This window comes from Excalfactoria chinensis, chromosome 25 (assembly GCF_039878825.1).
Source record: "Excalfactoria chinensis isolate bCotChi1 chromosome 25, bCotChi1.hap2, whole genome shotgun sequence".
In the NCBI taxonomy this organism is placed as follows: Eukaryota; Metazoa; Chordata; class Aves; order Galliformes; family Phasianidae; genus Excalfactoria; species Excalfactoria chinensis.
The window spans coordinates 2,576,432-2,787,503 of NC_092849.1; the positions used below are offsets into that span (position 1 = coordinate 2,576,432).

Genomic DNA, 211,072 nt, shown 5'->3' on the forward strand with positions numbered 1-211,072 from the left:
TCAGGTAATAGGACGGCAATCCCAGAGGATGCCCCATCCCAGGTACCAGGACTGCATTCCCCAAACATACCCTATCCCAGATAGTAGGGCTGCAATTCCAAAGGATACCCTAATCCAAGTGCTAGGACTGGGTTTCCCATCCCAATTATCACGGCTGAATTCCCAAAGGATGCCCTATCCCAGGTACCAAGACTGTAATCCCAAAGGATGCCCCCATCCCAGGCACCCAGCTTGGAAATGCCCTCACAATCAGCACCAGCTTAACATGCTGGGGATGCCTTGTGGCCTTTGCCACGAAGGCTATAAAGCAGTTATTCCTGCCTTGAAATGCTCCAAACCTTGTGATATTCAGAACCAGATCCGTACACGCTCCACACGTTGCCATTCTGCCTTCGGGGATGGTGTTATAGGGCCAGCAAACAGCCATGGGGGGAGGGCTGGGGGTGCACAGAGGCACTCAGTATTCTGTTAGAGCAGCAGAGCCTTTGTCTGCTCCTGACCTTTCCCCACTGCTTTGTGGCTTCCCTGGGCTTGCTTTTTTTCTCCCCCTTTTTTAAAGGAATTTAAATAGAAACAGCCCACACCGGGGGGGGAAGAAATAAATACATTAAAAAGGCAGAAACAAAGGAACGATGTGAACAGCTGGTTTAGGCAAAACAAGCAGCTCTTCACAACTGCAGATTGTAATCAGCGTGTGCGTGTATGTAAAGTATGAGGAGTTCAGGAGGAGCCATCTGGCGTGGGGAAACACTGACATGGCAAAAGGAGCAGGGAAAGGGGGGGCAGCAAGGGGGGGATTATTGATATTCCAGCAGCATCTTTGGGGCTGGCGGAGCTGAGAGGCCCTTTGTGGCCATAGAGCAGAGCTGCACAAAGCCTTGAAATAAGAGGGTTTATCCTTCAAGCAAGCAGAGTTAGAAATAAGAGATAATGAAGAGACCCGCAGTGCTGAGAATAAACACAACGGGAACCAAACCCACGTGGGAAGAAGAATAAGACCCTAAATTCTGCCCCACTGTGATCCTATGGGAAAAGGATGCTCTGGAGCTGAAGTTTGCCCAGAGCTGTGCTGTGTTACATCAGCTTCACTGTGCAGTGAGTGTGATGGATATGAGCCTTCCACACCTTTGGGTTGGGAGGGGGGGGGATTGGTTTCTGCTCCCATATGAAGACTGGATGGGAGTTATTCAAAGCCAAGTGGAAGGTACCTGGATCCCAAAAGCTCCCAAATTCTCCCCATTTCCTTCCAGTCTCAGCACACATCCAAACTCACTTTCGCAGCCTGGATGCTCTCCAGCATTTCAGCTTGAAGACCCCCGAGCTAATTGTCCCTAAATACCAAACAACGTGATGCACTTGGGTTCACATTAACCCAGGAGCAACTGCTGGCTGCTGGGCAGCCTCCACAAACCAGATGGGAAGGGATGTTCTCATTTAAAGGCTCCTGCTCACGGCTAACAGGGATTTCTTTCCTTGTGTGGTCACCGTCCTCATTTCAGGATGGGCCCAATGTCTTTGCTGAGCCCAAATGAAGGGAGTTATTTGGGTGCCTTAATTTAAATTAACTCAAAATCAACAGCAGTTCAGACAGCCAAAGAGCTGGCAGAAGACTGAAGGTGCTGTGTGTGCCCACACGTATCAATCCAGCCAACAGCAGTCATCAGTTGGGGCCCAAGAGGCTACAGAGCCTCCCATTAAGGCAAGCACCCAACCCTAAGGCTTGCTTTCAATCAGGAGATCAGTAATTAGCAGCTTTGCTGCATGGACACAGCCTAGAAAAGCATCAGCGTTGACCATCAGGTCAAACACTGCTAAGGGTTTGGCTGCCCAAATGGCTCCGTTAAGGCATACATACTGCAAATGGCATCACTTCCAATAGACCAAGATCGGGATTGATCTGCAGCAATCAAACGTCTTCGCGGGAAGAGCTCTGCATCAGGAGGGCACCTGCACTGCTGCAACAGCACCTGATGAGATGGAGGTCTTGGCATCATCTGGATTCCCCATTGATTCTCCTTCTGGGAGCTGTTGGAAGCAAGCAGAACAGCAGGCCGCCCAGTTGCATCTATGCCCGTGTTTATTTATACCGAACAGCTTTAAAAATACAGAATAAAATAGCTTTTATCTACTATTATTCACAACATCTGGTCCAAATATTACATTTTTTTTTAAATATTCGTTTAATGAAGCGATGTTAGAAAAAAAAACAAACAAAAATAATATGAAATTAAACAAAAAAAACTCCATAAAAGAATTAATTACACATCTCAGAACAACAAAAAAAGGGGGGGAGAAAAAGAAGGAAGAAAAACCCTCTTGCTTAACAAAGAAGTTTCACAGCCCAAGTCAGTCACTAAGATGAGAAAGAAGGAAATATATGTATCCCCACTGCCTAAGAACAGTCAATAGTTTGTTACGCCCAAGGTTGTCATAAAGAGACAAAAGTACAACAATTTGGACTGGCAGCAAGATGGTCCGACCTGGAAAAAATGTCATAAATGCCAGCTCATTACACGAGGCAATGCTATATCTCTCATATCGATTATGTATGGATGACAATGCACAGTCACAGTCGGATCGGAACTAGACAGGAATATAGTTGGGATGTTTCTAAATGCAGAACCCCAGTGCTTCAAAGCAGCCCAGCACTCGAGCTGGATGGACTCGTGGGCAGAAGCTGAACACCAGCAAACTTGTGGCCTCCTCCAATACTGTAATGAGCTGTTGTAGCTATAGAAACATGAGAGCATTGAGTGCCTGTCATCCCCATGCCCCAAAAAGGCTGTCGGCCTTGGCAAGGAATAGGACAAAACATGCACCAAGTGGGACATTTTGGGGGGGGTGGGGGGAGGAAAGGTGACCCACTTACTCAAGCAGATTTTGGGTTTAAGAAGGCCACATAAAAGAAACACTGTGGGCTGTGCTGGTCTGTCACATGCATTTTCTACACTGCTAACGCAAGTCATGTTAAGCACAGGTTCTATTAGATGGCGTGAAGATCCAATGGCTAACTGAAACCATTGGAAGCTGGCTGTCATAAACCACGTGCGCCTGCGGTGCTGTTTGTAGCACAAACAAACACCTTTTTGTGTTGCAGACACACCGCCAACTGTGGTTATAAACAGCACTGAGGATTTCAGTTTGCAAGAGCCAATTCTGCACCGGGAGTGCTGAGATCTCAGTAGGGAGATGAATAACAAAGAAACCCTTTAGTTTTCGGTTAGGAACATAAAGATGGGTAAATAAAGTATACACAACTACTATAGATTCGTCAATGAAGAAATTCTACCATCACATGACATTGTCATGACAATCATACCACTCCCTCCCAGGAAAAACCGCAGTCATTATCCTGAGTGGAAATGTTATTTCTTAATATATGGAAATAAAATACTGCAATATTCATGTACAAACCAAGTTGTCATATTTCAAGTCAGTATTAAAAGGCATAAAAGCAAATTCTGGGTTTAAAGGTTGAACTTTCTGGTCACGTCCTTCCGCCGACGCATTCTAATATGACAACATTAATCAATCATAGCTGAGCTCGCTATGAAACCTAAATTTCTATAGGCATAATTTGCACGTATTTGCTTTAGAATAAAAAAACAAAACGTTGTTTCAACATGTTAGCAACGATCCTTAATTTAACCTAAAAGAACACAAGATCCATTACAAAAGTCCAAAGCTGTGTCCTTTTGCACACACTTTAAACCATCTCTGATATGACAAAATGAGTTTTCTACCATGAATATTTGCCCTTCCACCTCAACGTTTGGTCAAAACACCTCATTGCCACTTCACTCACCCATCAGGTGGCGTCTGCTGTGGGCAGCTCTGCTCAGCATCGTGGTATGAAAGGCAGGAGATCACAAACAGGGGGTAAAACACAATACTGAGTGTACAGCCATACCCAGCCGCCCTCACGCAGATGGAAACACAAAGGATTTCAGTGCTATAGGAACCACAGCTCAATCCGTTCTCCTCCAGGTAAGGGCATTTCACACCAGCCACGCTAAGACTCAAATGTAGGAAAGTGGACATGGGAGGAATATTTAGGGTCCACAACTGCCTGCCACTTGTACAGAAATGGGGGCAATCACAAAGGAAAGTAAGCATTGCATTGCACTGCATCTTCTTTGAGTGGCAGCCCTGGGACTGTTCCAGGTGCATCAGAAAGAGGAAGGGGAGCTTCTCTTTCCAAGGTAAGTTGCCTGTCAGCTCTGCTCTTTGCTTGCCTCAAAGCTCCACAGAGATGCGTGCTTCAGTATAAAGATTCAGGGTGCAGCAGCTGCATCAGAACCATCCCTGCCCATCCAGGGAAACACCGAGACCATCATAACCTTCTGCTATACATTACACGTGCTTCAGCAGATCTCCATTGCAAAACTGGTTACAAAAATGACTGCTAACTACAACTATTTATCTTAGTGTTACTGAGTTAAGTGGCTAGAAAAGCAAAGCATGCCAGCTAAATGCTACTGTACCCTCTCAACCAGTCCACAGAATCAGTATGGTAGAACCAAAAGCTGAGAAAGAATTAAATCCAAGTTGGACAGAGTCATCTGGTTTCACCTCTTTGAATAAGCCTGGCCCACGCCATTGGAGAGGGTTGGTGTTTTGCCCCAAGGAAAAGGGAAGAATCCTTGGATTCACTGCCTTAATTTAACCCAAAAGTGTCACAAATCACCTTGGCAGTTCTTTCTGACATGCTCAAGTGAAGACAGTGCAGGACACAGAAAGCTTCACCCCATCCAAAGGTGAGAGAAGATCACTACTTATTTCTCATCGCCTTGTCTCTTCAACGTGTAAGCATTCGTATCTGGGGGGGAAGGTTGAGCAAAGCCTCAGGACACAGCAATCACTGCTGCGTTCAGGTCCCAGGAGCATCACTGGGAGTGATGCACTTTAGCTTTTAAGAGGTGGCAATGCTCTGAATACCAAACCTTTGCCCCTCTCAACGTTTTCCTATCAACTTTGGCATTTTACATGATGATAACTACCATACACGACTGGATTTTCTTTTGTTTCCTTGCCCATTTAGTTTAACTCCTCCATTTCTCTCACACGTCTTTGGTTGCATGTGAAGCTGGGAAATTTGGAAGCCCTGTGCCACTAAGTAGAAGTCTCCACACTCCAACCTATTTGCAAGTGGAGGTGGAAATCTAACACATCTCTACCTGTAGAGGAGAACTTCAAATGACAAAAATGACTTAGTTTTAAAGGCAAACCAACCTCGTCTTTGACACAATTAACTCTTCTGACCAGCTTTCAAGATAGACTGACTGACACGAAGACTGCAAACTACTGAAAGTTCCCTGAAGCAGGAACAAACACATGCTTTGTTATGGGAAAAAAAATAAAACCAACACAGTATTACTTTATGCTTCTGGAAACAGCCATGACATGCTGAAAAGGGATATCAATGGAATCATTGCAATCCTACACTACTCAGTACTGATCCATAAAGCTCTTTCCTTGCCCTCCCCACCCCAACCCATCCATGCTTCAATAACCAATAACAAAGTCACATGGAAGTAGACTCAGAAAACAGAGTTCCTGCGCTCCTGTCCAGTAGTCAAACCTTGATAAATACACCAGTGAATTACAGGATCTACTGTTATGTTTCTCCAGGAACACAAAACGCAAGCACCGTAGAGCATACTGGCCTTGAAATTACATTACACTACATTTCCCTGATGATCTCCACAGCTTAAAAATGCTTTTGGGGCCACAACGAAGTCTAAAACTAACTTGCAATAGTAAGAACATTAAACATGACTGAAACTTTTAATGATGAATGCATGATGAGCATGAACACTCACATAACATCAGAGCTGAGACTATTCCAGGAAAAAAATAATAATAATATATCTGAATGGTGCCCTGGTTGGACCCAATACCCGTTAAACCATCCGGTGGATGAGGACATCAAATGTAGTGTCTCTGCCATTCAAGATGGCTACTGTAGAAGTAGAGAGCTTTTACAGTCATCCCACAAAGAGAGGAAAAGAAGAAATGCAATGCAACAGAAGCCAATCATAGGCAGCACTGGATCTCAACCATCCAAACAAGGAATTATGCACAGATGCATCCCAGTGAATGCTGGTTGCATTCTGATCCTGCTGCAGGTTTAAATCCCTTTGAACCACCTTTATAGCCTTCTTCTTCAGGAAACATCTAGCTGCATACATTCATTTCACTGCTATCAGGTCCCACCTGGAAGTTAAGTCTCCCATCTCTGTAAAGCTCAAGCTACATACATCCCCCTTTAAAGAAAACCTACTCCTGGACAGTAGTTAGGTGGTTAAAAGCCAGGCAGAAAAAGGAAAAGCTTATAAATGCAAACTGATAGGAAATGAGTGATTCTTTCTAAAGCAAGAAGCCAACAGAAGTCGTTCAGAGTTTTCCCAGGCAAAGTTCTTATGGAAACTTCTGTCTGGACATCTGACTGAACCATCAAACCATCTGAAAAGTACTCTCAGGATTTGCCAGTTTAAACTAAGTCTGGTTTCCAGGGATCTGAAACTATGGAATGTGCAAACCAGTGGTCAGAAACAATATATACATGATTAGGCATAATTAGAATTCTTATCTTTTTTTTCCTTTTCACAGGATTCAGATTTTCTGGCATGACTAACATTGCCAGCAATGAGTGAGCCAAAAATGCCAGCATCAATGACTTAAATAAAAATCACCATAAAAAGTAACATTCTCAATAGCACCTACATACTTCAGGAACCTAAGCCCCATCTAAAATAAGCAGACTTGGGCACGCAGGTATCTATAGCTTTGGACAAAAAGAAGAAAAGAAATTCAACAGAGACACTATATCTGGCTACCACCACCCACAACAGGAAAGCTTCTTTTTTTTTTTCTCTATTTTTTTTCTTTTTTAAATCTGTCTCAGCTCTGGTTCCAGAATTTAAATGCAGATATACAAAACATATATTTTAATGCTTCTTAATCAGCAAGAAACTGCAAATACATCTTTTACTACAACTAGATAATATAGTTTCAACTAAGGCTATACTGTAGCTTCTGAGTCTTCATCTGAACTCCTGCAGGTACTGCTTTTCCTGAAGCCTTTCCACGTGTAACCCATGAAGGTAGGGCTGATGGGCAGGAAGCTGAAACACCTGTATTTTTTGATGAAGTTCATGCCAAAAGGCAAATCGTATGTTTCCATGCCTTCCAGTGACTTGCTTCCTTTACCAACCCCTTTCTTCCATTTCCGTATTCCTCTTTCTTCGGGGCTTCCTAGAAGTAGAGAAATAAAATAGGTAGACATACACACATATGTACTAGGAGTTAAGAGCAGAAATGAAACAAGCCTCAAGACTCAGGCACCTCGTTCAGTAAAGCACTGGGAGGATCTTCTAGGAAGAGGAAATAAAAGTACTGGGAAACACAATTACATATCAGGAAGTTGAGGCAAATTTTTTGCTCTCAAAATGGAATATTCTGAAATCCATAATATTTTTACCGTGTTTTCTGGAGAAGTCTGAAGCACGCTTTGGACCGGGCTCTGATCTAGCTGTGGATGTCCCTGCCCACTGAAGGGGAGTTGGAATAGATGACCTCTAAAAGGTCCCTTTTAACTCTAAGGATTCTATGAGTCTAAGCATCTTCTGGCCTGGTTTTTTCTTTGCTATTTTCTTTTGCTATTTTCTTTTGCTGTTTTCTTTGCTATTTTTATTTTGAAAGAAAATGGTGATCTTAACTTGAAAATGGATCAAAGCACGACCAAAGAATCTGAGGCATACAGGAGTGAAGCACCCTGCTCCAGAAAAATCAACAAAAGCAGCAGCATTCACCTCCTTATCTCCCGTCTCCTTCCTTGAAATGCTGCACTATCATCATGCAGAGAAGCAGTTATTATTGCAGGTAAAGCAGTTCACACTGACCTGGAATGGTATTATCCAAAATAAACGCAACACAGCCACCAACAAACATGGCTGTGGTGAGAAGAACATTCAATACTTGATCGATGCCTGCTATTCCTAGAACAGAAAAGAAAAACAATTTATTGTGTGCTTGAGCTTTAATCACACATAAGCACATTCTATTGATTTACAAGGGAAAACTGCTATTGAGTTCAGTGAGGAATTTGCTCCATCTTCCACTGAAGAGCACTGAATTAATATTGTAATCTAACTCTTTGCTTGAATGACCTACTTTTCTATGCAAGCTAAAGAAGGTTAGCTATGCTCTTAAATCCAGTTCTGAAATGACAGCTGTCTTCTCACCTATAGCTTTTACTGCCTCCACAAGTTGGATTTCCTCTTATTTACTTAGCATGGACTTCACGTATACAAACAGAAACACATACCTGTCACCAGTGGATTCTGTTTGAGATAGCTTGGAAGGACAAGTCCAAAGAAAATGGAAAATCCAAGTACAAACAGGTTGCGGGAAGAATTCAGATCTATGAACTGGAGGTTAGACAGACCCACAGCTGTAATCATCCCTAAATAAAAACAGAACAAGCTTTTAAGTCTTTTCTTTCCTTCTTAAAATAATAAAAAGACAGCACACAAATGCTATAGGAAAAAGATACTGCCATAGAAGACATGAAGAGGAGCAAAAAACATACGTTACCAAAGAGAGTGCAGAAGAGGGCACCAAGCACGGGGTCAGGCAGGGATGCAAACAGAGCACTGAACTTGCCAACCATCCCAAGCAAGAGCATGAAGGCTGCTCCGTACTGAATAACCCTACGGCTTCCAACCTGCAGGAGAACAAAAAGGAAAGCACGTTGGCAAAAAGGCTACACTTCATCCACGTTCATCCCTTGCATTTTATTATTTATCTTCACATATTTTTTGCAGGCTGCAGAGCCTGTACGAATGCCTCAGACTCAGCTGTAACGTGGCTGCAGTCCAGTTCTAACATAGCTTTAGATTTGTTTTAATTAACATTAACAAAACCATCTGTAAGTGCTGTAGTCACTATAACCATGTGGCACAGTCCCATCCACAATAGAGAAAGTAAGTAGACCATAACTAGGAGAGATTATAAACAGATCAGCAGTAATGCAAGAGAAAACAACTCATGTACTGCCACCCTTTTACACAGTATTACATATATTAATCACCTTTCATGCAATTCACCTGAAGGAGATACAGCCTTTCTAGACAGATTATCAAGAGATCTTATAACATCCCTCTGAGGTCAAAACTGAAAGTGCTTCAGATGCGAATCATGGCTGTGTTAATGCTGAAACCAAGTGTCTGCGCTTCCTTCCCTTTCCTATTTTAAGCATCCAGACGTCAGGGCAGTTGCTCTCTGGCATTATGTTGTAATTGCAATTGATTAGCCTAAATGTTCAACATTTTAATAGTGTTACGCTGCTTAAGAGGTCCACGAGGAACAAGAAATAAAAACGTTATACTGGTACAGCAGTTTCTAGCAAAGCTCTCTGCAGACCTTCTATTAGAATACTGTGTTTCAAAAGGAACTTGAAATGTATTTGTTAATCGCATGTGACTGAGCTAAATGAGTTAAATCCATACAAGTTAGCCTGCAGCTTTCCCAAATTACATGTAAATAAAGCTATTCCTTTCCTTATGAGCACCAACACTTTGGTCTAAAACTACCTTGCTGTATGAAATAACCAGATGCTTTATAGAAAGAAAAACCCCCACACTAGTGACACTGATCAGCCTCTACAAGACAAATATACTGAACTCCAATGGAGATTTGAAAGCTACTGGAAGCATCTTGGTCAGCACCTAGCTTCAACTATGTAATTACTCCAAGGAACATGTATACATGCTAAGAGATTGCTTTGGTAAATATGAGTAAGGATGTGGTACCTTAAAAAGATGTACCCACATCATCAACATTATGGCATAAGCTGTCTATGATTAAAACTCATTTGTTAGGCCAAAATAAATCACCCTCTAGTCTAGTATAGCTCAAAGACTTTGCAGTCTTTCCATCCAATTGAAGCCTCGAATTTAAAATTCAAATGCAACCAATACTAATTTCAAGGCAGGTATATGCCTTTTCAAGAGTTGCAGTGGTATAATGGGATCGCTAGAATTATTTAGCCTTTGCTCATTAGCAAAGACTGCCTTTTCCAAAGAACAGCAGAATATCTAAGTCGTACAGATCAATTCTAATATAAATTGAAGTTGCAAAGCTGGTTTTAGGGACAAATACACAAGACAGCAAACCAGGGCAAAACACTGGAGTGCAGCCATCCAGCTGTGCCACTCTGGATAAGGCACAGCCAACTCTTCCATCACGCTCTGTGAACAAACCTAATTGTACTTAACTCTGTTCTCTGGTTCAAGAGAAAATGCATGCTCATTCCTGCACTTAATAAAAGCAGATTTGTTAATTCACGGAACTACGAAGGAAACAACAGTAAGAGAAGAACAAAACAAACCTTTCTCTAAGGATTTTTCTAGCAACTTTCTGCTAGGAAATTTCCACCAACTGAAAGGAGGACTTATGCAGACAGCAGATGGTGCTATTAGTATTTATATTCCATTGCAAAAGCAAACAGAGCCATCCTTTGTGTAGAAGAAAAAATATGGCTGAAGATAAATCCATCATCTATATTGGATTAAGCTGAGGGATGAGTTATTTCAAGAGGAGCACACACATTCCGTATCTTGCTTGCATGAAGTGGATTTATAGCTCCCAAGCCAAACACACAACAGGATGTACGCAGTTACAACGTAAATTGCTCTTAGTGATTTTGCTGATATTACTTAACAAGGTTAAATTAACAATGTCAAGCAAATCCATCTGCAGCCCAAGGTCCCCCCAGTTCAGCAGAGCACTCAACCACCCATCCAGTTCAGTGCGTAAACAGAGGAATTCCTCAATTGCTTACATATTTTGCTGAGTGACACTCCCCCCAAAATGTAATCCCTTAACTACAGCTCCTGCTCTAGCTCTGTCAATGTAACGTCCTAGTACAGATGTAGACAAGACCTAAGGAGCTCAACTTATATTTCACTGTGTCAAAATGAGACAGTGAAAACAGCCCTCTGGCAATGCTTTCAGAGCTAAGAGATCCAAAGGAATATCAATTTCTATGCAGTTTACAGTACCTATGCTTAACTTAAGACCACTACAACCCTGGAATACTTTGCTGGTTTTCAAAAGGATGGTTTATTTAGCACTGCTTGCTTTACAAACGTTTCTAAACTGCTGTTTACTTAGAATGAAAATAAGATTTTTGGCATCCTTTTCTAGAATGGATTTCTATTAGACAACAGCTGACTTTAGAATACTGTATAAAGTTTAGTCTGCACAAAGCGTAGCTATAAAATATGAGAATAGCATAAACCAACCACAAGAAGACAAAATAATACCCAAGTCACTGAGTGATTAAGGTAAAGAACATACCTTCGTGATGCCCAGGACACCAATGTTAGGGCTGGAAGAAGTGGATCCATTCCCTGTCCCAAATACTCCATCCAACACGCAGGAGAGACCCTCAATAAAAATTCCTCTGTAATTCAGAAACAGAAAATTGTCATATTTGTGTTAGTGTAGACTCACTCAGATGGTGCTTTATGACTGCAGCGCCTGTTAAGGCATCTGTGTAATTGACATTTCAAGTTCCAATACAGCTGGAAAATCAACTTGTGTTCTGATTTTCTGCATTTCAGATAACCGTGTTCCTAAAATGAGGAAATTAAAATCATAGAATCATAGAATTGTTTCAATTGGAAGAGACCTTTAAAGGTCATCTAGTCCAACTTCCCAGCAATGAATGGAACCACCCACAGCTGATCACAGCTCAGAGCCCGTCCAGCCTGACCCTCAATGTCTCCAGGGATGGGACATCCATCTCCTCTCTGTGCAACCCACGCTAGTGTCTTACTACCCTTACAGTAAGGGTATTTCCTTATATCCTATCCAAATCTCCCCTCTTTTAGTTTGAAGCCATTTCCCCTTTTCCTATCATAACAGACTATTTAGTAGAGTCTATCTCCTTCTTTCCTATAGGCACCCTTTAAATACTGCAATGCTGCTCACTCTCAGGTCTCCCTAGAGCCTCCCCTGCTCCAGGCTGAACAACTCTCTCAATGTGGAGAGGTGACTTAGAGTTCCATCCCCACTGAAAGTGTATTATTTCTTTATTTCTATAGATCCCAGCAGGAATGAAACTAACTTTCTAATGTTACATTTGAATCACAGTTGGACTGAGCTCCTCCATCTTCCATTTCACATCCTTGGCCCTCACATTTGACACAGTGTCGGAACACAATCCTGTCTTGTCCCAAAGCAAAAAAAAAAATGACATAAGAAAATAGAACTGATACTCATTTTTTTTTCCCTTTTTCTTTTTTGACATACCTGTTTATTGCATGGATAGGAGGAGGAGGAGCACAAGACAACCTGGCACAGGCATAGTAATCTCCTATTGATTCAATAATGCTCGCAACAACAGCACTAAGCATTCCTATAACTCCAGCAGCTGAAATTGTTGGCAGTCCCCACTGAACTGTGAAGAAAACAAAACTGAAATCTCTCATGCCACATAAAACAATTCAGATATCAAAAGGTACAGCAAGTTATTATTCTTTAATGGAATCAACAAACTCCCTTCGCAGTCACACAGCCTGGCAAGTTCGATTAGATTAAAGGAGCAAAGGAATAACCAGCTAACGAACTGCTTTGATCATGTTTGGGGTTTTCCTCCTGCTCAGAAGGAATCTGAACTACTTATAGAGGAAAAAACCAATTCAGATCAGTGAAGCAAATGCCTCTTCATTATCATTCCTCTGAAAACTCAGCCTTCTGTTACAAGTTTAGTCTATCAAACAAAGACAACGTCCGACAGCCAGCTATGATCACTGCACAAACAACTTCCAATACATTTTTGTACAAGGGAAAGTAAGATTAACTTAAGCCTGCAGAAAAGCTTGGCAGGTTTTCCACAGTCATTGCCTTGATGCTTTTATCTCATTGAAATAAAGAGCGTCTCGCAACAAAAGGAACTTTAAGTTGCACAAGCGTGAAAGAACAAGGCTTCACAAATAAGAAAGGTCTAATCAGGGTGAAAAAATTTTCTGCCTTTCTTTCCCCAAAACCTTCTATTATACATCTTGCAAGTAATGCTTTAGATGAGTTTTTTTTCCTAAGAGCTAACCAAAAAACAAAGCATATGAAAAACCACAGTGAAGATACTTCATTATGATGTACGGGCATTTGTAACAATTTCTATTACTCTGTTCTGGAAGAATATTATTCTGTTATGATTATGGTAGTTTCTGAGCAGCACAAGCACAAACCAGTGTACAGCTCTATCTCACGTCCTAAGAAAAAGCCTTTAACAGCTTTAGACTTAGAGGTAGCTGGCAAAAGAATAAAACCAGCCAAGATGCCACGTAAGGCATTTTGCACTGTCTTCTATGTATTCTTCTGCACTTTGACAAGCATTGAGTGGCATCCACCAGCTTGCCCATAGGCCCTATTCTGGAAGTCAGAACACTTGCACAGCTGTCTAACAGTTGTGCTAATCCAGGAACAGTTGCCTTCAGGGGGCAGGGAAACGTATTAAGTTGGAAAAACTCCATGCACTAGTGATTCCTTTGACAATGAGAATGAGTAACTCCTGTAGAGAGCTACTGCAATCATAATAACCCATTTCTTATCACTGTAACATCGACTGCAGCTGACACAGTACTGGCAAGTAGAGATGAATCAATCATTTCCCTGAAGCCCCATGTTAAATATACGGTCACATCCACTTTATTAGGAGTCAAGAGTTACCTACATAAAATCTAGCAAAAAATGGTATTGATAGACTATCAAAAGAAAACAGCCCTTACAACCAAACCTACTTACAAGGGTATGGAACCTTGAACCATGGAGCTACCAAGAGCACTCCTCGTCGGGCATCCGTGCGAGCATAGAAGCCATACTTGGAACTGTCGGGGGGAAAGACATCTGTCACAGTGAAGATGAAGCAAAGTAACCACGACACCAAAATAGCTAAAATTATCTGTGAAAGAAGATAAAGAAGCTGTTTAAAAATCAACTATCGTTGGCAACACGCATCAAAGCAAACAGTTTCTGCACAGAATATCTACTGCACATGCATCTGAGTGTGATCTTAGGTGATGCTTTAAATCTGAAGAAGCAGTAAATCCTGCAGTGGATCTGTTAAGTATCTTTTTCCTCTAAGGAAGGTGCTGTTACAGAAGCTTTAGAGTAAATCTGCTCTCTTGCTAACAAATGGAAAAGTCTCCAAACGGGCACTTATATGAGCTAGTGAATTAGTCTTGTGAATTACTCTCAATGTTAACAGAAATAAAGGAAGCCTTTCACACGGGGAAACAGAGTGCTGCTTTCATAAAACTAGAAGATAATGGTCTTGTCATCCTTTTTTTTCGAAGGGCTCCGTTTAGGCTTTCACTACATGCATAAACATAGGTCCTTCTCTACCCCTTCCATCACCTTCACTGCTTCATCAGAGATGGGATCTGGCAAGACTACAATGAGATTGCTTCCTATGGTAAATGAGCCATCTGGTTAAGTTTCCCATAATCACATCCAAGCTTTGATCTCACCTTCACCATCTACTGTACTACTAAGAAATCAAGCTATAAAGCCCCCAGACATCAAGTTAGGGTCACTTTTGCCCACTGAAGAATAAATTCAGCTACTTACAGGGAACATCTTAAAAAGCTGCAGTCTATACGCTGTCCATCCTTTTTTTGACTTGTAAATAGGTAAAGGAAATTTGACATTTCTGGCATACTGAGAGAACAGCAATACAAGGAAAATAGTCCTGAGAAGGAACAACAAGAAAAGGAGGAGGGTGAGACCAAAGAGATATCATAAGCAGCAGTCTTTTAAAATTCCCTCTCAGCACAAACCTGATCATCTTTCAGGCTGCTCAGACTTCAAACAGAAGTGCGTGTTTTAAACTTAAGAGCGAGATGAAACAAAATGAATTTACTTTAAATAAATAATTATTCTGCAGAATCCCAAGAGACATCATTTGTATTCAGTTCTTAAGAACCCCAGTGTTTGCTGCATGTAGAGTATGATTCTATGATGTGATTCTAGCTGTAATGCTGACAGAATAGAGCCCCAAAACCAAGAGTCCAGTCAACTGCAGGTCAGCAGTAACCTTGTTCATTAAGGTTTTTTGATGCCTTAAGTATTATCCATCACCCCCTTGCCAAAATTGCTAAGCTCCTCCGCATGTTAAAAGCCTACAGCTAAAATAAGTACCCACTGCAACGTAAAATAAAAGGAGGAGCTGATCACTTCTGAAATAACCAAAGAGCATTTTGCTGTAAAAAGGCAACAGAAAGAGTCAAGCTGTCTGAAGGAGCAAAGCTTTCCTGCAATTTGAGCTTATGTTTTCATCAGATTTATTAAGGGGAAAAAAAAAGATGGAATTTAAGCATCCCTCCCTTTCCTATCCAGGATCAGTTTCAGCTTGCATGAAACAGAACAGAGCTTCATTTTCTCCCTCAATCTCCAGGAACAAAGAGCTCTGCACCACAAGAGCGTCATTTACAGCCTTTCCCCGTGACTGAAGTCGAATGATAAAGACACCTTTTCCCTTGCGTTCAGGAAACGCTTTGGCATCCCTCCAGAAGTCCATTACAGAAAGATGATGGACTCCACTTCCCTATAACAGCACGTCAGCTCTGAGGACAGACAGTTACCAGGATTTCTGTTTGTTTTAAAAAGGAAGGCTGCGTTTAATGTCTGTTTACAAGGGTGGAGAGTGACAGGACGAGGGGGAATGGTTTTAAACTAAGACAGGAGAGGTTTAGGTTGGATCTTAGGAGGAAGCTTTTCACTCAGAGGGTGGTGACGCACTGGAACAGGTTGCCCAAGGAGGCTGTGGATGCCCCAGCCCTGCAGGCATTCAAGGCCAGGCTGGATGTGGCTCTGGGCAGCCCTGTCTGGTGGTTGGTGACCCTGCACATAGCAGGGGGTTGGAACCAGATGAGCACTGTGGGCCTTTTCAAGCCAGGTCATTGTATGATTCTATGATCATTTAAGACATTGAGACACATGCATTGCATGGCCTGAGGCTAAGCAGGACACAGAGACAAGGCATGAAAACAGAATATTTCTTCACAAGCAGAGACAAATTCCAGAATACCTTCCCCTTTTAGAGACAGGTTGTGTTTTATCATTAAATTATTTCAGACCGTCACCTGCAGAACAAAGTCAACAAAATCATTCTGGAGACTGGAAATCTTGTCAGATATAGACAAATAGCTCTTACACAAATATTATCCCATTGTCCTAGATAGTGATGCAGTCATTTTATCCCATCAGAACAGGCAAGACCATTTCCAGTGCCATGTCTTGTAGAAATCAAGTTACTTTTGAGCAGCACCAGATGACTATGGGGTTATTTCCAGCTCTCTAGCACCCATTTTGAATGGCTGAAGCCAGAAATACTTATTGACTGAGCAGTATTTAAACCTGTTCCTAAATGGATCTATTTTTTCCATCTGCAAAATGTCAACTGTCATTACAGGTTTTCCACGTCCAACTCAAAGGTCCATGTGATTGATGGATACAACATCAGTCCCAACTCGCACAGAATTTGTTTTGCAGGAAAATGAATGCTCCTTTGGGTCAGCTGCTTAACATAACAGAACTACAGCAATATCCATAATGCTAACATTGGAGATAATGAATTAAACAGCCCTTTTAATCATAAGCTGCACTTACAGAATACTTTACATGGTCAAAGTACTGTGCTAACAGATGTGTCAGATCACAGTCTGATCGCATCAAGTCATTCCTTCCACTTCCAAAGCCAGTACAAAGCTGGTTGCTATACATTGGATATTTCAACTGCTTCAGCCAATTTCATGCTCCCTAAAGTGTGGTTTCCATCCCAATTTGGCTGCTTATCAACAGCATCTCACAGGAAACTTTTGTCTTTGCCTCATCTCATTTTTCCCAGCTATTCCCTTTTGTACTTCTAATCACATTTTGTTTCTTTCCCTGGCATCTATACCTCCAGAAATATGCACAGCATGGCCTGAAACCTGCTCTCCAAGTATTTCTGCCTGCTGAACAGGAGTCAGCCTTCTTACATTTCAGTAAATGAGAGAATTCTTATGATTTAGAAAAGAATAATACAAGACACGCTGAAGCTACCACAGCTGTCCTCCAATACTGTCACATCCCTGCTTAATTTTATCTCCAAAACACCGCTGGGATGACTTACCAGCTGGGACTCACTGGTCTACATCAGGAAAACCCTGAGTACTTACAGCATAGCAATACCCCAGTGTTTGCCTGCTCTTTCTCCAGCTGCTTGGAAACCAGAGAGGCCAATGAGAGCAACAGTTGGTGTGATGGTCAGAGGTCCAATGTATCGCAGCAGGGCACCAGGAAGGCCAAGCAAACCAATCACCACTTCTATCAGGGACGACATGATGATAGCACCTTGGATCTGAACACACAAGAATGGGAAAGAGACAGTTTAGTCGCATCTTAAAAGCAAAACTAAAACATTTCTTTTTCTGCTCTGGATTACAAACTGCAGTTCAAAGAATTCAGTGACAGAAGAACTCAGCATTTTTTTTTATGGTTTTTTTTTTGTCATAAAACAGCTCATAAGGTTTAAGTGACTTATTGCTTAAGCATAACACTTATGGTTTTTCTCCACAAAACTATTACACAACAGACCAGTGGGCCAGTCTGGTAGTTGTGTGGATATCACATCACACTGTCAGACAGGAGACCTGGGTTCCAGGCTAACCTTTAAGCTCTCAGATCGAGCCGGCAAGGGTTGGTGGCGCCACGGAGGTGATGCTCCTAGCTCCTAGGGGCAGTGTATGCTGCATTGTTCACAAGTGCTCCTTAGGAAGCTGGTATAGAGCAGCGTTGTGGTCTCAGGAGACTGTCAGCCCTCTTGGCTGCAGGGCTCTTGGCAGGATGTAGCTATGGTTTGAACATGGGGAAGAGAGAGGGGTTGTTTTTAATTAAGAAAAAGTTTGCAGCCCAAAGCAACGGGATGGGAGATAAATTCCATGACACACGCCTTGATTTGGACTACGCTATCTACCACTCTAGTGGGATGCCTGGGCACAACCCTCACTGTGGGCTCTGCAGTGAACGATGAGGTTCAGCCTGCAATGCTGCAAGTGGAAGAGGAGTTTGATATACTTGAGCAAGTCTTTTGGGAGAATCAAGGTCTTGTCAGAAGTCTCCAACTTCAAACACCTGATGATGTACACATTTGCTAACTGCATTTTACCTTCCATGGGACAGCCTACTGACCACAACGAGCAGGCAAGTGGTCTGCTAGCAGCTGATGGTTTGCTGAGCTGCTGCTGGTGAGTGCGAATTGCAAGTGTTACAAGAACAGTATTCATCTCACTTGTGCGTTTTACTGCATATCTTTTGGAACGTGGCAACTAACTCGTTGTGTTTGCGGTTCAGTGATGAACAAGTAGAAAAAAATTCAGACTTCCATAGAATGAGTAAAGGGAGATACTCAAATGAAACTGCAGTGAAAGAAGAAACAAATCAGCAACATAAAGATGAGAACACACAGATGGTTAAAGGAGAAACTTAACTGAAATTGGACAGATTAACAGCTAAAGGCTACTCCTACATTACCTCTCGTATTCTGGGATACCAGATGTGCTCAGTGTGAAGCAGTTCTGTTGTTCCATTTGTAACTGTTATATCTTACCAAAAGAAGAAAAGACAAAACACAGGTATTTATCTCCTCGGTCTATTTGCTATCATTTAATAAAAAACATTCTCCTTAGACACAGCTTAGCAAAAGAACTTTCTTGTTTTCTCTCAACCAGGTACGTATCAGAATAGTGGCATTTTATCAACTGACAGTATCTGACACAGCTATGAGAACTGAAATACACCACAGTATGCCTTTACATTGCGGACACTGAAACCCAAGTGCTCTTTCCCATTAGGTTAATCTTCTCAATATTAAAGGATTTATATGTGTGCTCAAAGCAGAAATTGTAACTGGATGTTAACCTTAACAAACACAAGTTTTCTAACAAGGCCATCAGTTTCCCCTTAATGGCTCTCTTACATTTTACAACTTATATTTAATTCACTTATAAAACAAGTAGATTAGACATGGACATAAAAGAATGAAAGCAAGAAATCCACAGGGGCACTTTTAGAAAGCTTCTAAAGCAAGGTTTTAACCTTGTAAAAGGAGTTCATTTTCCATATCCCCTGCTCATTACTTCAGTTTCCGTACCAAAAGGTTCAGCAGTTGCTCTATATGACATCTGGGTCATTTGTCACTTAAATGAGAACAAGCATAAATGACAATTACCTGTATTATTACATTTCCACTTCTCCAGGGAGAGTATTGCTCTAGCAGGTGCTAAGAATGCAAAAGCACTCGCCTGGAACAAGGGTAACCTGGTGGAAAGTGAAAGAAGAGATGCTAATGCTACTCCATGTCACGGTATTGTGTCAAGGTATCAATTGCAGTTAGGTGGTTACTCATCCTCAAAACCATCCTTTACCTGATGGCTGCCACAAATGGGAATTTCTTATTAAAAAGAAGATAGAAATGCTCAGACAGCACGAAAGTCCTAACGAAAGATGCTATGTGTGTGAAGTCAACATGATGCCTGTACCAGATAATTACTGGATGCTGACTGCAGGTACCAGACGTTGCTTTAAGTTTTTGACTCAGTATCACAACAAGGATAAGGACGTGTGCTCTGATGTAAGCGCCAGTCAAGGTGCTGAACACTCAGCTTTCACAGTCCGACCACATTACAGAGCCTCCCGATAGAAATAACCAGTCTGCGTACTCAGTACCTTCCCACTGCATGACATGAAATGGAGTCACTTACAGATTCATCTTTAAGTATATATGTAAACAACAATTAGGCTGCTAAGTGCTGATTAGATGTACCAGGTGGCTACTAACAATAAATACAAATGTTGCAAGAATTTCAAGATGACATTCTTAGCTGTGGTGTTTACACTTCCCAAAAGGTTTAATATCTGAAGAGCATCCACCAGCACCAACTATGTATTTATCCAATGTACTGTAGCATGCATAGCATTACAAATATTCAGATGCTACTTAACTACAACGAAGATGCACTTTGACCTATTCCATAAATGCCAATGGATTGTAACTCCCCAATAGCAGATCTCAAACATAACACGTGAAACGGTTGCACACGCAGCTCTAGGAACCGAACTGCATTTATGGCTGTTTTACAGCCACAGTCAAGTGCCTCAATGCCAGTACAAGTATTAGTAAAGGAAAAAGAACTGACTGTAGCAGATTCAGATTAAGATCAAAAAGGTACAAGGAGGAAAAAAAACAACAAAACATGCTCAACAGAGGAAAGTTCAAAGCAGAAACACGTAACTAATAGCAGTTGCAAAAGTACACAGGCAGGAAGTCAGAACAGAGCTATTTATTACAGAAAGGAGTTTGAGCCGTGAACAATCCTACAAGTCGCCCTATCTGCTGCAAACTTCCAGAGTTGAGTTTGAAAGTCACTCATCATGAAATACATGAGTCACTTGAGGACAAATGACCTGCACACGATTCCCTTTTACGTCTCTCTAGCAAAAATCAAAGCTTTGGGGAAGAAACAGTAGTACCCAAGAGTGAATGATTCACCTCATTTTTCAAGGTTCATTGGGCAAACTGAGCAAGCTGGTGCCCATGGCATAACATGCAATACCTCTTAACAAGCCGTTACTCCTCTGTCCCACCTACACAGTACTCTGTCCCTGCATAATGATTTTGTAAACGCACTTTGCAAGAACATTCTCCAGTGATGAAGTCAGTCACACTGAAACAAGTCTGGATTGTGAGGTTTCTGACATAAAACAGCCTCTGGAAACCTTGCACAACCTTCACTGATGGCACACTTAGAGCACACAAATTGCTGTGGGCATTCGGACTCAGAACTATCCTTTTAAAGATAATAAAACCAGACAATAGTAAAATAATTAAGGTTGCAACAGACGTTCAAGATCATCACGTCCAATCCTCAACTTGACCTAATGAGTCCCACCATCAAACCACATCTCTTAAAGCCACGTCTCAAATACCTGCAGGGATGGCAACTCCACCACTTCCCTGGGCAGCCTGCTCCGATGCCTTACCATTCCTTTTTGTGACGAAATTCTTCCTGATATCCAGTCTAACCCTCCTCTGGCACAAATTGAAACCACTTCCTTGTGTCCTGCCACGTATCACCTGAGAAATGACACCAACATCCATCCCACTACAACCTCCTTTTCTAGATAGCTGTAGAACGCCTGGCCCTATCCTCTTGATATTGATACTCCCAGGTCTCTCAATAACAGAGGTGCTCCAGGCCCTTAATCATCTTTGGAGCCCTCTGATCCAGCAGCTCCCTGTCTTGCTCAAGCACAGGAGTCCAGAACTGGGCCATTCATCATCACTCTGAGCCTGGCTGGCCAGCCCATTCTTCACCCAGATATTCACATTACACAGTTTCTTCCTTCATCTTTTGCCAGTCTATTCATAACTTCAGCTGTTTTGTCAAAACTGGAACCGTTTGGTGCTTTCAAAAGCGTGCTGGTATTTTTACTCTACCCAAATCCTCTTTGTAGACCTGGACTATTCACCTGGATGAAATTACATATTGCATAATATGCTTAGAAAATATAGTGATGGGCACAGCAATAAACGTGAAATGTTTAGGTATATTAAAGCTGTATGGGATTGTTTCAGCCATATTAACTGCCCCGAATCCTTGCCAAATCTTTCGGCTTATTAGGAAATCCAATAAATAGTTTGAATTCCTAAAAATTAGTATGGGTACCAGACTGACCACAACTCTCCCTCATAATGGAGCCAAATGAACCATCAAGCCACAGAATTCGTCCTTCTGAAACCATGCTGGCTTTATTTGCTGAAATACTTCACAACTGACATGCTTGCCAATAAATACTTGAAAAAATCTCATTTAGTGAACGTTGCTGCTTTATCTCAGCCCCACCCTTATATAAAACCAGAATCACATGTTAAATCATTACAAAACATTCAGCCACTGGAATTTTCTTCTTAAATAGCAGACCCAAACACAATTACCTCTTCAGTTTCTAAATGCATCTTTCACAAGGTGAGTGGAAAGGGCACTGAAAAGGAAAACCACAAAGGGCAAACACAGGATTATATGGGAGAAACAGAGCATTTCAAACTGATGGGGCCACACCTGTTTTTGAAAGAGCCACAAATCTTTCTATAGCAAATAATAAAGACATGAAGCCCAAGATTAGTTATGGGGGAAAAAAAAAAGACCTTATCTCTTAATTAGGTCAATGATCTCTCAATTTCCTACATAAAGCACAAACTGGAGTGGGGAAAAAAACATCCCTAACATATAAACGAGGTTGATCAGGTTCAGAATACCAAAAGGCGCTGAACGTTGCCTCCTCTGCTTCCTTTCAGATGTGGTACTTGAGAATTTATGATCACAGCTAAAGCGAGCGAACTTCTAAGCACAAAGAGCCAACCAGGCAGAAAATATGATTAGTGTTGACATAAAGAAAATACACTGGGGAAAGAAACTGTTCTCTTTCAACAGTTTCAATTATACCGCTTTGTCATCGGAACGAGCTTTTCATTAAAAAAATACAGATTTTCTACATTTAACAAAACGTAATAAAAACAAAGCAAAGATTCCTTTTCAAAGTCAAAAGACAAGAAAGTATGTAAGCAATGTATCTCCTCAAACCGAAATATCACTGAAGATTACATTGGAAAAGCTGAAATGCTTGAAAAGGCGTTGGGTAAGAACTGATCTCAATATACAACAGACTTTATTTCTGCACCCTGCTGAGATAACTTTTCCACCCAAAGATTCTGTTTCTTAAGATAAATCTTGTTGAACGTGAGGAGCGTTTGTCCATTTTCTATTGGAACGCAGGATTTCAACTTGCGTTGTTCTTAAACTGAACTAAATGACCCACGAATCACTCCAGTAACCATATGAGAGCACACTCATGCAGTACACACTTTTCTTCTGCTTTCGTTTATCCTTCTTGGTTTATTCAAGAAGATGTAGAAATAACTTGGTAGAAATTACACTTCTCTCTGCGGGGTTTACCACAGAACAGGCATTTGAAAGAAAAAAAATTCAGCTTGATATTAATAATACGTCTTGTACTAATCAATGCCAGATTTTTACACATATTTACTGCACCTGAATTGGTCTCTTGCATCCTCCTAAAGGGAGAGTTCAGACATTCCCACAAGGCTACACTAACATATGTGCTCCCAACTCGGTGAAAGATCACTACCTGCAAATCAAGGTGACCAACAAAAGCAAGTAATTTGTTTATTGAAAGGCAATAACCAGAGACACTCAGTTCAAAGAGTGAAAAGTTACTCGTGCCCTTTCTTCAGCACGATCACTCTCTCACTTCTCAAAGAAAACAAGCTCAGAGCTCTTGAATCAACTTCAGGAGTAAGTTACATTTCTTGCTTTACCCAAAGTCAACTACAGGCCAGGACACCAGAGCTGGATGTTAACACATTAGCTTTGACTATGATTATCCTGTGGCATGACTCCAAAAACCCCAGCCTTTAAATCTGGCAAGCATGTCATGGGAACAGACACATAATTTGCTCTAGGACTAACCCTCCCGTAGATGTTGGCAAAATTAAGCATCATTAAAAAAACCCAAGGAAAATATCAAACTTAATTCATGTATACAAAGGTGTATGAATTTTTCCTTCTCCTCAGAAACACTTCTACCTTCTGTTCTCAAAGATTCCTCCTTTTTTTCTTCCTTTTCCACATGCTGTAATTTCTTACCCATGAAATATCTTCTCTGATTTCAGATCCAACTGTTATTAGCATAAGTTTTCCAAAGCTTTTAATAAACTGTCCTATAGCTGAACTGCTATCTCGTATTTAGTATTTTTCCTTTGGAAAGAAAGGGTTTCTTGGATCTCTACCTACATCCTGGAAAGTCTTATTATCACCATCTCCGCAACTGGAAACAAGTCCCAAATCTCACCTGCATCCAAAAGTTGTTTGTAACAACGTAGTGATGCCCACACAGAAGAAAATGGTCCCAATCAACTGGCTGGTGGCCCACTGGTCAAATCCAACGCACATGGCATCAGCTAGCAAAAAGGGAACTGCTATGGTTCCACTGAAACACGTTAAGTAGTGCTGTGAACAACAGAAAGATGTGTTAATACATCAGACGTTTTATTTTTTATCTTTTTCAGTTTATGTCCACTTTTTTCTTTCCCGCTGGATGTTTTTGCTTTTGCATTATCTATCAAATCGCTCATTTCTTGGTTCTAGGGCATTTCTCCATGTTAAGCTACCACTAGCCCATCGCTAATGATCACTAAGTTATTTACATAGCTACACGGCTTCTGTTCTTGATGAGGAAATATTTAGATAACTGCTGAAAACAGCTTTCAACTCAGGAAAGCAGATAAAAAACTCCATTCATTTTCAACCATGTGAAAAATCATCAGCTTACAAATGAATTTAAGGCACATACTAACTAGGATACAAAAAAGCTCCCAAGTACCTGAAACTAGGTACTCATTAACTCCTTCCCAATCTAAATATGTTAAGCAAACAAACAAATAGGTGCTACCGTATTCAGCAATAATCCTTACAGAACTGCCTTACCCTTGAAGAAAAGGCAAGGTAAAAAAAGATGCTTTGGAATGTATTTGTTTGGAGATCTCAACATACTTTACAGATATTAACAAATTCTCAGCATTCCTGTGGGATAGATTTTACTACTATTCAAGAAGGAAGCAGGATGAAAAGAGCTGTTCTTCACATAAGAGAGTGGCTGGGCTAGTAGTATGGTCCAGCTCACTACTACAATCCCATCCGCAAGATGCACACACATTCTATTCAAAAGCAGTGATAAAATTTGCCCACCCTGCTTATTACTAAGTCTGCAAGTAATTACTGCAGGATGGTGCTATCAAGCTTGCAGAACAGAAACCACTACAGTATCAGGTTAATATTCAAGGTTTCAGCAGTAAACAATTATCTCCCATCATCATTACTTCTAGAGGTATGAAGTGTCAGTTTCTGAAGCTTCACACTTTATTTGCTAACTTATTTCCTACCTAACAACAGCTTAGAATAATAAATATTTAAGTGAATCTCACTAATAAATAAGCCAGCTGTAATATAGGTCATTATTAACATAGTAAACTGACTGTGTGATCAACTTCAGAAGCAACTACCTTAACAGCTTTTCAAATGTGTGAGCGTGTGGGAAGAATCAAATTATCACATACACAGAAAGTGCTTAAAAAGGAAAAAAAATCCAGAGGAGAAAAGAATAACTGCTTTGAAACATACCTGTAACCCCAAAAATATGCAGAGATACCATGGAGGAACATCTTCGATAGTGTAAATCATGTCAGTTCTCTGAGCATCCAAACTGCCAGTGCTGTCCAGTGTCTCTGCCAAAGAACTCTATCAAATGGGGGAGGGTAGAAAGGAGGGGGAGGACACAAAACACAATGTAAGTTAATATTATATAGGAATAATCCGTATTTGAACCATCAGGAATTCCCAAATGCTGCAAAGCATGGTATAAAAATCTTAAGCAACATCTTTATGTTGCATTTTCAGAAGCCTTCTAGCTTTGATGATGGGTTCATCTTCAACTGTGGCTACAGAAATTGCACTGAACAAATCACGTGTATAAACCATTTCCTGTTTATTTACATGAGCACAACAGTTCATTTATGGTACAACCAATCTGGGAGCCAAACAGTGTCCCAAAAAACTATATGTTAAAAAAAAAAAAGAAAGAAAAACGAAGAATTAGAACTAAGAAAAAGAATCAACAACGGCTGTTTGCAAAGTCACACAGCTACAGGCCTAAATCACGGGCAAGGAAGTTCCCCATTAGGGTAGCATGGAAGCTGCTTCCCAGCTTAATTCTTACCCACTTTGAATCTTGATTCACCATTTTCTTAGCAATAAGAATACATGAAAAAAGTCCTAATTGTTGTAACTGAATACATATATGGTCATTTTGTCTGCAAACCTACAGGAATTTTAGTGAGACCACACTGGGGCCTTCCATGGGGCTCATTCACAGACACCTAACAGCACACTGATCACACCTACCCAGGCTTTAAAATCCCCACATACATTCCATTAAAACAAGATTCAGCACAACCACTTCTTCTTTGTAACTAAGTGGAATTGTTTACGACTCTCTGTTTTTCAATGCCTGAGAATCAAAATGCAAACACTTCAGAGCCTTAAGAACCAACAACAAAAGCAGAAGGAAATATCACATTTCATCATTTCAGCTCAACTATCCAAAAACTACATTATGTAACTACTGTTCCGACCTAACCCATGCTTGAACTTGATCTCACGTGAAGCAGCTTTACAAAACAGGCCAGCACTTTTGCCAGACTTGTGACTTTGCTTCTTATGGCCTTCACTTCTTCAAAATCACAACACGTACACAGATCAGTCTTAGATAACCTCTGCTTTGTTTATCACCTACAAGGTCAGGGAAGCCAAATAGACATATGGCATTTCCCTTTTATCTAGCACTGGGTAATTACATCAATTCAAATTGAGAGAGTATAAATGATCATACTGCTAAGGAACGACTAAGGTTATTACAGTAGAATATGAAATAGAAAGCTGATTACGAAAGACTTGAACAGCCTCAAGCACTGGGCATTCTGCACACCAGAATTAAAGACAAGCAGAAAGAAGGTTTGGAAGCTGACAAAAGTCACTGAGAAACGTCAAATTCACCCAGAGAAGATCCTGTGATACACTTGTGTTATTATAAAGCAGCACTGTGAAGCTTTCCCTAATGAATACACGTACACGTGCACAAACATATTCTTTTTACGTGCGCATAATTGCCTCCCCTCCCCTCTGCTTTACTGTAATATATGCACCACCTGAGAACTTTGCTTACCAGAATTACAGTAATTTATTCTACAATAAGACTGTCACACATGCTTTCAAAGCAAAACAGGCCATGAAGGAAGAGTAAGAAAAGCTATAAAATCCACCCATGAGGTCAGAATAGAGAAGAATCAGCAGAAAACTGTTTCACCGATCACATCAGCGTTAGCTTGCTGAAGCCACCAGCAGAAGCAATAACATCTTTCCTCCAATGACGGATGAGGTTCTATCTCTTATGGTCCTTTACTTGGGCACATGGCTTAGAAACAAGCCAACTGGTTTGCATCAAGCCCCGCAGACATACTGACAACTGGCAACAACTTTAAGCTCGAGAGCAAACTTTCCAGCTCTTTTAGCAGAAGCATCTTAGCAGAGAATCCTGGGAATCCATGAAAGCTGGCTGATGTTCAATGATCATCTTTAAAAGCCCAGGAGCAGGCAATCCCGCTGAGCTCCAAGTTATGCAAGCAGAGCAGAAGATCAGCTTGTCTGAACAGGGAACTCCTCCTGAATCAAGGGCAAAAAAAGATATGCAAACCCTGGAAACAAGGTCAGGTTTCAAGGGGTGATTACAGAGCTGCAGTTTGCACCTGCAGGAAGAAAACAAGAGAAGCTGAAGTTCAGCTTAAGTTGACAGTGGTCACTGTGCTGTCAGACAACAAAAAAGGCTTTAAATATGCCAACAGCAAGGGGAGGTCTATGGAAAAATACTGGACTGATACTTGGTGAAGCCATTCACCCAACAAGTGAAGATGAGGAAAAAGCAAAACATGTCTGTATTTGTAATATTAATGAGAGCTTGGGCTGCCCAGACCTCTAAGTTGGAGGATCATTACTGGGACTTTCCGCAGCTTTCCATTTATGGTCTCCAAAACTGTAAAGAAATCATTTTTATCAGCTCAATGGCCTGAAGTCCATCGGGTCTGACAAGATCCACTCCAGAGCACTGAAGGAAATAGCAGATGTTACAGCTAATAATTTACCGAAGGTGCTGGGAGCCTGGGAAGATCCCTGCAGACTAGAGTTAGCCAACTTTACAGTCATCTACAAACAGAGAATTAAACACAGCATGGCTAACAGGTCCAAGGGGATGATTCTCCTACTGTATTTCACATTGGTGCAGTTTCGCCTTGAGTATTGTGTCAGTTCTGCTTTGAAGAAGAAATATCATAGCAGCGTCCTTCCCAAACAGCAAAGTGATGACACAAAGCATTCAGGATACCCCTCCACTCTTCCAAAATCCAGATATACTCTGCTTTGAACAAGGAAGCCTTCAACCTGATGAGAACTTCAGTGGTAATAGCTAAAGGGAGCGGACATAAGAGACATTAAGACCAAACAATTAGGGCAAGGTGTGGCTACCCAGGTGATAATTCACTGGGTAGTCACTGGCCATTTCATATCTCAAGCACGCTCCTGCTGGTTTCATGTACTGATTGCATGCTGGTGCTTGCCAAATGTGCCATAATATTATGCTCTAGGGAATTGCCAGGAATAAGCTGCACCTTTCTGGATGAGATATTCATCAGAGGCTAATTCATTCTTTAGATTTTTAACCGGCCACAAGTGGGACAGCACAAATTGGGAGAAAAAACTCTTTCTAACATGTAACATCACAAGACTTGCATCATAATTAACAGCCCAGGATACATTTACAAGTGAATTCTGATGTCTGAGTTGGAAAACTATTTACGCTATTTAAGATCATCCTTGTCCTAGAAGAAGCTACAGATTCAGATAAACAAATGTCAAGATGCAATTCTAAGGACCCAAGGGAGTTTTTTCTCTCGTATCAATTTAGACATTAAAAGAAAACAAAACTGCCAAACTGAGGCTTCTCTGAAATAATGCTGAACCACAGAGCCAATTAGATAATAAACACTTGAGAAAAAAAGTGCTCTTCTTATTTCCTGTAATCTTCCTCTAAACAAAAAGTTCAGATGATTCATACTGTCTCCATTTGCAAGATTATTATTAAATAGAATTGAAAAGTGATAGAATGGGAAGAAAAAAGCTAAAAAGTCACAACCAAACCGGTCTCCAAATAGAAAAGAGACAAGCACTGCTGCCCTAAGGTAAAAATCTTCAAGGGTCTTTATGAATGACCTGATCTTCACTCATAAAAGCTGTCACAACTTGTGAGAAGGATTAGGAAATTCGGTCTATGAGGTCAGAGCTTGGAAGAGACTGGGAAAGATCCCACTTTCGAAGGTGCTCAACACCACTAGTTTGACTAAATACTGGAAAAATTAAGAACTGGTGAACAAGAGAAAAGGATCTTAGCAGGGAAATCATGTAAAAAGGCCAATGGAAATGGAAGAGATGCAAAAGCTGCCTATGATGAAATCAGGTGGCAGGTCATAGCATATCAACTGTTCCTAACACACGCTGAGTCATTCTCCAACTTCTGCAACCAAAATGTGTGACCAGAAGAATCGTGAGGACAAAACTCTCCCAGACCCGTCTGGATCTGCAAATCAGCACACTGCGTTAGAGAAAGAAAATCTCATGGCCAAGGAAAACTAGTGTGAGCAAATAACAGCACTAAAAAAGCAAGAATGAGTTCTTGTATGAAAGGAAGCAACCAAATACCTTCTCAGCTATGCCATTTTCTGTAGTATAGATGGCCATCAACTCCGTGTCTTCTGTATCCTGATCCCCACTCGATGTTGCTCCACCATTAATTACAACCTTAAAAATAGAGCAAAAGAAAGAAGTGCTAAAATAAACATTTTCTCTGCAACAACAGTTCACACCACCCAGCTCCCCCCTGGCTTGCACTTAACAAGTGCCTTTGACATTTTGTCAGAAAAGGTAACCCAGATGAGAAGCAATCATTCCTCTAACAGCATGTCTAGGAACACACAAATATGAAAGGCATCACACAGAGCACTTTGAAGCCTAGACATGAAGGACGTAATGAAAATCTAATTAAGTAAAAGGTGATCAGCAGCTGTTTCCTTACTGCTGCCTGCTACTCTCAGGCAAGGAACAGAGAGTATATTCCTCATGGGGGCTGGTGTGCTCTGCAGTATTACCACCAATTGTTCTAATCACAAACTGCCTGGGGAATTGCACATCTTGCTTTGGAGCACACACAGGAAATAACTATAGACAACATAATTGGCAATGTTTATATATAAACAGTAACAAATGGCAAAAGAGGTTTTCCTAACTACTTACGGATGGACAGGTTTTGTGCGAAAGAGTTAGAACAAAGCACTATTCACTGAGTCACACTGAGTTCTGAACACGTTACTTACAGGCAGAGTGAAAAAGGTGGGATGTTTGGATTCATCCTCATATTTGCCTTCTGTCGAGCCTCCTGCCTCCACTGATTTCGAAGTGGTATTCTTACCAATCCCCATCGTTTCCAGTACGTCATGGACTTGCATACAGGACCAAGAGAATGCTTCTGGATTGAAGGCTAAGTACTATCAGGACAGGTTCTTGTTTAAACAGCAGCAGCTCCAGGAATCACAGATGTCTTCAGCAATCCAGCTGGAATATTCAGGTTGTTTTCCTTAAGTGCCGTTAGCACCTAGAATTAAAGAGAGGATTCATTTTTTCCCCTCAATTATCTAAGTTATATGTACAAACACAAGCCCTGCAGATGTGGTTCCTTTTCCGTGCTCGTGACTCACCAACACTCAGCATTCCTCCTCTTGATTTGATAATGAGTAGATATCACTTAAAAATAAGGCTGGTGGTATTTTAAGTTCTTTCAAGATGGGATCACTGTGATTATTCTCTCAACCTTTACTTGCGGTCTTCAATTATTAGCAGCATATTTAAACCCTGGCTTTGTTTCTATTTCTCAGTCATTTCTAAATAGGTTTTGGGGAAGAAAACAAGCCTGTGCTTCAGCTATGCAGAGCTTGCTGTTCTACATCCACTGCAAACAATACTTGTGCTCCTTCAAAGGATTTCAACTTGTAGACCCAATCATGACTTCACTTCTGTATAACTAAACTCTTCTTTTTGGAATAATATCTTTAAATACAGAGCATCCAGGAAGCTTAGATTAGAAGGACAGTGAAACACTGAGCCTATTTCTGCCTGTTACCCCAAATTATCCCAGGTTCTCGAGGGACTATCAAAGTGAGCTGCCTGATGATGTCAAAGCAACTGCTTCAGGGCAAAACTGAGCCTGCACATTAATTGGCATCGCTGCTGTTTTGGCACAGAAACAGGAAAGATCATACAGCTCACCAGTTCTTTTGTTTTACCAGATGGGTCACTACAGTCTAGTTTTCCCACATTTGCTCCATAAAAGGAACCTGCCAGTCCTTGGCCATCCACACTTTTGCCTTTTCCAAGACTAAGGAGCACAAATCAACAGATGTGAACCTAAACTTTCCGTGGGAAAGCATCAAACATTTCTACAGCAAACCAAGTTCTGCAAGCTGTGGTTACTGAGCTACAAACAAATTAAGCATAGTTGCAGGCAGCTGTGGACGAAACAAGCTAAGCTACAGACAAAAGCACATGACAGAACCTGAAAAACGCTCTTCAAAACCTTAACGAGTGAAATATTCTGCAAAAACAGGAATGCATTCAAGCAGCAAAACCTCACTGCACGTTGGCATTACTTTAAAAGCAAGTTAATGACATTTTCAACCTAATTGCTGCAGGTGGAAACGCAGCTAATGGACATTGAAAAAGCTCAGTTATGTGTATGTAAGAAAGCCAGAAAGTAGGGTTTGGTGTTTTTACTTAAACCTCCCTTTCAAAATATTGCTCAGGAAAACATCAGCAGCTTGGATATCTACGGTGATTGAGAGAATGAAACTTGACAAAGACCCTTCTCATAGAGGTAATTGGCTGCTTGAAAAGTTATGGAGTGCCAGTATTTTAAAGTCTCCTAACAGCTTTTAGTTGCCCATTTACTAGAAAATTCTGCTTACTTGAAGCAGAATAGATATTCATCTTTCAAAGTGATGCAACTTCTCAAGACACAAAATATACATACAAAAGAGACCCTACTTGGGTGCTGAAATGCCCTTAAAGCATCCCTAATTAAATCAAAATGGAACGGAGAGAACCGCCTTCATTTAAGGGCTTAATTAAGATTTGTTTCTCCACATAAATAGTAGGAGAGCGTAACTAATTATTTCTCACTTGCAATTAAGACTAAAGGAGAGGGCTAGTTCAAACACTCACCAGTCTTGATGCTTTATAAGAAGCTTTTCCAGGTGAAGTTGGGGGGCAGGTGTGTGATTTTGAGAGGCTTGGGTTTGTTTTAATGGTAGAAGCACAAGGGATTTTTTGTCAAGCACAAAAAGCCTTACAATGAAAAAAGGAATTTGTCTTTTTCTTTCAGCGTAGACATACGTTATTCTCCAAGAAAACCAGTGATGGAGACAGGCTTAGTTTGCTCTGGCAGCTTACATATCTCAGGTTTGGAAAGGAAAAGGGAAAGGAGAGAATTACACCTCCCTAACAAACACAGTCATGCCAATAAAGCACCGCCGTAAGGGCTGAACCAGCAGGACCGTGCAGCTCAGGAGATCTGGTTTAAGGTATTCCAGTACTATGAGCTTCTTAATTAGCATTGATGCAAAAGAAAAGACCATATAATCTTACTTTGTTTTGCATTGCACAACTGTAAGACTGCTATCTTCTCCAAGATGATGGGATCATTTCCTTGGGAATTGTTCTTGAGAATTACATCAGGAGATCACACAAGCAAGCTATGCCTTGTACTGATTCTTTAGTGCTGAAACACAATGCTTAGACAGGTACAGCACGGAGGAGGGTTCCCAGATTACAGCAAAGGAATGACTCCAAAACAGCAGACAAAAATAGACTCATCTGCTATTTCCCTGGAGGAAGGTTGTGTTTGCATACACACCAGAGTCTGTACATACACCCAGACACCACACATATGTATGTCAGGGGACAGTCCAAGGCAAATGAGAACAAATCTCCAAGCTATACTGGCTCCTGTCCAGCAATTAAACTGGCACTTACTGGCACAGATGATAGCCACACATCTTCAAAATGCTTTCATTCTGCAATGAAAAGCAATGAACCAAAAGAGAAATCTCTAGGCAGCAGCAGCTATCTGAATGATAGCATTATTTCCTGTGCATCCTACAGCAAGGAACCTGCTCTGGCAGTGGGTTGGACTGCGGGATCTCCAGAGATCCTTTCCAGCCCCTATGATCCTGTGATTATCAGAGCTCTTATCCTGACCGGCCACAGCTAATCCAGGTGACTCAGATGTTTTATAGCTCTCCACAACAAACCCAGCTGATCAGAAGCTGAAATGCTATGTAACTGGAGATAAAACTCACTTGAAACCAGCCACATCCACACAAATTAACTGCTGCCTTGGCTCAAACACAAAGGCTACAAGTGAAATTTCCACCAGGGCACTGAATAGCATTTACTTCTTTGAATACTGGGTTATCTTCAGTGCTTGTACGTGACTTACTCAGCAAGGCCAGAAAGCAGGTGAAGGCCACATGCATCCTTTGACACATTTCTCTATTCTCTGACATAATTCTTCTTAAGAGCTGGTGCCACCAGGGGTAGGACACAAAGCTACAGCAGTGTCTGGACACTGACACAGTCCTAAAGCTTTGTATTTCTATGACTAGCCTGAAAAGTGAGCGCATCCCTCCTACCTCTTAGCCTAACTGAAGTCACAAGTGAATTAGTGAGTTATGCAGCTGCTGTGGTCTCTTGATTTCTACCATAGGAGCTGACCTACATTTGGTGGCCTTCCACTGCCATGCAAGGGAAATATGTGGAAAATAAGCACAAAAGGCGTGGTTATGAAACAAGCTGGCGTTGAAAGCACATTCTTTAGAGTATACTGATGGAAAAGCTCCCAGAAGCAGTAGGTGTAGGTATGCCACCTGGTATGCACATGTCACACACCCCGAGGAAGGAGCAATGCAGGAGCCAACCCAGGATCTTTTTGGCTTTTACAGATGGCTGAAGAGCCAACAGAGCTCAGCCTACTGCATGCATTAAGGAGATCAGAAACAAATTAAGGTGACAGCTTAATTACAAACTTCAATTTATTAATTGTAATTCGTTGTCAGACTCATGCAAATATCCACAGCTTGCTTTTGCAAGCAGAGACGATGCTCAGCCAGAAGCTGTTCCAATCTTACAAGCAAGGTTAGCTTCACCTAAATTTTAAATCAAATCGGGTCACTTATTCATAGAACAGCTCGGGCTGGAAGGGACCTTAAAGATCATCTAGTTCCAATGCCCTGCTGTTGTAAGGCAAGTAACTCTGGCAGGATTGCTGATGTCCACTTCCAAGTATTTGGCACCTCTGAAAAATCAAGGACATATTGTGTCTAAATATAAGTCACAATATCCTTTCTGTCTGTGGCTGTAGCTGGCAACAGACACAAGACAGAGATGTGGAAAGGAACCCTCACTCCCAAGACTTTGGGATGTTTTATGGTTAGATTACACCAAGTCTGTGCAGAAGATAAAGCCAAACTTTAAATCCCTTTCACAGTGAGCACTGCAGAGCTGATCCTGGAGATGGCAACTGAAGATAAACTCTCAGTTCCTTCAACGTCATACAGTCATGCAAACATGATTTACTTTGTTTAGTTAACCAAAAAATAAACCTAGCAAGAAGCGTATTTACATCGTGTAGCTACTACTACTCCACAGCACTGAGGATGCTGCAGGACGGGGTTGCTTACGGTTTGGCTGCCAGATGACGTGGAACGAGGGAGCTGGAGGAAGAGACGGGGCAGACACACAGCTGGGAGCAGCAGCAGAGCTTTTTGCGGAAGGCAGCGGGATGGATGCCAAGAGATCAGGGAAGTTTTGAAAGAAATCCTTCACTGAAACGCTGTGTCGGAGCGATTAGGGAAACAGGAACGCTTCTGAGCTTTCAGGACTGAAAAGCAGACAATCAAGGAATTTTGTAGAGGCTCCAATTAGACAAGTTTACTTACAGGGTGCAGCTACCCTTTGCCAGACACGCAACTCAAGAGAAAAGCGAGGCAATTCCCAGTTAATTACAGAACAGCGGCTTTCTCCATTTTGCTCTTGGCTTTGGTTACACCAGTCATACAGAATTTCTGTACTGATTTTATTCTGTCAGACATCAGACACACCTGGTCTTCCATGCATTAAGACAGGAGGCAGAGCAATAAGCATTTATATGAGCGCTCACTCACCCAAGTCCCAAGCTGAGCTCTTTTCAACACCTGGACATCCTCAGAGTGAGACTTCCCCCCTTATTTTCCACCCTGCTCACCTGCTATTCAGCAGCATGAAGCCTGAGATACCACCTCTGAGAAGCTGCTCAAATGGAGCAGTGCTTTATCAAAGGGGTTTAAATTAATGACCAAACTACGAGTAATCAAAAGAGCAGCACCATTCCAACTCCAAACTGCCCATGAAGTTGCTTGATGCTGGACTCCATGATCCTTTATGGGTTCCTTCCAACTTGGGATATTCCATAATTCTGTGTCTTCCTACGCAGCCAAAAGGTTCCTCCCCTTTCCAAAGGACTCATCAACAATCCCTCATTAACAAGCCTAATAAAGCCCAGCAATCTCTTCGTGTTATGCAATACGAGCCCATCTGCAGCCCCACAACCACAACTGCCTCAGCACTGACCATCGCTATTACATCCCAAGATTGGTGCTGAGATACCGTGCCTGTGAAGTCCCTACCTCAAAAACCAGTCCAGATATACAGGTGTGCCCAAAAGGCATTTCTGCAGCCTCGTAGGGGATTTTGACCATCTCACAAACAAGGAAGAGGTTGCACAGCTCCCACACTTAATCCTCTGTTGCTGCATGTAAAAACTATCCCTTTGGTTTAGTCTTTTCCTCAGGCTCTTTGGAAACAGAACCTCTTCGGTCTGGAAAATCCTTGGATTTGTCTCAACCATGCACCAATTGCACCCTTCCCATTGAATGAAACAGCACCAAACTGCAGCAGATAGGACTTTCCCCCTCCAATTAAGAGCAACTACATCCACATTCAACCAAACGTGCTTTAAGTGCCCAAAGCACCTCCCCAAAAGACACCCCTTGCCAAAAAGTATGAAACAAGCCTAAACTTTCTACCGTTTAACTCATAAAAAGCACCACTGAAGGAGCACTTCAAACCACACTGTCAAAGAATCAACGTATTCCCTCTTTGTAGGCACTAATGAATGTTTAAGTAGTTGGTATTTTGACTAAGGTCCAGAACAGTATGGCTGAGCTGACCAACGTTATTAGCGCGTGCCTACACAACGCTGAGCAGGAAAGTTATGCCCAGCTCAAACCTGCTGTTGATTTAAAGCATATTAGGTAAATCTCATTAACTTCCTATGCGAATGAGCTTGCTGAGAAGAGGACTTAAATCCAAATGAATGAGATGTTTAACAAAGGATCTTAAAGCTGTCAAGGTGCGCCTTTGGTCAGAAATCTCTCAAGCTTGCTTGCTTCTCACTGCACTTCTCCCATTTTGTTGTTCCAGTAGGCAATGGCTTTGCCTAATTTTGTTATGGAGTGTGTATCACTCTCCATAGGACACCCACTTGATGGCCACAATGGTGTGCATTTAAAGTCCGATGGAAATGGCACAAAAGGAGTGCCCAGAAACCATAACACGTTTTGATACAAGCATGCCTTAGTTAATAGTTTTACAGCTTGATCCTACACAACTGATAGCAAGAGACACTCCCAACGTTCTATAGGATAAATAAAACTGAAATACTTATCACTGTGCTTTACGAAACAGATTTCTACTTTATTTTTAGCCGAGCACACCTCCATCTCTCTGTTTATGGCGCACATTAACTTGATTTACAACGGCACGCAGCCCTTACAGTCTCCCTGGGAAGCATTAATAATTGAAGAATTCAGATACCTCCACATTATTATGGATGTTAATACATAGTTCATTAAGCTCCTTTACAGCACTCACACAGCAACCTGAGCACATGCTGGCTGTTTTCTCAGCTTCCTTTGTACTTTCACTTGGCACTTTGATGAAAGCTATTTTCCTCCAAGACCTTAATCACATTTAAAAGAAAAACAAGGCGAAGTTAGAGACTCATCTATGAAAAATTCCATTTAATAAGCAAACTGGGGTAATGTGCCAGTTTCCCCATCTCTGGGTACGAAGCTCCTTTCCAAAGACTTCACCATTCCCAAGTCTACCTTTGAAACAGATATCCCTCACTGGAAGAAAACAGCTTTAGTCCAGTAAGCAACATAAAATCAATAACTGGTCACACACTACACGTAATGTACACGTGAACAGAGATAGATAAACAGTTCACCTGCTATTCTTAACTTGAACTAATTGAGTATTTCCCTTCTATTTAAGAGAACTTAATAAAAGATCTGGAATTCAAGAAACTTTCAAGAAACGAATCCAGATGATGCACTGCTGGGGTCAAACATTAAAACCTGCCCTTTAGGACTGAACGTTCATTTATTTTCCACCCATTTAGAAATAAAAGGAATCCAAAGTTTACAAGTAAACAGAAACAAGCAAACACTTGAATCTCTCTCGATGATGATCATTTTAAAACAAAAAGCCCCCAAACTCTTGGGTATATTAAACATAAGCTATGGAAAACTCGAAGTTTAAGTGATCTCATTTATGATAATGCCTTACACTGAGCTTTTGTAACCATCCCTATGAATATCTGGACTCAGAGAAGCCCTCTTACCACCAGGCTCCCTTCTGGAGATGGTCTCAGGCAGCTCCTCCACGGCGTCTCTTGCAGTTTGTGCTCAGAGCAACAGCCCAAGCTGCAAGCCACAGCCTGAAAGGATGCAGGCATCAGACTTTTATAATCTGGTTGGGCTCATGACATTGTATAACTGTACTTTGCCCAATCAACATCTCTGCACATTACACAATGCTGAAATGCAGGAAGACACCACATGGCCGTAAATTGTTACTACATGCCTTCGCCACTGTTATAAAAGTGAGGGAAGGGACAGTATCCCTGTAACAGCAGAGAGCATATATAAGAACTGTGTGTGAAGGTTTAAGAGCTTTGCATAACTCGACCAGTGCCCTCAAAATCAAACTGCATAAATATTTACACGCCAGACTCCAGCAGCTGTAATCAGGATAGGGAATTTTCTCCTCCCGTCTCAGGGATGAACAAATTAGCATTTCCATAACCCTCAGTTGTGCAACTCGCAAGGAAATATTTTTATTAGCAATTAGCCAGTTTTGAACAGTTCCCAGATCCAAAAGCTCTACTCTGTAACACGGTCTAGCAACCCAGTCACAGCAACAGCACAGAACGTACCCCATTCTGAGCTCTTCCGCTTTACTGATGGAACAGCTGTATCACAGAGGTGCTCAGAGCCTGAGATAGAAGGGAGGTGGGAACAGGAGAGACTTAAAAGAACAAAACTCCATTAGTTAATGATGTAGTTTGTCCTTATCTCCCTGACCTACCTCTATTTTGGGATGAGGATGGCACTTACCTTAAGGGTTCTCCTCCTGCAACCACATCCCCTTTGCTTGCTGTAAACACCATTCCCCACTCCCCAAAGTCTCCCTTGTAGATGCACAGCACTCCCACCCCTCCAGGAGGCACTTTCTATTTGTCATGTCCTAAATCCAAACCCTGTCCCTGTATGAAGGAAAAGCAGCAACCTCTCCGTGAGACTGCAGTGCTAACAAGCCGCCATTGCTTCTTTTACAGCCAGTGCCATAACCATTTAAATAGGCCTCCAGAAAGCAGCACTCAGCTATGGGATGCTGCCCACGTTTTACCTGAAATACACCTTTTGAACCCAAAGTTGAGCAGGCAAAGGCAGACCGAGGGCGCCATCTAGCTCCCTTCTCCTAAGGAGCAGAGCAAGCACTGTGCAATTGGCAAAGTTCATCACCGAGCTTGCTTCATTGGAGCATCAGCACAGCAAGCACTGGCACGTGCTTGTTCATTCATCATAGGATGAACCACTGAATAGAGCACGTTTAATTCTTATTACGCGTGTTACTTCTTATTCATCATTTATTAAGAACTCATGAAAGAAAGTAAATGATATTACACACAATTATCATTGGATATGTGTGTATATAAACACACACTTTTATCCAGCATCGAATCTCCATTGGAAAGAGATGTTGCTCACTTTCCAATTCTTAACTTCTTTCCTTGGCTCTTGGCTTCCAATTCCAAATATCTGTGCCAAAGTTGACCCACAAAACCCAAAACATTTGCTAAGCCCAGTGAAGAGAAAGCTCACAGCCTCCAATGCAAGCATCCCCACATCTGATGTTCTAAGACCAGAAAACAACAGCTGTACAGCAGGTCCACAAACAGCCTGTAAGGTTGTTCATACTTTGGAGGAGTAGGGTGGAAGTTATTTCAGCTTTAAGACATTTGATGTGTTTACAGAGAGCACGAGTTGGAATCTGTGATCCTTATTCTACTCTATGACCCTACATATGCAATTAATGGCAAAAAAAAAGAAGTTTTGGAAAGACAAACAAGATATTTGCTTTTTGGCTCTTCGTGCCTAATGACTCCTAATGTCCAACATCCACAATTAGTTCTTTAAAATAGCTGCATTAATAAAAACAAAGCAACAACCAGGAACTCAAACGCTGCTTGCCCTGGATGTTAAAGTTCAAAGTATAATTGAGTTCAATGCCAGTAACACAGGTTAAGCATTCAATTAACCAAGACTTGTATATTTACCTTACCATTAAGGCTAATCGGTTCAAGGTTCATCATCAGGTAGTGGACAATTTCATCATTACAAAGATTTGTTTCTGATTATTTAGTATTTATACTCCATAATTTAGTTTAAACAAACCACCTGCTAATCTGAAGGCCTTCACTCCAAGCCCAGCTTCACCCACCCACCGGACAGATCTAATTGCCTGTTGTTTGCATGAAATTGCTTGCAGTGAATAGGTACTTAATCACTGCTATGCTTGAATGTTAATTCAAGATTTAATCTTACAACTACCGTTTCAAGACAGCACGATATTATACAGTACATTTTCAAACACCGTAATAATGCAAAGGATGGGAGGGAATGAACTGGTGAGAACAGAAATGTGGGGGGGTTTTATGCCATAGCATAGCAGCCTTCATCTTCTAGATCAGTCTGGAACAGGAAGAACCTCCAAGATCAGCTGGATCTCTTTTCATCTGCCTCACTAAGCCTGTTTTATGCAAGCGAGCAGCGTGTCAGAGGTGCGTTTTACTTACTGTAATTCAAACCCTCTGGGAAGCTTTATGTGTTGTTGCATTTTATTGATGGAAGTGAAATCACAGCCAACGATTTATCTTCCACTTCTCTATGCAGGAAGCAGACTGTCGTAATGATCCTGTATAACCAGCCATCATTTTTATGCCCTGCTTAATATTTGAAGCTTGAGCTGACAGGAGCACCTCTCTTGCTTGAGGATGTTACCCCTTGGAGGAGTTCATTTCTGATGATTGTAAGAAAATGCAATTTTATGCCTCCTTCCCAGTTACACAGCACTCAGTTTAAGCACGAAACAAATACTTCAGGGAGCCATAGCTGAATTATAAATGCCTACCGGTAGAGACGCAGTGGTGAGCTGACAATTTACAGGCAACATTTTGAGCTTGAAGTATTTATTTTGAGGACGATTTTGCAGCACTCAGATTTAGGACAATTCTTTTTTGAAGGCATCTGTTTCTTCTGTACTGAAAAGTGCCTCTTGTGTACAAGGATGAAGCACAGTGATGGACTCCTACGACTGAACTTGATAATAACAGTGACCACAAGCACCTGGTAACCAAATCTCTCCTTTGAACCTTCAGATATTGCCAGGTAATAACAAGAAAAACAAACAACATAAAAGGCAAATCTGATGCAATCACTGCAAAACTGTAAAGAAGAGGTTCTCTGTTCCACAACTTATTAAAACAAGGAAAGAAAAAAAAGCCCATTCCTGGAGAGCGGGTGCTACACAATATTCAGCTGTTGGAATGCATCCTTTACAGAGCCACAGAACTGAGATATCTCTTGTGCAAGAAAATACATGGGTCCATAAACTAAACCAGCCACCTACACCCGGACCCCCAGGTATGTTTGCAATTAGCAGCCCAAGCTCAAATCACTTTTCTTTGATGCCTGACAAAGATCAAACCAATTCATCAGTCAATACAGCACCAAGGGAGGCTGCTGGATGCCACCCTCACAGCATCATTACAACCTTCCCAAATGCCCAAGTGCTGCCAACATCACCACGTGCTTAACAGACAGCATCCAGCCCAACTCGACGTGCTGTAACTCAGCCAAGGGAACAACACGCAACTCACCCAACCAGCCCAGGGACCCAATAAGCCCAAACTTAAGGCACCAACTGCAAAGAAGTGCAGACCCACCATCAGCCCAGCAGCTCCAACCTGCCCAACACTGCAGGCCACAAAATGGATATGCAAATCTATGCACTAAGTCTGGACCTGCAACACCTGTTGGCTGATCCCACTGAAGATACAGTTTTGTCACCTCTGGCATTATTTTGCTGTTAGCATTTAGGCAGCAGGCACACACTGCAGCTTATCTACCTTATTTTTTGACTGCAAACAGTTTCAAAAGTGCACTCTACATCAGCTCAGAGAAATAAAAACAGCAGACTGACATGGTAGCAGGCAATGCAAAGAACATGGAAAGTTCCATCCTTTGGCTGAAGTTGCTCTTATTTTCATTTTCTAAAGGCAAAACATGTTTATACAAAAAACATCCTTGCAGCTTTGAATCCAATACGCTGTTTGCTCAGAGATCCACCTGCATAAAGAGTGACCAGGCAGGTTGAAATCTCCAGCTGCAAAACTAAACGTTGTAAGAGAGGGAGGAAAGCAGACGGCCACACTTGGTTCAGCAATCCTAGTTTCCCATTCACACTTCAATAAGCAAATGGCAAACGCAGCTTCGCAGCACTGCTCAGGCAGCCACAGCTCCCCCTCCCACCAATCCCAGCCTCCTCCATCTGAAATGAAAAAGCCCTTTTAATCTTCAAAGCATGGCCACAAGTCAATCTCAAACTTAGCACGCTTTTTAATTTTCTTTTTAATTATCCAGCTGGGAGAGTTATGCCCTCTTTGCTCAGTGACCTTTCATTCCTTCAGGATTATTTCAAGCAATCTTTCTTGGGAATGATCAGCAAATTTATACCACTTGCAGAGGAAATGTTTCCAAGCATCCAAGCAATGAGAGGAGAGACAACACAATTCTTTGTGTGCTTTTGTGCAGGCTGCTTTCTACTGGGGTAACCCAGTAACTGGGGTAACCCAGCACCGCACACTCTGCTCTGCAAAGCAACTATGTTCTAACTCAAACCAGTGACTGCTGCAGGCACAATTCTGACACCTACCCCAACACACTACAGAAGGCAGTTGTTGCTGCACTGAGATCTGAAATTCTTGATCCCAGAAGAGAATTTCTTTCTGCTAGAACGGATTGAAGGCAAGGGTGAAGCTGAAAGCTATTGGCACAGAGATTTTCCTATCAGCAACAGTTGGTCCTGCGAGCGCTGGTGTTGAAGCATAGCTTGGTTGGCCACAGCCAGAGCCACAGGGATAAATCAAGTCGTTACAGCCATTAATGATTTTTAAGTTAACACCAGCACTTACTCCCTGCCCACACACTAAACAACTGCATGCAACCCTGCGCTTGATTCCCACACCAATTACTAATTTATTAATTTCACAACAAGCCTGGAAGTGTTTATACAGACAGGCTGTGTTTAACCAGACCTGCTGGTTAACTTCCCCTACTCATCTTTCAGGCAGACAGGGGTGAAAGTGCCTGCAAGGTCAGCAGTCACAACCCACTTCCTTCTCAGTGTGCACATGTCAGCCGTGCTTGCTGCTTCAGCCTCAGTGTGCATCACCACCACAGCCCTCCAACTCCACAGGGACAACCGGCAGAGAGCAGAGGTAACAGGACCTGTTGGAACATCACGCATGTTACCATGGAGAGATGCAGGGTCAAATTCGGCCCAAGAGATGTGAATATTATTCTTCATACGTAAGCAAGGTAATTAATGATACATTAACACATGGAGCGTATTAAATATCTGCACAAATTCTTTTCCACTGGATGGGATAGGAGGTGGACAGCCCACGTGATACTGTGCTGATCATTCAGATAAAGAGCAAAAAGATGCAAGATTTTGACAGAGTTCTCATACTTAAAGCAGTATTCATGCCAATTACAGCTTACTGAAAGATCTTCTTTACCCAGCAAGACGTGGCTATCCTGAAAAGTATTTTCATAGGATCACAGAACGGCCTGGGTTGCAAAGGACCACAGTGCTCATCCAGTTCCAACCCCCTGCTATGTGCAGGGTCACCATCCACCAGCCGAGGCTGCCCAGAGCCACATCCAGCCTGATCTTGAATGCCTGCAGGGATGGGGCATCCATCCTTGGGCAACCTGTTCCAGTGCGTCACCACCCTCTGGGTGAAAAACTTCCTCCTAATATCCAACCTAAACCTCCCCTGTCTCAGTTTAAAACCATTCCCCCTCATCACTATCCACTCCCACAAACAGAGGTGGATTTTTGGCAACGTTTAATGGAATATTTCTTCAGCATCGTTTTGCTGTCAAAGATCACTTTTTTTTTTAGCAAGCATAGTGCGGTTGCAATATTTCACCTTCCTGCTTTCTGCATTTTCAGGGCTTTTTTGCAGATATCTACATAGCACTACTTGAAATTAAAAAAAAAACAACACACTAATTCTGACTTAATTGGCATTACTTAGAGAACTACTATTTGGAGTAATATCATTTAGTCATACATTTTGCCCTCAAACAACATTTTCCATTTGAATAATTAAGAGGAGAAAAGACCAATACAGAAAGAGCCTCCTTTGAAGATACCCACATGGTGTGCTCTCTCCATAATAAACCTATTACCTGCCATTCAACAACACATTATCTGTCATAACAGCCTCCAGAATAACACCAATTAGATGCGGATCCTTAACACACTCGTGTTGTTCTGCAAAGGGTGAGTCTGAAGGTTTGGGAAGCAAGCAGTGCTACACCTGGGCAAGATTTAAACCTGGGCTAATGCTGACCACGACATCCTCACCAAAGCAGAACAGCCAAGGGGAAAGGCCTGATAATCCGTGGGGTTTAAGCTCATTTATACCAAGAAATTCAACAGGAAGCTTAACCGACGGCACTGAACATTTCTGATCCCTTCCAAAGAGAAAGGCTCATTAGCAATAGATATTTACCAGAGCTCAAAATTACAGGAGCTCCTTCCCTTCTGCAGAAGGAGCTCTTCAGATCCGTGTCTTTAGGAGAAGGGCTCACGCAACATGTCAGCAAGAACTCAGGTGCCATCCTCTTCTCCTGCTATCTGCAAACAAGACAGGCAATGGAAACAACAGCACACTGGAAAGCCTGACTCAGAGTTCACACCTCAGTGAGTGGCTAGAGGTCCAGGGGAGTGCAACAGCACCAGAGATCATATCTCACATCAAGACAGATTTTCTGTGCTCTTCAGTCAATCTGCTGCAAACTGAGCAGCTCTCATTCATCCTGCTCCTTCCAGATAGAATCTGCTCTCATTCATTCTTCACTTTCCAGCTAGAACAAAGAAATAGAGCAAGTAAACTGATACACTATCTTACTATAATAAGAAGAGAACACTTAGCTTTTTATTTTCTATTCTTTTCAAAGAGTCATCTCACCCTCCCCGTATTCTTTTGGATTTTAGAAGCATTTACAAGTGAGCCTAACAGTCTGAATACAACAGAGCACAGCCCTGAAACATTACACTGATAATAACTATTACATTGATAATAACTATTAAACTCAGCATCAACTCATGGAAAACCACAAATACCCAGTAAAGAAAGACTTAAGAGCAAAAGCAAGAAGTCAGATTTGCATTAGGGAGCATCATCCTCTCTCAAGGAATTCCAGAGCACTGAAAGTTGGGAGCAAACTCCCAGCACATCAACCACCCCATCATAAAAACACAGCTAAGAGCGACTGCTTTGGGAACCTTCTTAAATCTCCCAAACTGCCCTTTATTCTCTTAACTTTTATAACCTTACAAGCATACTAACAGCCAGCATGCCACTAAAACACTGCCCCAGGCTGCGATTTCATGGCCATGCAACGATTAAGTGTAAACCCAATTAAATACTTTTAGAGCCCTAACTTACTCAAAGCATCCACATGCAAGGCTAATGCCTAGGAATAGAAGTGCACAGAAACGCCATCAAGTTGCTTTTTTACTTCCCTTCTATGACAGCATTCCTGTCTACAGCTCATTCTCAAAATGCTTCAGCCAACTGTTCACATGACACAAAGCACTGCAATAATCTGACGTGAAAAGAAATGCAGACAAGAACTTTGGGGGACGTGTTATTATGCACAGGGTATTTCTGATATGTTCTTAGTGCTGCGTTTGGAAAGGGAAGCTACAAATCTTAACGTCAAGTGCAAGGCATAAAGCTTGAGCAGGAGACTTCATATTGGACTCTTCCTTCCTTTCCCCACCAGCCATGAATCAAAGGCCCAACCCTCCCCCTTGGAGGAACCACTTCTCCTTTCACAGCCAAATTACCAACACAAGAAATTCCCAATTAAAATCCTCCCCTAACCGAAGAACACGCAGATAGCAGACATTTCCTTCCCACTGCCCTATCATCAGACTTGCTTCCTTTAACTCAGTTGTCATAAGACCACTTCTAACAGCTAGAAACATTTAGCCACAACGCCTTCTAAGAAGCATAAGAAACACGCTCCCCAGAACCGACAGAATCACGACGTGTAGCATCACTAAGTTAACACAGCGTCTTCATGCAACCCACCCCTGGGAACAGCTCGGGAATGTGGCAAATAGCTTTCATTTCTCAATGATTTATTTTAATGCTGCTTTAGGCTGCATCATGCTGCACATCTCTTTACTCATCCCGAGCGTCAATATTTTCTTCCTGCGGCTTTCAAGTCAAATAAAGCACGCTGTAACTGCAGCCAGGCCGTTTCATGACCACTAAGGTTCCATAAATAAGAGCACTTGATACGAATAAATTTTTAGGCAATACGTGAACCATCATCATCAATGGCAGAACAAATGCTTTGTGCAGCCATCTGCATTTTCCCTTCCTACCATAAACGTCCAAAGGAGTGTCTGCAAACAAGATAAATCTATGGAGAAAATGGCTTCAGAGAATCTTTTCGGTCTTGGGTTTTCTAAGTGATATTTGTACGTGGTTCACACAAAGATATGGAAAGGAACAGCCGTAGCAGAATAAAACCTTCCAAAAGCACCTTGCATAGGACACAGTGCTTAAGTGGAAGAGCTGGCGAGGACGTGCTGCCCTCCTTCCCCTCGTACAACAGGGATCAGAAGAGTTCATCTGCAGCAGTTCAGACTGGGCCATTAGGGCAGTTTAGCAGCCACTTCCTCAGGAATCCTTACTAAAGATGCCCTCGGGTTGCTCTGAACAGCCTAGGGAGCACTCCACTAAGCCCCACTGCACAGCAGGGTAAGGAAGCCCATGCTACCAAAGAAAACCCAACCTGTCTTGTTTTCAAACTGGGAAGTAGTCCTGCACAATATCGTAGCATCAGCTACTAAGATCTGAAACAAACATGGGGAAAAACCCACAGCGGTATCACTTTCTGTTAGGATTGATTTCCCCACCTCCTCAAATACTGCCGGTATCTTGAACTCCTCCCGAAGAAAACAGCCTCCAGCCCAGCAATACCAACAAAAACACACCTCTTGTTTGTCTCCTGGAATTCAACTCCCTGTTAGTTTCAAGTACAGAAGCTATAAAATCTCATATTAGCACTTGGATAGGGTTTGCTTAAGAGATAAATTAATCACAGAAACGCTCACCAACTTGCCGCCCAAATTATCCTGCTATGCGTAAAGCTGCTTCTCCTTCTGCTTTGTTTCTGCATTGAGGATGCAGGAAAGGCACTGAGAGAACACCATTTCCATCCAGCTCTTTGCATCTACTCAATGTGAGGCCCAACGCCTTTGAGAAGACACTCACCAAACCTCAGCTTAGCTGAGTGCAGGGTTGAATGACAAGTGACAGAACGGGATGGATTTTAAACCTGAAGAACTTGGCTTGTTAAGGAACAGGTGGAACCCAACCCACCCCAGCTCCTTCCCTTATCCCCAGGGCTATGACAAGACATTTTCGACTCCAATTTGCATCTTTCCTAAAGCCAAAGACTTGTTTAAATCCACGATCAAAATCTCAAGGGCTGTTGAACCTCACAGCTAACCCAAGGCTGAATTTGTTCCAGTGCAACTCCCAGTTAACACTGCTATAATTTCAAGCTATCTGGATCACGACTGGAGCCTGGGCGTAGAGTTGCAAAAGCTCATCAACTACAAATCCAACTGTTCTCCAGGATTGTTTTACAGTGTATTAACGTGAGCTACTTGCTGCAATAATCCCTTACCTCTCATGAAATCACCCAGCAGATTAAGGTGTGCGTTTCTATTGCCTTGCTCTGGCAGGGTGCAGCACTCCAACAGACTGCTCCAGCATTTGTTTTGCTTCTCCACTTGGTTTTCCAGCCTGCATCAAACTCCAGGTGCCAGCAAAACCGCCATCCAAAACAGCTCCTATTTTAAGCTTAAACTGGGTAATTTAAAGCTCACTCAAGTAAAGGCGACAGCATGATGCAGGGAGGGATATACAGATGTGTTAAGCTCCAAATGAGAACAGAGCATTATTTCACCAAACTCATACCAAGAGGTATGAGCAGGCAATAAGACGTCCAAAATGATCACAGATTTTCACATTGTCTTAAATACGTTTGGGGATTTTTCCTCTTTCCTGCCAGAATTTTCTATGGGTTCTGGTGGCAACTGGATCCCTTTTGGGTTCAGCCCCACTCACCCATCTACAGAAGGGATATGGGAAGAACAGATCCTTAAAGGCTGGGCATGGAAAAGAGCAGATCCCCAAAGCTGAGCCATCCTTTGAGCCTACAAAATGACAACGATGCTTCAAAATGAAGGGACAGGAATCTCTCTGCCCACACGCTCATCCTTTATGACAAACCCACTAACGACAGAAAGGCACAATGCAGGTATTGAGGCATTACCAGTTAGGTAATGAAACCCAACCAGAGGTTCATCAGCGAGGTTTTATGTCAGGGCATTCTGCATTGCCTGCGTCGCCTGGCTCTACTAAAACACACCTTAAAACAAAAGGGAACTGTGCATGATGCTGAGCGGGGCTGAAACAGGAATAGATAATAGAAATACGAAACGCCTCGAGCTGCACAGGAAACAACACACAGCCCACAAGCCCCGACCATTTAAAAATCATAATAACGAGAAAATTAAACCCTCAAAATCACATCGTTAGAATGGGATCAGACAAATGGGGGTGGGAAGGGGATGGAGGAAGGGGGGGAGGTGAGGGTGGGAATAACCTGCACTGCTTCACCCCATTTTCGAGCTGACGGCTCTGCCACCCATTTTGTTTCCAGTAATGAAATAATTAATACGTGAAGAAATAAATAAAGACGCGTGACACGACGATCACCGCAGAAATAACATCTACACCCACATCCGCACCCACAGCCTGGGCAGGTGGCTGAGGCCGCAGGTGCCCACCTCACACAGTCCCTCCTTCAGGGTACCCCCCCCCCCGCCCGGCTTGGAGAGGGGAAGAGAACATGGAGGGGTTTAAAAAGAAAGAGAAAAAGGATGGTAATAGCAGCCGCCAGGCCAAGGTGAGACGCAGCCCCGCAACATGGTGGAGGATCCCGGGTAGGCGGCAGGGAGGAGAGGGTACGGCCAGAGAGGGGTGAGGGGACGGAGGGCACCGCATGGAGGTGACAGCGGGCGGCGGAGAGCGGCTGAGGGGACGGCGCCATGGGGGAGGCGCCCGCTGGGCTGCTGCCTCAGCGCGGCAGGAGGAGGAAAAGGAGGACGGGCTCACCTGCCATAGCGGACGGCAATGGCGATGGAAGCTGCACAAGCGACGACAGCGGCGACTCCTCCACGCCAGACTCCGCACCCCTCGGTCGGCAGCGAGGAGTACAGCGGGGCCGGGGCCGCCCCGACAGGCAGAGCACGGGGCGGGCCGGACGCCGCTCCGCCCCCGACAAGATGGCGCCCGGCGCCTTCATTTAGCGCCTGGCCGCCATGGCGGCCCCGCAGTGATGGGGCGATGGCGGTGGGTGCTGTGTTAGGAAGCGAGTCCTCCCGAGGTGTACGGCTGTGGTGTGTGAGGGGCTTCTCTTCTGGTTCCCCATTCCCAAAGAAAATGGTGTTGGTGTGGGTATGGGTTGTACTCAGCCCATGCTTCCTCAGGGAGGTGGAGGGGTGTGTGTGAGTTTGTTGTAATTAAATGGGGGAAAAAATAAATAAATGAATAAATACATAATTCCAATTTTTCTAATAGGAGAAGTGAATGGGAATAATGACATTCTTTTTTCCCTCTAAGGAAGTAGGCACCCTCAGTATAAGATGCCCCCCCACACACACACTGGAATCTCTGGCTTAAAAGTATGGCTGTAAATCTCAATTCTTCTCATATTTTCAGACTTTTGTGCTTGAGGAGTGATGGACACATCAGCCATGCAGTAGATGGGCTCTGGGAGCATGGAGCTGTGTGTTTCAGCCCCATGGCAGATCCCTGCTGCTCCAATAACCCACATTGGAAGAGACGTGAAGAAGCCTTCTCTCCTAGTGTGTTGGCCAAAAAACATTGACATTCCTAATTGATTTCGATACTGGTAACTTGCTTTACTTTTGCCCTGAGAGGTTATAGATGCCCCAGTCTCTGGATGGCACTCTGGGCAGCCTGTAATTGGCAGCACTGCCCATGGCAAGGAGGTTGGAGTTAATGATCTTTAAGGTCCCCTCCAACCTAAGCCATTCTGTGGTTCTGTGATTAATTGGTATGTATCAAGTATGTACGCTTCTCTGATGTGTTGGGGCCCATTGGCTCACTTTTATTGCCCTTCTGTGTAGCCACAGCCTTATGCCATCTCCAGTGATCCCTACTTTTTCTCCCCCAACAAAGCTCTGTTTCAAGCAGTGCTCATTTACAGTAGCTGTCCTTGAGATCATATTGACTGATGCTGAGCTTTCTTCCTAAACCGGCCCACTTTGTTATTTGATTAAGGTGCCTTGTAGCTGTAACAGGAAACCAAGTCGATAGGAAAACCTCTGCTCTCTGGACCAGTGACACAAACTGTAATCCATTGCATCATTTCACCCAGACCTGCGGCTCTCTGTTGATCTTCCAGGTCTTTGCCTTAATAGTTGCTGTTTGCCGAGTTCAGCTGCTTCGAGTGTTTACTGAGTATCTGCTCACCAGCTGGTCTGACCCCTTCCATACACTGCCCATGCAAAGAGGGTTTCATCGGATCCCACTAAAACCCAGGAGCTTATTTTAAGACCGTGGACTCTTTGAGGCCCCTGGAGCATTTGTGTGTCTTATCCTTGTGCATCGTTCAGTTCCATGTTCGCTGAGGTGCTCTCCTTGTTAAGCTTCTAAAAGGCTTTCAAATTAACCATATGGAGGACTACACAGGACACAGATAAGTCACAAAGCATCTTTTCTGCTTTGCATGCTCTTGACTGCGGGTATCGATCCCTAAGCATTACTCAGTGCTTGGCTTTAACCCAAACGTATACATATATTTAATTGCAGCTTTTAAACGTTAATAGACTTTTGTTTGTGAGGGCAGAGGAGCGTGCAGCCATGATAAAAGAGACGTTTTAGTCCTGCAAGATTGATTGAGACTGCAGCAGTTTCACCGCTGACAGGAGTTTGTATAGGAAGATGGATTGTATGTATCCAGTGATTCAGTCTCCCTATGAGGACTTCTGGTGTTCAGAAATCACTGTCAGAGCCACAGCTCGAAGATTCCTTTTCAATCCAGATTCACAAATAAATGGTCTAACTTTGCCAACGTGGCATCCCTCAGTTGAAGACTGCAGAGTGAAATACAGGTAAGCCAACAGGAGACCTGCAAGTTCACGAGTCAGCCTGAAATTTAACAGATAGAGACCTCAAGGTCGAAATAACTACAAGGACAAGCAAAGGAAGGATGATAAATGTGGATTTAGTGCTCTAAGAACTGAGTTGGACACCATTAGATCACCTGGATCCCTGGGCTCATTCTTCATTAATAAAAGGAGGTCTTTAGAAACACTTTCAGCCTGAGTGATCATAAACAAGCTGGAGGGAGCGGAGATACAGGATGTGCATTTGCATGTCCTTGGTAACAACAGCAAGTATAAAGGGAAATTAGCGGCCGTTAAGCACGTAGTGTGCAGATCTATGAGATCTTAAAGGGGTGACCTTCCTTTTGTAGTTTTCCTTTATATGGAATCTAGGAGATTATCAGAAGGGGAGAGATGTGAGGTCCTCAGAGCTCACCTGGATTTGCCTCAACAGGTGAAGTGTTGCTGCAGCCAGACACCAAGTCCCCACAGATTGCTTATATCCCTTGTCCCAGTGTGAAATACCTGTCCGTATACAACACACCTCCCAAGTCCCTCCTGTAATTGCCCTAACTGCCTGAATTCCTATAAGTACTCTTAAAATGCTAAGATTAACAGTCCTGTAGTCCCGATTCCTCCCACTGTGGTTTGTGCTTATCAGTCATTACGCTTGCTTTCATCATGCAGCATAAATATTATAGTATTAATGTAATCACAGTAGTAACAAGTAGGGAATACTTGTGTGATTTCTTCCAGCTTGAATCACTGGAACACCTCAAAAACAGCATGCAAGTAGGGGCTTGATTTTATGGTGAGGTTGTGCCCATGTGAAACTAGAAGTCTGCCGAGCTGGGTTGTCCTTCTCTGCAGCCAGAGAATGCAATATTACTGTGATAGTCAGGGTAACTAATGAGTATGTTCCCCAAGCATGCCAGTTTGGTTTGTTTCTTCATGGCTCTGTGAAAATCAAGTGGTAAGGACAGGACTGCAGAAGGTCAGGGCTTTCTTGAGATGCAGTGCGTAGGTTTAGTGGCATAAATTGAAATGCTGAAGTCTTTTTGGCTGCCGTCTCCTCTGTTTACTCGAAAATTCCCAGTTTAAACTGAAACGTCACCTCCATTTGGACGTGAGTCATTGATGTGAGGACAGGATCTCTGAAAGAGTAAATTACAACCTCAGATCCAGTTCTATCCTGAGGTGGTTGTTTTGGGGCTGGGACCTGTAGGAATTTTCCATCTGCCTGTCTTATGTTATCCAAAAAATAACAAGGCAAGGCAATGAAATTATTACAATAATACAGAAGTTTACCTTTATCACATTAACGGTATTTTCTATGCATCCCACAGGTGGTGTTCAGGAGTTTAGAACTACCCAGCATGGACCATAAGCATGGCCAATAAATAGACATATCTCTACTGGATTGCACTAAATACAAAGAGACCCTCCTGGTATTTCCACAGCTGCCTAAGAGGAGAAAGGAGCCTGAGAAAGGGCAGTTTGCAGATCACCAGCTGTGATGGTTTTTCTTCTTCTGGAGTATGGAGTAAGCAAAGGCAGCCCTGAACTGAGCAGAGCCTGGATTTCTATTCTATAAGGTACAACAACCCCTAAGAAATGCTGTCTACCACCACCTAGTGGAAAATACCACTTCAGTTTTCCTTGACCTACATAGATTGGTAATTGATCTTGTGGGACGGTCCCGACTTGATTGCTGGCTTTTTCTCACCCCCATAGTGTTCTATGGGATTAGAACGAGCAAAAAAAAACCCATCCTTTCTAAGAAGTATTTTAAGAACTTAACGACGTACTTCCTGATCTGAGCTAAATCCTCAACTTTGTCATCTGCAAAATGGAGATTCTAAAACCCAGGAAGAGTTCGATGAGGTTTAATTAGAGCAGAGTGCTCTTAATAGCAATAGGTCTTTTTGGTCCAAGGATCTCAGACTGCTTTGGTCCAAGTACTCAAATTACTGAGGCTTCAGCCAGCAATCCAAGAGGGAGATGTACTGCTGTGCTTGCTATATAGAAAGATAAATAGCAGGGCCTGCAAAAGTTACTTTCCAGAATTCACATAAATAAATCAATAAGCAAAGAGAAGACAAATTATGCATAGCTGCAAAACTGTTGGATCTCTGCTGTTCCCATTAAGATGATTTTCCCTCTGATAACTCTTAGAGAGAGGAGACCCTCCTTGGCTTTTGTGCATGCAAATATTCTGCAAATGGAGTCCAGAGTTTAGCAAAACAACCCAGGAGAGCTTCCCGTGCTTCTCACATAGGGCTGGTCAGATCACGTTGCTGCGTGGACTGCACAGGTTGGCTAATGTGGGGAAGTGCAAGTAATAGGGAATGCTTACAGTAACATTAACTCAACCAGACAGCTCATGCTCTGGATGAGAAGCTAATTTTCTTGATGCTGTTGTGTCTGGTACGTCAGGGGCTGTACCAAAGAGATGGGACTGAACTTGCTGAGTCAGGTGTAAGGCCAGAGAAGGCAGACAGCCACGTCTCAGACCTCACTCCTAGTCCTCTTGTCGCAAACAATGTGGAGTCCTTACACGCTGGGAAGAGTATAAGCAGGAAAACAGCATGCATTATCCTCTCCATTCCCTTTTTCTATCAGGTTCCAGCTGCCAATGCAGCTCAATTGCTGGAGCCACATCTCCTTAACCTGAGATTTCATGGCATCAGGAGAGGAACCATAAGAAACACATGGCTAACAGCTCTGGACATTTTTGCTTTGCTGGTCCATGTTCACACTGGCATTTTACTTGCAGTCACCCATCAGATGAAGCCTGTATCACTGGGAGCAATGATGTCCAGGTGGGAGACAAGCTGAGTTTTGCCATCTTACATCAGATTCATGAATGGCTGCTGTTCAAAGCTGTAGCAGTAAATAGAGCTTCTATTGACAAATGTGTACGGGCAGAGCCAGGCCAAAAAGTGACTTAACTCAGTTCCAAAAGGGTGTGGACATGGTGCTATGTGAAAATCACTTGGAAGTCCATTAGAGGAGTTCTGCAGCACAGTGTGATATGGGTTACGTTAAGTCACCTCCATTGGGAATGCAAGTGAAGATCCTTTACAGAGCAAAGTTTATTCATATCTCAGAGAAGCGATAGCAGACAATCCCTGCCTTAACTTTTTCATTACTTCCACGGTCTGTTCAGAGAGGAAGGATGGTCTGGGATGCTGTCATTGCTTTTATCTGTGATCTGCCCATGACTCATTTAGTTCATCACATGAACGCGTGGTAACAGAAACAAGCAGTGATGTCAGGAATGATAGAAAAGCGGTTGTTGCGGAATCAATCCCCTCCAGCAAGTGGCAGAAGACAAAATAAAATGAGTGTAGCACTGAGGCATGAGTCAGAGCTGGAAACGGCACCACAACAAGCCCTCTAAAAGCTGCTTCTGAAATGGAGCTGTGTGAACCACGCTGGGTGGATGCTTTATGGGAATCATCACTCACTTGGCTGGGAGAACTCCCTTAGGCAAGAGGGATTGCTGAGCCCAAACCAGGGCTCAGTGGGCAAATGGAGAGCTGGAAACTGTCTGTGGCTGTATTTTTTAGTTCCTTCTTTCCCTGACAGCTGAACTAACACTTGTCACAGGAGTGCAAACTAGGCAATTAAGGCAAGCCTGGATGCCACAAGGCTGGATGGGCTCGCTATTTATAGCTCCCTACTAAGGGAGCTTTCCCACTGTGCCACTGTACACACAGGTTAAGGTACAGTCCAATGCCTCCAAGGGCTCGCAGTCCAGATAAAAATAGAGAAAGGAAGGAGAAGCTGCCTCTTGTGATGAGAGCCAAGACTCGAGGAGATGAAAGGACAAAAAGGAAATCCACAGCAGAGCCTGGAACAATGAATTCCAACTTCTCCCCAGCAAACTGCCCTTCCTTTGGTTAACTCCTTCCCTGCTTCAAGTCTGACCTCTCCGCTACTCAGCATAATTAGCACCAGTTTAATATGTCAGTTCTGCTCTCTTCCCACTGTTCACTTATTTTCCCTCCAGCAGATGTGGAGAAGGGACATGCACCCAGCCTGTATCCCCTCCTGGTTCAATGCTTCCATCCCAATGAAAGAAGGATGGGAAGCATCCTGGTGTGCTGACCCTGCTCAAGGAACAATAAACCCCCTGGAGAGCAGCAGGCTATCAGCTTCAAGCATTCCCTGCCTCAGACAGCTGTGGATGTGAGTCAAAGATAGAGGTTCTCCTTTGTTTCACGTGAGGATTAAAACAGTTGTAAGTTGAACTCTGCAGTATCTTCTCAGCAATTGAAAATGTGGCCGCTCAACAAAGAGAAACCCTTTGCAAATCTAGTTTCTTTGTACAAATATAGCACTTGAGGTTGGAGACCATCCACTGGCCTATTTGTAGGCAAGCATTTGAAATGCTGCATTGCAATCCTGCCCCTGTTCTCATGCAGTAAAATACAAAGAGTCACTTGACTTACAGTATCAAGTACTGAGCAAATGAGATACCTGTCTGGAAAAGAACCACTTAACATAGTGGTGAAGAAGTCTTGCTTCTACTTGTACTGTTAGTGCTGAGAGGCAATAAAAGTCATATTGTAGAAGCTGGTAGGCTTTTTATAGTGATTTTTAATGGAAATAACTCACAGAAAATGGTGTAATGATGCTAAGAAGTATTTGCTTGTTTAAGGGCCTGAGATCTTTTACTTTCATACTGCATTAAACACAATGCAATCTATGACAAATACAACTGAATGTCAGGATGCAGCACAGTGAAAATGCTGCAGCCCATCAACAAGAAAGAAAAGAGGTATTTGCCCCTGGTAAGAGCAGATGGAAAAGCACTGAGATGAACACCAAGCCACACGTCTCTCAGCCTCTCCTTTTAAGAGACAGGCTCCATGTCCCTGATCATCTTTGTGGCCTTCCACTGGGCTCCCTCTAGAAGGAAGTCGTGTCCCTGTCACGACAGCAAGACTTTGTGTCCCACACATTTCTCACTAACAAGGAAAGAAAGGTTAAATCCGTGGTTGACGGGTTAACAGCATGATTTGCAGCAACAGCTTAAATAAACGGTTGCAGGCACAGACGAGTAGCAGACAGCTAATCCTTTAAAGGCTTAAGTGCAGCTACTACTGCAGTCCAAGTAAATATTTCAAAATAAAATTAACTAGTGGTGACTGCTGGATTTTCTTCTTTATTTTTCGCAAGCCCAGGCTTAAATGGTGATTCCTCCGCAGGATTTATGCTTTCAGTGCCAAAACTGCCATTTTGCAGGAGCAGGAGGTGCCTCCTCAAAGACAATTAATTGCAGTGTTGTTCCTTACTGTAATTGCAGCAGGACTGGAAATGTTACAGATGACTCTTGCAGGTCTGTGTTGCCATCAGAGAGGCATCAATGGCTCAGTGTCCAACACAAGTACAACACAGAGGAGCTGTTTGCTTCCTGATTCTTGTCATAAGCTCTGCCCGTGGCCACAGAAATAATGGCCTTAATAATGGCCTTTACTTCCAATTAAAAGGTTGTTCTTAACACATTCATAGACAGAGGTCGAAGCAGGAAGGCAAAAACCTCAACATAAACTGTACCCAGCCAGCACAAAACAAAGCCTGAGACTGGAGAAGAAAAACACCCAGATGAAAGCAGCAAAAGGTCAATGAAATGACTTGAAAACAATCATTTATAATCCACAATCAACCCTTTTTTTTCCCCCTCAAGATTCTTTTTTTCCCTTTACCTTGACCTTCAGCTCCATCTCAGAACGAAGCTAATTTGCTTGTGAGGGAGGAATCTCTCATGGTCCATCAAACAGTCTGGACTATTTTTAGTTAAACACAGCATTCCTAAGAATCTCAAGCTGCTTGTGTATGAAGGAAGGAGCAAGGAAGCCCTGTGACCACACACATCAACACTTCACACGGCAAGCACAGAACGCAGCATGCCCAGATGGGGTTGAATGCAGAGCTCTTGGAGAAAGAACAGAGTTTGCCTGCAGTTTTCAGTAGATAAAGGGGAAAATGGACAGCTTGCACTTACCCACTAAAACGATGAGCTGCAGCTCCACAGTACAGCAATGGGAAATCTGCCCAGTGGGAAGGCAGCAGTCAAGATCTGGAGGTGCTTTGCAGGTGGAGATCCTACTGGGAGGAGCAGGACAGATGCCCAAAGGGAAGGGTGAGGAGAAAGCTTATGGTAGCAGCTTAGGGAGAGGCTGAAGATATGAGGAGTGGTTTTATGAATGAGCTGATGTCGGGGACTTTTAAGGACTGAACATGAGAGGGAGGAGTGTGGAGAAACTCGTTGAGACCTCAGCATAAACGGAGTGTAGCACAAATCTGATTAGATGGGACAGAACTGTAGTGCCGAGTCATTTCTTCCTGCCCCGCAGGGTTTTCATGTCATCTTTTATGCTAAGCAAAATCCATACTGCCATAAAAGCAGCATTACAGCACTGAGCCACTCAGCAGCAAACGCTGCTGAATTTGTCTAACTGCAGCTGGCAGAAGGAAAGCAGACCCCAACCATAATAGGGTCTAATCTGAGTGGTGATGGGTACCAGGAAAGCACTCGAGATGCCACTGTTGATTGTGATGTTTGAACAAACAAAACGCTCATTTTAAGGCTAAATTTAGAGCACATTGGTTGTATTTAACATGCTCCAAGTGAGTCATCACATTCTCTCCCCCTCATCTCCACAGATGTTTCACATGATTTCTGCTTATATATTTTCAGGACTAGAATCAGTGACAACCTTTCTGCTGATAGACCTCAGCCCTCAACCAGCACAGCATCCAGGCAGACCTCAGGGATCAGCTGATCAATGAAGACACGAAATCACTGCTGAGAGAAGAGAATCAAAGTGAACCCAACAAGGAGAAACTGGAGAACCAATGGCGAGCCCCGCTCTTCTTCCCATCCCATCAACCTCCTCCGTCAGAACAAGCTCAGAGAGATTGATCAGCAACGATGCCAAGAAACATACAAATATAGTGCAAGGAAAAGTGCTGCTCAGGAATTTGCATTAAGCTGTGCTCACTCCAGGCACTCATAAAATAGAGAGAAGCCTTCACTCTGGGTGCCTGTTCTTGCTGCAGAGCTTCTGTGTATAACAATACCCCTCTGAGCCCTATAAATGCCAACTATTTTTATCTAAGACAGCTGCCTCACCCAGAATGGATGATGCTCAATATAGGAGACAGCAATTTGGTATTATCCTCATCCATCAGTGCTCGGCCTGTGCCTTGCTCTCATTGGTCAAGCTGTGCTCTAGAACCAGACATTTCTTCATATCCCAGCATTCAGGCACCAGAACAACAGTGTATGGGCCTCTGCAGTCCCTCAGCTCCCCTCTTTCCATCTCAACTTCCCCTTCCTCTCCCTTTTTCCCCAACCCAAACAAACTCACATTCTCATCCCCTTATAAAGGCTGATTCATGATTTTACGTCAGCAGCAGCAGCAGCATTTCTGGCCAGACGCAGCTTTAATTGAGGGATCTCAGCTGCTGCTAAGTGGTGGTGACATCTGGGAAGCTGGGCTGCCATCGGGAACATGAGACCGGCGATGGCCAAGGCCAGCATGACGCAGCAGAGCAGAGAACATGCGTAGCTGTTGCCTTGGGAGGAGGGAAGGGAAAAGGGAGATCCTGAATTCAATCAGTTATTCCTCAGTGTACCACCAGGGCACGCACAGGCCAATGAATCAAGTCAGCCCGGGGAATAGATGGAGTTTAACAAAAAGAAGACCTTGGCTCTGGCTTTGATCTAGAGCATTGGAGGAAGAATGGCAAAGTGAAGAAGGAAAAAGTGAATCCTGGCCTTCCGAATCACAGCATGGCACAGGGTTAAAAGAGACCTGAAAGATTATCTACATCCAACCTCTCTGCCAGAGTTGCCACCCACCATTTCAGGCTGCCCAGAGCCCCCATCCAACCCAACCTGGCCTTGGGCACCCACAGCTTCTTTGGACAACATGATGAAGCACAGAACCATGCCACACTTAGGGCACTGCACTGCTGCTCTGCACAAGGGTAAATACTGATTCAAGTGAGCATGGGGTCCTGCAGAGCAGTTGGAGCTGTTGTGAAGCTGCTGGCTCAGCAAAGCTTATTGCTGATTGTAGCATCAGAAACTGGAAGCAGTAAGCAACAGCATCTTCAGCTCATTGCCCAGAACCATTTTTAGACTACACTGAAATCTGTGAAGGTGAAAAAGATGACCTTATGATTGGTACATAGAAGACAGAGAAGTTTATTTGTGTTGAACACATATACTTGCATCTTGCATTCCTGTGTCTTCTCACATAGTTGCAACGTGGTTAAGTCCAACCTCAGAGACAGAGCTTTGACTTTGCATCAAGTACAGAGTGACCAAGCCATTTCCCCTGAATAACCTACAGCTGAAGCTAGCAATACAATACAAACAGGATTTACCCAGTACAAACTATACAGACTTGCTTTTTGCTGGTCTAGGGAGTTATTTAGCAACATATCATCTGGACAAGGACACAATAATCCCACATACACATACAGTTAGAATTCAAGTGTCTGCAATACCCACACACCAAGCAAAACCAAGGTTTAGGTATTGAGACTCTTCTGGTCCAGTTCTTCTCCCTGTCTCTATTTGCTCTAAAATAATAAGTAAAATCCAGACATAGTCAGTCCTTTTGGGGGATAACAACTTGATTTTGCCATAAGTGAGAGTGGCATGAAGAACAGCTTGCTTCTGAAAGATGGTTGCTGGGCAAATAGGATTGGTCAGTGTAATGATGAATCGCACAGCAAATGCAATATGTGCAAGTTCTCTCATGCAAGTTTGCGTTTGACTTCCATTACTCCAGACAAGTGCAATACAAGTAAACTGGAAGAATTTTGGATGGGTAGAGAGCAAAAAAACCCACAGTGAGGTACAGTGTTTGCAACACTAAACCCAAGGGGAGCCACAATCTCTCAACAAACAAACAAACAAATGACAAAACCCTTTGGAACAGTTAGAAAAACAAATATCTTTACTGATGTCTGACTTATCTGCTTTTGGAGAATGGCTACAATTGCTTTGCCCAGGAACTTCTTATAAACAACCAGCATCATACACCCAAGAGGAAAAATACAATAAATCACATGTTCTTCCCAACTAATGTTGCAATCCTTTTGGTCACTTCCACATTTAACCCCCCCATCTCCACAGCATCAAAACCAGGAAGATGCATCTTGTGACTGATATGCTCCATTTACAGGCTCCCTCTAATATTTAGGGTCGCAAGCAGCTCTTAACACTAACCTAATGGTAATGCTGTCCAGAACATGATTCAGTCATCAAAATCTGGGATGTCATCATAAGAATAGCCCCGGTAGCCTTTGGAAGCATAGTATGCAATACGCAGGTGGTAGAAGCCTGGCAGGAATACGAGGATCCCAATGATGAGCACAGGGATGGCACGGTCTGTTCCCTGCAGCAGAGAGAAGAGCAATGTGTGCCATCAGGAGGGATTTATATCGAGGTCTTATTCATCTCTATAGGGTCAACCCCCCAAAAAATTCAACTCAAATCAGAAATCTCTCAAGCTTTATCACGCTAAGTTCTGATACTCTCCCTGATCTGCTCCTCGCTACAGGAAACCTCAACTGAACTTTTCCTTTGGGTAGGAAGGGTGGCTCCTGCTGACACTCTCGCATTACAAAATGGCCAACCACAGGCCGGGTGCTGAGCTCTTGGCTAAGATCAGCTCTCCTATCAGCACCCAGACTGCTTCCGATACGACCAAAATGCTGCTGCTTCCACACTGATAAGCAGCAGCTGCCAACTGTAAAGCAATTCCATCCTGCACAAGGCAAAAGGTGAAGTATGCCAAGCACAGCGTCAATGGCAAGTATCAGATCTGCTTTCGGTGGATCACAAATGGAGAGAGAGGAGATAAATAGTGCTGAATGGTGATCAGGTATCCCTTACAGAACCATTAGATCTTTATTAGAAGTGTGATGATCCCAGCGTTATTTCCACCAAGGCAGCAATGTGGCATTAAAATGAAACCAAGCAGGATATAGAAACTCAGCCCATCCTGGCAGATATCCCATCCAGCCTGGAGCTCCAAACATGAGCTTACTAGAGACCTCAAGGGTTGGATATTAGGAACAACTTCCACTCAGAGAGTGGGCAAGCACTGGCACAAGGAGGTGGTGGCATCCCTGGAGGTGGTGACATCCCTAGAGGTGTTCATGAACTGTGGAGATGTGGCACTGAGGGACATGATCAGCAGCATGATGGAATGGTTTTGGGGTTGGACTTGATGATCTTAGGGGTCTTTTCCAACCTGAATGATTCTAAGGTCGATCCCGTGACTCTAAATAGAGCTGTCAGCAAACAATGCTGCTTACAGACCTTTTGTGCTGAGTTTCTGCTCTGAAATGATGGTTCATGGCAGGATCTGGGAGAGGCAAACAATAGAGAACTAGAAGAGAGATGTAATCAATCCACTTACGCCTTTGCTAATGTATCCTGCCAAGAGGAGGGCTCCGATGATAATGAGAAAAGTTCCAATCATGAAGAGCACAACAGCCAATGCAATCGCCTTGTAGGGGATTTTTGGTGGGCTCTTCTTGAACTGGATGGAAAAAAAACCCAAACGTTAAGCAACTCATCTCAGTGTTTGTTTCCCTATAACCATGGCAGAGATGTGAATATCACAGCTGGCAGAGGACAAGAGAAACCATCGCTGCAGCCTCCCTACAGTGAATCCTGTCCATACATCCCCTGCTCTCTGGGGCAGCATTTGCACCCATTGCTCTGATTTTCATCCCCCTCCAAACAAATGAAGCTGACTCTATTTATTAAACAAGAAGTCTTATTTCCAGTTGAGCTCTGTGGGTTTTCTGGAGCAGAAGGGCTGAAATTCTATGATTAGATATGGTGAGGTTGGACTTGATATCTTGGGTACCTTTCTCAACCTTTATGATTCTATGAGTGGGCACGATGGTGATGGGTTGACAGTAGGAATTTAGTTGCAGAACAAAGCAGTTTTCTCCCCCACATTTTACCTGCAGGTCAATATATCCATCATCAGTGCTGGCGAGTTTGGAATATTTGACTTTGCTACTGGGAATCCCAGCAGAGAGATTCGTTCTTGACGGCATCATTACAGTGAGGCCTGGGCATCAGCTAGAACCTGGGAAACAGCAATAGACAAAAAAGAGTGAGCTGGATGATGGGGTCTAATGTGGATTATGTTTGTTTTCAAACAAAGCTTTGTATCTAAGCCTAAAATGTAAAGACATGGATGTGCTTCCTCCCTGGCTAGGCTGGATGAGGCTGTGAGCAGCCCAGTCTGGAGGGAGGGATTCTTGCCTATAGCAGGGAGTTGGAACTTGATGATCTCAAAAGTCCCTTCCAACCCAACCCCATTTTATGGATTCTATGATATAAATGCAGAAGACAAATTTGGATTTGTCAATATTTGAAAACAAAAGTTAATGTAGGATGTGTTTCAAACCTCATACAGGTTCCAGTATAATATCCCGTGTGTAAATTGGCTCTCGCTGCGCAAGGAGGTCACGCTTCCTGCTGCAGGATGTCTGAGGTCTACCTATTTCTAAACAGGATCATTAGCAAACAAACCCAAACCAGAATTGAACAAAGCAGCTTTTCAACCAGACGGATATTTTGCAATAGATCCATTTTGGAAGGAGAGGGAAAAAAAATAGTAAAACAAAATAAAACCAATGTGAAATGGAGCTATCATCATTGGGACAGCTTGAGGTTTGAGTCAGAGGGAGCGTGATGGGGTGGGCAGTGGGTGAAGCAATCAAAGGGCAGGAAGGGGCTACAAACCGTAGGTCACTTCTCTATCCAGCTGTAAGGCAGGAAGCATTCAGGGCTGTGCTTTATGGAGCTGCAGCAGAGCTGTGCAGCCAGGCCCTGTGGTTTTTTGGTGACAGCACTGCTGATTGGAACGGGGGGTGGGCAGAACCAGCTCTCCTCTTGTGGACACAACGTGGATCTGAGCTCACACAGCCCTGACTCAGTGCAGAGCCTCTCAGTGGGAAGTCATGCAGCTTCCATGCAGGATCTGTGCATGGGACAGCGCACACTCTGAACCCATTGCCTTCCCAAAGCAAGGTACAGTTTCACTCCCTGCACCAATTCAACAACTTCTAATTTCTGGCAAAGCATGAAATAATAATAAAAGACAACCCACAACCCCATGAGCACATTGAGAGTGGGAGGATCACCCCCCTATGGGGCAGCAACACCCCTCCTCAGCCCCTCTGTTAGCTCTTATCCATCCCTTTTCTTTCTCTTTGTACCCAAAAGCCCTCGGAGACTCCCGTGTGCCCACGGGGTGGAAGTGCAGAAGGGGAAGAAGACAGAAGAGCACATCCAAAGCTTAACAAATATCCCCGCTCGGCTCTGTTGTGCCCTGGGATGGTTTGTTCTCCCTGTCTCGTTGCTCATGGGCTGATTCTCAGTGGCCTCTCAGGGATTATGGCTGATTTACACAAACTGTCCCTGCTCTCGCCGTACCTCAGGCTATTAAGGACGAATGCACAACGCTCCCTCGGACCCCTCATTAAAGGCTATTTTCAAGCTCAAGCAAATGTGGCACTTCAGGCCAAAGTCCCATTTCTACCCGAGATCTGCAGTACACATTTCTACCTTCATTGCCAGGAACAGGGAGGGGAGCAGGATGTCATTTCCTGCCCCGCGCTGAGCTCAACGCCGACGCAATGCAACCAACTGACCCCAATACAGCCCCCAAATGGACTCCCTGCTGCTAAACCCCCATCAAATCCCCCCAAATCACAGAGGTCTGCGAGGTTATAATGAGCAAAGAGTTACCTACGGCTCACCCTGCTGCTGCTCAGAGCCATCGCTTCCAGCGCCGCTTCCCGGCCACGCCAACCCAGGAAGTTTATTGCAATGACGGCTGTTTCCTTCCAGGTTATGGCAGCAGCTTTGCTGGCTCAGCTCTGCGGGGTTATTTTGAGCCTGGTGCTGAGGGTTGGCAGCTGAAGGGCTCAGAGAGCTGCGGGGCAGGCAGTGTGGGTACATCTGCTCCGTGTTATCTGCTGCACGTTGCCCTGCGTACAAAAAGGAAGCAGCGGGTGTCACTGAACTGCGTGCACAGCACAGCCCTCCCTCAGTCATACACATCAAACCAGAGCCAGAAGGTTATTTATCTGTATTAATTAGCAGCTGTTGGTTTTTCAGCATCTGGTTATGGCAACGGCCAAGTGAATATTCACACACCCAGATGATGCAGGGGTTTAAGAGGAAGGCACAGCCACAAATCAAACACAAGCACACAGATGATGCTTAAAAGGGGTTTCCTACCATGAAAAATGACTCAGTCTCATTGTTACAGTAATAAGTAATGAAACCACGTGGCTTATTTCTACATGTTTACGGGTAGAACAGCAGAAATAAGAGGTCAGCGACCCCCACTGCAGCAGGAGGTGGCACAAAAAGCCATTAGCTTCGAACACAGCACATCAGCAACATTGAATCCTCCTTATTTCCATCCTGGATCTTTAATTCCCCACTGAAGCACTTAATTGCACTTGAGGGGCGTGGGGGGGGTGATGTACAATGGCAACCTAAGGTGAGCAGCATTACATTGTGGGTTAGAAAAACCCCATCCCTCCTTATGGACAATTCCTATGCACAAACTGAACTGCTGCTGTTTTAGGGCAGGTGATGCTTTCAGGTGTTTCCTGAAAGGTCAGCAGTCTCAATACTTAAAGACAGTAAACGAGGAAGCTCAATATGAGATCTAAATCGTTTTCTATTGGAAAAGATGCACTGCTTTAAGTTTAGAATGAAGGACAAGGGGCCTGGGGAATTCCCACCACCTGCCTCTGAGTATGGGCTGCTTCCAGTGGGAACAGCCCCGTCATCCTGACACAGCAGAATTGGTCGCCTGATCGTTACTGCCACCTCGTGAAGGTCTTCAGCTCCACAAGGGTTACCCAGCTGTCCTGCTTAGGGCAGTTCACACACAGGATATATTAGTGGGGATATATAGCGCCTCCTGGAAGAACAACGAACACGGCTGCAGATCAAGCCAACCAGAATTGCTTCTGTGTTTCTCTCCATGTTCATTTGTGGTGGAGTCACCGAGGATGAAGGGTAAGGATTTAGATGGACAACAGCAATGGAGTTAATGAAGAAAAACAGGGGCTATCCACAGTACTTTTCAAACCCGATTTCCACCATCCAGCCACAAAGCAGGCTGCAAACTTGGCATCTCCATGATGATAACTCAAGTAAAGCATTCCTTAAATAAAGGCATTCTCAGTGTAGGTGACTGCAACACACTTCTCACATGTAGGGCAAAGACACCACAGGAACAATAACAAGAGAGCAATACAGCAGAGCCAAAAGCACGACTTTCCAGCCCAGGTTTCAGACACTGTGACACCACAGACTCCATTTAAAGCACAAATGGCAGCCACAAGATCAGGCAATGCTGGAACAGGCAGGTGTTCAATAGGCAAATCCTCAGTGTATTTAACACACTCCACAAACCAGTTCCACTGGAACAGGTTGCCCAAGGGAGCTGTGGATGCCCCATCCCTGCAGGCATTCAAAGCTCAGCTGGATGTGGCTCTGGGCAGCCTGGGCTAGTGGTTGGCAACCCTATAACATAACAGGGGGTTGGAATAGCTAAGTGATATTCCCTACCTCCTTCAATTCAATGCTTTAACAGAGGGACTTGTACATCAGCACCATTAGACAAAGCAGTGATAGATCCGCTCACAATGAAGTAGGATTAAAAACCATGTAGTTATTTTTTATTTCCACGTTTCAGTTAGAATACCAGCTTCAAAAATAAATGAAGTAAGGGGAAAATAAACTCGTGGCATCATTCGACAGCAACCCTATAGCCAACTACAGTTCCACAGGTGAAAAGTCTAGGAACCATCCTTACTCTTAACACAGGTTAAGAGGAGCACTTGACCTAAAGACAGCATCTAGGATATTACTGCAAGTAATAGGCATAGGTTAGGGAAAAAAAAACAGCCACGTTCCTATTTCAAATGACATCGGTAGAGCAAAATAGCAAGTCGAAAAATATTTACAGAGATATCTACAGAACATTCGGAACAGTGCTGTGATTCGATGTTGCAACGCACTGACATTTCTAGTAACGTGGAGGACAGCAGATTTCCTTCTCCAAGCTGGTTGTGCCTCCCAAGAGCTGAGCAGATCTCCCCCTCAGTCCCAGTGCAGTTAAGAGCCTTCTTGCTGGTCTTCAATCTTTGGAGCCAGGTAGTATTTTAAGTGTCCCATATCAGCGATCTTGTATTCCACAACTGGTAAAGAAAAAAGAGCATTCAGAAGGTTCTTTGAAAAAGCAGTTAAATATATTCCTAATGGAGGTTGGATAGCAGTAAGACCAGGGGGAATAGTTTTAAACTGAGATGGGGAGCTGTAGGTTGGATCTTAGGAGGAAGTTTTTCCACCCAGAGGGTGGTGATGCACTGGAACAGGTTGCCCAAGGAGGCTGTGGATGCCCCATCCCTGCAGGCATTCAAGGTCAGGCTGGATGTGGCTCTGAGCAGCCTGGGCTGCTGGTTGGCGACCCTGCACATAGCAGGGGGTTGGAACTGGATGATCATTGTGGTCTGTTTCAACCCGGGCCATTCTATCATCCTATGATTCTAAGGCAGATTCTTCTACGAGGTTTTCAAGGAGAGCTGCTTCTACTTACCCAGAGGAACATCTGCAGACATGCTGAGCGTTACTGTAGGTGACAGGGGGGTGGCTTTGGTAAAAAAGTTCAAGTACCTCAGAGCAAAAGTCAACTGGACTGGCTCATTCATTTCTATTGTAACCTGGAACAACATCAGCCAGATCAAAGTTTGGTAAAGGCAAGTTGCAATGAACTCCCCCAAGCTTCTCAAGTAATTCAGCATCACAGACCTAGACACCTCATGCACAGACAGTGCTAATCTCTGTGCAGGGCTGCTTGCAAACCCCACAGCTAAAAAAGTGCCAGCAAGGATTCACTGACTTGGTTCTATAGATCAGAGAAATACTGGATCCAGTGATCTACTTTAGCTCCCAACAGTCATATCCGTACAACCCTCAGCACAAAAGAGACCACAGTAACCATTCAACATTCAACTTACAGCTTCTTCCTCTTTGTCCACATTACTGGTCTGTGACAGTTTGATGTTTCCATTTCCTAACTCTCCATTAGCTGAAAATTTCACACCATCTTTTGCACAGGAGATGACGACAGCATCACCAATGTGGCTGAGGTCTCTACAGATGCGTGCAAATTCAGCAGAAGGCATTTTCACTACACAACTGTATTCTTGTTCCTGAAAAGGAAGTGATAAACTTACACCAAGTAGCTTTAGGACTTCAGTTTGTACATGAGGAAAACATGCTGCCCTAAGAAGAGTGTATGCAGTCATTCAAACAACTACTTACAGGAATTCCAAGCTGCTCCACATCGAGGTCCATAAGCTTCATCTCATAATCAGAAACCTTTTCCTGATCTATGGAAACAAAGTGTACATTGACCAAGTGTTTGAGAGAAGTTATCACCCCAAGTTTAAATTTTGCCCAGTTTTCTCTTTCGAAAGACCTTAATTGTGACAACAAGATTCACCTTTCTTAGTGACCTAAGGAGCCTTCTGGAGGCTGCTAGAGGAAAACAGGCTGCCAAGATGAACCTGTGAGCATCTTTATGTAGCTCAGGAATGATTTTCTTACAAGGAATATTAGTGAGGTACATTTATTTTACATCTCCAAAGCAATTTAAGTGTTTAAACAGCATGCAACTCTTCTCATTTCTGACCACTCATCACAGCTCCCATGCACTGCTTTGTCTATGAAGACTCCCTATGTTTTCTAATAGCAAACGGAGTCACAAATACCACTCACTTGGTGCTTCAAACACTAGAGCCAACGTATCTGCGTTGTCTTCTGCTCTGAGAGTTATGATGTCTTCATTTCCAGCACACTTCAGTATCTTAGACATGCTAGAGGAAGAAGACAGACCACCGTGGGTTATAAACATAACCTGAACGACTCCCCATTACTTAACAGCGTTAAGCACATCTAACAGGCTATCAGAAACAGCAGATGCTGTGTGTTTCGCATTATTCCCACACGTTGCCACTGCACTCTTCTAGATGCACAAACCCTCCAGCTTGCTGGCCGCCAAGCACACGAGCTGGCATTGAGCTGATAAGAGAAGCAGGGCTGGAGCTCGGGTGTGCAATGAGCGCCGGTGCAGGAGGAGCGGCAGCGCCATGGCTTTTCCCCGCCAAACTTTCCCGCCACAGCGCGGCGCGCGCCCAGCGCCGGCAGTGACGTCACGGCTGCCGACGGGCCGCGCGCGCGCTGCGAAAAACGGCGCGAGAGCTGTGAGGAGAAAGAGGTGGGGGGGGGGGTGAGGCCTAGAAGCGGATCCGAGCCCAAATAAAACCAGTTTCCACACGGAGTGAGGCCCAAATCGCACACATTCCTCTTATATCCCCCCCTGCACCAATAGGACTCGCTCCCTTCAGTACCTCAGGCCGCGTCCAGCCCCGGTGCGGCCTTATCACCGTTACCTGTTGAGGTTGACGCCCATGGCGATGTTGCGATCGCAGCGGTAGGTGTCGAAGCCCTCAGAGCGCAGCGTGAGCTGCACTAGGGAGACGTGAGAGGAGTCCATGCTCTGCAGGCTGATGCCGCCCGAACCCAGATCCCAACACGCCTCGGTGATGAGGTCCTTCAGGGCCTCCAGCACCCGCTTGAGCACCGAGCCCTGCACAAGCCGCGCCTCGAACATCCTGGCGACAGCAGCAGCAACGTACAACAACGTACAACGACAACCCACAACACGACAGGGCCGCCGACTGAAGTAGCCCGCCAAAGTCATCCTTATATACCCTCCCACGCCCCGCCCACCGCCGCGCCGCAGCCAATCGCAGCGCTCCTCTCTCGCACTGCGATGCCCTACCCACGCTCATGTGACAGATGCTGACCAATCAGACCAATCGTGACGCCCCTCCTACGGCTTCATCCCGCCCCTTCATCCCAGTCGAGCCAATCAGCGTACGTCTTACAGCACCGCCCCCCGCCTCGCCGTGAAGCGATGGCGGCGGGGCCTGTGAGGCCTGGAAGAAACTCCGGGCCTTAAGAGAACGCTGAGGGGAATCCCTTTCGGAAACAAAGCGGCCATGATGCAGACAGCCGCTCTCCGGCCACAGACAGCCGCTCTCCGGCCTATAAACAGCCGCTCTCCGGCACTCGGAGCCGTTTTCCCTCCTCCACCACAGCGGCACCCGCTTTACATCCGGGTACAAATGGGCGTGGCCACATAGCCCCGCCCCTTTCTGCCATTCCGCCGCTGTGATTGGCGGGCGGCTCTCGCTCCTCTCCCTCTCCCTGGCGGTGCGCGGAGCGGTGCGGAGCTGCGGGAGGCGGCCGGGATGAGCGAGCTGCGGCAACGGCTGTGCGGGGAGCGGGAGGCGGAGGAGAAGGTGGGTAACAACGGAGGGGTGAAGCCTTCTGAGAAGGGATGGGGGTGTAGAGGGGCTGGGCCTCGGCTCTGGGGGCTGAGCGGGAGCCCCTGACGCAGAGGCCCAGGCCGGGTGTAGCTCGTTGGGTTCGGTGCTTGAAGGACCCTTTCCAACTGAAATCCGTATCGTTCCATGGCTGTGTGACCATCCAGGACCTTCTCAGCCCGTTTAATGGTTCTCTTTAAGCATCCTTCCAACCCAAACCCAAGTCCTGCGATCTTTAAGGACAGCGACCCAAACCATCTCAACACTTTTACAGCCTTTAAGGTCCTTTCCAACCCAAGCCATGCTGTGATCCTTTGTGCCTTACTCAAGTGTAAAGGAACAAGAGGAAACAGTCCCAAAAGGGTTTATCTAAGCAGATTACAACCTCAGGATCACAACTGAAGAGCAGTTCTTTGCTGTCTTCCAAGTGTTTTGGGGCAGCCCAATGCTTGCCTATAGTAGCACCGTGTTGATGTGATTCCTCTGCTGATGCACGAAGGATTCAGAGCAGCGTGAAGTCGTCGTGCAAAACTCTCTTCTTCAATCAAAATGCTGCATTTAATGCTGCTAAATGTTCCTTTCGTGCTGTTTTAAATGTCAGGTTAACGCTTGTTGGGAGCTGTGTTTAAGTAAGCTTGCTGGTTCCAATGGGCTGAGGGTGGGTATTGAAATGGAGAGCGCAGACAGCATCAAGAATGGATTTCCTTCGTGTAGATCCGAGGTTTTGCCTTGTTTTTATCTCTTATATGCAGCCGTCCAACATCCAGATCTCCATAAGACTGCTCTTATTTCACTGCTGTGCCCAGAGCAGAATTTAAGCTCATTTGTCTCACTTGGAATTGACTTTGCAGCAGAAAAATCTTCAGGGACTTTTTTATATTCCAGAACTTTAGTGGGAGTTGGAAGGCATCCCTCAGAAGCTTGCAAGCACCGGTGCTGCTTCGCTGGTATGCAAACAAACTCCCTCAGCCAAGCTGCGATCTTGCTTTAGCTGCTTGTGATGTGTTCCTAAGGAAGGTCAGAGGGCTGCTATTTTGAGTGCAATCCTGTTATCTTCAGGCAAGTGCGCTTTTTAAACACACTGAGCCTCCTAAAGGGCTTCTCTCATATTACCTTGGGGTTGATAGCTTGAAGCATCCTTAGGAGAAAGAGGGTTAATGTTTGTGTCGTGCTGCTCGGCTTAAATGAGTTGCAAGGGGGGGGGAATAAAGCTGTTTTTAGCTAGTGAAGAGCTGCTCCTCCCAGGTGCTGAGCATCATGTCTCTTAATAAGAGCAGGCAGCTGCAGGAGGCAGAGAATTTCCTCATGCTGTTACAGCAATCCTGGTAGGAGGTTACCTGGTAACAGCAAAAGTGCATTAGAAAAACTGTACAGCATTGCATTTCTTAGGGCAATACGCTTCTATAGCAGGCTTGTCTTCTATACCATTAAACTGTTGTGTTGTAGAGCTTGGTAATGCCTGGTAGAGGCTGGGAGTAATGGATATAAAGCCAACACAGCAGAGTTTCATGTGCTTTGTGTGCCCAGTCTTGCTGTCAGCAGAGGAGATCCCCGTTTCTGCTTTGTCATTCACTTGGCATTGCCGTGGTTCATCCATATTTGTATTTTACAGAAGCTTATCTGCTCAACTTTTCAGCTTATCCGATAGAAACAAGTGAAAAGGAGACGTGAATGTCCAGGTTGGTTTTAAGAATAGACTCGGAAAGTTGTGTTTTTTTGACTCGTTTTCACTTGGCTCCTTTTTGATAGCGGAAAGGAAGAGGGTGGTTTCACTTTCTGGTCCCATAAGCCTTGCACAGCGTCACAGCTTTGATGTTGTCCTCCCCTTTGACACAGAGAAATGCGTGTAGCAGAAACCGTGCTGCTTCAGTCCAGCCCATCATGCAAGAACGTTCCAAACTCAGTTTTGCAGAGCTGTTGTGCAACACGCGCTCTTTGTCTCAATACGAACAAGGCAACATCTGTTTGATGAGTGAACTCCAGCTGATCTCTCTAGTTTAAAAAAGCAGGGAAACTTGTGCTTGGTGCCCAATTCTTTTTGCCTAAATAAGTGGCGGTTGCCTGAAATCCAGAGAGGATCTCGTCCATCTTTCCCATGGAAGGAGCAGAGGGCAGGGCTATTTAGAGGCAGGCTTATCTGAGCTGCAGCTCACACCCTTACGTCACTTGTGGTTGTGTTTACCCACCTCTTTGTCACGGGCAGTCAATGCCTTGCTGGAAAACGCTGTCTCTCTTCCTGGGCAGCATTTGGGTACCGTGTTCCACCCGCAGCAGCCAGGGATGCTCATTTCTTGTCGAAACAGTGAGTGCAAGGAGTGTTGTTTCACTGCCATGAGGCCTTAAGGAGCAAGGGCAAAAGGTTTCCATGCTTAGGAAAAGGTTTTGATTTCCTTCAGGTGTCATTTCACTGCTTCTTTTTGCTCTCCTCCGAACAGCCTTCCTCCTAGTGATGCCAGGCAAGTTTAACCCTTCAAAAAGGATTGGATGAATCCTTCCCATCTGTAAGGAGCTGTGTGCATGACCGAGCGAGCACGGAGACTCTCAGCACCGAGCTTAAACACTGTTACTCAACCCTTTGGGCTGCTTCAGAGCTGCCTTCTGGTTCCCATCTTTATGTAAGGGTGAGGTGATTTCTTTTTGGCTGCCCCAGAGGGCCACATTTCCAAAGCTCACTTAGCAGCATTGGGTGAGTTGCTGTTATCTCCAGGCAGGTGGCTGCTTGCTAAAGCATTCTTATAGAACTGGGAGCTTCTTCCTCAGCTCCTTCTCACTGCTCCAGCCGTCTGCCTTCATTCCCTGCTGTGTCTTTTGATGATGGCTGGAGCCCATGCCTTTGGATGGATTTTTTTGTGCTCTCTTTGGCTTACAGCTTGAGGTCAGGGCTCAGCCCACTGACAAAGAGGGAAGCTGTGATGAAGTGCTTGTGGTTCCCTTCCTGGAGGGGCTGTGTCCTTCCCTAAACAGATCAGCTTCTCTGCCTACCGACTGTACATTTAGCAGTGAGAAAACTACTCTATCGTCCTGCTGGAGGATATGGATAGAGGAATGGGAACGAGGTGGCATCACAGGCAGCAAATGAACTGGACTAGTAAGATGTTTTTCTGGTTAGGCCTTGGAAAAACACATCTAACTCTGAAGGAATTGAGGGTCAGATGCCATCAGCCTCTGCAAGCTCTCATTTCGGAGGACAAAAATAGACTTTTCCTGTACTAACCTTCTGATGCAAATAAAGTACGTGTTGGTGCAGAGCAGTTTGTTCTCTCTCTTTTGTTTCTCACAGCTCTTCCAAATAACAGATCAAAACCTTTGTGTGCAGACGTGGCTCCAAGGTGGGGTAGAGCTGCTTTCAGACAACGGATCTCAGAGGTGCTTGGGAGATTTATATCTTGTTTCTGTCTCTGCAGGGATGGTGAGGGCTGCTGGCTCAATGAATGCTGTGATAGGAGGGGGGCACCAATTAAAGCCAGGAGAAGCCGGCACTGAAGCCTCTAAAACATCCCTTCAAGTGTTATAAGGGAGGAGGCAGGTTGTGTTCTTAACAGTAGGAAGTTCAGAGGGAATGCCAGAACAAGCAATCTATTTTTGTGCTCTTTTGTGTACAGTAGCTTCTCTAAAGGACACAAAACCCGCTGCATTTATCTTCCTTGATATCCTGGAATATACAGAGCCCAGAGTGTGTGCTGAGGTGGGGACCAGGCAGAGGATTAGCCAGATGAGTCACAGGGATGTGCAACTTGACATCAATCATATTTGCTGACACTGAGCTCGGGTTCTCCTGTCAGATAGTTGTTATGCTGAATGCAAACTATGCATCCCTCTGATCACATCCCGCTGGCAAGCTGAGCTTGCTTCGTGTTCAAAACAAAATGAGTGGCTTTGGGAACATGAGATGGCAGTGGGTGTTTTCGTAGCTCTTTCAGCCTCTGTGCAAACATTTTACCCTTTTTGTGATGTTATCTGCTCCTGGTTTCAGTGCATAATCATGCCCTGATTTCTATGAGTGCTTTCCATTGAAGTATGTTTTACAAGGGGGTTGGGGAAAGGAGTCCCATATCACCTTTGAGGTCTTTGGCATCTGCTGTTGGAGATGGGGGCTGCTGTGTAGGTATAGCAGTGAGAAAGGGGGACAGGGGGGCAGAGCAGGCAGCTTTACTGGACATGGGACATTAAACCACTTCTGAAAAACACTGGGATTTTCATATCTGAAGCTGTTAGGTTTGTATCCATCAGACTCATTATCTTGGCCTTGGTTCTGTAAATGTGGATGAGAATAACAGAGGCATTAATAGAGTTGGTCCCTGTTGTTCTGGCTGTCAATTGCAATGCTTCGTGCTTTATTCTGTTCTTTAATGGTGTATTGGCACTTTCCATCACTGTGTTTTGTTGGCCTGGCAGAAAGTCTAAATAAAGCAGTGCTTTGCTTCAAGCAAGGTGCACAAAGAATAGAATTTCTTCATTTAATCTACCAGCACTGAATACTGAACTGTATCTCTTTACCGGGCAGAAAATGTTTGGCAGGGAAATAGCTCACTTGTTTCTATGGCAACTGAGATCATGTCACGGATACTTGGGGGTTGGGGAAATGTGCTCACAGCTTCTGCTGCAAGAAAACCCTTTGGAAACGCGAGCACTAATTTCGTATCTCTTGCTTATAGGAGTTAAGCTGTTTAAGAGAAGCTAAGACAACTCGCTTCCCCACGATTCTTGTCTTTAGGGTGGTAAAATATCAGTGTACAAGGAATGATCATTTGGGCTATGGCAGAGATCTGTGCCCATCCCAACAGCTGCTAGCTTGGCTCTTTGCAGCATCCCATTCTTCTTTCCCTTGAGCTATGCAGTTGCTTTTATCCTTCCTATTCTGGGCCAGGAATGGAAGAGAGAAAGACATCAGTGCTCATTCCCTTTCTTTTGGTCCCTGAGCACTCTGTGAAACTTTTGATCCTCTGCACCACAAACAGGGAACAATTTGCCTGCCTTGCACTTAGCCCTGCAATGTTAGTGCTTTGGGAATAGGATGCAGGGATGCTGGCTTGGGTCTGCAGTCTCATTGCAGCCTTTAGTCCTTTTATCACATTGCCAGTGACTTGTGCAATCCGATAAATACTTGGCCTGCATTAAAATTCTACTTAAGGTTTTTGATTTCAGCTTGCATAGATAATGCCTGTTAAGTATCTATGTGCTTCCATGCTCATTTAAATGGAATCAATCACTAAGATTTTTCTTTCATAGATCCCTCCTATTCTTGAAGGTAACTTGGAAGTCCAGAAGGAGAAACTGAACTAAAGCCAAGCTGTATTTCTTCACCCCCCTCGTGAGTGCAGGCAGAGATGTTTGTTTTAGGTCTCCTCTTTGTCTCCAGCCCGTGGGGATGGGAAGGAGCAAGTGCAGAGCCTGGTGAGGAAGAGGCATCGTGGATGTGATGGGTGCATTGCTGGCTCTCCACATGCCTGCAGAAGCACCATTGTATTTTTAGCTGCCTCCATCTGACAGCACGAAGCTGTCCTGGTCTGTTCTAAGAACCTGGCCTGCAGCCCATGCTACCTTACAGCTGGGGAGCAATTATCCTTTCCTGCCTTAACTAAGGGAAATGCCACTCAAGTCTCGCTGCTCCACTGAACTACAAATACCCTCTCAATTTGGATACAGCAAACCACTCCCAGTGTTTATATTGGTGGGGTCTCTGCTTTTTGACTATGGGAGAGCCCAGAGGGCTGCAGCATTCCAAAAGGTTGCAATTGTCTTGTTTGCAGGAGGTTGCTTATAATCCTTTTTCTACCACCGGTCTTCAGTAACATCTTGCCTCACCTTTATTTGTTTACTCCCAAATGCAGGACTTTGTGCCGGGCTCTTGAGCAATAACACAGGGGGCAGGAACAGCAGGTGGTATCTCTTTCCTCTACACGTTTCTCCTGTGGCCAGAGAGGATGGCTGGGCCTGAGTGATAAGCCACGTTCTTCCTCTTCAGCTTTCTGAGGATGGGCTCGGTGTTATTTTTAGTGCCCGCATATTAAGTTAGCACTTGAAAAGTCTGTCTGGAAGCCTTGAGCCCGTCTACTTGGAGGCTTTTCTTTCTGTCTAATTTGGGCAATGCTGCATTCTTGGAGATCTGCCCTGGGGATTGAGAGACCTTGTAAAAATTCCTGCTAACAAGCTTGTGTCCCTCGTGCACTTGCTGTACTTTCAGATGCTTCTTAATCAACTGCAAAGTGTTTTTTAACTGTTCAGAGGAAACAGATCCTTTCCTGTAGTCACTGCTGAGGATGCCAGAGTGTAAAGTGCATCATGGAAATCACCTATAACATGTAATGTTCGTGTTTTAGGTGACTGGTTTCCTGTCCTCTTCCTCTCCTGTTTGCAGAAGCAGAATGGCAGTAGGTGTTGCATCCTGAAGGGACCTTGCAGCTCCCTATCCCTGGTGTGAGATGGTTGCCCCCACCAGCTCAGGCTTCCCCAGGTTCCATCCAGCCTGGCCTTGGGCACCTTCAGGGATGGGACACTCACAGCTCCTTCTCTGGGCCAAATTCATCATTGTCACTGCACCTAATAAAGCTTTTCTCTCTCTTTAAGTTGCAGGAGTCAGAATCTGAGAACAAGCTGGATGGAGAGACAGCATCAGACAGCGAAAGCAAGTCTGAATTTGGAGGATCACCCCCAGTGCCAACATCAGATGACACTCCAGAGGTCCTGAACAGAGCTCTCTCCAACCTGTCCTCAAGGTAGCCCTCACTCAGCGTTGTTCTGCTCCGCTGCCAGGGCCCCTGTGTTTGCCATGTGGCTTTCCACGCCCTGGCAGTGTGGTGATGGCTGCTGGAAGCTGAATGAGCAGCTCCTGGTAGTGCTGCCCTCTGCCTATCTCACATGCAAACAGGAAGGTGTCCCTGAGGCCACAGGTAGCGGAAAGTGATGGTAATGGTATCACTAGCAGAGCAGCGTGCTCAAGGCTGCTCTGCATGGGACCAGGGCAGAAGAGTGCTATAGGAGAAGAAATCTGGGGTTTCCAAGGCTCAGTTTCCTGTTTTCATGATATGCAGAGAACAGAAGTGCTATCCTGCTTCCTTACTTTGCTTTGGCTTTCTCTAACTTCTTTTCTTCTCTGTGACCTAGATGGAAGAATTGGTGGGTAAGAGGCATCCTCACCCTTGCAATGATCACGTTCTTCTTCATCATCATCTACCTGGGACCCATGGTCTTAATGACAATAGTAAGTGTTCACAGCAGTTGCTGGGGCTGACGGCTTCCTGTTTTGGAATGTTTTGTCAGTTTTTGAGGAAGGAATTGTTTCATTGTGTTACATCTTGCTGCTGTTTCTTTGTGTAGGTGATGTGTGTCCAGATCAAATGTTTCCATGAGATTATCACTATTGGCTATAATGTGTATCACTCGTATGACCTGCCCTGGTTCAGGACACTCAGCTGGTGAGTAGGGAGACTACTCGTCTCCCATTGCTTGTGTGCAGCTTCACTTCATTGCAGACAGGAAACTCCAAACCAGAGCCCGTGGGATTGCTGTGTGTTGACCAGTGTAATATGTTAGCAGCTCTTGTAGTGTGGGGGAAAAAGCTTTCTCTAGATTATGATGTATTTTGATAGAACTTGTGCTGATAAAGTTGATCCCATTGTTTATGAAGCATGGATGTTTGAGTCCCATGATTTGTGCAAGGGACAGCATTGACAGTCACTGCTAAGTGACAGACATGGTTGCTGGGATGGGTGATTGTGAAGCAGGGCTGAACTGGCTGCCAGAGAGAAGCTGGGGAGAGAGAGAGAGAGCAGTGCTTTTAAGGTATATGGGTGGTGCTTTTAGCATGCAGGAGTTCAGAGGCTTGTTCAGGAGTGCCACCTAAAGGCAGGCAGTCCTTGTGCATCAGAAGGACAAAGCCATACAATGTTAAGGTCCATTGCAGAATGGAGTGATGCTGCCACTCGTTTATTTCTCACCATTTAGAACTGTCACCTTCATTTAAAGTTCTGCCCATCGCTTGCAGGATGGTAGCTCTTTGCAGTGCATAAAAGCAATGTAAAGACTTCAGAAAGTGGCTTTGCATTTCTATGTTTCACTCGGAGCCTTTTAGGGTCCTGCTAATGAGCATCTGCCTTCTCCACAGGTACTTCTTACTCTGTGTTAACTACTTTTTCTATGGTGAGACCGTGACAGATTATTTCTTCACCCTGGTTCAGAGGGAGGAGCCCCTACGAATTCTCAGCAAATACCATCGCTTCATTTCTTTCGCCCTCTACTTAACAGGTAGAGACCACATTTTCTGTTTCTAAACCTGTTTTATTCTTGAAGAAGCGTTTCCTCCATTCACTCTTTTTCTGTCTCTCACCAGGTTTCTGCATGTTTGTCTTGAGCCTGGTGAAGAAGCACTATCGCCTCCAGTTCTACATGGTAAGGTTAAACAGGGGCTGGCTGCCTCCAGCTGGAGGCAGAATGATGAATAATAGAGGCTGCTTGAAAATGTTACGTAGATAAATACATGCTTCTGTACTGCCTGTGTGCTGTAATGCTGCCCCAGAGGAAAGTTGCTGTGATCAGACTGTAGATTTGGGGAGATAACCTGATTGAGTTGAGGGTAGATTGTCTCTGGGGTTGACTGGCTACGTTTCCCTTTTCCCAGATGTCAAAGATATTGCTACTGTTTGACCATCAGTGTATTAAGTTGTGCTTTCCAGTTTAATCAGCACACAGGGATGCAGCTTGGATATCCATCAGTCTTTTGCTTCTCTCAGCTAGTCTGGAGGCTGACTGAGATGTATGGAATAGGGCTAAAGAGCACTTGGTCTGGCAGAACTCTACCCAATGAAGGTCAGCTCTGGGCTTGAGCTGAAGAACATGCCACAAATCACTAGGGGTGGCTGTTCCCTGTTCCACCTAGGGGTGTTTCTCATGGTGCAGGTGCATGCTAGCACATGTGCATGAGCTGTTCTCAGTCTGAGAGGTAGCTAACAGCATCTGATTTCTGCCAGCGGTGCGTGTGAGAGGTGTCTCAAGGCAGGCTGGACTGCATGCTGTCTTCTCTTCCAGTTTGGATGGACCCATGTGACGTTGCTAATTGTTGTTACCCAGTCGCACCTCATCATTCACAACCTGTTTGAAGGAATGATATGGTGAGTTGCTGTGTGTTCTGAGTTGCTTTAATTTCTGCAACCTCATACAGATTATCGTAGAATGATTTGGGTTGGAAGGGGCCCTTAAGGACCATCTCATTCCAACTACTCTGCTGTGGGCAGGGACATCTTTCCCTACATCATGTAGCTTAAAATGCTATCCAAACACCATAATAAGGTCTTCCTGGACCCTCTTATCATGTTTTGAGCGAAAAACTTTTATTATTACCATTTTTCTTAACAAATGACCGAGGACAAAGTGCTTCCTGTTCAGAATAGAAAAGCAAAATATTGAGCAATTCCTCAGGTATTTAGGACTCACTTTGTGCAGAGAGCTGTATTAAAGCATCTGCACATTGCAGTGCATCTCAGGCAGTGCTGGGCCCGTTTCAGTGCCTTCTCTGCCCACCCATATCTAGCAAATGGACAGGAGAGTGCTGCTCAGCACTTGGTTTTGAGCAGAGTTGCCAGCATAATGTTAAAAGCATCAGCATGAAAGAAGGAGATTGCAACCTGTTGCCTTCCCCAGCTTACTCCAGCTGCTTTGCAGAGGGGAAACCCTTTGAAGGATAAGTGCTCTCAGTCTCCATCTTCCCCAGACCACCAGTGCCAGGAACTAATTTCAGCTGCTCTAAAGATTGCATGTTCCTGTGCACTCCTCAGCCAGCCCAGAGTGCTTTGTGAGCAGCCTGCTTAGAGCTGAAGTGTGGCCTTTCTGGGGAGAAAGAAGGCAGCTACCTAACAGCATGCCACGTGTGACGAAAGAAAATGTGCTTAAAACAATCTGTTCAGGGTGCACAACATGCTCTTTAGTCCAGAGCGCTGGAGTGACCTCTGAGATTGTCCTGAGAGCTTCAAGTCATTGCTCCTAACATGTGTGATTGCATTGGATAGGGAGGTATTCATGTGATAGTTAAGCCTTGGAGTTGTCTGATTTGACACTTCGAATGGTTTTGCTTTTCCCCCATGTAGGTTCATCGTCCCGATCTCCTGTGTGATCTGCAATGACATCATGGCATACATGTTTGGCTTCTTCTTTGGCCGCACCCCACTAATCAAGGTTCGTAATTCTTCGGTGAACAGAAGATGCATTTTAGTTTCTTTGGGTCTTAATCCTATGTTCCCTATCTCCAGTTAATCCTGTGTTCCCTATCTCCAGTTTTGTGGCTATTCAGAGGTCTGAACCAAGCCTCCAAATGAAACCTGATGCGTGCCACAGTCTGTGTTGCAGTGAACGTAGGTGCACAGTTTGTAATGATCCCCTTCTTTCTCTCCCTCTGGCAGCTGTCCCCAAAGAAGACCTGGGAGGGTTTTATTGGAGGGTTTTTTGCCACCGTTTTGTTTGGGTTACTGGTAAGTAGCAATTGTGCTGCTTGTTTCTTTGGCTTCCCTATGTGAGGTGACAAGGTGTGGGCTGAAAAGTGCACACAACCTTTAAGCTCTACTGGCTCTTCTCAGAAAATTTACCTTTTTCCAACTGATCTGGATTTGAATTGGTTTGTGGTTCTGTTTTGCACTGTGTGCAGATCCTGTTGATGGAGCAGGACGCTGTAGGAAGTTTTTAGTCCCCATCAGACCCTGTGACATTTCCATTTCTTTAGTTATCCTTAAAACATTCTCTTGTACCATGAAGGGGAAGAGACTACAGCATTCCCACTGATGCTGTATGTGGGTACAGCCAAAGCATCTGGGGCTGCTGTTGGATAAATGCCTGTTTCAAAGGCTCCCTTCTTTCAAAAGGGAACTCTGTGCTCTTGGAATATTACCTGGTTTGGTGTCAATGTGTGTATGTGTGGTTGCATCCATCAGCTCAGCCAAACAGCACAACCTGTCTCAATTTGTAGAGAGCTCTGATCACCGCTTGCTGAACAGATGCAATTACTACACAGAAATATCCATGTCTCCTTGAGTGGCCTTTTCCCCTAAGAGCATCTCGGCCTCATTGCTCAGGAAGATGTTAATTGTCATTTCTCTTATTGCATCTTTATTTCTCTCCTTTTCAAGCTGTCCTATGTGATGTCTGGGTACCGGTGCTTCACTTGTCCTGTGGAGTTCAACAATGACACCAACAGCTTCACAGTGGACTGTGAGCCATCAGAGCTATTCCAGCTACAGGAGTACAACATCCCCTTGGTGCTGCAGTCTGTGGTGGGCTGGGTAGGACTCTCTGTATTTATTGAGGCCTTATTTATTGTGATAGGAACGTGAGGAAAAAAGATCAGTGCTTGATTTTGGTGGTATTCAAAAGGAGATGACATCCAGAAGAAAGGGGGGGGGGTTTAGTGGTGCTCCATTTGGATTGAAGACTCAGTGCAGTGCTATTCTAGATGGAAATCCTTCTCTGACACATTGTGTTGGCTTTTTTCTCCCTTGCAGAAGACAGTCCGGATGTACCCCTTCCAAATCCACAGCATTGCACTGTCTACTTTTGCCTCCCTTATTGGACCATTTGGTGGCTTCTTTGCTAGTGGATTTAAGAGAGCCTTCAAAATTAAGGTGAGGATGTGCACCATCATCTGCAGCAAATAATAAGTAAATAAGACTGAAAGTAAATAAGTAAATAAGACTTGAACGGTTATTGCCACTCTGAACAGTCTCTCCAAGAAGACAAGTTGGGAGCTTTGGGAAGGGAGAGAATGTTCAATAATAGAGCAGTGGGGCATGATTCAGTTTTCTGGGTATGTTTTGCTTTTTTTTTTCTTAGTTCTATTTAATGGATGTGAAGAGGGACCTTAAAATCTCAACTGCAATATTCCAGACACTTCTTTGGTGCGGAATTGGAGGTAGATGAATAAAGCATCCTGACTCAGTCAGGATATTCTGCAGTCTGAGGCTTGCTTTGATGTCTTGCAGGCTGGTTTTAGGTACAAACGATCTCTGTGCAGCTAAGATAAAGGCAGGAGATAAACACTGGCCTTCCTTGACCTCTGAGTGGCGGATCTGAGTGAAGCCTTTTAGTCCTCAGGCACTGGTGGCCTTCATAAAGGAGAAACGTTTAGAACCAGAGGGGAGAGATCAAGCAGAATTTCTTCTTAGTCAAACTTTTGCCTTCTGGGAAGAATTAGAGGATGGGTGTGAGCATGGCACATAGGTATAATTAAGTAAATACAGGTAATGGGCATCTGAAACGTTAATGTAATCCTTTCTGCTTTGCGCAGGACTTTGCCAACACAATTCCAGGGCATGGAGGTATCATGGATCGCTTTGACTGTCAGTATCTGATGGCTACCTTTGTGAACGTGTACATTGCGAGCTTCATCAGGTATTTATTGCTTTTCAGTGAAGTCTTGGGGACTTACTCAAACTCAAGTGCCATGCAGTGCAGGTTTGCAATATGAGACAGTTGATAATCCTGTGAGATAAATGTCTAAAAACACAAGACAAGGAAAGAGAAAGAAGAGGGGCCTGAAAAGGGAAGTGTCTTCCCAAACAGTCACATAGAGCTGGCAACACAATCAGTTTCCTGAGGTCTGTTACTCCAATCCTCTTGCATGTCCCTTCTGCATTCCTGTGAACCTCAAACAGGGTTTCCCCTGAGCTGACCAAGCAGCAAAGCTTTAGTCCTGTTGCAGCATACAGATATTCAAGAACAGAAGCCCACGGATGCACAGAAGCTGTACTGAAGGAGATGAGGAACTGAATTTACATGAGTGTTTTTATTCTAGAGGGGGAGCACCTGTTAATAGCACAAAATTCAGGGCCCTGTTGAAACAGATTAGGTTTGGTTGTTGGTTTTGTTTACAGCTCAGCATTCTGTCTCTTTGTAATCCATTTCCCCATCTCCAAATTGGATTCCCTGGGAAAAACTCCTATGAATGAATAGGCATTTGGGTTCCCAGAGCACTGGGACTCACTGGTAACGATGTCTTTGTGTTTCAGAGGTCCTAACCCGAGCAAACTGATCCAGCAGTTCTTAACCTTGAGGCCAGACCAGCAGCTGCACATCTTCAACACGCTAAAAGCACACCTGCTGGACAAGGGAGTGTTAGTTGGCTCAGAGGACGCATAGACAGCCATGTGATTTGGAACAGGACTGAAAACAGACAAGCCTCCCCATGGAAATTCCTGGCTTGCCTGATTTAAGACAATAACAAGGCCTCATTTCACTGTAACTTTTCTTCCTTTCTTGGTAAATGTCTGCATTTGTGTTGGTTTTTCTTTGTTTTTTTTGTTTTTTAATATATATTTATATAGCTTTGGTTCAAATGAGCAAATCTGAGTTTGTAGCTGGAAAGGAATGAAGAATTGGAAGGAGTTGGGTGAAGTAAGAGGTTACAACTGTCCTTGCGGTCAGTCCTCAATCACTGATGCAGACGTGGGTAGAGCTGAACTTTTCCTGTGAGTGCTTTTATGCAGGGAATACACAACTGTACTGTCCGCACAGCTGGCTCTGCCTATGGGAGCCATGAAGATGAAGCCATACAGCATCTCTAGGTGCTGTTCCAGGCTGTGTTTGTGGTGGCAGCTCTGGAGACCTTAATTTTCTCCAGTGGTGACTGTGAATGTTCACTTTCCTAAGAGGTCACATCCACACATGCCTGTGTGCAGCCCCTTGGAGACTGTGCACAGCAAGCACAAGGCTCAATTAGTTGGAAGAGGACCTTGTACTAACCCAGCAATAGTTCCTCTGCCCAGTTGGGCGCGTGTCTCTATTGTCACTTGCTGTTCCTGCCAGTGCTTCCCACATTCTCCTCTTCTAGCTGATATTTTGGCTAATAGGATCTTTTTTAACCTATGAAATAGGAAATGAACCAGGAGGAAAGAATTGAGAAGCTGGTAGTTGGAATGTGGGAGGTTCAGATTGCTTCAAAACTGCATCGAGTAAAAAGGTTTTAAAGAGCATCTAAGATTCATCGAGTAAATCCTGCCACGTAAAAACAACCTTGTAAATAACTTGGTTCCCATTTCCTCACTCGAATAACCTTTAAGAAACATCAAACCACGCTTCTCTTTGTCTTTTCCATTTCTTGATGGTTGGAAACCCTACACTGGGATATTATACCCAGCTTGGAGAGCAGTTTCCAACTTGGTTTTGTTTCTGAACCATGCAGGTTGGGGCTGCAGCATCACACGGGTGCTGTCAGCTGGGTATTTCATTTTACTTTCAGGGATCATGGCTGTCACCTGTTTGTTACTTGAGTTTCTACATGTTGTGCTGCTGAGTTTTATCACGGTCTGTGTTGCATTTCAGTCTGGGTTCATTTACCCGCAGGCTTCTTGTCCTGCTTTGCTTACTGAATCTTGTCATCAATAGGTTGCACTTAAGAGCTGGAGGTTTTATCAAGCTGTTTTCCTTTGTGTTGTCATGCTTTTGAGTTATTTTAAAGAGCCCTAAAGGTCGCACAACTTATTTGCTCTTTTAGTGACCAGATAGTGAGAATATCCCCGACTTACTCTAAGGTTTTATGCAATGTTCTCATGGAGATTTTACTTCTTCTCATCATTTGTGCACAAGAGAGAGAAACTTTTCCTTATTTTTAACCCAGGGAGCAAATGTCAGGGAAAGATAATACAGAAATACATTGTTTTCAAGTGATTGCTGTCATAAACCTTAGACACAGACACTCCCCCACCCCCCAACATGGAGACTTTACATGCTGCAAACCAGCAAAGCATCAGCAGGAAGTAAAAACACCTGCAAGCTTTTTCATGCTCCATATTCTGATTCTGCTCTTGCTTTCATCCACCCTAAAAGAGTGGATAGGAGAACACAAGTGTGCTTGTGTAAATACAGGAGTAGATCCTGGTCTTTCTCTTCTTTCTCTACAACTCTGTGTGATATATTCTGCTTTATCTCCCTAAACAGGAGCTGTGGGGGAGAAGTGTGTTGCCCATTGCACTGCAAATACAGGTGTTGGTGAAGAGGAGGAAGGAAGGACTGTTTCCTTCCTGCTGCCATCTGCTGGCAAGGCTCAGGGCTGCTCTATGGGATCAATTCAGGATTAGTGTTTCATTAACACCAACAGTATAGATGCTTTCCTGTATCAGTTGTGGAGCCTGATCTAATCCAGCCTGAATCAGGCAGGGATTTATTTTGTGTTGGCTCGGAGGATGTTGTTCCAAGCCCTGCATTAGAAAAGCAGAGGGGAGAATGAAAATGCTTCCGTCTTGCTTTGCACAGAGCAGATAATTCGGGCAGCGTTTTGCACTTCCCAAAACCCTTTACATACTGTGTTGTTGGGGCTGAAGTGTGTCCTCAGAAGAAGCTACAGTGTTGATAGATACAACAAAAGCATCCTGCTCTTTATAACCATACATTTATCACACAGGTCTCTAGTCTCCTGCTCAAACCTTTCGTCCTTCTTTAGTTGTAATTTGTAGGGCAAAAAACAAACAAACAACCCAAACCTTCGTGCATGCTTTTGATTTGAAGTAGCATTAGGGCCTTCTTCGTGGTGCAGTGCTGCGTGTGGACGCTGGAGGGCAAAGCAGCTGCATTTATGGGCTGTGTTGTGCTCGGAGAGGAGCAGCACTGATGCCTGGGGGTGACTTTGTGCTGAGCTCGCAGCTTTCTTCTTCCTTCCTCCCCAGTAATACAGAGAGGGCGAGCATAAAGCTACATGGCAATGGTGCACTCGGGTTTAGTTGTAACTGAATGGGACTGCCGCATTCATATGGGAAATGGAGGAGGATATGAGAGGAGAGCTCTTCTCATTGCTTTAAGCCTTGCAGGAGCTTAGCCTTGCTGCCAGGACTGTAACTTTGGAGGCCACATAGACACTGGGTAAGGCAGTGCATGATCCTTATGTGGTTTTCCAGCTGCAGGACTCAAGCTTGGGCATTGCACAGTCGTTTTGCTCTCAGTGAGCTCCATAGCTGGAGCTGTTCCTTCCTCTTGGGCAGCAGAGCAGCAAGGCTGAACTCTAAGCATCCATGGTGGTTATCTAGGGAAGAGGATCAGATGCTGGTGTGCTCTGCAGCACTGACGGGCTGTGTGGTTGAGCACTGAATGGGTTTGGGTGAGAATTTGCTTCTCTGAGCCTGGCTGTGGGCTGAATGAGCTCGCAGCTCGGCTGCGTTCTGAGTGTGACCTGCAGTGAGACATTGGCACCTAGTTGTGGTGTGAGGTGTTACATCCTGTACCCACCTCCGTGTGCTGTTTAGGTCTTGGTGGTGATGGGCTCTGGGACTTGCTGATGCTGATATGGAAGGGTCTTTATGTGGCTCATAAAGCTGCAGATCCCAGCACTTGGTGCCAGATTGGGGACTGCCAGTGTCAGAGACACCCAGGTGCATTCAGATGGCAATGCATGTTCCCCATCCCTCCTCCTTCCTCCTCCTCTGACCACACAGCCCTATAGGAGGAAGGCAGAGCCCTGTGAAACCATCCCTACACCTCATCCAGACCCCTCTGCCTCACAGAAAGCATCGTGTGAAGGCTCTGCCCTCTGTCCCCATCCCCAGCTGCATCCTGTGTTCCCGTTGTGGTTGTAGGCTCCTATTCTCCAGACCTGACCTGGGAGTTCCTCCATCTGCTTCTTTTCTCTGTGCATCGTTCTTTCAGTTCATGTTTTAGCTACACATGTAGAGTTGCCTTTCTTTGACAAGGATGTCCGAATGTGATATATTGTATATTTTAAAGTATTTACCCTATTTATATACTATATGTTACTGTTCAATAAATATAAGTTCCATTGTCTAGAGTGGAGTTTTATTCAGCCATGCTAAGGGAGATCCTGCTTTGCTTTCAACAGACTGATCTGCTTCTGCAATAACTTTCCTATCTCCCATTTCTTGCTCTCCTTCCTGGGGTGCTGTGGGGTGGGAGCTGCCATCAGATCACATCCCCATCCCATAAAGGCTGAAGGAAGCACGACCAAGTGCTGCACATCCACTCATTTTGCCATAAGGCTTTGACTGGGAATGCTGGAATTCCAGTTAGCATCAATCATTGCTTCCTATCAGCCATTCCTATTGACTCATTTGGGTCAGGAGGGCAGAATCCTTCTGCGTACCCCAGCGAAACACCCCATTTTTAGCTCTGCTGTTATTTTGCCTGTTGTTTGACTTATCAACTAACCTAAACCATGCAATCAGCAGCTTGCTTCCTGTCACACTGTCTGCACGTTCTGAGACAAATCCATCCTCCAGCAACACCAAAATACGTCCTTCTCTGTAGCAAACTTGACTCTACAGCCCCAAATCTGGTGCTGCGATGCATCTTCCATGAAGGATCTACGTGGATAGAAAGAGATTTGCTGAACAGCCCCATGCAATGTTTATATGGAACAACTGCAGCCATTAATAAGAGGTGCTGAAAGATCCCTTGGTGTTGAATCTGTGTTGGAAAATGGGTTAAAATGTGTCTGTGAGCAGCTTGCAGGCACACAGCATTGGGCTGAACTGTATGGGTTTGAGTTGAAGCTCTTGCTGTGCTGTTTCCTTTCCGGAGGGGAGGGAGGTACAGTGTAGCATCCTGTTCACACCAGGCTTCTGTAGAAAAAAAAGAACAGATTGAAAAGAGAGAAAAGAAAGAAATCAAAGCTCACGACTCCCCTTAAGCTCCCATTGCTCTCTACAGATAATAATAAGAGGGAGGAAAAAATGATGCTCTGCATTCAGGGCTCTTTGGGTACAGTGGAAGCTCAGCTGGCTCCAGCTGCAAATTCACTGTTCAGAATTGAACCCAAATCTGGCTGTGAAGTCAGGCCCCATCTCCTTTCTTGAGGGTGAATTCCTCCTGGATTGAGGCTGTTGATGGTGGCCGCATGCAGCTCAGTGCATCCCTGCTGTGCCAATGGGGATGTGACAGCATGGAGCTGATGGCTGCATCCTCTTCCACCCCAGCTCCCCACTCTGCTCGTTCTGCTTCTCCTTGGGGCAGCTTCCCCCTCTTACAGGGCCCCATCCAGGAGGAGGTGGAGACTGCAGCCCCTCATTGTCCCCTTCTGCCCCAACACCAGCAACATTTCCCCCCAAGCAGCAGCTCCATTTTGCAGGTACCGCTGTTGCAAACCAGGTGCAAAAACCCTAAACCACGTTTGAGTCATAGAATCACAGCATGGCTGGGTTGGAAGGGACCTTACAGCCCACCCAGCCCCACCTCCTGCTATGGGCTGATTGCACCCCCCCCACCAGCTCAGCCTGTTGTCCCATCCACAGCCTTGGGAGAGGGAAATGACCCTCTCATCACCTGGGGATGCATTCAGACATTGAAGGACACCATCCTGCTTGCAGCTGTTGGTTGCTTCTCTTTGCTGCCCAGCAGTGCATTTCCCAAAGCCCTGCTCTGGGCTTTGCTGCTGCTCTGAGTTCAGCCACTTCCTTAAATTCAACCAACTGCAGCTCTGGGTTCCTGGTGTGGGTTGAGGCCACAGGGCTGCGTCCCCACGCAAAGTGGAGCAAAAAATTAAGGCAAAAGCAGCGCCTTGGCAAGAGGGGGAAGCAAAGCAAGAGCTTGGCGGGGCAGGAAAGGACTTTTATGGGGTTGCTCGTAGAGGAGGGAGGAGGAAGTACGTTGGCAAACCAGCCATCTGCGGGCCTTCACGCTGCGTTGGGGGATCAGACCAGAGGCTGAGGGTACCCACGGGGCCATCCCAGCTCCACCTCAGCTCTTCTCCAAAGCTGCCCCTCAACTCTGGAGACCCAACGTCAAACCCTTCCCGACCCACCATGTCCCTCAAGCTGCCACGGAACTGGGATTTCAACCTGAAAATGGATGCTGCCAAAATAGGTACTGTGAGTGCTTCTTTATGCCCTTCTTCAGCCTTTTTGGGGTCTGCGGGGTGCTTGCAGCCAAGCCTTGCAGCCATTGCAGCTGCAGCCCAAACCCAAACCCCGCTCTGAGTGTCGCATGGGGACGTGGCCCTGTTGACTGTGTTGGAGGCAGCAGATGGTTTGAAAATGAGCGGTGAGAAACGCTTTGCAAGAATTTGCTTTGCAAAGCTGCACTGCTGTGCAGTGGGAACGCAGCTGGGGTGGCCCTGTGGGGTTGGGGACGGAGGGATACAGGCAGCACAGAGCTGCTGCCCACTCGAAATCCGGGTTTTGAGCCATTTGCTCTTTGTTGCTCAAAGCCTATTTGCTCGCTTTGCTGAGCAAGTCTTGCAGGTGCAGGTGGAGGAAGCATCCTTGCCCTTGCTCAGGTTTTTTCTCCCACCCTGACGTCACCAATTCCCTCCTTGGGACTTTTATCTGAAGCCACTTTTGCTGGGGCTGCTGAGCATTGCCCTGCACGTGGCCCTGGACGAGGCAGCATCGGTCACCTAAAGCTGCACTGCAACAAGGGCTGTGTATACAGGACTCTGAGTGCAGGCTCAGATCTTTGCAGTGACTCTCATTGTGCTTTGGGGGTGCCTGGTCCTCTGTCTGCAGGGATGTGACTCACGGGTGGAAAATCATCTCCAATGAGTCACCATCGCCTTTGCTGGATCCTCCTGGCTCTGTAAACTTCCCTCTGCATGGCCCCAGTGGTGACCACAGCTTTGAGAGCCCTGGGACTGTGTGCTGAATGCTGTGTGCTTCCTCATGCTGAGCTGAACACACACACCATTGATTTCCACGGAAGAGAAAGCTTTGTCTTCAATTCTCATTGCAAAACCTATTGGAGAAAGTTTGCTTTTCTTGGGTTTTATTGCACATCCCCAACATCCCCTCCAATGTTGGAGCAGGGAGCAGTGGTGAATGGTGCAATGCCTCCTGCAAATGGCACTTTGGCAGAGCTCCTCCTCTCTGCAGTGCCCAGGGCTGTTAAGGAGGAAACATTCAACTTCAGAGGCAGTTACTGCAGGAAATGCTTTTGCTCTCAGCAACTCCTTCCTACCAGGGATGAAGGGCTGCATGCAGGAGAGGCCGCAAGCACTGAGTCACCTTAGGAATAACTTCACCTCAACCCCACGTGAGATCTTCAGCACTGACCACAGGAGGTAGAAGCATGGAAAAGTGGTCAGGGAGGGACCCACAGCCTCGATAGCTCTGGTTTTGTTTAAACAGAGGACTTTCTACTAGGCAAAAAATAGCAATGCTGCTTGCAAAGCCAAGCTCCCCACAGCAGCTCCCATTGCACGCCACTGTGTGAACCCTGCGGCCAAAGACTGCTCATGCAGTGGGTACAAACAAGCCTGCAAAGCTCTCTTTTGGTCTTAAGTCAGCCTAGAACACAGGGAGAGTTTGCAAATACACCTGCGTGTGTCATGCACATGTATGTGAGGGATCATGGCTGGGTCTCATATGGTTGCATGTTGGGTCTGGTGTTTAGGATGAGCTGATGAGAAAGCAAAGGGAACACGATGTACTGCACTGTTCTGTTTGCATCAGGGAAGAAGGATCCCTGGCAAATCCCTTTCCAAGGCTCCTGCTCGCAACGTCCCACATCAGCACACGATGAGATATGAGCAGCACCTTCACCAAGCATTGGAAACAGATAATACTTGGAATATCCCAACACTTGCAGCTCCTGCTTTTGCAGCTCTGCTGATCGACTCAAGGGGAAAAGCAGACACTTGGGTTCAGAGCACTGGGTCAGCCACAGCTTCCCCTTAGCATTGTCACCATTAGCTTTAGCAGGGGAGATGTCAGAAGTCACCATGTGCAGAGCAGAGTAATTGAATCCCCCTGCAGTCACGCACTTGGTTCTATCCTAAATAGTCCCCTTGCATGGCTGGATGGGCACTGGGGTCCTACGGTGCAGAGTAAAACCCAAAGTATCCCTTCCAGAAATGATTCTTCCTGAGGCATTTGCTATGCAGAAGCTTTTTTATAGAGGCCACGTGCTGATCCATGGCGCCAGATGATGGCACCAATGGGAAACATCCATGCAGTAGGAGATGGGGACACTGCAGTAGGAGATGGGACACCAGCAAACCCCCCTCCCCACTTCCTTCCTTGTGGATGCCCCATCCCTGCAGGCATTCAAGGCAGCCTCTGGGCAGCCTGGTCTGCTGGTTGGCAACCCTGCACACAGCAGGGGGGGTTGAAACTCAGTGATCACTGCGGTTCTTTTCAACCATCATCCCCTTCAGCAACAGCAGACGAAAGGCAAAACTTCATTTTCCAGGCCCTTTTTGTTGCTGGTTTGTATTTTTTTTAGGCCAGGCTGGATCACTCCGATCTCGCAGCTGCAGCCTGTTTGGGGTGGGGATAAAGAAAACACACATTCCCATTAGGGAGAAAGAAAAAAAAGAAAGGTTAAAAAAAAAAAGAAAAAACTTATGATTTTCTTCTTGCTTGCAAGACAATGACTCCCACGCAGGAAAAAGGAAGCACGGGCTGATAGATACTGCAGCCACTTCCTTTACAACTAGCTAGCCAGTTTGCTGGGTGCAAGCAGAGGGGCTGAGAGCTCTCACTGCTTGAATCGGGCTGGTGGCTGGTCCCCTCCATCCCCTCCATCCCCTCCATCCCCTCCATCCCCTCCATCCCTTCCATCCCCTCCATCCCCTCCATCCCATCCTTCCCTGTCCCCACAGCCCGCTCTAAGAGTGTAATGAGTGGTGAGGCTGTGACCACCCGGCCCGGCTCCCCCAGCTCCATGGAACGGCCACTGAAGTTGGGTTGGCTGAAGAAGCAGCGCTCCATCGTCAAGAACTGGCAGCAGAGGTACTTTGTGCTGCGGGGCCAACAGCTCTACTATTACAAGGATGAGGATGACACCAAGCCGCAGGTAGGCTGGGGACAAGCTTTGCTCTTTGGGGATGGGGTTGGAGATGGGTTTTAAAGAGGGTTTGTTGCCTTGGGGTGGTAGCAATGGTGGGATGTCCTCACGAGGACCTTCATCCATGTGTTGAAATCTGTATGGTGCCTACAGGCATTCCCCGTCCTTCAGGACAGCAGGCATAGGGCAGGGAGACATGGCAGCACTGTGTTTGGAATGGGCATGTAGGCACTTAAGATTGGACCCATCTCATGGGGTGCTTGTTGGGGAAAGCAAGCAATCTTTTGGTCTTGAGACAGCCTCATGGCTGGGATAGGAGATGGAGTGAGGGGCCCCTCTGAGGAGAGAGATAAGGAAAGGAAATCTATCTCCAGCCTTTCAGCTCGCATCCCATCCTGGCAGGAGGTTGGGCCACGTGGATGGGGTTTGTTCCTTGGCCCTCTTCCACCCCGCACAGCTGCAGGAAACCTCTCCACTGCCTGCTCCTCTCAGGGCTTGAAAGCTGCTGTGTTTGGATGGGTTTTGGGATCTCCAAGAGTGATCTCAGCATGCACACAACCCTGTGCACAATGCAATCCCCACTGGGGCATGATTTAGGTCTCTGCACCCAATGTCCTCAGCCCTGCCGGCCATACTGGTGTTTGGGTCTCATTTGGGGCTGCAATGAGCCCTCTGTGCCACCCACCCGAACTGCTGCACATTAGATGTGTCGGAGTACAATAGCTGGGAGGAAATCAGCTTGTTTTCCCAATGTCTATGGATAATTTCAGCTCCATTCTCCACCCTGTGAGAATTTTCACCACCATCTTTTGCTTGTTCTGGGGGCCAGAAAAGATGCTCACTGTGCAGACTGGGGCCGTAGCAAAAATCATCCCAAGCTAACATAATTCCAAAGGGGGAAGTGATCAGCAGACCCTGGAGGTGAAACAAGGGGCAGAGGTGATGGGATGCACACCCTGTTTATGGCTTTTTCCCCTCTCAGAGGTGTCTGGGAGGAGCTGTTTCCCCAGCTCGAAATAGAAATGTAGAAACTGAAAGTGCTGTATCGAAGCTGATTGCTGCTGATAGCGCTTTCGGCAGCCCTCCATATCAGCACAGCTCACTTCAAGCTGCTCCCACCAACATTCAGCTCAATGCCACCACATCTGGGGCTCGTGGAGAGCTGACGGTTGAGTCCTCACTGCCCATAGGAACCCAACAGCTTTCAGAAGCCTGAAATTAGGGAGAAACACCACTATTTCTGCCCTCTGTAGGCTGCCAATGCTGACTCATACACCCACACCATCCCACGTGTCTCGTCTGCTCCCCACCCACCCCCTCCCACAGTGACCATCCATTTGTGAAAGGAAGACCCAAAGGAAACAGCTGTTTTCTGCTTTGCTTTTCTTTTTTTTCCCCCTTTCCTTTTGCTCAATTTTCTTCTTTTTCTTCTCTCTGCTCCGCTCCTGTAAATGTTTTCTGTTTTGTTTTTAAGTGGCGGTGTGTTAAATGAAGAAATTTCCTGTCCCAGTGCAGCAAAAAGAGGCTCTGTATGCACCGTCACATCCCTTCTCCTTTGCATTTTCTTCCCCTTCCCCCCAACAGGAGTTAAAAAAGGATGAGAAAAGAGGAAAACATGAGAAGGGGGGACAAAAGGAAAGAGGAAACCAAGCAGCATTCTCATTCTGAGAGTAACTTCATCAGAAAAAAATGGCATTTAAGAAGTGTTTCTTATTGCTTGAAGTGATTTTTAGGAGATATACGCATGTATGTATTTATCTAGATATGCGTGCATCCTTTATGGGGTTATTTTGAGGAGATATGGATGTATATATAAGGCAATGGCCATCCCAGGAGGTGCTTAGGAATAGAGTAGATGTAGCGCCTGGGGACGTGGTTGAGTGGGCATGGTGGGATGTGTTGGACTGGATGATCTTGTGTCTTATTGATTATATATACAGAGATAGATACACACGTGTATTTTTAATGAGGAAAAACTGCAATGAAAACCCCAATTCATGCAATCTGTCTCAAACAAGGACTTTGATGCCCAGGGTTGACACTACCTCGTGTCACCTCTCGGAGGTGGGACATGGGGATTGGCAGCTCCTGCTCTGCTTGGTCCTAGGGCTGCCTGTCTCTCCAGGGAAGCACCATTAAGGAGGTGGCTGGAAACCCAGAGGAAGGAGGGAAATTTATCTTTGAAATTATCCCAGGTGAGAACACTTCCTTTTGTTTCATTGCATTCAATGTTGGGATGGACTGGTAGCCCCGAATCATTTGGGCACATCATTCATCCCTGCCCTTCAGCAAAGACAACAAGAATTTGCCATTCCTATGCCAACCTTCACTATACATGGTCTATAAATGGTTTTTGCAGGGCTTTCTGGAGACCAGAACCGGGCTGGGCAGGACACCTGTGTGCTCATGGCCAACTCCCAGTCCGATATGGAGGAATGGGTTAAATCCATCCGACGGGTGCTGGGTTCAACCTCAGGAGGTAACAGGCGCTGCAAGCTCTCACTCTTAGGAAGAAGTGCTGCTGTCCCTTTGCACACAGAGCTGAGCACCTCAAGCAAAGCTATCGGGCTCCTCTAACCCCAATGTCTTCTCCCTAGCGGTGTTTGGCCAATGCTTGGCAGAGACCATGGCCTATGAGCAGAAGTTTGGGCAGCACCAGGTGCCCATCCTGGTGCAGAAATGTGCCGAGTTCATCCGGGAGCATGGAGTGAATGAGGAGGGCATCTTCCGCCTTCCCGGCCAGGACAACCTGGTGAAGCAGCTCAGGGATGCCTTTGATGCTGGGGAAAGGCCATCGTTTGACAGGTAATGTTGGATTCCCTCTTTCCTACTCATCTTGCACCCCAAAAAGCAGCCTGACCCCCATTGAAGGCACTCAGCAGTGTGCTGATGGAGAACTGGGGTCGTCAGAAGGGCTCAGCACACAGAGAGGGGCTCAGCAGAAACCCCCAAAAAGGATTGTGATGAGAGATGGATGAAGATCTGTGGGAGGAGTTTAGGGACACCAGGGAGCCACACAATGAGTGTTGTTCCAGACAGCAAAGAAGGTAAAGGGAAGAGCCTATGAAGCACATCAGCTAAGGACAGAGGTTTAGGGGAAGAGGAGCAAGAAGAGGAGTCCAAATGTGTTGAGAGAATACCCTAAACCTCACAGAAGTAACTTCTTTCCCTGCCAGCCCATTAGCTTGGAATCTTCCTCCTGTTGCTTTTCCCACAGAGAAATAAGAGATTTTGGCTGCTCAAAACCTGCCTCCTCCCAAATCCCTTCCTCTGCTGGGCTGAGAGGGAAAAGCAAATCCCCTAAAGCCAAGTGTTGAAACAGCAGATCACCTAAAGCCAAGAGAGCTCCCTGGTGCCACCTGTGTCCCCCAGGGAGGCTCTGATGAGGGGTGTTTGCTGCTTTTGAAGCTTAACAATCCCAGCCCTTCATTTTGCAGCTGAGTATTTCTTGCCTTCTGTGTCCCCAAGTCCTGTTATTATTCCTCCGTGATTCTGTGGGTCCATTTAAAAAAACCCCAACCAACCCTAAAAATAAATGACCTGAGGGGTTTTTGCTACGAGTTTATAAGAGTTTAAGCAACTTCAAGGTAGGTCAAATGAGAGGCTTACTGTCTTGACAGTGTCCCTTTGACATAATGTAAACTACATGGTATGCAAAGCTGCAAACATCTGGCCTGGCTGAACATCTCCAGTAATTGCTGTTCATCTTCCAAACCCCAGGCAATGCAGAGCGGGGAGCTCCTGCCAAACGTGTGAATGCCTGCAGATTGGGTTTGCATGCAAAATCCAACGCAGGCTGGGGACGTGCAGCAGGGAAAACCTTCACCAAGCAGATTATTTTGCCAACTGGAGTCATTCCTTGACTTGAGGTGCCCTGTGAGCTACTCCTGGCTTGCTTTTGCTCCCTGTTTATAGTTCTGCACCTCGTGCATCTATTCACAGAGCATGGAACAGGGCAGGGGTTGCTCACCAGCTGGGTTTGGGTCTCACCTATGGCTTTGCAGGGATACAGATGTGCACACTGTGGCATCTCTGCTCAAGCTGTACCTACGGGAGCTGCCTGAGCCAGTTGTGCCATGGATACAGTACGAAGATTTCCTGCTCTGTGGCCAAACACTGGACGTGGACCAGAAAAAGGTACAGAGGTGCATTTGTTTCTCTCCTTCTGGACTTAAAATGAAAGCTTAGGTTTCCAGGGCAGATCTAAGAGTGTGACAGCAGCTTCTGTAGCTGCTGTCCTATGGTTTGGGGCTCCAAGTGGCAGCAAGGATGGGAGCAAGGGTGTGGGTGAGAGTCAGATGAGTGAGATGCAATGGGAACTGCCCTGTCCTAATACTGTGTTTAGGTGGAAAAGCAAGGACATACCCGTGGACACTGCTCCTATGCACATGAAAATGAGAGAGAGCATCTCCAGCTTATGCTGGCTCTCACTAAGAAGTGACATTGCCACAGTTGCAAGCAAATGCCAGGAGGTGACACCTCATAGGGATGGCTGGGGCAACACAGAGCCTCTCTTCAACCCATGCGCATCTGTGCATCTTCACAGAGCTGTTCCTTAACTTGCATTTAGGGTCATCAGGACCTCCTGAAGCAGCTGTCCCTTCTTCCCCGAGACAACTACAACCTCCTCAGCTACATCTGCAGGTCAGTCCTTTGCATCAGGTACAAACAGCTCCAACTGGATGTTGGTGAGGAGGATTATCACCCTAAAGACTGAGGCTGACTCTTTCTTAGCCACTAGATCCTGATTTTGAAGGGAGAGTTTCCACCATTGGGGTAAACACCCCAAGTGCACAGTGAAGCAGCCAGCTTTCACCCTGAGTGATGTGTGATTTTTCTCTGCTTATTAAATATTGGATGGATTTTTCCCCCTTTTTTGATGTTTTTTGGGGGGTATGTTGGTCATCACATGGCGATTTTCTTACTGCCATCTATGAGACCCAGATCCAGCATACATTTATAAGGCACTTATTTTTCTTCAATCCTTGGGAATTAGAGGACAAGAATGGAGTAATTGGATATCTAAGGTGTCTAAGGCTTTTGCAGTCTTCTATCTCTGACTGGAAATGCTTGTCCTTGGATCCTGATAGGTTTCTATATGAAGTACAGCTGAACTCTGGCGTCAACAAGATGAGTGTGGATAACCTGGCAACAGTGATAGGAGTGAACCTCATCAGACCCAAGATAGAGGATCCTGCGACTATTATGAGAGGTAAAAGGGACTCCTGGAATTCTTGATGCCTATTTGATATACTGTCGTACAAATTTGCATCCACAAACTTGCAAATTAAAAACCTAAAATTAATACTTTTTTAACCTAAGGAATTGCTCCGAGTGTGGATTTCATGGATTTCCTGCAATTCAGGGATTTGCTGGAGTCACTTTTCTCTTGCTTAGAGTAGAGAGGTGTGAAATACTTATTAAAACCAAGTCAAACTCTGTCTCTGATTTCTTTTAGGCACGCTGCCGATCCAGAAAGTGATGACTGTGATGATCAGCGACCACGCAGACCTCTTTCCCCCATCCAAGGATGTTCTGCCCTCCCCAGTGACCCAACAGAATGACAAGAAAACCCCCATCCCGCGCAGCTCTGTGGGCTGGGACTCTGCAGAGGACTCCACATTGACCAGGGCAGAGAGCTCAACCCAAAGGCAGATGGTAAGGGTGAATCCTTGGGGAATAAAACAGGAGTCCAATAAATGGCTGGTTAATGATTATGGGATTAAATGGGTCAGCAAGCCATATGAGGGCTTGCTACTTATAGGGCAAAGAACTGTATCTGTCATCCCTGGAAAGAGATCTGGAATACAGGCTCTTTCCTCTGGAAAACTTACTGTTCTTGGAAAAATTATTCTTTTACCTAAAGTCCTTTTTAGTTAAGAGGCAGAAGAGATGAAGCTTTTTCCACTCGTGTTGGTGCTGTGAAAACATTGAGGGGTAAAGTCTTTTCTCAGAAAGAAAGAGTCTCAGCAGAGAACTCTTCTTAATGGAAAACGCAACGTAATCCCAAATGGAATCATGGAGTGCCTTGGGTTGGGAGGAACCTCAAAGCCCACCCAGTTCCAACCCCTGCCATGGGGTGGTTGCCTCCAACCAGATCAGGTTGCCCAGGTCTCCACCCAACCTGGCCTTGGGCAACTCCAGAGATGGGGCATCCGCACTTCTCTGGGCAGCAGTGCCATGGCCTCACCAGCTGATAAATAACAATCCTTATGGAAAAGCTGTGGCCATTCCTGTTAAGTGTGAGTCAACGTGCCCTTTGTCAACACTGTGGTCTCTGCAATCACTGCCCATGTGCAAAATGAGACAGTCCTAATGCTACCACTTTGTTTTGCAGAAAGACAACCCGAGTGCCAGCCGTGCTCCTGGGCTGGCTGTGAGCTCACGTGCACCCAGCGAAGATACTGGCTTGCAGCCATGCAAAGATACACTGGGAACGTGGAAAATGCAAGCAAGGAAAAGGACTCAGACTTTACCTAACAGAAAATCCTTCCTGACTGCTGCATCTCCAGGGGAGAAAGGCAGCAATGACAGGAACGACTTATTTAACAATGACTTTTGGAAAGGCTCCACGCAGAGCAACCCACGTTCTGTGCTCACTGAAGGACACAAGAGAACGTTATCTCACGATCTTTTCAAGCTGCTTGACCTTCACCGGGCTTCAACTTATGACAACGTGCCCACCTCCCATGTGGAAAGCAGCAGCTCCAGCCCCAGTCCTGCCAGCAGCTGCTCCGATAAGGAATTCCAGCCCTGCCCCAGCCCCTGCCATCAACCCCAGGAGCCAACCAGCCCTGCCAGCAGCCCCTCCGAGGTGTTCCAGCCTGCTCCAGAGAGCAAGGAGTCCCTGCAAAGCATGGTCCTGAAGCTGCAGAGAGAAATGGATGTGCAAAAAGAGACCTACGAGGAGCAAATTAAAAGGTAACGTGCTGCTGTGTGCTGCTCTGAGGGTTGGTGGCATCTTTAAGGCAGCAGCGGAACTGCATAGGATTATTTACCAGTAATACTCTACAGGATAAAGTAGCAATGACTAATGATAAAATACAGCATTATAACACATTATCTCAAATTCAACTCTCGTGTGCCATGCTCTTATGACTTAGTAGTGTGTTACTGCATTGTTAACTCTCTATAGTTCTTATTATATCATAATTATACTATCATAGAACTACCATAGGAGTGTTTGAGTTGGAAGGAAATCAAAAAGGGCATCTACTCCAACTCCTCTGCAATGAACAGGGACACCCACAGCTTGATCAGATGCTCAGTGCCATGTCCAGCCTGACTTTGGGTGTCTCCATGGATGGGTATCTACCACATCTCTGGACAACCTGAGCCAGTGCCTTACCATCCTTACTGCACTATCCAGAATAAAGTAGCAGTATTATTACTGCATCCAATGGTGGTAGCTATCACTGTTACAACAGCTTCACAACCTGTTATGATATCATTATGCACTGTAGATGTTGACTTATTGCACTGTGATGCACCTGGTGATGATCAGGGGATCAGGACAGCACATCCAGCTTGATTTACTGCTTAACACCATGGAGGTCAGAGTCCTGGAGAGTCAAACTCTCACTTCTCAGATCTCTTCTGCTCCAAACCTTTTGTTTTCTGTTTCTCTCTGCAGCCTTGAGAAGGAAAACTACGACGTTTGGGCCAAAGTGGTGAGGCTGAACCAGGACATTGAGAGGGAGAAGAAGAAGTCTGAGGAGCTGGAGCTAAAGCTGAAGAACATGGAGAGCTTGCAGGAAGACTTGGAGAAGAAAAACAAGATGCTCGAGGAGGAGATAAAAACCATTGCTAAATCCAGGAGCAAAAGCAATGCCAAAACCAACTAGGAGAAGACATCCAGCTGTGCACAAACATAAAATGCAGCTGCATGAATCCAAAGGAATTGCCAAGCAGGACCAGAGTCTGGGACTTGTGTTGTCCAATGCCCTGCGACCGGCTGTGGGCTTGTGTGGAGGAAGGAGCCTGGAATTTAGAGGCTGGTTGATGCTCTGAAACGGGAAGTTTCCAATATACTGTTTAGCTTTTTCTTGTGTGTTCTTTCAAGTCCTCTTGCAGCTGCTCAAGTTACCTGTAGAACAGGCTGATACCTCTTGCTGCTCAATCAGAATATCTTGCACAAAAAAACCAAACAAACCCTGAAGCAACAAGAGTCCTTCCTGCCAGCCAGCTGGCTCTGCATTGGAGACACCAGCAGTGCTTCTGAGTGGAACAGAGCATCCCTAAATCCTGGAGCTGGGGAGATGGAAAACCTCCAGGGTGTTGGATGGCACAGCCCATCTCACAGCATGCCTGGATGCCGGGATGCAAATGATGTCAGCAACACAACCAAGACATTTGCATCAACACATGCACTTGGTTATTGCTCTCATAGAGTAAGAGAAGCCCAGACAGCTCGTTGGGCCCATCAAGAAACCTCGTGCCCTATCCCTTGTTGTGCTGTGCAAGGCTCATTGACATCGAGGCTCCAGCTGTGAAATCACAACAACTTCTTCAGTTAAATTGCACTTCAGTTAGTTTAACTCACTGATCCTTACAGCCATGTGTATATAAACCCAGCATGTTTACTGTTGAGGCTTTGGAGTTTCACGCACCCAAACACGGAGCTTTCTATCTTTCGCTATTTCATCAGGATCCTCTTGGCCATCTTGGTGGAAACCTGGGTTTGCAGCCCATTGATGATGCTGGGTCTCTGCCCATCACTTGCTGCCATTGGCACAAGGTCTAATCAACGTGGCTAATTGTAAATGTGTTGCTTTGGCTGCTTGCTTTCACTCTGCCTGCCAATGAGTCACCACGATGCTGCTGAAGCTTTTGGTGTAGGAAGAATAGAGCAAGACCCTGAAACCTTTCACTCATTGAAGTTAAGAAGGGTGACCCACGACACACAGCTTCAGCCCAGCCTCTGTGGGTACAGAAAGGGGATCAGCAGGAGTTTTCAACAAAGACCTGTAGGGCTAAATGCACTCTTCTGTGCCAAGTACGATGGAGTTAATGCAAATGGATTGCTGTTACTGAGGACTTGAAGTGAAAGTTCAGCTCCAGACCTGCTTGGCATAGGTCTGCACTGAGGAAAAAAGGACTGGTGAAAGAAAGAGATGCAGAAGAGACTGTGAAAAGAGAAAGATGAGAGTGGGAAAGTGTTCATAGAGAATAAGTCAATATTGGGTATATAGCACTCGTTCTGGGGGAGTTCTGTAGCCCTAATGCTGACAACTCCTTAGGCTCAAGCTCAGACACAGTGCATGTATTGAACCTGTGCTTGCTCAGCCATGGTTGGAAAATCCAGGTAAAGGAAATGTGGGTAAGATTTGAGCTGCATTTAGGAGCCTAACCCGTAAACAGAATGTTCCCATAATAAAGTCAGACTCTGTGTGGTTTTCCTTGCCTTAGGGTCCCCATAGGTTACAAAGCCTCTCATTGCCCAACTCAAGTCACCGTCCTTGGAGGTGCTCAAGAATCATGGAGATGTGGCACTGAGGGATGCGGTCAATGGCATGATGGGGTTGGGTTGAAGGTTGGACCAGATGATCTCAGATGTCTTTTCCAACATTCCTGATTCTGTGATCCAATCATGAGTCATTTTAGGGAGATGTTTCTCCATAAGGTCCAGGAGAGACACTGTGAGCATCTGGGCTGGAAATGCCACACGCTCTTTTCCGTGCAGATCAAAAGTGTGAAGAGGCAAATAATTCCTCCACGGCCCACAGCAGAGCGTGATGACGTGGGAAGGCTTGGCTGCAGCTCAGAAGGCCGCGATTAGGACAAGTGCACTTTAATTTAGTATAAACTGAGCATTCCTCCATTTCCGCTGCAGATAGGCAAAATAACCTCTATCAAACCACAGCTGTTTCTGAGGAGCAGAGTAACTTCTTTGAAGATATTCTGCCCATTAAAATGCGGAGTGTTTATAGTGGTCATACTTAAAAGATAGACTTTCCAATGGAGGTCAGGTGGTCTGGAAATTCCCAAGTACGTGGGGGGAACAAGCAGCTTCTGGGAGCAGAATGGGCATCATGTGAGCTGATGGTGCTCCTGGGTTCTGTGGGATAAAGAGGGTTTTCCTTTTTAAGAAAAAAAGAAGTATTTTGGCTTGTTGGTGGGTGTTTTTTTTTAGTGAGAAAGATAGCAGTGGGTTTAGAGAAGGTTGGATCTGCCCGTGACCGACATATTGCTATGCAGCCCTGTGGGTATGTCCCTCCTCTCATATTTTATCAAAATCACATTTTTAGCATGATAGTAACTTTCCTTTTTTAGCTTGGCTACTGCAGAAAATAGCAAGTTGCAATGGGAGGGAAATGTGTCCCCCCCATTCTTTAGGATGGCTTGTGCAAAAGAAAGGAAAGCAGAGAGAACATGTTGTTCTCCCCAGGAATGAGAGAGCAATGCACATCCTTCCTGCACGTACAAGATACCCCCAAAGCAAGCTGATTTTAAGAAGCCATCTCTTAATATCAGCCAAATACACAGCTTGAGTGACATGAATTTGGTGCACTTTTCCTAACTGCTAGGCTCAACCTTCCGCACACAGCAAACCCCAATGAAAACCCCAATATGTAGAGAGCTCAGCAAGGAGGCAGCTTATTTATCCTTGAGCCCACTGGGTGAAGAGGCTTCCAAAAAAGCCATTTTTCATGCATAGCCCTGCCCTAAAGGGTGCCTAGGTGCCATCAGCACCTTCTGAAAATCTGCTTTATCGCATGTAAAAACACAATGTGAGATTTCAGCCCTCTTCACACCACGCACTGATAACAGGAACTGGGAACAGAGGGACGTTCCTTTAACGTCGTCAGCTGTCCGTGATGCTGTTTGCCACGTCCAGGGAGATATTTCCAAATGAGAGCATTTTGGAAGCAGCCAGAGAGGTGGGGACGGGCTTTGACCTCGTGTTAAAGAAGTTGCGATTGGTTTGGCATCTGCTTCCTAAGCATGTGAGAGGTCACATTTTTTTTGCTTTCCACAGTACTGTTGCCTTGTTTCCTTCCTCAGCTCCGTGACAAGGACCAAGCACCCCAAGGACAGTCAGAATCATAGGAACAATAGAACCACAGAATGACTTGGTTTGGAAGGGACCCCAAAGATCCTCCATTTCCAACCCCACTGCCATGGGCTGGGTTGCCAACCACTGAATCTGGCACCTAATCAGGTTGCCCCATCCAGCCCGGCCTTAAGCACCTCTAAGGATGGGTATCCACATCCCTAGAGCTGTTCCCAACACAACAGCTTCAAGCAATACCTGTGACCAACAAGTCAATTGTCCATGGAAACTGTGGTGCTCTATGCATCCAAAGCCAAACATCTAAAATCAGGCAATGGCGAAAGCATACCCAGTATTGCACGACAATTAGTTTTGTTTTCCCACCTTTGCATTTCAACTCTGCCTGATTAGCCCAGTGGTGACAGCTCAGGAAATGGATTCCACCAAATCTCACAGCAACTGATCTGAAATGCTCTAATCTCCGGGGTGATAAGGAGTTGCTATAGCAAAGCCAACATAAACCTGTGTGCGATGGAAGGTTGGGTTATTGTTTAGCCTCTGTTGCTAGTTAGCAAGCCGTGCTTGATTCCAGGGACCACCCTGTGTTTAAACCTTCTCACTTCACACGTATCTTTTCAGCACCATCCTGGACAGCATCAGCCACACGGAGCTGAAGGACACTGGGGAGCTCCGCATCGTGTTGAGCATCCCTTGGCCCAAAGTCATTGCAAGCAGCAGCTCCTGCAAAATGTGGTTGTGCTGATGTTGGATTCATGCTATGCATCTGCTCCTTTAAAATAAAACACTGCATATTGTTTTCATTGAAAATTTGTTGTATTTGGAGCTAGGGAGGAAAAAAAAAGTGCATTTTTTTTCCAGAAGCATTGCTCTGTGTCACGGAAATCCATTCCTCTCATATCATTTCCTTTATTGCAACCATGTTGATTGCCTTTATCCCCCATATTTCCTTTGTTTACTTAAAAAATGCAATCAAAGGTCCCGCAAAACCCTTGCAGTGCTGAGCATGGGGCTGATCAATTTGCCTTGCACACAGAATCATGGTGGGCACATATCCAGAAGTGCTAAACAAACATGCTGATTTCCTATTCCCAACGTAAGCTCATTTAGTTGGATGTGATTTATCACCCGCTGGTGATAGATTATTACAATGCATACAATAACAAGTCTATTCTGTATTTTCTGACTTTGTCCTTTCCAAAAAGTAGCTCCATCTGTAGGAGTAATGCAGCCTGAAGGGTTTTGTTTGCAATCTGCACAGGGCTGGATGCAGAAAATTTCACAGATTGTTACTGGCTGAAATTCTGCTTTTACCGATGCCCAAAGTGAATCAGTTGAGTCAGTTGGCATGCACTTAGCATGCACCTGAAAGCAAACATGCTTTGTTGCTGCAGGAGCTCTTAGCAAGACCTCAGCATGTGTAGCTGTTCACTGTTTATCTTCTTGACAAGGGTATCAAAAGGTGGACTTTTTCCTCTATTTCCATCCAGGAAAAGCAGCAGTAACTCTTAACAGCTGCTCCCTCCACCACTTTTGGTTATGTTTTCCCAGCAAAATGCTTCTGTGCACGCACAGCAGACTCACTACGTGCCTCATGTCCTACTCCCCAGGGAACAGCTTGCAGCAGTGCAGCCTTAGGAAACACGTGTCTGGTCTGAGCAAAAGTGGGTGGGAAGTGTTGGGAGGATCTCTGCTTTCTTTGGTTTGTTTTTGTTTTCATGCATGTGCCTATTTCATTGGGCTTGGAGTGAAAAACTTGAATCGTAGAATCATTAAGGTTGGAAAGTGCCGCTAAGATCGTCAAGTTCAACTGTCAACCCATCACAGAATGGCTTAGGTTGGAAGGGACCTTAAAGATCATTGACTGCCAACCCCTGTGGCTTTTTCTTTTCACTGAGATGATTTTAAGAAAGCTCAACACAGCAGAAGGTTTGATTGTCTGTTTTCATTAGGAAATGCCCAGGGATGTTAGGCCACAAACTCAAATCTTCATTGGGTTATGGCTGTGCCAATGCATTGAGTGCTTTGCATAGCAGCTTGCTAACTTATGGCCACAAACTGGCTCCATTTTGGCTGAAGGAGGTTCAGGGTGTGCTCATTTGGGCTTTCATCTGTCTGCATTTAGACATCTACACTCTAGAAATGAGAGAAAAACCACATTATTTCTACCTTGGTCTCAGATGTTTAGGGTAAAGCATGGGCCAACACTTGAAGCTTTCCTCAGCCTCCTTGACTACTCTCCACTCCTGATATTGCCTGTGCCAGAAACGCACATCTCCATCCAAAATGCCTGAGCCTAACCCTAATATTCAACAATAATATGCTCCATATGATAAACTTCTTCTTCCAAGGGGTGTTGATAAGAATTTCCATTTTTAGTCGAGGGCAAACAAGCCATTCTGCCTTTATTTGTTGCTGTTGTAATTGAAGAAGGAGCAGAAGCTAATTTTGTAACTTTTCCTGTAAATAGTGCATTAATGAAGACAGATGGGTCAGCAATATAAACAAAACCTCTATCTCAAGCTAGTTTCGTTCTGGCTTTGTTTCCCAGCATAGTAAGCAACTCACCACCACCCCAGTTCCCATCCTATTAACAGTGTTTGCACTCCAAATGTTGAACTGGGTTATAAGGAAGTTTAAATTAACCCCGGGCTGTAGTTTTTCAAATTCTTGAAGCAGATGTTCAAGTGCCAGGAAATCCTTTTTTTCCTTTTTTTTTTTTAATATTGTTTTGCTCTGTTTTGTTTTTAAATAAGTGATGGATTTTCCTGGGGTTTGACTTGGGACTGAGGTCAGAAAAATACTTCACTGAGTCCCTTCTGTTGCGCTGGTAGGTAATCCAGGCACCATAATGCCAATGGAAGTACGATGGACTGTGAAGTGCCTGGAGGTAGGGAGAAGAAGATGGGAGTAGGCTTTGGCTACAGCTTTTGTTTGCTTCGGGTGATGTTTTTTCCTAAGTGACCTCAGTTTTGGGGAGACTTACCCTCATGGCCTTGGCTTCAAAAGTGCTCCAAAGGTCAATAGGTGTTGGGAAGAGTTGTAGGTTTAAAATGGTCATGAAAATGTTGAAGAAATTTGGGTCCACATGCGGAGAGCTTAAGATGGGGATGGCATCAATATTATATAAATCATAAATGAAAGGAAAAGCACATTACTACTTAATGTGAAAAATAAACTCTTCTAGAAACAGAAGTCACGGTGCTAATGTGGATGAATAGGAGGAGGAGGAAGAAAAGAGTAAAGAAACAAAGAAAAAGAAAGCATGCACTAGAATACTTTTTCAGGGACTTGTCACTGACTTCCCCAGCACATACAGCTTGATGGCACTGGCTCTTGTCATGCTCTCACCATGTTATATGTGAGTGTCATATCTATATGGACAGGTGTGTTGAAAGCCGAGCACTTCTGACTTTGCAGCCTTAATTTACTACTTAAGGAAAACATTTCATAAAACAACTCTTCCAATTTTTCTGTGCTATTTCGCTTGATCTCTGCTGTTTAACTCCAGCAAATGTCTTTGCCTGTTTATTTTCAAAGGTAAAGTCAAGGTGAAGTTTTGCTAACAAAGCAGGAATGCAATCCTAGGTACTGTAGATATATTTGCTGATTTCCACTTGTGAATATCCATATGTGCAGGTTTAATTACTGTTAGAACTACATGGCTACCCACACTAGCACTGCAGTACTCTTGTATCTCATCTCCTCTATTAGAACAATAAGAGAGTGCGAAGGCAGCCACTCTGATATGCTGTGTGGTCACTTGGAAATGTATAATGGCAGTGGGTGGCTCTATTGGGTCATATATTGTTTCTAAGGCATAGATCCTCTTAACTGGTGAGCAGAAGTGTTGGTGCTGTTCGATAAAGGACAGCAGTGCAGAAGCACGTTGGGTAGATCACCGCCACAGGAACAGTTGCAGAAAAGAGCTGATAAAAGCAAATGTCGGATTATCTCCCTAATGCTGGATTATCGCTCCTAACAAGGTGAATGGTTTGTCTTGGCAAATGGCTTCATAAGAATTGTGGATGGTTCTGAAAGGATTTGCATGGTGACACTTCAACCGTTGGCCATGGCAGTTCATGTCAGCAGAGGGAGATATCACACCTCCCGTGAATTCCTGCAGCGTGCCACTAAGGACAGGCTGAGATTGCAGTTTGGCTGTAGGGAAAGGCCTGTGAGCAGTGCCAGTTACACTGGGAGGAGTGAAGCAATACAGACCCATGGCCCAACTTGTTACTGGGAACCACGCAGTGATCATAGAATGGGCAACACCATACATTCTTCAGAATGCTGTTTAAATAAATCACTGGGGTGAACAATTCTGCAAGCAATGGAGATAGCCACGGGGGACAGTATTTACTAGCATCTATGGCAGAAAAACATTGTCAATCCCAATCTCCACACAGCACAACTCAACAGAGAGAGTCCACATCCAGTAGGGTCGGTACAAGGTTTTATCCAAGTGGGGTTACATACAGGCACAAAAATAAAACATTCTGTATTCTACATTATATTACAAAGGCAGGCGGTCAATAAATAGATCAATAAATTATGGGAAGCACAGAAGAGTATGTGTGAAAATAGGTGAGACTGGTTTTAGTTGGTGCGTGATAAAGTCTTTTGTGTTCATTCCCACGAAGTGTTAGAGTGATTCTTTCAAAGGTCCTTATCACTTCCAGTGAAGATAACTTTCCCTTAAAAGCGTAAAACAGATGCAGGGACAGTACAGTAGGCTCTGGTACAGGCTAAAAGAGTCGGCGTCACTTACACTTTCCCAAGAATCTGACAAATTTGCAGCTTAGTATAAATAAAGTGACGGGTCTATTGTTTCTCAGCTCCGACACCTTCTTATCACTGCGATTTGTTGCAGAAGAGTGGCGGAAACATGGCATGTGACTCCATCATATATCGTTTAAGGGGGGGCAGTACCTTTATGAATTGACAACTTCAGCACATACATAAAGGAAAGATCCTCTCTATCTAGCTGGCACAATGGGGTTTCCTTTTCTGTCTATTTCTATGCAGACTAAATGCAGTACTATTCAGGTTATGTGCATGTATGGGACGTAGTTTACTGGACTGGTTGGGGGGGACCAGTTTCTGAGCTGGTATAAACTGGTACCATTCTAAATCTTTTATCTTAGTGACATTGGAGCCCAAAGTTTGTCAGGAATCTAAGCATGTAAAGATCTTTATAAAGATTTTACACACAATTAAGCAGTCTAGGTGTGTATTGCCCATAGCTTTAGTTGCTCTGGAAATCCATACAGGTGCCAATCACCTTTCACAAAGCACAGAAAAGATGCCTTTATTCCTGTGAATTTGAATGTGCCCCTTCTGGCATGAAGAGCTCACCCAAACAATCCAGTGATCTGCTCTATGAAGAGAGAGAGTCATAATTTTGAACAGAACAGCAAGAAGCAAGCAATGGAACAAAATATACATTCCCTACGGTCATATGACTTGCCCATTCCCCATGACAGGAAACATACAATTATCTGTACATGCCTCATTAAATAACCTTATTAAATAGGAAATCCGAAATGTACAAATTTACAGACTGAATCATTAAATACTTCCCTTGTGCACTCCCCTGTGCGTGTGTTCCCTGCTACTATCTGCAGCCACACTCTGATACCACCATGCCTTCGTATTTGAACTTGTAGGTGACCACCCCTGCATCCATGTAGAGAATTGAGATAGGATCGAGTTTGGTGGGCACGCAGCAGGCCTTGGAGGCTTTCTGGGGATTCTTCAAGTGAACCAAAGTCTGGACAATGGCATGTTTTGTTGGGGTGACGTGCTCTGTTAAGGGGTAGGCGCATACTCCATGGCACTCATAAGCTTCATATCCTGCTGGAGCGATGATCCAGGAATCCCAGCCAATCTCCTTGAAATCTATGTAGAGTGGAGTCTTTTTGCAGTAGTTGCCTTTTGCATTCCTTCGGATTCGAGCAGTGGAGTCGTAAATGATGTTGGAACGCATCTGGAGCAGAGCCTCCTCACCAGGGTGTCCGTGGAAATTGCCAACCTCCAGGTTCTCCAAGTCCAGGAGCTGCTCATGGTCTATCATTTCGTTCAGCTCTTGCTTCTCCTCTTTCTTATCATTGCTTTGGTCGTCAGAGAACACAATCAACAGGGGCACGTGCTTAGCCTCAGAGTTGATGTCGATATCGAGTTTCCCTTCTCCATTCTGCTCCTCCCCTTCTCTGCTCTCAATGTGAACCTCCAGACGGTGCGTGGTCAGCCCTGCCCTTCGCCAACGCCTGATGGCTTCAGTCACCTCGAAGCTCTCCCACTCACTGCTTGTACCATAGATCTGTCTGGATGCCAGAGCCACAATCTTTCTTTCTTCTCCTACCCCCAAATGGTCATTTTCCAGCACTTCAAAAATGGTGACCTTTCGGTCGAGCCCGTCATAAAGCATTTGGTCCCTCTCCACCAAGGTGTAGAGTCTCAGCTCCGCCATGGTGATTTCTTCATGGTGAGGTATGGAGACATTGAACAGAAGGGGGTATTTCCGAACTCCTATGACACCAACCGGGTGGGAAGCAAGGTCTGGAAATAACAAAGACGAGATATTTTAGAAGGGTCAATATATCCAGTAACACATACACTGAAGTTCATCTGACATGTTTTACATTGCTTGATTTCAGTCCAGCAGTTTCAGGAGAGTGTTTTCTCAGTTGTCCTTGGAAAAAAAAAAACAACCCAGAACTTTATTATAGATATCTAAGGACAGTTAGATCCCACATAAAATAAAGACTGTAAATCTGGACTGGTTTTCTTACTGGCTTCAAGGAAGGACAACCTGTTAAAAATGTGTGGTCTAATACCAAAATGAAATAGCTTCTCATTGTTTTAAAAATGAGACAAAAACAGCCAGTGTAGCAAAGGAAGGGCAGAAAGATATGGCACTGGAGTGAACATAAGATAGATAACACATAGGCTGCATATGCAAGAATAACAGTCTCTATCTGAGTATGCTGTGTGTTTTCATGCTAGGGAGTATTTCCTCCTGATGAAATATACTCAGCAGTGAAGAGGACTAAGCATGACAGGAAGAAAAGTTGCCTGGGAATGTGTAAAGGCTCCAGGTTAGGAAGAGCAGGCAGTGAACATCCATTGTGAGCCATCAGTCAATAGGAAAATTGCCACAGGCTCAGGGAGTTTCAAGCGATCAGTCAGCTGTAGTCAAGCACTTCTGGCAGCTTTGGTTCATAAAACATACAAGAAGCACACAGTATCTGCTTGTCATTCAGGCTTTCTGTCCTATCTGTGTTGCTTGTTTATACGCAGCAATATGCATTTCCTTGTTCAACGCAGGAATCTTAGCTAATGCTTGTATATTTGTTACTGAATTACCAATGCTGTCTACTTATAACTTAGAAGGCAGATTTAGACATGGAGACTACATGTAAACTTTCTGCTTGGGAGCTGTTATTATCTTCATCTCTGACTCCTCCAATTTTGATATCTTTGTAGAAAAGGGACACTGATTAAACTGCAAGCATTGGCCAAACTCCATCAATGCACTTAAGCAAGCGGCTTATTTAAGAACATGAATTTTCCTACTGCCATGAAGTAGGTTTTGAGGCACCTGCCTTTCTTCTTTTTTTTCTCTATTTCTTTTTTTTCTGCTTTAGCAATTCCATCAGTTCATAAATTAAAAAATGAGAAGCTTGCATCTCCCTACCCATCAGTTGATAAGATGGAAGCTGATTATATTCCATACGGCACCAGCATGAGTGGTGAAAAACAATGCTATTCAAGCAAGGGGATGCTTAGCCATGATCTGAGTGATCTGAGTGGTCTTCTCCAACTTTAATGATTCTATGATTCTACAAGTCTGCTATCATTACAGATACCAGTGGAATGGAGAAATATCCATTGGCACTGGTAATGATGCCAGTGATGTGATGACTTGAACTTTGAGGAAACAGGCACAAGGAATTCACTAGACAATGGCTATATGCTACATAACAAGCTGGGTCAGCTCTAACAGGGCAAGAAAAACATTCATTTCTAAGTCAAGATGTGACTTTGCACTTCAACTACAAAGTCCACAGGCTGAGATACCTTATTGCTACCAGTACATCCCTGGCAGGATCAGGAAGGGTGGTCTGAAATCCATAGGAAAATATGAATTTCCCTAAGGACCTTCACTGACAAAACACTGCAGTTCTGTTTGCAGTAGATGCATTATACTCAGACCTACTTCCAGCTGTGCCTGACATTACACTTCTATAATATCTTTATAGCAATTACAAATTTAATAAAGGGCTTAATGAACAGCAATGGAACTACCTTTACCACCAATTTTCAGGTGAGCTAAAGAAGTCTGTTTCTACCACCTCAAAGGTTACATGTTAGTAATTTCTACATCAAAAAGAGTGATTTTGGCATGAAATGGATGATATTTCATTTCATGGATCGGAAAGACATACAACCCCCCCCCCAAACAATTGTATAATCATGCGCTTGTGAAGCTGTGTTAACATCAATAGTTATTAAAATCCCATTTAGCATCTTGCTGCTTGGGAGAGCGGATGTGAGAGAAAAACTAAATTGACAGAATATTACACCAAATTTCCTTTATCCCAGTACAGAATTTTTGCAGCGATGAAGAAGAGATGGAACATCACACAGAAGGGCACAGAGCAGTGAACCCTGCTCTTAGCAAAAAGATCCGTTTGTTCCATTTTTGCCCATTTTGCCAGCGGAATCATTCCAGATTTATGTCACTGAACCATGGTGTATTTTATTGGTTGGCATGGTGTACCCGGTAGATTTCATCGTGTTCATTTCTCCTTCATAGTGCACAATGAGAAAAGAACAACAGGCATTCCTGCACGTGTCTTCATTTGTATTGAGATGAGTAATGGTTCACCCATGAGTCTAACTGGTTTGCCATCAACCGTACAATAAATTCTCCCACTCTGGAGGAAAGGATATGTAAAGGAGGTTTAAATCACAAAGCAGTGCCTCTACAAAGCAGAAACACATTGCCAGTAAATCCAGGCCTGGCAGGACTGAGCAGGGTGATAAAAATGCAATAATGGCCATTCTACGTTAATCAGGGTAGTGTGGAGAAGTCTTGCAGCAATTTGAATAGTTTCACTTATCTCTAAAGAGCTAAAAAGCATGGAGGCACTTGTACTTGCCAAGTGGAATGACTGGTATTCGAAAACCATTGGTTGAAAAGCATTTTAAACATAAATCCCACATTGGCGCAAATGACTGTTAGGGAATTGTTGGATGTTATCACTGAAATTTATCTTTTCTTTGCTGAAATGAGGGGGAAATGTTGAAGCAGAAACATAGGGAACCATGTAAGGTTATTTTAAAAATACTTTTTAATATGAAATATCCCGTTTCTCAAAGAAAATAAGTTGTGTGATACAAAATTCTTCATATTGGCTGGTCTGGGCTCAAATGTCAAAGGAAGAACATCAAAAGTGAGAGGCTATTAGCAGAAATCCACATTTTGTTACGCTCACAATCAGACAATACTGCAGCTTTGAACAATATATAAAATGAATTATTGCATTGTATTCAAATAATGCTAAGGGTTTCCATTTGAAAATCAGGTGGTTAATAACAAGTGTCACTCTGGGGACAATGCAAACAATGTGCTCAAATTATACTCTTAAACTCTAGAGGAATATCATATTCCCCTGAAAACTTGCAGTCTCAAAAGCGAAGGACAAGGGATCCATCTCATAGCAGTGACATAAGTACAAGCAGTATTAATTGTCTGTTGCTAACGGTGCTCTCACTGAAAGGCCTTTACTCCCTATTGTATGCTCAATGCCTGGTTGACTGTATGTATATATATATATGCACTTCATGTTGACTACAAGAGTGACCATTTCTAGAGGTATCTTACCTTCATTTTTGAAGCTCCTAATGATATTTGCAGAAGGCATAGATGTCCTGTCAGTGGCAAACTTGTTGTACAGCTCTAGCATGTACTCTGGTGGGTCTACTTTGGCCGATTCATGCAGAGGAATGTCGGAGAGGTTCAACGTCTTCAGGAACTCGTTCTTCATATTCTGAAGCAATGTGTTGAAATCAACACCATCCTGTTCGGACAGGAATTCATCAAAAAGAGGCTCGCCTTCCTCCAAGGAAGAGTGCTCCAAGCTCAGGATGGGACTGCAAGCGGCAAGGTGAACCAAGAGGCAGAGGCCAGCCCACAGATGGAGGACTATGGAATCCATGGCTTCGCTCCGGCCTCTGACCACACTCAACAAGCTCTAGCTCTCGTGTGGGCTAAGTGGCGGTTTTATCCCCTTGTGTCACAGAGAGATGACAAGTTTGGATTGAAACTTGTGATCCGTCCTCTCTCTCTCCCTTCCCCCTCCCCAAAGCCAGGTCTCAGTAATTGGATAGGGCTTGCTCTCTTCTATGGTCGCCTTGCCTCTCTTATCTCGTGTAGTGTAAGCTGTTCACCAGATTTGTTGCTATCTTGCAATCCCCTTTCCCTTAATGAGCTTTTTGTAAACATTCTGCGCTAGGACATGAGAAGATAGGACAAGTTTCTCCTTGGAGAGGAACTGCTCTTTCTTTCTGCCTCCTTCAGCGTGTGTGAACAATTCCATCCATGCAGATACAGAGGAAACGTAAATTCTATAGAGCCTCTACTGGAATCTATGAATTTTGCACCAAGGGCAAGGAACAGTTCCTTTAGTGTGATCTGAACATTAGCACGGGTTGAGTGCTCATGCTCAGTGCTGTGTGCCACACAAATGCTTCGAAACAGAAAGAGTAAAGCAAATCTTCACTTCTTTTCATATCTTATATACTTAGCAGGTAAGAACTTGTAATTCTTGATTTAGTTGTGGGAGAGTTCCCCTTTGCAAACACTACAAGCTTTATCCAAAGAGCAAATCTTATCTGACCTGCTGATTTTTCCAAACCCTTCTTTTCCACTGTGGCTAATCACATCCAGTGATCTGTTGCCTCATCTCTGCAACTTTCTTCCTTCACAGATACTCAGTGTCTTCTTTAGTATCCATCACATCTTTCTTCATCGAGACCTATCACTCTCATAAGTGGCCTCAACTCCAGTTGACATAATTAGATTGATACTCAATCAGTACCTCTGTGAAAATCACACGTGGTATTGACGTCACAGGCATCAGCGTGGCCTTTAACATTGTTTCATTCAACTTTTCCCCTCATAAATATGGGAATTTCATAAGAAAAGCAGAACAATTTATCAAGGTTACTACTTACTCTACACCAGAAGGAGATATTTGAGCTTGGGAAAATTAATTTTTATGTCAGTGTGGATTTCATGGTTATCTGTATAAGCTTATCTATAAATTCTCCTTATCAAAGACTCATCTCTGAACATTGTGGCTTTCTGGAGCTAAGTTCAGAAAAAGATTTAGGGAAATTCTGGAGCTGAGGTCACTTGTGTTAACCTAATAAGAAAAACGCAATCTTCTTGCTTGTGATTCATCACCTGACTATGCTGAGCCAAGGTCCTATGGTCATGGGAAGGGAAATTAACTATGAAAACTGTGCAAAAAGAGTAAAGGTGCACAGTCCTCACTCTTTTCTGCAGCACAATAACTGGCTCCTGTAAAGGAAGATCTTCCAGCTGACTTCTCATCAGCAAACGATCAGGTAGTAGATTTGCTGTAATACCTATAGAAATGGTTTCAAGATGTCTTTTGTATGTTTAAATATTATTTTCAGAAGTGCACTGGCTTCATATACATAAATGCATTTATTTTTTTCCATGAAGAGTGTAAACATGCTGTAAGAGCTGCTGCTTTTTGGAAGGGAACAGGTGCTGCATCTTCTCAGCACTTAGAGCCTTATCCGTAGTGCTTGTTCATATCTGGTTTTTCTCCCCAGACAAGCACGAATAACAGCTTGAATGCAAAGGCAAAAGCATGCAGAGATATGCCTTTCAGAGCCTGTAGGCACTGGGGTCTATAGCGTTGCATGGCTTGATTCTTAAGAAGTTTAGGGCTGAAAGCTTTGCATTTAAAAGCAGTTTTTGTTTATTTGTATCACTGATGTTTTTTAGCTCTCTCACACTGGTGAGGCTCAGGATTATACCTGGCCATTAGAATCACAGAATCATTAAGCTTGGAAAAGAACCCTAAGATCATCTAGTTCAATCATCAACCCATCATCACCACATCCACCAACTCATCACCACCATGCCTACTAAACCATTAATTACGCATGGAGTCAACATCTCCTCTCTCTTCTGTTAATCCTGATGAACAGTTCCAGAACCAGAAAGGTTTTTCCAGGTTTATTCCATTTTCCTACAGTTTAAAACTGTGGTGTAGCTTTGGTTTAGTGGTCTGATAAGACCAGACATTTTCTGTGAATCTGTGATGATCCTATATTATTAAGAATAAATGGCTCATCAGGCAGACAGCGTTATTGAAAGGTTTCTTGGTCCTTAATCCTAGGAAATTTGTGTTCATTTCCCCAGTGAACTTGCACTTGCACATGGGAAAATGCAGCTGATGAAAACATGAGCCTCAGCAATGATCTCTACAGCATCAAGAACAGCACTCTGCATATGCAGAGCACTGTTTGGAGTCATAGAATTATTAAGGTTGAAGAAAAACACTAAGATCTTGAAGTCCAACCCCAACAGATCCCTACTATGCCCACTAACCATGTCACTCAGTGCCACATCTCCAGGGACAGTGACTCTATCATCTTCCTGGGCAGCCTGATCCAATGCATCACTGCTCTTTGGCCAAAGAAGTTTAGCCTAATACCCAACCTGAATCTTCCCTGCTGCAGCTTAAGGCCATTACTTCTTTTCCGATCACTAACAACTTGGGAAAAGAAGTCTACACCCATCTTACTACAACCTCCTTTCAGGTTTTACTCATGTCTTGCTCTTCCTGTTGGATCTGGCTTCTGGTGGAGGATTGGACACAGTTCATTTCTATGCCATGGTGAGAACCGAAGGGGAACATCAGCCCTGAGCACAGAGAGTGGTCTGAGCAGTTTGGGCAGGACCACAAGTGCGGCTGACATGGCCAAGGCTATGCAGCAACTCCTGGGAACAGTTCAGCTGTCGAAAGGGTCAGTCCTGAAGATTGCAGGGCTCCAAAATAGCCTCTAATCTTGGGCATCACGCAACTTCCTCCGAGCCAATGCCTCCACGGCTTCTTCTGTCAAGAGGCAGCAGAAGAGCACGGGTTTGAGCAGGAATGTGTGAAGCAAGCTTGGTGCTGAAAGGCCAGAAAGTGAAGCAGGGCTCTACGAAGTGCCAAGGTCGACAGTCTACCATGAGTGAAAGGGTGTGATGCTCCTCTGGGAAAGAGGAAGTGAGGAGAAAGAATGTGAAGTGCTTTCAGAGCATCTTTGCCTTTCCTTCAGCTGATTTTCAACATGGAAGCACACCTGCTCCAACCAATGCAGGCAGATAGCATTGGGATGTGGGATTTTTTCCAGGAGAGAGTGATTAACATTTGCTCACGTGGGCTTCTGTGATGGAAATGGTTTCCCAGAGAACAAACAGAAAGCTTTCCAGCTAATTACCCATGTGTGATTTCTCCATGAGTAAACTCAGTCAGGTGGATTTGGGTTCAGTAATGCTTACTTTAAATTCTATTAAGACTTTAAAACCCATTTTTTAAAGACAGAGAAACAGAACAAACACTGGGCTCTCTACCGTTCCTGCAGGAGATCTGCACTATAGCACAAGGCAACCTTTGTTTATTTGCTGAAATCTTTGGGAAAATAAGTGTGTCAAGCCTGAGAATGTCTTCTATATGACACGGAGAGTTCTCATTCTCAGCCATGACTGCTTTTGTCCACAAGTAATTCATCATTAGCAAAAGAGAAAAAGGTATGTTTTAATGGAAAATCAAGAGTGCCTTTGGTGACGTTAATCAGCCCTTAAAAACAGAGACAGACCTAAAAAAAACCCCATGTATTTTCCACCGCACCATGTTAAGAGGTATAACATATCTCTGTCACTTTTGATCAAATCTCAGCCTTCATACTGAACCAACAGTGAGATATCTCATTCAGAATGGCCCAAATTCCTATGTGGCAAATCTTCAGCCTCTCCCAAAACCTGTATAAAGGCTGGGTTTGAGATTCAGAGCCTCTCTCTAATCAAGACACCGTAGACAAGAATGCCATTTGGGGGAAGCAGGAGAGTGATGCAAACTAATGTGCTCTAGCAATCATCCCAACATGTGATCTGAAATTTTCCAAAATACAGCCACGAAATTGTTACGAATATGGCCCACAATGGTCTCTGTCAGGAGATAGCTGTGGCATGAGGCAACTGTTGGACGTGATATGGGAGATAAAGAAGAGTGTGACACTGACAGTGTGATGAGCTTGCAATGGAATAACTAAAATTAGTTTCCATTCCTGCATCTGCCCAAGTCATTGCTGTATGCCTCGGTTCATGGCTGCTCTGGATTTCCTCTCCATAAATGGGCAGTTCCCAGCAGTGCTTTGTTGTGATTTCAGATGGCACTGGAAATTGAAAAGATAGAACATAAAGAAAGAGTGGGGAGAGAGAAGTGTGGCAATACGTTAAAACTGGGATGTTAGAAAAGGGAAGGGAAGAGGGAAGGAAAGAGGGAGGGCAAAAGGGAAGAGAAGGGAAGGGAAGGGAAGAAGAAGAGAAGAAGAAGAAGAAGAGAAGAATAGGAAGAAGAATAGAAAGAAAATGGAAGAGAAGAAAATGGAGAGGAGAGAAGAGGAGAGGAGAGGAGAGGAGAGGAGAGGAGAGGAGAGGAGAGGAGAGGAGAGGAGAGGAGAGGAGAGGAGAGGAGAGGAGAGGAGAGGAGAGGAGAGGAGAGGAGAGGAGAGGAGAGGAGAGGAGAGGAGAGGAGAGGAGAGGAGAGGAGAGGAGAGGAGAGGAGAGGAGAGGAGAGGAGAGGGAGAGGGGGAAGTGGAGAGGAAGGAGAAAAGGGGGAAGGGGAAAGGGAAGGGGAAGGAAAGTCACAGGGAAAGGAGTCCATCCCTGTGCATTTGCACTACTGCAACCTGCTCTCAGCTATGGGTCATTGGCCATGCGGTGGGATGATAAACAGTGATAAGCAGAGATTCTTCAGCACAAAGCCTCAGCCACTGAAACAGAAAGAAGACTGAAAATAGCTGGACATTGCTTTCTTGTCAGTGTCCTGTCAGTCACATTCACTGTGAGCACATGGCCTTGTTGTCCAAGCTCCTTATGTCTGGAAAAGCATTCATTTCCCAGTGTAACTTGGGCATTCTTCATGTTTAATTCTAGTTCTGCACATTTCAGCATTTTATTTTAATCTTTTCTCAAAACATATCAACATGAGTGATCAAAGTTACATGAACTAGACTATTTCCAGCAGCACTATGCTCAACATTGGCTTATATCCCTTAAGAGATGGGAGGCATCTCAAGAAATTAATGGATTTGTTTTCTATCTGAGATCGTCACAATGAAAGTATATTGTAATGCTAATTAACAGGCATGTTAATTGAATTATTATTGAATACCAGGACTTTTGCCTCTGCTGCTTTCTTATCACACTTAACAGTGCAGCTGAATAGAAAAGGGTCAAGAGAAAGTTTTAATTTCACATTGTTGAAATTCCTTCTCTTCCTTCATGCAGTTATTTGGTGGAGTTTTGGATTCACGTGGCTGTTAAACTTTAGGCAACCCTCAGTGACACTGAAAGAAGCAAAACTCAAAGACAAAACTCTGTTTTGGTGACAACTTTGATGAACAGCTCAAAAATGATTTAATTAACAACCTGGCTACGAGGCAGAGCTGGAATATTTTCATGCTGTTTGGCTGATATCTCAGCATGAAATGGCTCTTGCAAAGCCAACTCTCTCACTCGTATTTCTCATTCAGTTGAATACCAGATTTTGTCTTTTCTACCACGTTTCTGGTGTTTCCTCAGTTTCATCCATGAAACCCTCACATTTAAGATTGCAGCTTGGACTGCACATCTCCCAGTTTTTCTCTTGGCAGATAGGAGTGTCTTGTGAAGCGCGGATGGCAGCTTATCTCATTGAGAGCATGGAACAAGCCCCTCGCAGTCCTTGGTGTTAAAGGGCTCTGCTTATCAGGAATGAGTGGCAGAGTGCTCTGGCTCAGCTCTCAGTGCATTGCACCCAGGGATACCACTTAATGTGACACTATCAGACACCTCCCGGAGCTCTCAGGGCAAATTTCTCAATCAGGGAGTGTCCTTATGTGAAAACAGCCCCTTCTTCCTATGCGTGGGATGCAAAGGTTGGTGGCTACCACCATTGGGTCGGTGTATCTGTATGATACACCTGCTTCTCTATCCAACAAGCAATGGCTTCTATCCAACAAGCAAGGGGAATATAGAGGATGTGGGAGTTCTGGGGCTTCCCTCCTTACCTGTGGTTACAGTCAGGATGATGTTGGTGTGATTTATCTTGTTGCTGCCTCCCTTTTCTGAAACAGGAAGGATTCAATTTAAACGGTGTCAACCTTTACTACTTGTGTTTCTATAATGATTTGAAATCTGATTAATGAACCTCCTGCAGCTGCAGTGCTTTATTAAAGAAAGGAATATGCATATGTATATTAAAAAGAATTAATAACTAATATTATGAGAAAGGAATTCACTTTTATGTTATTTCTGTGCTGTGATTTCCAACCCACTATTGTTTTCAATAGTCCAGTCAGATCAGGGTCTCAATAACAACCCCGGACTTCCACTGAAATACAAACTAAAAAGCATAACAATTAAGATTGCTGTAACAATTTGCCATCTAGTGGTCAACCAAAATCACATTCGGCTCTTAAGAAGAAAGCAAGTGTGGACCATCAGGATTGGGTTACATGCCTTGGAGTATCTGTTGCAGCCCACTGGCCAAGATATTTCCTTAAATGAAATGCAAAACCTTGCAAAACCAAGCTCACATCCACTTTGGCCAATAATTGAAGATCTGAGTATGTAAAATCAGGCACCTTGATTCTGTGCATATGCATTACCTTTAGTGTGATAACTCCTCTTGTATTTTTGCATATGGATCTTGCCATGTTGCTTTGTTGAGGGTTTTTTCCCCCTACTACCATGCATCGTTAGTACTAAAAGGGTGGGAAGACTCAGGAAAATGAGGGCAATCAGATTCATATCCTTGGCTTGCTGGCCCAGACAGCACAATTCTTGTTTCAAGTAATGGACTTAATTCCTCAGTCTGTCTGACTTCAAGAGAATTCAGTTCCATAAAGCAAAATTTGCTGGTGTTGCTATTCCACTTTGTTCCTTGATGCAAAATGGAAGGTATTTTCTCATATATAGAATCATAGACTGTCCCAAGCTGAAAGGGACCCATTGCTCACACGAGTAGAAGTTTCTGGGTTAATCTCTGATTTTAAAATGGCCACAGATTGACCTTGGGAAGTAGTCTTGTGCACTACTTACAGTGTGGAAGTTCTCTATTAAATGAGTTCAGTGTTAAAAAGGCCATAATGTGCAGCACAGGTGACCAGATAATCTGGTGTCCTTGGCAGTGAGGAACCAGAAATGCTTCCTGCCCACTGATATAAAGGATCAAGAAAGGTTAATTGCAGCAGACATGGGGATGTGACTGGAATGTGTGCTAATTCTGCCATCCCCAAATGCTTCACGTATTTTAGCTGCCTGTCAGTGTGCATCCGATGATACCATTGCTTGGATTCCGGGCATGCTTTTGAAAACCTTTTTTTGGCTTTTAAAAAGCTGGGAGTGAATAATCAGGATCATTATTATATTTCAGCCTAGGATAAATGCTGTTTTAACACATAAATGCTGACAGCGTGCGTGCGTGTGCAGACTCACACTCACCCAGGCATACTCCCAATGCATTTACTTCTACGTATATTCTACATCTTTTATAGGAAGGGACTATATGTAAAGCTAGCCAGATCTCCAGAATGCATATTACTTGGATGGAAAGCTCTTGGATAGATCTGATAACTTTTAAGATGGTTAGAGTCAAGTCACAATAGTCTTCTCTAGACTTCCACCATACTCTTCTTTTCTAGGCTCCTTCTACCAATATCTCATTAGCATCTAAGCTTGTGCACTGTCTCCCTTCCTCATTTTCATGGTAGATCATGGGTTCTAGTCCTGGTGGGATCACCAGAGCCCTTCACATGCAGATATGCCAAACCTCTGTGCTGTTTTCCAGTTATTTGTCTTATGCTTAAGGCTAATCAGCCTCATGCACAATCAACTCTGCACATTAACCTTTGGCAGTAGCACTCTCCTTTGTTGACTGTGAACAGTAATTCCCTCCCATTGTTTCTGAGAGTGGTTGCTGGCTGCTCTCCACTTAGGAACTTCAATGGGTTCTGTGCTCTGTGGGTTCCTTTCATGGAAAACAGTGGGAATTTTCCATCCATTCCAGACGGAGGTCTCAGAATTCACAATGTTAAAGGATCCTTACCAGCAGATGACCCATATCTAACAAGCTGTGTGATAGCAGATGCTGCATAATATGTAGAACATATGCTTAAAGTGCTAATTAAAATGGGAGTTTTAATTCTCCATCACATTACACATTCACTTCAGAACTTCTCTGTTTAAAGATTGAAAATAGCTTCAAACTACAGCACCTTAAGGCAACCAATGGCCCATATATATCTCCAGGGACACTTCACCTCTTGTTGGTGCTTTTTACTCGCTTAGTCTTTTGCTGTACTCCAGCAATAACATCCATCACTTTGTAAAGCTGTGAAAACAGATTGATTATAGTATAAAATGGGTACACAGAACATATGGCAAATGGTGGCACAGTCAGCAGGAAACAGCACTGGCCAAGCGCAATATCAAAAAGATCAACGTTTTATTCTCATACATAGGTCCTGTTTTCTTTTGCTTTTCTTCAGAAGTGGGTGTACATTTCTGTTTGTCCTGGGGTTACAGTCACCAAACTCTGAATTAATTTCCTTTGCTCTGCAGCCATTTCTTGTATGATCTTGGAAATTGATGATATTTTAGTGGTGCCAGTAGGATTGGATTCAAGGTCTAAATTGCACAGGATAGATTGCCCTTCACTTCCTCATCGGTAATATCAAGGCAACAATTCAACTCCAAAGGGATACCTTGCCATTTGGCAACAAGGCTTCAATAAACTACAGATATTAAGTCTTTCACCCCAAAATACACAGCAAGCACACAAGTGTGATCTCAACCATTTGCTGAGATTCACAGGAAAAGCACACAGGCATCACCAATGTTGCCTCATCTTGTATTTTAATCCGCTCCAGAGATATCACAGAACCATGGAATCATGAAGGTTGGAAAAGACCTCTGCAATCCCAAAGTCCATCCCAACATGCCCACTGACCATGTCCCTCAGTACCACTTCTCCACAGTTCTGGAACACCTCCCTTGGGCTTTGCTTCAGATGCTTCTCTAGCAATAATGTTTAAATCAAATCTGATTAAAAATACTATGAAGTATTCCCTTGACAATTGGTAACATATATTTACTCCCTCCCTTCTTCTATCCATTCATTTGCTTGTTTCCTCGGTCCCTCTCTCCTTCTCACTAGCAAACACATGTGAGTCAGCCCTTGAAGACTATGGGTGCTGGTGCCAATGGAAGGTTCTTCAATAGAAAACCCATTCTTTTTCTCCATTAGCACGAACCATTGCCTACGTGTGTACAAATGCACAACACAACTTTTCTGGAGGAAAACCTCTAGGAAGTCATAGTTCACTTCTGTTCCACTTTTGAATGAAAAAAGAAGACAGAGCATTTCAATTACTACAGCATCTTTATTTGTAGGGCATATGTTTGTTGCTTTCAAATCTTAGGACAGGTAAATTGATTTTGTTTTCTTCCAGTTTAAGAACATGTGTACCATCGGAGAAGCACATAGAGAAATGAGCCATTTCCATGCAGAAGGACTGTCCAGATTAGTTGTTCTCTCTGAGTCTTTCACAGATATTAATGCCCAAAATGGATGGAATTCCTGCCCTGGAACAGCTGTTGTTATTAGTGAGTGCTAAAACAAAAAGAAAGAAAGAAAGATATTTTCAATGACAAGATTACTGTGTCCACTAAGGAAAAGTCTATTAAATACATAAATACAATCCCCAGTCATGGCCTTGTTCAAGTCTCCTGCTGGTCTCAATGGACACCATAGAAAAATTGCATGGTGTAACACAAAGAAAGGAAACATTTGTATGCCTTTAAATCACCTTTGGGATCCTCATTTCCAGTCACAGTATGCAACAGGTAGAACTGTGGGACCACCATACCATTGGATACAACTGAGTCCTCTATGACAGTAGACAAACCACTTTGGAACAGCAGTACCAGCTGGGAAAACATGCTTTGCTGGATTTTCCCAAGCATCCTGGAGCCTTACTCTCTCAATTTTGCCAGGCAGTTTACTCCTGCTCTTTAAAATGGGACAATACATCCCTGCCTCTCAAAGTTGCCAGATGGATTTAGTTTTAAAGGAAAATGTTTCCTTTTTCCTACTTACGTCCACTCTTTGTAAGCTTGTAGAGAGGCAGACCCTTGCAGAGCTGCTCAATGGGTCTACCATAGCGAATCCACTCTCTGATGCTCCCAAACATGGCATTTCCAGACTGAAACTGCACCCACATCACTCTTGGAGAATAGATTTTCTTCATAGTCTAAAGAGAAAAGAATAGATGTCATTACTAATGTAACTTCGGTTTCATGTGGCTGAGGTACATGTTCTGTATGAAGCTCTGTTTTGTCAGATCTGTTCCACCATTGCTAACCACTAGAAGACATTCCTAAGAACAACAGCTCTTCTTAGTGCACAGTAGCTTGCACACAGTAGACTTTTTTTGGCATACAGAGTGAATTTCTCTACAAAATCACCTGTCTCTCAAAAGCCTGGCGTCCAATCTCTTGCAGCTCGGGGATGGAATCTTTATCGATCTTCATGATGAAGCAAGCATTTCGTGAAAACAGCCTTGTTGCAATGTATCCCTGTGATAAGAAATGAAATAAAAATCAAAAGTAATTCACTAAAAACGGTTACCACTAATGTGTGTTGATTCACCCTCCACTTCAGGGCCATCTAGAAGAAACACATGGAGGTTTCAATGACTATTGTAGAATGAGTTCTCATTTGCATTTGAGAGACTTTAATGTCTATCTGTAAGCTTTGAGTGCTCTTTTCCCATGGATTTCTGCCCCACTTGCAATACACAAGTGATGGCAGCCATTTCTTGACTCTCTTGCACTGAAGTCAATGACATTCTTGTCACTTTCACAAATGACCACCATGTAATCACAAGTCTCATATGAATGCACCATCATATGTGTGAAAAAGAAATTGCAGAAGAGGAGAAGTCTTCAAAGAAACTGTATTTCAGGTCAGTTCATAATGAAAATACACCAATATAATTTAACTGAATTTACAGACATCTTCATAGAGATTGTTAGATTCTAGGCAGATTCTTAGATTTACTTACGTGCTGGTAGTCAAAAATGGTGTCAGAGGAGTACAAGCCAGATCGGACATGGACATCAGCATAGTTCTTCTGGTTGTCAATGGTCATAGACCCGGTGACATACTCATTGTTAGGTGCCGGCAGGAGATAACTCTTGGGTAGAAAGCATAAAACCATTGTTCATTTGGTTTGCACTATTAAAGGTACAATATAAACCAAGAATACATGCCAACAGATGTGATATAGATATATATATATATATATATATATATATATATATATATATTCATATAACGTGAAATCCTTTAATGACTCTCTAGGAATCTCAGGAGGCATTTGAAGTGGGGACTAATTGTGGTAGAGATTGAATCATGGTGAGAGGGGGAGGGGACAGACCCACACCACAGCCCAAGGAGAATGATGTGGGGCATCCCACTTACTGTACATGGCAGCAGAGAAGGCTGCAAAAGTCTTCCAGCTTTAGGCTGAGCCAAGGGGACCTACGTTGCCTATATTTCTTGCTACTATACAGCCGTGCAGAGATGCCACTTTGACTTTTTGACATCTTTGGTTAAAGCTACTTATTCTGTGCTCCGCAATAAGCATCGTTTTAGTTTCTTCTGTTCGTCCAATTATATTCCTCCCTTCCCATCAATCTAATGCATTTTAAAGTACATGCACCAGTAGGCTTTCCAGTTAACTTACCTCCAATGCAAAAGTTCGAGTCCAGGTGACTCCCAGCAAAAGGAGAATTGCAGCCTGTAATAAGAGGAATGAGCATTTCACCCAATAGAAACACCAGGTAGTGCCATACCAATGGACAAGGTGAGACAAAAAGTCAGTTCATAAACTGAGGTGAGCAGCTATACTGTCACTTTGAAATGCTACCCAATCCACAAGTGTGTGTTAGTTTAAAGCAGTCATAGTTCTGCATTGTAATATTTCTGATATTAGCTTTCTTCTGCTTCTAATAGTACAAATGCAGAACAACTGTGGCATTATTGGCATCCTTCAAATTCATATGATAGGTTTCTTCTTAATTTGTCTCCACGATTGGAATTATTTAAGCATAATTAGATCCCCCTTATGAACTGTGATCAGGTTCTACATCATCTACTGAAATAATGTTCTCATCACTGACTTCAGGAAGCTTTCCCAATGAACAACCAAAAAAAACCCCAAGTACATAGACCTTATTAGTCCCACTACTGCACCACTGCTCAGAACATCTTCTTTTCTATATTTTAATTTTAAAATTAGCATTTTTTAATATAAATTGGAAAAAATAAATGTATATACTTACAATTGCCTTCATTTTTCTTGCAACAAGAGGCTGTGGAGGGTAAGAACTCAAGAAAACTCCAGAGACCTTCAACTTTTATATCATCCAGTAGGTGTGGGAAACACTTGACACAACTGTTCATTGACCACAACAAGTCCATATCTACATGCCTGGGTATCTCATATCTGAAATTTTGGGCTGGCATAGATAACCAGATCTCGATATGTTAAAAGCAGTAAATACATCAGCTTTTGTGTGATTAATCACTCCCCAAATAGGTATTGTTTACTGGTTTAAACTTCAGTGGAATTTCCACTCCTTCTACTTCATTTTTTATTTAATATTTAACAGGATATTGTCTAGAACAAAAGGACATCAAGAACAACTCTGCTATTCATTCATACAATATGCATTCTGTCTTCTGAAAAACAACTCCTGAAAGCCTGATAGACTTCAGAGAAATCCTGGAAAATGAATTCCAGCACCACTCATGCTTACGTGTCACCTACTGAACAGACCAACTTTTCAGCCATTTCTTCCATCTAGTACATGCGTGATATTTTCTAACAAAAAACATTGCTTATTTTTGATCAGACACCACTGTATGTACCAAATGCATTGAAATTAGTGACATGATCGGGAGTAACAATTTTGCTTCACAGGCACAATTTGGTTTACTGGTTTTCTCCTCAATACAACAAGGAGTAACATGAAATTTCAGTGGTTCACATATGACCACAAGAGAAGCAGGATGGAGATTCCTCCTTTAAAGTTACAACTGCATCTTACATCAAAAGTCAATGACCATGGGACATCTCCATGAGTATTCTGTGATTATAATCTTGCCTGAGCTCCTCATCTCATAGAATTATGGAATCATTAAGGTTGGAAGATCATCCAGTCCAACTATCAACCCATGCTTGTGACTGCTCTACACTATGTCACTCAGTAACACAATCTAACATTTTCTTGAAGACCTCCAAGGATGGATCTTTGCAGGCGATCTGCTTTCAACCACCTGCTCCAGCAAGGTCACCAGAACTGGTGCCCAGGATCACATCCATTTGGCTCTGAAGATTTCCAACAAGGAGACTCCAGCACATCTCTGGGCAGCCTGTGCCAGCTCACTGCAACCCACACAGCACAGAGGTGCTTTCAGATGCTTAGATGGGACCTTTTGTTTTCCAGGTTGTGCTGTTTGGCTCTTGTCTGGGCACTGAACACGACTGGAAGGAGCCTCAGTCTGCCTTCTTTGCATCCTCCATTTAAGTATTTATATACTTTGTTGAAATGTCCATTAAGCCTTCTATTTTCTAGGCTAAACACTGCCAGCTATTTCATATGAGAGGTGCTTCATGCCCTTCAGCATCTTTGTGGCCCTACACTGGAGTATCTTCAGTACATCCAGGTCTCTCTTGTACTGTAAGGCCTAGAACTGTACCATCATCCATATCATTAGTGAAGATATTGAACAGTCATTAATCAACTGAAGAAAAGGTGAAAGAGGTCATCCAGGCCTACAAACAAGCCTCAATATAAAAGTAGATTGCATGCATTTGCTTTACACCACACAACCCTACATGGACAATGTTATCTCCAGTGTAACAAAGCTGTGCTGCTAAGCAATATATCAGAACATAAATACAAACACGCATGAAATTGTGACAAGCGTGGTTAGATTAGTTTCAATTAGATTAGATTGAAGTTGCCCTCCTGTTGAAAGCTGGTCCTGCCCCTTCTTTTCAAGAAGTTATTTGCTTGCAAGATTACAACCTTTCACAGCAGGATTCATGAACAAGCCCGAATGAAAAGCTTTAAAAGTTTTACAACTAATGTTAAATTAAATTTTCAGTATTCATTATGTCTTTACATGTTAATTTCTTTTGAGAAACTACCATGGCATTGAAGCATGAGCTTCTGGTCGCCTAAGTCACATGTGAAAGTGTATTAATCAGCAGTATTCAGTGAGGGAGACATACAACAGTGACCTTGTTCTCATGATTTCCAACATATGTTGAAAGGGGTGAATTCTGCTGATCCAGTCAGACGAGGCCAAAAATAAAAGGTTTCTTTCTAAAGAGCATTTGACTGATTAACCTCATTGCAAGGGAGAACATACTTCTAGTTGGCTCATGTCCGTAACTTGAAATCCCAGTAAAATATCTGAAATTGTCATAGAATCATAGAATCATTACAGTTGGAAAAGACCTCTAAGATCATTTACTCCAACCATCCACCTATTTCCAATACTGGACACTAAACCATGTCCCTTAGTGCCACATCGCCATGGTTCTTGAGCACCTCCAGGGACGGTGACTTCAGCATCTCCCTGGGCAGACTGTGCCAGTGCCTACCTACTCTTTTGGAGAGGCCTTTCTTAATATCCAACCTGAACCTCCCCTGGAGCAAATTGAAGCCATTATTTTCCATTCTCTTGCAGAACCCTTCCATGAGTTCCCCAAATTTCATGATGGTACCCACTTTCTCAAGGTCTTGTTTCAGATAATTTTGATCTAAATGAAGGCTTCCAAACTTCTCCCCACGTGAACAGTTGGAGTAGGTGATACTAGAAGTCTTTTCCAACCCTAATGATTCTATGATTCTTAATGATTCTATGCAGTCAGCTGTTACTCTTGCATTCAGATTGGTCCTTTCAGCACAGAGAAGCTTATTCAGAAAAAGGAATGTACTCCTACAGCACAGAAATGTATATTATTGCAAGAAACTCATTTCTCAGCTCACTTCATAAGGCCAAGTATTTTAAAACACATTCTAATTTAACTCAATAAGATATTATTAAGTTACAGAGTTACTCCTAGTCTGTGTCATGAAAACTACAAGAATCTGACACATTATTTGACACCGCCATCCAGTAAAAATCGTTTCAACAAACAAACCTTGACTATCGTATGAAAAGAATACTTGTATAACTTCAGTTCATGTCTGATAATCGAACAGGAATTTCAACATGCAAGGGAGAGAAATTTAATCAAGTTAATGTGGGAATAATACTATCAAAACAATCTTTCTTGGTGACTAATGCTTTTTTTCATGTTCTTTTGATAAATATTTGCTTTATCAGGGAGTGAGTAGGTAGTGGGAGGAAAGTAAAGAACAAAGCAACGCCTCAAAGAGCAACAAAATTCTCTATGCTTATGTTTGCATTCAGCTGGGCACGCCAGACATGGGATCAAAATGGGGTGACAGGGTGACATAGTCTAGAAAAATCCATGTTGTCTGTGGATGGGGCAAGCAGAATTTGTCACATTTAGTAGTTAAAAAAACAAGCTTCTAGGGTTAATCCACCAATAATTTCTGTAGTTTTTATTCTTTTATACAATAGGGGATGAAAGAAAACACATGAAAGAGTAAGTCTAAGGTTAAACAGTCTTCAGCCTTGGGAGTTTGCTGCACAGTGGTACAAGAACTTAGTACAGAAGCAAAGAATGCTTTGATCAGAGCTTTAAAATCAGACAGAGAGATACAGAAAGCTTGTGTTGGAAAAAGAACAAGATCTCATACTGTAAATGCATCCTCTCCCTGCCCTTATTCCTGGCTTCTAATACTGTAATTAGTTCCATCAGCGATTATTGATTTCAAATGCTCTAATTGTGTGTTTGTCATGCAAAGCACTTCAGTAATCAAAAGCTGATGGAAGATTTGGAGATTCAGGCTTCCAAGTGTGATGCATCATCATAATGGCCAAACTGGCGATGGCTGTTAGAACACATGGACCAAACGGTGTTCCAACTCATTAGTAATGACACCATGGGGACAAACATTACAGAGTTCAGCTTTTCAATGCGTTTCTTGGGAACAAGTCAAGAATTACATTTCCAGGGACTATGAGAGGATTTTGTGACATTCAGAATAAAGTCCTGTATATTTTGGATGCAGGACTCCATTCAGCATCCACAAATCAGATCAACTGGAAGAAGGAAATCCTTGTGCTTAGTAACGTGTTACTTTCATTCAGTGCACTGTACACCTCATGCAAATTGCAAAGTGGGCGAAAAATTGAGGGAAAAAGCAGTTCTTTCACCCACAGTGCAGCAGTTCAACAAGACATCCATTACTATGCAAATGGAGCCATCACTAGTATAAATGAGAATTAGGCCTCATCTCAATTAAAGTCAGATTCCTCAACCTTTTCAATTGCAATTATTCAGCAACTGACAGCATTGGATAATTTGGTTCAGACATTAGTTCATATCAGAATTCCCATCATGCCATTCCAGAAATGCAAAGGAAACAGTGTGCCAACCCATACTAACTACTGCAAGGTGCAGGACTGATGTACTGATAGAGCTGCTGTTAAAGGAGAAGTGCTTTTCAATAGTTAAATGAGCACCTCTTAAACTGCTTCTTCTTTAATGAGCAGAGCTAAGAAACAAATCCAAATCATCTGGGGATATGTAGGTATGATGACCATATAAATGATCTTCAAAGGTCCATTTCAATTCAAATTACTCTCTTCTAAGTATCTCTGTACATTAAGCAGCAATGGAGATTGTTCTTGGGCAATAAGACCTGGACTTCTTAATGGGCCAGTGAAAATATCATGCAAACATTTTGACTGTTTCTGCGGCAAACAAAGCTGATACATTTTTCCTATGGCTCCATATGCAATTACCAAATTCAGATGAACATAAGAAATCAACTTTCTGCATAGGAACTGGTATAAAATGTCTGCCGTTATTGCTCCCACCTTACTCATCTTTTATAATTTCAAGCTTATGGCCCCGTTCTTGAATAAACTTTTATTCTGTGATCAGTATTTTTGTAATTAGTAATTAATACTCTTGTGCAGAGGTGAAGACGCAGAGGCCGGGTCTCAAGGATAGAAAGCAGATCCTCAGGGACAAAACAGTTCTAAAGGGTTCAAAACAGAAGGCAAGAAAAGGACTCGATAATTTCTATTATATAGATTCAACCCCATCATTCCCGGGGTCACCAATTAACAACTTTTAACAACAGAGATGGTAATATTGCTATTTTTAATATGTTATGAACTATGAATAAAAAGTAAGGCTGAGTTCTTCATCACACAAAGTACAACTACAAATTCTGTTAGGCATCCATTTTCTGGTTCTGATTTATTTTTTTCCCCTCCTTTTAGAAGCAACAGTTGGATTCTTTCATCTTACCATTCCAAGAATTCTTTAATCTTTCTATATGGAATGAATTTGATTACTTTTGTATCAAAAGCCTACTCTTATCACACTGCTTCCACAGGAAACTCGTCATGATTCTGTGAACAGAGGACACCTGCCAAGAAGGTAAACCCATTTTACTTAGGGATATTACTCTATAAGAAGTAAGAGTACACATCAATTACCAGCAGAACCTGCCTCATCGACCATCAAAATGAAGTTCTCTGTAAGTACATACATCACTTTCTCATAAAACTGCTGCTGTTGGAGAGTTTTTAAATTATTTTGAGTCTTTCTTGGCACCTATAGAACTATCACTGAATTATGTCGGGTTTACAGAGCAAAAAGGCCAAATGGGTTGCGACTTCACGGGTGAAATTTCGTTTTTGGCAGTGACCTCATTCCATAAGCTTAGCCAAACAAGTGCTCTGTTTCTAGGGTGAGATGCACACGTAAAATCTATTGTCTCGTTCATAACTCTTAGATGCAAGTCAATGATCTTACTGAGTTATATGAAGTTAATTTACAGCTGTCTGTCGAGAGCATAAGAGAAGAACTGTGAGCTGTGGGAGACTCAAGTGCATGTATGAGAGTGTAAAGGGCAGCGCTATTCACAATGGTCTGAAACTGCTGCAGAATAGCTTCCAAAATGTTAAATACTCTGAGTTACACTTGGATTTTACTGTTAAAAATTCTCTTTTGAAGTCTATGAGATTTGTGATGTGTTCAGTATTTGAGGGCTCATCTGCAAGAGAACAATTGTCCACAATGGTTATTGTTAACCGAGGTGTTTACTATTAAATCTTACATAAAAATATACCAGCAGGACTTTTGACCCTAAGGAAATCTGAACAACACGAAGCATGGGATCATTGAAACAATGTAATTTTAGAGAGCATTAGCATTATATTTAGAGAGAATTAATTAATTTTAGAGAGAATTAGCATTTTAGCATTATGCTTTTGTACAGAAATACACTGCCTACCCTCCTCAGCATTGTATTTGGATGCATGGGAACTGTTATGAGGACTTTCAAGTCCCATTTCTGCTGTGTTCCAAGGATGCATGCTTGTATTCCAACCCTTTGCAATGGGTACACATGGATGCTTGCTCTGAAAATCCAAAAGCTCAGTGAAAAGTTCATTCTTAAGAAGAAATACTTCAGCACAGCTTTTTCCATGAGTGTACGGAGCCGGGGCTGGATATATTTTAAAAAATCCACTGTGTTAAATGAACTTTTTTACCAGCACAAAATATAATTGTAAGGTTAAAAGCAATTTATATTAAGCAAGTTAAGCAAGAAGCAAAGCTTGCTGTAAGGCAGCAAATAACTTGATGCAAGTTGGGCATATGTTAAAGTATTGTTCATTTCAGGTTTTGCTTTGTCTCCTTGGAGTTCTCCTGGCTCCAACCCTTGCCGAGGAGGTAAGTATAGTGCACTGATGCTTCCATAAGAGCTGATGGGTTTTAGTTGTGGCAACTGAAAAATATATTCCTGAAAATGAAGTTGTGTTCTGAAATCTGACATTTAGCAAGAAAGTGCCTTTTTTGACACTGGAGAAAATATCGAAGTGGTAGATGGATCAGGAGAAAATGTCAGTTGCTAGATATGAAATCAGTATAACAAATTCTGACTTTCAGATTAGCATAAATACTGTTCGGTATTTAGGAACATAGTACAGTAGCATGAAGGATCTGATCGGAAAATACAGTGAAATATGGTAAATTATTGCAAATTCCTCTCATGGAAAGGAAGGGCAATAAGGAACTATTTTCTTTTTCCTACTTCTTTTTTTTTTTTTTCTTCCAAGTTGAGCTCTGAATATCAAGTTTAGCTTTTAACTTTAAAGGAAATCACCCAGTGTTTAAATGTTTTCTTCCCAACTTTTCCACCTGGTCTGAGCCTCTATAAAGGGGGACAGGGAGGAAGGGCTGGAGCAGTAATGTTAAAGCCTGCCTGCCTTCAGAGAGTGGATGCCATTAGATATACATAGAAAACAGGACTTGCAGGACTCTTGTCTGAATGCAAAAATTGGTGCAGAGGTACCAAGGCCTTTGCAGAGCTGAGGCTGGAATTTATCTCTTTTTTTATTCTGGCCTTTAAGAGTAATTATTTTCCAAAGTACGATTAACAGAACAAGAACGTGAAACAACTCTGGGAATCTCCAAACCTAAATCCTCGTTATCTTTAATCTTTTTTCAACAACCAGAACCACGGGAGGGACAGCGGTGAAGGTCCACGCCTTCCACCCCATGAGGAAGGTCCACGCCATCCACCCCTTGGCGAAAATCCACGCCTTCCACCCCATGAGGAAGGTCCACGCCATCCACCCCTTGGCGAAAATCCACGCCATCCACCCCATGAGGAAGGTCCACGCCATCCACCCCATTTTGAAGCTCCACGCTCACCACACCATGATGAAAGTCCACGCCATCCACCCGCTAACGAACATCCACACTATTTATTCCGCCCTGGATATCAACCCACTCGCCACCACCGTGTAAATCGACCTCATCAACCACACCGTCCTTTTGTTCCCCCCTTTGGGCGTTACCCCAATGGGTTTGCCATCAGGGCACCTGCTCCGCACGCTGGTAACTGGAAAACCGTCTGGGATGCCAGCACTGTAAGTGGCTGCCCCCGTGGCTCAAGCAACTTTTTGGCTTCTACTGCAAAGGGTCACCGTGCAAGCTGATAAAGGGCAGACACTGGTGTTACTTGATTGGTCTTGATTAAGGTGTAAGATGGTTGATGTAAGAACAAGCAGTCCAAGACAATCTGCTGGGGAAAACCAACCAAATCTCATTTAACCTTTCTATAATTTCTGATGCTCTGAATTTCATATAGCCTAAATAATATAACACCACATACATGTGACATTACCAGTTAAGGAATCTATTTTACTTTTTGTCAAAGACCATCATTAACCACCATCATTTACCTAGGCAATATAATTGACGAACATTATGATTAACCGTACTATATAAAACCTTTGATTGTGTGAATTTTTGTTTGTTGTTTTTTAATAGCCTTTCTCTTGTTTGCAACAAGAGAAATGGTTCTGCTGCTGTTGGTTTTAACTTTGTTTTTTTTTTTAATAGGGCTTCATTGCAACCAAGGTACTGGGAAAAAACACCTGCATCATAAGCAAAGCTGACAGAGGATTTAATGGATTTGAGGTATGCTGGTGAATGAAAGTGCTGAGAAAGTTAACCAACTGGGAACGATCACTTCTGGGGAATGGTTTAGTGGGCACCATGGGGATGGGTGGACAATTGGATTTGATGATCTTAGAGGTCTTTTCCGACCTTAATGATTCTATGATTCCATGAGCATGGTGGGGATGGGTGGATGGTTGGACTAGATGACCTTTGAGGACTTCTCCAGCCTTAATGGCTCTCTGACTTTAGTATTCCGTATCAGCATAAATGAGATGAGTTTCCTAAAAGGAAGTTTCTCAGCAGGGCTGAGTTGCTCTAAACACCTCAAAAGCTGCACCAAGTTAAATAAATTGAAGTTGAAAACTCCTGCATTATGAAAACATGGATTTGGAACTCCAATTTTATTTTATTTTCCTAAATGCTGTATTCTGGCTTTATGTCTTTGATACTAGGGAGCTAGTTCCCCTGGGTTCCTTCCACCCATAGAGCATCGTTACGTGATCTCAAACGACAGACTCCCGAACCTGTACCCATACGGACCACGCATTCAAAGGCTGTGCAGAGGAGTTCCCACTTACTTTGCTTTCCCATCTCCTGGTGAGTATAATGGTAACCAGCATTTTGCATACCAAAATGAGCATTAATAAGACTTTTGCCTAAGGTGATTGCACTCGCAGTTGCTTGTAGCGTGCATCTAGATAAGAAGCAATTTGATTTTTAAATTGGGATTTTGCTGAGTTCATCATTTCTGGTGCTGGAACATAATGATAGAAAAATGTCACCTACATTGTTTTTCTGTTTCTTCAATTCAAATTTAATCAGCTTTTCTCTTTTCTTATAGGATCAAACTTCTCAGAGGATGATGACTCATGCATGACAAATATAGTCAACAATATGAAGTTCGTTTACTGCAGTTTATAAACTTCTCCTGATGATATTTTGAGGAAGAAAATACACAGATCTGCGCACCCATGAAGAAGCCTTTTTTTCTTGATGATCTTATCTCGATCACAATGTCAATCATGTATCTGTCTTCTCTTCTGCTCTTTGTGGAGCATATTTTCTTTCATTAAAATGCATCATCAGCCTCCACTGGTCTGTGTTTTTCTCAACCCTTTTAAAAAGCAGAAGCAGCACCAAAGCCACGCTGATAAACTGTAATCCCTAAAAATTCCAGTTTTTTGCATCTAAATCTGATCTTGTTGTATTTCCCAATGAGATCTGACATAAAGAAAACTTCCATCACTGCTAAAATAGTGTGGTGTTACCCACTGCATAACCATATCAGAAAGAATTAAGTCCATATGAACAAAAACAAGCATATTTATGAATTCTTTCAATTTCAACTTATTGCTAAAATACTGTTATACCGTCTTTTATAAGGAACGATAATAAGCGCTGCAGTGCATTGTAGCCAAATGCAAATGCAGGAATCAAGCTTTCAGTAACAGAATCATTAAGTGAAATGCAGTTTGTAGTTGAATATAGCTATTATTTCCCACTCTTTCACCAACATTTAACACAGGAAATTAAAAAAAGAAACAAACCAAACACCCTAATTAAACAAAAGTGCAGATGGACATTATAGAGTTGAGTTGTAGTTAGGCCAAAACTAAGGCAAAATGGCTGGAACTCATTTCTTCCATGGATCTGAAAGGATTAATCCAGTGATTGGAGCTGACTGGAGGATAACGGATCTTTACCTCCACTCCTTTATCAGATGCTCTTTAGCTGGAATTTTGGAAGGAGTTAACCTATGAGATGCTTTATGTTTCATGGAAGTCAGCAGTTACTTTAAGTCAAAGATAGAGCAGCCTTTTTGCTCAGCAAAATGTAAAATGAAATCAAAACCAAAGCTTGGCTGCCTTTACCCCAAACTTTTAGCACCTCCAAAAGAAAGCAACCATGTGGCTGCAGTATTTAAACAAAGCTCCTGATAGACTTGCCAAGGGTTTCTTCTCCTTTTCCAGCTTTGCCCTTCATTTTCCCTGAGATAAAACAGACACTGGACTTATCCAATTGCTTGTCACTGGGAAATGTCTTTCGAGGGGCCTTCTAGCCCCTGTGACAGATGATGCACCCAATATGGGGCAGTGCTGCTCCAGTACTGCCTCCAGTTAAGGTCAAACTTTCAAACAGAGGGCACAGAACATGAGCAGCAAAGTCCAGCTTCTGCCTATGCCACTTAAACTAATGCACATAGGTTCCAATTAGTGTATTATTACACACTGCAACTTAAGACTGCAAGAGTACCGGTCCCAAGATGAACCCCTGGGGGACACCACTTGTCACCACCTCCATTTGGACATAGGTTGATTGCAGCCCTCTGGCTGTGACCATCCAACCAACTCTTTATCCACCTAACAGTTTAGCCTTCAAATCCATACTGCTGCTATTCAGAGATAAGAATGCGGTCTGGACAGTGTCAAAGGCCTTGTGTAAGTCCAGGTAGATAACATCAGTTGCCTTCCCTTTGTCCATCAACACCATTGCTCCATTATAGAAGGCCACCAGGTGGGTCAGGCAACAAGTCAGTTCTCCCTCTTCATTTATCAGAGGGGCTACACTATCCCTTGCCTGTCTCTTCTGACCAACACATCTAAAGATCTGCCTCGTTTTATTTTTCACTTCCCTTGACAAGTTCAATGCCATCTGAGCCTTGCTTTTCCTGATCCGATCTCTGCAGCTCTGTTTTTCTCCCATCACACAGCAGGTATAATATGAAGATTCAGTTGAACTCACGTCTTTTTTCAAAGGGGGAAAAGTCTCAAAATCATGACTTGAGCAACTTGAGGGTAAAACCCATTGCTAAAAAAAAGTCCCTGAGTGAATCTTTGCCTCTTCACAATCAACTTTCACTTCACTATGGAAGATAAGACATGGCGAGGCGAAAAAAGCTGTTGTTGCTATCTACAATAATAGAGACACCCATAGACATCCCCATATGGTGTAATTCAGCTGAAATTTGACTGAAAAGCAATTTTTGGTGGTAACGTTGCACTTAGGTTGTACATTCTGGTGGAGCTGTGGTTCTATGGTAAAGTCCAGTATGTTATGGAGGGTGCAAAGGACCTAACCGATGTGTATTTTCCCTAATGTAAGGATATTTTATTACGACCTTAGATTATCTCTGGTCTCCATTTTGATGTAAATTTTCAAAATTAGACAGCAAATATGTCAGAAAGTTATCGCAAAACACATTTCCTTTTTCACTGCAAATGGATTCTTATCTGATAATTTTGTCAGACTGACAGGCCAGAATTTGCCTAAGTATAACCCCTCCATTTATGAAACAGTTATGGCAGGAAATAATGTCCAATGACACAAAGACTTGGATACAAATTACTAGATAATTTTCTTTCCATACTTAATCATTCTGTGCCTGATCCTGAGACCAGCGTATATAAGGTGGATGGTTTGCCCCATTCGTTCCATCTGCACTTGCATCCGCTCTGCAGTCAAGATGAAATTCACTGTGAGTATGCAAGCTACTTTCTTATTCTATACCAAAACTCAAAGCTATTGCCTTTTACTTCTTATATACTATAACTCAAAGCCATTTCCTTTCTATCTTGGAAATGCCTTTGCTCATTTATAGTCAAAAGTTACTCTCCAGGGAGTTTTTACTCCTCCAGGATTGCATTTTAGACTGTATTAGCCTAAATAGAAGAAGGGGTAAGGATCTTTGTAAAGGCTGATCTATGCACTATTCAGTCTCACAGATCCTAGATCAGTGCCCATTGTTGCCAATGGGCTTTTTGCAATCTGGAGGCACCACGCTATGGATCAAATCACTTTCTTGTGATGCTTGTGCAGAGAAAATTTAAATTCTCTCTCCTCACTCTTGTAAAATATCTCTATATATTGTATCAGTGATGTACTGATCTCTGTAGCAACTTCAGATCCTGCTCTTAGAAATGGAGATTGCCATTATGGGTTATTCTAGCATAAAGCAAGGATGGGTCACTTTAGGTGACCATTGCAAAGCCAGTATGGAAGCGATGGGTATCCAAGGAGTATATCTTAACATCAGATTAGGAGTAAGGATTCTCATGACAGGATCTGCCAGCCAGACTTGCAGTTACATTTTTATGCTTTCAATGTTCCTTTCAGATTGTTGCTACCGTCCTTCTTGGACTTGTGCTGACTCCAGCTCTTTCCCAGTTCCAAGTGAGTACAGTGACCAAGTTCTGCATTTCTTCTTCTACATTCCCTACTTCCTGAACTTTTTTCCTCTCTTTAAAGGAAAAGAATCTAAATCTTTTTCATGCACAAAACCCTGAAACCAAGAGACAACCACTGTAAAATTATTCATTGTGAGATTATTCATTGAATATGTTAAAATTAGTCTTAGAGCTACTACAGAATGCTATGGCCTTACTCTTGTCATATTGACAATACAGTGGTCACTGAAGGCGCTCCTTATGAGCCAGCTTTTGTTATATTATAGCACTGATTTTCTAAATCTCTGGGGAGATAACTGGCAACCACTTGGAAGTCTAAACATGTTAATTTTGTTTGCTAGTTTCAGGATGTGAAAGTAAATAGGAGACAGTTCCCTAGGACAGTCACCATCAATGTTGGCCTCGGCTTCCAAACACTGACCATCGATAGAAGCTCCCTTGTGGCAATCATTGAGGCAAATACAGCTGAGAATGCATGGACAACCGTTTGGAACTACGGAACTGTGAGTGGCAAGGAGTATTCTTATTCAGAACATTGACAAGGAGCCTGGCTCCTATAAAGCCCAGGGAGGTGGTTGGGTTGAACATCCCTGAAGGTGTTCAAGAAACATGGAGATGTGGCAGTTGGGGACATGGCTTAGAGACCATGGTGGAGATGAAGCGATGGTTGGATATGGTGATCTTAGAGGATTTTTCCAACCTTGATGATTCTTTGGGCATGGTGATGATACGTTAATGGTTGGACTAGATGTCTTAGAGGTCTTTTCCAACTTTAATGACTCTAAGATTCTATGAAAGCTGACCAAAATAGAGAATTATCAAGTCTAAGTTTGGGGGTAGAAACACTCTATGTTCATTGCTTTGATTTTTAATCCAGATCTCTATGATTTAAAAGCTGAATTCTTGCATTCCAATTTTTTTATTTTTTTATTTTTTTTACAGGGCTACATTGCAACCAAACTTCCACGAGAGGGAGTCTGCTATATCTCTCAAATGGACAGAGTCCTGATGCCTGCTCTTGACTCAATTGCCGTCCTTGCTGAACAGACCAACGTAAGATAAAAAAAAGGGGGCAGTTACTTTTCAGACTTTCCCAAAACAACTAATGACTGTAATAGCATGAGCATGAGAACTAAGTTGTTATAAAAAAAATCTCAGCTTTGAAGAGCGAGAATGGGAGGGGAAATGGTAGTTACATTCCAGACCCGAGCAAAACCATTCACCTCTACCTACAGTTCCAGTCATTGCTTTCTGGGTGCAGTTGGTTGGACTTCCATTGTTTTTTAGGGTGTGAGAGAACATGGGTTGGTGGATGGTTGGACTAGATGATCTTAATGGTCTTTTCCAACCTCAGAGATTCTTTGATTCTATAGGCACAGTGATGATGAGTTGATAGTTGGATTAGATTGTCTTAGTGATCATTTCTAACCTTAATGATGCTACAACTCTTTAATTCTTTGCACATCTCATATTCATCTCAGGCTCCACATTAATGCTATGAGTTAGAAAAGGAGTCCTGTGGCTGTAGCTGAATAATGAATACAAGCCAGCACAAAGTCTGAGTTGTGAGAGAAAATACAGATATCCAGAATGTTGTCTAATAGACAAATCTCTTAACTAGGAAAATATGTTTGAAATTCATTGAAAACAAAGCACTCTGGAACAGTTAAGAGAATTTATCCCATTAAAACAGAATTCTTAAGGTCATAAGAACTGCTTTCAAGCTATTTTAATATAGCTACATGTACCAACCACTTCTATTGCTCCCCTTGGTTCCAGTTCTAGAAAATGGAACTGATTTCTTCTCCTTACGTCCCAGGTACCTCTATGGTGAGAGATTTATAAGTGACTGAGGAAATTCTTTTGTACAGTTTTAGAACAGCAAGCACAGCCTCATTGCTTCAGAAATAGGAACGTGCATAAAATTAAATGCATCAAGGCACTGAATTCTGTTATTTGATGTTTAGAATGTGAAAGGAGAAACCGTGCTCTCAAGGTCAGTCAGATACGTCGTCACCAGAAGACACGCTCGTGAACTCAGGACTTACGGAAACGATATCTTCGCTCTCTGCAGTGGACTCCCAACTTTCATTGCTTTCGAAGAGTCACAGCAGGAGGGTGGTAAGTGTGATCATGTGAATTATAAGCCAAACAGGTGATTTTGTTTCCTTCGGCAGTGCACTATTTCTGCAGACAAGTATAAATCATTAGCTGTCTTGCTGTTGGGGCCATAATCAGGGTTTGATGACTTGCAGTACCACCTTGGGAATTAACTCTTGGTATTTCTTTTCTTTCTTTTAGTAAACCAGATTTTCTACAACCAAGACGCATGCTACAGACTTGATGTCCTGAACCTGTTGGGCATTGACTACTGCCGTGCTGGCAAAGTTTGAACACCATGCCTTTCTTGAACCTAGTATCAACGCCCGATAGCTGAACAAAGCCATCCCTGATGCTATTCTTCCCTGACATCATGTCTTTTGAGAGTTTTGTTCTTCATGATTCAGATGTTGTAAGAGATCAGTTGGTGATAGTACCTTTCAAATAAACACTTTTAGCATGAATAAACTGTGTCTGTTTTCTCATTGCTACACTCTTTATCATCAATTAAAGCTCCAAAAATTAAAGAACTCCAAATCATAGAATGGTTTCCTGATAAGCTTATCCCAAATCTGCATTTCTAGGCTCCTAGGAGCATAAATTTGAAAAGAATTAAGCCAGGAATACAGGGACACTTCTGCTGAATTAACCAAGACATGGTACAGCATGCCAGATTTATGTCAGGCTTTATTCTATAGCAGTTTGAGAAGATGTGTGTAGCAGGGATGTTAAGTCAGGGCTTGAAGCAGGGATGGAGCACCTGGTTGGAAGGCAGAGCCAATCCAGGGGAGCTCAGGTGTATGCAATGTACCTGAGTGACCCAAAGGGCTGGAGCCAGGATCCACCCCTTCCCAGACCTCATTTATGGGTTGGCAGCAGAGGCAAGGGGGTCTATCTGGAAGTCCTTGTGTGCTTGTGGCCTTCTCAAGGTAAGCAGCTTCATTTCTGTGCCTACAGCTGTTGTATTTGAGGAAATCCTCACTTGCTACAACCTTGGACCTTGCAGCTCTGCTGTCATTGCTACCCTTTCCATTGCTTTACAATATGTAGATCGCTTAAGAATATCCTGTGGGGATCCAGGAGATGGACTCAATGATCCTTAGGGGTTAGCAGTTCCTGATGGAAAAGTGGGAAGAACTCTAACCACTAGAAGAGAAACACAATCCAGGACTACACGTTGCAGCAAAGACAAGTAAGTTTAAAGCAGGAGAAAGTCAGATAAAAGCAAGAGAGTGGGGAGGTTTTGATTTAGTTGAGAAGTCAGAGCAATCCAGGGAAGGAAAAACAAGTCTTGGCCACTGGGTGTCAGCCTTGAATTATATGTGATAGTATGATTGAGTCATTAAGATCTTGACAGAAGTCATTACCTGCTGTAGAAGCTGGACATTTGTGAGCCAAAGGGAACTGAACCCAGCCCACCTCCCCAGCTTCCACGCTGCTTCAGAATAGATAATAAAACAAGAAAACCAGCTGATATCATTTCCCCCATCACTTAGATACCCAAATGCTAATTACACACTAAGAGTATTAGCTGGAGCTTAATTAACCATTGAGCTCTTGAGAGCATTTGAGTTGGAAGGATGGGTGCTCTTGGGACCTCTACTGTAGCTCTTGTCTGCACTGAGGGTTGCTCTGAGTTGGGAATGTTGTTCTTTTTGGGTTATCTCGCAGCGTTTTGGTGCTGTTTTTGGAAGAAGGCTGGGAAGGTGAGTTTCCTGGCAAGGTCTGAAGGAAGAGGGAAGATTCAGCCCCTGAATCCTGATGCATGATGCAAGCTTGATAAGGATAGCAGAGGGAAGCATGGTCATAGGCATGGGATTTAAGACTGAGAAAACATAAAGAATGAGCACAGCTGTAGTTTCTCTCTGACTTTTGCCACATTGCTCCAGGTTTTAAGTCTTTATGCCTCTAATTCAGATACTGGCATCAGGCAAAAAGACTCTGTAGAACGCTGTGTGAGTGCTGTCAGCCATCTGCCTATACATTCCTACCCCAAACCTTGTAGCTTGCTCTACGCGTGCTCAATGCACAGATGATGTCTTTTCCATCCAGAGGCTCTAGTTACATTTGAGTTTTTCGCCAGTAGGTGGCATTCTCTGAGCTGCTTTTATTTCCCTTCCTTTTATTTTTTGCCAAGGAAATATAGAACTTCACATCTTTAATAATAACAACAATAATTAAAGGTGGTGGTGGGAAGGGGGGGTGGGATTGGGTCAAACCTCCCCTGTCTTTGCTGAAGTCTGCAGTAAAGCAAGATCTCTCTGCTCCTGTTGGGAAGCAACGGTGGTGTTTTCAAAGTAAGGGAGAGTGAGGGTCAAAGTCCCTTTAAAAAAAAAAAAAAAAGAAGAAGAAGAAAGTGAAATACAGTATTGTGCATCTTGAAATCTGAAACCAAGAAACAGAAGTGCAAGGGAAACAAGGGGGGAAGCCTTTCAATTCCTGAGGACAACTGTTGCAAGTGGAGTTTTAAGGAGTAAAGTCTATGCACTTAAAGGGTATTTGAATGGCTTTTGGGGAGAAGGCTGTGAAATAAAGGAGATCAAAGGAAGAAGACTTTTGTTCTTTTTTTTCCCCCCTCTCTCTCTCATCCTCTCTGGATATAATGGCTATTGCAAAGCAAAGCATCTCCAGATTTGGCTTCAAGTGTTTCTTCTTTGCGGCTTTTCTGCTGGTGTGTGATGGACACAGTGGGAAGAGAGAGAACGGGGGTCCTGCCTGCTACGGAGGGTTTGATTTGTACTTCATTCTGGACAAGTAAGTCAGTTCTATCTATTTCAAAGCAGTCTTTCCCTTGCCGTGACCTGGAGCACCATATGCTGGGGTTTTCTTTGGTTTTTAGAGAAGCCATTGTGTCCCCAAGGGACTGCAGAACTCTATTGTGGTGGTGATAACTTTGGTGGGTGTAGCATCTAATGCTAGTGTGCTTTGAAAAGCAAATGGGTATATAAATTTTGCTGTGGTTGATATCAGACCTTTCCTCTGTCGGTGCCGTGCTTGGGATGAAGAGCCGGACCCCATTCATGTTGGTTTCCCCAACAGTGAGGTTGGGGAGGTGGAACTGCAGAATTAATCCTGCAGCTGAAAACGTGCAGAAAATGCTCTCCTGCCTGGAGATCTGCTGCTGCCTATGTGTCCTTGTCCAAGCAGGTAAAGACAAGGCTCTGAGATGTGGCAGCCTGCTTTAAAAGGGTCCGATTGTGGCTGTTCTGATGGGGGGGGGGGGAGAAAAAAAGTGAGATTAATTTACTTAAAAGCCAACTTTATTTTCCTGTGGGCTGAGTTGCATTTTCTTTGTTCCTGTTAATCAAAGGCATATTTTGACTGCCTGGAGGTAACTGCCCCCACTCACTTCTTCATCACTGATTTTGATCTGGGTGCAGTAACTGTGCCTGTTTAGGGGCAATGTGAAATAGATACGAGCAGAGCTTTGGAAAGATTCCTATTGAAGCAATGCAACAAACTAAATAAAAGTGTGAAAAGTACCGGTTAAAATGGTTTGGGTAAATTCCTTAATTAAGAATAGTTATTTTAAACCTCAAGCTTGGAATCATTGGAGGATATAAGTGCCAGAGCCATAGAACTGGCATTTTTAACCATAAATTTAAGAGATAGGAAAGTATTTTGAGTTGCCAGGAGCTTTCTGTCTGATCCTCGGAGTGTTTTGCAGTAGCAGCCACATTCCATTTGTATAAATGGCTTGGAATTACATAATGCTTTATTGCAAAATACTGGGTAAAATGTAAGGCTGAGATGAGTGAGCTGGGTATGTTATTGTGCCAGCTGTCCCAATGCTCCAGGGGAAATAATTTCATTTTTGTTTTACTTCAGTCAGTGGAAAGATCCTCTCGTTTATTGCATTGCATTGCTTTGGCCATTCTGCTGTTAACTGGAATAATTCATAGAATCATTTCAGCTGGAGGGGACTCTAAAGGTCCATCTAGTCCAACCCCCTTGCAATGACCAGGGACATCTCCAGCTTCTATTGCTCCACCTGAAAAACAAAGCATGATTTGCACTGCTGACAGCTTTTGCAAACTGAGTTCTCTTGAAGGCTGGGGTAGAATGGAAGGTTTTATCCAATCTGATGGATGTGCTCTGTAATAGCTCTGAGCTATTATTTCAAGCTCTGTGGCTGTCCCTTTACTAAAGGAATGACTTCCTAGGCTTGCTCAAGGAAATTGATGTGGAAACACAAAGCTTGGCACAAAGTTCACAGGCTCAAGGTACTCAGTGCATATATCAAGGTATCAAAAAGAATCCTGCTTGAATGGTTGTAGGTCATTTTTGGTGCAGAAATTGACAGGATCTGATACAAAGCCCATTAAGCCCATTGATGTTAAAACTGCATTGGTCTCCAGCAGAATTTGGAGGACTCAGTGGTGTTCAGCTGCTGATGTGTGCTGTATTTTGTGTACTGCAGTAGCCTTTCAGGTAGGCAAGGAGAGAATTAGAGCGGTGCAGGAGGTGATCCCATCTTTTTCTTTGAAACTCTATTTTGTTCTTCAGAATCAAAGAATGGCTTCGGTTGGAAGGGACCTTAAAGGTCCTTGATCTCTGGGTCATCAGCATTCTTATTTAGTTTGGGTTTTCTGCTTTTATTTGTCTTCAAAGATGTTGTTGAAGTCCCGAATGATTATAGGGTCCTTCAGGCAAACTGTGAAATGAAAATAATAGACTCAGGATGCATCTTGCTGGTTTTTATTAGAAATTGCTTTAAAAATCATGTGAGCTTTGGTGATAAAGATCCTGCAGCAGATTGAGATTTTTGAAACATGAAGCATTAATGGCAGCGGTGGAAGAAAGCCATTAAAATATTAAGCAACTTTCTGGGATCAGAGGGGAGGATAGAGCAACAATAAACACTGTGCTGGGATTCACCATTGCTGGAGCCCTCTCCTGACCCTTTGCTTCAGTGCCTGGCTAGATTTAAAGACTACTGAAATCCATTTAGCACCCTGTATGCTGTCCTTGTCACAGTGCTGGCTCTTGTACCAATGGGTTACCAGAGCATCTTTAATCTGCATGTGCACTTGCATGCTTTCATTAATCCTTCACTGTTCTAAACTGTGTGAGTGCCCCTCTTGGAAGTAATCATTGAAGGCATTGAAGCAGGCTGCCCAGGGAAGTAATGGAGTCACTGTCCCTGCAGGTCCTTAGGGATGTGGTACTGAGGGGCATGATTTAGTCGGCAATATTGATGGTAGGTGGACAGTTGGACTAGATTATTTTAGAGGTCTTTTCCAACCTTAATTACTCCATGATTCTATAATTCTACTCCTTGGTACAAGTGGTGGGTGGGAGCTGCACTCTACACTTTACTGTTTGATATCCGAATAACTATAGAATCATAGAATGGTCCTTGGTTGCTTGTTTCTTTGTCATGTACCCCCTGCCAATCAGGTAAAGATGAATACTCTCAGATTGTTTGGGCTTAGAGGCTTGCAGTGCTCTAAACTGGACCTCTGTAAACTCTGTTATTGTTTGATGACAGCTTAGTGAGTTGTCTCCTATGAGGTTCAGCTCAAGGCAGAAGTATTTGCGTCACCTCACTTCTCACATCTACATGCTATCTGGTCTTCCCAGGGTTGCTCCTGAAATGTTTGGAAAGGACAGAGGACTCTTTGGCTCAAGTGTGTTCTTTTCTTCAAGTGCTCAGTGAAACAATGCTGAAAAACTCCTTGGGTCAATGCCACCTCAGACAGCTAGGAGACATCTTGGGGTCAATCCAAAAGTAGAAGTTTAAGGAGAATTTGGATCAATGTCAGTCCGAATCAGGTGTCTGTATGTACTTTTGTCTGCTGCGGTGCTTGTAGCTGCTGTGAAAGCTCTGTCAAAGAGTTTGGGGGTTGGAACCAGATGAGGTGGGTTGGAATTGGGTCATCTTTGAGGTCTTTTCCAACCCGAGCCATTCTGTGAGTTTGTGGCTCTATTTTCATCAGTGTTTGTGAATTAAAAATACCACCGTGGGTTTGCTGTGAAGGTCCAGTGGGAGAAATGGAAATAAGGAGTTTAAAAAGTATAGGAAAGACAAACTGAGCCGGTTTGTGTCACTGCAGCTTTGGGTTATAGTGCATGGGTAGTAGGAAGGCACCTGCTGGGCCAGCAGTGGCTCCTTGCCCCTGGAAACACTGAGCCATGTGGAGTGTCTCTGCCTTGGATTGAATTTAGATGTACAAAATCCCAGCACAGTTGACCACAAAATGTATCACTCTCTTGTTAAAGGCATAATGGTTTACTTATTCTTAATTTCCACTTATTGGGCTTTTCTCCAGCAAGAGGATTTGGCATTCCCACTAAAAACCTTCACTTAAATTGCAAGTTTACAGCATCAACCTTTCAGCCTTGCAGCACTGGCTTGCAAATCGTCTTCTTTTTTTCCTTGGGAGTATGAAGACAACCTTAAATTTCTCTTCCATTGCCTTGCAGTTCGGCTTTAGGAATGTTTCTCCTGCTTAGGATTCTTGGCATGCCTTAAGGGGGGCTGCATGAGTGACGTGGTCTAAAATATCTTTGAGAAAGTGTATTTTTTGTTATCAGAGTATTTCTTCTAAATACAGACCTTGGTGTCTTATGGCCACTGAGATTGGACAGAGAAATGATCTGCACGTGGTCTGCTAATTATTCACCTGTAGATGGAGAATGTTTTGTGCTACAAGAAAGGATCTATGGTCAACAGAAGTATAAGCCTTCATTTCAGGACCCATTTTAAACTTGCTCTGGTAGATATGAAGAATAACTGTATGTTATTACAATTACCTCACTGTGGAGTTGAAAGGAGAATCCATCCTCCACTTCTGGGGTTTTGATCATTACAATGATGTGGAGCTTCCTTATGGCAGAGAGAACCTTCTGCTGCTCTTAAACTTCAGGTCACTTCCCTTCGGTGTCATTAGATGAACAGGAAGGCTCCCTCTAATAGGAACCATTTAAATAAAGCAGAATGAAGTCACAAATGCAGACATGTAAATGGGGTGTGCTGTTGACTGGCACATTACGGAATGGAGTGATTGGTTTTTAAGCTTAGTTCTGGCAAGTGCTGTTGCAAAAAAATGCATGACTTCAGAGCCGTGGAAAATGGCAAGAGTTATAAATGATGACCCACATACCATATGTGCTCTGTGGCTGGATCTCATTCTCAGGTGCTTTGCAGTAATAGTGATATTAATGGATGGTCAGCTTTTGTTCAGTGGTTTGCAAGGAAGTGAGAGGAATAATTGCATTTTTCTAGGCTAGTGTTGCTGTTCTAAAGCAACCTACATTTCAATGAAGGGTGTAGTAAGTAGTTTATGAAGTCTTGACTTTATTGTCTTCTAGAGGCTGATGCAACCATTGCTATAACATCAAGTGTTTGTTTTGTGCCTCACCATGTAGAGACAATAAATATCCATTTTCCAAGCCCCTTCTCAGTGATGATTTGGCATCGATAGGACTGGGGTGTCATATTCAAGATCTTAGAGTTATTCCATGCATTTGAGAGGGATTTGCATCTGGGTTTGAGCTTTGAGTGTCCTCAACTCTGTCTCATATAAACCAGTGCAATTTGGACACAGTGAGTGTTTTGTTTGAGGGCAAATTCTAATGTAGATCATTTATCATCCGTTATAAGACACCAATTTTTTCACTGTCTGTGTGCATTGGTTTCTTAAGACCAAAGAAGAATTGAACCATTTGAGTTGGAAGGGTCTTCAGAGGTCATCGACTCCCCTGCAATGAACAGGGACTTTTATTTGGCCCTCTCTGAGTTGGAGAACAAGTAATGATTTCAAGTCTTGATCTGATGAAAAACAACAGGTTTTGCGTCCCTTCCCTGAAGATCCAAGAAACACAGAGATATTAGCTCTTTCTTGTGATTAAGTCTCTTGTGCAAGCTGTTACAATCACAGAAAGAAAACAGGGTGTCTGCAAGGTTATATTTGAAGAGGTGTAATTGGTATCAGCTCTTTTGGGTAAAGCGTTGTTCCCTCTTTATCCAGATGAAGCACATGTGCAAGGCTCCTCATTGCATGTCCCCATCTAAGGCTACCTCTGGACCTATGGGGTCATACGAAGAAAAAATGACTGTATCATGGAGCAAGTGGATTGGGTGAAGGGTTTTACTGAATGGCTGTAAATAAGAACCAGGTGTGGGGAGAAGAAAGAAGGAAATTTATGTAACCTGTACCATGTGGTGTGCATGCTTGCAGTACTTCTAGGAAGTGAAGTAATGGTATTTGCAGCTCAGCAGGGGCTGTCTGTGCCAGGTGCGTAGAACTTGGTTGAATCTATTTGTGTGTATTCATTTAGGTTCTCAGCCCTATGTTAGAGGAGAGTCAGATCAGATGCCTTTTCTTTATGTGAAGTGAAAAGAACATATTCTCAGATATTCATGAGTTTCCTGTTAAATCTGGGTTTGTTTTTCCCCTACATATACATATATTTTTTTAATTGTAGTCAATGAATAGAAATAAGTGACACATTTATTTTCCATTTCTAGAAAGGATTTTCCCCCCCCCCAGTATGAATATCCCAATATTCATATAAACGTTTATGCCAAAAGGTGCATTTAGTGCTGGAAGATTCTAGTTAATCTCATTTATTCTTGGTTCTTAAAACATGAAGAATAATCCAATCCCATCCAAATCCATAGTTTATTTTCCTGGGGAGCAGCATTAGTTTGTGTTTTTGCCTTGAGTTGAGCTATGACGGAGTGGGAAACAACAGCCAAAATGTGGACTGAAGGTGTTTTACTTTTCATGGTCTTTAGCACAGTGGAAATGCTAGAGAGGCTTAGGAATCTGTTCCTCCAACTGCATTTCATTCCTCAAATGAGCTAAGAGCTCTGCACAGCGCTATGGCAAATGAGTTGGTTGAATTCATCTAACAGATGGTGCAAGGAGACGGCCATTGCTAACACAGGGTTTATTTGTTTAAGGCTGTGCTAAAGGTCTGACATCGCTGCCACATGCTATTGTGATGTGTAGCCTCAAATAGTTGCATGGAGCATAAATTACTCTTGCTTTTCAAAGTTAAGTGGGAGATGTAATTTACATTTTAATATCTTTTTAAAAGGAAGAACAGAAATAACTCACTGAGCAATGTGTAACAAAGCACTGGGCTTGGAAAACTATAACAGCAGCCATTAAAGACGTCCTGTAATCATTATTTCCCATAGATCAGGAAGTGTCCTGCACCATTGGAATGAAATATATCATTTTGTGGAACATTTGGCCCGCAAGTTCATAAGGTAAGAGGTTCTGATTTGTAGATAACTGAAAGAGGAGGGGTGTCAAGGAGTACGTTCTGATTTCCCCATGGAGAACTCACCTAGTGGAGGTTCTTAATGTGTTTCTCAGATCATCCCATTAATTGCTTTGGAATTGTTCCTGAACTTCCCCCTGTTCCTGTCCTGTAGGACACAGGAGCAGATAATCTAACTGGATCCTTCTCTCCAGCCTGACTTCCATGGACCAAATTGTACTTTTTCAGGCAGGGAATCCTCATCGTTTCTGAGCTGGTTGGTTGCTACTTATTCCTCCTGGTCTTCCTTGGCTAGAGCTGCCCAGGGCAAAGCCCCATTTGCTGCTCAGTCCTGTCTTGTTGAACTATAATCTTGGTAGAAATAAGAGCCCTTTAAGTTCGTTATTACACATACATTAAGCTGTGGTCTGGACCACCAAAATCACTTCTGTCTCTTTTTCTCCAGCCCTCAGCTGAGGATGTCCTTCATCGTTTTTTCAACCAGAGGAACGATTCTGATGAGATTAACAGAAGACAGGTAATACTTTTAAAAGCCCTTCTGCATCTTCCTCCTCTTCCCTTGCTCAGTGATCTCCAGCTCACAATCAACAACACGGTGCCATCTTTGTTCTTTCTCAAATGAATTAAATCACCTGCCTATCTCACATGTGACACTCACTCATGCCCGGAGGTCTCTTAAAGCACAATTTGTCTTCTGAATTTAAGCTTCTAAATGTCTTTCTTTCAGCAACTGAGCTTTAAAAACCCAGATACTGCTCTATCTGGAAGTCTGCTTTCCAGACGTTTTCAAGCTCTTGTGAAAAAAGAAAACCGAGGCCTCGTTGCATTTTGAAACATCTGTAGGGAGTTTTTTTCTGCAAACAAATGAGTGGAACTCCCTTCCCATAAAAACAAACTTGAAAACAGTACGTGATTGCCATTCTCTTGATGTAGAGATGGGAATGATTTCTCAGATGCCTGAATATAAGCAAAGTGTCAAAGATGGATTGCAAGAGTGTGTATTTTTGGCAATGACAGTTTGATTGTCATGTTTCTGAAGCATGTTCTTGTTGCTCCCTTGCAGATCCTCAAATTCATCCCAGTAAAATCTATGGGATTGATATATGTATATACTTTTTTCACTTTGCCTTCAAGAAGAGCTGGATGAGGTCCTTTAATCACTATTGCTTCCTTTGTTAGCTTCATTGCCACGTGGAGCAAAGATATATGTAACATATGTGAAGACCGTATAAGTCAGCATGTGTTTTACATATTGGATGTCTATGAAATTGCATACCAGAGCAGCTACTATAGAGAAATGAATAGGAAACTGGCCACTTTCCTAAAGAGCAGTCCACACACACATACCAACCCTGAAAAATGTCATTAAAGCCGGCCAGCCTAAATGTCTCTTGCCATTCACCACAACAATAAGCAAAAAGAGAATTAACCACATGTAAGTTGGTGCCAGAGAAAACCTGCTCCTGCCTCTGTCTGTCTCTCACCCTGGGAGCATACCCTGTTGCAGAGATATCTGGTCTCTTAAGGCTTTAAACTATGAGGCTTGCTATGTATGTTTCCCATGTGGAAATGTATTTCATATTTATGCAGCTGTCCTAGAAATGTCGACTGGGAACAGGATATTGATATGGTATTAGTCAAAAGCCAGCTGAATTGGAGGGCTGCTAGCTTTTTATCAGAGGTCTGAAAAACAAGGGGTGGGCTTCTTTCCAGTTCCTTGGCCTTTTTTGTAGGGAAGCTGGAAAAGTGGCAGAACTTTCTCCATCTTCCCCATGGCTCCATGTGGTCTATCAGCATGAAGGAGCCCAGAAAAGTGGTGGAGTCACTATCCAAAGCAGCTCTCAAGAAGAGGGTCAGTGTGGTTCTGAGGGACGTAGTGGGTGTCGTGGGGATAGATTGATAGTTGGACTCAGTTATCTTAGTGGTGTTTTCCAACCTCAATGATAGTATGGGCATGATGATGATAGTCCAACTATCAATACATCCCCACTAAACCATGTCAATCTGTGCCACTTCTACACGTTTCTGGAATGCCTCCATGGAGCACATTTGCTCTATTTTCTGCATCCTTAGAAAGGTATCCAGACATTGCCTTAGCCTGTATAAAGATTGAGTTAATTCTTTTTTTCCCCATCTCTATCTGAATTCAGCCACGCATGTCTTCACCGGGCTATCAAGTCCTGATACACTTGGTCTCGGATATAACAGTTCATTTGCATTCATTTCAGGGAACAGATACGTCAGGGTCTAGAAGAGCTTCAGAAAGTCCTTCCAGGAGGTGACACATACATGCATGAAGGATTTGAAAGGGTAACTAGATGCATGTTAGAGTGTATTTAACTGTGTCTGGGTTATTGGGGTTGGTTGGGGTCTGAGACCATGGCCGTAACCTGTTCACTGTCGTGGACAAACTAATGCTACTAAAAAGTTCCTGCCTATTCCAGTCTCCTCCTGTATTTTGCAAGGTCAGGAGTCTGTCTAAACCTCTAGTAGGGGAAATCCTGAAATGCTTCTCATTCTGCACTACATGTGCATTTTTGAGGACCGGGAAACTGTCTATTGAAAAATGTATCTGAACGCACCTCAAAAATGGAGGTGGCAAAAACAGTAGCAACCAAATTTAAAATGTGGAAGAGAATGGAGATTTACAAACGGAGTGTTTTTCTGCCAGCATTTTAGTTCTTAGTTTTGCAACGTTGAAGCTTTTGTTCTTCTGCCTTGCAAAATACACTTGCGTGTAGTTAAGGAGATAGAAGTATACGGATATCTCTTTGCAGTTGGTTTGTTTCCAATTGGAGTGGTTGACCTAGAAGTGCTGGAGAGTATATATCATGGACATGGGCTGTTTCTAAAGTAGGAAGGTGAATGTGATTTCCAGATGGAGTAGTGGGAGATGATGACTGCCCAGCGGTCTTAGGATTTCTTTGAGTTAATGCTTTAGAAGAGTCATGCAGTGAAAGCCACAGGCAAGAAACTTGTTCTGTGAAGCCAATAAGAGGTCATCTGTAGGCTACAATCATGATATCCTCACTGCCGTCTTCTCTTTCTTTCTGGTGCATGTGTAGATGCCCACAGGATTATTATTTATTGCTAATAATCTTCTGATTTAATTTCAGGCAAGTGAACAGATTTACTATGAAAATGTTCATGGTGAGAGACTTTCCTGATCCATTAAATGTTTTTTCCTTCTTTACTGATACCATTAATTGATTTGAAATGCAGCTTTGCTGCAAGAAAACTAGTGGGTGGTTCCTGTTCTTAAAGGAGTTCAGTGCTCTTCAGGGTAGTTGCTCCTGAAGGGGGAAAAAAAACAGATTGAGCTTTAGGGGTCCAGAGCTATAACAAGTGTTTTTCAGGCCAAAAGTGAGAAGCCTGACTGACTGAAGGTACCTATTGGTGTTAAAACTATCTGGTACATGGTGTTCTTTTTGCTTGAGGACTCAAGTAACCATTTCTTCTTCCTTTTGAAACGTGAGAACACGGGGATGCTGTTCAGTAAATGTATTTTTCAACAAGCAATTAGCACATGTAATAGTAAGTGCAGACGCTTCCAAAATATTTCTTCTTTCTTCCTTGTAATTAGCACAAAGTCTTTCTGCACTGGAAAGCACAAGGTAGAAATAAAACATCTCTTCTTGGAAACTGAAAGACAGGAGGCCAGATGTTTGAGTAAAAAACCAGTGCTAGTGGCTTTGCAGGGCTACTCATGAATGAAACAAAGCTTTGGGACTGAGCTATAAAATCCAACTGCAGCAGGAAGGAATAAATACCTACAGTAACTCTGTTGGGAATTGATAATGTTTTTACATGCTTGTATTACATATTGCATTTAAACAGTGTGCCACACAAAAACAGGTTGAAGAAGCAGTGTACAACTGGGTCCTCAAGCCAATGCTGGCCCATCTACTTTGGCTTTACAAGTGCTGTGCCATTAACTTTCTATAACAAGTTATATCTACAGAGCTCCTATGGACCTGTAATAAGCCTGTTGCCAGAAATGATTGAATCCTATTTGTCTGCTCCTGAAAAATCAATATAAACTTGTAAAACCTAAGTTATAATCAATTCAAGGAGAAGACAGCGGTGTTTAATCATGATGCTGAAATATGTTACATAGACAGACTGAAGAATATAAGTCATTTTCCTACCAAATCTATTTAAATCCCAATTCAGCTTTTCATCATGAGCTGAAACTCTCTGCATTTCTTGAATTTACAGCATTAATAAAAATAGGAATTAATAGCTCAGAACAATTCGCTTAATTTTTCTTGCTGCTTAATCTATTGGTTTGAAATACTGAAATAGTTATGAATTTCTGTTAAAAATCAATGGCACCTCAAAGGAGTATGGACTAAAACTGGTGGTGCAGGCAGGTGCCCAAATGGAAAGAGCGTGCAGAAATTCACATCCTCTGAAAATGGGTTGGCTGAAGGGAATAAGGGCATGGGACTAATGCTAACCATTTCCAGTCTAGCAGTTCATTAGTAAGATGTTTTCTATGTTAATTGAACAAACGTTACTCAAAACGTGGAACTAAAGAACTCTGTGTATTTAGGTTACAGAACTGCGAGTGTCATCATTGCACTGACAGATGGAGAACTCCATGAAGACCTATTTTTCTACTCTGAGAGGGAGGTAAGTCTTGCACATTTTTAGCCAGACAGGGAGCAGAACATCTAAATGTCTAGTTCTGCTGCTTCAAAGGCAAAATATAGAGGAAATCTTTTATCCTAGGGACAAAACTTTCATCAAAGCCTATAATAGAATCATAGAATGGCTTGAGATGGTAGGGACAGGTCTTCTCAATCTATCCCAGGTGCAGTTTTAAATCCAATAACAGAAAAAAAGGGGGTTATGTTGTGGATGAAAAACAATATTGCTGAAGCACGAATGTCAGGAACGTAAGGCTTTTCTTTCTAGCTGTTCATCACCTTTTCTTCCCTTCTGAAATAAAAAATATACAAGAAAAACGTATTTGTTTTTAGAGGTGAATGAGCAGTTTGTTTTTTATTCCAGGCCAATCGGTCAAGAGAGCTGGGAGCAACAGTATATTGTGTTGGTGTGAAGGACTTCAATGAAACCCAGGTAAGCAAGTGCTCATTGAGTCTACTGGGGTATATGGCAAAGGCATTTGGCACAGACACAATGTCCAGACTTGGGTTTGTTTTTTTTTTGCAAGTGAATGAATATGAAGAACTAACTTCTCATGTGCTGCCTGACGACTAATTGATCTCGTTCTTTGCATTTCTGTTTTATTTACTTACACCGCGCCATCAGCTGGCAAGAATTGCTGACAGCAAAGATCATGTCTTTCCTGTGAATGATGGTTTTGAAGCCCTGCAGGGAATTATTGACTCTGTAAGTATTTTTAATCAAATATTTGCATGTATACGTGTTAGAATTTGTTACCCAGTAGTTAAAGTCCTTTTAGGGACATGTGTTTTGTTCATTTTGGTGCAGGCTTTGTTAGTTGATATAACACAGATGTAATATACAACTTGAAGCTGGGGAGGGTTGGTTCACCAGGGGGGTCTCAGATTTCTGTGTTTATGGTGGTTGCACACTATTCTGACCACGTAGTACTATGCAAAAAAGACCTGCTTCCACAGCACAGGCATGGTTTTCCCCAGTTCTTTTGCATGCAGATGGAATCCCCTGTGTATTGGCTTTCTAATAGGTCCAAGCGTGGGCCCACGACCTCAGTCAGGTGTTGCATCTCATTTAAGCAAGCAAGAAAACAATAAAAAGCTCTATTTTGCTTCCCAGACCTGCATTCCCTTTGCAGCTCTTTTTAATGAATTCCAGAAACAGTCCTGACTCCCTTTCCAGTTGTGCTTAAGATAGAGGAAGACTTCAGCCTCTAGGAACTTCAGCTGACGGGTGCAAGATTTATCAGCCCTGGAAAGGAGGGTCACAAGAAGCAATTACACAGTAGTGAGCCTGATTCCTGCTGATAATGTGGTAGTATTGTCATATGGGGATCATGCTTTCTCTCATCCCTTCCAGACAGTCTGAACACCGGCACATATCCTATAAGGCAGATAGCGCCTTGCATTGAAGTGATTGCAATAGGCTGTGTAAAATGGAGGTGTGTGAAAGGAATGGTAAGAAGGAAATTAATCACTGTGTAGAAAAAATAAAGAGGCTGTAGATTCTAGCCAGAAAACAAGCTGCCTTTGTATTTCGTACCTGCAAAGTACCTCTTTCTTAGTGTAAACATAGTATTAATGTTTGTAAGAGAGCCTTTTCCTGTTGAAAGAGCCATGAGATTTGGAAGCCATGAACTTCTTTCAGCTCTCATATAAATGCTGGCATAGCAAAGATGCTCAGTCATGTGAGAAAGGGATTGGTTAAGCTACAAGGTACTGGCTGATGTAAGAGGGGAAGGGAATATAAAATGATGAGTCTGGGAGAGATTAGTGCTTGAAATCACCCTTGAGATGTGTAGACTTGAGTTTGCTCTGGCCTGCAGTGATTTGATGTGAACTCTGTGTTCCTGCAGAGGCAGCCCAACTCTTCTCCCCTTATCCCAGGGAGCAAATCTTCCCTCACCTTTTGCATGTGCAGAGGCGGTGGGCTTTGAGGTCTCTCCAAGAGGGTGGGAGCTGGGAGAGGTAGTGATTGGGGCTGGCTCTCTGCTGGGTCTGCATCTGCTGAGCAAAGCCATTCAGGGTGGTGGGTCTGCATGTCTCAGAACACCCTGCCCTTGCTTTCCAGCCAGCCCATGGAAGCCAGCAAGCCTTCAGCGAGCAGCTGCAAGGAGCCCTGCTCTGTGCTGTTAATGCAGGACTGTATCCCACTGCTTGAGCACCACCAAGCTATTTGGACTGTGCTTATATAAACTGAAACATGAGGGTGAAGAAACCCTCCAAAAGAGTGGTCAGGTACTGGAACAGGCTGCTTGAAGATGTAGTTGAGGCATTGTCCCTGCAGGTGTTCAAGAAACATTCAGATGTTGTGCTAAGGGATGTGGTTTAGTGGAGTAATATTGTTGGTAGATGGTTGCTTGGACTAGATGACCTTGGAGGTCTATTCCAACCTTAATGGTTCTAGGATACTATGATTTCACTGAGTGTAAGAAAGATTGTCCTTAGGGTCCACCTTTCTGTTGTTGTCACTGTTGCATTTTCTGTCCCTTTAGAATTCTTCTGATGTTTTCCTGCTCAGCTCTCAGCTGTTGACCTTCTCTCTTTCTTTTTTCCTTCCTAACAGTTCCTGTGTAATCTCGTTCCTGCAAATCTTCTTTCTCCTCACTTGTCAGGCTGCCAGAGGCTCAGATGGTTCTGCTTCCCTCCGTCCCTTGGTACCCTGTCAGTCTCTTCCAGCTCTTCTTCTGAGTAACTCAAACTTTCTTGTTAAAGAGATAATAACGATAGCTCCATGCAAGTAGATAACTGAGGCAGAGAACCGTGATTGCAGATAAAAAGAAAACAAAACAGAAAACAAAAACCCCAACAAAAAAAATTACAACAGATCCTCTCTTACAGAATTTATTGTGTTGGTTGCTTCTCTTTCCTTGCAGATGTTTCAATTTAACGTTGGGAAAATAATTCTCATGTTGGATTTGAGTCACGATGCTTGGCTGACATTTGCTTGCCTCTCAGAGCTGACCTACATTTTGCATTGCATCGTGTAGGGGCTGCTCAGCCCAGCCTTGAACACCCACCACTCTTGGTCACTGCTGCTGCTTTCACGGGGGCTCACAAATGCTGTCACAAGTCTGTTGATTGTGTGTAGCAGATAATTGGAGTCTTCAAAGGAGGGGGGAAGGCTGCAAAGAGCAAATAACAGCCTGAGAAATTCTAACGTAGCACGGGAATGAATTGAATACAAATCTAGTGTGGTCTTCCTGACTTGCAGGTAGTCTGCCAAGGCTGATGCTGAAGTATTTATGTAAATCACTGCCTACATGTTAAGTGGTTGAAGGCGGTGCCAACCCTTATGAAAGAAATACTGCTTTACTTAAGTTTCTTGCCAGCTTAATCTAAGTGGGAGCAAACCCACTATAAATGAAGAAAAACGATCCTATATCTTCATTTTGCAGTGTTAAGCATTTAGATGACAACAAGTGCTCTCTCAAGCTTTTGCATTCGCGTACCTCCAGAATAATATAATTCTCAGACATTTTGTGACATTTATTTTCTGTCTGTTTAGATTTTGAAGAAATCCTGTATAGAAATTCTGGCTGCAGAGCCTTCCAGTATATGTGCGGGAGGTAAGTGTCAATGGAGGTGCTATCTGTTGACTCATACCATTCCCTCTTTGTGTGGTTGTTCTGATAGCATTGTGTAATGGACATTGTGGCTTTAAAATCCTGGCAAACATATCTACATTCTGTAGAACAGCCATTTTGGAAGAAAGCCTGAGAACCATTTTAGCATCTTCCATCTCCTCTGAGCTCCATGTTTGTTGAATGTATTGCATTTGGTTAAGGGGAGAGGTTGGGAGCAGGCTGAGCTTTGCGGGGTAGAATGAGACCCTGATGCACTTAGGCACTTAGTAGCAACGCATCTGTCTGAACTGCTTGTTTCCAAATGGTGTGTTTTTGCACCAGGATAGAAATGCACTGTGCTTGCTGGATCTGTTCACTTCAATCCCAAGCAGAGACAGGATCTCCATGGTTAATCTGACATCATTGATACGCTATTCTTTGACTGTACATGAACTCTTATTCCCCAGCAGTTGAGATTTCTGTGATTTCTCTTAAGTATTCATCAGCCCCCGCACTCCAGAACACAGCTCTTCTCCCTCGTTCTTCCCAAATGCTCTTGGACTGCACATAATGGGGCTGTCAAGCAGCTTTCCCTGGCTAGATGTGGTGGGATGATTTGCAACTTGGCTGTAAATGAGTGGAAGGGAGCCCAGATTCCAGAGCAAAGCTGCCTTTTATTATTATTTTTTTTACAAGTACAGTGTATGAGTCCTTAAGGGAGATGAAAGAAGATGGGGACTGTAAAGTGCAAGGGGAAAACTGAATCTGCAAATGCCCATTCCTTGTTGCTCCTTGGGATTTTAAAACTAGGGGGGGTTATTTCTGATGCACTGTGTTTCCTCCTGCGTTGTCTTGGATCAGAAACGTTTTGCATTCCATTATCATTCACCAAAAGGAACATCAGAGGTAATACTGAGTGTTTCTCCTAGATAGCAACAGGAACTGTGGGGGCTGGCTCCTTCCCCATGGTGGGGAGACACAGAGGGTGAACATGATGGACATTCCTTGTCCAAGTGACTATTGTTTGCCTCCCTATGGATTGGTAACCTGTTGTTTGTCTTTGCTACAGAGTCATTCCAGGTTGTTGTGAGAGGAAATGGATTTCGACACGCTCGTAATGTCGACAGAGTGCTCTGCAGCTTCAGGATCAATGACACGGTCACTCTCAGTAAGCTTTCTTATTTCTTTGTGGGTTTTTTTTTTACCCTGAGTTTGCACTAGCTGGCAATTGCCTGGAAAACATATCGGATTTTCAAATGCTTTGGCTGTGACGGCAATCATTATGGGATGAAGAAGGGAAAACCAACCTCATCGCATGGCTCCATCAGGGGTGGGAGGAAGACAGCTAGGAACTGCTAAGCTTGGATTTGTGGAGAAGGGTGATGGCATAGAATCATGGCACATCAAAGCCTGAGTGCCTAGTGTTTTTGTGAAGGGTACTGAGGGCCACTTAATTGGAGGAACCCATGATCCTATTGTTCTTATCTTGCATACCTCTAAATCCACATAGGAAATCAGACTGCGTATTTCATATCTCGCACCACCAGTGACAGTAGAATTCATTTTCCCTAGCATGGGATCTGTTCAGATGCTGTTGTGAAGGTAGACCTGACCTGATACAAGTCTAATGCTTCAGTGTTAGATTTGCTCGTACTGCAACATCTGTGCAATTGGGTTATTGATAGCAAGCAGGTGGTACCTATGAAACTGCATCTCCTGGGAATTAAAGGGATTGGGTCAATGTGCATTCACTAATGTCACAGTTTGTGGATGAGCTAAGAATAAAATGCAGCTATCGGCACTGCAACTGTAGGCATTAACTTCAAGATCACCTTTCAAAACATTTCACTGAGTCAGAAGAAGATTAAGAGCCGCGGTGTCTCCTTATAATAATCTGGCACAGCATCTCAGTCTTGAAAGCTGTAATGTGAGCACAGAATGTGATATGACTAACAGATAAAATCAGAGCGAGAACATTAGCTAAATCCTGAGCTGAATTTCTGGCTATAAAAAGATGGCAGTCTCAGTAATATTGCTTTTAATCCACTGACCTCAGGTCTCCCAATGAACTTTTTTGGGGTGTGCTTTACAATGGGTTAGCATTACTGGGGAATCTTTTTTCAGTGCAGTTGGGCTGATAAACAACCACAGAAGGAGATTAAGCAGCATGTGAAGGAAAGCAAAAGGCAGATGTGAGCTCAGGGGAAAATGTGCTTTCTGAAGCAGGGATGAAGATGATGCTAAAAATAATCTTTGAAGTGGGACAGCAGTCTTTGTTTTTGGGAGACTTTCTCTTCTCTAGCTACTTATCCAGCACCCAATTGAGTTCGGTAAGAAATGTATGGGGAGCATCCTTGCTTAAAGGGACCTGGGGATTCTGGTGGATACCAAGTAAGTCAACAGTGAGCCACTGCAGTAATAGAAGGCAAATCAGGTTCTGGGTTGCATCTGTAGGGGCATTGCTAGAGTTGGTGCAGATCTCCTTTTTCAGTGGCCATCCTTCTTTTCTCTCCTGTGTAAAGGCTGTTCAGTACTTCATTTGCTGCTCCGTTTTGTATCTTGTCTATGGCTTGCAAGTTCCTTCTTTACTTGAGGCTACACAGGCTGTGACCTGCCATCTGTGCTGCATCCCAATAGCTTCGGAGCTCAGCTTCCTGGCTCTGATGCACGACATTCATTCCTGGAAACACCCTAAAGTCCTTCATAGAGTTGAGAATGTCATCCATCAGCTTTTCTCTATTCAGTGCATCCCATCCATGGAGACGCAAAAACATCCAGTGTTGCCAATGGGAGGAACTGCTTGCAAGGGTTACTTCACTCCCAAACACTGTGACCTGGTGCTGGTGGGGGTCAGGAAAAGACTCCTTCCTCCTTTTTTGTTGTGTGCTGTCTCTGTAGCTGAATAATTTTCTACAGTGCCCGTCATCATCATTTTACAGTAGCTTTCAGGAAAGATCAGCTTCTCTTATTGCAACCCATAGGCTTTTTTCCTTGAAGCTGCCTTCTTATGTCCACAAAATGGCCATGGGAAATAATGATGAGGGCCAGAAACATCCCCCAGTCCTCTGACCTGATGTATTCACTGTGTCCTGAATCAGTGCATAGGTGAAAAGTGAGCTCATTCTCCTTGGCACCACACCAAGACTTCTCCATTCATTCTGCACAGTCCTAGAGTGCTTGATGCAGTGACCTGGAAACGGGAGGCCAAAAAACTCCACTTCTGAGTTCAAACTGTTCCCAGATTGAAGGAATCCAACAGTTTCTCATCAGGGCTCCCAGATCCACGTCTCTCCTGGCACAAATTGGCACAGCTGTGTTAAGTTTAAGCTCCTCTATGTGGGAATATACCTGAATACTTTTGCTTTACTACAGCCCGCAGCTCCAGCTTGTATTCTCCCTTGTCCACTTAGATGCAAACAGTTTAACATCAGCATTAACTCAAAGGGAGGTTTATGGAAACCTTATGGAGAGCGGATGGCTCAGCTGTTTTTGTTTGCTTGAAACTTCTTGGGCTCTGGTTGTATCAGGGAGGGAGGTGTTTTTAAAGATAACACTATGCCAGAAGTTCCTGAAACCTTAAATTATCCCTGATGAAATATAGACCAGCACAGCTAGGACTCGCTGAGGTTTAGGGCATGAGCTAATAGATTTTTATTGGGATTACTGGCAGAGAAAAGTGGCAGGTGAAGAGCGTTGGCTCATCATGTTCATAGCTATGGGATAGAAAAAAAAACAATAGTAATTAAAAAAGGAACATCTGTAGAAACCATGAAGAATATTTGGCTGCACGGAGCTGTAATCAGATGCATGTTCAACAGCAAGGGTGTTTTCTGCCAGCAGCCGGACCTAGGAGAATTGGTTTCAGACTGCACAAGAGTTAAAATTAATTATCCAGTGCAGTGACTTATGACTGCTCTGTGGTGCTAAAATGTCTTTGTCTGCCCAGATTGTGCAGGATCCAGCAAAGATAGCTCTGGGCAAGGAGGCAAGCTCTGTCCTAGGCAATTTAAAACCCAATGGAGGGATGAAAGATGGGTGAGGAAGCAGTACTGCACCACAGCAGAGATAGGAGCAAACCTTGTTGCATTCTAATGAATGCTGTGGACGCTTTGTCAAACCTGATTCTTTCAAATTAGTCTTAGAGATTATTACAGTTTTTCATCACCTGGTAACAGAAGCAAGGAAAAAAGAGGCAAGGATGATGAGAGCATGGCCTATCTATGACCGGAATGGTCTGTACAGGGAGCTGTGTCCCCAAGCTGCCCAGCAAATGCCTTCTAAAAAGTCTTCTGCTTTTGAAGCAGATTGCTAATCGTACCTTTTCTTTCCTTTTCCTGGCAGCATTGTACTTTTCTTGTGATACCTTCCATACTTTCTCATTATCTTGACCGCTCTCAGCACAGAAAAGTTCTGCTCTGCACTTTCACTCCAATCTCTGAGTTCCCTGATTTCATGATGCTTTAAAGCCCCATCAAATGTTTCCTCTTATATATATCTTTTTTTCTATTGAGCAAACTCCATCGAGTTATTCTGAGGATGTGACCTTTGTGAAGGACACGAGCTATGCCTCTGTTTCCCCTAGAAGGAATAGAAAATTTCCTTCCAGTTCCCTTCCCTCCATCTAGAGGTGATTATGAATGTGATATCATTGCTACGTGCTTATCTCTATCTTCCCCCCCATCCTCTAAACTCAGCTCTGGCTTTGGCATTTGTAGCTCATGTGTTCCTACACATAACAGAGCAATCATAGCATGATCTCAATGTGGTTTTCATTACAGCATTAACAAAACATTCTCTCTTTATTTTTGGGCCTTCTCATAGGCCCTTCAGTGTTCCAGTGTCTTTCTGCATTCCTACATCCCCACAAAGTGGATCTGAAGTAAAAACTTTGCTTGCAGAGTTGTCACAAGGAGTGGCATAAGAAGAGTCAGCCAGGATGAAGTGAGATTGGGTTTTGGTAGTTGGTGCAGGGAATAACAGAGGTATGTTGAGTTTCTAGAGGAATAATGGAAGTGCTCAGGGCTACTTATTTCATAGAGTCCTAGGATCACGAAGGTTGGAAAAGACATCTAAGATCATCTAGTCCAGCCATCCACCTACTGCCAATATTGCCTACTAGACGCATTGACCCTTTCCTTTAACATCTCCAGGGACAGTGACTCCACCACTTCCCTTGGCAGCCTGACCCAAAGGTTGGTCTCAGGTGGACTGAGGACCAAAGAGAGAACAACCTCTTTAGCACAGACGTTCCTGAGGGAATCTCATGTGAGAGCAGCCAGATTCCCCTGATTTGTCTGTATTAGTTTAACAGAAACCAGTGTCATCTCTCCTGCAGATGCAGAAGACAAGATCAGGGCATTCGGAGTTGCACATTAGTCAAACACAAATCACAAATGCTCCTTTATTTGACAAGGGTAATAGCAGAAGGAAATTGTTGGTCTGTGATGCATGGAAAGTTTGGCAAACAGCTTTCACAGCCTTTCCTGAACTAAAATAATGCAGATATTGCAAGCCCAACAGTCAGCATTGGTAGCACTGAGATGGCAATCTGAACACAGTTTTCTTTAAGAGATCTTTGCAGTCAGTTTTCAGTCTGCCCATTGGTTGTTGGATGAGTTGTTAAGGAAGAAAAGGCAGTTTTGATTTCAGCTTACTTATACGGCATAAATGCTGCCTTTCTTTGTCACCTTTGGGGTTTTATTCCTTTGGTTTAGTTTTGCTCTTCTGCGTTAAAACATCATGCATATATTGAGGCTGTTAGTATTATAGTTGGGAAGTACTCCAAGTCCTGGCTTGCCAAAAGGCTACACCCTGCTAATGGCAAAAGAAACTACACACTAATGTTAGGACTAATAGATTTTACAGGCTACAGATAGCTGTTAAAAGCTATAGGAATGCTGGATAGTGAATTACGGGAATTTGAGCAGTAGAAAGCGCCTTGTTGAAAGGGCATCTATAGAAACCAGATGTATTCTGGGGAGATGTTTGACCCTTCTCCATTTCTGCGCACAGCTGTGAAGTGATTATTAATTTTAGCTACCTGTTTATGCTGTGTGCCCTATGGGCTTCTTTTACAGTGAGAACCTTATTTTGCTTGATGCAGTGATCGGGGTGGATAGGTAAGGAGCTCCTTGCTGTAGGTGGGCTTTCTCAAAGGTGAAGCGTCGCAACACATCCTGAAGCTCTGCCCATAACTGATGTCTGCAATGCATTTCTATAAATGTGGCAAAGGAGTCTAGATGACTTCTGCAGGGCTGCAAGGCCAGCTAGCGGCCGAGCTGAGAAGGGAAATTGCTTTCTGTGCAGCAAAACCAGCAACGCGGAGCGGCCCCTGCCTCCTCCACCAGCATCATCAGCTGACGGGAGTCCAAACCACAACATTCAGCTTTGGCATGATATCTGGAGCTCAGGAGCATTCAGGCCCATCTCGTACTGCATGGGAGTGCAGCAAGTTTTTATGCAGCATGCAAGAAGAAAAGCGTCCTTTCAAATGTGTCCTGCAGATAGAGGTGCGAATAGCAGATGAGAAGTGTTGTTTTGTTTGGTTTCTCAATGTAAGTTTTCCAGGAAGGAGCTGGATGGACAGAGTTTTGCAAACCGAATGGATCCTCTTTTGTTTAGAGCTAAGCAATAGTCACTCATTTTTGTGGTGAAACACAAGCATTCTCCAAACAAAATAATCTCTCTGTGTAGCCAACCTTGCCAGCCATGAGGCTGATGCACTTTCTAGAGAGGCATAGATGTAATGCAAGTGAAGAGATGGGAAGGGAGAGAAACAGAAACAAAAAGCTGAGGAGTTCCAGTGCAAAATTAAACCAGCTTTTGTTTTAGTGGTTGCTGGCATGGAGCATTCAATGGCCTTGGCTGCTGGTGTTAGCAAAGGAGAAAACAAGACATTGGTCTTCGTTCTCTTATTGCGTGTGTAACGAGACAATGTCATAAACTCATGGGTGTTAATTATATGTTCATAAATGAGGGTGAGAACACCACCAGAGTGCCACAAGGGACCTTGCTCACCACCAATATGCACCTTCCATGCATGGGCAAAGTCAGTGGGAAATGCTACTGCTTTGCTTGGCTACTCTGCTGCAAAACTGAGTGCTTGCATATGATGCAAGCTCACCATGAATCCTGTGCTGTGTGTTATGTGAAGTGTGAGCATCACAGTGTGCTTTAAATACCTGTTGTCTGTCAGGCTCTCAGAGAGAAACTTGCCTTGTTGATGGTGTGGGGTTGCAAAGGAAAACCCCGTGCTAAAAAACATCTGCTCCTAATGCTTAGCATAGTGGAAATATTAGTACATGTTCTTGCATCAAGGCTGTGGGAAAGCAGGAGTAATATATGGTGCTTTACAGGCCAAGGGCAGGAGCAGGGATCGAGAGGGATCACAGAAGCTTGAAGGCTGCTCTCAGTAGCCAAGTCATGATGCAGAAGTGAAGCCTATTTGTGCAAACCTTACGGCTGGCTGCAGTGTTTCATTTTCAGCTGTTTGCTTGTATGTCAACAGCCCTTAATAAAAAACAATGCTGTGGGCGATGCAAATATTCAAGTGTGTGTGTATATAGGCAATGGGATTTGCTAGAAGCTGGAAACATAAGGAAAACTTCAGTGAAAGCTACAACTTTTCGCTACCATTTCATTCTCTGATGGAGTGTAGGAAGTAAACGTGGCTGGGGTTAGAGTTGAGTTAGGGTCATGATTAGGGTTATAATGAAGTTAGTTTTAATGTTAGGGTTCAGTCTGAGATGTTGGAGTTAGGGTTATTGTGCTCCACTGCTATCATTCATATGAACGAATCTCCCAGCAGCTAAGACTGAATGAGGCTCAGAGCTGATGCTTCTTTCAAGAAGATTACCACATTCTTTGTTTTTTTTGTCTCTTTGTGGCTTTTCCTCTTTCCAGTAGCACCTGAAATGGAATTATAGCTCAAAAACAAAAGGCCAAGCAAAACAGACCAGTTCAACTATTCATTAGATTGCTCAACTCTCATTCTTGCTCCTTTCCATCCTATTTCTGTCAATGATGCCAGTTAGGCACCAAACACTGCTTCCAATGTTCCTTATTTCAAACAATTATAGCTGGAAATCTTTAGGAAATGTGACAATATTTGCTAACTGCTCTCATTTCATGTATATGTAAGCATATCTAGAGAAAGACCCTAGAGATGGTTCTAACTACAGCTGGAAGAAAGCTTTCCAATGCAGTGACACACTTCTGGAAACTGCTGATTCAGCAGAGTCAATAGGAATGTGTGGTTTCCAGCCAAAAGTAAAAGAAAAACCAGCCTGTCTGCCTGGTTTTCTCCCAACCTGCCTGATCTCTCATCAGCTGGCAAATGGGCTGGGAAGTTCCTTAGGATCCCCATCTCTCTGGTGATGAGGGAGATAGTACAAAGTTCTAAGTCTATGAAAGAACGTTGGCTGATGTTCATCTATCCAAGGTCAACTCCTATTGTTATTTGGTTGTTGTTTCTTTTCCACTCTGATTTAAAAGCTGTATCAGAGGCAGGGAGATTTGATTCATGTTTAGACAATTCTGCCTTGAAGTTGTGAGATTTTCCATAACATATGCTTTTCTTCAGCCAGCTGTTTCCAGTCGTAATCTATTGCATTGGACCTGTTGGTCCTTACTGGTCTCTTCCAATGCAAGATATTCCATGATTCTCCATCCAGGCCTTCTATACAGGGGGCTGTGATGATTTACTTTGTATGTTCAGTTCTGTTGTGACTAGGATGGAGGGCATGGGGGACTTCAGCAGCACCAGTGGCTGCAGGAATCGGGAGGATGTTGCCTACAGAATGGGGATGGCAGACAGTACTGGGCTTCTGATGCCTTGAGCCCTGCTGTAGGGCATCACAAGTGAGGAAAAACATTATTTATACCTATATTTTATATGTATATATAGATAGATAGATATGGATATATAAAACCAAGCTGTCTCTAAGTATTGTGTTACTGATCTGGTAATAAATCTCTGTATCTCCCTCTTCTTTTTTCCTTTCTTTTTTTCTCCAGATGAGAAGCCTTTTGTTGTGGAAGATACCTATTTACTCTGCCCAGCACCTGTGCTGCGAGAAGTTGGCATGTATGTTTTTTCTATGTACTCTAATACTTGCTTTGCCTATGGGAAAATGACAGTCTGCCTCATCTCCCTATACTCTGTTGTTCTTATGTGTAAATTGTTCTCACATTGCCTTTTGTATTTCACCTTTGAGGAGCTCGTAGCTTCTAGAACATAACTTTGTAGGTTGAAGGAGAGGGTTGTTCGGTATAATTGGTTGGGGTTTATCAGGTATGGCACATCTGAGTGCAAAATCTGGCTGTGGCATGTTTGCATTGCTAGTGTCAATAGATTTAGATGCACTCTTTGAAACTATCTCAACTCAGGGTGGTTCATTAATAGTTATGTGACAAGACTTTGGACCCCCATATATGGGGACTATATGGGACTTCAGTGCATCAACAGACGTTTCTCTCTCTTCCATATAAGCACAGTGAGGGAGAGACAATAGAAGGGTCAATAATCCTCTCAATGACAGAAAAGCATTCCTGCCTCGAATGGGAAAAGTTTTGCTGCTGATCCTAAAGTCCAGGTTCCAGAGGATGTTACCTAGAAGAGGATTGTGGACAGACAGCCCTGACTTATTTCATTGGTGTCTTTCAGGGAGGCAGCTCTTCAAGTTAGCATGAATGATGGTCTAAGCTTCATCTCCAGCTCTGTCATCATCTCCAGCACGCACTGTGTAAGTTCTCATTCACAGACTTGAAATGATTCAATAGGATGAATGCATTTAACAACAGACGTGTTTGGTACGCTGGCATTAAGGCTCCCAATTTAGTCACCCTGATGTGTGAAGGTCTTGTTTAACTCTTTTCAAGGTGAGCCTGTGAGAAAAGAAATGCAGCATCTTCTGTGCCATAATACAGCAAAGCTCTTGTGCCTGCAGTAATCATCTTGGCCCTTATATTTACATGCACAGATCAGAATAGAACTAGCAGCCCAGTTTCTCATAAGTTTAATATTGAAACGATATTATACTAGTCAAGGCCTTGATCTTTATTTAATATTTAAGTCTCCTAGGAACAAGATTGCAAAATAAGTATCAGTTTTATCAAACAGTGCATGCTCTAAGAGAGAGAAAACATTTTCCATCTGAGGCAAATAGGTCACTTCTTGGCAAGGAACAAGGGATCAAGGTCTTTGCCTTGAGTGCATCACAGCTTCAGTGCTGTAATTCAGCAAGCCTTGATTCCTGCATTTGCCAGAGGTCTCAGTGCTCCTGTGCTCACGTTGTCTCTTCCAATGCCAACTGCTGGAAATGGGATACTGGGAAATATTGCCTTGCCCAACACAGTCATTTTTTGTGATGCTCCCAAGGCAAAAAGTGTTTTATTTTGCTTTTTTTCCCCCCAATGACATCGCCTTCATATACAAATAGTGATCATGGGGCAAATGTAATGTTCTTGAGCTTTTGTCCCTTTTAGGAAATGACAGTTTTGTGTCTCTTGAATGCGGCAATGCACATCCCTCTAGCAGAAACTCACTCCCTTTGGGATCAGGCAGCTTTAGCTTGAACCCATACTGCCTAACTGAAGTCATTATTTGCATTTTTTCCACTTGAGGTGTAAAATCTGCTACAGCATTTCAACATGGAGAAAATGAGAGCAGGTTTGGAATGAAGGCATATGTAATGACTGATTTAATCTCCTTCCTGCTCTGCTGAGAAAGAATGAAAGACATTCTGTTTTCCAGCACTAAGTGACAGCACTTGTCATGACTCTCAGCACCACATTTAGACCTCACTGGTGAATACTGTTGGTGGTTTGGGGTTTTTTTTGTTGCTTTTCTTATTCTGAAGATGTAGGTACAGCTGAAGCAGCCTTGCAGCTTCCACATGTTCATTCAAATCTGGGCATACAAGCCTGCAGATGGAATCCACTTGCCTGTATTGCACGTGTCCATTGTGCTTCATGGGACCTCTTGCTTTCTATAGCTTTCTGATTCCTGAATTATGGCAGGCTTCGTGGTTTGCAGCCAAATGCATGCAAGGGATGCCTTAAATTCAACTGGTCAGGCTCTGGTTTAGTCTTCCTTTGGCTCAATTGCTCGTGCTTTCCTGCATCAGAGTGCAGGCATGGCAGTATACACTTTTATACCCCATTTCCACACATCACAAGAAATTACTCCAGCAATATGTTGGTCTGGGGTATTTTGGGGGAGAGGTTGCATTTGGGAGGGCGATTCAATACCTAAACTGGGCTTGCTCCCATTCAGTGCTAGTAGATATCAGCCTTGCCTTTCCTGAAAGGCTGGTGTTGCAAACCTGCACCCACCATTCTGGGAAGAAATAGCATCTCTGATCCCACATTTCCGATTGCAACGATAGATGAGACACTAAAGCAAGCTTGATAAAATAATTGAGTCTCATTGCTTCAATGGGTGTTGCTTTTGACAAAAGGATGTGTGAGTACTGACACACTTTTCTCTACCTTTCTATCCCCTTTCTTTTCTTGTTTTCCCATCTGAAAGAGACTGGAGGAATTTGTATGTTGAGTTAAACAATAGCGGATGGATTTTGTCTTCAAATATGGAGAAAGAGAAGGTCAGAAATTCAAGAAAGCACTGCAGGCCTGTAGCAAAATCTGATGACTCCCTGCAGTGAAGGGGGTTTTTTTTATTCAGAAGGAATGTGATGCAGTGCTAACACAGGGATTTTTCAATTGTGACTTTGTTCTGGGCTGCACAGTAAAGGCTCTGCTAGTTATCGCTGGGTCTGCAGGCAATTAAAGTGCATTTACTATTGTATCAATAGAGGCTTTATGAAACTGCAGAGCAAATTTAATGAGCCCTTTCCTAGGCCCTTGACCTGTGTATTATTAATTGAGGTATTGCTCTGTGGGAACTCCAGGGTGCATGGATCTGTTTCTAAAATAAATGAGTCTTAGTTGTTTTGTGCTGCAAATGTAGTAGGCAGTGAATGGTTTTGCCTCTTAGGTCACCCTAAGAGTTAAACGTGCAGAAATTATTTCACTCTAATATTGTTGCATGGGCTGTTTTATGACACCTTTAAGTGAGGCAGGCATTTGAAAAGAGCATTCTCCTAAGATCTGGAAAACAGGATTCCTAAAAGAGACCAGAGGAGGAATCATAGAATGGACATTCGGAAAAGCCCTTCTCCACAGGGCTGCTTGCAAGTTCTTCTCCCATCTGTACTCATATTTGGGATTGCCCTGACCCATGTGCAATACTTTGCCTTATTGAACCTCATTCATTTCTTCTGGGCCCATTCTCAAGCTTGTCCAGGCCCCTTTTACGTGGCATCCTTTCCTTCCAGGCTGTCGAATGTGATTCTAATTGAAATGAAATTTCAGAAGGAAACTTCTGCCATGCGTCTTGTTGTGTGGGTTCAGGCCATGCTGGTGTTTGCTTAACCTTGCTGAACTTGTGGCAGGCTGCCTGTGGCAGCCCATGAGGAACATCACTGGTCAGCCCTTAGGGGGGGGTATGTGAAAGTGTTACCTTGAGAAGGTGCTGCTTAGATTTCATATAACATTTCCTCTTTTTATGCTTAAATGCTACAAATCTCAGACAGAAGCAAGGCATTCCAGAGCTGGCAGCATGCTGTTTTCCTTCCTTTCCTGCCTTGCAAAGAAGTAAACCCAAACAGAGCCATTTATGGCTGTTGTTATGACAAAATGTAATTCCACAGAATTTTGTCTATTATTCCAGTTGCTGTTCAGCTCCCAGAATGAATTTAGCGTTCTTCTATTGAGGGCTGCCTTCAGGCAAAGCTGGAAACCAAAATAACTGCTTAAGTTTCACCTCCAAGACTTTGCTTTTCAGCTCTGAGTGTCAAGGGACAAGAGAGGGCTCTTTCAGTATAGGAGCTCCTCATTCAAAATGGGAAGACCTCCAACTGGTGCCCATCATATGAAGGGTATTTGATTGTATTGAGGAGAAGCTCACCTGTCCCACCAAGCCCTGATGTATATAGTGCCGACTCCCAGATGCAACGCCTTACATTGCAAGACTGGGAAATGTTGAATTTTACCCTTAGTTCTGCCCTGTTTGTCTTCCACTGGTCTTGCTAACACTTCTGTTTATCTGGAAGCTTGTGGGTATTTCTTTGGAAGGAAAAACTGAGCATGTTTTCTTAAGTATAAACACTGCAATCGGGGATTAGGGAAATGTTTTCTCCAACCAAAGACCTTCCCTTGTAGTAGAGGGAGCAGTAATTACTCCTTCCCTCCATGTGTGAACCCTTCAGGACAAGGGCTGTCCTTTGCTCTGGGTTTGTACAGCATGTGGTAAAGTGAGGCTTCACTGGTGTTTATATTGTGCTGTAAAGCAAATAACCAAGGATGCTGGAAGAATCTTTTGTAAATGGGCTCTCATCTTCTTTCAGCTGTGGAAGGAAGGGAGGGAAATAAATCATTTCATAGGAGCTCCAGTAGTTAAGGGTGAAAATTCTTCTTTGTTTTCAAAATGAAAGCTGTTTTCATCATCTGAGTTGACAACCTTTATTCAATGCATGTGTCAAACTTTCCATCTAAGCAAAGTTCAAGCTCTACGAAACTATGGATGCTATACAGAATGATAACTAAATTATAGGAGAAACTGACAACGTAAAGGTAAAACAAAGCAAAAGCGAGGTTTGGGGTCACTTTGGTGATTAGGGTAGGTTTTATTATGTATGTATGTGTTGTCCTGACCTGTCCAGACTATTTTCCTCATCTTTGTTCAAATATAAGAAAAGGAATTAATACCAGCCCCACATTTTTGTGTGCCTGTCTGGTTTTGATATCGGAAGACGGCTCATTCCTGCAGGCTTGTCATGCAGTGCTGGCTTTGGTGAGAGGCATTACCTGAGTGAGAAATGTAAGTTTTGGCAAATGAAACCCTTTCAGCTCCTCTGGACTGTTTCACTGCTGAGAGATGCAGAATACCAGCTGGCCACATCAGCTGCCTTGCAGAGATCCAGATGTGTTAGGGTAATGTAAACTACTCTTTCCAATACAAACAAATTCTGTTAAAAACCGGTTAAAAGACCGGTTTAATTTGCCTTGTATTTTTGCAAATTGCTTTTAAATTATTCTTAATGACAAATTTTATTTCAGTATAGGCACAGGAGGGGCAGGTAACTTTTAGATGTAAAAAAAAACCTTCCTTCTTTCCTCTATGATTTCATAGCAGCAAAGAGTTGGGATCACATATTCCAAAGCGCTTAACATCAGCACGTTCCACTTTGTGGATGATGGATGTTACTTTATGCCATCTGTCTAAAGGAACGACACCAAAACGTACAGCTCTGTCTTCTCAAATGAGTTTTATTTTGTGTCGGGGTCCAGTTTCCATTTCCAGAGATGTCTTGGGTGAATTCTCCTGTGCGGACTACATCTTTTTTATTTCCAAGTGTCAAAGATCAGATTGTCTTGATCCAAGATGTCCAGAAATGTCTTCTACACTAGAAGAAGGTTTGGAAAACGCTCTTAACCTTGATTGTTTTTCCATTATTCTTGCCATTTTGGTATGATGGGAGATTGTCTGGCTGTTGAATTAGAGCGAATTAAGCAGGCACCCAATTTTCCCATCCTGCAGGTCAGTCTGCTCTTGAATGTGTCCTTAGTCTGGCTTGGTGATCCTGACATTTGGGTGGGGTTTTTATATGCCTGGCTCTTACATCAAGAACATCTCAGACAGGCTTAAGTCAGGGATGCCTGCTTGCTTACCTCAGAATAGGGTGATAGTGGGGAGACACAGTATAGGGAAGCTGGCATGCCTTAGAGAGCTGAGAACATCTGGTTTGGATTAAATCTAATCGACAAGAAATAATGCACAAGGAAAGGAGAATGCTTGACACTGCAAGGAAACATGGTGTTGTGAGCAGTGGGACTTGAAAAAATACATACATTTTGGGGAAAACCAAGTCAAAACTTCCTACAACTCCAAGAGATGGACAAGATGCCTCAGCCTCTTCATAGGAACCGAGGATGGGGAAGATGCCCCATTTAGATGCAAGAGGGAGGAGAACTGTGTTGTCTGCTGGTGGTATTCACATGCTCTCTGTTTCTCTTCCAGTCAGATGGGACCATCCTGGCTATAGCTCTGTTGATCCTCTTCCTGCTGCTGGCGCTGGCTCTCCTCTGGTGGTTCTGGCCTCTTTGCTGCACAGTGGTAAGTCCTCCTCACCCTGCTCTGCCTTCAGCTTGCTGACAGCTCCATGGCATTTCTTTATGATGAAATGTTAAGTTTTACTTAAGGTAAAATGCAGGGTAGAAATGGTGGGTGGGGAAAGCAGCAGGTCAGCATTGTCTGGGGGGAACAAATGAACAGAACAGAATGTTCTGAAGAGTTAAAAAGCGCAGTTAGAGATCTGGTGTCAGGAAAAAAAAGGCAGACAAAATGAAGAGAAAACAGGAGGAGGAGGTCAGGGGAGGTAAGGGGCAATCAGGGACTTGAGATAAGCTTTTCTCTGACTCGTAACCCTGCTGTCTGACTCCAAGGACCTGTCATACCTCTGTACATCTCTGCTGATTGTGCCCTAGGGCTGCCTTTTCCAATGGGAATCGGGGTGAAGCGTGCAATTCAGTGAATCTCAGCCTTTGCTTTGTGTCTCATTTACACACTAAATACAGAGCGAGAATTACTGTCAGCAGAACTGGGGACTGGTTTTGGTGTCAGGCTGCATATAATGTTTCGAGTGCACCTTTTAAGATTATCCAAACTGACTCAAGTTTCTGGGTCACTACCGTTGTTCCTGATTGTAAATCTCTTACACAGTTGCCTAAGCTTACATTGTGTTGTAGTTTGCTTCCTTGCAAGCTGTGGATCCACAGGCATTGCATGAGCTGGTCATATCTGAGGGGTCTTTGTGTGAGATGTGTTTCTCTATTCAGAACGAGTCTTAATCATCTGGGTCTGTTTCTGGATGGGTAAGTGAAGGGTAGAATGCTTCTTTTCACGGTAGTTTGGCACTTCTGTCCTGAGCAGAAAACCAGAAGGGGAAAAAAAATGTACTTATCTGGACTTATCGGAACAATAAAAAAAGTACAGCTCTAAAAATGGACAAAGGATCAGCAGAGGGGCAGATTTCTGGGAGTTGTTTGTCTAAACTAGATGGGCTGTTCCCAGCAAAGTCAGGCCAACTTCTTTGTTGGCACATCTGCATGGGAGTCAATGGAGGTGAACCTATGAGGGGTTTACACCAGGATATAGTGGAGAACTGAGGTGATGGAGAGGCTGTAAGTGATGCTACTGCTTATGGGTTCTTTTGCAGGAGAGCAATGAGGCTGATAAGAAGGCATGAATGAAAGCAAAAAGGTATAGAGTAGAGGGACCGTGGAAATATAAGCATTGAGATGGCAGTGCAGGACTGCTCCAAGGGGACGATATGGGGTCAGCAGTCATAGAACTGTGTTGCTTTAAGTGCATGTTGAACACAACCCTTTACATGCTGGAAAGGTTTTAATTCAGGAAGCTGAGTGAGATCTCTTCAGGACGGCAGAGCAGTATCCTCAGTAGTAAACCAGCAGCGGAGATACCTCACTGTGCATTTCCATTCTGTAAAAGGCAGAGACAAATCCACATTGGGGCACCCAGCCTGCTTGGTTTAGGGTGGGGAGAAAGAGAGCAGAGCATCACTGCTTATTTACTAGTTTAGCAGTGGGTCATCAAGGAATACAATGTCATAAGCACAGAGTGAATTAAGGGCAGAGGAACTGGCTTGCACAACAGACAAGAGACAGGCAAGCAATAACCTCTAATAATCAAACCACAGACCCAGAGACAGTGATGTGAATTCAAGCCTGGGGACATCTCAGAGATAATTGTGTGTCTGTCTAGAGGGGGAAAAAAAATCCAACTTTTTTCTTACAAAGAATAAATTTGAGTGACAAGCGCATTTCTAAACCCTGAAACTCCCTTTGGCATGTGCTTTAATTAAATAGGAATCATTACTGTCCAGCATCTCTCCAGGAAAGACAGCAAGCCAGCTTCACCCCTGGAGTAAAGGCACTGAAGTCAATAGGCTTACTCTAGAGATTTATCTGGAACTCAGTATCTCCTTGGCATGCACCCATAAAGAAATGCTGTTTCCAAGTGTATCCAAGTTTATTGGTCTCAGAAGTATTCTGGGACGAAGTCTGGAATTTACCACTCAGTTTACAGTAGATGCAATTGTTGCTTAGTGGATCAAAATAATAATTAGACCTTTGCTGTGCCTGATGCAGGCAACATTTCCCTTGACATCCACAGGGAGATGCAAAAGCATGGAATCCACGTGCTAACTTTTGAGGTGATTTTAAGCAAGTTTAATGAACAACAGGCAGCAAAGAAAGATATTCTGCAAAGCATACAACTCCAGCACTGTACACATTAAAAGAATGATGACAAATACAAAGACATCATGGCAGGATGACCTCAGTTTTCCTTAGAAGAGCACATCTGCAAAACAGAAGGTGCCAGTTCCTGGCCTTAATGATGCTTTTGGACATTTGACTTTCCATAGCTGTTGTTTTCCCCTTCCTCCCCTTTCCTGAATGTAGGGTGACCTGGAGAGATCAGAGAGCTCATAGTAGAGCTGTGTGTGCTTATACGTTCCCTAGGTGTCCAAAGGTGAGACTCAGTTCCAGGTAGGAGGCCAACACAAGGTCTAGTTTTAATATAGATGCAATCCAAGTAAATGCAAATATTTGTAAGACAAACACATCATAAGCTTTCAAAATAGTCTTAAGGAGGGTTTTGCAGGCGTATTGTTAGATTGGCTTGGAAATTAAGTTGGTTAATTTGTTTTGGATGTATAGCAAAGTCATAATACTGTAGTTGAAAGTCATATCTATGATGGGACGGTACCCATGCTCCTCCCATTTTGCACCTCAGTAGCAATTGCCTGCTCAGAATATATGCACCCTCTTGCTTATTTTTGTACTGCAGCTTCTTAAACTGCAGGGGTGTGGCTGGCATATAAACGAGGTGTTGGTATTCAAGCTCTAAAGCTGCTTTCTGGAAGGAAGCATGGAAGAACCCAGCAATTTGTTTGGCTTTAAGTCTGTAGTGCAGCTGACCAGAAGTTTTGGAAACAAAAATCTGGATGGAGAAAATACAGAATATGTACGTCTATTAAAAACACATGCAAATTATGGCTAAACTGGAGGAAGAGAAGGGGAGGAAATACACATACACTACAGTAACCCTGGAGAGTAATAAAATTACATGGTGCACATTGGCGTGATGGAGATTACTTGTAAGGGCCCACGTATTCTGATTCCCACCCACTCCCATGTGCACGAGGCACCATATTTCTGCACTTCAAATGGTTTTGGGAGAAGAGATTCATGAATTGTATGAAATGTTATTGAGACAGACAGAGAGAAAGACACAAATGTGCTGGGGAAAATGGCTCATAGACCCCACAGCCCCTGTCTTTAGTTCAGACCAAGCCAAGTGCTCAGCCAAGCACTCACCTAACACAGCATGGTAGTTTCACCAAAGCTATCGGAGACTAAACTGGTATCCACTCTTGCTGCCACAAAGGAGTGTCATCATTTATAGCACAGTCAATAGAAACTAATTAGAGCCAAAAAGTTAAAGCCAAATTCTCCAAAGTGTCCCTCAGTTCCGGAGTTTCCAACCCAAAAGGTCTTCCAGGGGTTCACTATTTAGAGAGCACTAAGAATTGCCTTTTGAAAGCCCTTTGCTTTGAGATGACATGCGTAGACTTCAGATTCCCAAACCACTTTCCTTGCTAATGCATCTCTTTCAGGCCCGATCCAAAGGCCAATTATATTAATCCTAACTGCCTTCAGCACCTTTTGTTCCAGACCACAACAGAGACTCAGCGTAGAGGAGGCACTGGTGTTCTTTGCCCCAGTTGTGCATGGAAAGAAATTAACTCAGTAAACGTTATTTCTTCCTTTGTTTTTTCCCTGGGCTCCTCTCACCTCTTCCAAAGAAAGTTGGCTAAGCCCAGCTGAGGAGAAATAGCTCATTAGGACTGAGTCTTACTCAACCAATAAACCCACAAGCAATCAATGAGTGAGAGTTAGGGCTTCTGCAGATAGCTGAAAGTAGCTGTGATGATTTCCTTTTCTTTAGTTCGGAAAATGAAATGCATTTATCTGCTCTTCTAAAGCAAGCGGGTCAGGCACTTGGAGCAAGACCCGCTGATTCCGGCCCTGTCTGTCTGTGTGATTGAAATGGCCTAGGAAAGGGAATGACCTTTGCAGATGCTACATTTTCTCATGCATTCCCCCGTAGAATTGCATGTCAACCCTATTTGGATGCAAATTATATCAGAGCTATTTATACGGACGGCTGCTTTCTCCCTTCCCCCCTCCATCTCCGTGATGTCATGTCTCCCCTAAGTGTGTGGATGATTTTGACATGTCTGCTTTGAATGTTTGCACGTGTCAGCTTGAAGTCTTCTCCGTGAAGCAGTCTTGTCTCTCCTAGTTTTAATGAGTTAAAATTGAGATCCCTGCATCCTCTTCCAGGCTAAATAGAGGTCAACTGAAGAGAAAGTATGAGATAGCATTCCAGTTCGACTTCATTTGCCCCTGGGAAGAAAAATGTACTCTATTGCAGATGAAAAAACAGGGATAGGCTCCTGCTTGTATTAGAAACCTTGTACTGTAGACAAAATCTCCAAGGGTTTAACGGATAGTTACAACACGAGGCAGACAGGAAACAAATAGAAAGGAAATGTTCCTTTATCCACTTCATAACCGTGCTATGAGATTCTGTCACAGGATTTAGAGGAGGAAGAGAAAGAAGGATCCATCAGATGGGTCATTGTTAATGTTATTTAAAAAAACAAAAACTGCTTGTTATGATTGCTGAGATACACATTCCATATTATCAAGTAGAATGTGAGCAAATAAGAGCAAAATCCACTCAGTTAAATGCATTTTTCCTTCCTGAATTTTTAGTTCTAATTAGGGGCAAAATCCTTTATTTTATTGTATTGTTTTCTCATGTAGTCCTCAGTTTAAGTTCTGTTCTGTTCCATCTTCAAGCAGATACGTTTCACTGACAAGGAACACATTGCCCCTATTTATCATATAAAACTCCAGGGACGGTAATTGAGTATGTGTTTGCTGGACTCTGCTAACTGGTGGAGCTTTTTAGGCTCCCAGGATGGAAAACATTCTAGACACATTCCTGGAATATGCAAAATTTGGATTCAACGTGTGCTGTCTTTGCTTGTGCCTGAATGGCTACAGAAATTCTCATGGCAACAGCAAATACATCCTCTCCATGCTTTTCCGTTTCCAGTAGGTTGGCTAATAGGATTCTTTTGCTTTCACGCTGGGTTGTTCAGCAACATCTGCTGTGTGACATCAGGGTAGGTTAGCTACCAGAGACCTGTGTCGGTCATATACGTGCTGAGACCTGTGATGGAAAGGCAAAGAATCACTTTGCTGTCCTGACTTTTCATAGTTATGTGTGCAGAAGTGCTGACAGCTAAGGAAAGCCAGTGGTCAACTGTCCATCCCTCAGGCCTTGACTTCTTACCAACAAAAGACCATACTGTAAAGTTTTGGTGGCATGGCAGTGATGTAGAAACCCTCAGGTCTTCCTAACCTACCAAGCAAATATGGTCGCTTAACCACATTTTCCTTCTTTCAAAGGCAAAGGCAGGAGATGCAGTCGCAGCAGCAAGCCCAGAAATGGCTTGGGGTTATCAAAACAATTGCAGCACACATGAACAAACACTTCAGTGTTGCCAAGTTAAACTAGCCTAAGCATTTTGCTTGGCCAAGCATGCTCCCAGCTGATTGCATTCAGCAGGTCCATGTGTGTCATCTGGCGAGGCAGAGGGAAGGCGAGAGGTGCAGCCCAGAGCAAAATGTGGTGGACTTGAGCCTTCCGTGCCAGCGTGGGCTCTATCTAGAAGCATTTTCTTTCTTGAACTTGAGTAATCATTTCTCTTCGTGCAAAACGTACAGGTGTAAGACACTGCCTTTCAATTCTGGGATCCTGTTGAACTCCTTTTGATCTCCCCTTCATTTAGCTTAAAACCTTTCCCCCTTGAGCTGTCCCTATCTGGTATCTGAAATTTTTCAGTGTTTTGTTTGGGTTAAGTTTGTATCCAAACTTTGGATTTGGTTTTGGGTTTGGATTAAAGGTTTTGGTTCAAAGGGAGGTCTGCTGAAGACTGACCATTATAGTGACAAGTAACCAAAACATCTGAAAATGTGGCTAGAAAAGCCTTGTGTTTATTTGGTGCTTTGTACATGTGTGTCACTAATTGTGTCATGAGATGTACAAGAGACTGTGTTGTCGCCAGCTTCTCCTTAGGGACATCTCATTTGTCCCTAATGAGGTCAGTGGATTTGTAGCCAAGACTTGACCCGTGGTTCTACTGCACCAGAGCAGGAAAGGGGTGCACCTACATCCCTCCTCAAACATCATCCCATGCTTCCACGTGGGCTTTGTGCCTCTGTGCACATAAACAGAGGTTCAGTGTTGGCACCCAAGCATGCAGGGTGTTTAGCAGAGGTTCCTCAAGGACCCTAAAGGCCAATAAAGAAAGACCTGCTGCTCAGGAATGGGATATGTAGAGAGTGATGAGTAAAAAGGACTGATCCAGCCTCAGTCTCCTCCCAAGCCAAAGGCACATGCTCCTCATTAATGGCCATGTTGCATGACTTGGGGTTTGCAGAGGAAAATAAAAACAGTGAGCTCATCAGAGAAGTTAAAACACCAGTGAAGGAATTTTTTGTAAATATTTATGTCTTCGGGGCCTTTAATATGATTGTCATTTTTCTCTTCCTGCATTTAAATAGCCGAGCTGTTATTGTTTGGAGCTGTGATTTTGTTTTTGAAGGGCAATCTCTCAGCCTGTACATCTGCACCCCATCTCTAGGGAGCCTCTACACCCAATATATGGTCCTGATCGGAGATCAGCACCCCCAGCAGCATCCAACTCATTACCTGGTGCATAGAGAGGGAGCTGCTTCATCCAGATGGACTTAAAACTACAGCAGCAATTCCATCCCTGGGACAGCTGCATTGACACGAGTGGTTAGATTCAGTGTTGCCTGCCATGGCTGTGCACTGGGGTCCATTGCGTGTAAAGGAGAGAGATTTGACGTGCCTGTATGCAACTGCTTTCCCTTTGGAAGGTTCTCTGTTGCTCTTGGAGTGGAGGGCTGTGATGATAGCCAACTGCCTGCTGAGCTCGAGATGCAAACTTTTTGCATGAAATAATAACCTCACGCCCACATAAACTTAAGCTGTTTCTATGGAGAATATCCTGGACCGGTCTAAAACCTCACCCTGATTGCTTTATTAGTTAGAAATCCTTGAAGAACTTTCAAGTGTATGTGCATATATGCATGTACATATATATGTGAGAACATATATATGCGGATTTTAAAGAAAACCATATGAGAGTTGGATTTTAGTGCCTGACAGTGTGAGAAGCATTCTTTAGGAGAGCAATGAGTGGCATTCTGGAATGGTGTATGGCTGTGGGAGACAGCATTTACTCCACTCCGGTGTCTATGGGGCATTTTATTTCACCTTGCTTTCTCTTTCCAGTCTTTGTCTGTGTAGATGATAATTAATTTGAGGCAGGACACGTGTGTGTGCAATGGCCAGTAGAAGGATATGCTGAATATAACGTGTTTGTGAAGGTTAAACCATGATTGTTATCCATGTGCCAGCACCATGGCTCCTGTTGGGATATCAAGGAGCATCCAGGGTGTATTACTTTGGATTTGCTGTCACTTCAAATGGAACAAGGGTCGGTCACATAATGAGCAACGTTTACATCATGATCATTTACCACGTTTTTTTTTCTTCATTTATCCTTCCAGATCATCAAAGAGCCCCCTCCACCTCCTGCAGAAGACAGTGAGGTAAGTAACACCAACAACCCAATTTCCTTGATGTTTAGGACAAGATTTTGTTTGTCTTCTTGGTTATGATGCTGCTGCTGCATGGCAGAGTAGGGACCATAACAGAAAGTTAAACCTTCAGAGCTGGTAGGGACGGAGGGCAGAGGCAGACGGTTCTTTCACTTGGTCAGTGTTTAGTGCATATAACCCCTTGTGGCAGCTGAGCACTAACTCATAGTGCTTGTCCTTTGGACTTCAATTGCTATGAGCAAAAGCAGCCCACAAACTTTGCAGTTGTGCCTGAAGAGGACAGACCAGACTCAGAGCAGATGTCAAACCCAGAACAACCACCTCAACACCAGAAGAGCTGCACCAACTGGGCGAGTTTTAATGGAGGAAAACAGTGAAGCATGTTGAAACCTTCAGCTTATTTCTGCTTGCTTTTTCAGCTTTGATCCTCTGAATGAAAAGGAAAATACTCGTCTAAAATTGCACATTCAGCATCACACACACCTCCAAGCCAAGGGACTTAATTGCTAAAGTTAATTAAAATACATCATTTTAGAATGCTGGTTTTCTGGCCAAGGAAAGGAAGGGGAAATTACATCTCTGTGCTAAGTAAGAAGGCACAATTTGTGTATATGGAAGCCCTTCTACAACCCTTCTAAGTGCTGCAAAAGCAAACCAGTTGCTGCAGAATTGAGCCAGTTGCAGCAGACTTCAGGTTCATTCTGGTTAAACTGGTGTATGGATGTCTCTGGATGTGTTATATTTTCACTTTAATTCTGAGAGGAAGAGTCCATGCAGTTCTTAAGATGGAACAGTCCTCAGCTCATCAGCTTGTATTACAGCTTTCCTCTAATAGCGTGTTTGCCAATGGCTTCTCTGTATAGAAACAGAAAAACTGCATTAATTTGCTACCTGTAGTTTACCTGCTCCCCTCTTAATGCAGTTTATACAATATTCTAGATGTTATTCCTGCTGTTTCTGTTTTGGGACCTTGGGATGAGGGGATTTAGCACAGAGTGGGATTGACAGTAATACAATTCTTTCAGAGAGGATTGGACCCTCCAGATTTTCTGCTTTGCTATAAGCTAATAGAAGATGGAGTTGTTTTTCTTACAGTGTGCAGATAGCTTTCTCCCTTGCAGAAAACATAGCAACTACTCATCTCCTGAATGAAAAAGTGCTAATCCCTTAAGCAGCAGCATTGCAGTTACAGTGTGATTCTTTTCTTCTAAAAACGTTGGCAAAAATAAGACAAGAGGAATTCTTACATCAGCAGATCTGGGAGCTGAGGCCCATATGTCTCTGCAGGGCAAGGAGAATGCATTATACCGTAACAATGAGGGGAAAGCAGCATTGCTGTCAGAAACCCACAAAAAGGTTTTATGGAACTCTACTTTAAAGGCCTTTTGAGACATATTGGACTGTTGGTGAAGGAAATCATTACTGGCTAGAAGCTTCCAATTAATTCATTCTGAAATTGCAAGTGTTGTCCGCTCACCGTTGTGCTCTTCAGATAATGCAGGATGCTGGATGAGGCTGATTGAAGATGAAGGACAGCTGGCTTTACTTAGAGCCAGGAAAGATTGAGTTAATACCAATCAGAAGAGGTGAATGCCTTGAGGAGTCAGCGAGCACCTTGCTGGCCTGCAAGTGATGATAGTGGATCAAAGCCACCTTCTTCTATTCCCCGTGGATAGGAAGGCTCTTTTTGTCCATGCTGGAGGAAGACACAGCTGCTTTTGTTCAAGCACCCATCACCTTCAGGATGGGCTTATTGGAACAACTCATTTGACTTAGACCAGAAGCGTACCAAGAGGCTGAAGTTGGTTCTCATTATTGCAACTCATCTTCTACAGAGAGAAGGAAAAAAAAAGGCATTCTGCAGGACCTTCCAGCTATTTCCTGACCTGTGCCAGGGCTCTGCTACTGGGCTGTACTAAAGGACAAGTTCTGTTTGTGTCCCCAGGAGGCACATGCTCTTCTTATTGCTTCCCTGACCTTCTAAACACCAGGCAATGTCAACATAGAATCGCCAGTGTTGGAAAAGATGTCCAAGATCATCCAATGTCGTACATGTCCTATTGCATCTAAACTTGTGCTGTTCTTAGCTTTATTTGCTGTCGTGGCTGTGCTTTCTCTCACAAAATGGATTCAGGGATGCAAAGTGCCCTGAAACCTGGCAAAACCAGGCAGGATACCAACCAAATGACCCAAGCACACTCTTTCCTCATCAGTCAAACCCAGTTTTTTCCATGCTGTTCAAGCCCAAGCTCCACAGTCGCTCCTACCATGGCACCAGGGCCAAGCCACCAACCAGTCTGTAATTGGATAATCGTTATGCCTGTTGTCGTCCTGCCCACATACACCAAAACACACATACACAGGAAAGTCCTGGAGGGAAAGCAGCATTCAGCAGCACAGTCATAAGATGCTGAAGGTTATTATTGCTGTCATGGAAGGCCTGCATGAAAAGGAGGAATTTAACTCACTGCCTGGCAGCTATTGTGAAGCCAGCAGATGAAGCCTTCTGTTCATCTTTATCTCTTTGTGAACTAATTTCTTTCACCCACAGCTGAACAGTCACAAAGCCGATGAATGGCTTACAGGGATGGAGCTGCCTGCACCCTCGCTTGTTGTTGTTTGTTAATCTTTTCCAACCCACTCTGCTCTCTCTTCCTGAAAAGCCTTGCTGGGGAGATAGCAAAATAAGCTCAGAGAAAAGCTCTGATGAAGCTTTTTTTTGTAGACACCAAGGCAGGAAATGTGTTCTGTTATTTCTGAAGTAAAGCCAGGTCACAGCGGTATGCCAGCTCTTTTCCTTCCCCTTTCCTCCCCTTTTACAACGTGTCGTGGAAATCTGGGAGGAGGAGAAAAGGAACCTTTCGAGATACAGGCATTTAAAAGAAAAAGAGCTGGGATGTTATTGGAAACAAATGAGGTGTAGGTATTACTCCATGAAGGTGTGGACTTTTATAACCAAATTTAATGTTAAATATCTAGGCACATCCAGTACAGCATACTCAACTAGTGTAGAGGCAGTGAACCGTGGGATGTATTCCCCATCCACTGGGAGGTGGGGACATAAATCTGGAGACTTGAGGTGTTTTGTTCTGTAGAACAATTTCCTCTGTGACTTTGGGTATGTTATTTCATTTTTCATGTTGCCCAGCATCTGAGCCGTAGATTGGGAATCATTCAGTGTCTCTTCTCCTTCCCCTCCATCAGTACAGGGGTTCTCTTTTAATTGTGCCCCATGAACACTTTACCCTCAGAGGATATATCCTTCAGGCAGGATCTTTACCATGGATAAACCAGGAATTCCATGATCAGTAAGACCCATAAATGCTGCTTTTCCAAGCAGTTTTGTCTCAAGGATAAACAAATAGGTGAATTTTCTGGTGCCTATCAAGAGCTGAGCTCTATCTTCAGCCTGTTCCTTAGCAGAGCACCAGTAGAGCATCTTCTCTATGATGTTCTCATGGTTTTTTAGTTCTTTCTGACAGTACCTTGCAGGTTTGGGCTGGAAGAGGTGGAGATATGAGAAGCACCAAGGCCATGTTCTTGCAGAATGGCTCGGGGATGGTTAAGATGGGGCAGGGTTTATCCAGCTGTGATTCAGATGCCTGGTCCACGAAAGCAAGAATGAATTATATCTTAAGAACCAAGCAAATTGTCCTCCTAATCTAACAATGCCTTTGCATCTGAGAGATGGCCATGGAATCTGGAGGTGGGTTTGGTGTTGGGAAAAGGGGTTGAGGTGTAAGAAGCTGCAACATGGGACAACAACAAATTTCACATCTAGGTTTCCTCTGCTGTGAAATTAGCTGATAACAACCATTACTCAGAGGACTGACTGCCCCATGTCATACAGTGCTTTCTGCAGGCAGAGCCCAATAAATGCTAAATTCTGACAACATCCAGGCTTTGCAGAGACAACTGTGAAAATAATTATAAGGGTGGGGAGAGGAGCAACTTATCCGAACTTTTATATTTGGCCAATTTTAGTTTGAATTTTTACCCTGACTGGTTTCATGTCCCTTGTGGAGCCTGAATTATCCTTCTGTTACCCACAGATGAGGTTCCTTCAGGTCAGGGTCAAAACATACAGAGCCCAGCATGGCCTCTGAGATAAACACATCTTTGTTTTCTGAAATCCAGCGGTGATGAATCTGGATCTCTGACTGTGAAACGTAGCTCTGTCCTTATTATTATTATTTTGTAAAAGAAACTCTAGCTCCATCTAAAGCAGATTAGAGGGATGGAAAGATGCCAAGTTCTGCACAGACACTTTCCAGCATCCTTAAATGCACTTGGATTTTCCGGGGCTGCCTTTTGTGCTGCTGTTGGGTCAGAGCTGAAGTTTCTTATGCAGTTCTTCCTCAGGCAAAAAACCCCATTGTAGCTTATATGGGCCAAAGTGAGCCAGGATGTGATAATTCAGGTATTGGCTCAGATCTTGTGAATGGGGTACTTGAGTTGGGATGCTGGGATGGGGTTGTGCTCTTCCTCATTTTCCTTCTGCCTCTCCCACTTTGACCCCCAGCTTCCCAATTGCTTCACTTGAGCAACTCACGTGCATTATGAGCACATTTGTCAAGCGTGTAGGAAACCACCGGGTTGTCATTGGCTTTTTTTTGCCTTTCTGCTCGTGTTGCAAAACCTCCCGTGCCCTTCAAAACATGTAAACAGGCTCATCCGGAAGAAAGCTTGTGACTCTTTTGTTTTTCAGATGTTTGCTGTAGTCCTTTTTTTTGCGCGTGTGGTGTTTCTGTTGTCCTGGCTGAAGCCCTCCTATCTTAGATCGAAGCAACTTGCAGGGCTTTCAAGGGCTTGTGGGGAAGATTTCCTAAACCTTGGTATTTCCTGTTGTGAGAAGTCCAGTCTGTGCTAAGCTGAAGAGAGAGAAAGAGAGAATTGCTGAAGGAAAATATTTAGATGGCTTTGGTTCCTCATGGAAAACTTCATGCAGAGATATTAAGTTCTTAGGTTGCAGCAAAGAACCTCAGCTACTCCAACCAGAGAGAGGAGGTCAGCTTCGAAGGAGAAGAGCCGTGTATTTATTATTCATTTGCTCGATCTCCTTGAGATCAGGACAAATTTTGCCCGATTGATGGTTTTGGTTTGTTTTAAGTTAAAAAAGAGGGGAAAAAAAGGCTTTTATTTGGCATGAAAAGCATAATTTGTCTGGGATTTTTATCCCTCCCTCTTCCCAGTTTTTCAGTTTTCCAACCGGGGAGTTCAAATTTAAAGTATTTTTGGCTTTCCCAGTTTTGGAAAGCTCCAAAGTTCTGGAGTTTGGCCAAATCCCTGTGAAGAATTAAAGAAAGAAAAAGGGGGGGGGGGGGGGGGGAAAGAGAGAGAGAGACCATTTTTCATTTTCTCTCTGCATTTTTCACAGGAAATACTTCACGTTTTTGATGGACTCTGCTTTTCTGCTTTGCCAGTTCACAGACTCAATAGTAGAAATTAAAGGGAAAGGCGCTGCGCGGGTCAGAGCGGATGTGCAGTTCTTACAGTGGACCCATATCACGTAGAATACACCACTAGAAATTCAGCTAGACTAGTTTTAAACAAGCATGGGGAGATTCTCTTGATCTGTTAATTAGTCTGTATCTGAATGCTGTCATGGAGACAGAGTCCCAAACACATTTAACTTTGTGTTTGGTGCTATCCAATGAGCCTGCAGTACGTCAGGGCAGAACGCATTCCATGCTGCATAGAATTTGAGTCTCATTTTTCACCCAAAGTCTGACTTTCTGCTGGCATAAGGCCATGAAATTACTGGAGCCACTTGGATTTCCATGGGTTGCCTCCCCAGCAGAGGCAGAAGTTCATTACAAGTGCTAATTCCATTCTTGCATCTTGTCCATTAGTCTTTTCCATCCTATTACCCTTGGCCAGCTCATCTCAAGAAATTTGTTTCCCTATTGGACATTCACGCTTTGGTTGTTTCTTAATGCACTCCTAACTCACATACATTCTGGAGCAAATTTGAGTTGCTTGCTTTCTCTATTTCTCACCCCCCTTCATTGTATCTTTTGGGTGGTGTTGGTGTTTATATTATGAGACATTTTCTTTTCATGAGTGTAGATTCTCTGGAAAGCAACCAGCAAGGGACCGCTACCTTTACAGCAACAACTCTTACAGGCTCAAAGGACCAGACAACCTGTGTCTATTTATCCCTTACCAACTCAGTTCCTGCTTTCTAACAGTGCGACCCTTTCCTTCTGTTTTGCAGGAGGAGGATGATGATGGTCTTCCAAAAAAGAAATGGCCAACAGTGGATGCTTCTTATTATGGCGGTCGAGGTGTTGGCGGCATCAAGAGAATGGAGGTAAATAGACACCAGCTTATGTATCAGAAAATCTCAGTTGTGAACTGAGATGTGAAACACTCGTGCAGTTTAACAAAAAAGCTTGGGAGACGGGCACAAACTTCACTCTTTTGTGCATCTGAACCAAATCCTTTTCTATATAGGAACATCTGGGAGCCAAATAGAAGGTCTGAAGTCTTAGGACAGTCTTTTCCTCTACTGCAGTACAATGTCTGTGCAAATTCCCATGCAAGTTGCAGGGAAATAATCTTATAGGTTTTCTAAAGCACTTCCCCAACCTCACTTTTTTGCTGTTGTCTTTTCAGGTGCGCTGGGGAGAAAAGGGTTCCACAGAAGAAGGTGCTAAGTTAGAGAAAGCCAAGAATGCCAGGGTCAAGATGCCAGAACAGGAGTATGAGTTCCCCGAACCCAGGAACCTTGCAAACAACATGCGCAGACCTTCCTCTCCTCGGAAGTGGTACTCTCCAATCAAGGTAAGGCCAGTCCAGCATTGCATCGCATAAAGCATTTCCAGATCTATGTTGAGCAGTTTGTTTTCACCTCCAGCTGGAAGCTGGATCTCTTTTTGAAGAGCGGTCATTCTTGTTAGAAACCCTCCATGGGCCATTTTGTTAAACCCTCTGATGTTGAACACAATCTTTATTCCAAGCGAGGAAGTGCCTCACTGCTGAAACAGAGAGTTTTAAGTCCCCCTGTTTTCTCCCTCTATAGAAGCAGCCAACCCAGTCAGACATACTCTATCATCTACATTATTATGACAACAGATATATTTCACTGCAGTACACCCAGGTTTCCCTGCATTCTGTCTTGTTACTGATCAGCTCCAAGCAGTGCCCAGAGGAATTTGGGCAAGTAACGTGTTTTGGCTTTCCTCAGTCATTGATCTTGCAGCTGGTTCAAATCCAGCAATTGAAATGGCAAGGATGCACAAGGGAGTACGAGTGGTTTCCGGAGGATACGGAAACGTGAGCCTCTGTGAGAATTTGGTCCAATGCCCTCTCTCTTTTCCCCCTTAAAGATTATCGTCTAATAAACATAGCCTACCAACAAGTCATTTGCAATTGTGTTATAATGACTTCAACATGTGTTCATGAAGGTTATTCATTCCCTCGGTGGGACAGGTTACAGACTCAACTGTTCTCAGTTCGGAGTCAGGAATGCAGTAAGCACCATCCCATATAGCTGCTCCTTTGTTTCTAAATTCATTGCATTGTCATTTTCATTAGTGCAAAGTGTTTGTAAGACACACCAGCCCCACCTGGGAGATTTTCACTCCTACTTTGTGCTCATGGAAATGACCTCATCCAGCTGAGAGAAGCAGCTCAGTTCCTTTTGTGTGCTACAGTCAGGATGCAGGCACACAGTGCTATACTCTAACCATGTAGGAATTGACAGAAGCACTGATTGTAGCACAAAGAGCCTGAATACAAGCAGTTGGAATCCACGTGGGTACCACTACCCAAGATCATTAGCTGCAAGAGCTAGGTCTTTCCCATTGGAGATAGTGCTGAGTTTCTCCCCTCTGTCTTCACCAATTTGTGATGCTGGATGACAGTCTCAGGAGATATTCAGTTTGTTTTTAGAGATTATTCTGCATGGCAGAAAATCAGTTTTGAACACAGGAGTTTGTTGCAGATTTGTCCCAGCTGGGTGTTCAAAAGAGGCTCAAAGAAAAGATTCAATGTATTGAAGTTCAAGTTCCGTTCTGATTCTGACTAGGAACATCTTTTGCTTCATAACAGCAAGAACTCAATTATTATGGGACTAAGTGTATTAAAGTATCTCACGGGTGATGTATCTTCCTGTTTCCATTGGAAAAATCTCTTCTTTCTACCATTCAAAGTCTACAGTATAAGGACGGGTCCAATCCAAAACCCCATATCCAAATACTCCCTAACTTTGGCATGTTCCACATCTGGATAGTGTTTAGCAGCCTGAATATGTGGATGAGAGTTTGCCTAATTATTAATTGCCACCACACCCCTTATTGAACCATACCCAAAAGACAGTGTATGCAGACCAGATTTCTGTAACCAACACTTTCCCCACGTACAACCATGAGCACTCAACAAAAGCAGAGGGCCTGCAATTACTTTGCCTGTGCAGTAAGGAACTAGCAAAATTGGCACTGCTCATCAGCACTCTTGGCAAAAGCTCTTGTCCAGAAGACATGAGCATATGAAGATGAGTTTGTGTTGGGCTATGCAGGGAAGCTATCATGGAGCTGAAAGAGGCAGAGGGAGGCGAGGAGGGACAGCCTATTAGGTCATTGGGTCTGCACTCTCAGCCAAAGCAGCACTTCTAGCTTGAGTCTGTCCACTGCATTTTCCAGTCTGGTTTTTAAAATAACATAGAGGCTTCCTCTGCTTCTCAGGGGGAATATTTCCCAGTCTACTAGACCTCACCTGTAGGAAAAGGCTCCTGATACTCAAATTTTCCCTCATCCCCAAGCTCCAAAAGCACTCAGCTCCTTTGATTGGAGACATGAAGTTTCCACCCACCCCACTGGGCTGTTTGAAACACCTCTCTGGAAGGTGGATAAATATGCATGTAGCAATCTGCTTATAAAGGAAGTAGGCAAGGAATTAAATCTTAGAAGCAGTGAACCAAGGTGGCTTGAATCTGTCCAGAGAGCCAGGAAATTCACATTTTAAGGCCAGTCATCTTGCTGGCCAGCAGGCCTCCTTTTCTCCATGCAGCACAAGCGTTAGCTTTACTTGGAGTGCTCTGCCTTTTGCCAGTTAGTCTGATGGAGTTTTTCTTCCCCTTACATCCCCTCTCCAGAGTAGCGTCCATATGGTAGGTAGACAGCTGTTAGCTGAGAGTGCTGCTAGATTGCTGCTAGAAATGCTCCAGGGCTTTGTTTGCTGCCAAATTGCAGCTACTGACACTTAACAGATTGTTATTGTTGTTGTTATTCTTATTTGCTGCTGTTACTTCTTAGCACGATGCCAACTGGCTTACCCCACTTTTAAAATATCTCTTCAAGGATTTGAAAAGTCAGTGTAAATAAACCCAAGGAGCACCACAAGTCTAGAAGCTTCTCAATGGACTTGCCGCATCCTCAGTTCATCTGACAGCTTCTGCTTCTGTCTGCATCAATCTCTTCTTCTCTCCTCCTCAGAGCATTTATAGCACTTGGTCATCGTGGAGTCATTTGAGTTGGAAAGGACCCTTAAAGATTCTCCAGTCAAACTCCCCTGCAACGAGCAGGAATATCTGCAGCTCAGTCAGGTTGCTCAGGTCTTGGTCCTTGAGCGTCTCCAAGGATGGTGCATCCCACCACATCTCTGTGGTTAACTCAGAAAGGCCAATAGCAATCTCTAAACAACTGTACAGAAAGTACCATGAGACAAGGCTGAATTCAAGCAGCATCACCCTTTCCATGATCCATTCCCTTTCTTCTACCCAGATGTCTCAGGCAGACCATGAAGCTCCATTCAAATTCCCTAAGATGGAACTCTTGTTTTTTTTTTCCCAAGAAATCTCAGTAGAATGTTGGAAGTTAAGACTGTGGTAAAGACTTTTTTATTCCATGTAAAGTTGTAATTTTCCCTCCGGTTTCTCATAGGAAAAATGTATGAAAAAAATGTACTTATTTCTTCAGTTGTCAGAGGGGATGGTAGACCAAGAGCTTCCATGAGCTATGATGTAGGGGGATAGATGGACTCAAAGGAAGAGCTTTCAGATTGGAAGGATGGGTTTGGATGGATTCAGAGACAGGGATGGTTTCCCTCTGGTCTAAGAGAGGCTGTCCAAATGCAGGAATCTTGAAAGAAGAGGTTCTTCCTTTGAGAATTAGACTTTCCTGGCTCGCACCTTAGGAAGACTTTTTTCCCAGTATCCTATGGAAAACAGCATCTATGCAGTCATTCTATGTGTCTGTCTGTCTCCACCCATGCATCCCTCCAACTCCCAGCAAAGCTTTGAAACGTTGGCTTAATACATGCATTGAGGAATGTAAGTGTAAGAGAGGATTATGGCTCTAATGGGAAAGGAGAAGACTCCATACGTGCCCTTGAGAAAGGAAGAGTGTGCATTGTGCGTTAATGCTCTAATTAGGCCAATCAGAGGCTGTGATGTCTCTGCAATGGATATCTCAACAAGTAGAGTGTGTTCTTAACCCTCCTGAGAAATTCATACAGATCTTTGGGTGGCATTCACTTAACAGCCTCTGGGCCAAATGACATTAATCTGAAGATTTTGGTAACTTCCTTTTGCAGTTTGTAACATATCCATAGCGTTCCATTGAGCCAGCCAACATTCTACACACACACACAAACCCATCTACAGACCTTAATTTTTTTTTTCCTTTCTTTCTTGATTGCAGGGGAAGTTGGATGCTCTCTGGGTCTTGCTGCGGAAAGGTTACGACCGTGTATCTGTGATGCGCCCGCAACCAGGAGACAAGGTATTGTGCCTCCAGACAGTTCTTGCAGCTAGGGAAAAACAAAACCCTGCTGAAGTTTCAGGCTGCCTTTACAAATAGGTTGTGATTACCTTCCCCTGATAAGGCAGATATGCGTGACAGCTCAAAAGGAAAAGCTCTGTCACATTTTATCAGCTTCGTTATAACTGCGGTTCCTGTATTTCCAAGTGTGGAAGCTGTCCTGGTGCAACGACAGAAACACCCACGTAGGAGCCCAGTAGAGACTTGAGACACTTTCAATGAATTACATAATAAATCTAATGAATAGCAAGGAGTATTTCTGCCTATGTTCTCTCAGGGCTGTACCCAATGCTGTTTTTAACAGTCTCTAAGGATGGAGATTCAGCTCCTCAATGAGCCCCAAATGTGATTGCCCTCCTGGTGGAAAGTGTCCATTCCATTAATGTCATATCTGTCATTGTACATGTTGCAGATATAAATGGGCAGGGGAGGTTGGAGTTGCTTCAGGAATAGAGTTGTCCTGAAGCATAAGCAACTGGGTAACACTGTGAAGGTTTCAAGAAGCTGAACTGGATGTGAAAAAACAATATAATTAAGTGATGGGGAATCGTAATTCTGTGATGTTTGGCTCCCTTCAAGGTTTGCCTTCGAATAATGGACCAATCATAGAATGGCTTGGGTTGGAAGTTACCCCAATGATCATCAAGTTCCAATCCCCCTGACACAGGCAGAGCCACCAACAGGTCTAGATCAGATTGCCCAGGGCAATCTTGCCTCCAAAACTGGAGTTCCCCTCCAAAATTGGAGTTTGAAGAGTTCCTATTCTAGGAATGCATATTTTTACTCAAAGGGTTACAAGGAAGATGCCACTTCTATTTATGCTAGGGAAAATCCGGAGTGGTTTAACTGAAGCTGATAAAGTTAGCAGCAATTTGTGGCAGTAGCTCCCTCCCTTTTTAGTGTTTCCTTCTGTCAGCAAAAGCAATAGCAGAATTAGCTCATGTAGGTGTTACGTGATCCAGGCTTGAAGTAAATTAAGCTCTTTACAATTATGCTATGCTGTTAAGCATCTCTGATTCAGAGCGAGTGTAATTTGGTGTGAAGGAGAAAGTGGCTGCAAATGCATGCGGGCTTAGAGCTGCAAAAATATCTGTTTCTCTGCAAATGGCTCCTGAAAGACTTGCAGATATTGGGGCGATTCCTTGTGTTGCTGTAAGGTGTTGGATTTCCATGTGCCTGAGTTTCCATCTTCTCTGAGTAGCTGTGCACAATCAATCTTGCATGGTTTTAATCGCTTTCAGACTTAGGAGAGCAATTGGCGTTCATTGCTTTACAGCAGTGACATAACCAGGTGATGTCACCCTCAGCAGCACAGGCAAAAAGCAATCTGAGAACTCGAAGGCAAACAGTAAAATGTCGCTGATGTTCATTAGTTTACACAGCTGAAATGGCAGAATTGGGCAGCATTTCCCCCTCCCCTGTTCAGCAGCAATGTGGGCTTGTTTTGTTTCCCTACTTTGGGCTTAAAGCAGGGAGAAGAATGGAGCTTTCAAGCCCTGGGTTTGGCTTTGAGGTCTCTCATCTTGCTGTAGGCATTCCCCATGGTTTGGGTGCTGGTTTAGGCTCCCAAGCTTTCCCCCTTGTAGGCATAGAAGGTGATTTTACTGGAGGGAAAAAAAAGCATAAAGGAAAAGGAGCCATCCCCCAGAATATCTTTTTACAAACCTGTGTTCGTAGAGCAATGGATCTGCTGACTTCCAGGGAAGTGGTAGGAAATTTCTACCCATGCAAATGCTGAGAGAGCCTCTGGGTTACTTAGAAACATGGCGCCTCGTTGGCCCAACATGCAACCAAGTGGCTGCACCCAACAGGTTTGGATGTTCTTCATGCTGCAGGATGGCACTGAGCAGGATGTTCACCCAAACAGACCCAGGTACTACCCAGCCATGTGAGCCAGCAGGGTAGTAGAGCTGTTAAGAGTCATTTTGGCAGTGGCAAGCTCAGCTGTAAATTCCTGTGGCCTCTCCAAGCGGTTCCAAATAGCTCCCTTGGACCAAGCAGCATGGACAGGTGGCAAAGCAAAAGCAGACTTGGTTCTCCACGGGTTGTGAAATCTTCAGCGTGGGCAAATAGCTGTGAGTCTGTGGGTTGTAGCAGCTGTCTGCTGGCAAATTTGGGTTGCATCCTGTTCTATTGGGAAGCGTAGGTAAAGGAGCGCTCTGCCCAATGTGTCAGCAAAGGGGACTCAATGAGAGCTGGTATCAGCAATCCTAAGCTGGTCCTTGGGTTTTACAGTGGGGGCACAGCTGGTTTGAAACCTCAGCCCTGATAGACTGGAGCCATGTGCAAGCCCAGCTCTGCCGGCTGCAGGAAGCTTCAGGCAGCCAGACACAAGGCTTTGAGTTATTGCAGCACATGGCAGGGCAGCTGCAGCTTTCCAGCTTTTTTCTGGCTCTGCTTACCTTCATTGCCATGCCATCCATTCACAAAGCCGTGTTTCTGCTCTCCAGAAGGAAGGTCTGGCTTCTGAATCTTGCTAAAGCCCTGAAAAGAAGGGGGGTGGGAGAGAAGCTCGAATTTCCCAGTGTTAGAGGGGCCCTCAGTCCCAAGCTGCATGTGAAATGCTCATGTTTTGTACCTTGGAGGGATGGCTGCAAAGCAAGGGGAGGAGAGGAGAGCCTGGGGATCCCAAACCTGATTCTGTCCTTCATCACACTGCCACCAACAGCTGAAGAAAGCAATTTGCACCTCCTTCCTTCTCTTCCCTTTGGAAAAGAAGGAAGCAGATTTCAGACCCTTGGTGTTGTCCAGCGGGCATCTTAATTCACCCACTGGCCAACAATGAGAAAGCAAAGGCAAATGAAAAGTAACTGAAAGGAATCTCTGTTTGCTTTGGAGCCCGAAAAGAAATTGGACTCAATCCCAGTGTTACATCACTTTCATATATAAGCAATCCCTTGCTATAATCAGTTACTTTATCCACTGCCAGCATGTTAGCTGAGCTGTTCACAAAGATTGCTTGCGTAGAATGGAACATGGATCCAGCTTCAAACTCTGTGTTGACTAATTGGTACTGTTTATCTGCTGTAGCCCACACAACATCCAAGGTACCATAGGAATCATCAGGAAAGACGTTCCCTGCCCTAAGTTCACATTGGTTTATAACAAGACATTGGTTCAAGCATAGTGACTAATAAATTTGCAATGGGGCTGAAGGTTCTCTGTGGGTGCTGCTTGAGGTGTGCAGTACTCAGTGTATAGGTTTGCATTAGAGGTGGCCATGCCAATGCAGGAATTGCTGGCCCTAGTTGGGATGGATGTGTTGGATCTCAAGGCAGGGTTGAGCTGCTGCCTTCTATTGAGGCTGCTTTGCCTGGGCAGCATGGCTTGCTTATGTGCAGCACGGCTTGCTTATGGGGCTGCCCAGCTTCTCCTGCCAGACCTTCTTGAGGCTTCCTGCCTGTAGATGATCACCTAACATGGGTTAGATGTTCCTGGTGAATGGAGCAGGACTGCCAAAAGGATGCCTGCCTGAGCAGCCTTACATGGCTTTGATCATTATACCAGTTATCACCAACTGGTCCTGATCACCTTGTTATCACGTTGGCCACAACCAGCCACGTGCCAGTCTGTCTTTGCAAAGAGCAAACCACGGAGCAAACTCTGGTCTGGCTCGGAGTAGGTTTGTTAATCTGCACCTTTTCTCCAAAAGCAAAAGGAAATTCAGAACCCGATTTGAAAGAGCAGAGAGGCTGAGATGCACAAAAAGGCTGTGAAATTCTTTACTTGGAATCAAACCTGGAAATGGTCTGAGGTTACCAGTAGACACAGATGTTTCCAATAAGGCAAGGAAGTCAGAATCACATGGGATTCCTGTGGTCTTCTCACATTTTCGAGAGACTAAGTTTGCATTCTTGTCGGCATTAATGAGGTTATTTTTACATTCAAAGCATCATCAGAAAGGGGTGATTTAAAAACACGTGCTGTTTTAGAAAACGTTATCGCTTTTGTAGTGCTAAATTAAAGGGCTCGTTAAGAGTTGGATCCAAATGAGCGTGTCTTCAAAGTAGCAGTTGCATTTCCATGATGAACGTTGCTCTGTCAGGAATATATGAGGAGATGGTTAAAATGTGCTTCAAGCTCAGACTTGGCAGGGAAAATCTCCATCTGAGAGCACGTCACGTTTTAAATGTGTGCTACATTGAGTTAATCATGCTTTCGCTTGGGGTGTGTTTGTAAAAATGGATACGGATAGGTGTAAATATGGAGAAAAGCTATAGCAAAACCATGTGTAATTAGGTGTAAATGTCCTGCCTGCATAAAGGGAAATGCACTCAGAGGAGCCTTTTGCAAACGTGCCAATCCAATCTCACCTCCTGTTACATCTCAGTGATTGTGGTTAATTACGACGAGAGGATGAAACTATGAGCTCCATGAAAATGACCCCCCTTTAAAGTAATCACAGCTTGTCTCTTTTTACAATGAAAGGAAGAATGTGTGCGTGTGCTGACCAAAAAAAAAAGACAACTGATTTTAATAGAAGCAGATCAGCCAGCATATGAAATAAGACCAGTTTACAGCCAAACTGCATGGAGCTTCACTGCAGATAAGCACTGTTTTTCAACAAAATCTGACAAAACTGCCTCTGCCCTTCGATCACACTTAGGTTTTTATATCACAGTGAAATGCCAAAGCCTCGTATTAACTTGATTTCAGGCTCCACTGTGAATGTTTTGTGCAGCCGAAGGAATTCGGATGACCGCTCTGGATTATATCAGTCATTCATCCCAAATGACTGTTCCTTGTCAAGGGTCCAGTTTTGCAAATGAAGGACTTTGTGCTGCTTGCTAAGTCTCTCTGCATTTCTTGCAGGTCACTTGAGTGTCTGATTCAGTGGGCACAGTGGGGGTGGGTTGGATCAGATGAGCTTAGTGGTCTTTTCCAACCCCAGTTCTCTCAGTCGGTCATCGTAAGCTTTGTTTTCCAGTCCCATTGCATATAGTCAAGCAATTCAGTGTCCTTCTTCACTGTATCACAGTATCGTGTGAGTTGGAAGGGACCTTAGAGATCATCATTCTTGCAGCGAGGGGCCCAAAAGTGAACACAGTGTGCATCTCAAATGCTTCTCCTGTCTTCTAGATGAGGTCTTCCAATGCATTTTCTTTCCCTTGGAAATGAAGGATGGAACTCGGCAATGCATTTAAAGTGTGAGCAAGTGTTGTGTCTGTAGGGTTGGGGTTAGGGTTAGAGTTAGGTTTAGCTGTATTTGCAGGTGTGTTTATGGGGATGCACCTCACCTATGGATTTGCATGGTTACAGTGTGATGCTACCACTTTGGAGGTCTGGAGTGTGTATTTTAGACCTGTAGGGTGCCTCAGTAGTCTGACAGTCTTTCTTGCATGGTGTGCCAGGGTTCATTTTGCTTTTGCAAGCTAAGGTGTTAGAAGAAAGCAGTGGGAACCAGGAGCTAGCCTTGCCAGGTCTGTCCACACATCCCTTTTCTCCCAGGTTTACCTATTTCTGCAGTCTGTGATTCTCAGTTCATAGGAGAGCACTTCTTGCTGACTGGGCACTCATTGTCAGGTCTTAAGAACGCAGAGGAGAAAAGAAAGCAGTCTGAATCACGACCACTTTCTAGCAGCTTTTCCTTCTTCTCAGTGCATTTGTATGCTTTAAAATATATATATATGAAAAATTCTTAATCTGCTGCACATAATTGAGTCTTTCACAGAAGAGATTAGCACTGGCTGCTCTGCCTCTTGAGGAATGTGTCTTATCTCTGGCAAATTCAGACTCTCTGAAAACGAAGCCTCCTTTCCGTGACTGTTGGAGCGAGCTGTGTGCCTCCAAAGACCTCTCTGGGAAACAGCTAATCGTTTCTCACGCCCCACACGGTGCTGAAATGGAAAGAAATGAAATCTAAACCGCAAAGAGAGAGGCGGTGCTGCTGCATGAGCTGGGAGCTCCTTGCCTTTATAGAGGGGGGGGTATTTGTGCATGGATGGGGATGGCTGTCTGGGAACAGACGATGGCAGGTTGGTGGGTGAGTTTTCCCTTCTGGCTCAGGACCACTTCTCCTATTGATATGAAGGTCAGTGCCTGAGTTTCTGTTCCAATACCTCCCAACCTCCCTAGCCCCAAGCTTGGAAAGTGAAACTCCTGTACGAGGAAGGGGATGATTGGAACTACTACAGGGATGGGAACTACTACTACAGGGATGGGAACTACTACTCCCTGTCTACCAATGGGACAGTATTCAGCAGGCAGTAACTCCTACTAACTTAAGCCATTAGCGCTACCCTGCTGGCTCTTCCTTCCCCTCCAGAGGGATGTTTACCAATACTTCTGATTAATTATTCTGGTTATCGTTGCCAAAATAACGTGTTTTGTTTTTCATTGGAATTTTTCTCCTTTCCTTATGCCCAGTTGACTTTGTTACTCAACCTCTAGATGAAAGATTGCAGTCCTGCAGTGTCTTTGATGTGTCACGCAGTGTTTCTCCAAGATGAGCTACCTCTTTCCAGAAAGACAATGAGAAGAATGACCAGATCTTCCTGGAAATTACACTCTTCTCACAGTGTAAATAAGCCAGATCTTTTTCCTGCAAAAGCAATCAGGCCTGTTTGCTGACATAAAAATGCCCACTCATTGCTGAAAGAGCCACACTTCCAAACTCTGGCAGAAGCCAAAGACTGTAGTTGTTACGTTCATTCCCACACTTGAATTTGGCAAAGTAGAAGCCTATATCATCTCATTTCACTTTTCTTAGGAGTCTGAATGTTGTCTTTTCAATAGGCTCCCCAGCTCAGTCAGTCCTGCATGACTCAGTTGCAGATAGCAAGTGGCAGAGATTGGCAGAGCAATGGATGTTATCTGGGTTGCGGTAGGTCTAAAGAGTGGGTTGCAGTCCCAAAGCTATGAATAAGCTTCTGAGTAAGATTTCAGCTGGAGGCTGAACTGGTAGAACTGCTCTTTGTGCTGTGGGGGCCCTCAGATGCACGGTGCTATATATGCAGGTATAGGCATGCGTTGGTCATAAGCCAACATGACTGAGCTTATACAGCTCTTACTTCAAATCACAGAGTCATAGAATGGTTTGGTTTGTAAGGGACCCTGACAGAAGGCTCTGAGTCTTTGCTTCAGACTTCATCACTCTGCAATGTGTTTCACAAGGTTAAGCCATAATGACGCATAGATTTCAGTGCTGCCTCTACAATAACAGAGCAGGTCATTAAAAGTCATGACCCAAAGTTCCCTCTTATCGATGGAAGTCATCTTCTTAATATAGGGAGAAAATAGATCAAGCCTCTACATTATTGAGTGGACAAGGTGGCTGGAATGCCTTGGGAATGGTAGATTTTATGAGCAACACTGAGTTCAAGGCTGTGTAATGAGAGACAGATGGGAATGGTTTTGCTGCAGTGATGTTTTATCATGAAACGAGACAGTTTTAATAGCTGTTTGGTGACTAACAGATACAGAGGTAGCCGTGTAATTAGTGTGCTTGCTGCAGGAGGCAGTGCTTCCTGGCATTGCCAAGCACACTCAACACAGGCTGATCTCACCAGAGTAGCTGGCTAACAAAGCCCAGAAGCTAGTCAATGGTTTCCTACAAGTGTCTCCAGACACCCTTGTGTGATCTGAAAGCCAGCACGCTGCCAGCTCGGGTCATGAAAGAAGGGATATCTCAAGCTCTCAGGATCCCATTACATAGCAGAAACCCTCTGGGGTTTGGGGCTATCTTGACTTTCTTCCCTCTTCCGCTTTCCTTTTCCTTCTCTTTCTTTCTGTTTCTTTCTCCTCTTTACACTTGATTTTTGTGTTTCTTTTTATTTCTCTCCTCGTTTTTGTAACAACAGGATAAACTCAGTTATTGTTTCTGGAAAGTTTGACTTACTGATGAACCTTACAAAACAGCAGTAAGGATCATATCCTTTCCAATGGCTCTATTTAAACTCAGAAGCCAGTCCCAGTGTTTTACAGTCTTAAAATATTGGTATTTTTCCAGGTGCTCATTCCAGATTGATAGGAAACCAAAAGAAACAGAAACATTCTTCGTTTCCAGAGAAATGTGTTCAACCTTCTTCTGTTAAAGAGATACCTTCCCCATGCTGTGTAGGGGATGCACCATGTAGGGTTCAGCATGTGCCATCTCTTGAGATGCTCAAGGTCAGGTGGGATGGAGCCCTGGCCAACCTGCTTTGGTGGATGGCAACCAGCACATGGAAGATGTTGGGGCTGAATGGGCTTTAAGGTCTCTTCTAACCCAACCATACTGTGATTCTATAGTTCTGTGATCTTTAAGGTCCCTTTCAACCCAAGCCGTGCTGTGGTTCTGTGATCTCAAGCCAGGGCTGTGCAGATAGAGAGACAGGAAGAGGTGAGAATTGGCTTAAACAAGGCTGTGGAGTTCCTAGGAAATGCCAGAGCTTGACCGAGGCATCCTCTGCACTTCACATCTCTGCTTGCTAGATCCACCTCCAAGACACCAACATTCTGCTTGCTCCCTTGAGCACGCAGCCGCTGTCACCCTGTGCCATGACCTCAGCAGCCTGATGTCCCCTCTCCCCACATCCTGCCCTCTCTTCTGACCCTAGCAGCACTCCCCAGCCAGCCAGATGTGAAGAACAAAGAGAAAAGCTTGGATTGATCATGCAGCCCTACGGCACTCTGCATGCAATGTGCTGGCAGGGCCAGGCCCACAGTCAGAGAGCACTGGATCCCCCGTGGCCCCGTGTTGGCTGGCCCAGAGGCAGCACTGCCTGCTTCCATCCCAAAAGCAATCAGCTGTTGAAGGTGAAAGAGCAAAGCCACTCAGAGCAGAATTCATTATGTAAATGCCTTCGAGCTGTACTCTTTAGAATAACAACATAAAATGCTGGAGTGAATCTGCCCGGCTGAATTTGCTGATTCCACTGAATTCTGGATGTAAGAATGTCTTCATATTGCTTCAATTCTCTCTGCTGAGGCACAGCTGTGACTGCCCCCTGAAGCGTTGTGGCTGCAGAAAGGGAAGTGAAGCCCAGCCAAGGCTTCTAGCAGCCCTTCAATATACAGCATATTCCCTTCGATTCTTCATTCTATATCTCCAACTACTGTCTCTCTGCTTGGAAGGCCAATAGGATTGGCTTCTCTACTTCTCAGAGCTGTGGTACAATCTGGTTCAGGAGTTTTTTCTCCTAGAATGAGAGGCAACTTCTGTTTAAGGATCCATTTGTTGGAAATGGGTTCTTTTCCTGCTTGGGCATCTGGATGAGGAGGAACACTTTGGTGGATAACCAAGAGGGGGTTCTCACTGGTGGCCATTGAGCCACTCCTATACAGTTATATGAAGGTTCTTATCCTTCCACTGGCTGTAGAGTATCTCAATGAAAGGAGAGAGGCTGAACTGTCCTCCACACCTGCTGGATGCCCTGCAGAACTCCCCATTGCACAGCAGCAGGAAGCATTGCTCAACAGGTATCAATTCACTGCAAGGAGAGGGGAAGAGAGACCATTAGTCATGAGTATAAGCAGTATGCATGGACGTGGGATCACTAGGTGGTAGCTGGCTGCAAGAAATAATGTAAAACACAGTGCAGCTCTTCACTGGCATGAGTTGCTAGTTCTGTTTTTATGATGATGGTATTGCAAGAGCTGTCGGAGCCAGCTCTCATCAATAAGAAGTCAAATCTTTGCCAGTGAAGTCAAAGCTTGTAAGGACATGATATCATTTTGGACCATACCTCGGGCACTGCCATGAACGCTAGATGGTTTTCAGCCCTCAAGCCTTGCCCTGACCCCAGCCCCAAAGATGTCTGAGTGTCGCTGCACCCTCTTGAATGTAGTTTGGGCAGTGCTCAGTTCCATTTGGATCCACAGCACCATAACCTCACCCCTGGAGCATCCAGACATTGAATCTCTCCACGCAAAAACAATTGCAACTTTTTGTTCTCTGGCTGGAATTCCTGGACTTTTCATTCGGATTTATTTTATTTTCAACATAAATAAAGAAAACAAAGCTAGTACAAGCAATAGTCTGCTGAAGTTCCATTGCAGGAGACGTGGAACCAGAACAAGGAAAACATCCTCGTGTTTTCTTTCTCTCTGTGCAGAATTGGTTAACTTGGGTTCAGACTTTGACTCACTCAGCAGGCCTCCCCCCCCCCGGCATTTACTTAAAATCACAACTAAGTGCATTAAAACAACATTAAAGGAGAGACACCAGCCTGCAAAGAGCAAATGGAACAGAGGGAACGTTGAGTTGAGGCGGTGGTGTGCTCAGTTCAGGCTTCCCTCTGCCCAATTGCTCCGCGGGGGGATTTCTGGCCACTCTATGGGTCTCTGCTTTACCTCGGAGCCCCATTCCTCAAGGAAAACCTGAGCTGAAGCCACAGGCTCTTCTTGCAGACAGACACCCCGGGTTGAGCCATGCTGGGGGTTCAGCCCCCACCAGAAAGAGCAGCTCCGAGATGATGCTCACAGGGTTTGAGTGCTGTGAAATCTTTGTTTTCCTTAAAAGACCTTTGCCTGCACAAAACAGCCCATGCTCAGCTGTGGGCTGCTCCACATACTTCAGTGAGGAATCTGCTTTCCTCTGCTGAGGCTCAGGCAGATGTTTCTTAGTATCTGCAGAGCATGATGATAGAATTTGGCAGCGTGCTCGGAGCGGAGCCATCTGCATCTCCTTGTGTGTCAGACCCTTCCATGCCATCATCTCCTCTCATCCCAATCAAGCCTTTTTCCAGCACCTTTCTACCAGCGTCTCCCTTCTTTTCATTTTGGGTTCCTCTTCCACACCGTTTGCCCATAGGCTGCACAGGGGGATGGTGGGGTCACCATCCCTGGAGGGGTTCAGGAACCATGGGGATGTGGCAATGAGGAATGTGGTCAGTGGGCACAGTTAGTGGTGGGGTTGGGCTCAGGCTTGGGGATCCCAGAAGTCTCTTCCAACTTTAATGATCCACAGCTCTTTGAGTGGGCACGGTGGGGATGGGGTGGATGATTGGACTAAATGATCTTAGAGGTCTTTTCCAACCTTTATGGTTCTGTGAGCTCAGTGCTCCATTTGGCATCTTTTCACCAGGAAAAAAACATTTGCTTTGGGAGAAGGAGGGAGGAAAGTAGATCCAAAAAAACAAAGGACAGGCTCAGAAATCCTCCAGTGCCTTTATGGATGATTTCATATCTGAAAGAATGAATCCATAATGCAATAGTGCTGATTCTGACATTTGAGTATTTACAGTGGGATCTTTTGCAGGTTGGAACTCAGGAGGAAGAGAGAAGAGCTGAGAGGGCAAAGGTTTTGTTTAAAAATGTACAACAAACTGTAGCTTAGCACCGTTCTCACAGAACAGCAAGAAAAGCAGGGTTTTTTTTGCTTTATACGTGCAGGGACATCAGCTTCCATCAGTAACTCTGATTTTTCCTCTTTCTACTCTTTCCTTCCAGGGCCGTTGCATCAATTTCACCCGAGTGAAGAACGCCGACGCTCCCCCCAAATACCCCCTCAACAACACCTACCCGCTGCCCCCCCCTCCCCCAGCCCCTATCTACAACCCCCCTCCCCCAGCCCCCATCTACACCCCGCCGCCCCCCAGCTCTCCCACACCCCACGCCCCCTCCCCATCCTCCACGCTCCCCCCTCTCCCCCCACTGCCCCAAGTCCCACCACCCAACAGGGCCCCCCCTCCATCCCGGCCCCCTCCTCGCCCTACAGTCTAGGGGTCCCATCTCTTCTAGAAGCATTTGAGGGTGTTTGTGGGTTTTTTCAGCAGTACTGTATCATGTCCATCTTTGGAGTGGGGGGGTGGGGGGAGGGAGGGGCAGAGGAAGCCACACCAGTTTTGGAATGGGACAGAACAAACGACTCCATCGTCGCCTTTCTCCTTTCATTTTCTGTTGTCCTTAAAACCCCTTGAGCATCAGTGCCACCAAACTATCGTAGCAAGAAAAGCCAAGAGACTGCAGGAGCAAGGCGGGTGACTCTAGCTCTGTTTCAGCAAGGCTCCCCCCCCCCCCCCACTGCTTCCCCACACCTCATCGCAGTGATTCCAGGATAAATGGTTGAAGGTTCTCCCCAGGGAAGGGCTGCAAAAGGCTCCCTCAGGTGCAAAAGCTTGGAGCATCCTGAAGACATCTGCACAAATTCACGGTATGAGACTCAAGGGATGACAGAAAGCCAGCTTGCATGCCAGCTGCCAGGTGAATAAGGACGACAGCAGGTCTGCAAGCACAGAAACCCCATAAATTGATGGTGAGCAGCTGTTCCCATGGCCTGTGAATTGGAGAAGTGAAGGCCACCTCAGAGGGTTCAGAAAGGAGAAGGGGTAGGTCTCTGGTGTCTGGTTTGGGGTATGTTGGGTTGTGGAAGTGCAGGTGAATGAAAACGAAGTGCCAGCAGGCAAATGGATCACATGGGAAATCAATCGGCGCAATCAATCAGTGAACCACCAGGCTTCAACCTCCTCCCAAGAGGACAGCATTGAGACACAGCAGGTCAGTGCTCCCAGCAGGACAGAGGGGCTCCCAGCAAGGAAGAAAGGTCTGGTTGACAGAAGAGTCTCTACATTTGGCTTAGACTAATTACGTCCATCTAATTAACACCTCTGCAGTTCAGCGCTGTAATTGAATGCTGTTTTCCATTCTTAAAGGAAAGTTTCTGAGTACAAACAGGTGGCTAGGCGTATCAGTTTCTCTAAATCCAGTCTGCTTGGGCTGCTTGTTATTGTCAGTTTGAAATGGTTACCACTGATGCGTTCCTGTTTTTTCTGTAAATTATGTACTTTTGCCCCGAAAATATTTCCACATGGACTTTGATTCTTTGTTTTCCCTCCCTGAATAAGTAGCAGATGTCTTCCACGCTCAAAGAGCCAGCGTGCTTACTCACCCTTGTCAACTCTCAGCAACATCACTTCTCTACGCGGTTCTTGACGATGGCAGAAATCCCACACCAGATGCAAGATGGGAATCGATCTTCCAAGAAATGCACTGGATGCATTTCTCCACGCTTTCCTCTTCGTGGGACTCCCACCGTATTCCACACCACGGCAAACTTTCTGAGCACGTGCCTAGTGATAGCAATAGGGGAGGTCGCTGCACTTCAGTCTCTGTTTGGCGGTCAGGATTGGTTCTCATGAAGGGACTGGAAACTGTCAAGTTGTAAAGGGTAAAGCTGTCTTGTGCTATGAATATCTAAGGGTTCTCATGCTCATATCGTTTTGTACCAGGTAAAGAAATGCATTGCCAAGTGCTTACTTCAGTGCTGTTGGAAATATTAATTCTAGCTTTTCTTGCTATTATTAAAAAAATATATATATTAAAAAAATCTTAAAAAAAATATAGGAAAATAAAATCTCAAGGAGGAAAAAGAACAAATGAAAAAGACTCAGTGGAGACCTGTCTTGGGACCTCTTGGTAAGGACATCTGTGAATGAAGCCTGACCATGAGACCCAGGGTCAAGCTAACCCACATTCGGTCAACGCGCCACTTTTAGGTGCCATAAACACAGCAACTACGATGGATCCGAAGACTCATCTGAAGGGTGACCATTCACCCCAACACTGTTTTGTCTGCAGGCGGCACAGAGCAGTCCCCAGTTTGGAGCAAAACCCAGTTTTGCCACTCTCTTAAGTCAAGTTCTACAAGGTGGAGGGCACGGTTGGTTCAATGAGATGACTTGGTGATGGCGGCGCTGGAGCAGGAAGATTGGTTGGATTCCCTCTGATGATGAATGGGGTTTGGTGAGATGTTGTCAGAGTATGATATAACATAGGATCAGTAACTATCTCCCTCAACAGAACCTCAAAACGGGTTGGAAAAGAGATTGATTTTCAGCATTACGGCATCGAGGGGTGTTGTTTTTTTTTAGTGTCAATTAAGCAATAAACATAAAACCATAAATCTAAAAGCTACTGCTGGGGAAAAAAAGTAATAGCAGTTTATGCTCCATGACTGAAGCAAACTCCTTGCAGATGTATATAGGAATTTTTCCTCTCCCCAAACAGAGGGAGAAAATAAATCCACCGTAGGAAAGAAGCAAAACGAAGCGTACATTGGGCTAGGAAAACAACCATTGCAAAATACCCCCCCATGTAATCATCCCGTTTATGAATAAAAAATAAACTCCAAATTTGTTGTTGATGTTGTTGTTGTACATATTATTACTGCATGCTTACCATATGTTAGATGGAAGCATTTCCTATCCCGTGTGGATAAAAGAACATTTGTCAAGTTGTAGTAAATTATTATGAAGCCAGTGACATTTCATGGCATGTCTATTGTATCAAGCTGTGCTTGTTGTATTATTTTTTTTTTCCCTTTATGGTTGTATGGCTTGTTTTTTTTTTATATAAGTGTACAAATATTCCCTGTAGTGACGAGCACCTGCTTTACGTAGCACTAATTGAGGCACACGAGGACACCGGGCTGCCCAACCTTCCATGCATTGGGAAGAGTTTTGCACATCCCACATCAGAACCGAATTTAAGGTAGTGGAAATCTGGGCCCAAGTTGAAATGAACTCGCGGGCAATTAATGCTATGTAAATTAGGTCGAATTAGCTGGTGTGCCGTGTGCTGATATATGGCGCCCTATGTATTCTCTCTGTATAAAACTCTCCTAGAAACACATTACACAGGCTGTCAATCCACGCCAGCCAGTTGTTAAGTAAAGGCTCGCTACAGATCAAAAGGAGCTGAGTGGCACTACATCTGCTCCCCGATTTCAAAGGACTTCAGCAGATCTCTCTGTTTACTCCTTTCACATGCTCATATACGGGGTCGGTCTAAATAGCAATAAACACATGTCCGATGGCATTAATAAACAGTTTTCTTTTGCTCAAAATAGATCACTTTGATTATCCCTGTGTGTTTAATTCAAGCAAAGCTTTCTACCATTGCACCAGAGGACCGAGCAGCTGCGTTCAACAAAGATTCCAACACCACACGTTATTGCTGGCTGCATTTTGAGGCATTCACCCCTATGAGCTTCGGTGGCCATGAGAATTCTTCCTCTGCTCCTTGGTGCATGAAGGCATCTTCTGTCACTGTTCATCCTGGGGAATGTCTGCCTTTGGAGCAATCTGTGCACAGTGACATTGCCCTCCATGTGGTGCTGATGCAGCAAAGGAAAAGAAAGAAACCTTCTGCTCTGACGTTGGATTATGTTCTGTCACCTCAGCCAGCAACTGCGCAATGTTGTTTTATTCCCTCTGTTTGTTGCATGTGTCATTTGTTAAATTCAGCCATTATTCTTGCTGACCTTGATGTTATTATTAAAGAACTACACAAATTTACGCTGGGCTCCATCAGATTCATTGGCTAAGTAGAGGGAGCGACCTCCTCAGTCCCCTAAAATCATTTCTTATAGCCCTCAGGCTTCTGTCAGTGACCTCATCACCGCCGGCTATCAATAGAGGATAAGACTATTAATAGAGGATAATAATCGGGGGGTGGATCAGACTAGGAAGTTGACTAGAAATATTCCTGACCAAGGAAGCACAGCTCCCTGTGGGGCAGGCCGACATATTGGGACCTCAGTTGCTCTTAGAAGGGAGTCACCTCTGACTCTCAATCACCCTCCTTTCCTTACTGGTGGAGGCAGCCTTTAAGCATGGAGCTGACTGCCTCTCCTTAGAGAAAGCCAATCATAGAATCACAAGGTCGGAAAGGACCTACAAGATCATCCAGTCCAACCGTCCTCCCATAACCATTGCTACCACAAGCCACTAAAGCATCTCTCACAGCTCCTCATCCAAACTAACACAAGTTCAGCCTTAAAACACCCAGCCCTGTTTCAGCAAATGATTCATGCTTTTTAGCTCCTGAAAACGTGAGCTACCAGTTTGAAAGGGACCTCACAGCCCCACAGCCCTTGTTGTGGGCTGAGCATCCCCCAACAGCTCAGGTTGTCCAGAGCCTCATCCATGGCCTTGGGTGCTTCCAGAGATGGGGAACCTAGACTTCTCTGAGCAGCAGACCTCACCATAGACCTCACCATGATGAATTTCCTCCTAAATTTCCCCAAGAAATGCTGTTTTTAGAACAGCGTGTGCAAAGCAACGAGCTGTGCGTGCAATGCTGCCGAGCACGTGGCTGGCTTTGGGCAGCTGCTGAGTTCCTTGTTTGGCAGGAAAGCAAATTATTCATTTTTTCTTATTTTTTTTTCCTCTCTTCTTTCTATTTCTGGCAAAGAAAGCCCCCTTCTAACCTATAGATAAGGCTCTTGAAATGGGGTTGATGGAAGCAGCAGCCGTGGCGTGGTAGGATCCTCTTTTTGCTGTTTGTGTTGCTGAAGAATGTAACGCTCTTTTGTCAAAGAAGCAGACATAAAATCACTTGTAAAAACAACAGAATAAATCATGTTGCACGCAGACAGTGGCTGAAAGCCTGTAGCGCTCTGCCAGAATAAACTGCTGATGTTTCTTGAGATAGTTTAGATATCTTTTAATATTGAAATGCTTTCAGAGCTCCCTCTTGCTAGCAGAGGAAGGCAAAATACCATTTCTTGAAGGTGTTTTTTCTTGTGGCCTGAAGGAACACCATGGGCTGACCCCTGTCCTCAGCCCAAGCAGGGATTTTACTGCTCCTTCACAGCCATTAACTCATGGGGCCTTTTTCAGAGCTGGAGGAATTAATAGGGATGGAGAACAGCACGCAGAAATACCACAGCGAGTGGAAAACTGAGCTTAGCCTATGAGGTCACTTCAACTGCAAGGGGATTTCTGTGTTCCACTTTCCATTCCCATTTCAAATCCTTCCTGGCACATCCCTCTGGGTGTGCATGGCTCAGCTGTCCCTGATCCTTTGCTCTATTGGAACCCCTCGGTCTCCTCAAGCATCCACTGAGCAATGGGACATCAGGGTCCTTTTCCTGTATGGTTTTCTTCAATGGAAAAATAAATAGGAAACTAAAAGCTGAGCAGAAATAAATAGAGTGTATCTACACACCTCCAACCCATTTTTGGGATGGGTAATGTGAAATCCGAGCACCCATAGCCTTAAAAAGCTTTATCTGCCCATTGGCCTCTTGCGGTGTAACATCACATCCTACCTGGGCAATCCCTGTGCTGTTTTTAAGGAAGAAAAAGGGGAAAAATTCTCCAGGCCTGGGGTCGACTTCGGCTCTGCTCCCAGTCAACCACAGCAAACCCTGTGCAGGTGGGATGTGAGGGTTGGAGACGCCGTGACCCCTCACCATTGGGAACAACAGAGCAGGATCCCCGTAACCACAGCGACAGCCAAAGTGGAAAATAAAGATCAGGAATGGCTCAAAGAGTATTTTTAGCTGCCTCCAATGCCAGCAAGAGATATATGGGCGACGTTTCCATTGACTGGAACTTGGGAATCTCTGTTTTGTTGGGATATGATGTGAATTCTTAACATTTCTGGTCGGAGGGGGGATGGATTAAGCTTCGTGTCTTTCTATGTGTTGATCTCTGAAGCCTATTTCCCAGTCTGCCATGCAATCAGGGGAGTTGTGCTCTTGCTAAATATGCACTCAAATAACTTCAGGAGCATCAGATGGTTTTCTGTTTGTTTTCTTAAGCGTCCAGCTCAGAAGGTTAAACTGATGTCATTCTTTCTTGTCTGATCCTGTCTGGGTAGGGATGTGGATGGTTTGATCCAGACTTCTCTCCTAGGCTCACAAAATTGCTATTTATTTCATTGTGTTTTGTTTCGTTGGGTGGGTTGTTTTTTATTCATTGGACTTTTGTTTGTTCTGTTGGGGGGTTTTTTTTGGTTATTTTTAGTTGTTTTTTAGAGAAGAATGAGGAGGCAAATTATAGAATCATCATTTGAGCTGGAAGGGATCCTTAAAGGTCGTCCATCCCAGCCCTCCTGCAATGAATGGGGGAAATAACCCGTCAAAGATGAAAGAGGCCAATGTTGGCAAGCTATGATCCTGGGTGCTCAGACAACAGCTTGTCCTCCAAACATGACAGCAAGCCAAACAACTGTTCTTTTCAACTGCAGGAGACCTTAAAATCAACTTCTTTGACCCAAAATTGACCCAAATGGGCAGGATTCAGGTTGGATATCAGGAGAAATTTCTTGTCTGAAAGAGCAGTCATGTATTGGCACAGGCTGCCAAGGGAGATGTTGCAGTCACAGTCCCTGGAGGTGCTCAAGAACCATGGGAATGTGGCACTGAGGAGCCTTAAGGGCACTTGGGGTCCTTATGTTCCCTGCAATAGGGCTTTGAAGGTTGGAGATGCTATGATGTTGTGTTTCCATTTGGTTTCCTTCTCCAGCCCCAAGGTGAGCCTGCAGCAAGAGAAACCATTTATGCCCATAACCTGGTGATGCTGTCCATCCTCAGAACAGCAGTGATGCTCTGGACCCTAAAGGGCAGCTCTGGGAGCATCACTTGTGTCCAGAGAAAGCTACACTGGAAGGATTCAACTCCTGTATTAGTGCTGTTGGTGGGCAGTTCGCATAGCTCTGTCTCATAGGCTGCATAGCTGCTGGGGATTTGGGGAATTAAAAGTAATAGAAATCCCACAGGGTTAGTTCCTGTGGGTTCTTTAAATAACCAGAGAGTCTGCAGTAGGCAGAGGAAAGCTGAGGTCATGCTGCAAATATGGAGGTAACTCTATCTGCTTTACCCCAGGCCAAATTGGCACGGTTTGAAAGAGTGCCCATTAGAAATGGGAGACATCAGAGATAGTGATGAAGAAAGCACTGCTCTGGCTGCTTTTCAGGACTGGATGCTATCAGACCTCACCCCAGTGTGTTTCCAAGCAGACAAAGGCGCATGGGAACAAATGCAAATGTTAACAGGGAAAGGAGGGTCAAAGCCAAAAGCTTTGCATACATTCCTGAGAAGCACCTTGGATATGGAAGGAGCTTCAGAAATTGTATCCTCTGGTCTGAAAACTGTGGAAAATCCACCAATTTCTTCCTAGCATAACACACGGTGCAGCAAAGTGGTGGTGCACGAGTGGCCCTAAGTGAGGCTCACATCATTGTTGCACCATTGCAAGATATGGGACACAGCTCCTCATGGCAGCGCTGTTTGCCCTTTGTGTAGCACCAAAGTGCATTTGGTACAACAGGACTGCTGCTAAACCGAGCACTGAAGGATTAAGCCTTGATGTATAGGATGCCTTAGAAGGGAATCTGGCTCCCTGTGCAAAACAACTCTCTTGGCAAGAGCCTCCCTTTGTCTCCAGATATATATTGATCTCATGTCTGCTCCAGCTGGGGCTGCACAGCCATATTTCCAGTCTTCCAAGCCTGCCCTTTAACAAACTTCCCCATAAAACAGAAGCAGCTCATGTGTCACGTACACCAGACAGAGGAGAGAAACACGCGAGCAAGAGCCAAAGAAATGCCACGTTCACTTTGTGCCGTCCATCACAATGAAGCTGCTGCACGCAGGGTGTAAGCAGCCAATAGAGGGGATTTGTTCCTGGTATTTCTCTCCTATTCTACTGGTACACAAAGGGGCTGCAGCCAACCAGTGCTGTGCCCTTCCCTGTCTCTACTGTTTGCTCACAGTTGGGTTGGAAGGTACATTAAAAACAACCCAGACCCAACCTGGCCATGAGCTGAGGCACCTCCCATAGTCCACGTGCCCAAAGCTTCATCCACCACCCACAGTCCCAATGGCTGGGATTGCCCCAACCCAAGCACAGCACTCAGACACATTGACTTCCATTCACGCTTTGGCCATCCCCACCTCTACCATGGACAGAGACTCTTGACCCCATCACAATGGACTTACATCTGGAGGCACTGATGATGGTCCAAGAGCTGCCGACCCCCTCGGTGCCTGCAGGGAGTTTTGTCTAAATACAGACTGGAGGAGACGTGGCCTTTTTTCCTTTACACCTCATGGGGGATGATGATTTCTTGCTGAAACAATTTAGCTGAGCAGCCGCCAACCAAAGCCGTGCGCTGAGACCACCCATCATCTACTGCAGCACGTTTCTACGTTCCCAACAACATAAAACTAAATAAATAAGAAGCAAAGTGTGAGAAGACACCCCCTCCCCCCCCCTCTCAAATAGAAAGAGAGAGAAACATTCCCTGGAAAGCTACCAGGGAACCCGCTTAGTACTGCAGGTTAAATGCAGAGCCTGAATGGAGCCATAGGAAGGATTGCATCAGCTCGTGGGATCTACATTACAGAAAGCCGGCAGGCAAAATTCGTGAGGCTGTTAAATAATAATCCAGATTTAGGTGCAAACATTGCATTTGTTTGTTTGTTTGTTTGTAAATAAAACATCCACGGAGATAAAAGCAAGGCGAAAACCGCAATGCAAAATGCAACCTGAATAACCTGTGCTTTGTGACACTTCTCCGGTGGGTTCTCTATGCCTCACTGCTCACCCATTGCTCCTTCCATGCAAGCAGCTGCTCTCAGTCCTTGGGGGCAGTGATGCGATCCACCTGCGGAAACAGGGAAGTCTGGAGATGTGACCAGGGTATAATCCAGAACCATGAACTGTCTGGGGTGTCAAACTGAAGACGGCCACCAATGAAATCCTTGCTTTATTGCTTTTCCATGCAGTGTTTGCTCTGATGCTCTATGGCCATTGGGTAACGCAGGTGGGATGGATACGCTGGGCTCTTAGTGAGATGCGACAGATTTTAAGCTGCTTCAGGAGCCAAATCAGAAGGGCAAAGGATGCCTGAAGGAGATGCTGCTGTCCCAGCCCTTTGCTTTTTGGGAACAGTCCTTTTGCAGAGCAATTTGGGGCTGTTCTAAGGCAAAACCAACTTCTAAGCACACAAAACCATGGGACCATGGTTGGGTTGGAAGTGACCTCACAGCCCAC

General features: G+C 43.9%; 10 protein-coding genes across 16 annotated transcripts; 5 read left to right on the forward strand and 5 right to left on the reverse strand.

The window, feature by feature from the left end:
* Positions 1-2,053: 2,053 nt before the first annotated feature.
* On the reverse strand, positions 2,054-48,953 carry SLC23A2 (solute carrier family 23 member 2). 2 transcript variants are annotated; one of them, XM_072357263.1, is made up of 17 exons: positions 48,790-48,928; positions 34,580-34,779; positions 30,164-30,441; positions 29,493-29,591; positions 25,311-25,427; positions 23,983-24,140; positions 19,283-19,371; positions 18,586-18,656; positions 17,232-17,413; positions 14,641-14,761; positions 13,816-13,972; positions 12,322-12,469; positions 11,365-11,470; positions 8,599-8,728; positions 8,330-8,467; positions 7,905-8,000; positions 2,054-7,257 (listed from the first exon to the last, which is right to left on the reverse strand). In XM_072357263.1, exons 3-17 carry the CDS (start codon positions 30,293-30,295, stop codon positions 7,025-7,027), a joined length of 1,977 nt encoding a protein of 658 aa, XP_072213364.1. In that variant the 5' UTR covers positions 30,296-30,441; positions 34,580-34,779; positions 48,790-48,928; the 3' UTR covers positions 2,054-7,024. The 2 variants fall into 2 exon arrangements, with proteins under 2 accessions (XP_072213364.1, XP_072213363.1); XM_072357262.1 differs by lacking the exon at positions 34,580-34,779 and having other exon boundaries at positions 48,790-48,953.
* A 6,440-nt stretch (positions 48,954-55,393) lies between these two features.
* TMEM230 (transmembrane protein 230) lies at positions 55,394-63,876 on the reverse strand. 3 transcript variants are annotated; one of them, XM_072357265.1, is made up of 4 exons: positions 63,616-63,865; positions 61,818-61,945; positions 61,262-61,384; positions 55,394-60,232 (listed from the first exon to the last, which is right to left on the reverse strand). In XM_072357265.1, exons 2-4 carry the CDS (start codon positions 61,914-61,916, stop codon positions 60,092-60,094), a joined length of 363 nt encoding a protein of 120 aa, XP_072213366.1. In that variant the 5' UTR covers positions 61,917-61,945; positions 63,616-63,865; the 3' UTR covers positions 55,394-60,091. The 3 variants fall into 3 exon arrangements, with proteins under 3 accessions (XP_072213366.1, XP_072213368.1, XP_072213367.1); XM_072357267.1 differs by having other exon boundaries at positions 55,962-60,232; positions 63,620-63,876; XM_072357266.1 differs by having other exon boundaries at positions 59,006-60,232; positions 63,627-63,865.
* Positions 63,877-65,543: 1,667 nt separating this feature from the next.
* On the reverse strand, positions 65,544-68,686 carry PCNA (proliferating cell nuclear antigen). Its single transcript, XM_072357270.1, has 6 exons — positions 68,349-68,686; positions 67,675-67,772; positions 67,219-67,286; positions 66,912-67,106; positions 66,491-66,614; positions 65,544-66,092 (listed from the first exon to the last, which is right to left on the reverse strand). The coding sequence occupies exons 1-6, from the start codon at positions 68,657-68,659 to the stop codon at positions 66,010-66,012; spliced, it is 879 nt and encodes a 292-aa protein (XP_072213371.1). The 5' UTR covers positions 68,660-68,686; the 3' UTR covers positions 65,544-66,009.
* Positions 68,687-68,852: 166 nt separating this feature from the next.
* Positions 68,853-86,035, forward strand: CDS2 (CDP-diacylglycerol synthase 2). Of its 2 annotated transcripts, none has more exons than XM_072357268.1 (13): positions 68,853-69,263; positions 75,855-76,003; positions 76,392-76,488; positions 76,605-76,702; positions 77,392-77,531; positions 77,617-77,675; positions 78,312-78,394; positions 79,367-79,454; positions 79,679-79,747; positions 80,399-80,551; positions 80,771-80,890; positions 81,553-81,656; positions 82,274-86,035. In XM_072357268.1, the coding sequence occupies exons 1-13, from the start codon at positions 69,213-69,215 to the stop codon at positions 82,401-82,403; spliced, it is 1,341 nt and encodes a 446-aa protein (XP_072213369.1). In that variant the 5' UTR covers positions 68,853-69,212; the 3' UTR covers positions 82,404-86,035. The 2 variants fall into 2 exon arrangements, with proteins under 2 accessions (XP_072213369.1, XP_072213370.1); XM_072357269.1 differs by having other exon boundaries at positions 69,101-69,263; positions 75,861-76,003.
* A 1,756-nt stretch (positions 86,036-87,791) lies between these two features.
* ARHGAP25 (Rho GTPase activating protein 25) lies at positions 87,792-100,185 on the forward strand. The gene is made up of 11 exons (XM_072357097.1): positions 87,792-88,067; positions 90,802-90,995; positions 93,094-93,181; positions 93,346-93,465; positions 93,584-93,791; positions 94,991-95,123; positions 95,557-95,630; positions 96,077-96,198; positions 96,445-96,644; positions 97,324-97,907; positions 98,620-100,185. The coding sequence occupies exons 1-11, from the start codon at positions 88,007-88,009 to the stop codon at positions 98,828-98,830; spliced, it is 1,995 nt and encodes a 664-aa protein (XP_072213198.1). The 5' UTR covers positions 87,792-88,006; the 3' UTR covers positions 98,831-100,185.
* A 7,429-nt stretch (positions 100,186-107,614) lies between these two features.
* BMP10 (bone morphogenetic protein 10) lies at positions 107,615-112,223 on the reverse strand. The gene is made up of 2 exons (XM_072357250.1): positions 111,890-112,223; positions 107,615-108,558 (listed from the first exon to the last, which is right to left on the reverse strand). The coding sequence occupies exons 1-2, from the start codon at positions 112,221-112,223 to the stop codon at positions 107,615-107,617; spliced, it is 1,278 nt and encodes a 425-aa protein (XP_072213351.1).
* Positions 112,224-121,834: 9,611 nt separating this feature from the next.
* On the reverse strand, positions 121,835-124,738 carry GKN2 (gastrokine 2). The gene is made up of 6 exons (XM_072357271.1): positions 124,706-124,738; positions 124,108-124,161; positions 123,424-123,555; positions 122,825-122,935; positions 122,457-122,610; positions 121,835-121,970 (listed from the first exon to the last, which is right to left on the reverse strand). Exons 1-6 carry the CDS (start codon positions 124,715-124,717, stop codon positions 121,882-121,884), a joined length of 552 nt encoding a protein of 183 aa, XP_072213372.1. The 5' UTR covers positions 124,718-124,738; the 3' UTR covers positions 121,835-121,881.
* A 5,313-nt stretch (positions 124,739-130,051) lies between these two features.
* On the forward strand, positions 130,052-133,920 carry LOC140262550 (uncharacterized). The gene is made up of 7 exons (XM_072356937.1): positions 130,052-130,063; positions 131,212-131,262; positions 132,048-132,090; positions 132,196-132,464; positions 132,940-133,017; positions 133,452-133,596; positions 133,841-133,920. The coding sequence occupies exons 1-7, from the start codon at positions 130,052-130,054 to the stop codon at positions 133,918-133,920; spliced, it is 678 nt and encodes a 225-aa protein (XP_072213038.1).
* Positions 133,921-136,462: 2,542 nt separating this feature from the next.
* LOC140262576 (gastrokine-1-like) lies at positions 136,463-139,576 on the forward strand. Its single transcript, XM_072356993.1, has 6 exons — positions 136,463-136,474; positions 137,113-137,169; positions 137,525-137,686; positions 138,126-138,236; positions 139,151-139,304; positions 139,485-139,576. The coding sequence occupies exons 1-6, from the start codon at positions 136,463-136,465 to the stop codon at positions 139,574-139,576; spliced, it is 588 nt and encodes a 195-aa protein (XP_072213094.1).
* Positions 139,577-141,517: 1,941 nt separating this feature from the next.
* On the forward strand, positions 141,518-205,589 carry ANTXR1 (ANTXR cell adhesion molecule 1). Of its 3 annotated transcripts, XM_072357189.1 has the most exons (18): positions 141,518-142,037; positions 148,435-148,506; positions 148,966-149,037; positions 150,749-150,830; positions 151,637-151,670; positions 153,076-153,155; positions 153,537-153,605; positions 153,798-153,878; positions 156,675-156,735; positions 157,802-157,900; positions 165,748-165,817; positions 166,397-166,475; positions 171,812-171,907; positions 179,554-179,595; positions 185,822-185,917; positions 186,223-186,390; positions 190,248-190,328; positions 201,738-205,589. In XM_072357189.1, the coding sequence occupies exons 1-18, from the start codon at positions 141,886-141,888 to the stop codon at positions 202,008-202,010; spliced, it is 1,707 nt and encodes a 568-aa protein (XP_072213290.1). In that variant the 5' UTR covers positions 141,518-141,885; the 3' UTR covers positions 202,011-205,589. The 3 variants fall into 3 exon arrangements, 2 of the variants coding, with proteins under 2 accessions (XP_072213290.1, XP_072213291.1); XR_011905848.1 differs by lacking the exons at positions 186,223-186,390; positions 190,248-190,328; positions 201,738-205,589 and having other exon boundaries at positions 171,816-171,907; XM_072357190.1 differs by lacking the exons at positions 179,554-179,595; positions 185,822-185,917; positions 186,223-186,390; positions 190,248-190,328; positions 201,738-205,589 and adding an exon at positions 172,237-172,374.
* The last annotated feature ends 5,483 nt before the right edge of the window (positions 205,590-211,072 follow it).

Excerpts from the sequence above, each read along its gene's own strand:
- LOC140262550 (XM_072356937.1), top strand. Across the intron at positions 132,091-132,195 it reads AGGTCCACGCCTTCCACCCC|CCCATGAGGAAGGTCCACGC; the intron begins ATGAGGAAGGTC and ends CACGCCATCCAC. Across the intron at positions 133,597-133,840 it reads CTTTGCTTTCCCATCTCCTG|GATCAAACTTCTCAGAGGAT; the intron begins GTGAGTATAATG and ends CTTTTCTTATAG.
- TMEM230 (XM_072357265.1), bottom strand. The coding sequence starts at position 61,916 with ATGATGCCGTCAAGAACGAATCTCTCTGCTGGGATTCCCAGTAGCAAA. Across the intron at positions 61,385-61,817 it reads ATGGATATATTGACCTGCAG|TTCAAGAAGAGCCCACCAAA; the intron begins GTAAAATGTGGG and ends TTTTCCATCCAG. Across the intron at positions 60,233-61,261 it reads CAGGATACATTAGCAAAGGC|GGAACAGACCGTGCCATCCC; the intron begins GTAAGTGGATTG and ends TCTCTGCTGCAG.
- ARHGAP25 (XM_072357097.1), top strand. The coding sequence starts at position 88,007 with ATGTCCCTCAAGCTGCCACGGAACTGGGATTTCAACCTGAAAATGGAT. Across the intron at positions 90,996-93,093 it reads AGGATGACACCAAGCCGCAG|GGCTGCCTGTCTCTCCAGGG; the intron begins GTAGGCTGGGGA and ends GCTTGGTCCTAG. Across the intron at positions 96,199-96,444 it reads TCCTGCGACTATTATGAGAG|GCACGCTGCCGATCCAGAAA; the intron begins GTAAAAGGGACT and ends GATTTCTTTTAG.
- PCNA (XM_072357270.1), bottom strand. The coding sequence starts at position 68,659 with ATGACTTTGGCGGGCTACTTCAGTCGGCGGCCCTGTCGTGTTGTGGGT. Across the intron at positions 67,107-67,218 it reads TGGAGCAGCTTGGAATTCCT|GAACAAGAATACAGTTGTGT; the intron begins GTAAGTAGTTGT and ends CTTCCTTTTCAG. Across the intron at positions 66,615-66,911 it reads TGGACAAAGAGGAAGAAGCT|GTTACAATAGAAATGAATGA; the intron begins GTAAGTTGAATG and ends ATGTTGTTCCAG.
- LOC140262576 (XM_072356993.1), top strand. Across the intron at positions 137,687-138,125 it reads CCGTTTGGAACTACGGAACT|GGCTACATTGCAACCAAACT; the intron begins GTGAGTGGCAAG and ends TTTTTTTTACAG. Across the intron at positions 139,305-139,484 it reads AGAGTCACAGCAGGAGGGTG|TAAACCAGATTTTCTACAAC; the intron begins GTAAGTGTGATC and ends TCTTTCTTTTAG.
- ANTXR1 (XM_072357189.1), top strand. The coding sequence starts at position 141,886 with ATGGCTATTGCAAAGCAAAGCATCTCCAGATTTGGCTTCAAGTGTTTC. Across the intron at positions 157,901-165,747 it reads CAATGACACGGTCACTCTCA|ATGAGAAGCCTTTTGTTGTG; the intron begins GTAAGCTTTCTT and ends TTTTTTCTCCAG. Across the intron at positions 190,329-201,737 it reads GCCCGCAACCAGGAGACAAG|GGCCGTTGCATCAATTTCAC; the intron begins GTATTGTGCCTC and ends CTTTCCTTCCAG.
- SLC23A2 (XM_072357262.1), bottom strand. The coding sequence starts at position 30,295 with ATGCAAGTCCATGACGTACTGGAAACGATGGGGATTGGTAAGAATACC. Across the intron at positions 13,973-14,640 it reads AGCTTTTTAAGATGTTCCCT|ATAATTTTAGCTATTTTGGT; the intron begins GTAAGTAGCTGA and ends CTTCTTTCACAG. Across the intron at positions 12,470-13,815 it reads GTTCAAGGTTCCATACCCTT|TTCAGTGGGGACTGCCAACA; the intron begins GTAAGTAGGTTT and ends TTTTCTTCACAG.
- BMP10 (XM_072357250.1), bottom strand. The coding sequence starts at position 112,223 with ATGGATTCCATAGTCCTCCATCTGTGGGCTGGCCTCTGCCTCTTGGTT. Across the intron at positions 108,559-111,889 it reads TAGGAGCTTCAAAAATGAAG|ACCTTGCTTCCCACCCGGTT; the intron begins GTAAGATACCTC and ends TGTTATTTCCAG.
- CDS2 (XM_072357268.1), top strand. The coding sequence starts at position 69,213 with ATGAGCGAGCTGCGGCAACGGCTGTGCGGGGAGCGGGAGGCGGAGGAG. Across the intron at positions 76,703-77,391 it reads TGGTTCAGGACACTCAGCTG|GTACTTCTTACTCTGTGTTA; the intron begins GTGAGTAGGGAG and ends CCTTCTCCACAG. Across the intron at positions 80,552-80,770 it reads TGCAGTCTGTGGTGGGCTGG|AAGACAGTCCGGATGTACCC; the intron begins GTAGGACTCTCT and ends TCTCCCTTGCAG.
- GKN2 (XM_072357271.1), bottom strand. Across the intron at positions 122,936-123,423 it reads CCATTTTTGACTACCAGCAC|GGATACATTGCAACAAGGCT; the intron begins GTAAGTAAATCT and ends TTCTTATCACAG. Across the intron at positions 122,611-122,824 it reads GCCAGGCTTTTGAGAGACAG|ACTATGAAGAAAATCTATTC; the intron begins GTGATTTTGTAG and ends TTTTCTCTTTAG.